The 288,358-nt window shown below is 48.2% G+C and overlaps 1 protein-coding gene, 4 long non-coding RNA genes and 1 pseudogene across 13 annotated transcripts in view; 2 read left to right on the top strand and 4 right to left on the bottom strand.

The window, feature by feature from the left end:
• Nucleotides 1-1,282, bottom strand: part of LOC141567596 (uncharacterized) — a 5,242-nt gene extending 3,960 nt beyond the window's left edge. Inside the window, exon 1 of the long non-coding RNA XR_012490392.1 lies at nt 928-1,282. This is a non-coding gene — a long non-coding RNA (uncharacterized LOC141567596). The remainder of the gene's footprint in view (nt 1-927) is intronic.
• A 7,626-nt stretch (nt 1,283-8,908) lies between these two features.
• LOC141567595 (uncharacterized) lies at nt 8,909-23,392 on the top strand. Of its 3 annotated transcripts, none has more exons than XR_012490391.1 (4): nt 8,910-9,677; nt 13,526-13,657; nt 16,380-18,884; nt 23,007-23,392. It is a non-coding gene; the product is annotated as an uncharacterized LOC141567595 (long non-coding RNA). The 3 variants fall into 3 exon arrangements; XR_012490390.1 differs by lacking the exon at nt 23,007-23,392 and adding an exon at nt 20,103-21,321; XR_012490389.1 differs by lacking the exon at nt 23,007-23,392 and having other exon boundaries at nt 8,909-9,677; nt 16,380-20,033.
• A 52,909-nt stretch (nt 23,393-76,301) lies between these two features.
• Nucleotides 76,302-162,028, bottom strand: SH3BP4 (SH3 domain binding protein 4). Of its 6 annotated transcripts, XM_074315406.1 has the most exons (8): nt 161,820-162,028; nt 143,547-143,853; nt 141,620-141,798; nt 124,161-124,239; nt 94,989-95,236; nt 87,291-89,650; nt 79,089-79,277; nt 76,302-78,321 (listed from the first exon to the last, which is right to left on the bottom strand). In XM_074315406.1, the coding sequence occupies exons 5-8, from the start codon at nt 95,104-95,106 to the stop codon at nt 78,097-78,099; spliced, it is 2,892 nt and encodes a 963-aa protein (XP_074171507.1). In that variant the 5' UTR covers nt 95,107-95,236; nt 124,161-124,239; nt 141,620-141,798; nt 143,547-143,853; nt 161,820-162,028; the 3' UTR covers nt 76,302-78,096. The 6 variants fall into 6 exon arrangements, with proteins under 6 accessions (XP_074171507.1, XP_019595346.2, XP_019595349.2 ...); XM_019739787.2 differs by lacking the exon at nt 143,547-143,853; XM_019739790.2 differs by lacking the exons at nt 124,161-124,239; nt 143,547-143,853.
• LOC109451501 (uncharacterized) lies at nt 161,242-225,659 on the top strand. 2 transcript variants are annotated; one of them, XR_012490387.1, is made up of 6 exons: nt 161,242-161,720; nt 196,380-196,429; nt 212,947-213,026; nt 213,736-213,886; nt 216,495-218,259; nt 218,417-225,659. It is a non-coding gene; the product is annotated as an uncharacterized LOC109451501 (long non-coding RNA). The 2 variants fall into 2 exon arrangements; XR_012490384.1 differs by having other exon boundaries at nt 216,495-225,659.
• On the bottom strand, nt 171,400-171,867 carry LOC109451473 (intraflagellar transport protein 20 homolog; annotated as a pseudogene).
• Nucleotides 195,361-203,233, bottom strand: LOC109451500 (uncharacterized). Its single transcript, XR_012490368.1, has 3 exons — nt 202,962-203,233; nt 197,409-197,593; nt 195,361-196,996 (listed from the first exon to the last, which is right to left on the bottom strand). It is a non-coding gene; the product is annotated as an uncharacterized LOC109451500 (long non-coding RNA).
• Nucleotides 225,660-288,358: the final 62,699 nt, after the last annotated feature.

Genomic DNA, 288,358 nt, shown 5'->3' with positions numbered 1-288,358 from the left:
GCAGACACTTGAAATATTGTGGAAGCCAACTTGTTGTTATGTGCAAAACATATCCAGAGAATGATTTGGTACTTAAAAAATAGTACAAATGACAAACACTTTTTTGGGGAAGAATGAAAATAGCAGACAAGCGAAAAGAAGGGTTGGTCCCCCAGGGGTCAGGAGCTGGTCCTGAGAGCTCGTGTCCAGAGCCTGGCTATGCTGCGCCCGGGCCCTGGCCCACTGTGAGGAGCCCGTGTCTGCTGCCAGTCCCCGCAGCCTCTCACAGATCACCACTGCCCATCACTCCTGCGTGCCCATCACGTGACTGAGACACAGCACTGGCTTGGCTGGGCAGTCTGGACTTCAATTGTGTGTGGGTCTTTGTCTTCGGACTATATCTCTTTTGTCTTTTTGTAATTTGTCCTGATCTCCCAGGGGTATGATTTCCTTTGGCAAGTCTCCTTGCGTACCCTCCAGGAGGCATCGGCCTATCGCTGGTCGCATCACCCCCTATATTGGCGGTCCACCCAGGGTGGGGATCGTGGCCCACCCTGCTGGCCTAGCCCACACCGTAGCACAGGGGCTTCATGGGAGATGCTACCCAAGGCCTTGCTGAAGTCACTAGGCCTGGTTTGGGTAGCCCTGGGTTCTGTCCCTTGCGAACATGCTAGCAATTAGATATGCATTTGAATAAGAAGCTATCCTTTAAACTGCTAATATCCCCTGATGTTACATTTCCAGGGCTCTAGTGAACTAATATATTCCAGTATCCAAAGGTCAGCAGGACCCAGGGAACCAGCTCTGAAGGAGGCAGCAAAGAAGCTTGGCACAGAGGGGATGTTTTGAAAAGCCAGAGGGCAGTTCAAGGACACTGGCACCTCCGGAGATGGGAGACAGGGAGGAGAAAGGGACAGAGTGGAGCGGAGGAGAGAAGCAAAGACTCACCTGGTTCAGCTTTGCATAGGGCTGTGGTGGCCACAAGGCAGCGAAATCTGGGTCTGCACCTTCCCGGTGGCCTGGGATTAGTTAGCTGGTGCTGAAAGGCAATCCCAAGACCGGCTCGCTCAGCTTCCCCGCCTCCCTCTTCTCTCCCATCTTCCTGCCTGCTCTCCCATTCTTGCTTCTTCTCTCCCATCCTCCCCTCTGTCTTCCCATCCTCCCACCTCCTTCCCGCAAGGTGTGGAGAGAAAGTGCAAAGCCTAAGAGCAGGAACGGGAGGCCAGCCCTGACCGATGTGTCTGGCCCTCCCGACTCCACGCCCCATGTTTTGGTTCAGAATCTGCTGGTTTTCCTGTCAGTGGGGAACTCAGCGGCGGGCACATGCTCTGTCTCCCAGGTGCCGCTCTTAGTATTTCTGTAGTTGTGGTAGAATTTGCCAGTAAAGTGCATCTTTATTAAAATAATGCACATCTAAAGGGAAGAACCATCCTCCCGGACGTGTGTCTCTGGAATCAACAGTTTTACTGAGCACTCACGCTGTGCCTGCTCTCTGCCTGTCTGTCTCCCCTTCCCCTTCCTCCTTTGCTCTCTTCCCTGCCTGTCTCCAGACCCCCTCTCTTTCCCTGCCCCCACCTGCCTTTCTCCTGCTGCTTCATTCAGTCCCCACACACGAGCTTTGGCTCTGGACAACATTTTCTGTTTGGGGCACTGCCTGAATATCACCAATGCTGTCTATTAAGAAGGAAGTTCTTTCACGCGCTCCCTGTTGCCATGGCAACCACTTCCTTAGGATCCAAAACATTAATATCTCTCTGCTTTGCATCTGCTTTCTGGTCAGATTTTTTCCTGCAGTGACATCTAGTGACCACAGGGGGGGAAAAAAGCAACAACAATGATGGATGTCTGGACTAGAAGAAGATAATTTTAGAGTAGGAAAGTCCAGGTGTGACACCGCACACCCCTGCCCAGCCTCAGGCCCACGGCCAGCGCTCCTCCAATCCTCACCTCCCAGGGATCCTGCTGCTGGAGCCCTAAGGCTGCCAGCCTTAGACATTCCCACATGTGGGCAGTTCCTGCTCCAGGCCAGTGCTGCTCATCACAACAGCATTTGTAAAGGGGCTGCTGCTCTCTTCCGCTTGTGTGCGGGAACCTCTTACATTGCCCATGCAGGTTTGTTTACTGTGTGACTCGTTCCAGGTTTGCGGTGGCCTGTTTCTGGCACCTAGCAGGAATCTGGACTTCCTCTTCCAGCTGTCAATCACTGATGCTAGAGCGGATGCAGATAGACCTAACCATCAAGCTGAGGACTTTGGGACAAATGGTCTCACGATGTGTCACAAATGATGGTGATGAAACCCTTTGTTAGCCAGACCCCCTCCAGTGATCTTGAGAAGGGACACGTGGGAACACAACACAGATAGACTCTTCCCCACAAGCCAGGCGCCTCCTATCCCAGGAGGAACAGCCCAATTATTTCTCATGGGGACCCAGGAGGCGCAGATGGCCAAGCTCGGAATGAGTTCAGGACCTGGACGGTCTTTCTGTTTCTGGGCAGATCATGGGCTGCATTTCACTGGGTCAGCCTGGTTTCCACTACCGTCCACCGGGTGGGACAGTCCACCAGTGGCCACAATCCTTCATACCTCCTGGGATGCTCACCCTTTGCAAGGTGACTTTCCAACTTGTCCCATCAAAAGGTGGCGTCACCAGCCTGCTACTGCACTGAGAACAGTGCTCAGCACTGAGCAATCAAGACCAAGCAAGCCAGACAAGTGGAGAGTCGAGGGAAAGAGCATTCTGGGCACAGGGGAGAGCAGTGAGAAGGGTGGAGATGGGAACGGGCTCAGTAGAAAGTGCGGAGCGCGAGGCTGAGAAAGCAATTGCACGGCACTGAGGCATTTTAAGTGGGGCGGTGATGTGATCCAACCTCTTTTGGTAAAACAGCCCTCTGGCTACTTGTACAGGTGCACTAGACAGGACGGCAGTGAAGCAGGAGGCATTCAGGAGGTCACTGCTGTGGTCCAGGTGAGTGAGGTGCTGCCTCGGATGAGACTGCTGTCAGCAGGTGTGGGGAGAAGAAAAGACATCGGAGCTCTGTTGTCTGGGAGGTGGAACCCTGGAGACACCACAATGAATTGGAGGCAGAACCCAAAGGGATGTAGCATTCAATGGTTTGGTGGGTGTGGGGCGGAGGCTGAGATATGGAGATGTCAGGGTTCACTTCCAGGTTTCCAGCCTGAGTGAACTGGTGAGTGTGGTGCAATTTGCTGAGACGGGGAAGGCTCTGGAGGGAGCAGGTGGGGGAGCAGGAAGAGAGAAGCACTGGTTCTTCCAGGCAAAGCTGAGGTGCCTATGAAACAAAATGGAAATATCAAATAGTCAATTGGACATGTGATCTTGAAACTCAGAGGAAAGGAATGAACCGGAGATGTAAATTTGTGACCCATTAGCATATAAATGGTCTTGAAAACCATGCCAAATTATCAAATTAATTTATTCCCGTGGCTTGAACTTGCACTCTTTCAGCTGCTGTGATCCAGGCTGTTAGTCAGGTCCTAGCAGGAGGCAGACAGCTCGCTCCAATGGGGATCATTTGAGGAAGGGTTTATGAATGTGGTGGGCTGAATCGTGGCCCCCAAAGATACCAGTGTGAATTCTAGGAACCTGTAAGTGTTATTTGTAGATGTGATTAAGGATCTTGCAATGGGGAGATTGTCCTAGATTGTCCCGGTGGGTCCTAAATACAATCACAAGTGTCCTCATAAGAGAGAGGGAGGGAGCTCTGACTACAGACAGAAGAGGAGATGGTACCGTGATCCTGGAAGCGGAGATTGCAGCCATGCAGCCGTGAGCCCAGGAATCCCGGCCACCACTAGAAGCTGCAGGAGACAAGGACAGGTGTTCCCGAGAGCCTCCAGAGGGTGAGGAGCCCTGCACATCTGTCTCCTTGATTGCAACCCAGGGATGCTGACTTAGGAACTGTGACAGAAAAGTTGTTTTATGGGAAACTGATACAACGGAGGAACTGTTTGCAAAGGTTTGGGCTCCGTGACATAACAAGGCTCAGAGTGGCATGCTCTCTGGGGCTAGTGACAGCATCTTTAGACCCTGTGGGACAAGGGGACAGAACAGCTTGGAATAGTGGAAGAAGAAGGACACCAAAACTTGGATGAGGAGAGAAGCAGTGACAGTCAGCCTGAGGAGACCTGCAGGGGCTCAGGGGGATAAATACCCTAGCCTCTCCCCCTTGAGCATCCTGCTGGGGTGCCCCATGGGCCAGGCCTCCCAGCCAGAGCATCAGGTCGATGCACTCCTGTGGGCAGCCTCTTGGGGCTCAGAGCAGGGGAGATGGGCGGGAGCGGTGAGTGGACCTGGAGCAAAAGAGGCAGAAGGGAACTATCCAGCAAAGTGGGGGCGGCTGTCAGAGGGACTCTGTGACATTTGTCGGCCTGTCTCTCAGAACGATAATAGTACTCACTGACTTTGAAGGGTTGTTGTAGCAAATAGGTCAACATGTGCAAAGCCCCCGACGTAGAGCCGGTGCTCAGAAAATGTCAATTAATAGAAAGACTGGGGCGGATGGCCTGTCTCTCAGAACAATAATAGTTGGTTAGAGCGCAAGCTCTGGGCAACGGGGCTGCTGGTTCGATTCCTACATGGGCCAGTGAGCTGCACCCTCCACAACTAGAATGAAGTCAGTGAGCTGCCACTCAGCTCCCGGGTGGCCAGATGGCTCAGTTGGTTGGCCCCTGGGCTCTCAATTACGAGGTTGCTGGTTCAACTCCCGCAAGGGATGGCGGGCTGCGCCCCCTGCAACTAACAAAGGCGACTGGACCTGGAGCTGAGCTGCGCCCGCCACAGCTAAGATTGAAAGGACAACTTGATTTGGATGGAGCTGATGAGTCCTGGGAAAAACACACTACTGTTCCCCAATAAAAAGAAGTCCTGGAAATACACACTGTTCCCCAATAAAGTCCTGTTCCCCTTCCCCAATAAAATATTAGAAAAAAAGTAGAAAGACTGAAGCCCTGACTCATAAATCACATGAGCACAAGTAGCTCAACACAGCACAATGAGGCGTGGCCGTTGGCTGGGGCGAGAGAGACGGCGTGACACGCAGCCTTTCTAGGGATGAAGCATTGATGTGGGAGACTATTTTGAAATAATTGGAAAATATCGGTCCAGTTCATTATTAGGGGAGTTAGTTGTTTGTTTTTATGAAGTTTACAGACAGTGAGTGCTCCGAGGGAGGGGCATGTGAAACCACAGAACTCGCCTTACTCACGGCTGTGTCCCTGTAACACCTGTGTCACATCAGCGCTTTCCTGTTTTTCCTTTTGTAGGTGTTTCTGCGCTCACACCTGCACTCTACAGCAGCCCGCAGGTGTGTGATGCTCACGCTCCCCTTTCACACAGAGTTCCACCCACCTCTCTGAGTTTCCACCATAGTTACCCCTCAGCAGGTCGGGAATTGAGTGACATCAGTCAAGATGTGAGGAGCTAGGGGGATGTCACGTGATGTGCCACGTGGCCTTCTGCCATCGCACTGGCCTCCGCTCCCTTGCCAGCTGTCCTCCACTCTCCATTCAGGGTCTGTGATACTGTGATTTATAATAAGAAGTATATATATTTGGTCTTCATCCCATTGCTGGCACAGAGCTCCTAAAACCCTTGGGATTTCCTAAGTGATGAGACTGAGAAGGGTGTCTTTTGTTATATTAATGAGGTGGCTTTTGGAGGGCATCTCAGGATGGGGCTGGTTGCCATGAGAACCAACCATGTGATTAGAGGGTTGGAACTTTCAGTCCCTATCCCTGACCTCTGGGGAGGAGACAGGGGCTGGAGATTAAATCCATCCCCAGGAGCCAACGATTTATTCAATCCTGGCTGTGTAATGCAGCTCCATTAAAACCCAAACAGAGGGTGTCGTGCAGGAGACCCTGCTCGCTGCGCCATTTGTCGTGCGCGGAGGCCTTCTCGCCGCGCCATCTTTCAGGCGGGGTGGCCTGCGGGGTCTCTGCTCCCGCTCCCCACACAAGAACGCAGGATATGGTGAGGCCAACAAGGAACACCCACGGAGCCATAGGTAGGGGAGCCTTACCACCACGGTCTCACTGGAGGCTGGGCCCACCGGACGGCGACCTGCCGTCCGCTTTTCCGCCAACCGACTGACCAACGACTCTTCTCCACTCTCTCCTCTGTTCCTCTCTCTGGGCTCTCCTCTTCCGCTCTCCTCGGCCCTCCGTAGTTGCAGCAGCTATACCAGCAGCCAATCAGCTAACCGGCCACAGCCGACGGCCAATCACCACCCGAGCCAGCACCCCTTCACGTGAGGCCGAGAGCCTGTAAACTAGTCTCTGGGGCTCTGTCCCCACAGAGGGATTCAGAGAGTTTCTGGGTTGGGGAACTCATGGGGATGTGGGGTGAGTGGCTTGGTCAGAGAGCAGGGAAGCTCCATGTCCCTTCCCCATACTTTATGTGTCTCCTCCATCTGGCGTTCCCAAGTTCTATCTTTTTCTAATAAACCAGTAATATAGTAAGTCAAATGTTTCCCTGAGTTCTGAGAGTTGCTCTAACAAATTATTTGACCCCAAGGAGGGATTCGTGGGAAACTCTAATCTATAGCCAGTCAGTCAGAATCACAGGTGACAACCTGGGCTTGAGATTGGTGTCTGAAGTGGGTGGGGGGAGGGCAGTCTTGTGGGACTGAGCCCTTCACCTGTGGGTCTGACGCTCTCTCAGGCAGATGTCAGAATTGAGTTGAATTGTAGGACACCCGGCTGATGTCTGAGAATTGCTTGGAGGTGTGGAACACCTCCCCATCATAACTGGGTGCAGAATCAGATATTGCCCCAAACCAGACACCACCCAAGAAATGGAAATGTCTTTACATGGACTAGGGTAGCTTCCTACAGGAAGCCCTGCAAGAAAAGTTGGGCAACGCTTATAAAAGCAGATGGAAGGCAAGAAACTGGGTGGCTGAAAGTTTCCTGAAAGATTACGAACTCTGTGTGTGTGTGTGTGTGTGGCGGGGGCGGGGGGGACAGAGCCAGGGGTGCAGTTTCTAGACTCTCGGCCTCACGAGGAAAGGTGCTGGCTCAGATAGTAAATGGCCATCAGCTGTGGGTGGTTGCCCGTCAGCTGTAACCAGTGAGCCACTGACCACTAATATAATTGCCATGGCTACGCTAGCAGAAAATGGGGGCTTGCAAGAAGAGGGTGGCTGAGCTAGCAAGCGCAGATTGCAGTTAGCAAGTGAGGTTGGTTGGTTGGCAGAGACAAGCGGATGGCAGGTTGCAGATCATGTGGCTCCTGCTTCCTGTGTCTCCAACCCAGCTGCCAGCGAGACTATAGTGGTATGACTCCCCTATCTATGGCTCTGTGGGAGTTCCTTTTTGGCCTCACCATATCCTGCGTTCTTGTGTGGGGAGCAGGAGCTGAGTCCCTGCATGACACCCTGCATGACAGTGTGTTTATGTGCGTATGTCTGCATGTGTCTGTGTGTCTGTGTGTTTGTGTGTGTATTTGCTTGTGTGTACATTTGTGTGTGTGTGAGTGTGTGTGAGTGTATGTGAATGTTTTGATGACATTTATTTTGGGCCTCTTCTGGCAGATAGATAGTTGGTCCCTGGAGCGCTGAGCTCAGAAGGACCCCGAAATAGCCTCAGAGGGAACGGATTGCAAAATGCCTGCCAGTGAGCTGCAGGCCCTGAAGCAAATGCCAGAAGCAGGTTTGGGGAGCATTCACACCTCCACCGACCAGCAGCAGCAAGCCTCAGGGGGGCACCCACTGCCTGCACCCCTGGGGACCTCCATTTTTCTTGTCAGGAGTTTGCACTTTGTACCAACTCGAAGACTTAAGCTGGTTGCTTGGATTTGACCTCAAAACTGGGTTTGGATTTCTAATCAGCAGACAGAGATCTTCTAGCACTTTCATTGAAAGTTAAAACGGGGAGTTTATGCAAGAAAAGAAAGCTTTCCTCAGATGCATGTGGACTCTTGCTACCAGCCACTCCCTGGCTGCGGGCTCTCTACCCTGGTCCCAGGAGTGAGGGGCCCAGAGTTCTTAGCTCCCTTTCATGGAAAGTCTCCAGTAGCTCTCTGCTCAGATGCTGCAGAGACTCAGAAACAAACAACACACACACACATCGGCACCTTAGAATCAAGGCCCAAGGTGAGCTCTGCAGGGGATGCTTCAAACAAGTTATTTCCCCAGAATCATTCTTCTAGAACATTCTTGAGGGGGAAAAAAGAAACTCAAGAGTCCACCTGGGAAGAAGAATGGAGAATTGAGACCTGGGGCTCAGGCATCACAGCCCAGTGAGGACTCGCCCCTCGGCCCCTGTACAGGAAAGGCGGGGAATTGCTGTGTATACATGTTTTAGAAAATGCCGGCGTCTCGGCCTCTGCTTCCGTCTGGGAGCCAGCCCATGGGGAACCACACCGTCAGTGGCTTGTCTCAGCTCACAGGAGGTGATGGTTGGAGTTTCAGGACGTTTGCGAGCCAATCATTGAACATGTCCATTATTAAAAATCAAGTATATAAACTCAGAAGTAAGTTACGTTTAAAAAGGAGTAACAGGTACTCAAAATTCATCCCTCGGTTTATTCTACTATTATCACTGCTTTTGAGGTTATTTGCATCGACTGTGTCTGCGCGGCCGAAATCCTATATAACAGTGATGGTTACTGTGCGTCATTGCTTCCCAACTCTGAATTTAGTGATGTCATGTTGGTAGTTTGAAATCGCCCACGGTGAGAATAGTTACACCCTGGGAATCAGTGAATGCTGACTGGGGCTTTGTTTTGTTTTGTTTTGTCTTACCCGAGGGAGCTGGTTGGTCAGCATTTACCAGCACACCATAGCTCACCCTCCTCCTTACGTGGAAGGGGAATGAGAAACAACGGAAAGAATGGCATGACCCCTGCAGCTCGGACAGGGGAAAGACGCGGGAGAGAAGCACACACAACCCGCTCCTTCCTCCGGCCGGAGGAAGCCCTTTTAAATCAATGGCTTGCACACACATTGGTGTCGCACACGCACACTGGCGACCTCAGTGCCTGCCCTTCCTGGCTGCAGAGAAGGAGGAGTCACTCCTGGCACGGAGATCAGGCCCAAAGGGTGGCATCCGGGGCAGCAGCCGTCACAGGCTCTATCTCCCCAGAATCCAAGCCCTCCATCTGCTGTGAGCTCAGCCTGGCAGATGCTTTCCTGGCACTGGGGATCCAGGAGGGCGGGAACAGGAACCAGGGAGGCAGGTGTGTCCTGCCTGTCCCTGCCCCAGCCACGGGCTTTCCGAGTGAGACCTGCATCTAGAAAAAAGCCTGCTTGCTGTGCCCAGGACTATTTTTAGCTGCTAATGCGGGTGCATCAGACTGGGAAGAAGGCAGTGGCAGAAGCAATCTCTGGAATGAAATGCGATGAGGCTTTGAGATCGGTAGGCATCCAGCTTCAAATCCTGACATTTAAAGAACACGGGAGCAGAAAGCAGAACAGAATCCCAGTGGGGAGCCAGCAGGAGCTCTGGAGGAGAAGGGTGGAGCCGGCCAGGTGAGTTCAGAATCACGCCGGAAACGGAAGCACCGGAAGTGCCGAGATTAAAAAGAGCAGGAACTGGGGCAATTCGGAGATATCAATCCGGTCTAAAAATTTAGCTGTTCATTGACCCAACAGCTCCACTGACAATGGTGAGAAATGGCTACAACCTAAATAATCCACAAAGGGAACCTCTGCAGCTGTGGAAAGAATGGTGTAGGTATGTACCTCTGGACTTGGGGAAATGCTTACAATGCGGTGTTAACAGGCAGAGAAAGGGCGAGCAGGAGAAAGTGAGAGGCAGGTTGATATGCTACATGTCTGGGACGAAAAGTACCAGCAACAGCAGCTACCTTTGGGGTAGACGGGGAGACGGACTCTTACGTCTGTTTTACACACTTTTGTATTGTCCTTACCTTAAAAAAAAGAATCAGAGAGCAAGATGTGATAATATTCCTTCACCTGGGCATTCGATTGGCCCTCCCAGGTGCCTGGCTGGGTGGGTCAGGGTAAGACGCAGTGCCCCTCCTCTGGGGCCCTCTGGGTTTTCAGTCACAGAGTCCCAGGCTCTGAGCTGTCACAGCCCAGACCAGGCTAACAGACAAACGATGATGCAGGTGAAGTCCCATCCACCCCCAGCTGGCCTCTCTCCCTCTCTTAAAACCTGCTTTACCCCGGGGAAGTTTAAAATTAACTAATTTTTAAAAACAGGGCACTGACACAACTTAGTTGCTCAAGGAGACCAACCCACCAAGGGGCGGCTGGAGGGACGTTTCGCCTTCCTGCTCGGCCTCAGAAGACGTGCACGCAGCTTTGTGTGGTGTTGCTGCTGCTGTGCTTGGAGGCCCCTGGTGCTGGACCAGGGCGGGCAGGGCTGTCTGGGGGAGGCCCCTGCCAGCGACCAAAGCTCAGAAGGGTTTGCCTCGGCGATGTCAGCGCACCTCTGGGATGGCAGTGCTGGTGTGTTTTACCCCGAAAAGTCCCCTTCAGGATTCCAGGGTCCCAGGTGTATGAATTTCCTGTTGCTGCCATAACAAATCAATACACACTCAGAGGCTTAAAAATCACACATATTTATTATTCTGTAGTTCCCCTCGGCCAGACGTCCAGCAGGTGTAGCTGAGTCTTACTGAGCCCAAATCAAGGTGCTGTCGGCTGAGCACCTCTCTGCAGGTGCTGGGGAGGACCCGCTTCCAGGCTCGTGCCCGTTGTGGCAGTTCCTTGCAGCTGTGGGGCCAAGATCCTGTTTCTTTGCTGGCTGCAAACTGAGAACCGTTTCCAGCTTCTAGAGGCCACCGCTGCCTGGGCTCCCGCCCCCTTCTTTCATCTTCGAAGCCAGCAACAGTGGGTTGAATCCTTCTCACCCCTCCGATCTCTCCTGCCTCGTTTTCCACTGTCACGTGTGTCTGACCCACCTTCCCACCTCCCTCTTCCATGTTGGAGAGTCCTGTGATTACACTGGGCCCACTTGGAGGGCCCAGGATAATCTCCTAATTTAACCTTAGTCACATCTGCAGAGTCCCCTTTTCTCATGTAAGAGAATGTATTCACAGGTTCCGGGGCCTAGGGCGTGAACATCTTAGGGACCACTCTTCAGCCAGCCACCAAGGTGACCCTCTCGATATGACGGACACTGTCAGTCCAAGAGCCAGAAGGCCAGGGACTGAGGAAGCCACCATCAGCTAGCTGCTGCCTCTTTCACCAGGACTCCGGGTTCTCGGAGATACCGTCCAGTTTGCTACAGTTCAGCGCTCAGTGGCTTCAAACCAGAACAACGGCCATCAGACTAGAAGGAGGGGGGAAGATGGAAACCAGAGAGCACTAAAGAAAAGAGCTACCTCACAATTTTGCCTGGTTGGGTCTGTTCTGAGATCCAAGATCTTCATAGTGCAATTTTCTAACTTAGAAATTATGTACAAATTTAATTATAAATTAAAACAGGTCAGCAAGAGCATTCCGGCCTCAAACAGTATTTATCCAGTAGCACTCAGTTAACCATTCAGATGGCCAAATGCACAAGCATGAGAGGGAAAAAACAATAGAATTATTCTCTGGTACCATGGTGGTGGCAAATGGGTTAATCTACGCGACCTATTTATATAATTACTACATACTTGAATGGGCAGAGTGGGCAGAGGCATTAACAGATAATTCAAACACCAGGAAATGAACGCATAGAAAATGCTCAAAATCCTACTAATTAAAGGAACGCCAATTAAAATACCAGTATGCCTTCCACACATGAGCTGCGTGTCCCCTTCTGTCCCAGTCAAGCACGTCACTCCAATACCCACCACGCCTCCCCTTCCGTCACTGGTTGTTTTTTCTCTCTGCCTACCATTTGGATCAGTAAGTCAGCCCACATTTTATCAAAACTACTAGCCACCTACCGCAGAGACGACAGCTATGGGCTTGCTCCTGCCCTACGAGCTACAAGGTGGGACGAGGCCACTGAGCGCAGAGGCCATTCTAGCCCGAGTTTTTGGATCTGCTTTGGTGATAGGATCGTGCTCAACCTGCACATGTGAAAGGAACACGAAGGTGCGCCTCGTGGAACTCGGAAAGATGTTGTCACTATTTTACTCCATTTACCATCAAAGGCACGTTTACCAATGCTTGAGAGTAGTAATCAGCACACATAGGTCCTTGGTCAGTGGCAGTCCCTCCCTCAGGGTGCTGTCCATCTCCCGCTCTAGCTGCCCCATAGCTAGTCCCCTTCCTTCTGACCTTAGCATGTCCATTTTCACTTGGGAAAGTCCTGTCCACCACACTCAGTCCCGACGGTTTGGGCCTGACAGTTCCAGTGTATTCCCTTCCTCTAGCCACTTCCCCATCCACACAAACTAAAGAGAAGCCCCCTACTGGCCAATAGTCGCCTTGCAGCCATGGGCAAGCCGCCCCTAAAACCTGCAGCCTAGCATTGCACTCCAGGAATACACACGACCTGAGAATGGAAACAGTGACCTTCATATTTGCGAAGGATGCTCCCAACAGCTATCAATATCGATAAATCTGGATCTTCATCGATAAATATGAACCCACATACAAGGATTGTAAGACTTTGGAGGAAAACCAAGCGCCTGAAAGGGGCAAGCATAGCAAATGACTTGCAAGGAAACGTGGTTAACCCAAGAAAGAGAAAGAGGTCTTGTAAAAGCCTAGTTAATATTCCTAGAGAGTTTTGCGAATCAATACCACATTCATTAAACCAGAACAGGCTGCTACGAAAATGATCAATTACAGGATGACAAACTTCTTGGAAATTAAAAACAATAAAACAACAAAAAAAATAACAATAGCTATACAAGAACCTCCGTGAAAGAATTGGGTGGTGAAATGGATGTCACTGAAAAAACAAATTAGTGTTTGAGAACACAGAACATAAAGCAAAATTACACAGAGAACAGTGTTCTGGAAGAAATTCACAAGCCTGTCATTAGCAGTTCCAGGGCAAGGGAGGACTCTTACATTTGACTTTAGACACTCCCTGCCGTTTGAACTGTCTACAACGAGCATGTGGTGTTTTGTAATTTTAGAAAAGCAATAAGCATAGAGTCACTGGAGCCCTTTTATGAAAGCTTTATGTGTGTGTCCACAGCCCCATGTTTAAAGGACGTCAGCCAAAATGTCAACAGCTTTTTTCTCTAAGTGGTGGGATTTAATAGTTTGCATCTGCCTCAATAACTAAGTATTATTCTTATAGTAAACTCTAAATTTCCAGTGCAGACGGTCCAGTTTGCAGGCAACTGGCCCCATGTCATCGGGAACTGGGAGACGACTCACCTGCACAGCGGGGCTTGGCTGTGAATGCTCAGTGATGGGCCTGGACAAGCCACTCCAAGAAGCTTGACCGGCGTGCCTCGAGTCCCTTGCCACCTGGGAGAACTCATTGCAGCGCTCAGAAACACAGCTCATGCACAGCCAAATGCTGCCTGTGGTTAGGGTTTTATTACGATTTGCCCTTATGACTCTCAGTTTCTAAAGAGTTGCCAGTTACGTTATTGCTGAGTAACAAACCACCCCAAAACTTAACGGCTAAGAAAAGCAATCATGCATTTCTTCTTACAGACCCAAGCTTGCCTGACCAGGCTCGGCTGGGCATGAGTGGACATCGGCAAGCTGGCTGGAGGCTCACTGGTCTAGGATGGTCTCAGCTAAGAAGACAGCTCTGTTCCATGGAGTCGTCTCATCCTCCAGCTGGTTAGCTTGGGTTTGTTCTCTTGGCGAAATCAGGGATCCTAGTGAGAGGGCAGAAGGGCACAGAGCATCTGGAAGTCTAGGTTCCGACACTCCCTCCAGGTCCATTGGCTAAAGCAAGTCAAAGACCAGTCTGGATTCAAGGGATGGGGAAATAGCCCCCAACTCTTGATGGAAAGAGTTCAAAGTCACATTGCAAAAGGCAATTTGGATTTGGGAAGGAGTGGAAAATCGGAGCCAAGTTTGCCATCCATGTCCTGAGAGTCAGTTATGATACCCGCCGGTGTGCCCAAATCTCAACAAGGGCATGTCGAAACAGACCATACACAGTCACACTTGGGCCATGCTGTGAACTGCACTTTGCCACAAGGTAGCTTCTGGGGTACACAGAGTTAAATCTCCACGGGTGTCCAGGAGTCACCCCTCTGTCCAGTCTAGTGTTTCTCCCTTTTTCTACCCCATCTGCCTTCCTTGCCACCCCTGCCCCTGGAGCCTCTCTCACAGGCCAAGCAGATTCGGTTCCCAGAACGGAGCCTGGGGGGCAGTACCCAGCCTTGGGCCCCTCCCCAGGGGCAGGCTTGTCCTGCCTGCCGCTGAGTCTCTTCACACAGCGGCTGTCTACAGCACACACACTGTCCCCTTGCTAATACTCTCCACCTCTCACCTCTCACAAGATAACTTTATTGTTTTATTGCCCTAAAGGACTTTTTGCACCAAAGGTGAAGAGAGAAAGAAACAATAGGAGGGAGGGGGCATTCTACCACTTACCATAAAAAAATAAAAGCGAGAGCTCTTTTTATTTGCAGATGCAAAGAAAGCAGATGACTGATAGGAAATGTCTAACGCCCTCAAAGCCATTCTGGCCAATTCTCCCAGCGCTAACATTCCAGCCTTGCTTATTGGTGGTCAGCTGCAGAGGTGCCCGCTTCTCTCTGGAAAAGCAAAAGCAAAAGCAAATGCAGCTTCCTCTGCAGCCACTGTGTCAGAGGAACAATGGTGTCCATTGGTTCCATTCGTCCTTCCCGAGCCAGATGATGACCTCACGGAGGCATCTGATGTCCCCGCCACATAAAAGAAGATTAATGGCTAAGACCACAAGAGGGACTTTTGTTTTGCCAGCTTTGTTCACATCGGTGGTTAAAATACTTTCTTTCACAAAACGCAACATTGCCCCAGAGGTAACAAAAACCCCTCTTCTGTGTGTGCCTTCTCGTCTCTGAGAAAGACCACACACAGGAACCGAGCTACGCCCAGTCAATGGCCCTGATTGTCATGGGTCCAGATTCCCCACTATTAGCCGCAGCTGCCAGGAAATCAGAAGCTCACGTGGAAGAGCCACGGTAAAACAAACACATTTGGGCCGTGGTCAGAAAAAAATTCTATTTGTCAAATCCAAGGGTCTTTAAGATGCTGGAACCTGAAACTTAGAGTGTCAGGCCTGGCCAGTCGACCTACATTTTATCAGTTGGGCTCCATGCCATTTGTAGAAAGCCTGGTGGATGAAGAGGCCATCTGAGGGGCAATGTAAAGCTTCCTTCCTTAGACCATGGTGCTATCAGTTTACTGTGTTACCTGCCATGGAACCTCGGGGATTTTCCCAACTACAAGCAGAGCCTCCTCTTCACTCTATGGGGTCCTTGGGTCTTGCAGCTGTTTATGGGAATTTTCCAAGGCCAGGAGGGCAGTGGGTCTCCATGGGCGGCTTCTCTACATGGACAGCCAGCTGCTCCAGCGTGAACAATAACTTCTCCAGGCTGCTGGACTCTCTGGTCCTTGGGCGGCTCCAAACATTAGTTCTGCAAAGCGAATACAAGATGGGCTGTTTCCTTTAGTAACTAGATTTGGCAAGGACACTACTGTTTATGTAAACAATGGTGAGAAACACTAACCAGGGCTTTTAAAAACACCTTTTGTCCACATCAATGAAAAGGCTTTTATTCTAAAACTCGGTTTTTAACAGTGATGTGTGGTAGACTCTTCCGGAAGGATGGACATATTTTATTCTATCTATAAATATTGCTCTGTCCCAGATGTGGCTAGTGAGTACTTGAAATGTGGCTACTGCAACCGAGTAACAGGCTTTTAAATTTTATTTAACTTTAATTAGTTTAAATGTGAGTGGCCATGTGTGTCATCCATACAACTTTTACAGTTATGCAATTCCTTACAAAGCTTAACAGACACCGAAAGGTCCAGCGGTTCTGCTCCTAGGTATGTGCCCAAGAGAAATGAGAACATAAGAACACAGAGAACTGTATTCAAATACAATATCCAGAAACAACTGGAAACAGCTCGATGTCTATTAACCGAGGAGGGGAAAAGCAAATTGTGGTACTCCATACAATGGAATACCGCCCAGAGATAAAAAGGAAACGCACTTCTGATACACAGCACTTCTGATACACAGCCACTTAATGCTAAGTGGAGGAAGCCAGACTTTGTAACTGTGTGATTTAATTTATCTGGAAAAGGCAAACGCAGTAAGTAGGTCAGTGGTCGCCTGAGGGTAGAGGGTGGGAGCTACGGGAAGAGGGAGCCCGCCAAGAGGCACAAAGGCGCTCCAGCAATGGGAATATTCTAGATCTTGATTGCAGTTGTGGTTATATGACCCTGTACAGTTGTCACAAAACTCACCGAACTGTACACTTAAAATAGGTGAGTTTTATTTGATGTAAACTATATGCCCATAACTCTGACTTTTAAAAACTCTCTATGTTTCCCACAGGTTTTTTTGCTTGCTTCTCTACTTACCTACGAGGCAAGTCGTCAGCGCTACCTCAAGCCTGCAGGTGAATTCAAGGCCTCCTGGCCCCCTGAAGTCCATGATGTGAAAGAAGGAAAACAACTTTCTGAGAAACAGCTTCTGCACTTGAAGATAGTTGTTCCGTGACCATGGCAGTGAAGTCAAGCCAACGCCAGGCACGATGGTTTCATGAGCTGCCTTGGGTGCTCATCTGAATTGGAATGCTTCATGCTCTGTGTAGACCCAGTGACACCAGGGCCCCAGACAAGTGCCCTGTGGGCCAGACAATCCGCCAGCCCAGGTCCCTCCGAGCCAGTGCCCAGACCGTCCCTGCTTCCCCAGGGCAGAGACGAGCTGGTTCTGCCCTGGATACTCACAATGTCCTGACGTCTTTAATAGGAAGAACTTCACCTCGAAGGATGGGGCGTCACCCAGCAGTCTCCCAGGGAGCTGTGTTCTTAGCTAAGGGTGCAATGAGGGTGTTGGATGTTGGCTGAAGATTCCAGGAAACCAGGAGCCGTGCTTCGAGTCGCCCTCACTTAGCGTGGCAGGATGGTTACTGAGCACAAGAGGATTCTTAGCCCAGTCCCCAGCAGCTGGCACCCAAGTGGAAAGAGACTTCCACTCGCCCCTTCAAGATGAGCCGTCCTGGGGCTGTGGAATGGCACTGAGGTGGGGGTTATGGGGGGAATAGTTTGGAATCTGCATGTAGCCGGGAGAATGCCTGCCTCCCGCACAGCCATCTCCAATCCCCTATCCACAGGCTTGGGAAGAACAAATTGCCTTGGATACAGAGAGCAGAGGGGAGATGCTGGACCCCCTGGGGAGGTTTAGTCCAGGTGAGGAGGCAGGAGGTGGGACAACTGACATCAGGGGGTGTGACGAGGGCTCCAGAGTGGCAGAGGGAGGCTGGGGCACTGAGGAGGAGGTTTGAGGACAGAAGAGGGGGTTTGCACTGGGGACAGTGGGGAGGAAGATGGGACCAGACAGCGTAGGGTTATCTGGTGATACGCTGACCAGGTGTGGAGGCCCGAGGGCCTAGCAGAGGGGAGTCTGGTACCTGGACGTGCAGAGACACCTCCTAGATCCAGGCCTGGGGGCAGGTGTCCTTTCCTCACACGTGGGTACTCTCGTTTGCCAGACGTCACACCCAAGATATGAGGAGCTCATTCTTTAACACAAACTGCACCGGCCACCAGCCACGCCACCCTGAAGCTGTCCGTAGTCGTTACCCGAGGGTGCCTCGTGATATCTGCCTGTCTCGCTAATGGACTCTTATTTTGGATTTTGTTTTGTTTGTTCTAAGTTTTTAAACTGGCTCCAATTGTTTTTAAAGACCTACACACAGCCTAAATCAAAATAATAAATTAATTCATCACCACCTTTTCTTCAATGAGTAAGTACGGCCAAACCCCAAATGATACATTACCTAGTAACGAGTAATTAGGAGTTACATACTGAATTCCTTTGGGACTCAAGCTAAACATAAACTGGAACAGACCATCCTAATTTAGGAGACAGAGGAGTGAACAGACTACAGCTAGTTTTTAAAATTATTTTTCACGAACGGCAAGAGAACCCTGTAATAGGCCAAGTAACAATCCCCCACTTCTCCCTCACCCCCACCCCCACCCCACATGCTCCCATCCTCATCCCTGAAACCAAACTCCAATTCTTTTAAGGATCCTGAGATGGGGAGATTTTCCCTGAATTTCTGGGGTGGGGTGGGGTGGGGTGGTACGGGGTGGAGGGCACATCCAATGCAATCGCAAGGCTTCTGACCAGAGAGAGGCAGGAGGGCAGTCAGAGATGTGACAGCAGAGACACTTTGAAGATGGAAGAAGGGCCCACACAAGGGGGGACAGCACAAGGTCCCCACTTTCCAGGTGCTGGGAAAGGCACGGATGGATCCGTCCCCCGGAGCCTTCAGAGAACGCCGCTCTGCCAACACCATGAGCTTAGCCCAGAAAGACCGCGTCAGACTCCCCACCTCCAGAACTGGAAGGTAACACATGTGAGTTGTCTGTAAGCCACACGTTCATGGTAATTTGTTACCACAGCCGTGGGGAGCCAACATGAGCCCATATGCGACCCAAAAATATTACATCTGAAAAGTTAAGACGAGTCTCTGAACTGATCCTGCCATCAACTATAATGTGGGTCAAGTTTCCTCTCCGGCCGGTCACTGGTGTGTCACCCAGACTGCAGGCTGAGGACCTCCACGCCCTGGACACTGCTCACAGCCTTAGTGAGAGGACAGTGGCCTAAACTCCAGGCCCGTGGTCCAGCTGGGAGTCTGCTTGTGTCCGGGGCGGGGCCCTCCGTCCCTCCGCACTGCAGACAGGTCCTGCTCTGGCTGCTGTCCTGGTCCAGCCCACCCTTTGCACATGTCCTGGGATGAGGATGTGGACATTTGGGGGCTACCACTCTGTTTACCACAAGACTCCAGTGCCAACCTTGAAGAATAATCTTGAGTCACGAAAAAAGGTGAGACCTGGTCTGTTTGTATTCTTGTCTCCCACATTAGAACTATTTATTCCAGTTTATGTTAACTTTAGTCCCAAAGAAATTCAATATGCATCTAATGATTACTAGTTATTAGGCTAATTTTCCAGTTGGCATTTTGGGCAGTTGGGAAGACTTTGTGGAGGCCTGAACAAGAGCTGGGCGTCTGGCAGAAGTGAACGCCGGCTTGGGGTGCTCAGGGAGGGAGGAGAATAGCCGTTAAACACACAAACACTTTCTGCAACTTTGCACAAAGCTCAGGCCCAGCTGTCCTCAGGCCTTTGCCTAAAACCCTCTCACAGGGAAGATCCCATGCCCACAGGCCTGGGATTTCAGGATTGGGTTGGGGGGGGGAGGAATAGCTAAAACCCACGGTGGGGCTGCGGCTTGTGGTATCCTGCCTGGAAGGTTCCGGAAGAGGTTTTCCAACCGGTATTTGGAATAAGCAGGCCTCCTCACAGCCATTTCCTCTCTATTACCATATCCTGCAGGTGGGGATCAAGTTGGTTGATTTGTTTATTTCTACCAAGCAGGTGGCACCTTGCCCAGGTTGTAGGGGGTCTGCAGGGAGCAGACAGTAAGGGGAGGGGCATTGTCTGCAGGACGGAAAAGAATAATAAAAGCAGCTAAATCTCCATCTGCCTTTTATTATCACCCCGTGCCAGTAATTGTAAACAATGGCGGTGATAAAAATTCTCCTATGTGAACGGAAATCTTTTTATTGGTCTAAGTTGCAGACAGCTGCTGCGGTCACTGTTTCAGTAATAAATATGTAAGCTTCAATTTGCACGTTTATTATTCCACATACCTTAATAAACATTGACGCGGAAGTCGATTTGGAGAACGCCTGGATATGTGGATGGAATTTTACACACTCACTCGGGTGTGTTTTGTGTCTCCAACTCTGGGCTACACATCCTGCCTTTCACAGGAGATGGGGGACAGACGGTGGCTGCCGGGGAGGGAGAGAACAAGACTCCAGTGACGATACTCTTGGGCTTGTTTGAGTTCATAGCAGCAACTGTTTTGCTGAATTTGAATACTGTCTTGAAGCTGAAATGTATTCTCTTGTCATTGTTAATTGTTTTAAAACTAAAGAGAAAATCAAGAAAATAAAATTTACAAAAATGGCATGATGTGGTGGGAAAAATTATTCCCAGGGAGAAAGGGGACTGAGACTCCCTCTCCCCTCCACTTCAGGCTCAGAAAGATTGAAAAACGCCTGAGGGACTGGACTGGCCCTAATGGGACAGATTGAAGGACAGGAGCCCAGGGTTCCTGGAAGGGACTGCACCACAAGAAAGGTAAGACCCTGGAACCAGGAGCACCGGAGGCCGGTGTGAGAGCTGGCTGTGAGCCCTCTGGGTGGATGACAAGAAATGCCATCTGACCCCGTGACCCTGGTGCCATCTGTGCCTGGTGGAAGAGGCTTGTCCGAGTGTGGCCTGGAAGAGACTTGCCTGAGCGTGACCTGGGGGTTGTCACAGCGGGCGCCAGGCAGTTTTTCTGTGGACACCCCTGACTCCTTATTCTTCTTCTCTTGGGGAACCTTCACCATCTGGATACAAAGGGGACAGTCTGTGCTGCAGGGCACCTGAGATGCTGGTCTTGTTCAAGGATGTATACAAGCCACTCTGGTGTAGTCAGTGTTAGTATTAAGCAGAGAAATACTCAGAAAAGTTTGGATCCATTTCGGAAGTGCCAGGGGGGCCATTACAGTCTGGGCATAAGTGCCAATGTGGCCTCCTCTGTATTCCAGGCTGTTCAAGCCTACACCAAAGCACAAGTCACCGATTATGAAGCTAACCTCCAAAGCAATGGGGTCCCAGTAACACTGTCCACTGCAGGACTGAGCTGCTTCTATGAATTAATTAATTTAGCCATCTGCAGGCCACGTCTAGAGAAAGTGTTACACGTCCAGGCACTGGGCTAGATGTAAGTTGTCAGCATACTTGCTTTTTCAAAAGAGCCACAAACGTGTTTGATCTATAGAGATACACTTCATCCAGAAAAACGTCAGCAGAAAGATGGCTCTCTGGTGACAGGTGTTTGAGAGCTCAGAAATGGAGGAGGAATGAGAAGGAGAGGAGACAAAAAGAGTAAGCCTCACTGGGGAAGGAGCACGCTGAAAATCGAACAAGCAACACAGAAGCGTGGTTGCAGAGTTCAGGGAAAATAGGAAAACGGAGCAGCTGCTGACAGGCACCCCTAACCCTCAGCCTGGGCTGGGCCCACGTGGCGAGGACAGGGCTGGCTGAAGGCACTCCAGCCTGTTGTGGTGCCGTTGGTTTCCAACAAACAGCTCTAGAATCGCTTTGGCTCCCACCACCTTGCTATAGTCAGCCTGTCATGCAGGGCGTCCGGGGGGTCTCAGCTCCCGCTCCCCACATAAGAACGCAGGACATGGTGAGGCCAAAAGGGAACACCCACAGAGCCATAGGTAGGGGAGTCACACCACTATATTCTCTCTGGCGGCTGGGTTGGAGACACAGGAAGCAGGAGCCACACAATTCTCAACCCTCATTACTCCACTTGCAGGCTCAGCCACCATCTTCTTGCTAGCCCCCACTTTTCTCTCTCTCCTAGCCTAGCCACAGCAGTTATATTAGTGGCCAATGGCTCACTGGTTACAGCTGACGGCCAACCAGCCACAGCTGATGGCCATGCAATCACAGTTGATGGCCATTTACTACCTGAGCCAGCACCCTTTAGCATGAGGCCGAGAGCCTGGAAACTGCTTTCTGGGGCTCTGTCCTCACACAGCCTCTTACCCTCCCCACCAAAAAAGGAAACCTACTCAGTTCAACCTCTTCCCATCGCCTAGCGGTCAGGCCCTCCTGCTTCCGAACCCTTCCTGTGCCTTCCTGACCCTTCTGTGGATTCATGGAGGGCAGAGGGACAGAGCTGGCCCAGGCAAGGAAGGAGGCTGCCTTTGGAAGGGAGCAGAGGAGACCTTCACAGCGGCCCTGCCAAAGCCTTCCTTGGAGACAAGGAAGTCCCCTGGCAGTTAGTCACGCACGGTTTGAATTTAAACCGCAGCAAAAATGACAATGAAGGAAAATCACTAGCAATATGCATGTTCAGGAACCACGATGACCAGGAATGCAGGAAACCAAAGCTGACCATCATTTGAAGTCCTCAGGATAAATAACGGGGGATATTTGTCACTGGCACCGTCTGTGGAGACGCTCTGGTTTTGCTCCCTGAGAGTGATTTTTGATCATGTTAAGACCCGGAGGAACAACACCAAACAGACTGTCTCTGTAAAGAAGAAAATGCTCAGTCACTCAGGCGTGGACTTCCAGGATGACTTCTGACATGGTGTCACCAACAGTCATCCCAGAGCTCCAGAACCTTCTAATGTACTGAGTTCCTGAGAAAACCCTGCCAAGGGAAATTACGAGGTGAGGAAGAGAGAAGAGATAGAGGGAGCAGGATACACCATGTGGGCTCTGGGGGAAATGATGGAGGCCGTACAAATCTCTCAGTGCTTTGTTTTAGATTTCCTGGGGGGCCGGAAGCTGCTTTGAGCAAGTCACATCTTTAATATACAAAGCAGTTACTAAGTTTTATTTTTATGCCAAAGGAAATCGCTTTATTACCAGTCAGCAACCTAAACATTCTAACTTCTATTCAGAGAAAACACATGAATGGTGAACGAATGGTCCCATCTGAATCCTTATTAAGTCAGAGGCATTTGAAAGTCAGTAAACTCCAACTGGCTTTAGAACTTTTAAAATACAGTCCTGATGTGACATTAAAAAATGTAACTGCCTTGAACTAGTGTTTTATTTAAAAAAAAAAAAAGTGTTACCAGACCCATATCATTTCAGACATTGTGATTCAATCCATGTGGGTGAGTCTTATTGAGGAGCGGATGTTCTGCAGTGCGAAGAACAGCACTGTCATCCTATGTCCTGATGATGCTTAGCTAGGTGACCATGGCAGATTCTGGTTTCCAATGATGGCTGCAACCATGACTCTCCTTCAATCTGGGCTGGTCTTAGTAACAGGTTGGACAATAGAAGAACTGGAACTTCTGAGGCCAGGTCCAGCTCCTGCCCAGGGCTCTTGTAAGGCTCACTCTTATCTGTCTCCTTGTAGGAACCCAGCCTCCACGCTGCGAGAGGGGCCGGTGTGAGTGCTGTGCTCAGGGCCCCAGCCAAGTTGCCAGGACACAGCCACAGGAGTGACCATCTTGACGACCATCTTGACGGCCAGCCCAGGTGCCTTGAGGCAGCTGAAGCCTCAGCTGACATTTGACTGCAACCTCATGAAAGACCCAGAGAGAGCCACCTAGCTGAGCTCGGTCAACCCACAGAGCCAGGAGAAACAATGACATAACTTGTTAAGCCACCAAGTTTTGGGGAGGTTTGCTACGGGGTAATAGGCAGTGGGAACAGTGATTGTGGGAAAGCTTCTCCACTTTTCAGACCCTGTTTTTGTGTCTGTTAAAAAGAGAAAGAAAATAATCTGAACTGGTCGGTAAGTAAGGCTTTCGTGATAATCAAATAAAATGATCTGTGAAGAACCATCAGTTATTACAGCTTTTGTCTCTCCACTGCATCCTCTTTTTCCTACTTTTTTTAAAAAGATTTATTGGGGTGACAATTGTTAGTAAAATTACATAGATTTCAGGTGTACAATTCTGTATTACATCATCTATAAATTCCATTGTGTGTTCACCACCCAGAGTCAGTTCTCCTTCCATCACCTTATATTTGATCCCCCTTACCCTCATCTCCCACCCCCCACCCCCCTTACCCTCTGGTAACCACTAAGCTATTGTCTGTGCCTATGAGTTTTTGTTTCTCATTTGTTTGTCTTGTTCTTTTGTTATTTTTGGTTTATATACCACATATCAGTGAAATCATATGGTTCTCTGCTTTCTCTGACTTACTTTGTTTAGCATCATACTCACAAGCTCCATCCATGTTGTCACAAATGTTCCTATATCATCTTTTCTTATCCACGAATAGTATTCCATTGTGTATATATACCACAACTTCTTTATCCATTCATCTATCGAAGGACATTTTGGTTGTTTCCACGTCTTGGCCACCGTAAACAAAGCTGCAATGAACATTGGAGCACACGTGTCTTTATGGATAAATGTTTTCAAATTTTTTTGGGTAGATATCCAGGAGAGGGATTGCTGGGTCATACGGTAATTCTATTAGTAATTTTTTGAGGAACCTCACACTGCCTTCCATAGCGGCTGCACCAGTCTGCATTCCCACCAACAGTGTATGAGGGTTCCTTTTCTCCACAGCCTCTCCAACACTTGTTACTATTTGTCTTGTTGATGATAGCCATTCTGACTGGGGTGAGGTGATATCTCATTGTGGTTTTGATTTGCATTTCTCTGATGATTAGTGATGTTGAGCATTTTTTCATATGTCTATTTGCCATTTGTATGTCCTCTTTGGAGAAATGTCTCTTCAGGTCCTCTGCCCATTTTTCAATTGGGTTGTTTGTTTTTTGTTGTTGAGTTTCATGAGTTCCTTGTATATTTTGGATATTAGCCCCTTATCGGAGGCACTGTTTGCAAAAATCTTCTCCCATTCAGTTGGCTGCCTCTTTATTTTGTCGATGGTTTCTTTTGCTGTGCAGAAGCTTTTAAGTTTCATATAGTCCCATTTGTTTATTTTAGCTTTTACTTCCATTGCCTTTGGAGTCAAATTCATAAAATGCTCTTTGAACCCAAGGTCCATAAGTTTAGTACCTATGTTTTCTTCTATGCAGTTTATTGTGTCAGGTCTTATGCTTAAGTCTTTGATCCATTTTGAATTAATTTTGGTACATGGTGACAGATAGCAGTCCAGTTTCATTCTTTTGCATGTGGCTTTCCAATTCTCCCAGCACCATTTATTGAAGAGGCTGTCTTTTCTCCATTGTATGTTTTTAGCTTCTTTGTCAAAAATTATCTGTCCATATTTATGTGGTTTTATTTCTGGGTTCTCAATTCTATTCCATTGGTCTATGTGTCTTTTTCTGCCAATACCATGCTGTTTTGATTATTGTAGCCCTGTAGTACAAGCCAAAGTCAGGAAGTGTGATACCTCCAGTATTGTTCTTTTTCTTAAGATTGCTTTGGCTATTCAGGGTCTTTTGTGGTTCCAAACAAATCTGATGATTTTTGTTCTATTTCTTTAAAAATGCCATTGGGATTTTGATGGGGACCACATTAAATCTGTATATTGCTTTGGGTAATATGGCCATTTTAACTATGTTGATTCTTCCAATCCATGAGCATGGAATGTCTTTCCATTTCTTTGTGTCTTCTTCAATTTCTTTCAAAAATGTCTTATAGTTTTCAGCATATAGGTCTTTCACATCCTTGGTTAAGTTTATTCCTAGGTATTTTATTCTTTTTACTGCAATTGCAAAAGGAATTGTTTTTTACATCTTTTTCTGAGATTTCATTGTCAGTATATAGGAATGCAATGGACTTTTGTATGGTTGATTTTTGTAGCCGGCAACTTTACTGTATTCGTTGATTGTTTCTAATAGCTTTTTGGTTGAGTCTTTAGGGTTTTCTATATATAGCATCATGTCATCTGCAGAGAGTGATAATTTAACTATTTCATTCCCAATTTGGATGCCTTTTATTTCTTTCTCTTGCCTGATTGCTCTGGCAAGGACTTCCAACACTATGTTGAAAAGCAGAGGTGATAGGGGACAGCCCTGTCGTGTTCCTAAACGTAGAGCAAAGGGCTTCAGTTTTTCACCATTAATTATGAGATTAGCTGAAGGCTTGTCATATATGGCCTTTATTATGTTAAGGTTTTTTCCTTCTATACCTATTTTATTAAGTGTTTTAATCACAAATGGATGTTGTATCTTGTCAAATGTTTTTCCTGCATCAATTGATATAATCATATGATTTTTGTCCTTTATTTTGTTTTTGTGATGTATCACATTGATGGATTTGAGGATGTTGAACCATCCTTGTGTCCCGGGGATAAACCCCACTTGGTCGTCATGAATAATCTTTTTAATGCATTGTTGTATTCGATTTGCTAGAATTTTGTTTAGGATTTTTGCATCTGTATTCATCAGAGATATTGGTCTGTAGTTTTCTATTTTTGTGTTGTCCTTACCAGGTTTTGGTATCAGGGTAATGTTGGCCTCATAAAATGAGTTAGGGAGTACTGTCTCTTCTTCAATTTTTTGGAAGAGTTTGAGCAGGATTGGTATTAGATCCTCTTTGAAGGTTTGGTAGAATTCACTAGTGAAGCCATCTGGTCCAGGACTTTTGCTTTTGGGAAGGTTTTGGGTGACTGATTCAATTTTGTTACTGGTGATCAGTCTGTTTAGATTTTCCAGTTCTTCATGGAAAAACATATAGGAAGGCTATATGTTTCTAAGAACTTGTCCATTTCTTCTAGGTTATTGAATTTGGTGGCATATAGTCCTTCATAGTTTTCTTGGATGATCCTTTGTATTTCTGTGGTGTCCACGATAACTTCCCCTTTTTTATTTCTGATTTTGTTAACTAGTGTCTTCTCTCTTTTTATCTTAGTGAGTCTAGCCAAGGGTTTGTCAATCTTTTCAAAGAACCAGCTCTTTGTCACATTAATTTTTTCTAGTGTCTTTTTGTTCTCTATTTCACTTAGTTCTGCTCTGATTTTTGTTGTTTCCTTTCTTCTGCTGACCTTGGGTTTCATCTGTTCTTCTTTTTCTAGTTCTTTAAGGTGTAACATGAGGTTGTTTATTTGGGATTTTTCTTGTTTCTTGAGATAGGCCTGTAAAGATATAATTTTCCCTCTTAAAACTGCTTTTGCTGCATCCCAAAAATTTTGGTAGGATGTATTTTCATTGTCATTTGTTTCTATGTATCTTTTGATCTCTCCTCTAATTTCTTCTTTGACACGGTTGTTCTTTAAAAGTATGTTGTTTAATCTCCATGTATTTGTGTTTTTTTCTGCTTTCTTTTTGCAGTTGATATCCAATTTCAAAGCCTTGTGATCAGAGAATATGCTTGGTATGATTTCAATCTTCTTAAATTTGCTGAGGCTGATTTTATGTCCCAATATATGGTCTATCCTTGAGAATGTTCCATGTACACTAGAAAAGAATGTATAGTCTGATGTTTTAGGATGAAGTGCTCTATATATGTCAATTATGTCCATTTCATCTAATGTGTCATTTAGGGCTGCTATTTCGTTATTTATTTTCTGTTTGGATGATCTATCCATAGCTGTCAATGATGTATTTAAGTCCCCTAGTATAATTGTATTTTGGTCAATTTCTCCCATTAGTTCTGTTAGTAGTTGCTTGGTATATTTCGGTGCTCCCTGATTGGGGGCATAAATATTGATGACTGTTATGTCTTCTTCTTGTATAGTCCGCTTCACCATTATGAAATGTCCATTTTTGTCTCTTGTTACCTTTTCCACCCTGAAGTTGTTTCATCTGATATCATTATGGCTACACCTGATTTTCTCTGGGTACCATTTGCTTGGAGTGTCAATTTCCACCCTTTCACTTTGAGTCTATGCTTGTCCTTGTAGCTGAGATGTGTCTCTTGGAGACAGCATATGGTTGGGTTTAGTTTTTTGATCCAATGTGCTACTCTGTGCCTTTTTATTGGTGAGTTCAGTCCATTTACATTTAGGGTGATTATTGATATGTGAGGATTTCCTGTCATTCTATCTTTAGTTTTCTGGTAAGGCTGTGTCTCCATTGTTTCTTTGCCTTTTGTTGTTGTCTATTATTTCTGTGTGGTGGTATTCTATGATGTTTCCCTCTGTTTCTTCTTTTATTACAGTATATATTTCAGTTCTGGATTTTTTTGAGTGGTTACCCTTAAGTTTATGTAAAAGAAAGTTTGATATTTAGAGTATTCCATTTTCTTCAGCATGCTTACTTTCTCCATTCCCATATTCCGGTTCAGGCCTTTACTCTCCCCCTTTTTATGTTTTGGTTGCTTCAAATTGTCCCTGTTGATGGTGGTCGAATAGCCTCCTTTAGTATTTCTTGTAGTGCAGGTCGTGTATTAGAAAATTCCCTCAGCTTCTGTATGTCTGGAAAGGTCTTTATTCCTCCTTCATATCTAAAGGATATCTTTGCTGGATATATTATTCTTGGCTCATAATTTCTCTCTTTCAATAGTTTGAATATTTGGTTCCACTCCCTCCTGGCTTGTAGAGTTTCTGCTGAAAAATCTGATGATAATCTAATGGGCTTTCCTTTGTAGGTTACTGTCTTCTTTTCCCTGGCTGCCTTGAGGATTCTTTCTTTGTCGTTGATTTTAGACAGCTTCAATACAATGTGCCTTGGAGAAGGCCTGTTGGGATTGAGGTAATTAGGTGTTCTATTTGCTTCTTGGATTCGAGGGTCCAGTTCTGTCCACAAGTTTGGGAAGTTCTCATCGACAATTTGTTTGAATATATTCTCTGTTCCCTTCTCTCTTTCTTCTCCTTCTGGTATGCCCATTATTCTTATATTGCTCTTTCTGATGGAGTCAGAAAGTTCTTGTAGAGTTCTTTCATTTCTTTTAAGTCTCAAGTCTCTTTCTTCTTCCATCCATGTAATTTCCAGATTTCTATCTTCGATGTCACTGATTCTTTCCTCCATCTGGTCAACTCTACTACCTAAGCTGGTTATTTCATTCTTAATTTCTTCTATTGAGTTCTTAATCTCCATAAATTCTATTTGGTTCTTTTTTAAAACTTCAATCTCTTTCGTAAAATGCTCATGGTGTTCTTTGATTGTGTTTTTGAGTTCATTAAACTGCCTTTCTGTGTTTTCTTGCATCTTGTTGAGTTTTTTCAGAACTGTAATCTTGAATTCTCTGTCATTTAAGTCACATATTTCCATATCTTTAAGTTCCTTTTCTGGAGACTTTTCACTTTCTTTCTGAGCTGTCTTGTTGCCTTGGTTATTCATGGCAATTACTGATTTATTAGTTCTCTTCCTAGACATCTACAAGAGTGGCTTCTGCAACAGGTTGATAGGAAGAGGTCTTTTTTTGTTTTCCAGTACTTGTTGGTAGAATGTTTTATTTTCTCTCTGACTGCAGCCTTTTTTTCTCTCTCACACGGTAGTGCTATGTTTTCTCTGCACTATTCCAGCTTCTCACACAATGGGGGGGATTCCCTGGGAGATGGGCTTCTCCTCTGTTAATAGTTTGTCTAGGTCACAGGGCGCAGTGTCCGTGTGGGTATGCAGAGAACTTTTGATGTTCCAAAGCTCTTCCAGCTCCTGATTCAGAGCCTGTATGTTTCAGCAGTTCTGTTTACTCCTGCAGGGATCCGCTCAGATAGGTGGGGTCAGGGGCAGGGTGAGTTGTGAGAGGTGGCCCAGAGCAATGGCGGTGACCACCACCACACCCGGTCCTGCTTCCACGGCTCCCTCCCCTTTGCCAGAACTAGTTGGGCCGTGAATCTGTGTCTGCGGTCCACAGTTCTCAGAACAGCAAATATTCTGTTCTTTTGATCTGACACTGCTACTGTTCCACTTCTAGCACCGGGCAGGTGGGGTGGGGCGAGCTCTGGGAGGGTAAGGAGGGGGCAGCTAGTCTCAGTGCCTAAGGCTTCTGTTCAATGCTCAGCAGTGAGGGCTTAAACCACCGTTTTCAGCCTTCTTCCCTCAGTCTTTGCTCCGAGGTTTCTGCCATGAGCGTTGAGTTCAGCCATGTTATATGCTGCTCCCTCAGCCCTGTGGCCCTTAAGCGGAGCCCTAGCAGTCCGAGTTCTTCCCTCTCCCGCAGCTGCGGTAGTTCCGGGATGCAGGGAGCTCGGAGCACTGAGCTAGGTCTGCGTCCTGTGCCCTCAGGGCTCCGTCTCCGCACTTGTCCCTTCCCTCCTCCCCCGCTCACACGATTCGCCCACCTTTAGGTGAATTCAGTAGTCGGCCTCTTCGTCTTGCCTGTCTGCTGTTCAGGGAGTCGTTTGTGGAGTTATAGTTGTTTGATTAGTTGTAAATTCCAGGGGAGCTTTACAGAGGCTCACCTCACACCGCCATTTTGATGACATCTTCCCCTTTTCCTACTTTTAATTTTGTGGGTATTTCTTCTTTTTTCTATTGAAAAAATGTCCGCTCTGATTACAATAAGATTATGCCATAGATTACAATAAGAATTTACCATAAAAATGTGATGAAGAGACAAAAGCTGCAGGCAGATATTATACTTACTTATAATGTTTCACAGAGCTAGAGCCACTGTTACCATTTTAGAATTATTTACCATCGATCTTTCCTATAGCTAATATTCACATGAATAATATGCTGTAGACCCCTCTTATCTAACAGTGGAAATGATTAATTGGTTAGTTAATCAAAAACTAAAAGTAGGAAATCATTAAAAAATACGTAATATGGACTTTAAATATTGTATTTTAATGTAAAACCTATAACAAATAAAAATAGACAATATTTTAATGTGATGACCTGGCTCTGATTGGAGCTTTGAGTCGTTGTTTTTACATAAATCACACTCATGATGCCCTCTGTATGATGGATTGTTTTGTTTTCTGCAAAGTCAAATAAGTCCTTAAACATCCTCATGAAGTATCAAATTGCAGAATCCTTCTCAATTTTACCCTTTTTTCCCAGCCTCTACGATGGCTAACATCCCATCACTGAATTCCATATACATTTTAAAGCAAATCTCTTGTGTTTGTCTTTCTACAGGATTCATCAATGATTTTGTTGAAACACTATTTTCGTAGTGATATTTCATTTGCTTATTGTAATTAAGCACATATAAATTGCTTAATTAGTATAACAGATACAATAAACAAAAACAGATTTGGGAACAAATAAACTCCATTAGTCAAATTTAATTAGAAAAGCTGAACAACACAATTATTAAGCTGGAAATCTCCAACAGTAGAAAAAAACACATTATTTTCAAGTACCTATAAAAAACCCACAAAAAGATTGATCATGTTTTAGACAAAAAGAAGTCATAGTAAATTTAATTAAAGAATACATTTCAAAATCAATAACAAAACCTAAAACTTTTCATGTGATTGGAAACTAAATAACATTTTTCTAAATAAAGATTGGACTTAACAGTAAGCATACTTAAAATAATGAAATATTTAGAAGTAAATAATAATGAAAACACTATGGGTTAACATTTTTGAAAAACAAAGAAATCAATACTTACGGGAAAACATACAAATATATTTATTAAGAAACAGGAAATATTGCAAACAAACAAGGTCAGCATTCAACCTAGAAAGTTAAAAAGAACATCAGATCAAACACAAATCAAAGAGAGTCGGATAATAAAGATAATGCCAGAAATAGGGGATAAAAATAAAGAAAATCAAATAATGCATTTTTAAATAAGGAAAATTAGATAAACCTCTAGGAAGACTAAGATAAAAGATAGAAAATACAAATAAATATATACAAGGAATAGATGAAAAACCACAGATTTTAAGATAGAATATTATAAACTACTATATTCTAAAAATTTTAAAGCTAGACAAAATAAATACATTTCTGGAAAATTATAGAATGTGAAAACAGGCATAAGAAGAAATAGAACACTGGAATAGAACAACAAATGTTTAAAAAGTTGAAATGGAAATTAAAGACCATCCCTTTCCAAAAATAAGCCCTAGCTTCAGTCCGACAGTTCACCAAACGTTCAGGGAACAGATAATTCCTACCTTACATATATTATTCTAGAAAATGGAAAGCTGTTAAGTAAATTTTAGTATGCTTGTGTAGCTTTTATTCCAACATTGGATAAGGTAGTACAAGAAAAGACATTTATAATTCCATTTCACTCCTGAACACGCATGCAAAAGTCAACAATAATGTGTTAGTTGACTGAAACTAAGCAGATATTTAAAAAATTATATTCTGATCCAGAGAGGTCTGTCTGAGTACTGCAGAAATGATTCAGTATCAGAAAAATCTAAGAACGGAATATACCACATTATCAGTTGAATGAGACAACCCTTAGGATTATCCCAATAGAGTCAGAAAACAATCTTTATAAAATTCAATACTCATTTACGATGCATCCTCTTGGCAAACTAGGAAAGACAGATAACTCCATAACCTACACCTTGCTTAATGGAAACATGTTAGACATATAGACTTTAACATATAGATCCAAATAGGGGCGTCCACGACTGTTTAAGGAAATACTGGTGACATGTAGTGATGTAAGAATTAGAAGGGGTGGGATAAAACCGCATTTGCTGCAGGTCATCCGGCCCTGCAGGCAAACACTGTCCCCTTGTCCCAGCTCCACTCAGGCACCTCTGGGCCCTCTTGCCAACTAGGCTGATACTTGGCCAATATGAAGTACAAACTCGCATCACAAATGATTTTATCTCTGCCTCCTAGTCCCTAGGGGACGAGCAGCCCAATTGTGATAAGCACCAGTCAGCAGACACAGATGGCCTAATCTCACTGACCAGCCCCTCTGCCCACTGTTTGTAATTTTCCACTCCCCAGATTCTGCCCCAGCCCCCACTGACTGCTCCTCGGGACTCCCCCATCCCCCCTCTAAAATGCCCAGTGACCTCTGCACAGATGGGAGGTGAGCTAGTCCTGCACTGAACTCTCTCCCCCATGACAGTAATCCAAACATCTATCTTGCTATTTTTTTTTAACAACAGTCTGGGGAACCATTTCTGTTTGACTCTCTCTATATTTACAAAACAAACATAACTGACTAGAGAGTTCAGAAATAATCCTAGACGCCAGAGCAAATTATGAAAACTCAAAAGCATTTGTCTACATGGATACACTACAAGTAGAAAATATAATAAAAAACAAGATACAACTCACGATAGTCACATAACCATATAATATCAAATTATTTCCTTATACATGAGAACCCTATGAAAGAAAAATATGCTTTGAAAGAACATATAAGAAGACTGAAAACAAAAATGTAAAACTATGCTATGGATGAGATGACAATGCTGTAAAGATATCAGTTCTCCAATTTTTCTATAAATTCTAAGCAATTACATTAAAATTTCAGATAGATTTAAAACATTTAAACCATTTTTTGAATTTATAATTCATTTCACAATGTAGGGAAGAATAAAGATTCATGATAGCTAAGTGAACCCTGACAGACTTGTCCTACCAAACTCACAAGACATAGTAAAGCAACAGTATGATATGATGCCGGCAAAAGGCCAGACAGTGACGAAAGGGACACAGAGCTCAGACTTGCCCTGTAAATTGAGAACCTGGTGTGGGCTGGAAATGGGATCAACGGGGAAAGATAGGCCACTGAGTAGGTAGTGTCGGGAGAACTGGCTGGTGGGATTGCCTCTCAGTCCAGCAGGTCAGGAGCCCCTCACGTGGCTGCTGGGTTAGCAGAGGGGTCCATGGTCAGCATGCCTATCCCAGGGCTTTGGGTGGCCGTGACCCTTGTCTGGTCCCTGGGTAGAAGGGACAGCCTCCAGGACCTCGGTCAGTAGGGCTGGTGATGGGACAGGGGCCACTTCAGGTCCACAGAGGCGGGTCTGCTGCCCCCCTTGGGTGCATGGACAGCTGTGGTTCCCACTGGGCAGGTCCCTGTGTGGGCAGGACTGGCCCTGGGACGCAGCGGAGAGGAGCTGGGACCCAGTCATATGCATGGTTCAGGGTCCGCAGCTGGGACTGGGGTCTGCCGGCCTGCCGCCAGGGCACAGATTGGTTAAAGATATCTGCGACACTTGTAACTGATAAGGGATCATATTGTGAAATTGCAAATCTTGTTTGTTCTGCAAATAACAAGAAGACAAGAAGCCCAATAGAAAAAATGGGCTTAAATATGAATGGGTAATTCATAGACGGGGAAATGCTAATACCGTTGCCCCGAAAATTAGACCTAGCCGGACCATCAGCTCTAATGCATCTTTTGGAGAAAAAATTAATATAAGACCTGGTCTTATTTTACTATAGTATTAGACCAGGTCTTATATAATATAAAATATAATGTAACATAAGACCATGACTTATATTAATTTTTGCTCCTAAAGACACATTAGAGCTGATGGTCTGGCTAGGTCTTATTTTCAGGGAAACATGGTAGTTTAGCAAGAATATGGAAAGAGCCCCAATATTCTCATTAATCAGAGAAATTAAGATAAAAGCCACAGTAAGATACCACTTTAATCGTCTCACTATGACAAAGTAGAATAATACCTAAATTTGGCAAGGACGTCGAAAAGGAGGAACGTGCATCACTCAGGATGGGAGTGTAGACCAACACCACCATTCTGAAAAGCAAAATCTGCCAGGACTGAGGCAAATCTCTCTTTTTCTCTCTGTCGCAATCTCTCCAAGCGCGCGTGCGCGCGCACACACACACACACACACACACACACACACACACCGTTATCTCACAATCCCACTTGAAAGTAAACGTCCTAGAGTGACTGTCACATCAGTCCTGTGGGAACGTGGAGAAGGAAGTTCTTCACAGTATTTGGGGGGCAGTTAGGTTTTGGAAGCAACCCAGGCATTCATCAGTGGGGGACGGATAAGACAGCGTGGAGACAGACTGGGGAACAGCTGCCAGGGTTAGAAACAATGCGGTAGATGTTGAGGAACTTCCACAGCCCTTCAAAATACCATGAAACGGTAACAAGCATTTAATTTAAAACGAGAAACAGAGTTTGCGATTCATGTGAATTAACCAAACTTATTTGAATTAAAAGCAAGAGCCTGTGTCTTTTAATAAAATAGCCTTTAGTATTTGTCAGGTTTTATGCTCTTTTTTTTTTTAGTAACCGTGTTGTTTCTTTTCTGTTCTCCCAGCTGCTCTTGGAAACTGCGGTTCATTTGCACACCTAAAATCGTTTGTAAGGTGCATAATCCATTTCTTCATCTGGTTGTAGTTACCGTCTCATTTTTGAGTGGCAGTTTAGGAACAGCCCCCTGCTTTTCAATCAATCAATCAATCAATCAATCAATCATCAATCCATTTCCATCACAGCCCCACCACCATTAACTACCTTTGTCACTGGAGGTAAGATTCTTAGTTTTATTTTTTGAGGTCTCTGGTTTGTCACCTATAAAACAACTCAATCAGGCAAAATAATTCATTCACTAGGAGTATATGATAAAAAGCAATGTTCTATTAGATTTGTTGTTTGTTTTGTTTTACTCATTAAAATATTTGTCCACAATATGGTTAAAACAGATTTCTCAGGTTTAGATGGAATTACATCAAGCAAAAGTGCTATTTAAGTTCACCAGCTCAGATTATTTGGTTAGATATGTGTAATTAGCTTCTAAATGTAAAAACAGTGTTAATACATGAAGTTTGAAGAGATATAATATCTTTCAAAAGTTGTCTTCATTTGCATAACACTACGAAGAAATTTAAACTGCAAGACCACATACAACATCGTAAGACGGGGAGGGAAACAAAGAGCGTGTTGCAAACATGGACCAATAGAGAGGACATGACTGGTTTTGGCGTGAAAAGTCTGGAAATAAATAGACTGGATTTTCCTGGCTAGTCCTTTTACATAGGCTGCAATGGATTCAGGAAAAGAAAGATCACAATTGTTAGAGCCTATTTATTACCACCAGGGAGCAGTGCAGGATTGCAAATAAAGCAAAAATAGTTTAAGTAGGGTAACAGATTATGACACAAAATGTACCTTTTGCTGGTTTTGCTAAGAGAATGTAGGCGAGGGATAATTCTATGACTAAGTGGATGGGCCTTTCACACATGATAAAGATTCCACGAACTTCTGTGGAGAGAGTCAATAAAATGTGTTCTGCTTCTTCAGAAGAAAAGTCCTACTGTAATTCTGAAAACAAATGTATTGATATAAGCCTCACCTTTGGATTACGTCTTCCTAATGTGGCTGTATTTCCAACTAACATCAGTGACAACTTTGATCAAGGCTAACTGACCTGATATGAGTTGACTGATAGTGACTGTGGATTTTACAAGTTAATTTAAAGAATCACTGGTGCATAAGGGAAGAAATAAGTAAGGGTAGCTGCTGGGAAGGCGCCAATAATTAAAGGCTGAGATGGTTAGTGCTATAGGAGAACCAACAAATGAGAGGGGAGAAGGTAACGTGTTTGAGGCAGACTCACGAGGCTGCAAAGCCTGTGCTAACAAGCAAGGAAGACAGAAAGTGGATGGGCTGAAGGCCGAGGGGTGGTGAGGGGGTGGTGCGGGGCAGAAGGGAGCCGGCATGGAGGAGGCGTGCAGCACAGGGCCATCGCCCAAGAGGAGAAGGTTTCACTGTCGGGAGCAGGACTGGGGAGGGGGCTGGACGGCTCAGAGTGCCAAGGATGAAGGCTGTGGCCAGATACGGCCAGCTGACAGCGGCATTAGGCAGGATGCAGGTGGGAGAGGACTGTTCAGTGGTTCTGAACCTCATACAAGAGATCCAGGCTCAGTCAACACTTTCGGATGCTCATGTCTCGTCAAGTCAAAGAGCTCAGATAAAGCAAGTTTCAAAAACACACACGTTGTGCAGGACGATTCAGCTGCTTTTCTCCACCTTGTGAAACGGGAATATATTTCCGAGCTGCCCATGTCCCCTCTCACCACACAGAGTGATACAAAACAAAATGATTATCTATTAGTAAGATAATATGACACATATTTCAAACTACAGGAGGCACTTACAGATCCCTTTTCTTCTTGCTCTTTGCTCTCCTCTCTCCAAACCCCCAAACACTTCCAATCCCGGCCCCCCTTGCCATGTCTGCTTTTTGCTCCCTCCTCCATCGCTCAGTTCCTCACCGATGAGTCAACTTAGCCTTTCTGCTTCCTCTTGGGTTTCTTTCCTCTGTAACCATTACCAGATGTTCCACAACCAACGAGAACTTGGATCTGAGTCAAGGCAAGTGTGTCACCTGCCATGTGGCCAGCTCTGTTTATACTTTTCATTGTCTGTCCTGATTATACAACATTTTACACGGCAAGCTTTGCCTATCTCCATATGGTTCCTTCTGGGGCAGCATCCCTGGGCCTCTGTTTTGCAGAGGCCTCTGCTAAAACAATAGCACACATATGACAACACTGCCGTGGCTTTCCTCAGAGCCCTTCGTCGCCACTCCTCCTGTCTCAGGGACACGCTTTCTCATTTATTTTTCAGCACTGGTATCACCACTTCTCGATGGCTCAGCTGACATTCCAACTGGAGGGAATAACCACGTTACAATTACAGCTCAGTGATGGCTCACAGGTGCAAGGGAACAGCAAGGTGGTCCACACACGTTGTTTTAAAAGGATGAACGGGCATTTCTGTTGACAGTTAAAGTGTCCCTACCATAGGACAATAGCATCAAGACAATTTGGAATTCCCTCAGCTTACTGGCTTTGAAATGACAGTATGCAGCTCTCAGTGATATTATTTCTTTTAAGCTTGGGGAGGATCCAGTTTATTTGGAGTGAGATTTTATTCATCTTTTCTGACTCTATTATTTTTCCTTCACATACTTCAAACCTCTAGAAGGACACTCTGTGGGATGGCTTTTCCTTTGCAGCAGAAAAGAGGTGGTGGAAACAAGAAAGCATGTGCTGGATGGAAAAGCCTAAACTAGCCTGGACCCAGATCCCAACAATGACCCACAGCAGGTGGGGCGGGTGGAGGTGAGCGCTCCACCCAGGTGGTGCAGTGAGAGGCCGAGAGAAGGCCAGGAGGGGGCACTGAGTGCCCTTGTGTCCTGTCACCATCTTACACCAGCAGTGGGGCCAGCAGATGGAGCAGGTGGGTGCTGGGTCCATCCCTCCATCAGCTCCCTGCCCACTAAGAGGGCCCCTGGCTGGCTCCAGCACGGGTTGTCACCTTGCCGGTGGCTGACCTCCGAGGGGGGAGTCTGCATTTTACACCACCCAGCACCACTGCCGTTCAAACAGAGGGGATCGTGGGAATAAACTGGGCGAGCTCAAGAGCCCTGAGCCAGGCGAGGCCCCTTCACTCAGGTGCAGTGTCACCATCACAGGTCCTGAGAGGGAACACCCTGCTTTGCTTTGATGTCACTTGCAACAGGAGAGTCCACCTTGCCTGGGGCATTGTCACTTCCATGAGGAGGTGCCTTTGGAGGAGAAGAGTAAAGGGGAACTAGGATCAAAGTGGGGGTGGGCCTGGGAATGGGAGGTACCACAGAACATGTTGATGTGAAGGGAGAGAAAGAGACACACTGACATCGAGATGTACTTATTTTAAGGAGTTGGTTCACATAATGGTGAGGGTTGGCAAGTCTGAAGTTCTCTGGACAGGCTGGCAGGCTGCAAATTCTGTGAAGAGCTGATGTTACAGCCCAAATCTGAAAGCAGTTGCAGGCAGAATTCTGTCCTGCTCAGGGGAGATCAGTCTTTGCTCTTAAGGCCTTCAACTGATTAGACTAGGCCCACCCACATTATGGAGGGTGATCTGCTTTACTCATAGTCTACTGATTTAAATGTTAATCCCATCCAAAAAATATATACCTTCCCAGTAATATCTAGTCTAGTGTTTGACCAAACCATAGCCTGGCCACATTGACACATACAATGAACCATCACGCCAAGGAAGCCACTTTTTAGTTCAACAAGTCACATAGTTTCTGTCTGAATTTTCACAATGTTCAAATGTGGGGGGAAAGGAGTACAGGATTTCGGAGAGTACCAGGAGGGTTGGTTCACTTTAAGATGAGCTTGCTCCCAGCTGCGGCTGGTATATTTTTCGGATTTCTATTGTGAGAGGGTGTAAAGGATCCATTTACATTTTTATCCTGCACACCATAAGAACGCTGCCACCTCCAGGGAATAAAGGACAGCGTTGGTTTTAACACGAACACAAATCCACGCTGGCAGCCTAGGCTGAAATGCCAGTTTCACCCTGAAATGCCTCTATTAAGAATCTGGGGATGTGATTTTGGGGAGCAAGGCTGCGCGTAAACACCATAAAGAGTTTCAGCTCATTTTGAGGCTCTTGTGTCCAAGAAACATGTGGTCTGCCCGGCTTGGGCTATCGTTTCAAGTTTGTCTCACTCCTGCAGGCTAGAGTTCTTCCCTAGAAATCTGAGGACCTCATGTCACTGGACAGTCCCTTGGATGACACCTACTTCACTTACAAATATAGTGACCACAATGTAGTAAGGAAAGCGTTATGAGAAAACAAAGACGCAGCATTCCATACCTAGTAGAAGAGTTAAAATCTGGACACTGACAACGCCTGATGCTGGTCAGGATATGGAATAACAGGAACCTTGTCTCAGTCATTGCTGGTGGGGATGCAGAATGGCACAGCCTGGGTGGAAGATGGTTTGGTGGTTTCTTACCAAACTGAACCTCCTTTTATCATGTGACTCAGCATTCGTGCTCCTTGGTATGTACTCAAAGGAGCTGAAAACTTATGTCGACACAAGAACCTACACAGGATGTGCATAGCAGCTTTATTCATCACTGATGGAGCTTGGAGGCCAGCGCCAAGTGCCAGACTCAAAGGGGAGCCTTGTGTTCTTTAATATATTTATGGGGGGGAGTGTTTCTTATAATCGCGGCCCTCTAAGCTTGGGGCCAAGGACGCGGCTCCCCTTGCCTAGATCAAAGGCAGAATCAATTACGTAGCAACTTTGCCTGAGAACTAGATGGCTGGAGTCTTGGCACAGAAACCAACTGAAAAAAGTGAGCTTCTGGGGCCGGCAGGTGGCGCTCGCTCTCCAGCCAGAGGCTCCGCTCAGCTCCTGGCCTGCTGGGGCCTTGGGGAACTCCCCAGCCCAGAAATGAGGACCGTGGGTGCAGCGTTTGGTGGGACAGGAGTGTGTGTGTGTGTGTGGGGGGCACCATCCAAATTACTAACTAGTTTAAATCCCTGCTGGACTTCACCGCGAAGAGGCTGCCATGCGCCCATGAAACTCCCAGCAGCTTGTTGTAGGAGGGGCCACACCGGCTTGGTTCACTTCTGTGCCCTCCAGAGATGGGGACTGGCGGGAGAGCACCATCGTGATCCCACTGCCCAGTTCAGGTCTCCCCTGGGGTCCCTGAAAACGTATGTGGGAGACAGGGCTTTAAAACAACAAACACAAAAAACATCTTAATCGGAAGGCAGGGTTCCCCATAGGGCCGGGGGGTTCCAAGGTCCAGCCCAAAGGGTGCGCATTCCTGGGCGGATGATCCAAGGAAGCCGCGCACCAGAGGGGCCCTCGAGTCCTGTGAACCAGCCCAAGTGGGAGACCAGAGTCCACAGAACCCCCACCCCAACAGAAAGGCCGTGGGGACGATCGCAATAACGACCACGGCGTGCCCACTGCTCGCCAGGCACTGCACCTCTCCTGGGAGGCCTCACACAGCCTATGAAATGCATCCTGTGATCACCACCCCACTTCCCATGGGAGCTCACTAGGTGTCGAGAAGCTTAAGGACTTGGTTAAATGGCCCAGGTGGGACCCCAGCCCATCTCCTCCATAACCATTGTCCCGAACACAGGTGGAGAGAACTTCCACCCAGGCAACACCACCAGCAGCAACAAACCGCAAGAACGAGCAAACAAGACCTGTTTGGGCCTTAGAAGCTGATGGGGAGCTAACCACATCCAGTCCCATCAGTTTCCCCCTCCCAGAACAACTCCCGTCTGAACTAGAAACATCTAGAAACAAGACTCGGGCGCCAATCCAGCTTCAGGCAACTCATCCACCCAAACCTTCCAACCAATGCCCAGTCCTTGAACCTCAGCCCTCCCCCGAAACATCAGGGAAACACTGCAGTCATCACTTGGCAACAGGTGGGCTGGACCTGCCACGGAGTGACAGACGGGCTGACCACTCACATTGTAAAGTTAACCTCACCACTCACCCACACAGATGTTAAGTATAAACCTCCAAGCACATGAAATGCGCACGTGTACTTACAGCAAATGTCCAGGGACACCGACGACACAGTCGCACAAACTCAGCAGCTGGAAACAACAGCATTTTTGGTCTCCTGGTTCCACTGGTCAGAAGTGTGAGATCAGCAGGTCGCTGGGTGTCCGCAGTGCTGCGTGTCTGGAGGAGGGGGATAAATGAGCTTCAGACGGATTCTGGGCGAATTCAGTTCCTTGTGGGACTGAGGTCCTCGTTTCCTGATGGCTGTCTGTGGGGGCCGGGCTTTGCTTCCAGAGGCTGCTCACGTTCTTCTCCTGCTTTCCCTGTGGCTTCGCCTCCGGCAGCAGGAGTCACGGAAGTCCCTCTCCAAGTCTCCCCAGCTCCCGCTTCTGCCGCAGCTCCTGCCTCCAGCTGCAGAAACTTCTCTGCTCTTAAGGGCTCCTGCGATGAGATTGGGCCGGCCCATAGAATCGAGGATAACCTCTCTCCCTTAAGATCCAGAACGCTAATCGCATCTGCAAAGTGCTTTTTGTAACATATTCACAGGTTGTAAGGATTAGAGTGTGGCATTGGTGGTGGTGGTGGTGACATCCTGCCCACAGTGGGTTTGGGGAAGGGCTTATGGACCTCGCTGACATGAAACGACCACTATATTATATCCAGGTTGAAGACAGCCTGAGATTTTCCCCAGTTTTCCGGTCATTTCTCCTAAACAGATCCTAATGGTTGCGATTGCCTCTGAGGAGGGAAGGTAGGTTACTCAGAGAGAAAAGAGGCAGACAGACTTCTTTTTACCATTTTCCTCTTTTGTGTCTTCTGACTTATTCCATAGGCATGTATCACCTGTTTAAAAATTGTTTTTTAAGTCATAGCTATTATTCATTTCTCATTATCAGCGTGCCCCCGCCCCCACCACACACACCCACTCTGACTGCCATCTAGAGCCGAAAGCTGTTCACTCTGATAAAAATACAGCCTCTGGTAAGGTGGGGGTGCCGTTCCATCATTCTGCTGTTCCATTAGGTACTGACTCAAACATTGTTTTAAAAATCACTTAGGAAATTCACTGGAAATCCAAATTCCCAGGCTTCATTAGGACCGATGGGGATTCTAACATGGGTGGTCTATGGAGCCCACCTTTAGAAATAGTGCTTAGAAGACGATGTCACCCTTTGCCCCCATCTAGCTGTGGGACTGGACACAGTCTTAACACCTCTGGGACCCAGTAGCCTCACCTGAAATGTTGGGGTTAAAATAAAGTCCCCACCTGTGAACAAGGAAACGACTGGCTACAGGGCATGGGGTCTCAGCGCCCGGAGCCCAGGAGAGCTCGGCTGTGATCCTGACATTTCATTTACACCAGCGTGTGCTGTTTGGGGGGCACTGGGCCATCTGCAGTATAGAGCCTTTCTTTCTCAGGATAGTTAAAGAAGGAAAAAAAGGAGGCAAAGACTAACAAGCTCAGTAGCAGAGATCTCTTAACGAAGACATGAGAAAAAAAGAGAGGGAGGCAGAACAGCCGCCACATTCGATTGCAATCATTCAAGTCCAGAAATCATAGGAGCTATGGTTTTGCTCCTCTGTCCAGTGTCCTTTGGGGCTGGTGTAGTGTTAGGTGACCAGGAGGAGGGTCAGAAGAAGCTGGTCAGGTGGCAACGAGTCTCTGGGCTGCAGCTGGTGGCCGAGATTCAAACCGCAGCCCTGGAAGCCCCGCACCCAGGCTGTTCCCTCTGAAGCGAGCTTTCCCGTATAGTGTTCTTCCATCTGCAAGGGTTGGTACCCTCCACATCCCGCCCTTGAATAGCAACGTTTATCAACAAAGCCTAAAGCTTCAGCGAACTGTGGCTTAAACATGATCTTCCGTCGCCAAAGAAACAGCAGAAATCGGTCCCACATTTATGTAACTGTTTAAAGTAACTTGAAATGCCCCGACTGGATCTTCTCCCCATTTGTCAGTCCAGTGTAAAACAAAATCAAGAGAAAAGAAAAGCCCCTGTGAGCAGAATGGCTTCAGGCAATTCTTTAGCACAGCAATTTCCTATTCCAGACAAGCGCAGCCTCAGAGCCGCCAGATGAAGCAGCTCCTTACCGGGGCAGAAAGAGTCCTCCCTCAGCGTGCTGGGGGGATGTGAATCCCGGTGGCAGCCCCTCCGAGGACAGAAGTGTGCCCCCCCACACACACACTCCTCACTGCTCAGAGAAGGCTCCTGGCAGAGCGCAGTGCCTTGGTGGGAGTTCTGAGTCCTCTATGACCCTCTGTCTCCTTTTCTCATCAGGAGAGATGGGAGGGCAGATGGGCAGCAGTGTTAGAAACAATTTCCTCCTTTTCTTCCTTCGCATACTCCCAGGAGATAAGAGGCTGGGGAGCCTTTCACCTGCTTGCTGGTAACCACCCCCCTGCCTCTCCCGTGGTGTCACTCTTCCTGGTGTGTTGATATCCCTCAGGTGCAGGAGATTCGTCCTTGATTGAGAGGTGGTACCTTTGCCCCATCACTACATTTAGGGCCTCAGCTGAGGAAGAGCTGTGAGAGTCTGCGGTGCTGGCCGGGGGAGAAAAAATGCCCCCCGATCTTGGACGAAGGGCCTTAGAAACTCTCCAGCTCCGATTCCCCAGTCTCTTTACCAAGGATCCTTGGGTGATGGGCCTCCATTTGAAAAAAACCTCCACTTGGAAACTGTCTTATTAATAATGAATACTATTAATGATTAATAATCAATTAATAATCAGCCCTTTGTAATTACTCAGCTACACAGCTGAAGAGCATCATAACATAACCAGTGTCAGGGCCGCAGTGCTATGATTCCAGCCCTAACAACATGTCCTGTTAATCTGAGCTGTCCTTGTCTCTGCCGTGTGTACCCCAGTGCTGCCGCATGTCACCTCCCCTTCTGGGGTGTCAGGAGGGGCAAGAGTCTGTCTTCGCCTGCCTCCCCACCTGCAGCTTCTCTCAAATCTACCTCCTTCCCCGCCCCCCCACCCCCGTCCCACCTAGGACCTTGACCGTGTCACGTCTGCTCGTTGCCCGGAAACCCAGGAGTCCGTCTTTCCAGCGACGTGGCCACACTTCAGGATGAGGATAGTGCCCAGCACACGTAAGATGCTACGCAGGGTGCTGCAGGAAGGAGTGGCTGGAGTGAGTGAACGTGTGCGTGGCGGTGGGGCTCGCTGTGGACCCCTTGCCCTTTAACTGTCCCCACGGCAGCCTCTCTGGCTGTCATAACGTACGTGCTAAGTCTAGCACAGAGAGACACTCCATCCTGGGCTGTAACTGTAGCTGTTCCCAGCGTCCAGGACAGAGTGGGTGTAGCCGCACACAGGAGTTCCGGGACCCCTCTTCACCCCCTCCTCTAAGACAACCCCTTCTGAGGCTGCCAACCCTTGTCCTTCCCTTAGTAACCCATCACCCTTACCCTCTGGGGCTGGCATCTCCCCAACTCAGCTTCCCTCCCGTCAACCGTGCCACTGGATGTGAGTGACCACCACATGCCATGTCCACACTCTGAGTCACTTATCTGGAAACCACATGGCATCTGTCCACTGCAGAGCCACCCCGGGGCCGTGGCCCTCCATGTCCAGTCTCCTGTGAGGCTTACCAAGACCCCCTCCATTGTTCTCTGATTTCCTTGTCTTCGGTGGGCAACTGTGGGAAAATATACTCACCCCCATATGTACACACACATGAATACAGCCACCTCCGTACACAACACACACTCACACATATATACATACCCAAATACATGCAACACATATGCACTCACAGTCATGCACTCACACACACACACACACCTATACACCCACATGCACAGACACACACATCCCTCAGAAGGGCAGTAACGCTCAGAGGCAGCAGAGTCTGAAGTTCCTTTTGAGGAAGAGAATGTTATTCTAAAGGCGACATAAACTACCAGTTTCCCTCCCCACCCTGGAGCTGTGGCCTGCTTTCCTTTGCAGCAGGATTATCTACCTGTTCCCTTTGTCATGCCTCAGAGCAGCAGGCAGCAGCACCTGTGCATGGGGACCATGGCCCGTTTGTCCTGGTCACCCCTCTCCACTCCACAAAGCCCCGGAGAAAGGATGGTTTGTTTCACCCAGAGGAGTTACAGTAGCTCTTTACAACACTGACAAGAGATCTCTTTCTTACATTATTTTGTTTGTGGACCTCTGGAGTCCCAAGTGCCCAGTTTGGAAATCACTGATTGAATAACTCCTTCCTTGTATAAGAGAGAAAGCAGGCTCCGAGAGGCAAAGTGACTTGGAAAGCGTTCACAGCAAGCCAGCGGCAATGAGTATAACTCCTCAATAGTGGGTTAGGACTGTCCCCCCGAAGTACATCCCGTGATTTGGCAAAGCTCGCTGACCCTCCTTCGAAGAGGAACAACTTCTTACAGATGGGTGTCCGTTTCCACGAGAGGCGCTCTCCCCAGGACAGCCCCCCAGCGCTCAGGCCTTCCTGCTGTGCTGCTCGACACAGACCCCACGCCTTCCCCACAAAGTCCCAGGAGCTCGGGCCACGCACACACCGGCCTCAGTCCTCACTGTCCCCGTACCGGACACCCTCAGGTAGCTGCACGGCTCTGACCTCACTTCGTTCACACCTTGTCGCAATTGCATCTCATCGCACAGACCTTCCAGGACCACCCTGCACAGGACATAAGCTCCCGAGGGCGGGGGCTTTTGTGTCGTTTGTTCACTGCGGTCGCCCCAGCACCTAAGGAGTGAGTGCACTGGGTAGGTGTCTAATAGATGTTTGCTGAAGGAACGAGCAACCCGAGAAGCAAGACAAAGCAGTTTTATTACTGCATTGCATAGATAAGAAAAGTGAGACGTGACCAGGTTAGCTTGTTCAAAGGTGTCCACACCTACTGAGAAAGGGGCCCCTCCAAGGCTGTGGCTTAGCTGGGGTGGTAGGTGAGAAGGGAGGCGGAAAGACAAGCGAGACACACTGACGAGGCCGCCCGCGTAATTCGGACTTTGGAAATCAACGAGGGGGGCTGACTACCACAAGGTCTGAGCAGGCAAGTGGACGCTGTCATTAATAACTTTTCTAACCAACAGAGACACTTTGGGGAGTTATTGACACAGTGTTTAAGGTAGAAGAAAACAGGAGCGATTTCGCTGCATTTCCTCATTTGACAAGGCCGAAAACTGACATCTGTCACAGGGAAGTGGCTGGTCCAGGTCAGCCTGCCGGTAAAGAAAGGGCCAGATCCCGGGGTTTGACCGTCAGCCCGGTGCCCTTTGTTCCGTGATGCACTGAGATTTCTGGTTTTCATCCAACCCCAGCTCCCCGCTACTCTGATAGACGGTACAATTCTTTTTAAAAGCGCTGACTGAAAAATGATGCTGACTTTCTCAGAAGGTCTGTATCAAATTTGATGATGTAACAAGCTTTCTCTTGTATACCAAATTGGCACAAACTCAGAGGCTTAAAGCAACACACATGGATTATCTCGTAGTTTCTGTGAGTGACTGCTCGTTGGGTTCTCTGCTCACCAGGCTGAAGTCAGGGCGTCGCTGTCCGGGTGAACCCAGTGCCAGGCGGCTGTAGCCCTGAGGCCTGCCTTTCTTTGCTTGCTGGCTGCCAGCCAGGGGTCACTGTCAGCGCCGTGAGACCTCCCTCGGGTGCTCGCCCTGCTGCCCCCTTACGTGACATGGCAGCTCACCTCGCAGCTGTGTGCTTCTGCGAGGCCAGAGGGCTGCCACGGAGCTGTGGAGTCTGGGTCACATAATCACAGCAGTGACTGTCCCATCACCTCGGCTCAGGATGGAACCCCACCCTCAGAGCGAACTTCCCACCCATTCCCAGCCCAGGCACATTCACCAGGAGGGGACCACACACGCGTCTACACCAGGGACTGGAGCCTTGGGCCCCCTCAGGGATCCGTTCCCACACAGCTTCGTACACATCTCTTTTAAATGGCATTTCATTGGGATTCTGCTCAGTTCCATTTTTTACATGATTTCCGAGAAACACTGCGCCCAAGTTTGTGAGGCCCTCCAACCGGCTGGCCCCTGGACCGTCCCCAGTATTTGACCGTATCTCATTCAGATGTTTCGCAGGCCCCACTTGGAACCTGGTTTTGCTGAACGTGTTTTGTCTCCACCAGAAACGGCACGTTTGGAATGTGATTTTGGTTCGTATCATCTGCATCCCCAACTGCCAGGCGGCAGGACGCTCCAGGAGGCTCAGAGCTCTTCTTTTCAACCCCCTCCCCTAGCACATTTGACCTTTAGTCCCCCCCGCGGCCCTGAGGGGGAGGAAGACAGTAGAAACAAAGAGCTTTAGAAAACAACGTCTTTGTCCACTTTGATGTTTTTGGAAATTCCATGATTAAAGAATACAAAGTTCTTTTGTTTCTAGAGCCTTAATTAATGAGGAGTCACCACGAGGCCGACTGTGGGATTAAATCAACAAATCCCCCTCTAGGAGGCAGATGCATGGGCGACCTACTTGTTTATTCAGCACGAGTGGTGTTTGTGACTCGGTTGCCAGTGCTTTAACAAGACGGGAGGGAGATCCTTCCGTGAGAGCGCTCCATACAAGAGAAGGAAAGAAAAGGCTGCTTTCCTGTCCCTTTGATGCTTACTGCGTGGCTCAGGGTCCCACCCGTCTGTCTCTTTGCCCCTCAAGGCGCTGCCACCTGACCTTCATCTGATGACCCAACTTGTCGCAGCAAACCTCTCAGAGAATAACTCAGGTTACAAATGACTACACTCTCCTTACGTTTGTGTGTCTCTAAGAACTGGAATTTCTCCCGCAGAGAAAAATGGCCTTGCACTGAAAGGTTATCATATCATAAACTATCTCCAGATAAATTATTTGATCAGAGCAATAAATACTGATTTTAGAGAGTTGGAGGGACTGTGGGCGGAAGCACCTCCTCTAGCTCCATAAGAGAATGATCTTTACTAGCATAAATCTGGACTCACAGCAAAATAAAACTCTGGTTCTCAGACTGCTTGGGGATTTGATGCCCCGGTGATTTAATTTTCTGGTTTCATGAAAGCCAGTCTAAATGTTGGTTTCTGCTCCTGTTGTTGAAAATCTTTCTAAAATGTGATGGTTGGAAACCTAGGGAATTCCCTCTTGAAAGAGGAAATGCAGTTAATTCTATTGCCCTAATAAGTTAGTTTATTGGACTGAATATAAGGTGCTTTAAGGACTTTTGTGATCGATACATTTTAGGATGTCTGCCCAGCTCAAAATGACACCATTAGGTTGTCGCACGCGGGTGAGTGTTGGCCAGGCTTTCGTGCCATGACCCGCCTCTGGCCAGGGTGGAGAGAGCACCTGATCCCAACAGACCCAGTGAGGACCTCTTCCCTGGGAATCTGGGACTAAAACCCGAGCAAGAGGTCAGTTTCTCCCGGTGGCTGGAATTATACCACGTGAACTTGGGAGCTGGGGCAGCCATTTCCTATACACCACGTGGACTAAAGAAGAGAGAAAGGACTGTTAAGGGAAAAGATTGAGAAAAAATGAAAGACGGAGAGTGTGTTCGCCCTGGCCCCAGCTCTAACTCGGAAGCGCAGTTGTGTTTCTCCCTTTAGCTTCAATGGGTCCCCTTCAGCCTTACAGGAAATGGCCCATTTCTGAGTAAGCCGGCTCCAGCTGCCTGATGTTCCTTGGATACTAAAGAAACAGTCTACTCATTGAAGCCATCATGCTGACCACTAGTCCCGTGGTCTGGCCCTGGGTTTAGCTCCTCCTTTCCTGTCTTCTGTTTTGTTCTAGTTGGTTCCATCATCTCCCATCGTCCACACATGGATCTTCGATGCCACTTTCAGTTTCACCCTCTGTCATGCATCCAATCTGATGCCAGGACCCATGGATTCCTCCTCTCTGTCTTTCCCGCTGCCAACATTGTTTTGTTTAAAAAAATATTTTCAGTTTGAGGTAGTGATATATTCATATGCATTGTAAGAAATGACACAGAAAGACCTCATATACCTCTCACCCAATTTCTCTAAAGGTAGCATCGGGCACAACTGTCGTACAATATTGCAGCCGGGAAAATGACACCAATACACACAGAGACAGAGAAGAAGGCCGTGTGAGGATGGAGGGGAGATGGGAGTGATGTGGCCACGAGTCAAGGAAGGCTGGAGCCCCCAGACTTTGCAGGAGGCGGGAAGGATTCTGACCCCTTGATTTCAGACTTGCCCTCCCGAACTGAGTGAATAAATGTCTGCTGTTTTAAGCCACCTGGTTGATGGTCATTGGTGATGGCGGTCCTGGGAAACTAACCGAGCTCAGGTTTCATCCAGGAAATGCACTTATCTGTGGTTTCAGCAATTTTATCACATGCATAGTCATGTGACCAGCATCACAGTCAAGACACAGGAAAATTCCGTCACAACGACGCCCGTGATTTCACACCCTCAGCTACTCCCTTTCCTTCTCCCACCTTCGTCCCAGGAAAACCACCAGTCTGTTCTCCTGCTCCATAATTTTGCCATGTCAAGGAGGCAACCTCTTGAGATTGACTCTTCCACTCAGCCCCGTTCCCTTCTGCTCCCCCCCAGGTTGTCACACGTACCAGTGCTTTGTTCCTCTTTCTTGTTGCAGGGGTCCATGCTGTGAATTGACCATGGATTTTTAGCTATTCCCCTGTGAGGGACATTTTGGTTGTCTCTGTTTGGGGCTATTACAAATAAATCTACAGTGATCATCTCTGTAGTAGTTTGTGTGAAAAGCAGTTTTCATTTTCCTGGGAAATGCCCAGGAGTGCAATTGTGGGGTCATATGGTAACCACATGCTTAGTTTTGTGAGCATTGCCTATGCTTTCCCAGAGTAGCTGGACCACTTTACATTCCGCCAGCAACGCATGACTGCATCAGGGATCCGTTCTTTTCATCCGCATCAGCATGTGGTGTTGTCGTTATTAGTTTTGTTGTTGTTGTTGTTGTTGTTTTTAGCCATTCTGGTAGGTGTGTAGACTCCTATCTCATAGTGGTTTTAATTTGGCTGACGGTGTTAACCATCTATTTGCATATTTGCCAGCTGTATATCCTCAGCTGTGAAACCTCTGTTCATCTCTTTTGCCCCCTTTCTAACTAATTGGATTGTTTATTTTTTTTACTAAGGAATTTTGAGCGTTCCTCTAGTTGCAAGGCTTTTGTGAAGTGCGTGCTTTGCAAATTTTTTCTCCCCATCTGCAGCTCGTCATTTCACTCTCTTAACGGTCCTTCCCAGAGAAAAAGGTTTTCATCTTGGTGAGGTCCAGTTTTTCAGTTTTTCCTTGTATGGATTGTGCTTTTGGTGTCAAGTCTGAGAACTCTGCCTAGCTCTAGAGCCTGAAGATTTTCTCCTGTGTTTTTTTTTCCCTAAAAATTGTATAGTTGTACATTTTACATTTAAGTCCGTGATCCATTTGAGTTCATTGTATAAGGTGTGAGGTTTAGGTCGTGGTTTTTTGTTTGTTTTTTTGTTTGTTTGTTTGTTTGTTTTTGATATGTGGATATCCACAGCTGCTCTGTGCTAACTTTTAATAAGTGATCTCCATCCTGTCAGTGTTACTTTGGTATTTTGCTGTATGGATGTGTGGAGGCAATGGGGGGTGGGGGGAGAAAGAGGTGACTAGTGGGACAGGGTTAGTTTTCTTGGATCAAATAACACAACATTTGAACCCTAATTCCTGCCGGAAACTGCCCTGCCCCCCTACAGGGTTGTGAAGGTAAATGAGGGCATGTATGAGAAACACCTGTCACCATGAAGCTCTTGGCAGATCTGGAGTATCTGATGCTTGTCTGTGTGTGGCCAGTGTCCTAGTGAAATCTCACTGGGTCGGGGCTGAAATTTTCAGAGTCCAGGCCAGTCTCTCTTTTTTCCAATGTCCCACACTTTGGATTGTATTTGTCTTGTTTTCTCATGATAGGTTTGAGGATACACATTTTTGGCAGGAATATCACAGAGATGATGTGTATGGATCAGGGCACCCCCTCAGGAGACACAGATGACAAACGTGAGTTTGTCCCATTATTGGTGACATTAAGTCACTATTTTAAAATATACATGATCTTTTAGTACATAACCTGTGGTGTGACCTTTTCAGAGCACGTGACTATGCTGTTCCTCAAAACCCTCCTACCAACTGGTTTAAGCCTCAACTATGATCCGAACTTGAATCAAATGTGAATAATTATTACATCAGTGGCTACAAAGTAGTGATTTTCCTAATTCTATTGTTTCTTCTCTATGTGTTAGAGGGCATTAGTCCATAAAAAAGACCTGTTCCCTCCCTACTTGTTTTAAGTATTATTTTGGATTTGTGAACACTTTTGTAAAAAATTCAATGTGTTATAATCATTTTTTCAATACTCAAATCATCCCCAATTTGTATAGTGGGAGGCCCTTCAAGTCAGCTATTTTTATGCTAGGATATTCCAGGCTGACCTTGTACTTTCTCTGCTCCAGGCCTGGAATCAGTCACTTTTCCCTGTGGTTGAGAAAGGTATTTAGAAACCAAAGTCTGGATACTCTCTGTGCTCATTGCAGCTGAATGTCATTGTTCCTATGCCTTGTCAATGGAGAAAAACTCAAAATATGTTTTTTAAAACATCGTGAGTTCATGCCGATGGTGTCTTCACCTCCCACCCAACTTCAGAGGGGTGGTCCTCACATCCCACCTTCTGTTAGCTTATCTCCTCTCACAGCAAGAATCCCTGTTTTCAGTCCTTCTATATGGACTCATTGGCCCAATCCTAGAACACGCATGAAACAGTCTTACAAGTACTACACCAAGATCACTACCGAAAACAAACCTATTCAGCAAATTTCAACATTTCTTTGTGGCTCTTTTGTCCTTAAAATATATCCCACTGGAAGGTGTACAGTCAGAGTCAACTTGTCAAAATTTACTTGGATTAATTCTTATTGTTCTATGTGGTTAAGATACCAATTTGCCATGGAGCTGGAGTCATCTGTTTCTGCGTATAGTCCGTTGTGTTTGGTCCCAACGACAAAAGCCAAGGGAAACAGAAGAGTCACTTTACTCTTGTATAAACATGTATACAGCACCACGACAATGGGAAACATGTTAATTTCAATTTCAAATGTTAATTTCAATTACACAGAAGCTATTTCTAAGCAATGTGGGGATTTTAGATTGATGGGTCTTAGAAGAGGGTGGTACTTCGCTTTTCCACAACTGTTCTTTTGAGCAATATTCAGAAAGCTAAGGAGATTTCCTGAATAGTCACCCAATAAACGAGGACAAAGGCAGATTTGAGATGCAGGAGTGGGTCCTGAGAGAGGATCATGGACCAATTAAGGAAAAATACTGCCCGTGAAGGAATGCAGAAGCACCTAGTAAATGCAATGGAGGCAGTCAATCAATCAATCAATCAGTCATTCAATCAATCAATCAATCAACCAATCAATCACTATCAAAACCCAATATCCATTGGAGAATCAGACTTGCCGGACCTTTTTCTGACTGGTAAATAGGGGAGAAGTGACTGGCAAGACAGAGTCACAGCAAGGACAGTCTGGCATGAAACACCGAGGGTTTGGGTCCTCTTTCACTGAGCTAATTTGTCATTGCACCATTTCTTCTAGGGACACCACAGCCATTTGATTTAGAAACTGTTCTGACCAAGATTTGGCAGCTGAGTTGCTACTTTAAATCTGTATTTTCCCAAAATGTAATATATAGTATCAACTAAAATTTTGATTTTCTTGTGGTTCACAAATTCCATAATTTTTAAACTTTGTGTAGTATCTTAAATTGTGATCAAAATAATGCTGACCTCCCCAAAGAGTCACTGTACGTAAGACTACACAGGTAATAAAATTAAAATGTCAGATGTGAGTGAAACATACTTTTCTACCTTGATAAACAGCTAATACTCGCATACTGTGAATTCCAATCTGTTCTGTGCCTCTTCTTAAAGTTACCTAGCAAGGCTCCAATTGTCAGCCTGGGTTTCCCTGGAAACCATTGATAAGATTTCAAAACACTTCAAAACAAAAACTGTTCTTAGGAGATGTTTCCTCGGTTGCCGAGGAAACCCGTCTCTTATTTTGGCTCAGCAGTGGACGCAGTGGAGATTCCTATGCCAGGAGTTAAACGGTATCTGAAAATTCCTGAAGGGGAGATCAGCCCTGAGTATGATGGTCCTCAGATGTTTTCATCCCTCCACCCACTGTCCGCTGCCCTCCTGTTGGGGGCCCTCAGGCCCCAGGATGAGAGGTCTGTGAGCGATCTCTGCTCCCAAGCACAGCCCTCATTCCTCAACCTCCTCAGGCACAGCCAGAGATGGAAACAGTTGGAAAGCGTAGTGTGTGGTATTGTGGGTTCCTCTTCTCCCTTTCTTGCTGCTGTCCAGATAATTAATAGAAACCAAGCATGCAAAACCAGGCCCCACCCGCTCCGTCTGCTCCAGCCCACCCCCTGGTGGTACAGAGGGGTTTGGGGAGGGGGGCAGGGAGCAGTTGGGCTCCTGTGCCCACTCCCCAGGGAGCAGAGGGATCCCAGCACCCACGGGGGCCTCTTCCCTTGGACTGGTCAGATGGAGCAGTGGGGCTGCAGCGGGCTGGGGGGTGGAGGCAAGTGCACCATGGGGACCAGGGCGGGACGAGGGGGCAAGTGGTGGGAACATGTGGAGACCCGCCTGGCCATGTGCATCCAGGAGTGCCCATGGCTGGGCACTGGGCCAAGAGAGGGTGAGACCTGAGGTAGAGGCTTAACCCCACCCCCATCCCCGGGGAAGAGGCTCCATGGGGGAGGGAGGAAGGAGGTGCTGAGGAGGGTGTTCCCAGGAATGTTCTAGAAGGATCTGGAGGTATCAGTTCCCAGCCACAGGGTGGAAAACTTCCACACAAATAAATAAGTCGACTTTTTAGAGAAAGCACCAAGACTTTCAGGAAAGTAAAACTGTGTGTCACTTGGGCTCAATTGAGACAATGAGTTTGATTCAACATTAGGAGCGGGTCCAGGCTCCCCCACCCTGTCTCTGAGGGGGAGCATCTTCCTTGACTGGAAGAGCAGAGACAGCTTCGGGAGCCTGGCTGCCTGGCTGCCGTGGGGCACACAAGATGGATGGGACCAGACTGAGCCCTCAGGACACACAGGTGGCAGGGGAGGCGGGGAGGGATAGGCAGGGGAGGCTGCCAACACTTCACGTGGGGGCAGCATTTGAATTAAGCCTAAAATATTACCTGTGGCTTCTTACAGTTGACAAAGAAGAAAGGCCCTCCAGGAGCTGCAAGATGGAGAAAACTGAGTGTCCAGTTGTGTGAGCTCAGGGTTTGCGAACGGGGAAGTGGCAGGGGGGTCTGAGCTGGTACAGGAAGTTGGGGGGGGCCTCTACAGACAGGCAGCGGAGCCCACACACCAGGCAGTGGCTTAACCAATGCCAAATGAGCCCCCTTGGAAAAGTGGGGTGTTTTCCTTCTCCCAAGAGAATGGGGACGAAGGCAGGGTTCTGAGGAATTTTGGGCAGGTGGAGGGGGCTAGTTTGGGTCTGTGGCTTTTCAAATGCCCACAGATGACAAGATGCCCCATATGTAAAGTAGGTGGCTCCTAAGCTGGGCGGCTGATGGGTACCTGGCAGAAGTTTTAGGTAACACCTGGCCTCGCGCTCCTCTCAAGACGACACCTTGTCAGGTGGGAGTAGGGCTTCCTCGCAGATCCACTGGGAAGGGAAAGAGTTTGTTTGCTCCAAACAGGTAAGCTCATCTGGCACTAGGTCACATTCCCTTTACCTCCTCAAGGGTGTCTGTCCCGAATCCCCCTCTGTCCTGCATCATCAGATTTCCACACCTTCTCTCCCCCATGTTCACGTTCCCTCTTCTTTCTGTTCAGGTTCACGTCCACAGACCTGGATAAATCGCAATCCTTGCTTCCTGGAATGCACTCACCGTTGCTCCTTGGTGACTCACATTAGTGTATGTACTTTTTTGGTTATTTTTAAACCCCTGAGAACTCACCACCCCAAACCAAAGCCAGCACTTTGACAAGGAGCTCCATGCGGCCGTGTGGCTTTCCTCCCTTCACATCCTCCTGCGTTTCTCCACCTGCGGCTGACCTCCCTGAACCCTGGCCCATCATCCCCGTGCTTTCCTTTCTGTAGTTTTATTACCTGGCTGTGTGATGACGAGGTGTTCATTTGTCTGCTCTCCCTGTGGCCGGCATGAGGTGGTTTCCAGGTCTTGGCGGAGGCCATCAGGGCTGCAGTGAACATTCCTGTACGTTTCCTGCTGTACGTGAGCCCAATCTCCTGGCTCTCTCTCTCTTCCTGGTGGACGACTTTATCCAGAGCCATTTTCAGTGCGCACATGTCCCTTTTCCTCAGGAAGCGCACACCGCAGCATTTCCGCCTGCTTCCACTGTCCTCACTCTCATTGAAGTGGCTTCAAACTCCATCACAGGGACGTAGCCATTTACCTACGTCCCCTTATTGCGACTCCTGGATGACGCACACAATCCCACCACAAGTGTCCTGATGGCATAACTTCTCTTGCATTCAGATTCAGTTCCCTTTTTTCTGTATCATCACAGAGAATTGAGAACTAGGGTAAAATGCAGCAAATGGCTGAATGTGGGCCTTCCACGCCCCTCCCCATCTGCATGTGCCTCTGAGGCTTCTCTCTTTGGCAGATTCATGCAGATTTGTAAGGATTGACTGTTTGTTGTGAACACACAATGGAAAGATGCTCCTTTCCCTTCTCTAGAAGGACCAGAAGAGCTCAGGACATAACAGATGGCAAGTGAAAGAGAGGGAAGGCGTAAAGCAGAAGATAAAAGAGAGAATCCGTGCCGGTGTGGAGACCCGGGAGCAGAGTTACCAGGATAACAACCTGTTACCCTGGTTGTTACAGAACAAACTTCCCCAAACATCAAGGTGAAAAACAAGAGCCACTTTTTATGTTCCCAGAGCGTGTGGGTTGGGGATTCAGGTGGGCACAGTCGGATGGCTCATCTCTGCTCTGCAGCGTGAAAGACCTGAATGCTGGAGTCTTCTGGGGGCTCGTCACTCACATGTCTGGTGCCTGGGCTGGAATGGCTCAAAGGCTGGGCTCAGTGGGACAGGTGACCAGAGCACCTCCGGACGGCCTCCCATGTGGCCTGCACTTCCTCAAGCCCGGTGGCCTCAGAGTAATCGGACCTCTTCCATGGCTGTCAGGACTTTAAGAGCAAGTATTCTTGTGAACATGACAGAAGTGACGTGGCCTCCTCTGTCCCTGCTTCAGACCTCACACAGCATCACTTTTCCCACTGGTCGAAGCAGTCACAGACCTTCTGGTGTCGGTGGGAGGGTGAAGAGAAAGCACACCTGGGTGGGAGGAGGGGCTCGGCACCGTTTTAAAATCTACAGATAACAAGCGAAGAACCTGAACCTGAAAGAAAGGGCAGCGCTGCCATTCTGGGCATCCCAGGAGGGAGCCCCCGTGGGAGGGAGGTGGGGTGTCAGCAGCCCCACCTGGGCACTCTGAAGACTTAGCACCCACAGTTACGGTCTCTCAGAACTGGAGAGCTGGGAGCCTGCACAGCACATATGGAGAAGGGCTGACTGTCCAGACAGAAAACTGCTCAGCGGTTCATGCCTCATACTCTTTAAATGTCCTCACCATCTGTCATTTGGGTTTGGCAGCTTGTCCCTGAGTACGATAAAAAGAGTTGGGGATAAATCCATTCTAATGAGAAAGAAGAGAATCTTGGCTAACTCTAGTTGAATAGTGTTTGGGACCCACTGGCTTTGAGTTGGCGAGAGGGAGAGAGCCAGGGGAGCTGGCAGAGGGTGCATCCGACTGAGCAGGAGGCAACCAGTTGCCTTGATGAAGCTGTGGGGCCAGGAGCAGGCGGAATTGATGGCGTCTTCATTGCAGAAGTGGGAAGGAATAGGCCTCTACAATGCTACTCCGAAGAGACAATAAAAATGTGATGTGAGAGCTTCGTGCGAGAAATTTATATTCTTCATTTTGCTGTCTTTTTAAGGTGTCAATATTTCCCCCTTGGGGACCATTTTGAGAGGGGTGTCTGGGATCCAGGTCCAGTGTTGGGGACAAAATTCTGCCTTAACAGCATTTTGATCTCCCTGTTGTCCCTCTCTCCATGCTCCGTGAATGTTTAAACCTCGCTGCTACCACGGTCATGCATCTGGCTTGGGTCCACCCTCTGCCCCTCACCATTCCAACAATGACTTTGCTTTGGAATCCCCGCAACTCAGTGGATAAGAAAAACTGGTTTAAAATAAATAAATAAATAAATAAATAAATAAATAAATAAATAAATAAATAAACCCACCAAACTCCGAATCATGTCCTTGATTAGGAATTGCTGCTCAAGGGAGTTTCTCATGGGAGGCAAACGGAACCGCCTGCCTTCTAGGCGTACTGCATGATCCCCGAGGGCTGGCCGGGCATTTAAACGATGCTTCTCAAGTCTTTCTTCCCTGCAGAATTCCTGGGGAGATTTTCAACATTTTTCACAAAGATAACTGCATTACAAAGAAAAACTTTTTACATTGTTTTCCTTCAAAACACATCCTTTGGAAAATCATTCTTTTTTTTTGGGGGGGGGGGGATATTGGGAACAGTGTGTTTCTCCAGGACCCATCAGCTCCAAGTCATTGTCCTTTGTTGTGGAGGGTGCAGCTCAGCTCCAAGTCCAGTCGCCGTTTTCAATCTTAGTTGCAGGGGGTGCAGCCCACCATCCCATGCGGGAATGAACCAGCAACCTTGTTGTCAAGAGCTTGTGCTCTAACCAACCAAGTCATCCGGCCGCCCCTCTGGGGGCTCAGTGGCAGCTCATTGTATTCAATCTAGTTGTGGAGGGTGCAGCTCACTGACCCGTGTGGGAACCAAATTGGCAACCCTGTTGTTCAGAGCTCGCACTCTAACCAACTGAGCCATCCGGCTGCCCCTGGAAAATGACTCTTTTGGTGCACACTGCACCTCTTTGAGCAAACGACCACACTGCATTGTTACTGTGCAGGCAGGGGCAGGGTTCCTGTGGGCCAGAATATTCTGTGTTCATCGTATGATTCAGACAGATCTGGGCCTGTCTCCATGGACTCTGGGCTGACCCCACCAAGGAGACATTTGCTGAGAGCCTTTGGATCTTCCTGCTAAACAACTCCTCCTAAGAGGAAGGAGAGTGGAAGGGCAAAGAGTGGCCCAAAGCCAATGACCCAGCTTGGGAGCGGAGGGGCCACTATGATTCAGGACAGTGTCTGTTCCACAAACTGTCACATGGCCCAGCCCACACAGACTCGTGTGTCTTAGGAAGAGGATCCCAAAATTAAAAAGTGACTGGGAATGAGCAGACTTACGGTTTCACCAACCTTCTCCCCTTCTGCCGTATTAACCATGGTGGGGAAAGGATGTGGAATTGGTGAGGTTTCATGGTGATCTCAGCCGCTTTCCTGAAGGACTGATGGCTTCAAGAACATGCCACAGCAGATGTCCCAGCAGGGAGCTGGAGTCAGGGCCACGTGTCTCTTACCTACCTGTGGCCTGGAATGTACAGACAATTCCTGGGAGCTATGTGTGTGATGATTTCTGTATCAAGCTGCCCACAGAGCTTGCTGAGATGGAAAGACAGGATGTGAACCAGAGGTGATCAAAACCCAGTGAGGAGGTCTGCAAGGAGGTAGGGAGATGAAACACGGATGAATCCCCCTGACTTGAAAAACAAGCAACGAATCAACATTGACCAACTAAACCAGGTCCAATTTCTCAGCTATTGAGGTGGCAAAGGTATTTAAAAATGACAATTCCAAGGGGGAGGTAAAAGCATTAGGTGAAAAGTTGATGGGAAACTTGGATGGATCAGGCTGACAGCAGGGATCCCGCTCATCTATCTCAATGTCGCCAAACGTGGGACAGCCAGACAGCACATGCCTCCTGAAGCTCCAGAACAGGAAGTTCACAGCGCCCCCCGTGACATATTGTTGTCCATACACTGAACCTGAACTCAGTCGAGCCTCTCGATCTAACTACCCATTCACAGGAAATATGAGGCTTAGAAGAAATTTAAATGACACCTAAATGACTGAGTCAGCCAAATCCAGAAGTGAGACATTCTGTCAGGCAAATGACCTGGAAAATCACCAGACTGTTTCCAACAAACACCTGGTATGGATAAGGCAGAGGTGAAACTGTTAAGAGTACGAGAGAATTAGGAGACATATCAGTTAAAAGCAATGAATGGAGCAAATGAACCAGAAAGGCCAATTCCAATTTTCTGAGACAATCAGGAGAAACTGGAGATTGGTAATCAGGTAATATGAAGAAATTATTGCTAATCTTTTGAGTGTGACAGTGGTATTGGGTGTGTGCATTTAAGCTTTGATCACTTATTTGTTACAGATAAACACTGAAGTATTTATGAATGAGATGATATGATATCTGGGGTTTGTTTTAATGGCTCCAGGAAAAAAAAAAAAAAAACGTTTTGGAAAGACAGACAAAACACAAAGAACAGAATATGGGTAATTGTTGAAATGGGGGATGGATACTGGGATTTCATTATACTTTTCCGTGTATTTTTGTGTATGTTTGAAATTTCTTTCATAGTAAAAGATAAAAAAAACAAAACAAAACATAGTTCCTATGGATTGGCAAACGTGTGGAGAATTTTTAATTTCAGATATAGTGTCACCCAGTTGAGCAGTTTCCTTTGGTTCTATCTTCAATTTCTTTCCTCATTAAGTTCTTATTTTCCTTAAATTTCTTGAGCATATAAGACTGTTTTAAAAAATAAAGTGCTTCTCAACTAAGTCCATCACATCTACATCACCTACATTTTTCTGGATCTGTCTCTATGACCGATTTTTATCCTGGTTCTGTATCACATTTTCTCACACCTTCACATGTCTAGTAAGTTTTGATTGGCTATTAGACACTGTAAATAGTACATTATGGAGTGTCTAGACTTTGTTGTCTTCCTTTAAATAGTATTGCAGGGTTTGTTTGTTTTTTTGACAGGCAGTTAAATTATTTTTGAATCAGATTGATCGTTTTGAGTCTTGTTTTTATGTGTGTGTGTTTTTTTTATGACATGTTTAGAGAAGCCTTTACTCTTGGGCTAGTTTTGTCTATGACTAAAGCGTGACCTTTCTATTTTCTGAACACCCCTTTTATTCAATGCAGTCTAACCACTTAACTAGTTGGAATAGTGTGAGCTCTGGAAATTGTTACGCTTATAAATTCTAATAGTTGTTCTTGTCCTGACTTTGAAGATTTGGTCCTGTGCACAGTATGGTTTTCACCCAAAGACTCAAGGAGCCTGGAGGACAGCTCTCCAAGAGCAGTCGTTCTGTGTAGCTCCTTTCACTCCAGTACACTGCTCTGCAAATTCTGGCCTCCTTGGCCTCCGTGACCTCCAATCCCTGATCCTCAACTCAGTGAGAACTCTACGATCTGCTTTGCTTCTCTCTCCTTGTGCTGTGGTCCAGAGAGTACCTCCGGGTGGAAATCTTGGGCCGGTGGTACCTCCAGGTGATAAAATCTGAGGCGTTCACTTCATTTGTTTTCCTTCTCTCAAAATCTGGCACTGACTTTGGTCCAATGTCTGAAATCTATTGTTTCCTATACCTGGTCCAGTTCTCAAGTTGTTTATAGTAGGTGAGCAAGTTCAGTACTGGGTACATTTCATGGCTAGAAGCAAGAGTTCAACTTTACCATTTACTTTTCAAAAAATCACTAAACCAGTCTAGAGGCTTCTTGAACTAAATGAACCAAAACAGAAACAAAGTTTAGACAAAAACATGGTCAGTGTTTTTTATGGCCAGTATGAGGGACACTTAAGGGAAGATGTGACCATGACTCACTATAGTCTTCCTTCATTTGTTTTCTTTGCAGGAAGAATAAAAAAAATGGAAAAATAGAAAAACAAAAAAATAATAAACCAGAGTAGGAAAGGGAACCAGTTCCCATAGGCCTGAAAGACTTTTAAATGAAATTCAATCCTTAGAATGAATAATGAACAAGCTAACTGGTAAAGAAACAGAACTATCCTTGCTCCCCCAGGCGCCCACCGTCAGTAAATCCAGAGGACATGGTCTGCTACCCACATGTAACAGTATCTGGATTCAACACATTATAAACACACATTGATCTCCACGTACAGAGAGCTTTGCATTTCCAGCAACAGCACTTGAGTGGATAGGTGTTGGTATAAAACCACTTTTACTGAGAGTGTGAATTCAAAACAAACGAGCCTGGTCAAGAGCAGTGCACGCACGTTCAGAGAGGACCGGCAGCAAAATCCCTGCGAGTTTTCTCTTAAGGAAACTGCCCTCCCTCCTTTCTCTCAAGCCCTCAGGTCCAGGGCAAAGCAGGCCTCCCTGTGTGCTGGAGGAGTGGTGGGCCTGGTGGAGCTCGCATCTGACCTTCCAGGGTGGAAGGCAGTGTCCTAGCATGCCGGCTGCTAGCAGGAGGCCGGCCAGCGGCAGCCATGCACTGAGCCGCCTCCGCACTGATTCCTACTTGCAACACAAAGAATCAAAGACATTCCTTTATGTGAGCTTCAGGTGGACTTCGCAGAGGTTAGACATTGTTTTGTCTTTTTTCATTTAACCCAGGATATGAATGTATAGCTCAGGAAGAAAAGGCAGCTGCCGAAAACATTTGTTGCGGAGCAAAAGGCAGTAAGTGTGATTAAAGACCCTGATATTTCCCAGAGGACTAAAAAGGAACTTCCATGAGCTCCTGTTGGCCTGTGGCAGCCCTTCATGTTGACAAAGTTGAGCTCTAAAAACCACAGGTAATAATATTAGAACCAAACGCCTGCAGGCGATTTTCAGAAGCCTACCGTACGCTCAGATCTCTGGGTATGCAATAGTTTACAAAATATGATGGCTGTTTGGTTCCTTTAAGTGACTCGATGCACGATGGAGGATGCGGCTTAGAAGTGACATGAAGAATGGTGAGTGAGTGGCAAGGAGGTTGGTCGACTTCTCCAAGTAAAGGAAATGCTCGCTTTAGGGCTGGCGATGGCTGGCTGATGGCATTTTGGGCATAATCAAAGCACCTCGTAAAATAAACACTGTGCTCAGCTCCAACTTGGAGCTTGGTAGGGCTGACAGACCAGACCGTTCATGTGAGAATTTGGGAGACTCGGGAGTGTGACCCTCTTGTCCGCTTCCCCCCTTTTACCCCTCCCCTCCCCTCCCCTCCCCCTCCCCTCCTTCCCTTCTCTTCCTACCATACGTGTTTATTGTGCCAGCCCTGCACTGGCCACTGGAGATACCATGGTGAGCAGAATCAGACAAGGTGCCAGCCCAGAGTCTCGCGGGGGAGACAGACATCAAGGAAATAATCATATTAAAGATGGTGTAACTACAAAGTGCGAGAAATTCTCTGGAGGAAAGGGTCATGGATCTAAGGGTATTTAACAAAGAGACCTGCCCACGGCCAGGGAGCAGAGGGCCCCCCTAGTCAGTGCTGGAGAAGTTACCGAGGGGAGGGCCAGGACAGAGTACGATGGAGGGGGCATCTCTAAAGGGGGGACCCCACTTGTGCTAAGGAGGGGCCAGAGAAAGGAGAGCAGCCCCCAGATGTGACTTTTCAAGTCACAGTGTCGCCTTCTTCGCATCCTGGCCTCGCTGACAAGGTGGTATTTTGGTTCTCCCGTGTCTATCCAGATAAGACAACGCTGCGTCCCTCCCACTAATGACTGGGGTGCAGGAGGAGGGGCTCTGCCAGACAGACACGTGGGAGGTGTTTGTGGGCGGACTTCAACCACAGCGCTTACAGCCCCCTATGTTTTTTTGCTGGATAGCCTTGATTTTTTATGCAGCTCCCACAGGGATGACCTAACGATTCACAACTCTCGTAGAAAGCTTCAGAATTCTCTATGGAATCAGACTACGTGACACCTACTCTTTAAAACATTTTAGAGCTGTGATACACAGAATATTTATGTTAAAGAATCATGGATTTACATTTATCTTCAGAAAATAAAGACAGGATTCATATTTCCCCCACATTACAGCTTTTGAATCACCTTACAATTATTCCCTCAGGTGCGTGAAAAACATAAATCGAAAGTATTTTGGATGATTTTTAAAATACCATCCTGTGTAACCATGGAAAAGAAGCTACGATCTGAACTCTCTCTCGAGTTATTTCTCTAGATGGCTGAGCAAGCATCCAGGTATTTTGAGTTTTCTCTTTTGGAAACAAAGAAAATCTTACTCTTTTCCTAAATCTGTGGGTACTTCTGCAAGGACACGCTTGATAATTTTTCCGTCGTGCGCTAAATTCTGATCCAGACAAATCTACCATGTGTAGGACAACCATTATATTGTAATAACCAGGAGGGAAAAATTTGAAGACTATGTTTTTCTAGCAGCATCTCTTTAAATTACAAGGTTTTCAAATTAAAACTTCAGAGTTAATGTAAAGAAGATGGAAGGTTTCTAAGGGAGAGACTGCTTTTAAGTTTATATTCATACTTAGTTTCTGGTGAAACGTTACTGTCAATTAGTGGGTTCCTGGCCTTTGGAGAAATGCCACATTTGCTAAAAAATGCAAAAATTTCCTAGCAGAACGTCCCCCAGACATTCTGCAGAGGAAAAGGCGGCTCAACCAAGGAGCTCAAAGGCAGTGTGGTGGGTGCAGTTTGGACTGCGGGCTGTTTGGGTCGTGTGTGACAGATGAATGGTGAGTGGCGTGATCCCCGGAGGCTGGCTGGCATCCTACACGGAGCACGCTTTCAGTTAGAATTTGAGACGACATCATGGTAATAATAAGCCAGTGCCACTTCATTAGTCTCTGTAAATGGGGACCTATTGCTTCGATGATCAGTCACACATTCAAAGCCTTGTTTTGTCATTTGGTTCAAGACTCTACATCTTGTCACTTCCGGCTCCACTTTCTTCCATCAAACAGCTTCATTGGCGACCTGGCACACCCCCTGCCCCAGCCCCAGGCCTCTGGTCCTTGGTGGGGAGAACGCCATCCCGTACCTGCTGGTGTCCAGGAAAAGGGCTCAGAGCAAAAGGCCTCCTCGTGTTTCTCACAGTGGAGAGTGTGAAGCACCGTCTGCCTAAGGGCCAGGCTCCTGGAAGTTGTCCCTAACGGAGGTGCCCTGAGAGCTGCTTGGAATCACAACTTTGCCTGAGTCTCCTTTCATTTATTCTTTTCTTGTATGTCCGTTTTATTAAAATGTATTTTGCATTAAACTTATAAAACTCCGAAACCTGACATATATACAGCACTGCATGTCAATTATGTGTCAATGAACAAACAAACAGAAAAATGCCTTGTGCTTTTGTCAGGAATCGTTTGCGACCTCCCAGCTGTACAACGCACTTTTATCAGAATTACACGTGAGTAAACGTTAGTAATTGTATTCATTTTGATCCCAGTGGCACTAATGAATGCAGGTCTGTAAGTTATAACCCCGGGCTGCGTTTTCACAATGAGGGTATTAGACCAGTTTTCAGGTCCAATTGACCAACTAATCTGTGCATAACAGCTCACGGGAAAAACAGGTCCATATACACTTGCTCCCACACAGCGTGGGGCTCCACTTGGCATCCACACGATCTCCCCTGGCCCCTATTCCTCCATCCTAACAGGAACTCGACTTGGTCCACGGTTATATTGCAACGAACTAGGGAACACAGTGCTCCCCACCCACCAGCTCCCTTGTGGCCAGGAGGTGACTGTGTGACAATATTGTGGCTAATGAAACACGATGGAATTCTACTGAAGGCAGCTTCCAGGAAAGCTCTTGTTTCCCTTTGAAAAAGAAACAGACTTAGCGGGCGGGCCCCAACCCCATTTGTTTTCTCCCCTTCTTGCTGCCTGGATCATGGACCCAGCACTCAGCGAAGCGTGCAGCAGCCATCCTGACTGTGGGACAAAGCCACATCCTACGCAGGGCAGGGCAAGACACAAAGGAGGCTGGTTCCCTGAGTGAGTGGTCAGCCTGGACCCTCACCCACCCTCGACAGCCTGTCAGGGGAGAAAAACAAACTCTTCCTTGACACACCTGCTCTTGGCCAGCTTTCTGCTGAGTTCAGCCCCGTGCAGTCCTGGCAGACGGGTGGAGGGACGTATGTCGTCTATGGGACACAATACGCGGCGGATCTGGGCAGGTGTGCGCTGGGAGCAGGCAGGCCACCAGTCATCACCGCCAGTGTGGGCCCCTCCCACCCACTTGGTTTAGCTTTATGCAGCAGCGTCCGTCTCTAATACTCATTAAAACTCTGAGTAGTGTAGTCTTTCACGCGAACACCATCTTTTTTCATAGCCTGTAGGCTAGTGGTTGTTAAACTTCTGTGGATGGTAAACCTGTCTGAGAATCTATTAAAAGCTCCAGACAGTCTCCTCAGAAGATGCACAGACCATAATAAACAAAAAGCTTAGGGTACTCTTTGAGGGGTCCATAGGCCCCCTAAAGCCCATCTGGGGGCCCTGGTGAAAACGTCCTGTTCTAGGCATACAAATCAATGGTGATTATCTGCCTATATACGGAGGCCCACTTGGCTGATTAATAATATACAAATTAGGTGCTTGTTTGATTTTTAATTTTGCAAATGGGGTATTCGTTCTATTCCTTCCATACTTACAGCTAATTCTAAATTACTCTCATTTCATAAATTATTATCTGTAGCAAACAGTATGTGTAGAATTATGAAAATGTCACCAATCCAGAGCAAGAAATCAAATGGCACAAAAAGACACATGACAGAAACCAAGTCCTTCCCACATGCAGATATCCAGACCCCAATAAGCCCATGTCTTGGGTGTCATTCTAGGAATGCTTTGTGCGTGGCCCTATTTTTTTGTTTTTTTTTTTAACAAAATGGGTGATATTATACTCACTGTTCTATTTTTTTCCACTTACTATATCTTGGAGCTCCTCTCACATCAATAATTATAGATTTGCTTATTCCTTTTAATGATCGAACACTATTCCATTGTGTAACGCACTGCAATTTATTTAACTGCCCCATTACTATGCACATTTAAGTTGCGGCAAATTTAAACAACGCTCTTGGTTCAGCCTCTGTGCTGTCTGCTTGCCAGCCACTGACGTAGACAGAGAACGTATGAACTCATTAGATCCGCTTAACCAATGGAAATTAAAAACAAAAAGCCTTCTCCACTTTTCATCATCTCCACATAACACATTCCCATGTGAAAAATACAAGTTTTGCTATTTACCACTTTCAGTTATGAAGGTCACCGTCTCCTTCTCTTGCTGGGGTTTTTGATCCACAGCCAAATGTCACCTGGATATGACCTTAAAGAGGTACAGCAAGGACCTTGAAGCCAGGCTGCCTGGGTTTGAATCTCAGCTCCACACTTCATAGCTGTGTGACCTCAGGGAAGTTACTTAACCTCTCTGTGCCTTACTTGCTCACCTGGAAAACGTGGATAATAATTGTACCTCTCTCACAGGGACGTCTCGAGGATCAAATGAGTTTTAAAAATCTCCAAAGTTCTTCGGACTGTGACAAGCTCAGAGAAAGCACTAGGTAAGTGTTGGCTGTTTTTAGGCTGGGTAGCATTGGAATGAAACTGAGGAACCCCATGCTTCTGCAGTGGTGCTGTTGTCCAAGGCAAGGAACACCAGGAGGCCTGTCTCTGAACACTCCTTGACCGCTGATGCAGACACACTCATGCACCTGTGCACACACACACCACTCCACACAAACCTCCCAGGTGTATCCGAGACGATCGGGCCCACACTGGTGTGCAGGACGCACTTCTGCCAAGTCCTGCCTGAGCATCAGCATTAATCGAACGAGAGGAACGGGCATCTGCCCACACCGTGCGTCCCACGGGGACAGGAGGCAGCTGCAAATCCCCACAGCCCTGGGGCTTACGAGCCCCTGAAGCCAGCACTGGGTCAGGCCCAAGCCTCGGCCTGCCTGTGGAGCGCAGTCTCCAGCAGGCATAGAAATCACTGCCTCTGACCAGCAGGAAGCTCGAGGAGGCACAGGGCGGGGAGAGTCTTACCTGTTGCCCATTTATCCCTCTCAGCAGGGACAGTCCAACAAGCCCCAGTGACTAGCTTGTGTCAGAGGAGACTCCTGAAAACAATTGCCTGGGTTTTAATTAACGTTCCGGCAGGAGGTGACTGAAAGTGGGACAATGCATGGAATCCAGGAAGCACAGGAGAGGAGCTGTGGCTGCTGAACTATTTAGAAATCACAAAACAATCCACGCGCATAACCTCCTACCCGGAAACGGAAATCACTTACGTTACTTTCCTGTCTAGTGTTTTACCACACAATTTAAAAATTGAGCTCGTCCTCACACCTTAGGGCACCTAAGAATCAGATGGGAAGCCTGATAAGGTGCAGATTCCTGCCCCCCCCCCGCCCCCCCAGCATCTGATTCTAAAGGCCCTGGAAGGCCTGGAGTCTGCATTTTAATAAGCTTCCTGCTGGTGAGTCTGACTCGGGTGATCTGCGTGGCCTGCGCTTGAAAAAACAGGCGAGTGGTTGCAGAGATTAGGTTTGAAAAACTGATCTTAAATAGTTGAATTCTTTCATTTTCTCAAGATTGCTAGGCTGGTACCCACTTCACCTCCTCCCGGAGCTATGGGTAGGAGAAAATATAGGGGATCAAAAATAATAATGATGTTTCAGCCAGAGCCCTGCTGTGATCTGATTGACTTGCAAAACACCCCGGTAAGAGTGAATGTAATAAACATTTAAATATAAAAAAATAAAGTATTACATTTTGAAAATAATGATACTAATTCACCACCTTGTTTAAAGTGAAATACTATGCAAAGCTCTTTCATTTAGGGAGAGAAAGCTGCCTGACTCCAAGAAAGCTATCCAGTACTATTGGAAGCAGAATTTTGGAATATGTCACATGTCACAAACAGAAAATGGAGTTAAACAGAGTTGCTTTTACTTAGGTATGAATTTCTGCATGCAAAACAAATGTGTTCTTGTTTTGATGGCTGGAGCTATTCTCTGCATGGCATGTGATACCAGCAGCCGCACATCTATGTGTATTTTGCACAAACCTAATATTTGAAGAATGATACCTATCTCCCAGGTCCTGGGAAAAATATGTAAATCTCCAAGGTCTGTGTATGTTATTTCTAAGTAGGTCAAGTGCCCTGAGTTCCTCAATACACGTTCATCACCTTTTCTGTCTTTAATTTTCTCATGTATCACAGGGAAAATGTGATAATTAGGAATACAGAAAAGTGTTTTTCAAAATGCCATGGAGAACTGGACTCTGATCATTCGAAGAGATTTTTCACGCACAATTGTATTCTTCAGAATTCACCAGTTAACACAAAAAATACACCTTGCAGCACTTCCGTTTGCACACACAGGGTTGCATTTGTATGTTTCAATGTTATTAACACAAATCCTTAAGCTGAGTCGTCAGTATGGATTTTTACTATTGTCTTCATTCTGGAGATGTTGATTCTAACCAGGCACAGAGGGAAAACTGAAAGGGGCTCAACTCTCCAGATCCTTTTTCTTCTAGATAAGGAGGACCAGGCCCTGTGATTGCCTGAGTTGCCAGGCAACCGCCCTGTCTGCCCGTCCTCCTGCTTCCTGCTTTGCTCAGGTGTCAGGGTGACTATTTAGGGAGGCCTGTGACACCAAGACAGCTCTCTTGAGGCTCTTGATGTTTACCCAGTGTCTGCTATTCTCACTTAGGTGTGAGCATCCACACCTTGGGCGTGATCTGATTTTGCATTTGGAGTGGAGTGTAGAAAAATGTGTGGATGTGTGAAAAACAAAGCACATTTGTTATTCCAAAGTGTGAGCTTCAGTTGAGCTAAACATATGTAATATTAGAGTGGGAAGACCAGTGAACTAAAATGAGTAGAGATAGAACTTTCTAGAAAAAAATCTAGACTGGACTCCCCACAAAACTTGTTTGATGAAGAAAACTGTAGCTGCAATCACACATGAAGCTATTCAGGCACTAGGACTTAGCCTCCATCCCCCTAAATGAGTTGGTCTACAGTGCTACTGGGAAGTTGTTCTTTCAATCATTCATCTCAGAATTTATTGAGTGTGACTTTGAATTTACTGGGTGTCAGTTGGGCACTGTGGCATCTGCCTTGCCAGCTTACAGTCTTTGGCACAAGCAAATGCACAGCGCTCATAGAAAGATCCGGATTCTGTCAGTGGTAAGGGCAGAGGGCTGCAGGAGATCACAGGAAGGGCCGTTAGCCCGAATGGCATGTCCCAAATGACTCCCCAGAGGAGTCTGACAATCAGAGCAGAATCCTGGAGGGAGTCCGGTACATATATGCAAGCAACAGAAATTGGTAATGGCAAATTCTTCCAAAAGGGACTTATTAAAGGGTGACAGGGCAATTCAGCAGAGTGTTGGGAGAGTCAAAAAGCACGCTCAATGCTGAGCTCCCAGGACTGGCTTGATGAGGAATGTGGCACCGTATCAGACTCATCAACTATCAGGGCAAATGCCACAGCGGCCAGGACCTCTCGCTGTGACCGCTGCCACCCTGCAAGCCCATGCGTCTGCCACCGCCCTCGCCTCTTGAAGCTGCTGAAATCCGAATCAGAGATCCGAGTGATGGGCGCTAGACACACACCTGCATTGAACTGCAAGGGAAGCTGCGAGTTTATGTTTTCTGGGTTCCAAACAGAGCGTTCTCAAGATGTGGAACACCCAGAAAATACGACAAAGCCTCTGGCAAGGTCAGGAGAGTGGTCTAGGCAGAAACAGCCCCAAGTGCCAAGAGCCATGGAAATAGACGTTTCATCTCTTACGTGCCTTATTTGTCCAAAAACCCAAGTCTTGAAAGATGCATGGATGTTTGTCATCGGCCTACATTTTACTTTGTCAGAAAAGGCATTAAAGCAACAACTACTACGAGTTACTATCATTATCAATTACCAAAATAAAGAACATTTTAACACCAAAAAAGAATGAAGGGCTTAATCTTAGGATTGGGAACAGTTATTTCATTTGCACAAATTTGGCTTAATGAAAATCCTCAGTGCACTGTGCTTGCTTCTCTCATTTTGCCTGTGGAGGTGGCAGTTTCTTCAGGACCAATGGGAACCTGTCAGCTGGCATCTGCTCTAAACACAGGGGCCACCCGGAGGTGGGGTTTAGATAGAGAGGGGCTTGTGTTTCTATTTTAGAACCATTCTGGTGGAAGAGGAGGGGACAAGGCTGGAGTTGCAGGTGTGGGGGAGATGACAGGACTAAAACAGTAGCTCCAGAGAGAGAAGAAATGAAAGATAGTTGAGTCAGAAGCCTTAACGGTTAGTATGACGGGAGTGGGTGTTGGAGGGGAAAAGCACAGTGGATGATGTCAGTGTCCACAGTATTTCCTACCTCTTCTCACTGGTTCTCTTGGTCTACGATCTTTCAGCTGCCCCTTAAATCCTTCTAGTTAGAAGCAGGGTCCCAGAAGTCCTCTCCCCTCCCCCCCCCCCACATCTCTGTCCTACTCAGCTGCCCTCCCCAACCACAACTGTTCACCATCCTCTCCCCACTTCCCAGTAAAGCCACTCATGGACGCTTGGGGCCTCCAGTCCTGACCCAGCCGTATCCCCAGAGGCCACCAGTCCCCTTGGCCTCCCTGCTTCTGCCCGTCAAATGTCACACTGAGTTGCTTGTCCCTCTCCTGCCTCCCACCCCCTGGGGTCCTCTGACATCCAGGTCAGTCCAGCGGCTTTGGGACTCCGGGCTTCTCCTCACTAATCCTACCTAACACGACCAGGGTGGGTGGGTCGCCTCCCCCACTCCATCCACAAAGCCCCCACTCGCTGAGCACAATCCAGAACCTATGTCTGGCATTCCAGGTTGCTCACCCCTGGCCCATCTCCCCATCCCTCTCCTCACCCTGGCCCTCCCCCAACTTCTCTAAACTACCCACTAGTCCCCAAACTTTGTCTCATCAGAGAGACCTTTCCAGGCTGCCCTGCGCTACAGCTCCCACCTCCCTCCAGGTCAAAGTGTGTCACCTAATGTTTCCTCATAGCACTTACCTCCACTTGACTTTACACCAACTGTCGATCTGGTTTGTCATCTGTTTACCCTCTAGTGTGGGCTCCACCTCAGGGCCCAGGGCAGTGCCAGGCACATACACTAGAAGCTGCTCATCTATTAGTTAATCCCTCCTCCTCCCCTTTCAGTATCTTCTCAGGATTTCCCCTCCACCTTTGGCGTCTCTTCTCCGAATACTCTACCCACCCTCATTCGAAGCCCCTTCCCCCAGCAGGCTTTCCCCTTTCTGATTCTTCCCTGATCCACTCTGAAGGAAGCCCTTCAGTCTCTCTTGAGTTTCAGGTACCTATGGGCTCCTGAGTCTGGACTTTCCTTATTGGAACACAAACTTCTGTGGGGCCAGAAACTAGTTCTCTCCCCCTTCATGGGTCTCCCTTCACCCTCTGTGTGCCCACGACGGGCATCCAGACATCACACACCAGCCGCTGGCCCTGCCACCAGGCTGCCTGCCTCTCACCGCAGTTCATGCTGCACCCCCAGTTCTGGTGGTTCTTTTGCTGCCCTCCCCCCCACCACAAAGGGAAAATTACATTGAAAGTTGTAGTATATAATACATACAACATGAGTATAGAGGTATTTTTTTTTAAGTAAACCTATGGAAATGGGAAATTAAGAAAACCGAGAAATGATATTTAAACAGTCATAGACACAACCAATTAACTTCTTCAAGTTCCCTTTCTCCCCCGTTAGGTCAAATATCAGAGCAGCAAAGTTTTAAAATACCATTCTTGCCAACCTGGAGCAGAAAATACTAATGCAAGCAATTCAAAGCCAGGGATACAGCAAATCTGGGTGATTAAATTTCCTTAGGGTGAGTTTTTAATTGTTTTTAATAAGGGAAAGAAATTGCATCATTATTTTTACTAACCTTTAACTACACATTAGCATTTCCTTCATGTAGCCAAGGAACCTCTGTGATATTACAGATGCCTTGATTTTGACAATAATCTCTAGATCTCAGATGATTTTTATATCCATTAACATTTTGCAGCAGTGTTCGTCCCTACGGAGACTATGGTGGATATGACGTTGACTACTACACTGCGTTCTTTAATGCACAGAGAGCACATATATTACTACACCACAATTGTTTTTCCTAAAGATTTTATTGGGGAAGGCGAGCAGGACTTCATTGGGGAACAATGTGTACTTCTAGGCCTTTTTCCAAGTCAAGTTGTTGTCCTTTCAGTCTTAGTTGTGGAGGGCGCAGCTCAGCTCCAGGTCCAGTTGCCATCGTTAGTTGCAGGGGGCACAGCCCACCATCCCTTGTGGGACTTGAGGAGTTGAACTGGCAACCTTGTGGTTGAGAGCCCACTGGCCCATGTGGGAATCGAACCGGCAGCCTTTGGCCTTAGGAGCATGGAGCTCCAATTGCACCGGGCCGGCCCACTACACAATTTAAAACGATCTTTTGGTGACTGCATATAAGTATAATTGCTTTTGTTTGTGACCCCAGGCTTATTTTATGCATGTACATCATTCTGAGGCGCCTACGGGCTTTACCAAGATACCGAAAGGGGGTCCATGGCATAAAAAGAGTGAAGAACCCTGAATCTCATTCCACCCCTAACTCTAATCCCTATTTGTCATAACCAGACACTGGGAGTGCAGGGAACTGGGACTATAAATTTTTTTTTTTCACATGAAAAAAATTGCGATGAAATATATGTAACGGAAGTTTGCCATCTGAACCACTTTTCAGTGGTTCACTTCAGCTCAGTGTTGCGAGGCGCATCCATACTGCACGAGGGATCCAGGCTGAGCTCTTTGGATGGAAATGACTGGGTCTTAAAAAGGAAAACATTGTTTATATGTCGATTACACCTCAGTCATGCTGAAATTTTTTTTAAAAAAGGAAAATTTTAGCTAAGTGCAACTATTTTAAATACTTAGGATTTTAGGGAAATGGGCACAAAACAATAATGCCTGTCCTGCACATACATTTCAGAAGCCATCTGTGAAGGCGGGAGTGGAGGGACAGCCCATCTCACCCCATCCCAGAGCACAGCTGTCTGTGGTACTGCCCTGCTCTGGCTTTGGGCATTTGCTCCTCATGCAATGGCTAGTATGCTGTTTTCTGTTTCTAATGCTATTTCTGAAGTGGTATGTGGGCACACCTGGGGGTGGACAGAACTGGGGACTGGCCTCTGTGCCAGCTGGGCTTGTTTGTCCTCCCTGAGCCTCCATTTCCCCATCTTTGAAACCAAGGTCATCACGAAGGTTAAACGACACAAAGCTTTCATAGACTGCAGGCGCAGAGCAATCACGGGGCACTTGGTGACACTCCCTTTCTCCCCCAAAATCAGGTTATTTCTGACTGTTTTGGATGTGAGTCGATTCCAATCTATTTTATGTAAAAGCAAATTTATCACAGCATAAATCATGGACGAGACTGACAGCATTTCCCTCATCAGGAAATGAATCATTAGGAAATGGAATTGCTTTTGGTGCACACTTCATTGAGTTCCACCCCTACCATGTGTTCCTCTTTGAACCCTCCTTAAAATGGAAGTGGGTTTTGATGCACTCATTGCTGGGCAGGTTTTCACTTATTTTTTACATTGGCTGTAAACACAGCATGAAGTTCATTCTCTCCTCTCTGATAGCCAGAGCCATCGGCACTCTGAAATGCATTTCCATTGCAGAGATATATGGTCAATTCCCTCACGCAACACTTACTCCATCAGGCTTTGGGGATTCAGCAATGACTTTAGACATGATTGCTGCTCTCAAAGGGCTCAGTGTGCCCGCTGACGGAAGACAGGTGTTACAGCTTGGGAGACAGCTCAGAAAAAGGGAGGTTGAGAAGGGAAGACAGTCAGGTGGTTCCAGTTGTCAGACCACACAGCGGGAAGTAAGAGGGTCTCTGGGTCTCTCTTGTACCCCATGGATAGGGGAGCAGAGAGATAGCGGACAGGTGTCCCGGGTGGGGGGAGGGTGTGACAATAGCTTGGTAGAAAAAAGGAGTGAGAGCAAAGGGAGAAGGTGTAAGTTGGAAGACATGGCAATACTGGTCATGGCAGTAGGAATAGTGGGGATACCTACAGGCTGCTGGATCTGGTGACCACTGGTGGGGAAGATCCCAGGACCAAGCCTGGCCTTTGCTGCTGTGGCCAGGTGACATGAGACTACTCAGAGGGGGTGGGGCTGATCACAAAGTAAACAATTTCTTGCACGCCCCATTTGATAAGACTGCACAACAACGATCCGGTGACGACCAAGGCGGGAATTAATCACGGGCAAAACTGCTCTTCTTGGAAAATCAAAGCACAGTTTTTTCCAACTAAATCTTTTCCCTGAATGTTTGGTCCTCAGGAACACCTACCAATACCATAGCTTTATATGCAAATTGTTATTATTATCAATGTCAAAATCAACTTTGATAAAGGACTGGGGATCTTAACGGAGCTTCTTGGACTGGCCTAGAGAACATTCAGTAAAACAGTTGTTCGTATTCAGACTGGTACCTACCCATTCTGGATTTGCACAGGCCAAGAAAAAGAGTGTGACTAAATTCGTCTCATCTTTACCTGATATAATCCAGATGTGGTAGGGATGTTTCCCTTTCAAGAGCAAACCCCTCTCCCCTCCAGCTTTTATTTTATAGTAACAATCTGGCTACGCTCTACCTGAGATTAAAGTCACCAGCCTGCTGCTATAACAAATAAGCCTCACAGCCTAAGTAACCTGGGGATAAACTAGTCACAGCCCAATAGAGACGTCACTGAACACTGAAGTGGTCAGGAACCCGGGATTCTGCTGAGTCTCCCTCATCTTTTAGGTCCTTGGAGTTGTTTCTGTTCCACTGGGAGAGTGGAGAACTGCCCGAAAGGTTCCATGGGCCATGCTTGATGGCAGCCGCATTATTTTTGCTCACATTCCACTAGCAAGGGAGACTGGAAAATACAGTCTACTGTGGTTCTCTCCTTATCTGCTAGGAATATGTTCCAAGATCCCCGGTGGAAGCCTGAAACCACGGATGGTATCAAACCCTATACTGTTTTATCCTATACAGACACAGTTATGATCAAGTTTAGTTTGCATATTAGGCACAGTAACAGATTAACAATAACTGAAAACTAGAACAATTATAACAATATATTGTAATAAAAGTTATGTGAATGTGGCATTAAGGGTTCCCTGCACACCAGCACTGTGATACCATCCATCTAATCACCGAGACGGCTACTAAGTGACTAACGGGCAGGGAGCATATACAGCCTGGAGACGCTGGACAAAAGGATGGATGATTTACATCCTGGTCACAGTGGAGCAAATTTTCATCACACTACTCAGAATGTCTCACAATTCAAAACTTATGATTTGTTTCTGGAATTTTCCATTTAATATTTTTAGCCAGTGGTTGACCTACCCGGAGGGTAACTGAAACCAAGAAAGGCAAAACTAAGTTTGGGGGAGGGGGCTACTGCAGCTGTTTGCTCAGGAAGAAAGTGGGTTTTGGTGAATACAGCAGAGCCTGTCGGAGTGGTCTGCCCTTTTAAGAACGACCTCCCTCTGCCCCTCTGGCTTTTGCATTACCTTGGGTGGAGGGCACCAAGATAAATCAAACTGGAGTCCTTCCCCTTTCTCCCAAGCAAGCCACATCCAAAGGCCGTGTGCAGCAGGCAGTTAGGGGTTGAACTGTGTCCCTTGAAAAGATATGTTGAAGTCCCAACCCCCTGCTACCTGCGACCTTATTTGGAAATAGGGTCTTTACAGATATAACAAGGTAAAGATGAGGTCATACTCAATTCAGGTGGGCCGTCATCCATGACTGTATCCTTATAAAGAAAGGGAGGTGTGGAGACACACACAAAGGGAAGGCGGCCATGTGACACCTTATTTTGGACTTCTGGCCTCCATAACTGTGAGAGAATAAACTTCCGTTGTTTCGAGCCACCGTTTGCGGCACTTTGTTATGGCAGCCCCGGGGTTAAAATCCCCACCTCTGCTCTTAGCTGTATGACAGGAACACACTGATGTTTTCCTCAACTGCAAAATGGGTGTGAGGCCTCAGCTGGCAGGGCTGGAATGAAGACGGAGACAGAGGGGCTCTCAGAGGCCACCCTCGCTCATCTGACATGCCCCACACCACGGGAGGGGTCAGCCTCTTGTGGTCCCCTGCACCCTCTCTCAGTGCTGTGCTGCACACCCCCTGCTCCACTGGTCTGGTCTGGCTTTGGGCCAGCTTGTTCCTACTCGGCCTTCAGATCTTGGGTTATAGTCACTTTTCAAGGCTTTCCTGAGCCCCACGCCTCCCCCCACCTCCAGGTGGGGCTGCTCTCCATCAGTCACCCCCCCACCCCATTTTCTCCCTGGACAACACAGTATTCCTAGAGCAAAGAGGGGAAGGCCGGCTCGGGGGAGTCCTGCGTGCTGCAGCGAGTCCCTAGGGACGATGCCTGACACGCAGAAATGGCTCAGTCCTAAACTATGTATTGTGGGATCGGGAGTGTCAGGGGCACTGGGCCAAGAAAAAGGCAAGTCATCCATTGAACCCTCTGGGTGCTCTGGGCCACACTGATACCCACTGGTCAGCGACGACGGAGACCCCTATGTTCCACGAGCAATTAAATTATTAGCTAACCCCGCCGTCACACTGTCACCCAGGGGAGACTGTTAGGGGAGGAGCCACAGTCCTATGCACAGACACTTACACTAGGTCGTATTTCAAGTTTGGTTGGGTATGGAAAAAACACACACACACTTAATAGGTCAAAATATCCAAATAAAATTTACTGCAACTTTTGTAGGATTTAATTTGTGCTACAAGACATGTTGCATAGGAAACTATTTTAAGCCCCTGAGGAAAAATATCCATGGTTTAAGGTGCAACTGGTTTTGTTTCTTCTTTGGGGAAAAGGTGAGAAATGATCTCTGGAAAGGACGAAGGCGGACAGTCGAAAAGCAGGATTTAAGGTTGTTTCGTGATGACAGGGGAATTGTGTGTCTTGGTTCTTGCAGCATAATATACGTAGTGGTATTTTTGTGTGTGTGTGTGTGTGTGTGTTGTTTTTTTCTAGCCAGTTGATCTTCCGTAAATGAATCAATAGAGATAAAAGAATGTCTCGGCCCAACAAGGGGTTATGCATTGATTAGACTAAGTAGTTAACATGTTTCAAAAAGCAGACGAGAAGAATGAGATTTGGGGCCCCAAGTGGCCTAACATCACGTCACACGAGCACAGTGCGTGTCCTGGCACACGCCTGGGGACCAGCTCTGTGGAGCCGCCAGGTACTTCTTCAGTTCTGCTCCTTCTTCCTTGTAAGATGCCAGCTACAGTGCAAGCACAGGACTCACCAAGGCAAGTTGATCTACAACCAGAAAGGTCACCAATACGACACTTTGCCAAGTCCTAGTTTTTACGTGGGAGATATTTTCATTTTCAGAATGTCCCGCCTGCTCAGATAACCTATATTATAAATAAAAATGGCTTCCTGATACCATCCATTTCCAAGGAGACATGGGACACAGCAGGAAGGCAGAGGGGTTGAATGTGAGATGAAATGAAGTGGGGTTTGGCAAGTGGCCGCCGGCACCCTTGCCCATCAGCACAGGGTGCCCTTTGTGGTGAAGTGTCCTTCATACCCACCGGGGGGCGGAGCCCTGCAGGAAGCGCTCCCCTGCCCCCAGGGAGAAACTTGACGATGGCACCTTAGCCCGCAGGGCCCACCTCACTCACAGCTGGCACTGTTTCTTTTGAACAACTAACTGCGTACAGGAAGGGGCCATGAAGATCTCCCCAGCTGAGTCCTCATCGCAAGGGCACCAATTACTCGTGGGGGACTTAGTGTTGCCCACAGAAAGGTCCACGTGTGCCGTGGCTGGTCATTTACTGCACCATGAGGCAAAGGGACGGAAAACAGTAACAAGAGGGGACAGTGGGACCCAGGACGCTCTCAGGGAGAACGAGCTTGAGCTGCACTGACTGAAAACCCATGGTTCCCACCCGGTTTACTCTTTTACGAGGATGGAGTGGAAAAGGTCCACCACTCCAACGAGCGTCTTCCAGTGCTAGGTGTTGAAATGCCAAGTGTGCCTGGGACCAAGCAATGCCCCCAGTGACTTTTAAATACATACATACACCTGTCACATAATTTAAAAAGGTCTTTATGGAACATAAAAACCTCAACAGCATCTTCCCCTAGAGGTTTTTTTGTTTTTAATCTTTACGGTTCATTAAAAAAGTTAGATACCACCTTTCGCGTTTGTCCCCTCCCCACCACACTTTAAAAAAAATGACTTTAAATTTAAACATATGCTTGACAAATAGAAAGCTATCTGATTGGCAATGACCTGCAGTAGAAATTCCCTTCAGGCCTCCCCGCCGTGGTAGTGGCGGGTGGAGCGTGGCATGTGGTTGGCCCCGGGGTGCGGCTCCGGCCCGGAGCGACCCTGGATGTGTCTGAGCAGCCGGCCCTTCCTCCCTCCCCACTCCACGTGACTGCACGGGCATCCAGGACCGTCAGAGGACGCGCGCCCCAGAGCAGCAGCAGGTGGGGGGCCCTGTTCAAATCACAAAGTCATCCTGGTCCGCAGGACTGAAGGCGGCCGCTCTCAGAATGTCCAGGGAGTTCACCAGAATCAGCGCGCCCGTGAGGTGTTTCCAGCGCTTGGTGATGGGGTTCTTCATTCTGTCCAGGCCTGTGTGCAGCTCCTGGATGACATCCCGGTAGCTGTCCCCGACCTGGTGGCTCCAGGTTAGTAAAAAGTCATACGCGGGTTTCCACATGGCCTGGATGGTGGAGTCGTCCAAAACAAAGGGAAGGGGAGGGGGAAAAAGATTAGAGGACAGTAAGAGATTCAATCCCATTACCTGCTCCAGTTCCTCGGCTCATTATTTATGCTACTCTTTTAAAAGAGTAAAACAAATGCGAAGAAGCAGGTGGAACCGTCTGTCCCAGGCCAGCACATTCCTGGGACAACGCAACGTGCACGATACTAGCAGGTACGTAGCACATGGCGTCCGAACAAACAAAAGACTTCTCTCCTGACAATCGCTGTGGCACTTTTGATCTGTGCCATTTATTTAGAAATTCACCATGTTACTAAAGGATGCCCTTACGCTTGGGACTTCCTGCTTCCTAGGTCTCTGGAAGCGTAAAGTGACCTCCACACACAAGTGAGAGAAGAAAGAGTCTCCGAGTAAGACCCGGGCCAGCCCCGGCCCGTGCACCCCAGGTATCCACCCAGCAGGGTCCTGGGTAGAGACCCAGAGCAGAGCGGATCTCAAAGGGCTCCGCTCGTGTGTTATTCAATCGGGATGAAGACGGGGATTAGCCAGGATGGCAGTTCTGCCCACGCGGTTCCAACTTCCCATTTCTTGGCAGAGTCAGAGTGGGACTCACAACTGTCGACCCCAAGAAGGGTGAGACCAGGCCCCGCTCAGTGAGAGCCCGCGGTGTGCCCCCCCCCCAGCTCATTCTGTCCTCGTAAAAACACTCTCAAGTAGACACTGCTGCAATTGTGTCTCCCCGGCCGAGGGCCACGGCCCCTGCTCACCTCGCTGTCCACGACCCCGTTCCTGTCCCGGTGGGGAGACTCATACGCGTCCATCTGCTGCTTGGACACCTTGGCCAGCTTCTCGGCCAGCTCCCTCCAGCGCTGCGCCACCTCGACGGCCGTGGTCAGCAGCACGAAGTCCTGGATGAGTCTGACCACCAGGCCCTGGCAGTCCAACTTCAGTAAGGCCTGGGGAGGAAGGAGCAGGGTGAGAGGCAGCAGCGAGGGCGGCCCTGGCTGCTCGTGGAGTTCCCTTCCCGGGCAGAAGCAAGCGCTGGGAGGCCCAGGAAATGTCCCCGGACTCCAGCTCCACTGCGACTCCCGGGATGCAGGATAAGCCATGATTTGCAGGGTGGACAGGGTTTCCCAGGGTCCTCCTTCAAAACCTGTGTCCACCTGGAACCTCAGGATGTGACCGTATTTGGAAGTAGGGTCTTCGCAGATTAATTAGTTAAAATTAGGTCATACTGGATTGGAATGGGCCCCTCATCCAATGACTGGTGTGATTCCAAGGAGAGACACAGACACAGAGACAGAGGGAAGAAGTGCAGGTAAGGACAGAGGCAGAGATGGGGTGAGGCGGCCACAACACTGGAGCAGCCAGGAGCCGGGACAGAGGCACAGACCGGACCCCTCTCACCCACCGCCTCCAGAAAGGAACCGACCCTGCGGCATCTCCAGAACCGTGGAGGATACACTTCTGTGGTTTTGAGCCCCCGTTTGTGCTGCTTTGCTACGGCAGCTCCAGGACACAAAACACAGGGTGAGTGTGGATGACAGGTGTTCATCCTGCTCCCACTCCCAATGGGGCAACTGACAGCAAACGATGCTCTTGGCTAAGAGAGACGGCCTGGCCTGGGCTCCAGGGAGGTGAGCCGGACCTGCTGAGTGTGACCGCTGACTCGGCCCGCGGGAGCGCTGCATGGGCACAGGAGCTGCGGATGCCGGACTCCCATCAGGGTCTGCAGCTCTGACTGAGACCAGGGGCTCAGGTTTGGGGGACACAGTGAAGGCCCCCATGGAGGGGAGAATAAAGAAAGCAGAAGAGGTCTAAGGCTGATACAGGGCATACCACCAAGAGGCATTTTCCAGAATTAGTAGTATTGCTCTTTGTCAAAGTTGCAGGAACTTTCTAGTGCCCTTTAGGACAGGAATCATTAACGATGGAGGGACTGGGGTGGGGTGGGGGGGACTGTCAATCACCCCGGGAAGGAGGGAATGGGACAGCCCTGCTCAAGTCCCTGCTCGGCCCTGACAAGCGCGCGGCCGTCTTGGGACTTGATTCCTTCTAGCAAAGGGCCTGTTTCCACAACACAAGGCTCAGCCACCTTATGTGTTCTCTGCAGCCTCATCATTTCCGGCATAAGAAACGCAACCAAAGCAGCTGCACAAACCAGCAGGTCCGCTGGTCTGCACACGTGAGACGTATATGGGTTGTCACCCCAGTTACATGTAGCTGCTGGGTATCACGTAAGTGGGTCTGGTGTGACCCTAATTATGGATGAGGCCAGCACGGTTAGCGTGCGGCTTTGAGGTGGCCAGGATGTCATCACCGACAGGCCCCAGGAGGGCAGGAGAGGGCGTGCTGGGAGTCACTGTCCTGTACCATGGAAGGCTCGTCTCAGCCCCACTCTCGTCCACGGAGCCTCTAACACCCGCACACCCCGATGATGGGAAAAGACTTGGCTTCCTGGGCAGCGGGCCTCCGAGGCACCCCTGGAGATGGTCTCTGACACTCCCTTGGGACTTCAGACAGGTAAGGATGAGACCGAGGAGATGCAGGAGAAGCTGTCACCAGGCCTGGCGTTCTCTCCGTCCCTCTGGCCTCTGCCCCAGCATCTCATGTCAGTCACTTCAAGACTCCTCAGATCAGGTGTTACAAGCACAAGCCAACAGCCCCTCCCCCACTGAGCCACACACGGCTCCGGCACGTTCTCTGCTACTGGTTGTGGGAAGAGGCGCAGCCCCGAGTCAGGGCTACAATGTGCCGGACGGCTTTCTTTACAAGGGAGCAGCTGTTTTAGACTGACCTTCCTGATCTATACTTTATGTTTACCTGGGGAACCTAACAACACGAAGGAGCAGTGACTTCTCTGGTAAGAGCATTGGCTGGGCTGGGTGACTCAAAAACCTTTCAGCTGGACACCCCGGCCCCTCAATGCCTGCACTTTAAACCACGAGTGACGGTGACAGATTACTCTGATGCCGCACGGCAACTAGCTCTACGTGGGGCAGGCCGGCAGGGAGCTGGGGGACCACACGGTCCTTCTCTGGGTTTGTTTCTTTAATAAGCTACTATTACTGAGTACTTGCGGGGAGCGGGACGCGGCTCACCCACAGCTCAGAACCCAACAGGAGGCAGTGCCGAACTCACCCCATTTTGCAGGTTAAGCTGAGAAGGGGACGTGAGGGGCTCCCACAGCCGCTGAGAACCAGAGTCAGATCCTCCAGGCAGCCCGGCCCCAGCTCTTCCCAGTGTGGGCCGCACGCTGTCTGTGTTACAGACACCTGTAGACTCCACGTGGCTGCCCAGGGCCCTCCCAGCGCGAGGTGACAGAGGTGTAGGGAGAGCCAGACCCCTTAGACCTCAGGCCAATGGCCTTTCCAGCTCTGTAGGCCCCACGTGACATCAAGTACTGTAGCACTGCCTGGGTTATGTTTCATTGCAACTTCTGATATTTTAACACATGATGTTTCCATTTGAATTTTGATATATTCAAGTGAAGTTGTTTAAAACACTTCAGGGTCTATTAGCTTTGAATTTCAGGAGATATAAAGAGTGCCTACATATGTGTTTATGTGCACGGGGGAGGGATACGTGATAAATTGGTGAAATTTCTGATAATTTAGATTCTTTTGGTGTGGAGTGGTTTAAGCCCAGACCCACGAGGCAGGCAGGCTTCCCTCCAGCCATGCTTGCTGTCCTGAGAGGGCGTGCTGGTTGACCACAGGACACAAAAGGCAAACGCGTGTGTGCTCAGCTGCCTGCCTCAGAGGCGGCCTCGCTTTCTTATACAACACGCCAGTCACCTGCTTCTGGCTCAGGTCATTCCTGGAAGAAACGGTCTAAACTGCTCTCTCCCCAGGGGCTCTGAGCGCAGGACACACAGGTTCTGAGAAATGCAAACTGTTCTCTCTGTCCACCTGTCGACCGTTGGAAACACGAGCGTGGACCCCGCCCAGGACAGGCCAGGTGCCACTTTCATGGAGCAGGAAGGGTGTGCGTACTCACACACAGGCATCATTCAGTCCACGTGCTTCAGCCGCAGCAGCACTTGACAGTTGCAGGGCTTTTAAAATACTTTTCTGTCGTTCTCAGGCCTTGCTCGTCCCAAAGTGACACTTGCTGCCATGGAACCAACACGTCTTCTCGACTCCCTGCAGTGGGCCTGCAGCTCCCAGAATATCGTCATGGAACAAACGTGGATGAGCACGCAGGCACACACGGCGAGGGCATCTGTAGAGGGCAGACGGAAGCCGCATGCCCCTCCCAGACCGAGGACCAACAGCAGCTGCCCACACCGAGTGCCCCCGGCCTCCACTGCAGGCACAGAAAGCTACCCATATACACGCTCCACTAGGAGAGGCAGAATGTGGGACGGCACTGTGGCCACACCCAAGGGGGGTGAGCAATCACCACAGCGTACGCCCCTGGGTCACCTCTGGGAAGACCTCTGCTTCTGCTCTTGCTCTTCAGCACTACAAAATATCAACGCCAAAGAAGCATGTGCTGTCTTTACAAACAGAAAAACCAATGAGGACTATTTTCATTCCGGAAAAAACAAAACCCGGGCAGAGCCAAGCCAGCTGTGCAAACCCAAAGACCCCTGCAGCCCCGAAGGTCACGAATGAGAACAAAGGGCATGAAAACAAACAGCCTGTCACCAGCACCGCAGGGCAGGTCCGCGATGCAGGTCAGACCGCAGACCCCGGGCCAACCAGCCATCCAAACCCTACCTGCCAGGTGAGGAGGGAGGAAGGGAAGGGCTGGCTGCAGAGCGAGCCCCTCTCACCACGGGCTGCCAGGTTTGAAATCAGATGGGGGAGGTAAATGGCCAAGGAATCTATGCACAAGCTTGTGAGGGTGTCCCCAACCTGGCAGCCCTTTAACTTGGCCTGCATCTGTCACCTGTCACCTCTGCTAAAAACGAACTGCCCACTTGTTGTCTTAACAAGAGTAAATCCAGGATGACTATGAAAATTAGGTCCCTACCCTCGGGCGTCGTGTTCTTCTGAAGGGATGACACGCAGGGCTGAGAACTCACTGACTGCCACCTGAGTGGCTCCGACCCTGGGACACGGCAAGGGGCAGGGACACACCTGGACTCACAGAAGCAGGGATGCGGGGCCCACTGGGCCTCCCATTCACTTCCCCCAAGACACTGAACCCCTCAGTGCCTGTGGGATGAGGAGCAGCACCACCGCCCCACGCGGCTCCAGGCCACCACCCCACGCGGCTCCAGGCCCCCACCCCACGCGGCTCCAGGCCCCCACCCCACGCGGCTCCAGGCCACCACCCCACGCGGCTCCAGGCCCCCACCCCATCGCCCCACAAACCATTATCCGTGCCCCACCTGTGCTCCTCTGCACCCCTGTCCTTGCCCACGCTGTTCTCTGAGCTGACAGCCCCTCCCCATGGAGTGGGGGCCTGCACGGCCCTCCGGCGTCACCCCCCCATGTGTCTTTCCCTGGTCCACCCACCCCAAGGAGGTCCTTTTCTTCGGGGCCCATTACAAGTCGGCCTGGCACTCGCTGACCCTTCACTCCAAGTCTTCCATGAGTGAATGGTCCGCATCCTTCGAAAGCCCAGTGCCAGCACCACCCGTCAGCACCGCGCAGGCACCAGAGACGTCCAGTGAGCGCCGAGCCAATGCCCACTCCTGCTGTCTGCGCCAGCCCTTCTGGCTGTTAGAAGCAGCCGCCACACACCTGCTGCTCAGCTGTCCCTGCCCCACCTTTGACAACAGACTCTGACTTCAAAAGCTCATTAGACGGGTGGTGCCCACTCCAGTGTCTCCCCAGGGGTCCATTCAATGCCCTCTAACCCCCAGGGCTCCTATCCTTGGAGTCCGCCCAGCACCACCCCTTCCCCCACTTTCAATGGTCTGGGGTATCCTTGGCGTTGGATGGCCATCGTCTGTCACTGACAGGCATGGCTTCTACTGGAGAGCTCGGCAGGCCGGGGACAGAAGGGTCATCCTCCCACAGAGATCACAAACCATGTGGGTGAGAATGTGCAGAGCACCCCAGGCGGCCCACGTGTCACACAGGATGCCTCGCGGACAAGCTCTGATACGGAAAATATGCACTGAAACAACAGAGAGAGGGAATGGAACCAAAGAACAGAAGCAAGATCTGACCACAGGAAGCTGCGTCCAGGTCAGATTCTCAGCCTGCGCCATCTATCCATCCATCCATCCATCCATCCATCCATCCATCCATCCATCCATTCACCAAATGCCTGAGTGTTTCCTACATGCCAGGATCCTTTCTCTCGTGGATTTTGTGTTCAATTGGGGTAACAATAAGACACATGAATCCGAGTACGCAAGGCCATTTCGGATTTCAGAAAGCGCCACGAGACGATAGTAATACGAATGATGAGGGGCAGGCCCCCAGGGGCACAAGGCAGCTTTGTCGGGAGTCGGGAGTAGTGGGAAAGGTGTGAAAAGATGAGGCTTGAGCCCTTACCTACCTGAAGGAGATGACAAGCCAGCCACGTGAAATCAGAGGTGGGGAAGAGAATTCCAGACAGAGGGAACAGCACGTGCAGAGGCCTGAGGCGGCGGCAGCGAGAAGGGCAGCGAGAAGACCGGGCTGGCTGGTGTGCAGGGAGCACATATGGCCCACAAGATGGGAGGCGGAGGAACAGGCCTCACAGCCTGGGGCACAGGAAGGGGCCTGGACCCCATTCTGATGGCAGTGGACAGACGGGCAACTCTTATTTGATTCCTTTCCTGCCCACCTCCCTGCACATTTGCGGTCCAAAACTTTCACCCCGTCTAATTCATTTAATCATGGTTTCCGAACCAAGGAATCATTATTAAACAGAAGACTATCTTCACGACCAGAGTTTAGGGAAGAGGGGGTCTGGTTGTGACAGGGTGGAGGGGGGCAGGTTAGCTCCATGGTTGAGTTTGTAGCAAACTTGACTGCTCCATGATTTCTAAGTCCCTGGAAATAAAACACCTGGTTTCCAGGGACTCCTCAGACACGCTGGGATAAGTCAGTCTGTGGTTTCTAGAAGTTTGGCCAACCATTCAAATCTGCTGCTCAGGGATGATGAGGAGATAGTAACCCTGCAAAACCGGTTTCACTTCAGCACCACAAGTCTAACCTTGCCTCAGGCCATGCTCCTGCCAAGATCAAGTTTCATTTCCTCCTCTCTGGGAGTCTGGGAGCCACAGGGGGTGTGGGGCTGGCAGGGGAGGAGGGAGGGCCCAGCCACACACACACACACACACACACACACACACACACACACACACACACACTAACCCAGGGAGGCCAACCAAAGAATCTGCTCTCAGAGAAAGACCCCAAGTTGGAAAAAAAGAGCGATCATGTAAGTCTTCTGAAAAGAAATGAGGAAACGGAAAAGCCACCCCCTCAGACATTTTTCCATATCTGGGAAGGCGCTGCTCAGGTTGGTTCATTTTCGCCTGCGCCCATTCTAGGCAAGCGTTTGTTAGCTGTAACGAAGGCACAATCGATACTGTTCATGCTCCATTGAAAACACGACTCCACCTCTGTGCCAGGTCCATCCATGGAGCTCAGGCCTGACAAGAGCCAGCGAGGTGTGCCCTGAAGGGAGTCCTCACTGCGGGGGGCCCACACGGTGTCTAGGGGATTCCCTGCTGCCTCTGCTCACCCCAAGCCATGGCAACCCCGTGTCCTCTCCACTACAGCTGCCATCACGGATGCCACAACAACCTCCTGGTTGCCAGGTCACTTCTCTACCCGCCGCCACTGAAAGTTTCCAGCTCCTTCCTCTGGGCAACGTCAGGGTCTCACTCTGCTCCACGCACCTGACACATCCGATTGCTGTGGGCCACGGCCAGGGGTCTTCCTTCATGCCCCGCTCCCTCCCAGGCTGCTGCACACCTCCCTGCAGCAGCGGCCATGCCACAGGGCGCAGTACCCGCCTGTCCCCTGGATCCAGGGGGCGGCAGAGAAACATGTGTGCAGTAGGTCAACACCTGGCTGACCCGGTCCAAGAGGCACTCACACCAAACGGCAGGTACTGAGGGGAGTAGACGTGGCAGAAACGGCACCAAAAGTTACAAAAGTGAGGAGACAAAAAAGGTTGTCTGCAGTCGGTGGAACTCGGAAGAAAAGCATATGACCAAGTCCCACAGGTTTTCCCATAGGAACAAAAACTAGAGATGTGTCCTTATCAGGATGGGGAAGGGAGGTGAGACGGCTTCTAGCCTAGAAAGAAGTCGATAGAGACTGTCCAGCAGACTCAATGACAGATGCCAAGAGGACCTTTCCAAGCTTCTCCAAGGTCACTACCAGAGCATAACCAACTTGTAAGAGTGGGGTTGCCTGTGGGGTGTGGGACTAAGGCAGAGCCAGGCCTGCTGGAGCCATGAAAGGGTCCAGTGCGTGCGTCCCAGTGGGCTGGTGGACCAGGGTGCATCCGTAATGTGACACCAACTTCCCCCTTTCACTTCTTAGGATTCCAGTTCCCAGTTGCGCTGGCAAGACAGAGGCTGTCCTCACCCCCGACTTGAACACACAGGAGGAGGAAGAGGAAGCAGTAACACAGAGAGATGCTGGCAGCCTTCAGTGCGACACAGAGAGAAAAACTCACATCGAAATAAAGACAGACTTTTGGCCAGTGGTTCTTAACATTTTTGAGTCATAGATCCTGTTGGGAATTTGATGAAAGTATAAATCTTCTCCCAAGAGATCAAAACAGAGCCAGTTGGAGCACTGGGCCCCCTTATGTCCTCATCCCACTGGGAATGAGGAGACCCATTCTGACACCTGTGAGGGGCTCACAAATTCAGTGGGAAAAGAGAGTGGAATGACCCTCACAGGCCCCCAGTTGCTTAAAACCCGCCCATGTATTTCAGAAGCAAAGATGCGCCCAGACACTGGTCCGGGTTCACTAAACCACACCTGTGCCCACGTGGGTTAGGAAAACGCTGGATTCCGCCCCCTCCGCCCCAGATGCAAACCCCGTGGGGCACTTACCATCATGAGCTCCTTCTGGAAGGACTTGCGGTCTTTGTTCTCCGTGTTGTTACAGTCCTCCTTCAGCTTCTCCAGGACAGACGCCACCCGCTCAGGCTCACTGTCCAGCTCCGCGCGGCAGAAGAAGGTGAGCGGGAGGTTCCCGTAGCCCAAGGCATCGGCGAAGGAGCGCCAGCTGCTGATGTTCTCCATGAGCAGGGTCCGGACGGAGGCGTAAATGTAGGTGAGGAACTTGCACGGCCGCAGGATTTGCTCCAGCAGCAGCGTCGTGCTCAGCTCGGGCCCGGACAGCAGGCTGGGCCTGGCCTTGCCCACCACGAGCACGTTCTTGGCATGCACCAGGCCCACCTTCCCCTGGTGGTAGCCGATGTACCACTCCTTGGTCCACAGCTGCCCCTTCAGCCGGATCTTCTCCTCGCTGAGCAGGGCGATGGCGTCGCCTTTCTTGTACTCCAGCAGGTAGTGGTTCTTGCTCTGCCGGACCACGGTCTTGAGCAGCTTGCCGAACTTGAGGCTGGACACCGGGCGGTCCTGAAAAGTTGGGTACTTGGTAGTGGCAGCAAACGGGGACAGAATGATTTTCCCGACCTCGTTCTTCTTGAGAAACCGTCTCTGCCCGGACGGCTTGACGGCACTTTTGGGGGGAGGCTGAGGAGTCTGGACGCAGAACTGGGTCAGGATGGCCTCCTGGTCGTCTTTCACCTGGACCCGCAAGGTGAAGTCGGAGAGCTCGCTGGGGTTCTGGCAGGTGATGGGGAAGATGAGGCGGCTCACCTTGCCCAGCTTCACCTGGAAGCCCCGCACGACTTTGGCCTGCTCACCGGCTTTGACCTCGTAATTGGTCATGTTGGAAAACATGCAGACTTGGAGGTCCTGGGGCCGGGACAGGACGAACTGGTGCTTGCCCCAGAGCTGCAGGGCCACGGGGGCAGGGCTGGGGGCCTGACGGGTGACCTCGCTGACCAGGAGAGTCTTTGGGGCGCAATCGTGCCCAAAAATGGTCACCACGGTCTTGAAGGATGGGTGAATGTGTTTGGGGCCGTAGAGACCCACTGTGACTTTTTTATTGATGAAGTCCCATACGGTGGAAGGGTAGAGAATGTTCGGGCCGTGGGCCACGATGGCCAGGTACATACAGGGCTCCAGGTTGTCCACATGCACCTGGACGGTGTCCCCGTAGCTGCAGGCGAGCGGGATGGGGACATACGGCCCTTCCTTGATGTCGCTCCTCAGGCACTGGAGGCCCACTGTGCTTTTGCTGAAAATGTCATTTTTCACCTCGGCTGAAACTTTCATCTCCAAGATGATAAAGGTTTTCACCTCCAGGGTGCTCAGCTTCACCTCCAGCACGGGGCTGACGCTGCTGCACTTGTCGCTGTTGAGTTCCAAGGGGGGGTCCAGCAGCGCTTTCATGGCGATCTGCTGCGTGTCCCCCGGAGCCACGTGGCCCTCGGGCACGTGGATGCTGATGCTGGTATCAGGCAGCTGCACAGAGCCCCCGGAACTATCCAGCTTGCACACAATGTTCGTCTCCACGGCTTGGGTCTGGCCCCACCCGGGGCTTTGGCCCAGCAAGTCCAAGTCGTGGCAAGACCGGGCCAGCTTCCGGTGGCTCAGCCAGGCAGCTCGGAAGTCCTCCCGGCTCTGGAATTGCTCGGGGGCCGGTGACTTCAAGCCCGTGAAAAACCCCGAGGACGTGGGCGCATCGGACTTGGCCTGGAGCACAGAGAGTTCCGACAGACTGTAGGAACGTTTGCTTCTGAAGAACGGGTTGTCCCGCCTGACGGGCAGCTCCGCGTGGAGTTGATTTGTGGCCGGCAGATCGTCCAAGATGTTACCGGTGCTGCTCGTAGTGGCCAGGCTGGACTCGGTGAAGGAAGACGGGCCGGTATCAAAGAGCAGCAAATCCACAGTACTTCTGGGCACCAGCTCATCCACGCTGGGCATCGCTGGCACGTTCCCATTCAGAAATGGGTTTGTTTGGACCCCATTCCAGAAAGGGTTGTTACTGTAGGTTTTGCTGGATCCCTTCTTGTCATCTGTCCATCCTCCGAGCAAATCTAACTCCTTGGCTACTTCGTCTGGGCTGTCGGGAAGATTGTCAATCATCCCACTGTCACTTAAGGTGGAGTTCCGGTAGTTTAAGGGCTGCACATACGAGGACGGGATGTAGCCCATCTCTGTAGTGTTGTGCGCATACCACCACTCCCCACCTGACGTGTCCAAGACGTAGAGATGGTCACCCTTGGAGAACTTCAGGGTGGTGAAGTTGTTGGGGCAGTAGTCCTTGATTGCAATCACTTCCTTTGCATTCCCAAAAGGTGTGGGATTGTCTCCTAGCAAGGCACTGGGAGAAGGCACTGCGCGAAACACAAACACAGAACAGAAGGTGAGGACATGGCCGGCTGTAGGACACTGTCCAAAACCAGGCGGAGAGTGGCCTAAGGAACAAACTCCAGCAGACGCGGGCAGGGAGCCAGGCAAGTAACTCACAGAAACCACCCAAAGTGAAATCTGCTGTGTGATTCACTGGCTGACAAACTGATGAGACCATGGGTGCTTCAGCACATGCCATCACGTCTCCGTGTGACACTCAAGTCAGGGGAGGCCATGCAGGAAGTGTCTCTACCATCCGCAGAAAAGCAAGTCAGCACAGCGGAACACTTACCATGTCCCTGTGTCTCAAACATCTCATTTTGACCAAAATTTTCTTTATCTAACTAACCGACAGGAAATGCTGCTAGGTAGTGAAGGGGAGCAGAACAGGCCCCCGCAAAATGTGCCTATACTGAGCTGAAGACAATCAAAGCCCAAAAGACTCAGGAAAACCTTTTTACCTTCCCCTGAACGACCTAAAAGAATTTAGATAGGGGCCTGTCCAGGAAGAGAACTATCACCAGAGAGAACTACACAGAGTGTGAGCCAGGCATGGTGGGCTGGGACACTCCTCTCTGCGTCCCATTGTGTCTGCATGGCAGGGCAAACATTTGTTTATTAAACATTTGCTCTCCCATCATCCTAGGAACTGTCTTCCCCCCTTTGAACTTCCAGCCCCCCAACCTCCTCCTCCTCAGCTCAGGACGGCATAGAAGCCTGTTTTGGCCTGACTGCCCCGCAGTCTTATATTCTTGTGGGGCCCCAATGTACATATGTCATTAAATTTGTGTTTCTTCTGTTACTCTGTCTTACGTCAATTTAATCAGACCAGCCGAAAGAACGTGTAAGGTTAGAGGACAAACTGCCTCCCCGACAGCAGAAGAGAAGCTGAATGTGATTTACTTAGAAAACACAGTGATGTTCAGAGTTAAGTGACACGTGGCACGTAACCAGGTACTGGAAAAGAGCCTCTAAAGCATTCCTCGTGTTTAGGAGCGGATCCTGTATTCTGCCATCAACACGAAATGTGTAAGTGGAGGGGACAGTTCCCTTGACTCTCAGGCCCCTTTCTCTCATTTCCAAGTTGTATCTACTCTTCATGAAACTGTTTATATGAAGTAAAACTTCTGAGGTCTCTTTCAACCTCCTTCAAATGATCATTCAAAATAACAACGTGGCAATGGCCTCCCCCACATACTTTAAAAATCAAAGGTTTACGTCTGGTTGGAGTTCACATTAGTTTTGAACTGTTTAAATAGTCTGAAAAATCTCAACACTTTAGACAGTGACGCAAGCTAATTTATGGTTCTTGGCGTCCAACGACGAATGTTTCCAGTGTAGACAGCAATTGGAATAGTCAAACATAAGTCCTCGAAAACAAGTGGTGTTTCGAAAAATAATGGATCATTCCAGACCTAAGTGTTTTATCTCCCTCCCATACTTGACAAAGTGTATACAGAGGATGACGTTCTTTCTGAGGGAAATAACCCCTTATTCTTCTTCCCTTCCCCCACCCAAACTGCGCCTTGGTTTAGTTTGCTGGTAAACTGGCTTCCTGTAACACACAATTGAAAGGAAGCTTTTCTTTTAAAGCTGCCTCTGTACCAAGCAGAGAAAGGACCATATTTTCAGTTGAACTACAACCACATATGATTAAGTCAACATTCTATTCTATCAAATTCGCCTTCCGAAAAAATCCCCACCTGCCAGTTTCCCTTTCCTTTGAAAGGAAATAATGAAAATTAAATTGTATTTCCTTGGCCAAGTCTTAGGAAATAGAGCAGGGCGTTTCTGTTTATTTACATGAACTAAGTAACAGAGATGTGCTTGGTAGAAAGCACACCTGGGCCTTGAAGGCTGTCACCTCCTGCCCTCTGACTGGGTGTTGGGAGACTCTGGCTCTGGGAATCACTAGACCTGGGTTTTTAACCCAAGACCTCAGAAGCTGTGTGACCTCTGGAACCTGAAGTCTTCACGATGGATTAAAAGTTCCTTCAATGGGCTCTGGTGAGGATTAAATGAAATCATGCTGATAAAGTGCTCAGCATATCGATGCTTAGCCCAAGGTGAGGACTCACAGAATGTGAGGTTACGGTAGACATCTCCACTCCACATTTTATTTTTCTCCATAGCACTTATCATCAACCAATATACCACGCACCTTACTTATCTGTCTTGGATTTTTTTTGGGGAAAACTCCATCACCCTAGAGTGTAAGCTCTATTAGGGTCTGTTATGTTTCCCCATGGTATCCTAGGAATAGGGCCTGGCACATGGCAGATGTTCAATAAAGATTCATGGAATGAAGGCGCATCTTGCTGCTTATAACAGAGAGGTCATGGCCAGAGAGAGGCAAAGTGAGAATGCCCCTCCCCCTGCCATAAAATCACACCAAAGAGAAATCACTTAACCAGGAAGGGAGGGGACTAAATAAAAAATAGCCAAGTAAAAGGAAATGGCTTTGAGGAGGAGGTGGGAAGAGGGAGAAGGGTCAGGCTGTGGTTAGGGGGTACGAGAAGACCTTCGCCCCCACCTCACTGTCTAGTCATGGGCTCCAGTCATAGAAACCACGTTTGCTTCCTGACGTAGCTAATGAAAATGTCACATGAAAATTAAAACCAAATGAAAATTAAAGAAAGCCTGCAAGCTATTAAAATCTTGTTACAGTCTCTCAAAAGCTATATCGCTATTATGTTTCCCCAGAATAATTCCCTTACAGTAATGTTTTCTTTTTTTTAATTAAAAAAAACCCCAAAGCGATTAAGCTGGCTTTGTAGGTAGCCTAAGAAAGCGTATCCATGCAAATTATCACTTTAGTCTCACCAGACTGAAAAATAAAAAGTTTCACTTAAAATTCCAAGTACTTGCCTTAGAAGGTCAATGGTTCCACTCAAGGACCAGGCTGGGAAGGGGCTCCCCCTGAGTGGGGGGGGGGGCACTCTGGGCCCCCCCAGAGTGGTGGACAGTGGTGTGAACTCCCTTCTAGAAGGGGCCCCCACCGGTCAACCGCCACAGAGCACCTGGGGACCCCAGGCGGCAGGGACTTCCATCCAATCAAATGCAGGAAAACTTCCATCAAGTTCCATCTTGAATTCTGGGGAGTGCTGCCCAGATTCACAGCTACCTTAATTTTAATACAGAACAGCTTGCTCCCTGGGTGTCAGGAAATTCAGTGCACTGAACAGTACATTTCCTACCCTCCTGCCTCAGTTCTTATGCAGGTAAAACATGCAGCAGAGGAAGAAGGTTGCACAGCTGATATTTCGGCTGGAATAAATTCCCACCTTGAAGCCTGTTCACCATGCGGGTTTGTGTGCAGCGGCTGGGCTGGAATGCTGCCCTGGACAGTAGAGTCCAGAGGGCCTGTGGGCACCCCCCGCCCAGGAGCTCACCAGCCCCTCCTCACACCCCAGGCTGTCCTCTGTCTCCCCACCACCCCAAGTTGTGGTATTCTTTTTAGGAAAAGTAGCTCCTCCCAGATCATTGTCACTGTTTGTTAAAATTCAACTCTCTGCCCCTTGTTTCAAGACTCTGACCCCAAGCCCACAATTTATACTCACACTCTCCAGCATTAAGTGTGATTCTCTGGGCTACGGTCAGAAAATAATGGTCATTATCAGTCTATGAAAAATAAATGGTTCAATTATTTAGAGCAACACCCAATAACTCTGCTGCCCTTATCAATAGTCTCCCAACTCCCAGTGTCAGCCTTCCTTTGAAGAGCATTAAACGCGATGCTCTGGGCCACACGCAGAGGTGCAGAGAGGAAGAGGAAACGTGGAGGATAAAGCGGGAGGGAGAAGCATGGACATATGATTGTCAGTACCACAGGGGAGAGGTCACCATTATATCTGGGAGATAGCAGTTTAGTTCCAGAATTGCTTGTTTAGCTGACGTTGTGTGAGGGGCTACAGACATAAAAGCAAAGGGGAAGGTCCTACTGCACCTCGGTGATTTTAACAGTCTGGTTAACCCGTGGAAAAGCCAATTCATGATGATGATGGTGGGTGGGGGGTGGGGGGGGCACACGGCACCAGGAGAGCTCATAGCAGACACTGACCGTGGCCAAGTGAGGTCAGGCGGGCTTCTAGGAAGAAGATGGATGACACACCAATAGCAACAAAAGGTGGGTTTCCCCCCCATCCTTGTGGGTATCAGGGAAACCCACAGGCACAGGGAGCTTAAAAACCCGGAGCCACCTCTAAAGCAGGTAATGGCTTTGTAAACAAAATTGTATTGGAACTGTTGACTGGACGCAATAATTCTCCAGGTCGTCCACCACAAGAGGGTTTATTTGGGAAAGAAAACACAGCAGCAGTGTGAGGACGCACGCCTCCAGCCGTGTACCTCTGGCCAGCCGCCCACGTGCAAAACGTGACCTCTTCCAAAGGTGGCCCCTATAAAATAAATGCCTCTCCTGGAAGTTGGAACCATAAAGTTTTAACAGGAAGTCAGGACTAGAGAGTAACGGGGAGCCAGCTCTGCCCACAGACCTCCCAGTTCCACGGTTAGTCATCTGAAGATGACAGTTCACTTTCATCGGAACACAGCCATGTTCATTTGTTTACTCTCTTCCATGACTGCTTTCAAGCCACAACGGCAGAGTGGCATAGCTGTACAGACATCAAGTCTCTTGGAAGGCCTGAAATCGTTCCTATACAACCCTTTGCAGAAAAAGCCTGCTGACTGCTGTCCCAGACGCCCTTTTACTTTTCTGGTGTTTCTCAATAATTCATCCAGTCTCCTCTCCCCTAGTTTTCTATTCCCCAAAGCTCCCTACCTCAATGTCACCAAAACATATCAAAAGAGAAAACAAAGGGCGGCCGGATGGCTCAGCTGGTTAGAATGCGAGCTCTCAACAACAAGGTTGCTGGTTCAATTCCCGCATGGGATGGTGGGCTGCGCCCCCTGCAACTAAAGATGGAAAGCGATGACTGGACTTGGAGCTGCGCTGCGCCCTCCACAACTAGATTGAAGGACAGCGACTTGGAGCTGATGGGCCCTGGAGAAACACACTGTTCCCCAATTGAAAAAAAAAAAGAAAACAAACATTATTCTGTATGAAGACATTTCATTACTAAAGGGAAAATTCAAAACCTCCCAATACATCAAAAACAAAAAACAAAAAAACAAAAAATCCCAAAACAAACACAAGTGGTTACTGTTCCAGGGCTGAATCTATAACGTGATGAAGTTTAGAGAGCTAACCTTTAATGATCTGAAAGGGAACTTGGCAGCCTTTCAGCAGGACGCCCTTGGGTGTTCGAGCACTTGCAACCCCAACCCCCTCCCTCAGCCACAGTTCTGTCCCCAGGAGCTCACCTCTGACATCATTGAAGCTTGTTTCTGGAAACCCCTCGCTCAGGTCAATCAAGGTCCCCTCGGACTTGCACCGAGGGAGGCCGCTGGAGTTGGCGGCTCGGATCCGCTGCGCCGCCATCTTCAAACTCTCTTCCTGGGTGAACTGCTACAGTTTCATATTTCTTCCTCCAGTTTTTCCAGCAATTGCTAAGCTTCTGTCTCAAGCAATCATGCTGCACGGTGGTGTCGACTGTGTAATGTGCTTCTTCCTGAAAGTAGAGAGAGGAAAAAAATAGAACTTCCCTTGAGCAAGTGTAACATGGGTGAAACAATAATTTTATGGGAAATGGGGCTCCTCTTTCTTCCAGAGGCCATTCCAATAACGACAGGCCCATGTCCTTTTCCTGGCCCAGGGAAGCAGAGCAGGACTCTGTCGCTGGGCTCTGTGCCCATCTCACCCTCATGTCCTCAGTGCTCTGGGTACACACAGCCCACTGGTGCTGCCTGGCCTGCTGTGGGCACCCTGTCTTCCTGGGGCACAGTGGGGTTTGCGACATTTGTTCTAGCACCTGGCCAGCCATGCATTCCAGCCAAAGAGGAGGACACAGGCTCTGTACAGTCTACACTGCTAGTTCCAGGTTCAGGAAAGGAGAAATAAATCTCCGCCTGCCCAGAGTGGCTGGTTCCATTGCAGGAGCAGCCACGGCTGTGCCAGGGCAGCCGCGTGGGGGGCACTTAGCACAGCCCTCTCACACTCTGTCCACTCCCCTTAAACCCTCCTTGGACCCCAAATAAGCAACTGTAAGTAAAATACCCAAGTGGCCATCTGCATATGTGAGGTGTTTTCGTGTAACTTAGGCAGGTGTGACCCTGTATCTACTGAGCCATGTGTCCTTACTAAGCCAGTACAGGAAGTTTCTGTGGGAAAGCACACAAGAATCACTCCCAAGGCCTCCGTTATTTTCTTTCTGGGAAGGCGCACACAGCCCTTTAGCAGGTTCTGGGATGGATGCGATGATTGGCTGTGAGCAAACCTTCACCAGGGTCCACGGACAGGAAAAGGACCAGCCAGTACCAAAGCTGTGAATTTCACCTGCTCTCCCACAGACCCGGGCACACACACCACAGCTGGCCACAGCTGGCCGGGAACCTGAGGGCAGAATTTCACCCCCAAATAACTGGGTTCATGTGACCTAGTTTGAGGTCCTTTGCTTTGCTATCCAAAGACAGGTGGAAATGCCGCTTCTGACCCAGTGTGTCACCCTTACTGAGGGACCCGAGGGCCCCAACACTGCCCTCTGCGGCCCCTGTGCTGTCGGGGTGACTAGTTTGTCCAGTGCCACCTCCCTCAGGCTCCCAGGCAGCATTGTGACAGAGAGCCGGCTGTGCAGTGAGAAGCCCCAGGTCCGCCTCCACCCTGCCATTCCGGGGATGGTCTTATGTTTAATACTCAGCTCTGTGAAGCCTGTTTTCCTATGGTGGCGTGTGGGTACCAGGGCCACAGTCCTGATCTGAGCTGTGTGCAGAATCAGATAACCCATGTGAGGTGCCTGGACCGAGCAGCAGGGCCTGGTGGCTGTTGGCCCACAGCTGGGGCTCAGCAGCCCTGGTCCTGGTGAAGGGTTCAGTTGTTGCCCTGGAGACTCTGGGAAGCCACAGAAGGTTCCTGAGAAAGAGAACTTTGGCTGCAGATGAGAAAGATAGAAGCAGCAATGCCGTTTATCTTTGAAAACTACCAGCACAGGTTAGGCAGGCTACTGAGAGCGCCGGTGCTGGCAGTGGGATGTAGGTGGACACGGCGAGAACAGGAAACATCGGGATGAGCCCCCCGTCCTCACAGCCCTGCACAGACAGCCACGCTCCCGACAGACGAGGTGGGTGAAGTCTGGGTGGGGCTGAGTCTACCTGGTTGGGAGAGTGGTGGCCAAGCGCTCGCTCACACACCTACGGGACGCCACGATGGCTTTGCAGAGGGCACCTGGAAGAATCTGGAGGTTGGCAGATAAGAGGCAAACATTCCAGAGTGATTAGGTTCTTGCTTTCCCTGTCACTGCCAAGAAGGCAGGCCGCCGGGTCAGAGCAGGCCCTAGGGGTGTGGGCATGACGAACCACAGAAAGCCTGGAATTCTGAGAGACGGATTATATTTCTTTATTATTGATGGGGGGACATAGTTATGACCCTGAGTCAGTGGAGAGCCAAAAAGTGCTAATAGTTTATGTAAAGAGAACCACAGTCCTTTCAAAAACACAAAGATACCCTCACAGAGGTTGCCATTCAAGGAACAGGTAATCGTCAAGTGATGTCCCAGCGGTTCTTATGTGTCTGCACTTAGTGAATGAACAAGAAGGTGCAGTGTGAACAATCTGAAGGCCAACTGCTCGTGGAGAGGAAAACTCAGACTGGTGGATGGACTTTGGTTTGAAGGGATCAAACGGGATTTGGAACTCCGCTGTCATAAAGATAACAATCTTCACTGTCCAGTTAGTTAATCAGGTCTAAACATCCACATATTTCCATGAGTCCAAATATTTGCCAAATGACCATGAATGCTTGCCTGGCTTCCCCTTTTGGGGAGGTATTTTGCATAGTGTAGATTTGGTCTCACAGCACGCAGCTTGTAGTGGACAAAACACTGACCATCTCTTGTGCTCCAGACACTGCAGCAGGTGTGTTTTACACATAGCCCTGGATGCTTACCCCATCAGGAGTATGTTGCTCTTCTTGCCAGGAGGAAGCTGTGCCCAGGCCAGGTGGGCTGTGTATTTAAATAAAGATGAAGGCCTCAGAGATAATCCTTTGGTATCCCTGAGATAACCTCCTTGGAGGAGCCAAAAATCACAAGTGTCAAGTGTCCTCTAAATGGCTGATGTGACTTGATTTTATACAGCAGGCTGAATTTAGGAATCCCATCCTATTCTGGAAACCTCAAGTTACATACATCCTAAAACACTGATGGGTCACTTGGGTGGGCAGCTTGGACATACCTGGATGGCATGGCCTACAAGTTTGGCCACCCCACAAGAGGGACAGGACTTCACCTGCTGGCCCCAGGGGTCGGTCCCCTCTCCAGGGCAGCCTGCAGCTGCATGCGCCCTTGGCCAAGGCGCCAAGCACTGGACCTCAGGACCCCGGAGAAGGGCAGGCTGTCACAGCCACCCCACACCCACTGCTGACCACGCCTGGACTCGGTGAAGGCGCCACCGCTTGCTGCTTTGGTGGAAATCAGGAAGGGGCATTAAAGCTTACTTGTATCTGACTCATAACTAATGAGTTTTCCTTTTCTTGTCCAAAGGCCAATTCATTTAGAGAAAAGGGCCCGCTTCTAGCTCCTCCCCAGAAACTGGGAGGTTGGCTGCTGAACCGATGACATTGAGCACAGGCAGAATTATTTACAGGTTCTGGTGGCAAACTCAGAAACCCTCGGCTCCCCTGGCAGACTTCCTGAACCACAGAATATTCTTGTGGGGTCCTAGCTGCCAACGTCCTGTCCGAGGAACAATTAAAAAACAAACGAACCAGGAAAAACAATAGATCACGAGCAGGTTTGTGAGCCCAGACTGCGTAGGCGACCTGCCAGGTGCCCTGGTGGCCATGACCTCTGATGGTGCCGTGGGAAGGCCGTCTGCAGGAGGTCCCAGGCAGAAAGAGGGCTCTGGGTCCCCCTCTGGCGAACTGTGCTCCTGCCTTGTTCACGATGACTCATTCTTCACATTGGATTTTAATTCTGGAGTAGGAGTGTCATGGTGATTTCATCAGATTTCCTCCAGGTTAAAAGAAAGCATGAGTTTCGACCCACCCTCGGTGGTTGCCGTCACCAGGCTCTGTCACAGAAACTCCATCACATCTGCCTACCTCACTCACGCCCCAAACAGTGTGTCCCGGAGAAGCAAAATCACCCAAAGACACCCCTCCCGGCTGACCTGTCCTCCTGAAAGCAACCGTCTGAAACCCAACACCCTGGGCTCCTGACCAGCAATGTGGGGGCCTGTGGGGGACACCTGCCTTTCACAGAGTCACACTGAGGCTGGAAGGAAGGTGGGTTGGCAGTGACCCAGCAAGGCAGAGAGTGTGCAACTGTGCACCTCTAAATGTCTAACTACCACTTTGCCTCCGACACCAACAACCCTGGAGGGAGACCCATCCGCAGCCTCTAAACCAGCACCCCCATCTCTCTGCCTCTTGACTCTTGACCCGACCGGTCTGGGCAACAGCCCAAGTGGAAAGCCAACACGTGACTGGTGTCCCCTTTCCAGGCTCTCCCTCCATGGAAGGGAAGGCACAGGCTCCGGTTACGGTTACGAGACAGGGCCTGCACTGCACGGTGAAACTCGACCCTTCCCCCGACCTTGGGGGCCTTTTCCTCCCAGCGACAGAAGCCTCACCTCTAGAACCTTTCTGTGTCCACCTAAAGCACAGGACGAAAGTGCTGCCCTGTGGTCTCAAGGAGGGCTGCCTCCTTTTGGGGTGAAAAGAGCACAGCCCCATGGGAGTGTCCCCAGGGCGCACTGGCCTCATTTACCAGTGTCGTCTGCAATGTTTTTCACTTTAGTTCCACAACTGAGCTCAGTTTAAGGGGGGGCCACCGTGGTTTGGAGCCCCTGAGCAGGCCGTCTGGGTAGAGTGACACGGTTTGTGGGCAGAACCATGCCCCCAGCCCCGAGTCTGAGAAAGGTGAGCATCCCAGGTGGGGATCCCCCGGGCAGGTGGGCATCACATCACCTCGGCGAACACCCGCTGAGCACCTACCTCTAGGCACAAGGCTGCATGCTGAACATCTGTCCAGGGGACAGAAATAAACGTTAACAGCAGTCGTGTTCAGGAACCATGTCTAAGACAAACACAAGAGTGTGAAACTCGGTGGAGAAGGAAGGTTCTGTGTGCCAGGCACACACATTCAAGTCTTTATCTGTTCACCCAAAGCTGATGACCCAAAACTGCCCACAGGCCCTACAGGGAGGGGGCAAAGGACCTGTGTGGGGCACCTCTCACTCACTCGCTGTTTTTACTGTGCACAGTGTGATCGCTGCAGGCACCACTTGGGACATTTGCAGGGGTCAATGACAAAGTCAGAAAATCTGGGTCTGGAGAATCAGAGGGTTGTGGGTGGGGGCCGCGAGGGTTGGGGAGGGTCTCTGCAGCCTGAGCTTTCTACCACCTGGCCTTCTCCCTGCAGGCGACTGGACGCCCGGCTGAGGGACTGCTCCTTGTGGCCTGCTGGACCAACCCCATCATTTCCTCGGGCAAAGTCAACCACCTCAGGCTCTTCACCAGAGGCTCCCCAGTCTGCAGAAGACAGTCCAAAGCTCCTGCCCTGTCTTTCCAGACCCTCACGCTCTAGCCTGCTCTCCACGTCTGTATCACGCTTTCCTTTGCATGCCCGGAACTTTTGTCAAACAGCTACCATTCCTTTGACCTGGCTCCAAAACATCGCAGGCACCGCCCAAACTTCTGTCATCTTTCTCCCCACCCCACCCTCTTGAAGACCCAAGAGGGCCTCCCAACTTCTGCTACATTGAAACCTACCCCTGTGAGAGGAACCCCCGTCAGACCGCGCCGTGGCATGTGGACTCCATCTCCTCTTGGAGCTCCCCTGGGAGGCACCCGTCAACTTCACTGCGCAGTCACTGCTTTCATCCTGAGCATCACAGCTGAGATTCTGCACGTGATTTCTTAGTTCCCTAACAACTACACTCGTTTCCATGGCTTCTCTATCTTTATAATCCCCCAGTAGCAAACACACTGTCTGGCCCAAGTTGGTGTTTGGTGCCATCTGTTGAACAGACAAATGTTTTGTTCAAACACTTATTCAGAACCAGTGCACTTGGGGCGACCACCAAAGATACAAGGCAATGCAGGACCCGGTCCTTTCCCTCTACCACTCATCATTTAGCTGGGACAACAACATACATGAGACTGACACCAAGAAGAGAGAAGGAGGGGTCCCACTATGTCTCCTGGGCTCGCATGAGACTGGACGCCCAGACATCTCGCTGGCCGATCACAGCCCGTGTGGACGCTTTTCATCTGCTCCATCACCCAGCTGCTGAAAATGGGAAGGAGTTCAAAGACTAACCAACGGGTGGCCTGTCAAGTGCTCATCTAGCATGGGATATGGTGGTGGTGGGCGGGGCGGGGGCGGGGAGTTCATCACGATGGCGGCTGTGGTCTGCCTCCCTGAGTCACATGGGAAGGCCAGCCCACCCGTGAGAGCGAGCTGGCAGCAGACAGGCTGTGAAATAGGATCTTGTGATCAGCCCAGGCCAGAAATACTTCTGGTCCCCAGCCAGTGACTAGAAAGAGAAAGCGTGACCATCGCTGCAGAAGTTCTGACAGCGATGGATGGGATCCCACTCGCTTAACTGGGGCTGACCCGCCTGACACATTCCTCAGGAGTGCAAAACATCAGCCCTGGAAGGATTTGTGGTTTCCAAACATTAGTCATTGATTTCGTGTCTTCCTTAAGAAAAGAAAAAATCAAATATTATTTATTCTCCTTTGTCAATTTAAGTTTATTCAAGGCAGTTATGTTAAAGGCAGTTTTCTGTCGCTTTAAAGAGGAAGCTATTAGTTTACCCATAAGATATATTGACATATCTTTTCTAGTACATATTAACTTACGAATTAATTTTTTCAGGTTCAGCTTAGATACCACTCTGAGAAACGCTGGAGCCACCCACTATACAGATGAAGAAACTGAGGCTTGTTTTTTATCAAAAGGGTTTTCTCGGAGGCTCGTTTGTGAGATGAAAACGCTGGATTCCAACCAGCCAGGGAAGGGAGGCAGCTTCTGAGGCCCTAACGCTGCCCCTGGTTCAACTGACAGTTCTTGACACTGATACACACACACCATGGCTGAGGCTCTAGTTCAAGATAGGAATTTAATACCGTGAAGACACGGCAGGAGCCACTGCCACCAAGAGGGACATGAGGATGAGCGACAGCCCTTGCAAAACTCCACCGTTGGTTCAACCAGCGAACTGGTAGTGCTGAAAAATAACCAACAGATACGAGAGGGGCCTGGTATAGTGATCCCAGGGACACCATCGGCGGGCGCTGGTCCTGCCCAGGAGGGAAGCCTATACGTAAGGACTCAGTTCCCGAGGTGACTTTCCATACTTGCCTTGGGTGGTGCTTCCCGTCAGCCATGGGAGGGAATCAGTGCAGTTCCACCCACCAGTTTCCTGAGGATCTAGCATCTGCACAGTCAGCAACCAATGGACTTCACGGAGGGAAGGAAGGAACTGCTTTCCTAAGACCTACTGTGACCATCCATTACTAACCAAGATGTCTAGAACAATACACCGATTACAAATCTATAAACTCCATCCATGCTCCTTAAGGAAATGAGAGAGGAGGGGGCCCTTATTCCTTCTCCCATCCCACTGCCCCACAAATATCCGTGTCCTTGGGATCAAAGATGTACATGAAATGCCTTATCCATAGCACTGCTCACACCTACCTACCCAACACAGGCCAAGGGTGTTCCATCTCCATGGAGGGTTACAAAGCCATTAAAATTCACTTTCTAATATTTAATAGGATGGAAAATCCACACAACATAATATCAAGAAAAATTAAACCCACAAATTTTACAATGAAGTCCTATTCCACTTTGTATTAAAAATTGTGTATTTGCTAGGAAAACAAGATGAAATTTCACACAAAATGCTTAATTATGTCTAGGGGGCAAGGGTGTGGGTAGTTTTGTTCTTCATCTTAATTTTCTTAAGCCTTCTCCTTGCTGGAATTAAAAATGCATTTCATAAAATAAACTTCCATTCTTACTCCCAAACAGCCGGGCCGGGGTTCCAGTGGGGTCTTTCCAACCTTTCAAGGCCGTTTTCTGAGCAGATATAAACGTATGCCACGCGAGGGGTTGACTCTGAAGCCTTTCAAACACTTGAACGATGTGTCCACCCCCACGCATCTAAATCCAGGCGTCTCAGTTTCAGCTCTGTGATTTGGGGACTCATTTGCCATTAAATGAAAATCAAAGGGACGCCTGGCCCTAGGACTCTACTGACTAGGAAATGCAGGCTACCTGACGGTGACACTGTGATTCTTATCAAGAAAAACATATTTAGTGCTTGTCGTCCCCTTTCTGGCACCGAGATCCTAAAACCCTTGGAATTTCCTAAGCAAAGAGAACTATGAAAGTATTACTATCTTCTGCTAGGTTGCTGAGGTGAGCTTTGGACTTCTCCAGGCACCTAAGCATGGGGCTGGTTCAGGAGAACCAACCACGTGATTAGAGGGGGGGGACCTTCGGTCTCTGACCTCTGCAGGGGGAGAGGGGCTGGACGTTGGATCCACTGCCAAGCCCACGATCTAATCAATCATGTCTGTGTAATGAGTCCTCCATAAAAACCCAAAAAGGAAGGGGTTCGGAGAGATTCTGGGTTGGTGAACATGGAGATTGGCGAGACTGGTGAGCCCGGAGTTGAGTGTGGAAGCTCCATGTCCCCTCCACATATCGCGCCCTGTGCATCGCCTTCACCTGGCTGTTCCTGAGTTATGTCCTTTTACAATAAACCCGTAATCTAGCAGGCAAATGTCTCAGTTCTGTGAGCCACTCTAGCAAATCAGTTGACCCCAAGGAGAGGGTCGGTGGAACCTCCTGTCTATAACCAGTCGGTCAGAAGCACAGGTGACAACCTGGACTCGAGATTGACTGACGTGGGTGGGGGGACGGCAGTCCTGTGGGACTGAGCCCGTCACCTGTGGTGACCGGTGGCTCGTGTCAGAACTGAGCCGAATTCGAAGATACCCTGTTGGTGTTGGAGAATTGGTGACGTGGGGAAAACCCCACATGAATTGGATTTGGGTACAGAATTGTTACAGGTAGAAAGGAGATTCGAGAAGGGACAAAGTCAACATCAAACAAGTTTCAGAAATGTGCTCGGTCCGACCAGACTGTCTGAGCCTTATTTTCAGTTCTGCAGAGGAAGCAGCGCACTTGACCCTGACTCTCCCAGCAGCTTCCGAATGTTTGGGGCTCTACATGGCAGCACTGTGACCATCTCTATACCTAATCTTCCCGAGCATTTTGGATTATATTCTTAGGACCACCGTCTAGTAGAGCAGGAAGCACTGCCAAACACGTTCCTGGAAAGTTGTAGCAATTTCTACTCTCAACAGCAGCAGATGTCCATTTGCCACCGTTCGCCAGCAGGCCGGGCAGAGAGCTCTGCGAGTCCGACAAGTGGGGGACGGCTCATCGAAGCTCAAATGCACGTTCCTTTGACCACCAGCCAGCAGTGTCTTCAAACGTCTTCCACATCTTATTTCCTGTTTTGTGGCTCTCATTTTGGGTTCTTTGCTCAATGACAGTCTTAAATCAACATACCGTTGCTCCTAGGTGCACTATCCATTTGCTAACCTGATACAGTCTCAATCATGCACCTGCACCCATCTTTCCTTTATTTCGCCTTGTAGCCCAGAAAGGCTTCCTCTAATAAAAATTTGATAAACATTCACATCTAGTCTCCTTTATTTTAAAGAAATGATTTGTGTACTGACATTAATGCACAAAGAATTTATTTTGCTGCTCAGTGAGGAACTTAGAAAATTAATTGGCAAACAGCTGAGCAATTACTTCTGCTTGGGTTCCTGAACAATGTGTCCCCTCCTGACTGATGTGATGTCATCCTAATGCATTTTAAATGTGCGTGGACACTGGGATTTGAATCTGGCCTACGCTGCGACATTCGTCAGACGATGTGTGTAACACTAGTCCTTATTTAACTGCACTGGTAGCTTTACCACGTGGGGCTGTCTGGAAGGACTAGTTTCCACGAACCATTCTATTTCAAAATCTCCTATCAGTTATTTTTTCCCACTTTTTTCTTGCAAGTGAATTTTAGAATAATTTAATAAAATGCTTTCCCGCCTCTTGCTTCCTTTACAAAGCAACCCCAGTAGGATATTGTTGGCATTGGTAAGAACTGACATCTTCGTACTATTCTCTTTTCTTCCAGAAAAATGGTGGGTCTCCCTTTATTTAAAAACGAGTTCCAGGGTAGGGTAGAGCAGGGACTGGAAAACCCTTTCTGTAAAGGGACAAAGAGTAAATTAGGCTTTTTTTGGGGGGGTTTGGGGGAGAAGCGGGGGCATACGTCTTCTGCCCCAAAGCTTCACCTCTGCCCTCGCAATCAGTCGATTCTGCAGGTCCAATCAATTCCACCCCCACAGTATGTCGGCCTGATCTTCCCTCTCCTGCCTGCCCTTACCTAAGCACCTCATGTCTCACCTGGGCTCCCCACAGCAGCCTGCCACCTGTCTCCATGGCCCCACACCCTTCACCCCCAAGCCAAACACACACAACAAAGCCATTCTCCTTAGTTAACAAATGAACTCTCCACTGGCATCTCCCCGTACTTCTGATAAGTCTAACCTCTTTACTGGGACTGCCTGACCTGGCCCCACCTGCTTCTCCATGACCTGTTTCCTCCTTGGTGCGCTCGCTTCCTGAGTTTAACTCATTTCTGCCCCAGGGCCCTTGCACTGGCTGTTCCCTCTGGCAGGTAAGCTCTGTCTCCCCCTCGCCCCGCCCCCAACGTCACCTTCTGACAACTGGTGTCACAGGTCTCAGGTCAATGTCACTGCTTCAGAAAGGCCCCATGTGACCCCTCACCAAAGCAGCAACGCTCCCCTGACTTCTGTGCCTCGCTGTCCCCATGTGCAAGAGGACGGGACAACAGCAGCAAAGGTTCAGCCATGTGAGACTGTGCACACACATGGTGCATGGTTAATGCTCCAGAGAGATCAGAAGTCACAGCTTGTCACGTAGGACCTAGTTCACGCGCAAGCCCTGTGCTTTTTATCTACACATGCGCTAAGTCTCTGTGAGACACCCCCGTGTTTTTCACACGGCTTTGCTGTTTCTCAACTGCACCACTGTGGTTTGGAAGGCTATGATTTCTGCTGTGGCAAAGAGTGAAACCCAGTTGGGTTTCTAGGTGCTTTATTAAATGAGCTAGTATCATTCCTTTATAAACCACTAATCAGTTCATAAATCCTAGCTCCACTGCTAATTATTACAGCTGTGGGTTGTGTGTAATGAAGGTTTAACAATATTCACTGCACCTTCTTTCCATTTGTTTCAGCGTCTTAAGGCCTGACCAAGGGGTTCAGGTTTTAGGGTCACACAGCAAGCCACGCACACAAGCAAGTAAGTACTTTGGTTAAAACCTAAAAGCCACCATGCCAGGGGAGGGATGACACTGAGAAGTCACGTATGCTCACATTTTTCTAATCTCTTCTGTTATGAGTTGAATCGTGTTGTTCCTCCCCCGACCCAACGAAAGGTGTTGAAGTCCTAACCTCTAATAGCTGCAAATATGACCTTGCTCAGAAACAGGGTCTTTGCAGAGGATCAAAGCCAGACGAAGCGATAGGGTGGGCCCTCGTCCAATAGGACTGGTGCTCTTATACAACAGAAAGGGCAAGTTTGGGCACAGAGGGAAGATGTGAGGCCTCAGGGGCAGCTTGGGACAGACTCTCCCTCACGGCCTCAGACGCAACCAAACCTGCAGACACCTTGGTCTCAGACCTTGATCTCAGACATTTAGCCCCCAGAACAGTGAGAACATGCATTTCTGTTGTTTCAGGTCCCTGAGCTTGTGGTCCTTTGTTACGGAAGCCCCAGGAACCTAACAGGCCACCAGAAGCTAGACGAGAAAAAGGTCTGGACACAGATTCACCTTCTCAGAACCTGCCTCTCTTCTCTGTGGGTGTGGTCTCCCGCGTTCTGGGGCACCTGTCCCCATCTGTCTTTTCTGTCACATTGAATACAACCGGAACTCCAGGAAGCAAATGAAGGTGAAGCTCCCAAAACCCAGGGTCACGGCCTCTATCGCAAAACGTGGTCTTGCCTCCGCATTTCCGGAACATTCTTTTCTAAGATCCCAAAGTGGCAGGCTATGGCCTGACGGCTGCTCACTACACATTCCTGAAGGATGAGTGGGATGTCGGCAGCCATGGGTAATTACACCTCCATAGCCACCACATTGTTGTAAAGCTCTTGCCAAATCACCCCAAGAGACTCCCAAAGGCATTTCTCAGTAGCAACCAAGTAACTGAGGCTTTGAAACAGCTACTTTCACTAAAATCCTGGAGCTGTCGGAACACTGCGATTACCTAAGAATACACTCCAACCGCCTGAAAATGGGAGGGGAGGACGGAGCAGAGCAGTGCGCCCTCAGTGCAGGCAGAACGGGGGCAACGTCTCGTCCCCCACAGGGCTCCACCTCAGGAGCTCTGAGGAACAAACGACCTGGCCACAACGTCACGTTCCTTGCACTGGGGTCCCGCCAGTCTGCAGCAGTACATGTCCCAACGAAGACAAATATTTAGTCATTCAAATAGACACCCTATGTAGTCACAGCGCTGAAAACAAACACAGAGGCAAAACCCAGAATAGAAATTCCAGCAGCTGGCAGAAGAGGAGTGTGCGAGAGAAGGCTGCGGGACGCACTGGGGCTCCAGAGAGGCAGGGAGACAGGACACAGCTCCAGGTATAAGGTTCCCGCCTGATGGCCACGAAGGAGCAATGGGACCTTCTGCCAGGGAAGGAGAAAGGGCTGGCAGCAGGACGGACACGCAGGTAGAGCGCTGAGGCCTGGAGGTCAGACGGCGGAGGCCAGACAGCCCCTGTCAATCGGCAGTTAGACTTTTAATGTGTCTTCTGGCACAAACTGAATCTCACCTTTACTGATTCAAGAGACAAGAATTCTGGAAGAAGACCAGGCAAGGAAAGGCTGTTTGGGGAACGTGTGTTGTAATTGTGAGTACATACGTACTTGTCTTCTCCCCAGTAGGCCGACCTTCTTCCTCCTGCGAAAGGCGGGTCGTTTTGTCCCTGCGCTTACAGATAAGACACAGTGGGTCTGTCTGAATGCTCAGCACCCTGCCTCCAGCCCCACAGCTGGAGTCGGGGCCCAGATCTGTTCCCCGAGTCCTGGCATGGTGTTCTGGCTTAGTCCCTGCTTTCCTCACCTGACCTTTAATAAATTATTACAATACCACCAGTGTCTTCCTCTTCCTCCTGGGGCTGCAGTGGGGACTAAATTTGGGTGATGACATGGCACAAAGAAGGAAACACAGGGTTTTTGGAGTTAGATCTGAGTGCAAAGGCCTGCTGTGTGATCTCAGACAAGTGACTTAACCTCTCTGAGCCTGTTTATATCACCTGCAACAGGAGGACAGTAAAATCTGCCCAGCTAGGGGAGCATAGAGTACTCAGTGACTATCATTTCCCTTCACTGTCTTCCTTGGAGACTGAGGACGTGTGGGCACAGCACTGGTGTCCCCAAACAGCCATGTGCCAGGGACTAAAATAAACCCAGTCTCCTACAAACCACACATTCTCTGCATTTCTACTTGGAGGCGTCCCTATTTACTCAACACCACAGTCACCATCTTCTCACCTTCGGTGACCTCCCCTTTCATCAATAGAGTCACTTTGTTCCAAGTCTGAAACCCCTCAGATGGGCAAGTTACTTAACTTCTTGGTGCCTCCACTCCTCCATCTAAAAAACGAGGACAATCACACCATCTATCTCTTCCAAGGGTGTTGGTTTAAATCTGCTAACTCGTGCCACGTGCTTGGTGAAACACCAACACTCATCTGCCTCTCCCAGGTCAGGGGTTCCCAGTCTTGGCTCATTAACTGCTTAGACGGGATCACTTTGGGTTGGGGGCCGCCCTGTGCATAGTAGGATGTTTAACAGCATCCCTGGCCTCTGCCCACTGCAAGCCAGAGGCATCTCTGCGCCCAGCAACCCAAAATGTCTGGCCATTGCCAAGTGTCTCCTGGGGGGCAAAACCGCCCCTCCTGAGAACCCCCGTCCTCCCTGAGGGCTGTTATCAATGTCGTTGGTACCCTGTAAACCTGAGCCACTGGCTGGGAGGCTCCTGCCTCTCTCATCTCTCACCCTCTTCCCTTCCATTTCCCGCGACCGGCAGGACTCCCAGCCTCCACCTCCCAGCCATGTCCACACGCTTGTTCCCCAAAGGGCGCCCGGTTTAACAGTTTCTCAACCCTGGGTGCTGAGGACAAACTCCTGGGGTAGCTTTTAAGCAATAATTTCACTTTTAAAAAGCTCTCATGTAATTTTAACTCGCAGACAGGACAGAGAATCACTGTTCAACCTGGACCCCACTCACTCACCCACTCACCCACCAAAGCACAACAGTCGTTCTATTTAGAACCCAGAGCCCATTCTCTCAGCCTCAACAGCAGACGGTGATGGGAGATGGTCCCCAGCCTGGCCGCCCCTAGGCCCAACCAAATTCTCCCCATCTGTGAGGACTTGGCCCTTCCCCAGAGCCCTGTAAGCCCCCCACTACCTGCATGCCCTCATTCCTTGGGGAAAACCCACTCATTCAACAGCCAAGCCACCATCTCCCGCCCAGCTTCCCAAATGCAAGCCCTTAGGTTTGGCACTGACCACATCAGCCTAACCTCTGACCAGCTCAGAGAGCCTGTCCCACTGAAAACCCAAATGCAGCCTGCTCAGGTGGGCGTGCCGCTCCCCTGGCCTGGAAGTTTCTGCTCGGCCACACCTGGTCGAGCCCACCTGGCCTTCCACCAAGTCTGCCTGCACTGCTTTGCTGTCACCGACTCCCGACCCCTGAGCCCGTCACAAAATCACTCAAGGGCAGCAGTACTTTTTGGGTGTCACACACAAGCTCCTGAGTACCACACCCACCACAGTAAATTCTGCGGGCGAAGTTCTTTGTAGACGTGTGCCAGGCACACGCACAAGGGCCCTCGAAACGATGGGTCATCCGTTGGCTGCAGAACTGGAGTGCCCAGGGGAGGGGAGCTCTTCTCACCACCGGGCAGCTCTGCCCTTAAGAACATTTTGATTTTGAAGAGATCAATGTGTCTTAACCGATGAGTGACACCTGGAACCCCCACTGTGGGCTCGCTAACGAGCAGCCCGATGTGGCTTTGGGAATTCCGGGGCCCTTGCGTGGCCTGGCAGGTGTGGTTCCTGCCGCAGAAAGGTCTTCCGGCCCGGCCTGCACAGCTGATCCAACTGAACTGCACTGGGCGGGAATCTGACTGAGCTTTTCTCCTGTGATGGGGCAGTGACTGGACCAGGTGAACACACAGCCAAGCATTTGGGAAAACTCACCGCATCGCGACAGGCGCGGACGGCCCAGCAGCCCCGTGGGCACCTCGGCTGGGCCGGCCAGTCAGGTGAAGGGGACACGTGAGTGTGGCCTGGGAGGAGGCCAGGTCTGGGGACACATGGATTGCTGGTAGTAAGAGAACAAACAGGCTCTTCTAGTGGAGTTGCTCACATGCCCCACTCGGACACAAGAGGTGGAAGCACACTTCGGAGCTTTCTTTGTGTGAGACACGCACACGTATGGGAGCACAGTAAGAAGCGCGAGAACTTGGCAGGGAACGGCAACTCCCTCAGCTCCCGTTAAAAGAACTTCAGGGAGCACATTCTGTATTACGCCCTCGTCAACCAGCACCAGCTGGTCCTGTGCAGATGACCTGCCTGTGTGCTGAAGACCCCAGGCCACTCAGCGTGGCCGTGCATCACTGAACTGTGTGTGACATGGGGGGACCGTGGGACCCACCACAGAGGTCCAGGCATCTTCCCATCAGTTACTGCTTTTGCTGCCTCCTCAGAGCCAGCGCTAGGGCACAGGGCATCTGCCAGGTCCACGGGATGGCCGGTCCTACACCAATAAGCTTCCCTCCGAGTCAACACCCCATCTGTGGTCCCCAGCCAAGGCACCGTACAACAGGACCTAAAGAATAGACTGTAACTGCTTATCTCGTTGTGTCTCCCCAGTCAGGCCATATGCTTTGGCTCAGCCAGGACGGCGTCCAGCACCCCCAGCACCCCCCAGAGCCCCGCACAGCCACGGCCACTCAGTATGTAGAACTGAAACCGACGCAGGCCCTGGGGTTGCTCCAATCTCTCTGTACGTGAAAGTGACTCTACTCCAAAGCAAGACTTCCTGTGTCCACCGCCTTCTTCCTGTCTGTCCAGGGAGGTTTCTGTCCTGAAAACCTAACGGTCATCAGCACTGGTGTGTTTCTTAGGTCAGGGCACTGACTACACAGGCACTAGGCGTCAGCCGGGCCTGGGGACCACAGCAGGGCCCCCAAAGGGGAACAGATGCAACGGCTGCTCCCATGGGTTTCTAAACATAAGCATCAAGTAAACCTCATGTGGATCAGCGTCCTCTTCCACAAGCTTCTGCTACAAGCCTGTACCAGACAGGAAATGGACTTCAACTGACCTGATGGCCGCCTGCAGGGGACAGTTTGCCAGACACTGCACCAGGCCGTGCCTTCAGGCAATTCAGCTTGTTTCCCTACAGTTCTGACGGTGACTCGAGACGACCCACATGACCCACATGACAGGTAGCCAGTGTGGCCCAGAGCCCGAGGGCATAGCCAGGACCCAGGGCAGCGGGGAGAAGCTTTTCCTTTACCTCCAACGATGAAGTGTCTGAGAGTGATTATTTTATACAGAGAATAAAACTCAGGAAAAGAAACTAATTACCCACAAGCAGAAAGGGGCACCACCGCACTGTGTCTCTGTCCTCTGCTTTGCTTTGTTGTGGTTGACACCACACGTCCAACCCGATTCTCAGTGGCACCTTCTCCCTGGCCCCTCCTCCTCTCGGGAAAGCTGTGCTGTCAATCACCGCACAGCCCCAGCCTGGAAGCCACAGCCCTGAGCAGCAGGGGCCTCCTTCCCTACAAGCCGGCATGGGGCTCACGCTGGCAGGCTGGTGCTGAGGAGGCTGGGAACGGGCCGCCCTCCTTTCAGCTCATAAACATCCTCCATGGCACCGGCTGTCCCCACAGCTCCTGCAGCCGCTGTCCTTCCTCCTGCACAGACAGCTCGGCCCTGCTGCCCTCCTCTGGAACCAGCTCTCTCTCCCCCACCCACAGCTCGGACACACTGTTCTCACTGGGGCTGGAGATGAAGGCCCACAGGGACCCATGCCCTAAGGGTGCTTTCCTGAGCCTGTCTCACCTGGCAGCTTGCGGCCACCCACACAGCTGGCTTTTGAGGGGTCACCCCAGCGCCCCTGTGACTGGGCCATCCCACCTTCCGTCAGGTTTCTCTTCCTCCACCTGCCCTCGAGTGTGCGATGTCCCCAGTGTCTGTTCCTGCCTCGCGCTCTGCTCACTCTCTCTCTTTAGGGGCCGAGCCACAGTCCAGGGACTGGCTAACAGCCACCTAGTCTCTGTTGAAGCCCAAACCCATGTCTCCACGGCAGCCCTGTCTCGTATAAAAGCCGCCGCAGCCCCATCCAGAGCGGCACGTACTCCTAACCCCCATCCTCGCGAAGGGCACGGCCCAGAGGCACTCACCCCAGATGCCTCCTTTCCCCCATCCAGTCCAGTCTCTGGTCTCCAGCTGAAACGGCAAACTTTTTCTAGAAAGCAGCGTTTCTTAATCCTGGCACTACTGACATTTGGGGCCTGCTCCTTTTTTCTGTGGGGGCTTCCTGTGCATTCAGGACGGCACCACCCCAGCTTCTACCCACCCCACCAGGGGTTCAGGAGCACCTCCCAACCCGTTATGAGGACCAAAAATGTCTCCAGACCTCGCCAGATGTCCCCTGCCTGGTGACACCAAAGGGCCAGACAGTGAATGCATTAGGCTTTGCGGGCCATGTGGCCTCTTGGAACCACTTGGCGTTAGGTCTAAAAGGCAAAGACAGTCATAGCTGATGAGTGGGCATGGCTGGCTTCCAATAAACTTTATTTACAAAAACAGGCAGCACGCAGGAGGTGGCCCACCTGGTCCCCAGGCCAACCCGGACTCTAGACTCTACCTGCTCTCTGGCCAGGTCACCCTCCACCACCCCCTCTGCCTTCTTTCAGATACTCTCATTCCCAAACCGCCTGCAATCTGCCTCCCTGCTCTATTTCCCAGGTATGGGTCCACCTGACTCTGGATAAACAGCAGTCATTTCAATTCTCACCAGGAGGATAGCACCCTGCCCCATGGGCCAGGCCATGCTGAGGGCTTTACCCACTAACTGAAATCTCCCAAGCATGTTCGATGAGCAGAGATAACGAAGCAGATTTGGAGAACCAACTTGCCCCAGGACATACAGACACTGTGTGGTACCCCAAGCCTTCATCTCAACCTCCACACCACAGGGGCCATTCGCTGCTGTCACTGCGGCCCGCCTGGTCCCTCCTCCACGACCTCCCTCTGTCTCAGTCCCTCTTCGAGCCACAGGCTGGAGGGGTGACCCTGGAGGCCCACACGGCACAGACCCACCTTCCCATCCGCAGTGGGCTCACGCCCTGCCTGGACCCTGGAGGCCAAACAGCCCAGGTGACAAGGTAGAGTAAGGTGGGCCCAGAGTCCAGAGACGAGCAGCTCTGGGCGTGCTGCGGTCCTGGCTGCACTCGTCTTGCTGGCTTGCTTTCTGGAATGTTTTTGTAACAGTTAACAATGTATTACAAATAAAGGGAGTATGTTTCTTATACATACAGGTGACTCCACAGCTTTCTGACTGATCCATTTTTACCAAAACCCATGAATTTGGGTACGATACTCCCGAGGCAGCAAAGTGGACCTTTAGAGATTTTCTGACCAGGCCCTTCCCCAGAGGAAGGAAGGAAGGAAAGAAAGAGGGAGGGAGGGAGGAAGGAAGGAAAAACTGTTAGAATAAAGTAGGAAGAGACACAGGAGGCCAGGCTGCCCCCCACCCGTCCCGGCTGTCCTCTGTCCAGCCGCCCCTACAGGAGGGCAGCTTTCTCGGGTTTCCGCCACTCCCCGCCAGTCCAGGTCAGGATTAGTGGCTGGAGCCAGAGGGCTGGGTGGGAACAGCTGCAGGGACTCAGTCAGGTCCTCACCCTCTGGGGGGGGAGGGGGCGGGGAACCCCAGGGGCACAGCCAAGGGATTGCAAGTGAGTTGCTGAAAGGAAGCTAAGTGTCTGTGCACAGGGGGCCTTGGGGGTGGGGTGGGGGGAGTCATTCTTCCCAAAGCCAACAGGCTCTGTCCATCTTCTCCTTTCCAGGCCCTACTTCGTTTTGCCTGTAAGGCGTGTGTTAAACCTGCAAAATCTGGAGGTCAGGAAGGGTCGGTAAACGTTTGCTTCCACTGGCGGATGCTCTGAAAGGCACAAGGGCGGTCAGTCCAGGGTCTGGACACAAGGAAGCCGAGAACGCCGTGACCTACTGGGCCAGTGGATGCCCAGCTCCAAGGAGTTCAGGGTCTGTGAAATGCAGGTTCCTGGCCCTGCCTGGCCACTTTCGCTGGGTAGGGACAGGCGGAGCTGTCATTCAGAGTCCCCACAGGAAAGCACCGTGGATTAGCATCATTTTAGGTGAGTTCATTTACAGAGGTGAAGGTGGGGAACAGGAACACCCTGGGGGTTGTGACTGCAGGGGCTGGGGGTGGGGGGAGCAGTTAAGTGACTGTGACCTGGAGAGATGGGCAGACAGGAACCCTGGGTCAGGGGAACCAGAGAGCTTCCCAGCTATGCTGCAGGGGGAGGCCACCCTGCTCTCTCCAGCCTGTCCCTTCAGCTGGCCGGTCAGATCAGGATGCAAGGGAGCCCCCTGTGCTGCAGTCACTTCAGACCTGCCTCACAGCAGGTGTGGAAAGGCTGAGGGACAGGGGGGCACCGAGGAGGACTGGAAAGCTGTTTGCTGACAAGTCTCCCCTGTGAACCTGATGCAGGTGACAAAGGACCACACCTGGAGAAACACCTGGCCTAGGTCTGTACTGACACCCCACCTCCCCTTCCTAGTAAGTGACACTTCCTGCCGGTGACTCACCATTCCTGGCACTGCTGTGTCAACACACACAGGTGACTGAATCCACAGGGACAACCCCAAACTGGCCTCTGTGTGACAGTGGCCCCAGCTTGTCCACCAACTCAACACCAGGTCAAGCCCTGCCTCTTGGAGGTTGATAAATTTCTGGAGATTGGAGGTGGAGGGCGCAGGCATGAAAGCTAGGGTTCGCGTCCAGAACTTGGAAGAGAAGAAAGCTCTTAGAATCAAATTAGGAATGCAAAATATGACGCTTAGCTGCACCATTCATAAGAGCCAAAAGGAAGAAACAACCCAAGTGTCCACTGATGGATAAACGGGCCATCACACTGTAGTCTATCATACAATGGAATATCATTGTAAAAGGAAGGGAATTATGACACATGCTACAGCATGGAGAATCCTGAAAACAGCATAGCGGAAGAAGACAGGTCCAGAACATCACATACTGTCTGATTCCACGTATAGGAAAGCCCAGAACAGGCAGCTCCGTAGAGACAGAAAGCAGACTAGTGGCTGCCAGCAGCTAGGGGCAGGGAGGGACGTCCAATGACTGCTCACAGGTCCCCCTGTGGGTTGGTGAAATGTTTTGGAACACGGCAGCGGGGGTGGTCGCACAACTCTGTGAATATACTACATACAATTGAATTGTGACACTTCAAAACCTGTATGTTCAAGGAAAAATGTTTAAGAAAAGAATCCTTGTAAAGAAGACAGGTCACTCTAACAGGACAACGGTGACACGCCTATGTCTCTTAGGAATGGGTCTAGCAGAACCCATCTGGAGCTAAAATGTCACGTACGCCGCAGTCTGAAAAGGTACCTTTGTTAAAAAGGACTATATACCCTGAGACATATTTTTGTTACCATCAGGAATAAATTACTAAAGGACGGGAAAAGAAAGCTATGAGTAGATAGGAGGGGGCCTGGTCTGTCTAAGGAAGAAGCTATAAACAGGAGAGGTGAGCAGACTGCACCCCAGCAACGGCGGGAGGCGGTGATTGGTCAGAGGCGCCGACGAGACCTCAGACCCTGCGGTCCCACTGGAGCAATGCACCCCGGATAAGGACAGCAGTGGGGCCATCTTGGGTGATTTTCAGGACTCTAAAAACCCAACTCAAACTCGCTAAGGAAAAATGGAACCGACTTGGGCACCAAAATCAAGCTGAAGAAAGGACGGGGGTGGGGCAGGCCCTGGAGCCACCTGGATGCAGAGTCAATGCGGCCCGGCCTCCAGGCCCTGGTCACCGTCCTGTGGGGTCGGCTTCCGCAGCCCAGATCCACTCCACGACACGGGGGCACGGCTGTGAAGCTTCTCCTTCCCGTTTCACAGATGAGCAAACTGAGGCACCACAGGGGTCAGTCAGCGAAGCCACAGAGCTGTTGGTCACTAAGAGTCCCCCCCAGACAGGCTCACCCTGCCAGCACCACACAAGTGAAGTGGGAGGAAAAGGGTCCCCAAGAAAAGGGGGTCTTTTTCTCAACTCAGGAAACCACACGCAGATGCTCCATCTAACTGAGGACCCTCGTTTTGCTCTCAGCCCACCCGCCCATCTGCCAGCCAGGTTACTGTATTTGTATCACCAAAGGATCTGCTTTTCTCCTGTCAAATTAATAAACTGGTAGCCCGGCCTCCATGGGCTGAGTGTAGGATCTAGGCCACCTGAGTCCCGTGTTTTAGGGGACTCAGCCCCTGGCCAGGAGGGAGTTCATCTCCCACGTGCTGGCCGCAGCCCCCGTTGTGCTTCCTGGACCAGCCTCAGGGAAGGACAGCAAGGGGAGGGCTCCACGCCCCTGCCACCAGGCCACACCCTGTCCTCCAGACCCTGTCAATGGCAGATGCACGCAGGCGTACCGTCCGCACTGAGGTTCCCTCAGAGGCCCGCTCATGCGTGGGACCCTGAAGACTTTCCATAGAAACACAGTGTCCCAACGTGGGCACACTTTCCTGCTGACTTACAGGCAAACTGCCTCCTGACAAATATTTATGCCCAGGCACACAGAGACCCATTCTCAAATTACATTAAGTCCTTTTGAAATCAAGAGATCTAAGCCAGACGGAACCTGGCGTGCAGCATTCCTGTCAGAGGTCCACCCAGGCCCCACGTGGCCTCTGCTACCATCAGGCCACTCCTTCCGCTAAAGGACAGTTCTAGAACCCTGCTGAGCCTTCCATCACCCGACCCCAGGCTTTGGGCTCTGGGGACTCTGTGTGAGGGTGTCAGAAGGTCCCGTCTGACCTCAGTCAATCAACGTTCAGCTTCTCTGAGGCACAAGATCTCATCTAAAAAGAGGCTCAAATTAATAGCCGGCTCGACCCACATATCCCTGAGAAAACAGGAACAAGCCTACGAGAGCGCTGCAAGCTGTAAACCACTGGGAGAAATGTAAATATGAGACAAAGCCACAGAAGAGGTTGGCCAACGCTGTACATGCCATTTCTCTCCCGGAAGCTTCCTCTTTGCCAAATGCGCCGCCCCAGCACCTCGCGCGCCCATTCACTGGAAACCCCAACCTCCTCGCTAGGAGCCAGAGCATTAATTCCTCTTCAAATACCACGGTGAGACCTGCACAACCTGTAGCCTGAACACCCCCTTTTCCAGTCAGCTATGCACGGACAGCCCGTGAGTCACCTGGTGGATGCTGCCTGTTCACCTGGACCCTGGGTTTCCATTAACCACCTGGTGAGCACCTTGGATTTTCAGGTTTCGTTCAGACTTAGTCCAAGTTCAACAAAAATCCAAAGATAATTTTCGTAAGTCAGGTCTCTTTCCCAATTCTGTAAATGAGCAAATAATATCTGGACTTAACAAAAAAGCAAAAGAAATAACAAACAGAGGAAGGGAATGAAGAGTTTCCGTGGTTTCCGTGAAGCTTACTCTTGGTCTAAGCTGAGCAGTCCAGCGCAGGGGAGACAGTCCCGCAGTGGGAACCAGCCCAGGCCAGCTTATCTCCAGTTCCCTTATCTCCACGCAGGTCCCAGGCCTTCCTGAGCAAATCCTTTGAGGAATCCGATAAGGGCTATGGGCTCTGTCTTGAGAAAACCACCCAGGCCTGTAACGTTTTGCCCAGACTCTCTGAAGGGACCCTGGCTAAGAGTCCATCAGGGTGAACACACACCTCTTCTGTTACTGATAAAAATGAGGTTCAATGGACTAGGCCCAGACGACTGTTCTCTATCAGAAGATACCCCAGGCTAACCCACAGCATCGATCAATGCTTTTTATAATTCATCATCAAAACCTGAAGGCAGAGGTGCGACCACAGATTCCAGCTCATACGTAGACACAGCAAGTATCAACAGGATTTGTGGGCGCTGACAAAGAAGGAAAAAGAACCACGTTGTGTTTACTGAGCATGAAGTCCAGGGCTGCACGGGGATGGGTGGGGGGTGGGAGTGGGACAGCGCCCCTGTCCACAGGAAGCCAGGACAACAGCCACACAACACAGACAGGCCCGGCGAGGCAGACCCTACCAGGGGCCGAGCCCCATCGGGTGGGGAGCGGATGGTGCGTTGTAATGGGAAGACACGGTGTGACCCTGGCCAGCCACTGGCTTTTTAAGTCTGCTTCCTCTGACAAATCAAAACTTGGCTCACTGGCCTTTTAGGTCCCTTCCTGCACCACACGTGGGACTCCAGGACCTGTGTCTATCGAATGGGGACAGGAGTACCTCAGCTTGCCGTCCTCCAAACACCATCAGAGCACGTCCACCAGGGAGACCCGTTAGTTCTACTCGGCCTTCCTTGAGGCCACCTGCTCACCACTGGGAAGGAGGGGCCCTGAGTAATTCACTGGCCAGCAGGTCACGTTAATTCCGTGTGGACCTCTGGGACCCCTGGGGTGGCCTGTGGTCAGGGCAGTGTGCTTGAGAAATGGCACGAACTGAAACGTCAGCACAGGGCTGCCCCTTGGCCACATCAACTACACGTCCACAGAGGAGGCAGAGGGTTGATGTGCAGGGCCCCTCAATAAAGACACGAGAAAAGGGAGGCCCAGAGGCTAAATGACTTGCCCAAAGTGATGGGGTTGTGGCAAAATCAGAGGGAGGGCAAGGGAGGGAAGATGGAAGGAGAGGGAGGGAGGAAGAAAGGAGGGGTGGGGAGCTTGCACATAAGCCCGGGTGGGAATGAAGCATGCCACCTCCTCGCTTTCCTGCGAGCACCAATGGCCATCACTCCCTGGCCCAGGGACGCCCCCAGCCTGGCCACCCCCATGGCCCTGCCTCCTCCCAATGGACCAGCAGTGGACATCGATCCACAGTCTGCCGGCTCAAAAGAGCGAGCCAGCCCAACCCTCCTCTTCTGAGAGCTGGGAGCTGGGAAATGCACACGTGGTCCAGGGGCAGGTCCTGCACTGGACAATTGTGCCTTGGCTGCGGCCATTCCTGGGCCAGGTGTGCGCTGGGTGAGCCACAGAGGCCGAAAGGAGAAACACGGGTGGGGGAAACATGCGGTTCTTGAAGAGCAGCTTAATTTCTCAAATTCCGGTTCGTGGGTCCTTCCAGATCTCCTGTGCTTCGTCTCTGAATCTTTGTGATAATCCTCCCGTTTCCTTGTCGAGCAAGTCTGAGTGTGTATTTGACTGTTTTTTATCTTTGAGAGCCTCCTGAGACACTGGCTCCATTTGTACAGAGGAGGAAACTGAGGGCCAAGGAAATTAATTTACGTAAAGTGCTGATATGCTCAGAACTGAAATTCGGTTATATTTACAAAACAAGACCAAAGCTATAAGCTCTTTGCAGAGACATGTTTCTAACTCGAGTGTGAAATACGTTCTCTCTGCCCTTCCTAACTTGCAGCCCGCCCAGTCAATTTTAAATAATGAACTCACAAAGCCGGGGAAAGTCCAGCCAGAGAGATAGGAAGACGTGGGGTGGGATTTGTGATTAGACTGGAAATTTCTTCCTAAGTCTAAGCAGGTTGTAGCAAGAGATTGGTAGCCTCTTGAAACAAACCCTGGTGGAATCCTTCTTCACTCACACCTTTTATCTCCAATGCCTCAAGTACATCAAAACTTTCTCATTGTCCTCATGACATATCTGCTTTAAGGAGGGTGAAAAGGCAGGCTAGTTAGGAGGCCAAAACACAAGGCTTTTTAGAACACGTAAATGCTATTTTTAGTCTAATGTGTGGCTAGGGTACAGCTTCAGGTTTCTGTCATTTTGGGGCTCACGACCTCATGCATAGTCAGTGGCAGCCCTGTACTTAAGGAGCAGCAGCATATGAAGTACTGTACTGCAGTGGTCTTGACAGAGGCTGAGAGATGTCTCAGGTTGACACATAGCTACGGGGTTCCCCTCTCTGTGCTCCTGGGTCACCCGCTGACAACTGTGAGGTCAGACCTGTGGACAAGAAGGGGTTCTATCTACAGGGTGATCTGACCATAAGTTAATTCCTAACTGGGTGGATCATGGTGGGTAGTCACACCCCTGGCATATCCCTTCAAGAAAAAAGTTTCTTTGCCTCAAGCAAGCCCTGTCCACTGTTTCTGTGCACACACCTGTGCAACGCCTCTTTTTCAGACCCCTCAGAAGCAAAACTACCCTCGAGAGAGCACATCATTTGGTTAAGTATCCTGGCATCTACTCCCCGGCCTGGCTTTCTCCTACCTGTGTGTCGTCTTCCTCACGTCCCCTCCTTAAGTCCAAATGCAACAAGAAGCTGCAAACTGTTATTCCAATGGAGCATTTTATTCAGTCTGTTGAGATTTTGTTTCCAGGTGGATCCTCTGTTTGGCTCCAATACATTTTTATAAAAATTCTCTACAGGTGTGGACGTTCTTACGTCGACAGACCTTACCCCAAGAGGCGCCCATGCAGGCAAAGAACCAGTGCTTCCAGGTCACCTGGCCAGTGACAGCCCCCGCAGGCCTGGATGTCATGATGTTAAGGGCACTGGCCTTCCTCCATCTGTCCAAGCACATGTGAAAGCCAGGACCTCCCCTACGTACAGGCTGGAGCCCAATTCATACCTCCAAAGTAAACGAATTAGTGGATGCCAGGGGCTGAAGGCAGGGGGCACTGGGAGTAACCAACCAATGGACGGGAACGTTCTTCTGGGGTGATGACAAAGTTTGAAACCAGAGAGTGGCCATGGTTACACAACACTGTGGCTGTAGTAAGGGCCAGCGAATTGTCCCCTTTGAAACAGATAATTGGGTAGTATGTGAACTTCACATCAGAAAAACAAACAACAAAACCCATACAATCAGAAAAGTTGGGCGATCCCCAGCCTGAAAAGTAATGTAAGAGCAAGAATTTGTCAGTGATTCTCATGTGGTGCAGACAGAGGGTACCCTGCCAGCTACCTCTACAAAGAGTGGGTGAGTCCAGGTCATTGAATGGCACAGTTCTTTAAGATCACCCAGCTCATTTCCTAATTGCATCCTCGACTTTCAAGTAAACTTATTGTTCAAAGAGAAAAACATCTAATTTCATCTACTTTAAAAATTAGCTGTGTGGCTCACGCTTGTGGCTGGAAATTCATTTCTGTTGGCAGGTGCTGGCCACGGGGACCCTTGCCCACCTAGCTCCTGCTCTCTCCTGGGCGCCAGGTAAGGGAGGTAGCAGGGACGGAGTGGCCTGGGGCACACAGACTCAGACTCCAGGCCTGGGCTTTGCTACTTGTTAACGATACTCCCCTGATCTTGGCCTCTGAGCCTCATCTATAAAAGGGCAAGACGCAGTGCCCCAGGGATGGAGTGTCCTGAGCTGGAGCTCCCACCTTGACCGGCACCGGCAGAGCCCTGGGACCCAGCCTGGGTCTCCCCTCCGAGCTCCTTCCTGGGCTGGCATGCTCCCCAAGGATTGGGTGGGTCAAGTTCCGTTCTATCCGGGCACACCTGTCTTCACACTGGTCTTAGTGACGGGAACTGGGGTCAACACCATTCCTGCTCCCTCACTGGGTCCATCTCTTGACAGCAGCAGCCACGGGCGCTTAATAAACTGTTACTGATGGGGATTCACAGCGGGATCAGTAACAGGTTAAGACCATCACTGGGAGGTGCAGGGATTACATGCAAATCCAGGCACCAAGCAAGCCTCTGGACATAGAAACTAAAACCAACTCCATCTCACAATGAAGTTGAGACAAATCAGATCTTGAAACACAGAGGGGCCGGCCCGGTGGCTCAGGCAGTTAGAGCTCCGTGCTCCTAACTCCGAAGGCTGCCGGTTCGATTCCCACATGGGTCAGTGGGCTCTCAACCACAAGGTTGCCAGTTCAATTCCTCGAGTCCCACAAGGGATGGTGGGCTGCGCCCCCTGCAACTAGCAACAGCAACTGGACCTGGAGCTGAGCTGCGCCCTCCACAACTAAGATTGAAAGGACAACTTGACTTGGAAAAAAGTCCTGGAAGTACACAGTGTTCCCCAATAAAGTCCTGTTCCCCTTCCCCAATAAAATCTTTAAAATAAATAAATAAATAAATAAATAGTTAAAAAAAAGGTTGTCTGTACTGAAGGCGTACAGATTTAAAAAAAAAAAAGAAACACAGAAAACACTGCATGTATGTTTCGGGGGTGGGGGGGGTGGAAAGACATAAAAATTGGCCAAATGTGTCAAGATTCCCCCCTTTTTGTTTCCATAGCCAGTGGATGGTCTCTTTAAATGCTGTGAGACACACGGGTCCACTCTGCCAAGGCAGGTAAAAGTGCATCTCCCTCGCGACGTTCCCAGGAGCCCTTTATGCTGAGATGGAGACAGAGGGCACCGCGTTGGCTCATCTCCAGATGGCCAGGCCCCATCCCACCCTCCTGTTTCCTCTTCCCAGACATTCAGCAGCTCTGGTAACTCTGTCTCAGTGCCAGAAAAAGGAAACCACATAAACGACACCCAGGGAACTGCCAGAGCCAAGGAGGGGCCACAGGCAGGGCCCCTCCATTAACCTCCTCCTGCCCTGCTCAGGATGGGGCCTGCACTGGGCAACCTGTGCCCCGCAGATCCAAAGGTGAGACCATGGGGGCGAAAGGAAGCCATTAGCAACCTGCTCGTATCAGGTTGACCTAGAGAGAAGAACCCAGCTGCATACTTGTGTTTGACTCCAGGAACCCCAGCTTCCAGCCAATGCCCAGCCAGAAGAATGTTAGGAATGTGGCGGAGACCCAAACAGACCACAGCCTCCAGGGAAGGGGGTTGCTCTCGGAAGGCAAGGCTGGCCTGAGGCTGCTTCCTGGACAGAGGTATTTTAAGTCTCTGAGACCTCAGTGGGTGAGGATTGACCTGGGACCCAAACATTCCCGAATTCCTCACTTCACTATTAAAAGCCCCCAGGTCATAACTGGAGTCCCAAGCATTCTTTCACTCTAAAGCACAGGGGGTCCTGCTTGCAAGATATAAAAGGTGGGGAGAGGAAACTGTTGGGACAAAAACCAATCACCTTCCCCCCATGAGGACGGCAGATACATATGATTTTTAAAAAAGAAAAACCTGAAAAAATTCCACTGGCTGCCCAATTTGGAATGGCTTTTATTATTCAAACATGACCCTGAAAAGACGCAGCCTCTGAGCTGTTTCCTCTGAAGTCCCCCCAATGACCCAGGGTTATGCAAATGTCCATTTTAAAGGCAGTCCAGTGCTTTCACCTGAGGAGGAAAGGCTCTGTTGTTTTTATACACAAGAAGGCAGCACCATGTGACTCAGAAGCTCTTAACCCAACTGACTTTACAAAAGATGGTTTCCTTCTATTGCAAAGAACAGCCAAGAAAATACCCGAGAACATTCTAGCAGGATATGCTTTACTCTTTCCTTTCTGCTGGGATTTCCAAAAGCCTCCAGTTATGTCTCATGAACCACCTAGTGTTTCCTTTTAACATTTTCTGCTATTGTATTCCAAGGACAAACGCTTTCCCAGAGCCCCAGCGGGGCTGACCCGGAACCAGGGGGCCACATGGAGCTCCCCAACTCCCATCTCGGCACTGCTGGCCATTGTCTGGGAACTCAGAACCTCTTACGTTATAAGAGTAACTGCTTTGTGCAGGCACGACAGGACCGCCAGTCTGGGCTCTGTCCCGTGGTTGTCAGGGTGGAGAACGAGCTGCCCATCTGGTTTCTGGGTAGAGTGAGAAGGTTCCATTGGTGGCAACAGAAGGGAAAGTCACAGAAAGTAAACAGAAACGAGAGACTCTTCTGGGAATTCTCCTGTGCCAGGCACGACGGTGACATCTGACCTTCCCGTGCGGAGGGCATGGAGAGCTGACCAGGATGTGAAGACAGAGCCGTGAGGGAGATGTTTGCAGCGCCCTAAAAGACCAAGCAGGCCACTGGCAGCTTCTGGAAGCTACTTCGCCCTCCTGAGCTGCTGTGCACACACATGGAACCCATCTCCCTACACGGGTCTGTGCTTCTCGGTTGCGACCCAGCCCAGGTACGGCGACTCGGTCAAACTCCCTGGCTGCATCGCTTACCTACAGCAGGCCACCAGCTCCCTGACGTCAGAGGCAGGGTCCCGGGACCCAGCCTTCCATCCAGAAAAGTAAGGAGATGCTGCAAGACAAAAACGGGAAACATGGCTAAGATTCAGTCTCGTTCAGCTGAAAACCTCATCTCTGCGCTTTCCCTCCAAGGCTCGTCCACATCTAGAGTAGACTGTATTCTGCACTGAGTTTACCTGGTAAGGTGAGGACAGCGGTGGACGTGCCATGTGGCACTCAGATGCCCCTTCCATCCCAACTGCTGGGAGAGTGGCCTGCAGGACCCTTTCCTAAAGTGCCCTTCCTGGGGCAGCCATGCAGGGGTGAAGAAGCGGCCCCTCACCCTGCTGCCTCCCAGGGTCCGAGCTCTGCTCAGACAGCACTGCAGCCCCACTTTCCCTCTGCCCGCCCCTCCTCCCGTGGGTGCTGACCCCAAGAGTGCTCCCTAACAGACATCTTCCACGGCGACGTGTGTCAGAGTTGGCTTCCCGGGGAGCCCAGCCTGCAACATGGGCTTTTTTGTTATTTTCCCCCCCAATGCTGTGTCTTCCCTCACCTGCCGTTACAACAGAATCCTTTTATCAGCTGAACCCTGAAGACGCACTTCAGTCACCTTGGCAGAAGTGGGGCTCCCTCCCCCCAACACCGGGTCCCTAGGAGGGCGCGCGAGTCCCACGGCACTAACATGAGAAGTACAGAACCAGATGGATGCCTTAAAGGGGCTTGAACTTTACAATGACGAGAAGCGGGACTGAGGGTCACCCTGTGACTCCCCTCTTAGCCACCTGCAGACAGACAGGCGTCTGGACAGGGTCACAGAGGGGCTCTGGCACTTTAGAGGAGCCCTGGACCTGGTCACGCTATAAAGGGGAGGCTGTAAAGGGGAGGCGGGAATCCCATTCTGGACACCTTCCCGACATTAAGACACTCGGACTGCGTTGGTTTCCCTGCTGGAACAGACAGCCCAGAACTGACCCTCTTCTGTGTACATATTTCATGTACAATTAAAATGAGTATCGCAAGAGGACACGGACTATTCCCTGTGATGCTGGGGCAGCTGGCTAGTCTTGGGGACACTGTGTCCCCCTGGGGCTTCAACAGGAAAATGAATTCCAAAGGTACAGAAAGGTGGGAGGAAGGGAAGGGGATAAACTAGAAGGAAAACCAAGCTACCCTGTTTCCCCGAAAATAAGACCTAGCTGGACAATCAGTTTTAACGCGTCTTTTGGAGCAAAAAGTAATATAAGACCCAGTATTACATTATATTAATTATATTATATTAATTATATTATATTACACCTGGTCTTATAGTAAAATAAGACCGGGTCTTATAATTGTTGCTCCAAAAGACGCATTAGAGCTGACTGTCTGGCTAGGTCTTATTTTCGGGAGACACGGTAGCACAGATGCAGTTGTGCCAGTAAAGGCAGACCTTCCAAATGTGCAGCAGTGACGGAAACCACACAGGTAAAGGGAAAGGCTCCATTACAGCCAATGAACTCTTGAAGATGGCAGCGACGTGAGAAAACATTCAAACATGACCAAAAGTTAGACCCCCGAAGGAGACAGGAAAACAGGGGCTGGGGACAGGAAACAAGGGGCCGTTGTCCATCCATCCCTTTATCTTGGACGCGTCTCCAGGGCCAAGATGACTCGGAATGTTCTGAGAACTCCAGAATGCTTGCGAATTCAGATTGGTAGGGACAGAGCCGCTGAGAACCTCACCAAGGTAAAGGGGGGAAAGGAACTGAAAAAGGCCTGAGGAAGTGAAAATATCACCAGAAGTGGCCTCTCAGAAGTGGGTTGATGGGTGTTTTTCTGTTTCCTCAGACTTCTCTGACTTTTCCAATTTGTTCTACCTTGTGTATGCATTTGTTTGTTTGTTTTTCCCTGATTTTTGAAAGTCACTCCTCAAAAGTCCCTATACCAGCCTAAGAACTTGGCTGTCTCCTTTCCTCTCTGCCCCAGCCCCCCAAATCTAGGATGGGGTGACGGGGGTCTCTAACCTGCATTCCCAACACTCTGGGCCTCTTCCCTCTGCACTGGTCCATCTGTGGGCCCCTCACGGATGGCGAGAGGCGGGCAGGGGGCTGGCGAGGCAGGCTCCTGGGTGTGCACCCCACCCCAGGCTGCCCAGCGCCCATCTCCCAGGCACACCGTGAGTGCTGGCTGAGCAGCTGCAGACTGCGACCTGGTCTTACCTGCAGAAAGCTGCCAGGTTTTCTCCCGTATGGAGCCTGGCACGTTCACTTTCACAGCTCATTTACCCGCCTTCCTCACTGCTGCTGAGCACGGAGGCGCTTAGCACTTTGGGGTAAGGGGCTTGCTAGGTCTGGGGCTTCTCACTCACTCCTTCCAGAGGACCACTTAAGGCAGGGGCTTTCGCTCTACCGCCCTCAGGCCCTGAAGCTGAGCCGTGTTTCCTTACAGGAACCCCTGGCAGGTCCCCGGATGGGGGTGCCCTGGTAAACTCACACCTCATACCCAGTACGGAAGGCCCCAGAACCGCCCAAGCAGGCCGGCTCAGAGATGTCCTGCTGGACTCTGGGCAGGGACAGAGGCACACACGGAGCTCTCTGCCAACTGGTGTGGGCATCGGGATGGGTAGGGGGTCTGGCTGTGAACAGTCAGGCCCGTGAGGTCCAGGGTGGGTGTAACAGGTGGACTGGTCCTGTCCACCTGCCCAGCTCCATGTTCTACCTCTCTGAAAGCCTCAGCTTTCTGCAAACACCAGCCTTCTTTCTTTTCTTAAACACCAGCTTTCCTGAGGGGAGAGCAGGCACCATCTCCTGGCCAAGCTCTTCTCCCGAGGGAGCTGTCATCAGGCCCCATTACCCCCACCGCCCAAGTCACAGGATTCAGTGTGGGTTCATCAAGTTAGAATACAGTCCCGAAGTCTGCAAGATGCCTCAGTCCCTGATTGAGTGTGTGTTTCAAGAAACATCAGCGCTGTCACTAGACCAAATTGGGGGGAAACCTCCAAGAGCCACAGAAGTGTCAAGAAGCGACGCTGAGAAGAGTCCGTCATCTGCAGGAGCCTCCAACACATGTGTCTTCTGTGAGAATGGCGTTGATGTTCTCTGCGCAGCTCTTAACAGCAGTTCTAACAACAGCTTACCGTCTCAGCTGATGCTAGAACCACAGAGAGTTTATCCTCCCCGAGGAGGTCTGCAAAGCTCAATGGATAAACAAACAACCAGAGGCTCACGAAACTTAAGACGGAAAGTCACATTCACACAAAGAGATGAACTCTGTCCTAAATACTCCTTCCAGGACAGTCACCAACAAGACACACACCCATTCCTTCCACTTCCCTTTGCTATGGATGGAACTGTCCGCCCCCTTCATATGTGGGAGTCCTAACCCCCGGTACCCCCAGAATGCGACCTTCTTTGGACATAGGGTCCTTACAGAGGTGATCAGGTTAAAACGAGGCCCCACCCTGGTATAAGTGGCATCTTCACAAAGGGGGAGTCTGGGGCAGACACACACAGGGGGAGTGCCATGGGGATATGAGGGCGGGATCGCTAAACCAAGGGACACTGAGGGTCCCAAGCAAACCAGCAGAACCCGGGGAGAGGCCTGGCACAATCAACCTCACAGCTTCAGAAGGAACCAACCCTGCCGTTACTCGATCTTAGACTTCCAGCCTCCACACCTGTGAGACCGTCAGTGTCTGCTGTTTCACCCGCCCAACAGGTCCATTGCCACGGCAGTCCTAGCAAACTAACACAATGTATCTACAAAATGGGCAAACGAATGCCCACGACTGCCCACCCCAGGAGCTGCTGTGCCAGCAGCAGATTTGAAAATGCTCTGTAAACTCTTTAGTCACCTCAACCAATAGGTTGGCTTGCCAGCATCAAGCCAGGAAGGGCGGGTCCTTGCTGCAGGGTACGCCTCTCGGGGCAGGACCTGCGTGCTTTCCTGAGGCCAGCAGACTCCTGCAACGTCACGCTTTGTTCCAACAGCCTCAGTTTGGGCTAAACGGCCTGAGCCACTCACGTGCCCAGCACGCAGCTCTTTAAGGCGGAGATGACGCAATGTCAGGGTGGCTCTGGGGAAACTGGGAAACTCCCAAGCCTACTCCTTAGGTTTGAAGGCCACCGTGCTGGATGCGTGTGGACACATCAGCCAAAGGGCCCTTCACAGCCCGCGTCTGCGACTGTCTAGACTGGAGGTCTCTCTGTGGCAGGAACGGGCTCCCCTTCCGGCCCCTACCATTCCTGAAAGTGTCCAAGGAGGACAAGAGGAGAAAGTAGAACCCAATACATTCTTGTCACAAACCGAAGGCAAAACTGTGGCCCGTGTGCCAAATCCAGTGTGTCACCTGTTTTGGTATGGCCCATGAACAAAGAACGTTTTTTTTTTTAAATAGTTGGGGGTAGGCGCGGAGATCAAAATTAAGAATACTATTTTGTGATGTGAAAATTACATGAAATTCAAACCGCAGTGTCCGTAAGTTCAGGTATTTGTCCATAGTTCTCCCTTCTGTGTGTGAGGACACAGAAACCTTTGGCCCACAAAGCTGAAAGTATTTACTGTCTGGCCTTTTGCAGAAAACATCTGCCCACCCCAGTTCTCTACCAGCCCGACTTATGCAGTGGGGCAAAGGTCAGGCTGCGGTGGGCAGAGAGAAGCACAGGACAGTGGGCATCACCCACAGGCGTGGGGCTGGATGTCAGAAGCACTGGCCAAGGTAGCAGGTGGGACAGGAGATGGCAACAGGGAAAGAAAGAAAAACAACAGCAAGGTGTGGCTAGAAATGGAGACAGACACGGCCCAAAGGGAAACTTCATCCATTCAAAACTGCTACCTGGAGCTGGCTCCAACCTTGAGAGGGGAGGCGCTCCTGGTCTCCTTCGGCAGCACAGGGACCCCCCCCACCCCCTGTGCTTATGCGAGTGACAATCAGTCCTTATGCGAGTGACACTCAGGACAGTCAGGAGCTCACGGCCTGGCTGTGGACCTCACCCTAAGGTTTTCATCGTTTATGGGAGAGATTCTAAGACAACCAGTTTACAAAACTGAGAAAATAACACTTGGGTAGACTGGCAACAGCCTTTATATTTCACGCTATCAAAATCAACACTATGATAACTGTTAACCAGAAAAAAATTCTGTCATGTGGTGGACGATACGGCCAAGTCAGCGTGGGTGACACCTCACTGACTGACGTGGCGGAATTTTCTCACACAGAAGAGAGAACGGGTTTACTTATCTTTCCTATAATTACGCAGCACGTCAAATTCTATACAGTATGTAGTAAGGAACATTCCTTCCTCTCTCCTGTGTTAAATCTACTATATTGAATATTATGCACAAAAGGGAGGGGCTTATTGAGAGAAACAGCCAGACACCCATAATGGCTTCATGACATGTCTATCCATTCACTCTACACATCTGTGGTTCCTACCTGGTACCTGACAGGGTATCAAGTCGGTGGTTTAATGCACTGTGTGTGGGGCATTTCTGGCTGTCCTTCCTCCCTGGGGGGAGGCTCCTGCTTGTCTGTGTGGGTGAAGATGACAGGCCCCGGCCGTTACTGAGCCCACTCTCTCTCTGGGGTACGTGGACTCCCACACCTGTGGCCAGAAGGCCGCTTCCCCCGCTGTGGGCTCCTGCTCCCTCTGGTTGGAGCTGGTAGGCCTGGTTACAAAACTGTTATGTATTTAATTATGCCATAAATGAATGACCACACCAGAGCAGCCTCCACAACCACCCAAGTGGGGTAATTCGGAAGGACCCCACAAAGGTGCATCACTTAGAAGCAGGCTGGCAAACCAGACCACATTAAACACTGGAGGAAAAAGTAATAAAACTCTAGTAAAGGGGATCAAATATATGGTGATGGAAGGAGAACTGACTCTGGGTGGTGAACACACAATGGGATTTATAGATGACGTAATACAGAATTGTACACCTGAGATCTATGTAACTTTACTAACAATTGTCACCCCAATAAACCTTAATTAAAAAAAAAATCTAGAAGAATTCTGGACTTGGACCTTCACCCGCGTCCTTACGTCACTGCTTGATTTTAAACTGGAAATCAAGAGGACGGATCCCATTTGTGGTTCCTGCAAGACTCTGCTGTCAAGCAAACCACGGTCAGAACAGACCTTCACCCAACGTTAGAAGGATTGGCAGATAAACATACATTTGGCTCCCTCTGCCTTTTTTCATTTTTATTTTTTATATCTTCTTCTTTTAGGCTTTGACTAACTTTTCCAGTTCACCGACCAGTTACTGCGGGACGTTCACCGTCTGCCCTGGTGCCCCATTCTGGGCTCAGTGGGGCTGGAGGTTCAAGTCCAATGTCATGACAATCACCGCGTATGAGCTGATGAAGGAGACCTGCCCAGGCAAGTCCTGAGGCTTTTGGTTCTGACCCCGTAACCTTCTCCCGTGAATAAATGGGGAGATGGCGGCTGCCTGTGTGCTGTCCAGGTGGTGGGGGCAGCCTGTGAACGGAGGACTTCTGAGATGACCCGACTCACACAGTGGGGTCCCATTTCAGCTCCTCCCTTTACTAGCTCCATAGCCTTTGCTAAATCACCTAACGACTCTGGGCCTCAGTTTCCTCAGGTATAATACAGGGCTCTCCAGACCATGAGGGAGTATCCCCACCGAATGTGGCTTTTTCTTGTTCTGTCCTTTCTCCTGGCCTGTGGGTCACATTGGGGGCAGGGACTTTGCCCTTTTCTTCTTTGAAACAGAAAGGACCCGATACTTGGTGCCAAATACACAGTAGAAACCTCAAAAACACGCTTGTGGAGTAAATGGTTGAGAACCTAGCTCCTTCCATTTGAATCTGGCGTGGTTCTCCACATTAGCAGGATCAGACTTGCCCCCGGAGGGCTGACTGAAACACGGGCTGCAGGTGTCTACCCGAGAGGCCAGGGGCCAGCCTGACAATGGGCATTTCTAACTTGCCCCCAAGTGAGGTTGAGGCTACTGGTCCCCGGACCACACTTTGAAAACCACTGGTATAATGCAGGATAATTGATAATGTACTTTTTTTCCATTTGTCGCTGGTTTTCACAACAGTGAGGGCAAGACAGGCCTCATCGTGCCCTCTAGCAGAGGAGAGAGCTAAGGCTCACCGGTTTCAATGACTGAAGATCAAGTGGGAAGCTGGGATCACACCCAACGTGGTGGCAAAGTCACTTTGATACACAGAATCGTGGTCAGATGCAAAGAAAACAAAGGAAGACTGAGCAGCTGCATGCAGTAAGGCAGGATATCTCCAAGTGAGGGCACAAATGCTGGAAGAGGTCCCAATGTCGCACTTCCTTCCTTCTTGCATGACAGAAGTTATAAAACCTCCCAGGTCTTTTAAAGAAGGAAGAAGTGAAATCTCCTGCCTGCACCAGATAAAGGGAGTTTCTGTGTGAGTCTCGGGAGAGGCCACAGAATAAACAGCCTCCCAACAAAGGTAGAAGAGGCTGGACATATTTAGGACAAGTTAGTGTGTGAAAGCTCAGACCCCATCTGAACACGGACTCGAATCCTGGCTGCGCCTCTGAAGCTGGGCCACCCATGTGCTGAGCGTTGGTGGGGTGGGGAATGACCCCGCCTGGTGCGTGAGTAATAGTGAAACAACGCTGCCGCCAGGGTCTGCACATGTGGGGTTCAAGTGCTGGTTCCTTTCTTCCAGAAGCCCCACAGCTACCCCTTCCTCAGAGTGTGTCCTCGAACGGAGAGCTGTCCCCATCTAACCTCTTGGATCTCCTTCCTGGAGGTTAAATCTTCACCCCAGTCACCTCTCACCCTAGCAACAGGGAAAGAGGGAAGAGTGGGAAAATTGCAACCTGATGCCACCCAAGACAGTCCTCCTGCCAACAGATACGACCTCCCTTCCACGCCTGACTGGTCCCAGACTGAGGCCCTCAGGAGCCCCCTTCCCCATTCAGCTTTGCAAAAGGGGCGCGGGGCTTCCACCTGCCTTCTGTCTGGACTGTGATAACACCCACAGTTCAGAAAACCTGGCCAAAGCAATGGGGCAAAGGGCAGAATGCTGATTTTATAAGAGCAAATGATTCCTAATTCATTAATCTATGTGTTAGACTCCCCACCCCCTCTTCAGACAACAAGCCATACTGTCAAAGAAACTGGGTCACAAACAGAATCACTGGAACAAACATTTTTCTGAAGCCAAGACCTGAAGAAAGTTGTAAGACGACCATTCTGTATTTTAAGACATTTCCCCCAAATGAATCCTTAGTTTCTAACCTCTTCATCGAGATAAGCACAGTGTTATCCAGAAATGTGAAGCAGTCTCCAACCTCAGGGACTATCCTACTTTGTAAACGAGATATTTTTAAAAATGCAATCTCAAAAAAAAAAAAAAGGTTTTTGTTTTTTTTTAAACGCAAACTTGAAGAAGCCAATCCCATGGACGCTGTCCGCTGGGGTGGTATGCGTTTGGGGAGACGCTTCCTTCCATCGGTGGTCACACGAAGGGGTTGGGTGACCACGAAAGGGCACAGCTGCCCAGGGGGTCCTTTCCCTCATGATTAAGCTCCTAACTGCAGGTTGAAATGCGCGTGAAATCGGGTCCTGGCCAGAACACAGCAGTCCAGGGTGTGACGAAGGGACAGGAGAGGCAGGTTCTGTCCAACCCCTCGCTTCCCACGGAGCCATGAGGACCTATGTGGTTAGTCTCTCTGCTCTAGATGCGGACTTACTCTTACCTTCATCACAAGCCACCGTCAGCTGGCAGGAAAGGGTAACACCACTGTCAGTGCAGTGCAAGCTTTCTGGGCGCTGCTCACCTGGCTTCGAGGGACAAGGGCTTCATTCAACCCATCACCGTCATCTCACAAATCTTCACTCGGGCTCTGTTCCTTCTAAGCCACAGAGGGGCTGACAAGATAACTAAAACACGTGGGTCCTGCACTCTAGAAAGCAAGGGAAAGCAGGTACCTAAATATCACACCAGGCTGAAAACAGAAGACAGCAAGATATAAAGCTGCTCGGAGGAGAACAGAACAAGATGGAGAAGGGGCTCCTGGGACAAGGCGAGGGACCACCTCGGCTGACTGGGCTCTAAACAGGTGTCAGGAGAGGATGCCACACAGGAGTCCAAAGTCCCACTGCGGTGAGGGGCACGTGGTCTCTGTGCCCCCCCATGCCCACCCCCGAACACCTGAGCTTTCTCCGACGTTCTGAGCGCCCTCTGTCTCCCTGGTGGCTGACAGTTCTTACCACAGACCATGCCAGACGCCTCCGTTCTTGTGGGATGGGGCTGAAATACATGCCTTTCTCATGACCCCCAGGGAAGCCAAGCCGGGATTTCACAAAGACGCCGTATGGAATCCACGTACAACCAGTGACTCCTGCCAAGATCCTCTCTATACGGGTGGGTGCAATCTGTCAGCCCCCGCCCCCCACATCCCAGCCCCCAGCCCTCACTCTGCCTGCAGGAACACACCACACTCCCCAGGGCAGCGCTGGCGTCAGCGCCCCAGCCTCCAGCCCTGCAGAGGGACGATTCTGAGGAACATGCTCATTGTTCCTCAGGAGGGTCCCCAGAGGGTCTCCCAGTCCCGGTGCCAGGAGCTCAGTGCCTCACCCGCTGCTACTTTCGCCCTTTCTCATCTCACTCTCCCAGTCCCAGTTCCTTCCTCCTGCTTCGGGAGCCCACCTCTCCCAATATATCAGCCCCCGAGTCCTGGCCCCAGGCGTGGCCTTGGGGGTCCCCAACCAGAACAGATGGCAAATGTGAAATGGGCACTAGACGCTGGGCTTCTTGGACAAGTCACACACACAGCTGGGTGATACCAACGGGTACTTTGGGTCAGCTCTGGGCAAAGCCATGGGCTACTGGACAATGTTAAATAGTCCCAATTTAGAAAGCCAAGGAAATACTCTGTTCCATCAATAAGATACATTTATACTCGGCTAAATCTGGAGAAAAGCAAAGGGTATTTATACTGCAACTGACATTTTTACATTCAAAATATATAAATTCTGTGGCTCCCATGCAGGCTAGAGGCCACGAGCGCTCACGGTTCCCAAGGAATTCTGACTCCCCGCTGGGCCTGGATCCTGGTTCAGGGCCCAGGGTCCCAGCCCACACATCAGCAGGAAGCACACTCCACCCTCAGAGAGAGCCACGAATTATGACCTCGAGTCACTGACATTTGGGGCTCTGCTCAAATGTCACCAGGCCCCTGTGTTACTTTCCTGGGCCTGCTGTCACAAATTGCCACAGACCTGGTGGCTTAAAACACAAATTCATTCTCCTACAACCTGGAGGCCAGAAATCTGAAACGGTCTCACTGGCAGGTGTGGTCCCTTCTGGGGGTCCTAAGGAGAGAACCCACTTCCCCGGCGTTTTCATGCTCTGGTGGCACCCGGATTCCTGGCTCGCGGCCCTTCCTCCATCCTCAAAGCACAGCTCTCTAATCACATGGCCTTCTCCTCTGTAGTCAGCTCTCCTTTTGTCTCCTTCTTGAAATGACACTTCTGGTTACATTATATTTAGGGCCCCTCCGAATAATGCAGGGTAATCTCTCCATCTCGAGCTCCTTAAATTAAAAACCTCTGCCGAGTCCCTTTGGCCATAGAAAGTAACAGTGACAGGTGCTGAAGATTAGGGTCTGCATATCTTTGGGTTGGCCATTGTTCAATCTATCACACCGCTGTGGAAAACAGCCGGGCTTCCACTCCCCTCTCTCTCTCCTGGCTTCAGCTGTCACTCGTGACATTCTTTGTCTATCATTCGTTCATTTCCTTTCTCTTCCACCAGAATAAATGCTTTCTGAAGGCAAGGACTTCGTTCTGTTCACCCAGAACCAGCTGGAATCAGCAGGCACTCAGGAAATTGCTATGGAATCCCCCCAAGCAGTCAGACTCCGTTTCAGTAACAAACGCACCTGTCGGGCCGGGGGCAGGACACAGCCTGTGTCACGCCCTGCTGTAGCTCGGTCCGCAGGCCTGCACCCAGCACCCAGTAAGATGCCCCGTTAGCAGGACCTGGTTCCTGAGCATGAAGCCCCCGGTACCTGCGACCTGCAGCTTGGTTTTGGAGCCACTAGATCTACTGCGTCCCACCTGCCTCTCTCCACCTTCCCGCTGGCTCACCTTCGGTGCATGCCTTCCCCTGCTCACAGATGCAAAGTGCCTGCTTCCTCTTGCCACCTGCCCACCTGGAAGCCTAGCCCACCTCCAGCCTCCTTAGCACCCGCTGCCAATTCCCTTCCCTCTGGCCTGCTCAGCAGCCCCACCCGAAACCCCTACACACATCCCACCTCAGGACCCTCCCAAGGCCCAGCTCCCACCCGCCTGACTCCAGGTGTCAGCAACACCTCTCCCTCTCCCACTGAAGGACAGCACTTCCAGCAGGCCGGCGCAGGTGAGCTCACGAGGCCCCAGTTCCCTGGGGAGGAGTCCCTGCCGAGCTCGAGCACTCATGCTCTCTGGGGAAGGTGATGGGTACATTTTCCAGTGCCCTCCAGCTCCTGGGCTTTGCCTCCGACAGACCAGGAGGGCTTGCGAGCCCTGACTGCAGTCTGAGAGCTACATGAAGCTGGGCAGGCTGTGCACCTGGCAGCACATGCTCCATCCTCCATCAGGTGGGCACAGCACATTCCATGACCCGGGATCGCAGGCTTTACTACGGCAGGGACAGCAGCCAGCCCAGTGCCAGCGCCGGGAGACGTCCAAACACAGAAGTGGACAAACCTAGGGAAGCTACAGGTCTGCCCACAACTGCTACCAGCCAGCTCTTGGGAGACGTCCAGGCACCCCAAGAAAACAAGATCACAGATGGCAAAGTACGGTTGGAGGTAAGAGGGGGATTCAGTTCAGACACACAGCAATTTTACTAGTATAAGTATGTCCCAAAGAGTCAAATGTGCCTGGCTGTCCTGCAGTTTTATTTGCTAAACCTGGCACTCTGGAGGGGAGGCACGGGGTGGACCCCCAGACTGGGCCAGTCAGAGGGGTTTCCCAAGATTTCCGGCCTCAAGGAGAGAGGTGGGCAGTGGCCTGGGGGGGAAGAGGGGTGGTCAGGAGCCAAGTCCAGGTGGGGCTAAGGCTTACTCCCTCCAGAGTTCACTAACACACCTGTCCTCTCCATGACACTCACTTCCCATCAAAGGACTTTTGAAAAAATAAAGTATTTCTTGCTAGCTATGAAAAAGGGTTGTTTCGATAATATTTTTCCATTCCAGCATAGCTCTGCAAGAATTCAAACAAAGCAGCAGCGCTCAACTACAAAGATTGCCATGGAAACAGATCCCCTCCATCTGACAAGCAGGACCTCACCTCCCATCCCACCAGAAACCCACTGCAGACTGACCAGAAGAATCCTTGTGAAAACAAACACAAACGACTGAATGGCAGGAAATGTAGCAGCTCTTTCTAATTTTAACTTTCTCCAGGAATGCATTCCCTCTAAGTGGCTGGGGCGTTCTCCCCAGGCCCCACATTCCTTCAGTAAAACCAGCCACCTCCAGAGTCCACAACAAAATGCAGATTCAAAGTGGCTGCCGGCTGGCGGGGAAGGATGGAGCCCAAGGTGCAGTGTGGACTCAGTGATTTTCTCCCAAATGACCGGGAGACCAAAGCGTGCTATTTGAACAGGAAAGCACGCCCAGACTGGAGGGGGACAGAGCGCTGACTCCGCCTCAGAAAGGCAGTGCCAGAAGGTTACAATAAGCAGGAGCCCGTTTCCCAGGCACGATGCCAGACAGGAGCACAGCCAGAACTGGGAACACCTCAATAACAAGCCTGCAGATTACCCCCGCCCCCCAGGATTCATTGGGTTTTTACAGCCCACGTGGGCAAGCGACAAACTGGGAGGCAACATTTGCAATGCTCATAGCCAAGAAGGGCTCGTTTTCCAGAAAATTCAAAGAACTCCTACCAGTCAATAAGAAAAATGAGCAAAAACCATGAAAAGGATCTTCGCATCAGAAGGAACCAGAATAGCCAATAAACATCAGTCTGTAGTTAATAATACGGAAAGCATAAAAGCAGGTCGGATGCCCTCTGATATCCACCAGGCCCCCTTCTGCCCCCCAGAGTGAAAGGTCAGCTGAGGGCTCAGCTCCCTGCCACGTGGGCCTCTCTATATGGCCGCTGGCTGCATCAAAACCAGCAAGACAGCAAGTCTGTTATCCAGAAGGAAGCTATCACCTTATGTAACCTCGTCACGGAAGTGCCATCCATCACTTTTGATGAATTCTATCAGTCAGACGCAGGGTGCCAGGCCAGCCAGATCAGGGAGGTGGGGACCCCCGGGGGCCGTAGTGGACATAGGCAGCCACAAACAGGGCACGGGGCCATTTACACCGAAGTTAAAACCATGAAACACAGTGACATTGCATCGGGACACAATGTGTATGGGTGATGTGGTAAAAACTAGAAAATCCAGGCTAGGGACGACCTTAAATGCGTTACGCATATTAGATCAAGCCCCTTTGCAGGGGGAGGGGGGAGAGGCAGGTGAGAGGGAGACGGGTTGGGCAGGGGCATCAGGAACCTCAAAGTGAAGGGTGAAAGTCCACTGCTTGGCTGGGGAGCGGCTATACAATCCACAGGAGTGTTACTGGTTTCGGGATTTTCTGTTCACCCCAAATATTTTCAAGCACTACTACTATCTCAAGATTTAGGGGCCACAGGATTTGGCCCCTGGGCCCCATGGAACAGTCCGGACAGGCGCCCTGCACACTGCAGGACCTCGGAAACCCACCGTCTCCTCACGCACCCGGCCCTGCAAAGGAACAGACCAGCTCCGACCTGCAAGCAGGCCCTCCACCCCGGAAACACTTGTCTTCCTCCACGCCAAACCAAATGCGAAGGCCTCCAGCGTTACCTGGCAGCCTTCTCCTCCCAGGCTGGGTGACGACTCCCGGAATCTGCCCCACCCCTTGCCCGCTCCTGTTCCTCCCGTTCCCGTAATTAAAGGCGCGGGTTGTGGACTCTATAACTCTCAGTCTCTCCTCTTCTCCTCATTAGCCCAGGGCTCCCCTCCAAGGCCTCGAAACGCCCTGCGCTGGGGGGTTTGTCCTTCTCGAGGCATCTGAGAACGAGAGCCACTGATGGCTGCATGTTGGGAGCCACCCAGACCACATCCTGTTTGGCTTCAGCACTGACTCAGTCATGCCAGGACCGCGGAACAAAAGAACCTTCTGCACAGGCTCACGGGAGGCAGGACGCCTGTGGTGGGAAGGCGGCCAACCAGGGCCCACGGGTGGGTCAGGGGCACAGACGGCCCAAGCACACGCCAGCTCAGCCTCAGGGTTTGTGGGGCGCGAGGAAAGGGTGTCTGGTTCCTACAGCCCACGGATGAAAGCAGGGCCGGTGCCCAGGGCCCTGCATTTTGCCTACCCCTCTACACTCCAACGCCTCAGACTCCCAAACACTGCGGAATGAATGACTGACAAAGCACTGCCAGGATGGAGTGAGGAAACGCAAACCATAAACGGATCGTGAGTGACGTGGAATTGCTTAGAGGAGGAAAGCAACCTCTTGTGAGGCCTTCCCTGGAAGTCCAGCACCGAAAAACCAGGGCTCCTCTAGAAAACTCCCCACAACTGCACAGCCGGCTCCTACTGAAGAGCTGAGGGCGGGACCAGAGGGGCGTTTTCTCTAACATGCGTTAGGCGCGTAAGGAACCTGGATGGGGAATGTTGTGGTTTTTAACTGAAGCGGGCTGACAGTCTCCGTGGGGGACAAGGTCTGTTTGCCCGCATTTGAGAAGCAAAGAGTGGCGAGGAGAAGAACCTGCTGGAAACCCCAGACAGCAGGGAAGGGGCTAATGAGTAGCCCCTGGTGCAGTCAGGACACCGAAGTAGCCCTCTGGCTCCGTCACATCATGTGAAGTTCACAGGACGTTCACAGGCCTCTGTGTGCACTCAGCGTGGGGACCACACACTCTGGCCTGAGGTGTGAACCTGTCACCTGGGACATGCCAGCTGTCCCACCTGAGTAGCCGCAGGTGCCATGAGCAGCGTCTGGACTGCCCCACTCCCCACCTCGCCCACCAGCGGAGCCCTGAGCATCCAGCAGACCTGCCCTTGTCTCTACACAGGGCTGCCGTGGGGAGTGAAGAACACGGGCGAGGCCCTTACCACGGCTGCAGGTACAGCTGGCACTAACAAACGTGCTCCCTGCTGGTTTTCTCTGATCGTGGAACCTCGCATGTCACCCACAGGCCACCTCGGACCACTCCCAACTCTACTGCTCCCCCCACCTGCAACCCCCTGGTCTCTTTACAGCTGAATCTCACCCCTTTACTCACATTCAGGCTTTTTTTTTTTTTTTTTTTTAAATCTCCCAGTTTCTCCACCTGACAAAATTTCAGTCCCGGCTTCCAAGGAGTGAAGCGCGAGCCCCACTCCTCCCAGAGGCCACCCCGCCACCCGCCCAGACCGTACCTCTGCTGAGCACGGACCCCCTGGCTACTCTGTGCGGTCCTGGACCAGCAGCCTCGCCCCCTCCCTCCACCTGCTGGGTCAGAGTCTGCATTTTAACAAGACCCCAGGCGAGCTGAGAGGGGCTGAGCTGGACCAGGGCAGGTCCAGTGGAGACCAGCATTTGTCGCCCTGCTCTCCTGGAGATGGGTCCTGTAAGAAAGCCTTCTCACCTAAGATTACAAGCTCAAGTGCAGGGCCAGGGGTCTGCATGCGAGCGTGTGCATTCAGTGACTTTCCCGGGACTGGGTGTGCAACAGTGCTCATTCCCAGTGCCAACTCCTGGCATGAGCAGAAAACAGCTAAAGCAGCAGATGGCTCGATGCGGCTGTGTACACTCTGCACATACTTCATTCAGCCATCTTTGGAGGAGACAACCTCCTCCTGTTTTCCGAGCATCTACCCCCGACATATAGTCCACAGCAAGATTAGTGGGGGCCCTGGGACCCTGCCCTGAACACCTGACCGCCCCCCAAAGCCTAACGCTCCAGACTCTGAATTTCGGAGCAGTTTATAAACAGGCCCATTGTCCCCACCGCTCGGCTCCCTTTCTCAAGTTCACCTGGCAGAGAGATGAGCGTGTTTGTGTCTGCAGACCAGCTCCCTCGCTGGCCAGGAGAGCAGCTCACCTCTAAATGTCTGGTCCAGGAGAGAACAAAGCATGCACTGTGGGGAAACAGGGCCCCAGCCTGACCCAGAGGGGGCTGGGCCCACCATGCGTGGCTTTTGGAACTGAGCGGGTACTGGCAGGGTGTGGGGGCCCAGGCTTCTCCCTGGCAGGGGGCACCCGCTCCTGCTGGCCGTACTGGCAGGGCACCCAGATGCAGACACCAGCTGTGGTCACTGCATGAAGCGGACACAGGTGCAGAGGGCCACGCTGGCCTGAGAGCCAGGCCCTGACACCCCCGCCACCACGGGCCTCACTGCCGTTTCTTTTAAACAAACTCTTTCTTTCAGAATAGATTTAGATGTAGAGAACAGTTGTGGTGAAAAAGGGCCTAGGGTATGTATGAGACATTTTACACAAACCTCATGGTAACCGCAGGACAAAAATCCAGAGCTGAGACACAAAACCAAAAAAAGAGGAAACGGAGAAAAATCAGAGAAGTAGGGAAGATAACACAGGGGGTTCCCATCTACCTCCCAATACCAGCTTCCTCTTACTAGTAACATCTGACGTTAGGGCGGCAGGAATGTGGATACATTAGGAGTCACTGAAGTCCACTTGCATTCAGTTTGCCTTAGCTTTTCCCCACTGTCCTTTTTCCATTCCAGGATCCCATCCAGGACACCACATAACGTGTAGTCAGGTCTCCGGAGGCTCCTCTTGGCTGTGACAGTTCCTCAGACACTCGTTACTTTAATGACCTGCACAGTTTTGAGCAGGACCAGCCAGGAATTTGGTAAGTGCCCATCGGTTGGGATGTGTCTGATGTTTTTCTCCTGGCTACTCTGGGCTTATGGATTTTGGGGAGGAGGACCACAGAGGTGACCCTGTGGCCTTCATATCATCTCTTCATATCAAGGGCGCATACTGTCACCACCACTCACCACTGCTGATGTTGACCTTGGTCACCTGGCAGCTGTTAACTCCCTTCTCCAGGCCCCCCGTTCCTTCTCTGCATAAAGACTTCCCCACATCCACTGCCAGCCAGAGGGTGTAAACACAAGTTCCGCTATTTATACCAAAACAAGCCAAGGAAAGTACCCAGCACAAGGCCGAGAGGACAGAGCCCTGGCTTAGCTGCAGGCAGCTCTGTGTAAAACGTCGGGCGACCTCCTCACCACATACACACGCTGTTCCCGCCTAAGGATTTAAGTTAGTGACACAGAACTGTCAGCTGTCTATAAGATCAACAGGAGTTTAAAACCTGAGCGGCTGGATAAATAAACAAAGGTGATAACGTGGCCTGTTTATAAAAAAGGCAATTTCTAGACGAGCCCCGCTCAGGGTTTTGACGCACACCTGGTCAGGTGAGCGGGTGCTGAGGGGAAGGTGCCACCCTGCATGGATGGATGGGTTACCTGATGAGGTCCCTCAGGTCTGTGGGTGTCCTTCACAGGGGTCATCGGATGACAGCCTCTAAGCGTCGGGGACACAGGCACATATAGAGGACACACAACGTCCCAGGCACTGAACGTAGCTGAGCTGGGCCCATCACTCAATTTGGAGAGATCAGTGTCTGTGTGGGGCTGGAGGACACCTGAGGATGAGACGGGGAAAAGAAACACAGCCTCTTTTAAGTTCCTTTTGGGAAGAGAAGCAGGGAGGCAGCTGGCGGGAGTGGGGGTTAGGATGGAACGCTCTAGGTCAGACTACTTTTGTTTGACCTTCAAAGCTTAGGGGAACTGTTTGGTGCCTCAGTTCACCCACAGGCTAAATGAAGATGGTCACAGGACCTGCCTCACAGGTAGGATGCCAGGATGACACGTGAGTTCCCCAGGAAAGGGCAGAAGAAAACTGTTACACGATGGAATTCAGGCGCTGGGTGTGTATCCAGGTTTGAGTCCTGCCACTGTGACCTCGGCAGGTGACAGAACTTCCCTGGGGATGTCTGTTTTTCCACCTGTACAAGGGCAGCAGCTCTGGGCAGCACTCAGCACGGCCTCACACCCACTGAGCACGGAGCAGCCGCTGTGGAGCTGCTGCTGCCACTGCCACCATCCTTCGGAGGCCGGAAGGATTCAGTTTTGGGATAACTAACTACTCAACGGAAACTGAACTCGTCGTCTGCTGAGGAGCTGTCCAGTGCAAAATGACGGACTCCAGCAGCAGCGCCCAGCTCTGCACCACAGCCGTTCACCTCACCCCTTACCCTTCCACAGAGTGCGAGGCAGAGCGATGCCTGCTGGGCCTGGCTCAGCCTGCTCCAGGGGCAGGGCCCAGACGTGTGCCGGGTGTACGGCACACGCCCCATCTGTCACCAGGGTGTTTTATGACTATCCCCATCACAAATCACCACGTGTTGCGGCCCGGCAACCAGCTGTGGTTAAAGATGAGCCACATCCCCTCCCCCCGCAGAGCGGGCCCGCTGACTCGCTCAGAGCTACCTGATTCCTTCCCCTCCTCCTACCTATAGGCCAAAGAGCACCCCCACACCAGCCTGTGGTGCCCGGGGAGGGGAGAGTAGGAGCTGTGCCCAGCAGCGACCGTTCCCTGGTTGTCGCTGAGTGAGACAGCTCGTCCCTGGTCCACGCAGCATGGAATGAGCCCTCAGGCTCCCTGCAGCTGCGGGGTCACTGGGGACACACAGGGCCAGTCCAGCACCAAGAAGCTGCTGGGCTGCAGGTGAGCCCAGGGTGTGAGCTGTGATTCAGGGCATCGTTCTTAGCTGAGGGCTGAGTGCCCAAAGGGCGACACACCCCACTCCACCCAACGCAGCAAAGGGGGTCAAGTTCACAACTCTCCCAAATCCCTGAATGACAGTTTTCCCACAGCTGGGGAGGAGCTGAAAGTGAACACATTCCTTCTCCATAGTTCAAGCGAACTTCCCAAACCACACCTATCAAACTAGACCCAGAAAAACACTCGGTGGTGGGCAGCCCATGTGGGCACTGCCACCCACAGCTCCCCCAAAAGCCAGGCTTCAGAAAGGGGAGAAGGGCCTCTGGGCAGCCTGTGGCTGAGGGAAGCGAGAGAAAGCATCTACTGTCTGTTCTGGGGGGTCTGTAACATGCATGTGTCCCCGAGAAGTCGGGGTGGCTTTCAGACCGGTGCCCGCCACGTACAGGGCTGCCAGTGATGTCTGCCGGCTTGACTTCAGGACAGAGCACTGGGACCGCTCCTACAAGGGAAGCTGTTTGCCGTGCTGGGCTGCTTGCTGAAACCCCCTCAGGGAGCAGCTGGGAGGGAAATGTTGGTGCGTGCACTGGAGTGGGCGAACTACTGCGTCCATCCCTGCATGGGCCATGAAGAAGTGAAGCAAACATCTGCCCGGAAGATGGCACTCACCTCGGAGGGAGGGCTAAGTAGCTGGATGGCACACAGGTGACGTCAGTGTGGCCAGCAAGCGCTGTCCCCCATGACTGCTGAGTGAAACAGCAGGTTGCAGGAGCAAACGCGAATGGCGCCGTTTGTGAAAAGATGCCCGGGTGTTGATCGCACAGCAGTACAGTTACAGGTAGTCAGACGACTTCTGATTCCTCCTACCGGCTGTACTTCCCAAATCTCGGGTAAGTGTGGTTTACTCAGAGACAAACACAAGACACAGTCAACGGCCAAACTTCAGAGTCACTGGGTGGCTTCTCAGGTTTCAAGTCTGCAGGGTGACGGGCATTTTATTTATGTTACTCATCACAACGGACTTTAACCATGTCGACTCTCAACAATTTGCAGGGGGAGGCGGCTTTCTGGGAGTAAGGCCAGGGGAGGCTTGTTCCCGATTTCATGGAAGGAAATCCTCCTTCTAAATGGTCTGTTTAGAAACAAGGTCCCCAAGCACATGTGAAATGAGAGACCCACGATATCTAAAACAACTCACTTGAGTTTTCATTTTTACCACAAGCAGTTCCTGTACCTATAAAGAAAACGGCTGGTCAAAAACACTTGACAGAAAATCTAAGTAAATAAATGCTGTTTAAAAGGGGCAGGCCAGCCAACAAGCACATGAAAAGATGTTCCACGTCACTAGTCCTCAGGGAACGCAAGTCAAAACCACAGGTGCTATCACCACACGCCCATAAAACCCAGAAAATAACCAGTGCGGGTGAGGATGGAGAAACTGGAACCATGTACAGTGCTGGTGGGAATATAAAAGGATCAGCCACTGTGGAAAACAGTACGGAGGTGCCAAACAAAAATTAAAAATGGAACTGTCATATGACAAAGCAATCCCACCTCGGGGTATAAACCCCAAAGAACTGAAAGCAGGGTCTCAAAGAGATGTTTGCACCCCAATGTTCATAGCAGCAGGACTCACAACCGCCAAAAGGCGCAAGCCAAACGTCCATCCATGACGAACGAATGGACGAACGAATGGATAAAGAAAATGTGGTCCATCCATGCAAAGGAATAGTATTCAGCCTTGCAAGGAGAGACATTCTGACGCCTGCTACAACATAGATGAACCTTGACGACATTATGCTAAGAGAAATCAACCAGTCACAGACAAACATAGTATGCATCCACTTAATCAAGCTGCCTAACAGTCAAATTCATGGACATAGAAAGCAGACTGGTGGTTGCCAGGGGCTGGGGGCTGCGGGGCAGGGGGAGATGCTAGTTAATGGGCGACTCAGTTTTGCAAGACGGAAAGGTTCTGCAGACCTGCTGCACAGCAACGTGAATACACTTTTGACTGTCGCACTGCCCACTTAAAAACTGTTAAGATGGCAAATCTTCTATTGTGGGGGGTTAAAAACCAATAAATAAAATTAAAAATCATAAATAAAAATGTTTTAAAAGAAAGGGAGGTCCTAAACAGGAGTCTATTCGTTTTCCTCATGTAGTTTCTGAAATGATTTGTGTCTGGCAACACCCTGCCACCCTGCAGCCTAAGTCCCTTCACTTCAGGCCTGGTGCCGCACAGCTTAGCTCTAAGGCAGTTTAGAAACACAAACACACGCCTGGGCAACTGCTGTTCGAGGCAAAGAGTGACCCTGATTCCCAAACGATGCCTCAGCCACTTGGGAACACAGACGTGGAAACCTACACGACAAGACAGTCAGCAGAAGACCCCCCCCGACAGCCCAGAGGAATTAGCCCCAAAAGTCAAGGCTGAGAAGTCAAGGCCGGAGTCCCAGGAGAGCCCAGAGACACAGCCTGTTCCAGGGGTGAAGAGAGACTCACTTCTCACTTGCCAGGTGCCTGTCATGTTTGGAATTGTTACAAAAGCACGTACTATGCTTAGAGCAAACAAATGTAAGCACACCAAAAGTTCAGGAAAACCATTCTCTCAGGAATGAGACCATGCAACACGTATTCCAATGGCATCACCGTAAGTGGGTGATTTTCAGTCTGGCTGAGTATAGTTACCTAGGATGCTTTTAAAATTAGGGATGCGGGGCCCCAGGCGCAGGCCAACTGACTCTCTGGTGGGGGGGGCGGGGTTGGTGAGCAATACCTGTAAGCATGAGGAGCCCTGCGGAGACCCCCCTTAAGTTTAGGAGCAAGGTATGGCCACCTGGGTCAGCCCCCAGGATCAATGCTTGCAACTGCTGAGTTCTGACCCGTGTATCTGGAACTAAACAAGAAGTGAGGAAGGAAGGGGGAGCGACTGGCGGTCAGAGAGTGTGTGTGTCTGACATGGAGCCTTAAGGCCTAAGGAGGCAGGAGGTCTCACAGGCAGGAGGTGACAGGAAGTGACAGGGGGAAGGCCCAGGAAAGCAAACACATCATGGGGGACCACTATGGCATCTGAGGGACAGGACTGGAGGCTACAGGGAGGGGCAGGTTACAGATAAAATGCTCCAGGCCAGCCTGCCAGACCCCACAGGCCACGCTGAAAACTTAGGCTTACTCTGTGAAACCAGGAGGGGCCCGGCGTCTGCGGGCCTGGAAGAAACACAATCAGATGGTGTTTTCTGTTCTCAGCAAAGGGTGGAGACCATCGCTGCAGCGCGCCCAGCACGCTGATGGCATCAGTGCATGTTCGCGAGGGGACCGATGAATGAACACGCAGGAACAAGGGGAAAGAGGTCTGCCACTCAGGCAGAGGCCCGGGTCACAAGCTACATCACTCGCAGCAGAAGGTGGCACACACGGGACGTCATGTGACTGTAGAGTCCCACAGAACCCCACTAGTACACATAGTAAGACACAATCTCCCAAATACAGAGAGGGGGACCCTGAGCCCTGGGTGGGGGATGAACCTGGGTCACCTCCTGATCAGGGCATTAAACACACAGAATCAAAACCACACACTACTGCAAAAAAACCCCAACTCATTAAGTACTCTGCGCAACAAGAAATTCATAACAGGATTGGCAGATTTAACAACATGCAATTGAAACTTCTCGTGAAAACTACGCCCACGGACACTGGGAAGAGAGAGATGAGGTCACCCTGCGAGGCACTCACTTTGCCCAGGCGGCCGCATCCCGGAGTTCCAACACCACACCCGTTCTTGACACTCATCAAACCATTTCGGCTGAAATGTTCTCCTGGTGGTAAAGGTAACAGCTGGGTAGATGGGAGCCCAGGTACTTAAGTCACCAAATCATAAAACCAATCCTGTGTGTCACTACACCAAGTAGGAAATATCTAGAATGAGACTTGAACCCCGTGAAAAGAACCGCTCATATACTGCGGGAAACAGACCTACGACAGCGGACCCAGCAATAAAGGAGTGTCAGGAAAGGCAAAATTCAGGACCAGGCACACTGAATACACCCACACAAGAGAGGATTTTCACATCGACAAAATGTAAAGTGACAAAAAGATCCAACGACCATTCTGAAAGAACGTACATGAAGAAAAACCATTAGTGTTGATCCCGAGAAAACGACAAAACCGCAGCCGGGAATCACGCGCCCAGCTCTCAAAACCTGACAGCCCGACAGACTGAACAGATGGGCCGCAACACAGACCATATTGGAATCAATGAACTTGGTCTAATCGATCCAAGTCGAAACCTGTGACAGAGAAAATGATGTGTAAGCACCCAAGGACATTCGCCAACACTGGAAACATTCTTGAACCTCTGTAAGGGTCCCCAAAGTAGAAATCTGTATAGACATCCCCTGGCCCCAACGCAATGATGCCAGAAGTTAACTAGAAATAAGATGGAAGAAAGAGGCGAAAATAGAGAAGAGAAAAATTAAGTACTTAAAAAAATAACTCTTAGGTTAAAAGAGGATATTAAAATAAAAACTAGACCCCTTAGAAAGACCAAGGACCCCCTGGGGTCCACCTGGCAGTAGGACTCACCAGGTGACTCTCCCTGGAGCACCTGGTTAGGGAAACACAGATAAAACCACCCCTCACCCCCCACACCATGGTTCTAGCCATGTTGCTACTTCCAAATATCCCCTCCGAGTTCACACATCCAAAGAGGCAATTCTAGAACTTTCCATCAGTCCATCACCATTATCACCAAGCTATCCTGAGTCCCAGATCTCTTGGTGGACTAGGGCACAGATGGTCCTGTTCACCATCCACTCCAGCAGCTTTGATGGACAGGTGAGAGGACCCGATGGCCCTGGGTGTGGCCACTGTCACCTGATGAAGGTAAAGTCCTGTGGGGCTTCCCCACAGGTGGCAGCAGGAAAACCAGAGATGGCTCAATCCCGGGCAGGGCGGGAGTGGGGAGGCTTCCCATAGGGCACTAGTTCCTGCAGACAATGGCTAATCAGAAAAGCACCAGAAAACAGAGATATTTGAGGGCAGGCTTCTCAGGTATAAAGGTTTATCTCTAAACCATTTACCACTTGGTGGTGAGGATCCAGGGCGCCTTGCGAGGTGTAGACCTTGACAAACGACAGTTTCGATGGAGATGAGGGGGGGATGTGGACACAGAGACACACCTCACAACAGCAGGGTTCCTGTGTGCTTGCCAAGCGTGAAGGTGAAGTGGGGGAGAAGACGGAGCCCCCTCCTGCCCAACTCCCCCCTCTCCCAGCTTTAGGGTCTCTTCCCTGTGCTCAAGCCTTGGCTCCTGCTGGTGGACGGAAATCAGCCCCTCGGACTACCCACCTGCCTATCACCTGCCCATCCTCATCTCACCCGAGACCTCACCTTGCCTGCCTCCCCCACGCTGCTCCCTGGTCTGGTGGAAAGCACCTTGTTTGCCCCAGGACTTGCCTACCCTTGGGGAGAACAGGCACCCAGTGAGGGGTTTATCAGTGACAGTCTGGACTCAAATCCTGACTGCTGCACTCACAGCTCTGACAAGTCCCACCCCTCTGGTGCCTCAGTTTCCCTATCTGTTATAGAGGCATCGCCAAGAGTGCCTCGCCTCACATGAGATGTAAGGATGAAGAGTTTATAGGTAAAGTGTGAAGACATCGGCTGGCACACAGCAAATGCTACTGACGTCCCAGCTGTGATGGTTATAAGCCCCCTATACCTGTGCTGTGCAAGAACGCCCAACAAAGGCAGAAGACATGGACACGACCTGTTAGCAAAGGGGGATCCGTACTCTCTAGTACTTGTGTTACCAAGCACGAGGTTGGCGCACTTAAGCAGAGTGCTACACTTTCTCTGCCAGACATGCGGCGCTCACATTAGTTTGTCACCAATACTATCTGCCATCCATGAAAACGACTTTATTGGGAGTTTCTGAGCATCCTTACAACTCCAAGGAAGATGAGGGTTCAAAGGCACAGACAGCCTCCAGTGTAGGAGGTGCAGTCAGTGTGAAACGGAATCCAAGACGCTGGCGTGTAAAACACACACCGCGGGCAGGGAGGTGGAAGCCACTCCATGGCAGTACCCACCTGAGAATGAACGGTGGCCGCCAGGGAAACGTCTGGTGGCGTGTCATTTTCAGTGGCCCCAATCCTCCCGTGCTCGCGGTCTGTGGACCTGCAATGGCCGCTGCCCAGGGAAGCCTGGCACTCACGGTTTGGGGTCAGCATGCCTTCAGTTAGCATCCAGGCACAAGCAGCATGTAAGGCCGTTTGCTGCCCGGTGTTTTCGAAAGTCGCCATGTCCATGGACACTTGGCCTCAGCTTTGTTGTCGGCAGGGTGTGAACAATGCCACTTACCCCACTGGGTTTCCATCAGGGTCGGAGAAGTCAAAGGCCCTGGCACACGACTGCCTGTAGGGGCTTTACGGACATCAGCTACCACTTCTCATTTCTCCCCAAACATTTTACATCTACAGTGGCCTTCATTTTGTTACAAATGCCAGGAGACCACTGCCCCAAACTCGCCCAGGGACCCTCGCACCCAAACCACAGCCTCTGCCTGCGTACTCCCTTCCAGCCCTGTTCACAGGCTCCACTGAGGGGCCTATTTGCAATTCCCAGCAGTAAAATCTGAAGGCAAAGGACAACCATGAACAACCTAACATATTCAAAGTCACGCGCTCAAGTTTTCCCAGGACGCCTAATTTACAATCATCGGCTAAGCCGTAAATCGCCATTTCGTCCTGAATGCCTTACTCACCTGTTACATGCACCAGCCCCCACCCACCTGATCCCCGGGAACCACTGCTCTTCTCTCCATTTTCCTGCTCATCAAAATAACCCCGCTTCTCGCCAGAATAATCATACTCCCAATTTAGCAAGCAGCCAATTACTTGACAGTTTCACTGATGACGAGAGAGCAGTGTTGATGACACCATTTTCTAGCTCTTAGTCATATCCTTTTCACCTGGAAGAAGTAATGGTTTTTATTCTGAGCACCTCAAGGACGGCTGGTTGTCCTACTGGAGCACAAGGCTCCACTGCAGTTTCCCCAGAAGCAGAAACGGGATGGGCCAGGTTCATGTGGGTGAAACACGAAATCTGCTGGCTGGCCAGCAAAGCCACAACCTCCCAGCAGTTCACGGGGGCCGAGAAGGGGACAGTCAGGAGGGGACCACTGCCTATCCTGGTGAGTTTCAGAAGCTGACACGGCACGCCAGGACTCGTCCATCCAGCCTGGTGCCCCGTGTGCGGTGGCCTGGGGGCACAGCCACATTTAAAGCTGGTCAGCGGCTCAGGGGACCTGGAGGTACTCCGATCCATCTCTCCAGTCCCTCCGATGTCGTTTAAACTGGAAATCTTCACATCTTCATCAAAACCTTTCCTTTCTAGAATGTAAAATGCTGCGGCACTCTCGATAATCCGATCGTCAGCTTCGTTTCCGAAGTGTCATTTTTAAATAAAGATAACTCTTAATTAAAACTGTACAGGGGGGCCATTTAATCAGATGATTTCAGGAGCCTCTCACAATAATCCGTGAGGGAGAAGCACTCCTGTGGGTCACACAGTGGGGTCCCGGGAGCCCCACAGGCTGCAGGGGGTGTCAGGGCTGTGAGGAGGGATCCAGGATGAGGTGTGTGCTGTGTCAGGTCCCCTCCCTGGCCCCTTTCAAATCATGCTCGCACATTGATCCAAGTCTCCCCAGTGCCCCAAGACAAAAGTTCAAAGCCGACTGAAGGCCAGAAGGCTCTGTTCATCCAGCCATCTGCCTCTCATGTCCTCTGTGGTGCTCCCAGAAAGCTGTCACCCCTTTTTGACTTGCATTCACCCAACCGCCCACTGTCCCCAAGCCCCCTGCGTGCACCTGTGCAATTCCTTCCAGTACCCCCACTTAGTGGGCTTCTTTGGGGAGCCTGTCCTGCTCTCCCGGCACATCTCGTGCACCCTGACCTGTTCTCCCTAAACAGAGGCATCTCTGGTGGTCTCTCCATCCCCTGCCTGGCTCACAGGGGAGGGATTGAAGTTCAAGTCACACAACAGCCAACCAGAAGCAGGAGAGACCCAGGGCAGTGTCCCAGAGGGTCACAGAGGGGCTCAACTCTCAGGCCTGGTCAGGGCCTCCTGACCCCCAAACACCTGAGGTGGACCTGGCACCAGAACAAATAACCAGAGTGAGCGAGCCAGCCTCCCGCCTTCCCAGCAGCCCCCAAAGTGCCGTGTCATGTCCCAGCAGATGCTTGAAGCCTGAGAGAGACCGCGTGGTGCCAAGACCCGAGGAGGCAGCCACGCTCAGGACACAGCCAGAGAACATTCCGCCCATCACTTAGTTCTTCTCTTGCCAGAATGAAGAAGTCCTGTGACACCAGACAGCAGTTAGAAATAAGAACTACGGCCTCATCATCAGTGGACGGCATCACGCACGTTCTCCTCTTGATGAACCTGGAGGTTCTGAAAATCAAATCTGTGCCATTACTGTGTGCCAGATCAATATGCCATTCAATTGTCTCAGCCAATCAAGGGACACAGCCCCCCAAGTCATGCATGCCTGGCTGTCTACAATGACATGACCCTGAGGAGCTTCCAATGACCATTCCTGAAGCTGAACACTTGGAAGTCCATCACTTACCCCTTTCTAGGAGGGGGTGGGCCCTGAAGACCTCCCAACAGAAACATCTCCTCTGCCTGAAACACACGGTTCCCCCCAAATGCTAATGTTCCTGAAACTGGCATGTATGTGTGCCTCCTAAAACTGAGGGGTGCACTTCCCACCACCACCCCAAAAGTGCACCGTGCAGCACGTCAGGACGTGGATAACGGGCGATGAAGTCTCCCACAGGGCTGCCGACAATCTAAGATGGTCTTCAAGTTCACTGCATTTTATTCCACAGACGCAGGGGTTGCCCCCGTGTCACTCCCTCTGGAGGTGCCTTTCTGAGTAGCGGTTATACACTCACCCAACAACGAATACAACTACGAGTTCTTTATGGATTTTAAGCAGCCTGAAAGTGAAAAAAAAAAAAAAAAAAAAATCATCCCAAGGAGAAACACGCACCATGGAAAGATGTGTGTGTCCAGATATTCACTGCGTGTTTATAATGAATAAAAACTTGTTAAACAAGTAAGGTGCATCCCTGTACAAACCTGACAGTAAAGTTGAGGACCTAAAACTGTCCTTAGTCACCTGAAAATGTCAGCAAAAATTTCAGATAGAAAGCACTTTTTTAAAAAGCAAGTATTCATTGCACAAATACTTATTGAAGAATTACTATGTGCCAGGTCCAAGCGAACAAAACAAGCGCTCGCTCACTCTACCATCCATTTTGTTTGGAAGGTCTAGCTTCACATGTGAAAACTGTGAAAGACTCACAGGGAATGGTCCAGAGTCAGGTTATGGGTGGGTGGCAGACTTCAAGGGTTGTGAACTTTTCTCTCCTTTTGCATTTTCTAATGTTTCTATACGAATAAGTAATTACTCGAGTGATTAAAAAACAAACCTTAAAGTGCAGAAGTATTTTTAAAGAAAAGAAGGGAAATTCATAAGAAACTCATCCCCAACCAATTCATACTCACATATCTAGGAAGTACTTACACTGAACACAAAGTGCTTCTTCACCCCACCCTCTCCCGCCCCCCAGGGTAGGTCAGGCCTCCTTACAACCCCTTCCGCAAGCAGCGGCTTGTCGCCCATGCCACCAGCCAGAGCCACACTCCATCCCGGCCTGGGAGTGTGGTGGGTGCAACTTGCTGACTCCACCTCACACATTCCCTCCTGCTCCCAGGAATTCGAGGAATGAGGCCAGGACTGGGGGTCCTAATCCTTAGGTAGGCCCCACGGCACCACGGCACCACAGCGCGAGTCCACACCTGTGCGCTTTGTAAACGTCAGACCGAACTCCTAAAAATATCCAAGTCCTGCGTTCCTGTTTACTCGGGTGCTGAAACATCACAGAACAAAACCTCCATTTACTCAACACGGAAGAACAGGACTCAGAAGAGACCAGTGACCAAGGGCTCCTGACAGGTGTGGGGCTGAAGCCTCAGGTGAGGCAGTGACGTCCACCATCTCCACATTTCCATCTCTCAGCCCCGGGGAGGTAAGCAGCACCACCACCATTTTACAGAGGAGAAAGCTGAGCCTCAAAGAAGTCCAAAAACGTGCCTGAGGTCAAAACTACAAGTAAACAGAAGCCAAAGATTCAAACACAGACGGGTGTGTGCCACAGAGAAGCCTTTGATGTCACCAAAAATAAAACAGGTTCCAACGAAGAGTCACTGGAGACCCCACTGCAAAAAAAAGGACCTTCCCGCGGTCCGGCCTGAAAACGTCATCTCAGCTATTTCTGTTCCCCGACAAGGGCTTGGATGCGAAACAGTTAGAAGAACATGATGGATGGTTAGTCACTTAATTCTTAATAAGGATTTTCCTTGACTCAAATACGATGACTTTCAGTTATGCAAACCAGGCTGTTTCGTATGTGATTGACCGAAAAGAAAGAGCCATTTACAGAAGATTCGGGCACAGTGCCTGACAGAGGAAAAGCCCAGTAAATACATGAAATCACAGAAAATCCCGTTCAAAGGTGAATGTGAGTATTTCAAGTGTGCGTGTGTGTGTGCGTGTGTGACCACCTAGTAACTATATTTGAGATTAGTATCTAAATGTCAAATTACCTGAAATCTGAATGACTCAGATGCTTAAACTATTTGAGAATAAAATGGAAGTAAGGAGACTGACAAGCCCCTGGTCCCCACCTGAAGCAAATGAGTTCCTGGCAGCCGCCCTCCTCCTTCTCTCCCAGGCTGACTGACGCGCCCTGACTGGAGCTGAGGAAGTTCAACACTCAACAGATCCCCAGTCTGTCTCTGAACATGAACTTCCCTCTAAATGAACAGCACTGAATGCAGAGGTGCTTCTACTAAAATATAAGCAAACAATGTGCAGTCAGCAGACTCCGGGGAACTCATTTTGGATGTCCGGCAGTGACCGATGTGCTGTGATGTCACCCAGAGTCGGCACCTTCCAACATGGGCCTGAAACGTGACCAGAATTCGAAATGTTGGGGTAATGGTCCTACAGCACCACTAAGGCGAGCTAGCCAGTGGCCAGCGGACCGGCACATAAGCACAACAGAGCCCTCCTCCTGTAAACACCCAAAACACTGATTTCTGAAGTCACAAGGGGAAGAAACACCTCACCACTTCTGCCAGGGGGCATGTGGGGTGGGGGGAAGGGGGAAGGAAACACGAGATGACCTTGTGTTTCGCTCCTACCAACACCGTCCACACCATCTTCAGAGAAGCTCTGCTCTCAGGCCCTGGGCCCAGCACGCTACACGAATTGTTTCTATGTATCACGACAGCTGCAATTACTACTTCCAGTTCAACTTGAACACAGCACCTTTACTTTCCGTGTGTGCACTGGACACATACAAATACCTGATACCACTGGTCAAAGCTACAATTCTAAGGGTAACTTAAAAATGTCTAAAACTACGTGCATTTTTAGAATATTCCATGTACTTCTTTGTATCCTGAAGCTATTAAAAATTCCAATCCTTTCAAAAAGGGCAATAGTGTAAAATGGGTCAACAAAGGTGGGTAGTAAGCCTCACTGAATGAAAAATTAAATTGCACAGAACCATGGGATGGCCACTTGACAGCAGACCTAACTAAGCAAGCCGATTATTATTCATAGGCCAGAAATTCCGTCTGTTAGATATGGTAAGAAGTATCTGTTTAAACTGTTAAGGAGAAAATATTAGCGTTGTCCCTACATGGTTCTATGGGGAGTTGCCACCCTAAGTTTTCAGCCTGGCTGCCCCCTTCACCTGTCAATCTCTTCCTTAATGGGACATACTGTGCAATGAGGACATGGACATAAATAAAATGCAACCCGACACCCAGCAGCGCCCCGTCTAGGGGGACACCAGACATGTCAGGAAGCAGTGGTCAGCTTCTGACTTGGGGAGACAGGATAGGTTTCCCAGAGAAGGGAGCCTGAGGCACCTCGGTCTTACGGATGAATGAGGCCCCCAGCTAGCCTCTCACAAAGGCTGGTGAAAACCAGTAGCCGAGGTACAACCTGAAAAGGCATTTGGGGAAGCCTTTTAAACCAGTCCCTCCTGATGACAACCATCCACGCCCATCTCCGGCCACTCGCCCACTCACTGGACCCTCCATGGCTCCCTGCTGGACCACTCCACGTCATGCCCACCAGACCTCGCCGGCAGCCAGCACCCCGGCTGCTGTGACCCAACCCTGGGTCCCTCCTGTCTTGACACTCTCCAGTGACAATCTTATTGATTTCATCACTAACATTCTTCTCTGTGGCCTATCCTCCGTGTTCTCTATTTTCTCTAGAAGCTTCCCACGCCACAATCACATGGTTCTAAGAAGCCAAACCCAGCTCCCCCCACCCCGGCTTCCAGTTGCTACTTCTCTCATCATTCCTTACCCAGAACTGTCGGGTCTGTGTTGGGCTCCCAACCCCCTTCCTCCACATCCCCAGCCTTCTCCTCTTTGGCCTCAGGGACACACGCAGGACATTCTCTCCCACTGCCAGCTGCTTCAGTCCTGCCCCTTGGCCTTCCTGCCCCACCTTCACGGCTGACCAAGACATGTGCTCCCAGGACCCACTGTTCCACTCAAGTCTCCACTGAGCTCCTCCACGCTCACGCGTTCCAGTCCAACGGAATGAGGCCTGAGTCTGCCTTCTCTCCACCATCGGTCGATCAGCAGGGCGACCCCTACGTGTGTACAATGCCAAAGGATGCCTCCTTAAATTCCACACCCCAAGGCCATCGTTTGCCTCTTTCTAGTCCCAGATCTGCTAATAAGACTGGCTCAGAAGTTCGGTGACACTTGCTTCTCATGTGCTTGCTGCCTCCAAAGAAAGCTCTCACGTTTTCAAATGTTACTGTTAATTATGACAGTGAAAATATAATCAGATTATGTGCAACTAAGCTCAGGGACTCTTACAAAGTCCTGGGCTGTCGAGTGTCTCCTTTCTTCACGTGCGGTTCCCAGAAAGCTCCTGTAGACGCCGTCTCTCTGCTTTGACATCCGAGGTTAGCTCGCCACGCCCACCCTAGGAGCCATCTCCTCGCTTCAACTGGACCCCTTCTTCCACCAAGACCCTTCTCTGTTCTAAACCAGCAGACACAACCAAGGCAAAATGAGGATGTGGCCCACCATGGCAGAGGGAAAGGGCCACTGGAGTAAGACCAACAACTGGCCACCAGAAGATCCGGGCCTCCGCCGGCCTCTTCCTCACACTCAGAGCTTCCTGCGGGAAAACTTTTGCTGGCCCCACAAGGCAAAGTTTCAACTCATTGGCCTCAAATACAGGGTCTGCCATGTGTGGCCCCAAACTACCTCTTGTGTATGAAAATGTCCTCTGTAATAAATCCGACCAAAAGTAACCCCACAGTGCGATCTGATCACACATTCCTAACTGGACAGGTCAGGGTGGGTAGTCACACCCCAAGCCTATGAAAAGGTTATCTTTGCCTTAAGCAAGCCCTGTCCACTGTTTTCTGTGCATCTAGGTTAACTCACTTTTGAAACACCTCTTTTCCAGACCCCTTGAGGTGTAACCACTCTCGAGGGCACATAATCTTTACTATCCTGTAATCCAATCACAGAGATTTCCCCACCTTGCTGTCTCCCACCTTCATGCTATCTTCTTTCCGTTCCCTCCTAATTCTCAGTGTATAAAAGAAACTGCAAAACTGTCATTCTCTGGAGCGTTTGAAACCTTGCTTCCCAGCATGTCCATCAGTTTGACTCAAAGAAACTTAGAAACATCGACACTCACTCACTTTCTTTTTCCACAAATTCCCTGCATCAATGGGGTTCATATTGGATAGACATAAAGGGGGCTCTTCTGGGAGCTTTTAAAAACTATTCATGTCTGGGCCCCACCCTCAGAAATTCTGATTCAACTGGGGAAGGGTGCTGCAAAGGATTAAAAAGGAAAAAAAAATTGTTTTTCAAAGTTCCCAGATGATTTTAAGATGCGGCCTGAGTTTTGAAGCACTTTACTCTTGCTGCCCTCATTAGGCTCCTCCATGACACCCAAATTCTCTCGGCACAGCTTCTAAGCAGACATGGTTCAAGCAGAAGCCAGACAGCCCTTTCATCCATTATACGAGGGGGCTGGGCAGGCGGGCTCAGTGCAAGAAAGGTGAGCTGGAGCTGGCTCTGATTGGCTCACAGATTGTTACTGTTTCCCCGAAAATAAGACCTAGCCAGACCATCAGCTCTAATGCATCTTTTTGAGCAAAAATTAATATAAGATCTATTCTTATTTTAATATAAGACCGGGTCTTATGTAATATAATATAACATAACATAACATAACATAACATAACATAACATAATATAATATAATACCAGGTCTTATGTAATATAACACTGAGTCTTATATTAATTTTTGCTCCAAAAGACACAATAGAGCTGATGGTCCGGCCAGGTCTTATTTTCAGGGAAACACTGTAACAATGTTGCAGCCGCAACACTGGTAGCTGGCACTCAGTTATGGTGGGAGCATTTACACCTTGGTAATTGGCAGATGCTACAACCTCAGCTCTTTGTTGTTTTTTTCTCAGAGAGCAGGTTTATCAGCACACTACAGGCTCAGGAAACATTTGTTTTCCTTTCAGGCCTGCAGACTTTAAAGACTTCCATCAAGAATGGAGTCAAGTTTTCCTCAGTTGCCTGCAGAACTAGGGGGAAGGGAGAAGACGGAAAGAGGGGAGAGGAAGATTTGGAAGAATTTGGAACCACAAAATCCTTTCACGAAAGTATTCTTTTCAATCTGTTCAGAAGAGTTGGGCTAACAGGCTTCAGCAGAGTCCCCAGAGACTTGCTTTCATTGAGCAGATAAGAATAATCTCATTAGTATGTAATTTCTTAGGCTGTAAGTGGAAGGTGGAACCCTTATCTTCCACTTACTTAACAGCCTTCCCATAATCTGAATCTTATTCTAGTGACCTCATCTGCCCAGAATACCCTCTTTTCATGGTGCAAGGACAAACTCCATAGTGGATGCTGAGTTATCCCAACTTCAAAATCCGCAATCTTCTAAATAAATCAACCTTTAACCTGCAGACAGGGGGAAAGGCAGTGGCCTTGGGGGACAAAAGTGCAAACTGGCTACCTTCCATAGCAGCTGAAAAGCTTTCATGGGTTTTAAAGAGTGCCTCACCTTCAGAGGAAGAGCTTTTTTATCACTGTGTAAGGGACGCAGGCAGTCTGCTATTTTCATGCCTGTGTCTTAACGCTACCAAAGTGCATGACTGACAGCCATTTGTTTCTTTAATCTCAGCACACTGGGAGATGTGAGCTGAGAGAGCTCTGGGCCCAGGCACATCCAGGCTCGAGTCCCAGCTCAAGCATTTACTGAATGAATATTGGAGTTGTGAGCCTTTAAAGTGTGCACATGGGGCCTCGTACATCTTGAAGCCCCCAAATGCCAATTTAAATTAGGTAAACTCGGTCTGCCATCCTTTCCCTCAATTCCACAGGCACTGACTGGTGGTTTGGGAGGGTATTTGTTCACCTGGCGGATGGAAGGGAGGCTGTGTGCACTGTAGGGGATTTCACCCTTCCCTCCCTGACACACACCACACATGCCTTTTATTTCCAAAACACCTTCTGCAGCCTGTCTTCTTCTAAAGGCTCAACACTGCCACCCTCTCCAGCAGCCGCTGGTCCTGCCGTATCAGGTGCTCTTATGTAACACAGGGACACCCTTGGGGCCCATAGAGCAGCAGGGGCAGGTTTCCGGGCTGTGTGGGGGCTTGGTGAATTATTTTTCTGTCACTCCCTCCAGAGGGTAATGGCAGGATGTGAGGCTTCTACTGTGCAAAGAGTTGGGGAGCCAAGATCCAGCTCTGGAAGCCGGTGCAAACAGAGGGAGCAAAGCTGGCCTGTGTGCTCTCTGTGGAGTCTCTTTAGCTGCTGGGTGACCTTTCACAATCCTGGTTGTCAGGCAGTGACCTGGGACAAAGAAGTCCTAGTACCCATCTCCAGGGCCTTAGGAAATAAAATATCCCAGGGGCCTGACTCCAATTCTCAGAAGAAACATCGCCACACAACCCAATTCGGTGTCAAATTGGAAAACAACAAAGCTAAGAGGAACCCACATCGCTGGCCACAGGCCCACATGCTCAACATTCAAAACAAGGTTGGAACGTCAAGCCAGGAGCCAGGGAGGCTTGCCCCGCGCCCAGGAGGTGGTCAGCAGAGGCTGAACCCCATGGCTCCTAACCTTGTTTGGGTCAGGGGCTCCCGTGAGAAGCTGGTGGAAGGAAGCCAGGTGGCCTCCTCCCCAGGAAGAAGAGGGAGCACACTCTCCTCTCACACTTTACTGGCCAGCATCCTGGGATTTAAACCCACTTCCATTAGCATATCTTATTATCTAGAAACCAGTATTAGAATAAGAAAGAAGTCTGTTCAAGCATCCTGCAGGAAAACCATTGCGGGCCACAAGTTCACAAACAACAGCAAAGCAGAAAATCCAGCCACACTCTCCCTACCTCCCTACCCTGAGATAAGGGGGAAGCACATTACCAGACAATGAGCCTAGCTAAGGAAACTTATCAGTAACCTGTCCAGTCCACTTTCTGGGTTCTTCCGGAAACCCCCGAGTCTGGGCTGCCATCAGCTACTAGACCTTGGGCAGATCAAAGCATTGGTGGGAGCGACAATAAAAAAATGAAACTATCAAATGACAAACTGGAACCCGTGAGACCGTTTACAGAAAGAGGATCTTCCAGCATGGTTTCTGTGCCAGGGGAACAAAAGGCAACCTGTGCGGCACCTCTCCCTACCCAGGCTTTTCATACCTGAAATTCACTAATGGTATGAGTCCCTCCTAATTGTTTTTAAAAGGACACTGAAGTGTGGTGCCTGAGTCTTGGTTCACTAGGGGGGAAAAAAAAAATTAAAGCTCACAGAAGCTTCTCAGGCCCAGCAGATCTGAGCTGCTCATTGTTCATTTAATAAACAAGTGAGCCATAAAACAAACCCCCAGGAAGCCAGGTTTGTGCACTTTCTGAGTCATTCTCCCAGAACTAACTGTTCCCTCTAGGATCAGCGTGGCCTTGGCAGTCCACAGATGGGCAAGCATCAGCCTGGGCAACTTGGGGCCCATCTTAATATCGGTGCCCCCGACCCTCTTCCCATCGCCCACATGCAGCAAGCAGAGGGGGAGGTGGATTTGGGCCTGTTGTCTCCTTCCTAAGCCCCCATTTTGAGGGGCTTGGCCTGGAAACTGCCCTGGGCAGGGGACTAGGATGGTTCCCCAGGCTGCACCAGGCATTCCTGGAGTTTGTCTCCTGGTCAGGATGGCCAGATGGGAGCTAGACTGTTTTATTTGATGACCACAGCAACGTAGGACAGCAGAATGCTCCCTAGCCCGATAAAGTACAGCCGCTGTCCATCCAAGGATGGCAAAACACTTTGCAAACCACCCATTAATTTTTATGGTGGCCTGAGAAACAGATTGAGAATCATTACCTTCATTTTTACAAGGCAAGGAACCAAAACCACAGGGGAGGGTGGACAGGCACAAGGCCAACCCTGTCTGAGCCAGTGTTCCAAGCTGACCACTCCTCTCGCTCCATCTCAGGCCTGCATACAGAAGGCAAGGACGACACCACCCACAGGAAAGGGGGCTGGCGGCCTGCTGAGAAGGGAGCCAGGCCCATAAACCCAAACTCTGGTGCTCAGAGACAATCACATTTTGAAGGGTGGGGAGGGAAAGTTGCAATGAGGGATTACTTTTGATTTAAGCTAGATAAGCTCCAGTTGTAACTTATTGATTAAAGATGCAAGAGTGTGATCCCCAAGTAAGATTAATAAATATTAAAGGCCAGTAGGAACTGTGGGATCCGGGATGGTTTCTGTTTTACTGTGTATATTTCTCCTCATTTCCATGTTTTCTACCCAGAGCATACACTGTTTCTGAGATCAGAACAAAAGTTATGCTAACTTACTACTACTGATAAGCACACAGTACCAAGCGGCTGCACTAACTTGAAAAGAACAAGCACGAATAAAATCCAGCTCAGCGTTCCCTTTTTAAATTCCATCGATCCATGAGGCTCCCCAACCAACCCTCTCCGCACGTAGAGAGCCCGGCCGCCCTTCCGCTGCTCCTCCCCGGCCTCTCACCACCCGTGGGAAGGGGCAGGGCAGGCCTGGGTACCCGGGCTGCAGGGAGGGCCAGCCCCGGGCTAGGACTCCAAGGCTGGTCGATCCTACAGACCACCAATCCGCTGCGTGGAGCGGGCTTCCCCGGGAAACATCACTTAGAGAACAACGTGTCTCTCCCAGCTGTCCCCACCCGCCGCCCGCCGGCGCTGTCACCTCGCGGCTGCTGGGTCACCGGACGGCCAAGCCAGAAACCTGGGTTTTCATTTTCATCTTAATAAGAGGGATCTCCGAAGTTGAAATATGCATTGTCACCAAGTTTAACCCGGGACCGCGAGCCCTTCCCTACTCGCGCGAGGGGGCGCCCCGGCCCCTCCAGTCCTCGGGGCGCCCCACGGCCGCGCGAGCCGAGTGCTCCCCGCCGCATATTCCTGCCGGGTAGCCTAGGAGGACCTCCCCGCAGGGGCGCCCCGGGAAGCGCCAGAGCTGGGAGAGAGTATCTGCCGATAGCACGCGAGGGCTCCGAGTGCGGCTTGGAGCCCGGAATCCCGGTCCGCCCTCCTGCATGGGGTGACCAGGGCGCCCGGACGAGCGGCTAGGAGCGCACGAGGCTTCCCAAAGCCGCCCGGCACCCCGATCCCGAACTCAGGCGGCGGGGGAACTACCGGCTCCCGCGAGGTGAGCAAACCCGCCGAACCCAAGCAGGCGCCGCGGGAGCGAGGCGGGTCGTGGGGCTGGAGTTCCCGCAGGGGCCGGCCCGGCGCACCGCCTGCCTACCTGGCTCGCATTGCGTCCCGCTGGCTCCTGCGGCTCTCCTCGCGGCCTGGGAGCTTGCACGGCCGGGGGCGCGCGCGGTTCCACGGGAATCACCGCGCGGCGGCGGCGGCGAGGGGCCGAGACCGCCCAGACTGCCAGGAGCGCTCCGACCCGCCTCCGCGAGCGGAGGGTGGTCCCCGGGGCGGGGCGGGGCTCGGGGGCGGAGGTGGGGGCGGCGTGCGAGAGGCGCGGATTGGGGCGGGGACCCGCGGGGGCCGGCGGCAGGGGGAGGTCTCCGCGCGCGGGGGCGGGGTCTCGGGGGCGGGGTCTCGGGCGGGGGCGGAGCCTGAGCAGAGGCCACTAGGGAGGAAGGGGGTGGGAGGGAAGGGCGGGGAAGATGATTGGGGAGTGGGCGGGACCCAGCGGTGGCATCCAAGAGGCTGGGGCGGGGTGCGGACACAGCCTAGTGTGGGGCCGGCGAGTGCGGAGAGGGCGGGGCCGAGCCGAGGCCGCCGGGATGCCGGGGGCGGGTGTGGTTATTAGGGGGCGGGGTTGAGCTGCTGCCGCTAGGAGGCCGGGGGCGGGGCTTGTTACCAGGTGGCGCGACAGTCGCGCCATGAGGGCGGTGGGGACTGGGGGATCCCACCTAGATGCCTCCTGCTTCCCGTGTTCTTTACCGGCGCGGGCCTGGGAGCAGGTTTCTTGGCCGCCGGGCAACCCCGGGGTCGTGGTCCCTGGTACCGAGCGCATCTAGACGCGGCTGTTTCATCGCGACCTTTTGGCCGCGCTCCTGTGCCCTCGGCATCCCCATCTCTCATCTCTTCTCGGGCGACTCCTAGCGGGGTCTCCTGGGTGAAGTTACGATCCGCTGGCGGGCGTCGTCCAGGCTGCGGAAGATAGCGCCCAGTTCTAAGGTCCCTTACAACACGCTTATCGAGGGCGGTGGAAGGAAGGCAGGTGGGAGGATGTAGGGAAAAGAGCAAAGTTAAAAAGTAAGAAGAAAAAAGGCATCCACATTGAAAATTACAAAAACGGAGAATTTCCTGCTGAGCAGGATGCAAAAGGAATACATAGCATCACAACCATTTACACTTGGTATGGACGAAACACCGCTGGGTCCCCAGCGCCTAGAACATTCCTGGCACGTAGTCGGCGCTCAATAAATGCCCAGTAAATGAACGCACCGCTTACTGTGTGGTGAGCACTTTCCATAGATTGACACACTCAATCCTCAGAAAATCTCACACTTGGCTACTCTCATTAGTCCATTTCACACATGAGTAGACTGAAGCTTAGAGAGTTGATTTGACAGCAAGAAAATGGTACAACCAGAATTTGACCAAAGGCCACCCCAGAGGCTGGGTTCTGATGCTGGATGCCCTGCAGGGCTGGGGGCACCCTATCATACAGAAACTAGGAGGAAGCACAGGTAGGTCTTCAGGGGAAGAAGGTCCAGAGCTAGACACCCTTTGAATCATTCCTCACAGTTACCTCGTGAGACAGATATGATTATTCACATTTTATAGATGACTTTAGACCTTACATATTGCATCATGATCACATAGGTGTGTGAGTCTAAATTAAAACCCAGGATTTTTTTAGGCTCCCTCAGTCTTGGAGACTTCTCTTTAGCTAAGGAATCTGGTTTCCAACCTCTCAAATTGACGTCCGAGTAATTTTCAGAAGGACACACAGGAAGACAGAGACATGGATCTAGAAGGGTGGAGACTGGTGTTCTGATTTTGGTGTCATCCATGTGTGGACCATTGAATTCCTGAAAATGGATATAATTAGCCCTGTTACAAAAAAAAAAGGGCCTTTCAAAGTGAGAACCCATAAGCATTTATTTGAGATCAATTAAGAGTAGCTATTCAGGAAGCACTGATTCAGGCAGAAGCCCAAATAGTGTTCTGATTAGGAGACAAAGGCTGCGGGTATTTATGAGAAAGGGAAGGGGAACAAGTCCACCAGTAGAAGACAGGCATTTCTATTGGTGCAGATAAAGTAACAGAGTGGTGTTAATTCTAAAAAAATGTTTTTAATTTTCAGACTAGTAGTCATAATAACCGCTTCTTGTTATCTTTGCCATCAGTTATTTGAAATACAGTGCTGGTTTAGGCCCAGTCCGAAAGTTATTTTACCCTGTTTCAACATTCCAAAAATTTGAGGCATGAGAACATGCAAGGCAGTTCCTCTGGGATGGTAGGTCCGGCTCCATTTTAAAATGGCTCTGTTTATATTATTTTGACAGCCCTAAAATGCATGCTGTAGATTTTAAAAGGAGGCAGTCACTCAGAAGGGGCAGGTAGAGAAGCCTCAGAGAGGACGATAGGGTAGAGGGCGCTTGGGGACCCAGGTCATCCTCAGTGGTACAGAGACACTCACTGGGGACCTGCCTGCTGGGCTGGAATCTCTGGCAAGTTATTTTGCCTCCCTGTGACTCAGTTTCCTAAATGGGTATGAAAAATTAATGCAGCCTGTAAAGTACTTAGCAGAGTGCCTGGCACAGAGTAACATTCAATAAGTTGTAGCTCCTATTCTTACTGCTCTTGCAAATGACTAACATCCTCACTGTGTAAAAAATGCCTACAAAGCATTGCAAAAGACAAGTTGGTAGAAAATGGACAAAGGTATGAAAAAGCACTTCCCAGAGGCACCAGAATGGCCCAAAGCATGAAAAGCTCTGCAGCCACATTGATGCAGGGAGTAAGGGCCAAAGACAAAAATTAGTCAAATAAAGCCAGAGTCCAGTCTGGGAAAAGCTGTCTTGGAGACCTGCCTTTAAAATCACAAAGGACAAAGTACTGTGGAAATGCAGGATACAGTGTGAATAAACAAAGCACTTGCTCATTTCCCCTGGGGCTGAGGGTAGGGGCAGACAGCGTGACTCATGGTGTGCATAGTTGTGAATAATATGTATCTTGGTGCCATGAGCATCTTCAAACCAGCCCACATTCTACAAGAGGAGTTTATGGAGGTCGGAATGTTTAAAGAGAGTAGCAAAAAAAGGCATGAACACTTATCTTATGCTTTTACCCGATAGCTTGAATCGCACTTGAGGCTGTTGAGAGCTGGGAAATGGTGTTACATATTGAGGTGGATGTTGTTTGTGGATGGTTTTGTTTTTCATGCTGGGAAAGGCAAGGAGGCCTCAAGATGCTGCTCCCTTGTTGAATTTCTGCTTTCTCGTTGCACCAGTTTTTATTACTTACCTTTCCAAAGACAAAAGAAAAGGAAAAACCATGAGCTATTCATAACATTCAATTACTCGGTAAGCATGTCTAATGGGAACATGTACAGCAAAATCAATAACTTGGTTTTTTGGTACAAAAATAATACATGTTTGTTTTAAAGGATTCAAATGATGAGAGAGGTGTGTAGAATAACAAACAGGCATCGATCCTCAATTTCATACCCTCTCGCAAGATCCCATGGTTAACCGTGGGTTACATGTCCATCCAGAACCTTTTTCTTAGCATTTATATACATGTTATATACATTTCTCATCTTAAAATGTGTATGCATGTATGTATGATGTATGTGTGTGATGTGAATGTGTCTCTATACACGCACATATATATGTGTATATATATACATATATACATACACATGCACAAATAAATAAAGACTGAGTGTGGTGGGGTCTGAAATCAGACTGCCTGGGTTTCACTGTCAGCTCCACTACTTAACAGCTGGGTGTTTTCTCATCTTAAAATGGGTGTATTATTTGCAAGGATTAAATGAGGTAATGTATGCAGGTTGATCAAGTGTAATGCTGGGCACACAGGACATACGTCATTTATAAATATGAGCTACTGTCATTATTATTTACACATATACACACTGATAAGTTATTCTTTGGTTCACATAAAAACCAATAGAATGATCCCCGTTTTTTTTTATCAGTTAGACATAGAAATGTCTTTTTTCAAGTCACGGCAGTTATCAAGAGGCTCACCACATTGCCTTGAGGGAAAAGGGTTGACAAGACAGTCCGAGAACATGAACTTCAGACTTCACAAAAGGATTTCACTTGTCAAGTCTCATCGTGAGCATGGGCTCCTCACTAATGGCCTCTATTCACTGCATAGGGAAGAGGACATTTTGGGAAGTCTCCTGTGCATGGAAAAGTAAAATGCATGGGAAGTCAGAGGACGGGTGTGAGATGCGTTTGGACTGCCAACGTGGCACCTCCTATAAAAATTGGCAGTAGTTTAAAATGAATCCACACCAGCCACCACCAACAACCGATTCATTCTAGAGGCTTCTCAAAAATAGATATAACACTCCCAGAAATAGCAGCTCAAACAGGAATAACTCTCCAGGGACATGTATTATCCTGAACTCTACCAAAGCTGCTAATATGTGATAGCATTCTAGTCGCCTATAAGATATACTTCACATTAGGAAGTAACTACTTGGAAATCTCATATGTGCTCCTCATAAAAGTATCTCTCCACACACAAGGACATGCTCAACACAGAAATAAAAGAAGAATGTTCCTTTGGTGAAGTGAAATCGGTAATGGCCAAAATGGCCGTGTCAAGGGGAAATTAGAATGAAAAGACACAAGACACGGCTAAGGGAGAAAAGAAAGAGCGGAAAGCATACGGTCTTTTTCCATGGACTCTGTACCAACAGAAATTAAATCATCATTATGGCCAAGTGGAATGTCAAATGTGTTGTCTCTGACTCGATGTGAAGAGGGGCTGTTGGGAAACCCTGGCTTGGATAAATATGCTCTATGGGTGAAGTTGAGGGAGAAGGTGCTTCTTGCACGATTCACAAGCCTGAAGGACGATACTGGTACACTCGAGAAGTGTGTATTGGACGTGTGCGTGTGCCAGGCCCTGGGCGTGGCCCTGAGAATATGAGGCAAGACAGACTCAGCTCGCTCTCATGGTGCTGAGATTCCAGGGATGGTATGAGACCGAAAGAGAGGGACACGCCTGCAGGGGCCAAGCGCTCCATAGGAAACCGCCATCGGCTGAGAAAGGAGATATCAAGAAACACTGGTAGGACGGCTAGACAGGGCCCTCAGCGGAGGTGACGTCAGGCCCAAAGGGAAAGGAGTCGGGGAGGGATATGCCAGGCAGAGGGAACAGCATGTGTGAAGACCTGGAGGCTATAGAAAGCTTCACACCCTATGGAACTGCAATGACACCAGTGCAGCTGGAGTGAAAAGAGGGGGCGGAGAACAGAGAGAGGTGAGAATGAGGAGACTCACAGGTGCCGAGGCCCCCAAGCCTGGTGACTGTGCAGGGGTGTGAAGTATCGCCAGGTGAGGACGTGTTGCTCCATCCTCTGCCGCTGCCCCAGCAGCTTGGCCAAGAATTCAGTAAGACACCAGCTGTCAGAAATAGTCTGTTTTTGTCAGAAAATGTTGGGTGACCTGTTTGCCATTCTGGGAAGCCTCTATCCTTCCAACCCTAAAATGCTGTGACACTGAGCCATCCGTCCTGCTGGCTGTCCTTAATTAATTCACACCCATAGGGGCATAGCGAGAGTATCACAGGAGCACAGGATTCACTAGTGTGGAAACCAGAAGGGATGCAGACAAAATAGTCAGCTAAAAGGAGTTCTGTGGCTTTTAGGAAACTTCTAGAAATACTTCTAAATAAATATTCATGTCCTTGCGCATTTATTCAGTTATCCATTCAACAAATATGTCTAGGATGCTTATGGTATGCCAGGCAGTGTGCTGGGAGCTGGGGATAGAAAAGTAAGTACATTCTAGATCCTTCTATCTAAGAAGCATAGTGGTCATGGGGCAAACAATTACTCTATAGAGTGATAAGTAGTCAAACAAGTGTCAGGGTGCACACCTGACCCAGACCCGGCAGGTGAGAGTAGGTGTCCTCAGGGCTGATGATCAAGTGAACTGTATGATTTGCATTGGCTTAGAGGGGTGGCGGTGTCCCAGGGGAATCCACAAGTGCATGGAGCTTGATTGGGCTGTGGGGAGGCAGTCAGCGGCTTGCTGTGTGAGGTGCTGCGGGCTGAGGAAGACGAGGCTGGTGAGCTCCACTCCTGGGTGTCCTGCACAGCACATGCTCACATGCCTGCAGGCAGCTTGTTTACTATCTCTAGGAAATGATCCCAGATACCAAAGCCTCAGAATACAGAAAATAAAAGACATGGTTAATACAGACACCAAGGACCAGAGAATTTGAACGACTCAGCTGAGATTGACTCTAGGTCTGCCCCACTCCCAAATCGGAGCTTCCAGCCACCGTTGGTACATGGAGACCCATTTGTCCTTGACACTGGGTGTCAAGGAGAGGTCATGGTTCTGGGACTCTAAGACAGTCTCAGTGTCGACCTTATTATTCATTCTTCCCCAGCCGCCAGCAGACCTCATTGCTTGTCTAAAAGCGACAGCTCAGTCCTGGAGAGGAATTCTGAAGCTGTTAGGCTCACCTGCTCTGGTCAGCAGACAGCAGAGCACCACTGGAACCATGACATGGGAGGAGGGGACGGTGTTGGGAGGTGGCTGCAATGGCTTAGCTTTGGGGCCATCCCTCTCCAGTGGCTCCCTTTGAGCTGCTGGTCAGTGTATCAGCCTGAGGTGCTGCAGCCACTCTCCCCAGACAAGGTCACGTTAGAGTCGGGTAGGGCAGAGGACAGGTGGCAGTTAGCCAGATAATAACATGTTCAGAGAGGGCTGCCATGGGGCGGTAAGCAGGTAGATTTGGTCCAGATATGCTTGGAAAGAGAGTTGAGGGGGCTTCTTTGTTTTCCCCTCTGACCATCAGATGCTAAACTTTCATAGACAGGGGTACGAAGCATCATCTGTTGGTGGTCTCGTATGTGACAACCTCGTTTAGACAGTAACAAAAGCACTTGTCCTGAAGTATGGATCAAGAACTGTGCTATGTTAAAAGTGTATCACAATATACTGTACACTGAAAGACATCCGGGGTATCTGATACCACTTTCCAGTTCCTTCCTTCTCCTAGCGGCCGTGGTGCAGAACGTAAACAGTGGGACGCTGGTTTCTGGGCTGCTTTCTAGTCCTTTGTGAACCTGACCTGTTTCATTGGCACAAGGACTGGTGACTAGGTCCTCATCACCCGCACTTCTCAGGCCCAGGTGATTGGCTCTCTGTTGGCACTTCTGCTCAAAATACAGCCTGAATTCCAAGCCTTTCTCAGCTGTTTCCCCTGAGAGCCTTTCTCAGCTGTTTCCCCTGAGAGCACCTTGCAAGTGGCCCACCCGGCATGACCTGGGGAAGTCTGATCCCCTTGCCTTAGGGTCTAGAAGGAGTCAGTCAAAGGCACAGGTTACCTCTGTCATCTTAGGATTCCACATAGACTTTCCAGGGTAGCACCTTCCTTAAGAAACATTGAGTCCAATTTAACTAACAGCTCTGAGTGCTTCTGGAGTCCCAGACGTTATGCTATGCAGTTTACCTCGTTTTATTTCTATTTCTACAAAAAAGGATTCTCGTTGATTAAATAGATTTGCTCAAGGTCATGCACAGCTTGAAAGGGACACATAAGACTTGAACCCAGCTCTCGTCAACATTAGATGTTCTCCCTCAGCAAATCTCCCACCTGTCGCTGCTTCGTAACAAGTAAGCTTGTGCAGTCCTAGGTGTGCCCACTTCTGCCCTTGTGGCCCTGAGTAGGTCACATTTCCTCTGCAAGTTTGGGTCAAACAAGCAGATGCACATCTCTGAAGTCCCCTCAAGCCCCAAGATTCCAGACTCATTTATTCACTTAACAAACATGTAAGAGCTGTTATGGACTACATGGTGCCCGTCCCCCCAATTCCTATGTTGTAGCCCTAACCTCCCATGTGACTGCATTTGGAGATGAGGCCTTTGGGGATGTGACTAACGTTAAACAAGGTCATAAGGGTGGGACCCTCATCCAGTGGGATTGGCATCTTTATAAGAAGAGGAAGAGACACCAGAGAGCTTTCTCTCTTTAAGCTCACAGAGGAAAGGCCAGGTGGGGACACAGTGAGAAGGTGCCATCTGCAAGCCAGCAAGAGAGTTCTCACCAAAAACCAAATTTTCTAGCACCTTGATCTTGGACTTCCAACCTCCAGAACTGAGAGAAATGAATGTCTGTTGTTTCAGGTGCCTGGTCTGTGCAATTTTGCTACGGCAGCCCAAGCAGATTAATAGAAGCGTTTGCTATGTGCCAGGCAGTGTTGTAGCTGCAAGAAATACAACAGTGGGGATGCTCCTACAGATTTTAAAATCTGGTAGAGGAAACGGACAATAAATAACCATATAAAAAAGTCCAAATTAGCGATTTTCCTATCTCCTCTCCCCAAATGTGACAACCATTGCCAAAGAAGACTATGGAGGATTCTGAGGGAAGAAAGAGCCATTCAGGAGGAGTGGATGTTGCCGTAAATAGAGACGCCCTGGGCTGCAGGTAAGCTCTGAGCAAGAGGTGGGACACACCTGGGAAGGTGTGATGGAAAGAAGGGAGATCTTCCTTCTGGCTTCTTTTTCTTGCCCATGTGCCTCCAAAAGGGTTTAGACAGGTTATGGTAAATAATACATAGCCATAAAACTATTAAATAAAAAACAAATGTTTAAGAGCTTTCTAACATGAATTAAAGATGGAAGGAGCTGTTTATCCTGACAAAACTGGACTGATCAGAGTGCCTGCCATTGACCATGGATCTGAACTCTGAGCTCCCTGGCAACTGTGGAGAAGGGAAGACAGTAAGTTATGAATCAATGTATCATCAACTAACAGGAATTTTATCACTTTACCCTTAGACGTCACATTTTTCACTTCTGATGTGCAGAAACCATCTTATGGGTATGTTTTTTTCTCTCTCTCAACATAATAAAAACTTCTCTTTATTCCCAAGGTTGTGAAGTTTATTGAGATATCTTTTGATGTGGTTCCATTTTCATCTATTATGATTTGTGATGGATAATTTAACAGCCTTTTCAATCTGGAAACATATATCTTTAAACTGTGGAAAACTATCCTGACTTTTTTCTTTAATAAAAAGAAAAATAAATTGTCCCTCCATTTTCTCTTTCTGGAACACATATTATTTGCATGTTTGACTTCTTGGATTGATATCCATTTTCCTTATTTTATTCATCTCATCTATTTCCTCTTTCTTTGTCCTTTTGCTCTGGTTTTTTTGTTTTTTATTTTTTTGTTTTTGTTTGTTTTTTGTTTTTTGTTTTTTTAGATATCACCTCCATTTTTTTTTCAAATTTTCCACTGAATTTTTTTTCTTTCTACCATTATATTTCTCTTTTTGCCATTTGAAAAATGATAATTCATTGGTTTTTTTTTTTTCCCAAAGCTTTGTGAATTTACAAAAAACAAACAAAAAAAGAAGACCAAAGTTTACAGACTGCTCAGTTTAGACTAAATATGCAAGAAGTGACAACCTGGGCCGTTGTGGTCACTGAGTGACCACCAGATATGCACTGACATCTGGAACAAGCTCCCCCAGGCATGTTTTCTGGTCTTCAGAGATGCTGCATTCCTTACACATCATCTCACATGACATACTGCGTCATTAGTCAGTCACTTGAATGGTACAGAGATTTTCTGAGGTGTTTTCTGTTGTTGCTGCTATTTTTTTTCCTACATAAAATGAAATTTTCCGTTCATTTCTGAAAAAGACATTGGTCAATAAATTCATTTTGTTCTGTTGCTACTTTACACAAAGCTTCATCTCCAACCTGATTCCTCTCAAGCTGCATTTTCTTTTCTGCTACCAGTGCTTGGAGTTGCTGCTCTTGGGCTTCTCTCTGCTTTGCTATAGATTGGAGCAACTTCTGAGCACCAGTGGTCTCCATCTTCTCATTTTCTGCTTCTTCTGCAAGTTGGTCAACAAGCTCAATTAAACCACCAACTATTTTCTGAAACTGGCCAATTTTGCCCTCAAGGTCCTCGCATTCTTCCTTGAGCGCTGTGGTCTGCTGGGTAACCTCTGGGTCCAACACCCACAGCGTTGGGCCAGCACTGCCCTGCGTCACCCAGGATGTCCTTGGCCATGGCTGTTTCCCTCCCAGCTTCCCTAGATAGGAGAGGATCTGCTCGGAAGGAGTGAGTGTGGCAGTCGGGAGGAAATGTGTCACAGGAGCAAGGGTCAGGAAAGCATAAAGTCCGGTTGCTTATCACACGATCGTTCACTCAATATGTATTTCTGGAGCACCTACTATATGTCGACCCTGCTAGGTGCTGGGGGTGCAGGGATGAGTGCAACACGGTGGTCACCCCGGGGAAGCACACAGCTTAGCTGCCAACTCCGTAGTGGCGTTGTGCTGTGGCCCAGGCTGACGTAGGCGGGCAGCTTTGTATTTCTAATATTCATTTTTAGGAAAATGATGGCATCCCATGCACACTCTCTTGCAACTTGTTTTCTGCAGACACAGAATATCCTGGTGCTGTCTCCGAGGCAAACTCAGAGCTCTGCCTTCTTCTTTTGAATGGATACAGGGTTTCACTGTGTGGATGTGCCAGAATTTACTTAACCAGTTGGGGTTGTATTTTGAAAGATGACAGGCATGAATTAATTGAAGAGGTTCTGGGCATTACAAGCAGAGGGACAAACAGTTGGAAAGGCAGGAGGATCTGAGCAGCATAGATATTGCAAAGGGTAACGGTGGGGACTCAGGGTGGATGGGAGAGTGTGTGTGTGTGTGTGTGTGCACGCACGCATGGGCGCACAGGTGTGTGTGTTGGGGAGGAATGCATTTGAGAGTTAAATGATGAACAGGTCACTTTTCCAAGTGATTCGGACTGAAAACTCTTGACTTACAGCAGAATGGGGACATAATGAAATCGCAAGTCCCCTCTGTCGGGAATATGGAGGGTGGACCACAAGGGCACGAGACTTAGGTCAGGGAGAACAGTTACCTGGTTGTTGTAGACGTTGGGGCAAGAAGTGCTGAGCGTTGGGACTAGGGCTGTGGCTGTGGAATAAAGCGGAGAACACAGCTGGAGAGAGCAGATATTAAAGAGACAGGAACTGTACAGTTTGCAGGCTGTGTGGAGGGAAAGAGCGAGAAGGAGTATCTAGAGTGACCCCTCGATTTCAGCTGAATTGACCGAGTGGCCCCTGTGTGTGGTATTTGTTATAACAGCCTGAGTTGGCTGAGACTAAGAGAGGGAGAAAAACTGTACCAAGGACAGCTCTAAGATTGTGGATAATAGCATTTCAGAAAGAGCGTCTAGAATGGAGATGGAACAAAAGTGAAAATTAAAGAAACACTGAAATATAATATCAACCATCCCTAAACTAGAACTCAAAATTGAGGCAATCATGACTGGGAAAAGCAGGTGGTGTGCAGTTGAACATACTCAGGGAAAGCTGAATCATTTTTTAAGACACTATTTTAAAACATATTTTTTGTTGTTAACAAATAATTTACAGGGTAAAATTTTTTAAAAAGTGTTTAAAGGTCTGGATTAATTTAACATGAATTGTGAGGGTGGGGTAGGGAGACAAGAGGAAAAGGCATAAATTAATCTCCCAACGCAAACCTACCATCTTCCTGAAAGGACCTCCCAGGCCTGTTTTCTTACTGATTCTGACGGCTAGTTTCCTTAAGTTTAAAAATGCATTTTAAGTGCATTTTAAAAATCTTTGATGTAACAATTAACAGAATCAAAATGCCACTTGCCCTACAAATCCCTGCAGAAGTCTATACAGCAAAAGCCAACGGGGGGAAAGACATCTAAACAAAACAGAATAGAAAGCAAACAGAAGGACATAAAACACAATGACAGAAGCAAGACCAAATATAAGTAGTCCTGACCAGTAAACATGGGTTCATTCTCTGAGTAAAAGGAAAAAATTGAATTAAACAAAATCTAACAATGTTATCCTACCCTAAGTCAGGCCTGAGATGTGATGCCAAGGAGGAAATAATTGAGCAAACGTATGTCAGGTAACAAGAACTAAAAAGGAAGTGAGGGAGGATGTGTTAGGGTCACTCACCGTGTTCAAAGTGAAAGCGTCCCCAGGAGCACGGAGGTCACTTCACTTTGATAAGAGACACGTTCCATAGGGGTGTCATCCCTGCACCCCCCATGAATTATCAACACACTAACACCCCAATCTACAGTTCCCGCCACATCCGTTCCGTCACCTCCATCCTCAGGATGTAGTTTCAGTGCTCAGCACCCCTTCCCAGCAGTGGTCATTCCTGCCTGACTCAAGGACCCAACTCAAGTAGTGACCGATTGTTCCAGTTTGCCCAGGACTGAGGCTTTCCAGGGACTTTGGGTACAAAACTGGGACAGTCCCAGGCAAAGCAGGGTAGTCGGCCAGCCTGAGTCCCTCTGTCACAGAGACGGGAAAGACCCTTTTGCTTTCCTCCAGGATGCTCACCACAGATTGCAATTCCAGGCTTACTTCTGTTTCTTTTGTCACCGAGGACAGGCCAGCAAAGCCTGTGCTTGGGATTGTCCCACCCTGTCCCACAATGTCTGACGCTCAATCAGTGTTGGTGGAATGAAAGAATAAAGGAGCGATGGTGTAATATGCAGGAACCTTCACGTGCTACGGAACAGCCTCAGAATATGCGAGACAACATTCAGATGGTTTGCTCACTTTGATACATCGTTTAAAACAGTGTGGAAATGACTAAACATAACTCATGCGTGTGAGCACAGGCGCACTCTCCCCTCTCACAGAGATCATTCAGGAACACCTCCATTTCCTTAAAACCATTCCATCGTGTTTCAATTGTCTGTATCCCTTTGCTTTGCTTCCCAAAGCTTTAGTTTCCAGAGATTTTGGAATGTCTTCAGCTTTGTTGAGTGAGTGTGGATTCCCCAAATAAAGAATTAAAATAGACTCCCCATTTATTACTAACTGAAGATGTTTCTTCTCTTGGTGCAAGAATTGCTCATCTGGGTACCATTTACAGAAACACTTTCATTTCCCTAAATATTTATTAATGAAATATTTTTATCGGCAAGCATGCCTTCTAAATATTTACTTCGTAGCAATCTTCTTGCAAAGTTCTGTTTATGGAATTGCCTGGAGAAAGTGAGGGCAGCTCTGACTCCACAGCACTAGTGGGATATGAAGAACAGCGAAGGTTTGTTTGGCTCTTGGCTTTGCCGCTCTTTTATGAATAGATTGGGTTCTGCTGTGCTTTGCGCAGTGGTTCTAACATTAAGAAATACGTACCCAAAAACAAATGCATGCAAAGTGTCAGGAGGAGGGGGTCTCCTGTCAGTCCAGAAGAGAGGAGTGAAACCAGAGAATCAGGAGTGGGCTTTTTCCCATTTTTGGCTCACAGCAGCGCGGCCTGAAGGGCACAACCCAGGGCCGCCTCGCTGGGCGCCAGGACACGCACAGCACACACACCTCGTTCTCACTTGGAGAGAGCCTCTGGCTCCTCGGTTCTTCTCTGCCTTTCTAGAACTGCTTCCTTTCCTACTGTACGTCTTCGTTCCCATTCAGGCTGAGTGGCACAGCCTCTCCCTGGTCTGACTTCATGCCATCTCTTAGGTCTCAGAGGACCATCTTGAATTTAAATACTCAGTCTGTTTTCTGACCGCATGTGGCAGATTTGTCCTAATTGGGGCTTGGAAAATGTGACACTATAACTGGGTGCCTTGCGGCCCTTTACTTGGTAAGAGAGAATGGCTTTTCTTAAGCCTATCTACACCTAACTGTCCTTGGAGACTTTGGGCTTAAGTTAGGTGTACATAGTTGCTTGCAAAACAAATGCCACTCTTTCTCCCCCCTTGGAGTGTGTCACTTAAAATGACAGGGGCGGTTTTATTCTATTCCCTATGCCGGCTCTTTTCATGTGGGAGTCACACGAAGGTCTCAAGTTATTTGTTGCTAGCAATGTGCAAAGGACCAAAGTGGGCAAATGGTTTACTGTAAAATAAACTAGGGCTGTTCCCTCCAGGATGGCATCCTTACCTGGCATCTGTTTTACTTTACTGGAAGAGGAGAAGGCTAGAGTGACAGCAGCCAGAAGCAGGGCCTGGCTCCTCAGCTCCTCTGGCCAGGACAGTGCAATGCCTGTGAGCCGCATCGCGTCAGGTGTAACTCAGGGGAGTTGCGCTGGAGAATGCCTGCCTTGTTTTCCAAACATGCTGCCAGTGCTTTTCTTTCTCTCTAAAGCGGAAAGAGGCAGTTCTGGGAAAGGCATCCGATGTCTGATTGAAAATGAAAACCTTGAAGCAGAGCTAAGGAGAGAGTTTATTACAAAATTCATACTTGCATAATAGCTTTGACGTACTTTCTAAAACTAAATTATTTGTGCTAATGGAGGAGGTAATGAGAAGATAATGTAAAATGGGCATAAAACCTAATGGTCTTTATTTTTAGCATTAGAGTGCATCTCCGTGCCTCCATCAATGGTCCTGCCCAGTCGTTTTCTTCGGCCAGATCACACGGAGTACGAATTCTCACTCGTGGTGAGCAAGCCCCAGCTAATCACAGGAAAGATTTCCAAAATAGCTGGCGGAGAAAACCTGCAACTTAGTATTTATTATAGAAATCCACAAATTGGGTAATCCACATTCCTTTAGTTAGGTGTTGGATAAAAACAAACAAACAAACAAACAAACAAAAATCAACACTGTGTCCCACTAGACAGAAATGTAGAACCTTATCGAAGGTTCTAATAATGACTAATGTCACCAAGATTTTTTAAAACTGACCACTTTGTGAACTGGTCCTTATTACCCATCCTGCTGAAAAGTCTGTTTTCAAGATGTCTGTGGGAGTTTGTGTACAATTCTATAGTCTACAAATAGCAATGTTATTTTTAAAATTCACCTAGCAATTATTCCTGAACTGCCATATGGTATCCACCCAAATGTTATCTTCAGCTGTTATTTAGCATTTTAATTATTCAAGTTTTTCCTGGCTTTATTTGTCATCATTTTAATGACAAGGACTGTGTCTTTTACTAACTGGCACCCTGTGATGTGCCCAGAACAGCGTCTACACAGAGTAGAGTTCCAGTAAATGTTGAGTTGGTTTGCTTCTCTCCTCTCAGAGCAGCGGTGTTCACAGACCTCGAGGAGGTCATCCTCACATTCTGAAAAGTACTGGGGATTAGCACGTCGACACATGAATTCTGATGGGACACAATTCAGCCTATAACAAACACAGAGTATGGCACACTGCCTGCGAGCGTTCAGTCAACGTCAAATCCCATCACTTCCCTTGCTATAGACAGGACTCACCCCGCTCACCCACCTGGACCCGGGGTTCAGAAGACATCCCCTCGCGACTGGAGAACCGACCACAGGGCTGTGTTGGGTGGATGGAAATGTGTTGTTATTGTTTTCAGCTCTAGCCACTTCCATGGCATTGCTGAGGGACCTGCTTGCTTTCAGGGTGTTAGAGACCAGTGTGTGTGTGTGTGTGTGTGTGTGTGTGTGTGTGTGTGTGTGTGTGTGGTGAGAACCACCAGGTGGCCCTCTTTTATTCAGGTCTGGACATCAGCTCCTTCTTGGCTCATCCCCAGCAGCTCAGTTCTGTTCTTCACTGGTTTGTCTCCAAACAGTGGTGAGCCATGGGCTTTCACTGTGAAATGCATTGTTGCAACAATGGGCTCCTGCTCAGCTTTGGATGTGGATTTGATGCGGACAGGCCAGTCAGATGGGACAGGCTTTCAGCCATGTTCACCGATGAAAGAGCTGGCTTGTCCACAGTGGGCCCTTCTGTGGCCTCACCCTTCCCTGGGCTTCACGGGTGTTTCTGCAGAGAATGGTAGGTGATGCTGAGCACATCTTTTGTGCTGGAATGGCCTCCCAAATCTGGCCTGGGCCTCTGGAACCCATTCCGTGGTGCACCCAGCTCAGTCCTGGGAACTCAGCTCGAGCACTTGCAGGGCCGCTGGCAGGTGCCCGAGACCTACACTTTACTTTTTCTTGTCTTCTTTTTGATGCTCCAATGACAAAAGTCATACAGATGAATGCATTTTCTAGAGAAATAGAAAGCAAATCAACAATACAAAAGGTTCTCGAGGTCTCATACTTTGTGTCCTAAAAGAGGCTGAATATAAAGCTATGTCCATTGGAGTCTTGCTGTTCTAGTAGCAGACTTTATGAGTTGGGATTATGTCGAGAGGCAAGTTTTACATACGGGTCCCCTGGCACTTCCAGGAACCTGCCGCTAAAACGGGCTTGGAGGTGGAGGCTGAGATGCCCACCCTGTTCTCCTGGGGATGACTCTGAGTGAGCTCTGACGAGTGCTAATGCAGCATTCCCGTTTCCTGAATATTTAACACCCCATAAATGTGTTTGATGTACAGTCTGAATGCATGGGCTTTTACGTTTCACTGTAAAACGCATTGTCAAAATGATGTACTATTCACTCAGCCGCATATCCTGGGTTTGATATCAAATGTCATAGTCCAATTATAAGACAGCTCAGAAAAGGCAGGTATGGATGGAGGTACTACATTGCCATAGAAACTGGAAACTTCTGACTCACAGAGAGCAAAACAATTAGGATCATGTTAACCTAGAATCCTGAAAATGTAGCAGTCTTAAAGAATATTATGTTTCTATGTCTCTATCTATCTTCCATATGTGTAGGAAGATGTAAATTTTATTAGCTTAATAACTGAACGAGAATTATTCTTTGAAAGGGAGTTATTTAAGAAAATACTGTGATAAGCTGCTTCATAAAAATCCAAAACCCTGAGGGTGTTAGACGGTAAGGGGCAGAGACAGAAAGATAGCTAATCTGCTTCATTTTAAAGAAATATACAGGAAAGTGGGCAAGAGTGACAAGAAGAGATCTCGGAGGACTGGTGTCCATGTTGCTGGAATCTGGGTTGTGGAAATTGGTAAAAGACTTGTAAGACCTGGAATGTTGGCTGGAGGCTCAGTCTGCCCCCAGGGGTTGTCAGACCTGTTGACCATCTAGGTGTGACGCAGGACACTCCAAACTGGAGGATTTTTACAACTGAGTGGAATTGAGCTCTGTGGTAATGCGCCAACTTTCTGTATAGACCATGGCTTATGAAAGGGGACACACAGGGCTCCAGGGATGTCTCTCAAAGGAACCACCCACTCAGCCAAACTCTGTTCAAGAGCTAGGGAGCCTGGGAGCCAATGCCAGAAGAGCTACTGAGCACCCATTGCAAAGACTGCCCGCCCATCATTCCATTCCTTCATGCAAAAAAGGACACTTGGGCAAGGAAAGAAAAATTTGCAAAGACTGAAAAGTTCTACTTGACAGAGGGAAACGTGGGTCCCCAGCTTGGGATCAGAGCTTTGTTTGCCCAACACTGGACACAGCCACAGGTCACCAGAGAAACCAGAATCTCTACGTGACCTCGGTGAAGTTCCCCTGGGGATTCCTGGTAATGACTGGGGCTGAGGTGGGTGGGAGAGAGTTGGCAGCTGACATGGCAGATGGTGGCCAACACAAACAAACAAACAAAATTCTCTGAAAGGCCATTATTGGAATCACGAGCTCCTCTCCAGGGTGGTGTTACCTGGACGACTTACTGTGTGTAGCTCTAAAATGTACAAGGCTCTTGTCATGTGTCATGCTGTCACCTGCCACACCACAACGAACATACGTCAGAAAGCTCGCGTTTGCTCTTCAACACAGTTTTTATCAAGGAAGAGTATTATACATATGATACTTAAATTAGAGACCAAAAATAGCATTAAAAGAAGCAGAAAAATGTTGCTAAACTCAGAAGTCAAGGCCAGGCTTCTGTTGGATGTGGCTGTAGATTAATTTCAAATGGAACTCGGAAGAGAGGGCTCCTGAGTTAGAGGGACGCCATTAATCCAAGTAGAAATATGCACCCCCTCCGCCCCCCAGACACTAGGAAATGAGACCCATCTGCTCATTCCTCTATTTAATAACTCCTTCTTTATGGGAGATTTAGGGTCTGTTAACAGGAAGTGGTTTCTAAAATATATACAGGTCCTAAGACCAGAATTTTATTGGCCCTAGGGACAATTTAAAGTTATGACAGTGCACTTTCCCACATAAGATGTGATTTTTCTGAGGTGAGTGAATATATTGAAAATAGGACTCTCCTTAAAGAGTTGTTTTAAAATAGATTTCATGTTGATGCGTGAAGCAAAGTGAGAGGAACAAAAAAAAAATGTAGGCTTCTCATTTGAGCCATGAACACAGACGTGATTAGACATTTTTCTCATGGGAAAAAAAAGGAAGATAGTAAATGAAGCCAAGATAAAATTATGTATAAAGACCATGGGAATGTTACTGTGTGTGACTTGGGACTTGTGTGTGCACCTCCCACATCTGAGCGCTTGCCTTGATTTCCGACCAGAGTCGCCCTGGCAATGGCAGGGATCCAAGCCACTGTCACCTTAGGCACTTACCCAGGTGGCTGCTCCAGTCCTTGGTGTGGCCTGAGGGCGAGATTGGACGGTGCCCTGACTCACACTCACGCCACGGGTCTCTTGTCTCCTGCCTCTGAGCATCCCGGTGGTCACTGAGGTGTGGCCCTATGGGACCCCCATGTCTGTACTTGCCCAGACCAAAACTACGGGGCCCTGGTGCTCTGATAAGTAAGTTTTGACCAACAGGGGTGGAAGCCCGAGGATTCACCCTGTCCACTCACCCCTCTGGGTGGACGGTTTGGATGTTCAGTCATTTCTAAGAGTCTCTGTAAAGCTGACCTGTAAGACAAGAGTCAGCTTGTCCTAAACTGGTGGCCAGTATCTTTGTCTACCCACACCCCTTCTTCCCAAACCTGGGCCCACAAATACTCAACAAAGATGTGCAAATGAATAACTTCTAAAAGTTCCATAGATATTCGGAACATTTCACTGTTAGATGTTCTGAATATTCATACATACATACATACATACATACATACATGAAGATGTATATATATTCTGAGTATACATACATATGTACATATTCAAAGCTAATGGTTTCAGTTTGTCAATTCACTTATACCCTCTCCTTTATTTCAAATTGAAATTTGCAAGGGCCGTCATATCTGTTGCTTATTTGATTGGCCAAAGATAATTTGTGTGTCAGGAGGGCTGCTTTTTCTACCACAGGACAACGGCATTGAAACCTCTCTTCTGGACACTGTCCCTGCCAGGCATTGAGCCCTGGGTCTGTGCCGTCCCTCAGCCACGCGCCTCCTTCCCACGTGCCTCTTTTCAGTGAGCAAAGTCCTGTTTACCATCCCTGCATTTTTGTGGGCAACAATAATTTGCAGTAGTATCAATTTTCTACAACTTACAGGCAAATAAAATAGCTCAAAGACAGTGAGCAGGGCCCCTGGCAAGGTGTGCTAGACAAAACACAGCGACTTTTTTATTTCTTTTTGCCCACTTCAAAGTCTCCCACGATTTTTCCTAATAGTAGCAGGAACTGAATGTGTGATTTAAGAATTGAGGATCTACAGTAACACATTTTTAAACAAAAGTTTCTTTGTAAATGCCGCCTCTTGGTAAATGCACTATTCACTTATCTACCAGAAATCTGATTTTAATAGCAATTAAGTGTGGGGACACTAAATTCTATTTATTGCCTCCCCTTCCTCCCTGATTTTTACGATAGGAGGTGTTTTTTTTTTTACAGTCATATTGGGTCAAATCTAACGGTTTTATAGCCTCTGTGGAATGACTTCAGTCTAATCGTACTTTCTATGTCGGTTTCACCCCTTCTGCAGCCCAGTCTTGAGGACTCTCTTCTTCCTTAGGCTGGGGTCCCAGGGAAGTTGCTTCCACTTTCCATCTTAGACAGACATTTAAACTCAACCAGACCACCTCTGAGAAGCTTAGCAAGGTTCCCCCTTTGCAACTAGCCCAACGCTGACAGGGTGGTCTGTTATAAATGAATCTCCTTTATTTCTGGGCCCCAAGACACTGTGCTCACCACAGGTCCAAGCGATTCTGCGTGGACCTTGGCTTTGGTCCTTATTTTCATTCTGTGGTGTCTGATGTCTGTCCTATTTCCATGCCCGGTCCTGTCCTGCTGGGGCTGGGTCCGTCCATCCCAGGGACTGAAATTCAGCGTATCTCTGCGCTCCCTTCCCTCCACCTCGACCAGTGTCAGCTTCCTGCCTGATGTCTGCTCATTTTCCATCCCACACTGAAAAGCCTGCCTCAGCATCTTGCCAAAGATTTCCTGAGCCATGTCTGGATAGGTTTGCATCCCTTTGACACGGTGGTTCCCACGGGATGGACCATCTCTGTAAGTTCTGCCAGCGTCTGCCCCAGTGTGGGGGCTTGTGCCAAAGCCAAGGGCTTATCTGCTGCAAAACTGGCCATAGGAAGTTAGCAGCTCAAGGCCTCACAGCTAGATTGTGCTATTTCTCAGAAACGGTCATGAAAACAGCGCTCCTGGACACGTTTCCTTAACATTCATTCAATAGATCTTTAACAAGCACCAGCTATGCGCCTGAACTCGTAGGCATATTGTCCTTAACCTTAGAACACAGAGGTGTCAGCTGTGATGTGAATTTTGACTCATTACTGAAGGACAGCTGTACCTGAACACCAGCGGTGTGACCTACGGTGAAACAGCTACCTGAGGATTTTTTTTTTTTTAACTATAGCAAAAGTGATGTAATTAAAATTATTCATTCGTCTATGTGTATCGGCACTCTGGCTATGTCGAGACTGTCAGCTCTTTTGGTGAAGCTTTCTGTCTCTCTATCTCAGTAGCAGAAAAGCACAGTGCAAATAAGAACAGCAACAATGATAGCAATTGCTAAGAGGTTTCAGTAATAAAACCTTGAGATGAGTTTTTAGACAAGAGCAAAGGAGGGACGGAAGTTGTCTTTTATGGCCTTGGAATTTTCATGGCTTATTGAAGCTCCATCAGTGAAGATTTCAGAGGCAGAAGAAAATGACCTTGGCCAGTGTTAGTGGCTCTGTGAGGGGTCTTTGGAATAAACATCGCCCCACATCCTGCTATATCAGACTCAAGAAGGGTTTATATCGGCACTCTTTCTTGTTCTTCCAGATAGCGTTTATTTAGCAAAAGCAGATATAATTTCAGATAAAACCCAGAAAGCCTGCTTTAGCGACCACCTTTGAAGTTGGCAAGTGATAGCACTTTCATCTGCAATTTTTTATTTCGGGAATCAAGTGTTATTTTCAGGGAGAGTTTCTCTGTGAGGTAGAGATGGTACTCTGTGGGGGGAGGCCCAGGACGGTAGCAGAGCATGGTAACCTATTGCAGCAATAGAACACAGACTTAAAAACAGAAAAAACCCAACTAAACAATTTTTTTAAAAACTAAAATCTGGGGTTGTAATTATCTCAATTTAGTTAAACCTTGGATAAAATTAGTATCACTCTCTTTAGCCTAGTATTCCAGTGAGAATGTGGCTTGGAGAAGGGTGACTGAGAAAAAAGTGTGTTACAGTTTTATCTGGGCCTCTGTTATTTAATAGATCAATCTGTGACGTGGTGGCAAATAGGGGTGTTTTCCAAGACGTGGCTCTTGTAATATTTCCTTTTAATAATGACTTATAATGTCCTTTGCTAAACAGAAAGTGCTCAGCACAATTAATGGCAGATGAAAATAAGTTATTTTTAAATACACTGGCGATTTGTCCTAAAATGTAGTTAAAGGTTTATTGCTAGTTTAAATTAATACTGGTAGCCAAAAAATTTTAGCTCTGTGTTTAAAAAAAAAAAAAAAAAAAGTGATGTTTAGATGCAAAGTCCAATAACTACAATACTAAGCAAAAGTTGGTGATTTTAATTTCCATGCTAATAAGAGATATGGCCAATTAAAACAGCACCCGGGTCCCTGCCCCGCAAAGCAAATCCCCATTTGGCACAGCCACGGGTTTACTGACTCGCCTTTCAGAGGTCCCTGGGACCTCCCCAGAGCCATGAACTGTATATTGTCTCTGGGCAAATGAGGAAAAGGCTGTCAGATTTTAAACAGGTGCCCTCTGGAAGTGTCTAACACACTGTGTGACACATAACGGGCCCTCAGAGCAGCGGTGATGATGGTTATATGCCATCAGCTGGCATTTGTAATCACAACCAAACACCATGGGGGAAAGTGCAGCCTCTCTTTCCTTCATCTCCTGGCTCCAGAGGTGAAGGAAGCAGATTCTGGGTCTCTCTGAGGCCTGGGAACCGCCCCCCATTCCTGAACTTGCATCCTTGGCGCCCTCACCATTCTCCTCCTAGTTCCTGTTCCTCATGGGCTCCCATCCTCTCTTTTCTCAAAAAGCAGGTCTCCTAAACTTGCAAACAGTGAGGCCTTAGGCCTCTCAGGAGCTGCACCAGGGTCTTCGCCTGGAAGGCAAGGCCTATTAGCAAGTTTGAATGACACGTGTACATATAATATATATGTACATATGTACGTATACATGCCATCTATTGTTTTTCTTTTGTGATTGTCTGGTGTCACTATCTTTGCACATTTTACTTTGGGGGCACTTGTAAAAATATTTGTAAAGTTTTCTTTATTTTACTTAATGATGATATTAATCCTTGGTTTGTCGTGTATATTGCACAGCTATACTCTAGTTTGCTTTTTATTTTATTCATAGATTGTTTTGTTTTGTCTGTTTTACGAGAGGGTTATTATTATTTTTTTAATATGTCGCAGCCCATGACTCCTGTGGATTGGGTATGCAGAGGGGTACAGAGGGGTCCACTCCCTGAATAACAGCTGTTTTGACTAATGTTCATGTTCCTGGAAAAAATTGTCTCAGCTCTTGCCCGTGTCCTTGGAACGAAAGGTGATCATGTCCCAACATCAGGATGGCATGTGTGCGGTGCCCCCGCTGAAGTTGGGAAGCTCTGCTGCTCCTGAGCAGACAGGCGACACGAGGGCTTTGGGGGAAAACCCTACCTCTTGGAGAGTGTGAGTCACGTACAGTCTAGCCTATTAAAGTCCAACTTCGTGGTCAGATGGAGTGTCATGTCTTGCTTTTTGTGTGTGCAAATTCTTGGATCTGGGGACCTTCCAGATTAGTGTGACGTTCACAACTGCACATGGTGGTCAACACCAGCACATCACAATACTGAATAATTCATATATACGTGTACAGACACATCACTCTCTCTGTAAGAATTCGTCACACACACACGTGTGTAAACAGAACAGGTGCGATGCATCCATTTCCTTCTATTGGCAACAAGGACAGTGAATGTGGGACTTGCCTACTGCGTTATTTTTATTAAAATATTTTGTAGGACTTAAAGAAAATAAATTAAAATGTTCAGCTCTGCATAAATAATTGTGATATACAACTCTGACAGCCATTAATTAAAACTTTGTCTTTTAATTTTAGCAGAAAAACCTTGGCTATTTTAGAAGAAAAGTATTATTTGACAACTCATGAAAATAATTTTAGATTTTAAAAATCTTCATTCAAGATACATTGTTGAAGAAAAGAATTCAAATTTTGTACATTTGGAATGCAATTAAATTGTACTCTTTAATCCTTTAGCTCACTAGTGTCAATGGGATGCAAATTATGTGGAAAATTAAAGAAATAATATGGTGATGATTTTTTTTTCTGAAGTGAAGGCAAGAAAGTAATTTTTATAGAGTAAATACAACATTTATCAGTCATGTATATATTTATTGTATGACTTACCCAAATACAGCTTGCTCAGCAATAGAACACCCAGTCACGACAGTGATTATGAAATTCAGTCTTTGATATTTTGCCAACTTCCAATGATATAAAAACCATGGCTTTATGTACATTTTTTGTTTTTGTTGTTTGTTATGACTGTGCTTGTCAAGTTAGAAGGAGAAAACAGATCTAATTTAACAAAGTGTTAGCCTGATTTAAAACTTTTGGACATTTGCTCGCGTGAACATGGGCCACCATTTGTTCTGTGTTTCAGGCCTTGTCCTGCTCAGAAACAACCTGTTGATGTGTCTGACTTCAGTGTCAAGCTTTTAAGTCCCGATTTCACCTTGATATAATATAAATATTTCACCAGGTTTTTTTTTCTCCTGTTATAGTTATGACTTTGTTTTACTCAAAATCCTTAATCTGTCTGGAATTCCTTTTGGTTTAAGATGAAAAGCAAGGACGTAATTTTATCTCTCAAATTTTTAACGAATTGTACAAATATAATTTTGCTAAAAAGTCTTTCATTTCCTTACTAATTTGTAATTTTATCCTTATAATACGTTGCATTTTTATTTATGTGTGTGTTTGTCCTTTCTAATTGGTTTGATGGTATCTGGCTCGTCACCACACTGTTTTAATTTTGCCATCGTTTTCTGTTTCACTTTATAATATTCTTTATAGTATGCCTCACTTCATTATCTTATTTAAAAAAATATTAGATACTCTTAGGAATGTATTTCCCAGATAAACTTTACTACGTTGGGCAAGTCAAATAGTTCTGTTCTGTGTTAAAACAAGAACAAAATATTTATAAACTTTTGGGGGTAAAAGAGAAAGAAAAGTCATCTGATAACTGATCCAGCTATTACGGCATTATTTAAAAAAAAATTTCCTTTCAGGCTTTGGAGACTATGAAAACACATTCTTGCATACTGATGAGTGCTGTTCTGCTTTGCTTTCCAAGGAGAACCTGCTGGGGCATGCTGGGAATGCGTGTCAGCGGTGGAGTCCCATGCGGGGGCCACGGGACCCTCATCAGTCGGTGAGGCAGGCTTTGGCTTTGTTCGGTGGTGAGAAGTCCAGGCAGGAAGGGCAGTGGGAAGCTGCTCTGACAGCCCTCGAAAAGCACTGAGCAATCCTTTGAGGAAACCACTAATGAGAGTGGGTGATGCTGTGTTTCTGGAGATCTGTCCTGCTGTGGCTGAGGCTCAAAGGGGAGGGGTCCGGCAGGTCTCAGGAGGGAGGGAGCGATCTAAGTAGAGGGTCAAAATGGGCCTCAATTCTGGGAGGGACTTAGGCCAGGAGATAAGCCAAGGTGGACTGTAGGCTGCTGGTTGGGGCCAAGACTGGGTCTCTGGGCGGAAGTCGGGGGAGATGCTTTGCAGAGTGGGGTCCCCAGGGGCCCAGCGCTGCCTCCGGGACTGGGGTCCTGAACTTTACCATGTCTACAGACCTAGTGGATCTTTCCAAGCCCCCAGTAAGAACTGAAATGGCACCTAGCACCCCATGAACCTCCTATAGAATTCCTCGTTGTTCGGTCACCTCTTTCAGGGACTGGAAATTGAAAAAACACATATTTTTGCACATTGATGAGTTCCAGTCATACGGGAAACACACCACTTTTGAGGCAGGCTGCCTAGAAACGCTTTCAAAGAGACTGTCTACAGAGCTTCTACTGGGCTTCCTCCCATGAAAACCAGGAGGGAAACTCAGCGACACCTGCCCACGCCTTACATGGCCAGCCCTTCCTTAATGGACCTGCCATCATATAACACAAAGTGCGTGCAACTGTCTCAGCTCCTAGTGGTTAAAGACATGAGAGGATGGATTTTAGAAAAATGCTCCTTTCCAGAAAGAACTAGCTACAAAATTAGAAGGGCCTAGAGCAGAGTATTAACCTAGCACAGCCATCTGAGCCCAGCAGGTCCCCGTGTGACAGCGAGGGTTGCATGTCCACCAAGCGACTCTCTCCAAAAGGAACTTGGTGTACGATGTAAAAACAACAAAAAAATAACAACAAAACAAAAACACCACACATTCCAATAATCAAATGTCTCATCTGTGCACAGAGAATCATAATTGATTTAGGGGGGATTTTTTTCTCTTGTTTGCAAGACAAACAAGAGTCAGCACGGAAGGAGATGGAAGGTCTCGATTGAGGGGACTTGCAGAGCAGAGAGAAAGGAGAAAAGTACCCAGCAGCCCAGGCGCCTGTGGGGCGCACACGTGACAGCCACAGCTCTTGAGCTCCATCACACAAACTGCCACGTGAGAAGAATGACAATGACGCGACCAAAGTTAATGACACCAACCTGAGACATACTGGAGAGGACCAGAGGCAAAAGATGATACGTGGCCCCAACAATAAAAGGGAATAGAGGGGGCAAGAGAAATCAAGTGTAAAATAATAAACGATTCAGATAGATAAACAAAATCAGACTTTGAGACATAAAAATGATGTTATAATGACGAGACTAAATGTAAGGGTAAAAATCAAGCCAAGATTGAAAGGAAAATAATATAAAATATGTTTCAATGATTGTAGCATAGAGAAAAGTAATCAAGACTTTGAAAGATAAAGTGGGTCTAGTTAGCCAGAAGAGAAGCTACAAGGTCTGGGAGAACAGCAGGGAGAAGAGACATTAAAACGTCACGCTGGCTGGGCTTCAGAGAAAACTTTTCAAGGGGCTTATCTGGTGAGAGCAACAGCGTTGGGGGAAGCAGTTGTCAGTTGTGGAAATAGAGAGCCAGGAGAAGGGGAAGGAGGCCGTTAAAGACAGTTTGCTCACAGGGTTTGCCTGTTTTCCCTCTGGCATCTTTGAGTCATTGAAGACCTGAATTCCTTTCACTGCTTTGTTTCCTTGGCTGTGCCTCCATGCAACGCTTTTATACGGATTGCAATTTGCTCAGCATTATTTACTGAGCACCTACTAAGTGCAGGGAGGATACAGCAGTGAATATGATGGGTATGACCCTCTCTCTGGGGAGGTATTTTCTAGCGAGTGAGCTAAGCTGCCTGTGTGCAGGGTCTTTCTCGCCTCATTTGTGATATGGAGATAATTAATAATATTATAATGTTATTATAACATCGCTCATTAAAATAATTAATAAATATTAGCTCTCTAGCAGGTTTCTGGTCAACACGTAGCAGATGTTAGATGTTATTCTCCAGCTAAAAAGCAGGTGTGAAATGCACAGTTTGTTTATAGCCCGTCTACACTGGTCATGTCCAGACCACCTAGTCCATCCCCACTTTGCCTGTGTGAGTGTCCACTGCTCTCTTCGCAGGGGGTGCCTTCTCCTGGTGACCACTGTTGTGGGTTCCACCTGAGCTGTTTCAGGGAGGGAAACTCCGAACATTTAGTCATGGTTAATTATTATTCATCTCCTGATCTCAAACTTTCAAACATGAGTGATGAGGTACCAAATAAGGTACAAAGACAAATGTGGGGTAGGACATGGGATGTGTGGTCTCTGGGTCACCAGGCCCTGTGTTGGTGGCTGGAGACCCAGAAGTCATGCTGGAATGTCGCTTGAAAAAAAGACACTGGTTTCTACTTGCTTTCCATCAGCCTTTTCTCCCTCCAGCTGTCTCCAACTCCAGGCTCTGACTGGGTCCTTTGAGAAGGAGAAAAAAGAAGACACTCCAAGAAGCAGAGTGAGTCAGCACAGGGTGGGCAAGATACTAATTATCACACAAAAGGACCAGAATATATTTGAATGAATAACGAGGAAAATACATCCATTTTTGTCCTATTAGAATATTTGAAATTCAAGATAACTGCTGTTTATACACATAATAGCATCTATTATATGTGTTAGTCACCCATTCCATTTGAAAAGATGTAGTTACATAACTAGGGACCAGTTCAAAGTGATTTACAATGGACCTGGAGTTGCATCCCTGCCCTCAACTCCCACAGTTGCTGTGCAGATTGGGGAGTGGCTGCACCTGCCTCCTCATGGTCTCAGCTGTGCCCATCTGCCCCTTGGAAACCAAACTTATGCTTGACCACACCTGTGCAGGATGGCCAGGGAAAGTCCTCAGGGGGACTCAGGTATGGCCAGTCCACAAAGTTGAGAAAACACCCATAAATAATGTCAGTAGGGGGTGAACTATCTGTTAAGCAATAAGGATTATTCATTCCAATTCATATGTTTTTGCCATTAAGTACAAACATATCTGTTATGATGGTGCCAATATTTTTTTATGGCTTCTTGGGGCAGCTACTGAAAGAAAATTTATTTTATTTGAGTGTGCTTATGCTGGTTGGACAATCTATGGAAAGTAAGGTAATTTCCCCCCCAGTGAATTCATTCGATTTTCTGCAATACCCAAATATTTTCAACTCAGAGATGATTTCTAGATATCCCCGATGATTTCCATCTCATTGCACACTGGACACCAGAAGCGTATACGCAGAAAATAACTATGTTGTAGGGACAGAGTCCCAGAGAGCAGTTTCCAGGCTCTCGGCCTCATGTGGAACGGTGCTGGCTCGGTTATTAGATGGCCATCAGGTGTAATCAGATGGCCATCAGCTGTAACTAGTTGGCCATCAGCTGTAACTGGTTAGCCATTAGCCACTAATATAACTGCCATGGCTACACGGGCAAGGGGTTTGGCAGAGAAGCGGATGGTGGGTTGCGGATTGTGTGGCTCCTTCTGCCTGTATCTCCAACCCAGCCGCCATCGAGATAGTATGAACCCCCTATGTGTGGCTCCGTTGGTGTTCCTTTTGGGCCTCACCACATTCTGAGTCCACCCGCGTACAGCGGGACCAGAGACCCTGCATTCCCTATGTTTAACCTCACATTTTTCATCAGCAAGTCAGCTTATAGGCTATCTGTACATCCACCTCTATGGATCACAGGTTTGCAATTAAGGAATGCATTCCCCTTGGCTGAAACCCTGTACGTATCATTATATTATGAGGCCCAGTATCATAGGAAACATTGATTTCTGTATAATTTTTATTGTTTTTTAAACAACTTCTCCAGGGAATTAATCTCTTTGGAATATACTGGTTGCGTGCCACTTTTTCCAAGTGGAATATGGAAGGGGCGCTTAACATTGAATGACACTGATGTTGCTTATATGAAGGTGGCAAACCACCCATCTTCCACCAAGCACTGCAATTCTGTCACTGAGAGTGACTGGCAGCTGGCTGATGGTGAACGAAGACGTAGGTCTTTGTGTTGACTTGATGTTCTACTCTCCTGATGGTCATGTGTGCTGCCCAGGGGGACTTCTCTATTCCCCGTCCTCCCCCTCACCCCCGCCATCTGTTCTGGAACCACTAGGCATGGACCATGTCACTTACTCAGCCCAGCGCATTCTCTGGAACCCGCCTTGGGTGTGGCCGGGAGACGGGAATCAAACCGCCCTTCAGCGGTCATTGCCATGTCTTCTGTGCCACCTCTGGCCCCATTATCTCTTCTCTCCTTTTCTATCTCTTTGTTGGGGTTGCCTGAGAAAACTCCACATGTTCTTTCTATAAGGAGAACGTCCTAACTGGGCTGCTGCCAACCATCGTGTCCATGACACTGTAAAGGGCGTTCAGAGTCACAGGGTTAAGAAACTACTTGAAAACTTGGCCAGAAGATCACTTCCTTGATTGAGATTTCTTTAAGAACTTTTAGTTCTAAAACAATTAGGAATGTTTCTAAGCAAAAGAGTAGTAGACATAACTTGAGGCAAAGCAGCATCGTGTGGGAGTGAAAGGCACGAGCTATGGAGATAGATGGGCCCAGTCAAGGGTCACTTCCCAGCTCAGTGACCTCTAGCGGGTCTAGCCACCATGCCAAACCTGTTGTGCTTCTTAGAAACAAAGATCATGATGGTAGATCCGTAGCATATTGGCTGATGTGAGCATGAAATGAGATGGTACGCCAGGGTCCCGTGCCTGGCACAGGAAGCCCTCAACAAGGGTGGGAAGCAACTGTTCTTGTTTGGACTTTAAGGAAATAAAAGTGTGTTCTTTATTCCCCCAGTGAGACACAGACATCAGAACTTCTTTTTCCATCCATCTGCGTCAGGAAGAGGTGGACAGCAGGGAGGTAAACAATATACACCCTATATGAGCACCTAAATGTCACCGTCTCCTGATCAGACAGGACTTGTTGGCAGCTAGTCCCTTCAGGGCTGAAGGGACAAAGCTGCCTTCTGCTGAATTTGTCCACCACCACTAAGATGCTGTTATGGGCTGAATTATGGTCCCCAAATTCAGCCCCCACTACCTCATTGTGATTGTACCTAGAGATAGGACCTCTAAGGGGGTGATAAGATAAAATGAGGTGATTAGGGAGGGCCCCAATCTGATCTGACTGGTGTCCTCGTGAGAAGAGGAGATTAAGAAACAGAGACACCAGGAATGCAAGTGCACGGAGGACAGACCAGGTGAGGACATAGTGAGATGGTGCCACCTACAGGTCAAAGAGAAGCGTCTCACCAGAAACCAACCCTGCTGACGCCTTGATCTTGGACTTCCAGCCTCAGGATGGAGGAAATAACTGTCTGCTGTTGAAGCTGCCTAGTCTGTGGTACTTTGTCATGGTGGCCTGAGCTCATAAGACAGGTGCCTTGTGATGACAATTTGTGGCACCACAAACCTGTGGATGAATGAACCTCTGCAGTATAATGCTTTTCAGGTATCGCAAACTCCAGCCAAACAGGCTTCCTCCAATGAGCACTTCTTCCTGGTTCCTTACCGCAGTTCAGAGCCCCCTGCAGCCATCTTGGCCCAAAGCCTCAGTGGTTCTCGACTCCGGCTGTTTGGCGGAACGACCCAAGGATCTTTCAACAGAAATAGCATTGTCCTTGCATCACTACTTAATTGACATGCTAAAAAGCCCCCAGGTGATTATCAGGGACTAGGGTTGTGACCCCTGTCTAAGTGTCCTGATGTGGGGGCAGAGCCCCAGAAAGTAGTTTCCAGGCTCTCGGCCTCACATAGACAGGTGCTGGCTCAGGTAGTAAATGGCCATCAACTGTGATTGCATGGCCATCAGCTGTGGCTAGTTGGCCGTCAGCTGTAACCAGTGAGCCATTGGCCACTAATATAACTGCTGTGGCTACACTAGCAGAGAGGAGAGAGAAGAGAAGAAGAGAGGAGAGAGAAAGAATGGGGGCTAGCAAGAAGATGGCGGCTGGGCTGGCAAGCGTGGATGGCGGTTTGCGGACAGTGTGGATCCAGCCTCCAGTGAGAGTATAGTGCCGCCAGAGAGAATATAGTGGTATGACTCCCCTACCTATGGCTCCGTGGGTGTTCCTTTTTGGCCTCACCATATCCTGCGTTATGTGGGGAGCGGGAGCAGAGACCCTGCAGGCCACCCCGCACGACAAATGGCGCAGCGAGCAGGGTCTCCCGCATGACACCTGACCTGCCTCCTCCTCCTTCCAGCCGTAGGCCAGTCCTCTCACCTGAACTTTCCTTTGCCTTCCTCCCTCCTCTCCAATCTCCCGTCCTGAGTTCTAGATCGGGCCCAGGGCAATGGCTTCCAGATGAGTCAGCTTGTGTCTGGTCCTTATATCTCCAAGCGATACTCCAGAGGGTCCTTCTAGCACCCACCTGGTCACATCTACCCTCTGTCCTTCCTCCTGTCGAACATCTGTTGGCTCCCCCTTCAGTTTAGGATGGGTCTTACACTCTGTCTCTCTTTTTTTTTTTTTTTTAAGATTTTTATTAAAAATATAGTTAATATACAGTATTATATTGGTTTCAGGGATATACCATAGTTATTCAACATTTATATGCCTAAAGAAGTGATCACCATGATAAGTCCAGCAACCATCTGACACCGTACCGTGCTATCATGTTATTGACTATATTCCCCATGCTGTGCATCACATCCCCATGACTTATTTGTTTTATACCTGGAGATTTGAACCTCTTATTCCCCTTTTCCCTCCTTTTAAAAATTTTCAATTGCAGTTGACATTCAATACTATTTTATATTAATTTCAGGTGGACATCAGAGTGGTTAGACACTTATGTAATTTAAGAAGTGACCCCCTGACTAGTCTAGTACCCACCTGGCACTATACAGTTATTACCATATCATTCACTATATTCCCTATGCTTTACTTTACATCCCCATGACTGTTTCGTAACTACCAATTTGTACTTCTTAACCCCTTCACTTTTTTCATCCTGTCTCCAACCCCCTCCCATCTATCACCCCAACAAATCTAGTACCCGTCTGACACCTTACATGGTTATTACAATATTATTGACTACATTCCTTACACTATACCCTCCATCACTATACAACTTTGTAACAACCAATTTGTATTTCTTAATCTCTTTCCCTTTTTTCACCTATACCTCCAAACCCCCTTCCACTGGGCAATCATCAAAATGTTCTCTGTATCTGTGAGTTTATTTCTGTTTTATTTATTTATTTATTTGGTGCTTTAATTCCACATATAAGCAAAATTACAATGAGTCAGCATGGGGGAGCAGCAGAGCTCACCACACCAATCAGATTCAGATTTGGCCTTTGGGGGTGGGCTCAAGACAGGAGAGATGGCGGCCACCTGCCAGCTACATGGAAAGAGGACCCCACACAGGGAAAATGGCGACTGTCCTCAGCCCTGGTCCCACAGCCACACACCTCAGTCTCCTGCCCCACATGCCTCCGACACCCCCCAGGTCACCGTCCCTTTGCTGGAGCCCAGAGTGAGTGTCTTACAAGCAAATGAGTCTGTGTGGGGGCCATTTAAGAGGACGTCTGGGTTTCCCGCAGCCTCCATCCCACCCAGGTGGTTGGAATCCCCACTGTTTTCACAGCCAGATGTTGTGGGGGCTCCTCTTCCCGGCACCAGTACTTCGGGCTGTGGAACTTGGTGTGGGCCAAGGGACCCTTGCTCCTTTGGGGGGAACCTCCATAGCTGAGATATCCCTCCTGATTCTCAACCGCCACATGGAGGTTTGAGGCCAGTCCAGTTCACATCTCCACCCCTCCTACCAGTCTCGATGTCGCTTCTTTATGTCCTTAGTTATAAAACTTCTGTTTGGCTAGACTTCAAATGATTCTCCAGGTTGACTGTTCTATAATTTAGTTGTAAGCTTAATGTGTTCACAGAAGAAAGCAGGCAGAGCGTTTATCTACTCCACCATCTTGGATCCTCCTAGAATGAGTTGTATACTCTTGACAATCAGTATTTGGCTCCGCCATTTATTTCCACCCTCACTGCTGTCCCCTCCTGCCATAGATCCCTTCCTGCCATCACGCTGTGCTGTTACAACATCCCAACCATGGGGAGCCTTCACGTCTCTCCATCTGGGCTCTCTGGCCGTGACTGGGCTGGACCAATCTCCTTCTGCCTGCAAGGTCTCCCACTGGGAAGCCTTCCTCAACCTCCCCCACTGCACCTCTCTGGGTCTCCACAGCTTCCTTCATGCTGGTATATATACATACAAATATATGCAGTGGCTCTCCCCTTATTTGAGGTTTCACTTTCTGCAGTTTCAGTTACCTGCAGTCAACCATGGTCTGAAATTATTAAATGAAAAATTCCAGAAATACACAATTCATACGTTTCCATCACACGCTCTGAGTAGTGTGATGAAATTTCCAGCCATTGTGCTTCTCCATCCTGCCTGGGCTGTGACTCAGCCCTTTGTCCAGCATATTCACACTGTAGACATTCCTGGCCCAGTAGTCACTTAGTGGCCTTCTGGGTTATCAGGAAGAGAGAGAGACCACTTTCACAGAACTTTTATTACAGCATATTGTTGTCATTGTTCTATTTTATTATTAGTTAGTGTTGTTAATCTCTTACTGTGCCAAATTTATAAATTAAAGTTATCAGAGGTATGTATGTATAGGGGAAAACAGTATATATAGGGTTCAGGGCTATCTGAGGTTTCAGGCATCCACTGGGGGTCTTGGAACGTGTCCCCACAGACAAGGGGAGACTACTATATATACATATGTACAAAATGTATATACATACATACATGGATGTTCATGTATATAAGCATATATGTTCATGTATATACATTAAACATAGCCTACATTTGTATATGTAAACTGTGAGTACCATACAGGTGAAAATGTTTTGTTTACCTTTATTTAGTCTTTGTACAATTTATCTATGTGGAATATATATACAAATATTAAGCATTGTTCAAAAGCAGATGTGTAAAAATATATAATAGGTATTTAAAATAAATGCATAATTTTATATTGCTACATAAAAATAGAAATAGGCTACAGAGACATGTCAATATACAAATATGTCAGCATACAAATGAATATTCACAAATACATTTTTTCCACATGAAAAACTGAATTTGTCCCACATCAGGAAGGGGAGGATTTGAAATGCTATCTCTGTGTTAAGCTAGATTTCCACAAATACATGTCTATTTCTGAATTCTCTATTTTGTTCTATTAATACATGTCCTTTCTTATGCCAATATCACACTATTTTAATTATAGCTTTATAATGTGTTCTGACACTTGGTAAGATAGTTTCCTTCTCATTTTTTAAAAAATGTCATTGCTATTCTTGCATATTTTCTTTTCCATATAAACGTGATAATCAAGTTCTAATAAATTCCTGCTGGAATTTTGATTGAAATTACATTGGATTTCTAGATTAATTCGGGTGAAAATTGATGTCGTATGAAAGCAAAACTTCCCATCCAGGAACTTTCTATTTGTCTATTTGGATCTTTAGGTTTTCCAGTTCGATGCAGTTGATTTCTTTATGTAGGTATAGCACATTTCTTGGAAGGGTTAATTTAGTGTGTTTGATAGTTTTTGTTGTTATAAATGAGATGCTTTACAAAAATCTTTTTTATAGTGGTAGGTTTCAAAAGTATATACAACTTGAGAGAATAAGGGACTCCTTTGTCCCCAACCCCAACCTTCTACAATTATTAACTCATAACTAGTCTCTTTTTCTCTCTCCCCCACCTCATCCCCCCTCCCTGCTTTGAAGCAAATCCTGGATTAAATTTCATTGACTTTTTCATGTTGATTTTTGGCCTGACAACGTCTTTAATTTTCTTATTAGTTTTAATAACATGTAGTTACTTTACCTCACTTTTTTTTTTTTTTTTTAGGTGGAGTCTCTTTTTATCTCTCCAGTCTTCAACATGTTACCGAACACAAGGTAAGTCATTAATACTTGGTTGCTCCACAAAGAAATTTGTTCCTAATTGTCATGATTACATCTCTCAGGTGGCCATGTGCCCCACTGAGGTCATTCAAACCCCTAGTGTCATGTGACACTGATGGGTAGTTCCTCCCAGTAAACAGCAGGCTTCAACTCATGCTCAGGTTTAGCAGGGCAGTGCCGGCCTCCTATGCTGTTTCACATTCCACAGACAATGCAGCCCTTGGCCATCAGGAAAACATCCAATAGTTTGGACCAGCCTCCCCCCAACCTCTCTGGACTCCCGGGTCTCAGTACTCAGAGATGTGTGCCTTGGGTTCATTCTCGAAGAGCAGCAGCAGCAGCAAAAGTGGGCCAAGGTTCACCTGAGCACAGCCTGGCTAATCATTTATGGAGCGTTTCTACTGCTCAGAACCTGAATCTATTATTCAGCCTTAAAGCCGGAATAAAATATGCAAATGCAGCATGTAGGAAGTGCACACACAGCACACATCATACTTCAGTGTTGGCAACTGCTGGGCCCACCAGAGTTCCAGAAAGAGGGAAATGCTTCATTTCTTCTGCCTGCAAATATATAGAAAGAGATGCAAAACTCAGTTATGGCCCTGGCACATCTTATACAAAAGCTCCAGGCCAATTGTCTATCTGCAGACCTGACCTTCAGAGATGCCCTCATCAGCACACAGCACACACAAGCTCTGCTTCCAGGGAGCTTCAGGGGTCCCCCAAAGAGGTAAACTACGTTCTTTGGTGTCAGTTTCAAATGCAAGGATGTGCCCTTCTCAATCCCATTCCCCTGTAAAATAATCTCTTACGGACACCATCCACACATTAGTATAAACCCCCTTGCGATATTCTTGAACATTTAGGGTTATCTCTTCCTGCTATTTACTGGGTAAAATAGACATGCCTTTACTCTGATGTTGAACTCTGTCAGGTAACTCGCTGAGGAATGCTCTATGCTTGCCTTACTCACCCCGTCAGGATTTTCAGGTCTCATCCATAACACAGCCTGGAGAGTTCTCCCTTTGAAAAGCTGGCACTCCCGACAGCTCCCATGGCATCCTCAACTACAACTTGTCCGTGGTTCTTCTCCGGGCCTGGTGTGGCTTTCTTTGGTTCTTTCATCTGAAATAGAACCAGCTTGGTCATTTGCCCATGCTGGGAAGATTTATCGTCATTTCAAAAGCAGCTGTTGTTTAATGAAAAGAGGGCTGAATCTGAAATCCCCAAATATGAGTTCAGGGCCTGCATGTACATCTTATTATTGGAGCCACCCTGGTGGAGTCAGTTTACACACATCCTAGATTGTTCAGTGGCTGCATCGGTGACATGGGGATAAGAGTTATCTCAGAGTCTTATTGTGGAATCAGACAGGGTGATGAGTGGGGAAGTATCTGACAAGGTGATACCAATGTCACTGGAGACGAATCCAGCTGACAAGCGCTGGAGGAGAGTACTGGTTGTTAAAATGGCGAAGTACTTCGCTGCTCTTCCAAGCCCCCCTTGCCCCACTTCCTGGGGCTCCTCACTGCTCTGAAGGCCCCAAACCCCAGCCTACCCCTCCCTCCCTCCCTGTTTCCTCTGTCTGGTGACCAAAGGGTTAATGCCTGGCGCTAGTCACGACACTCACAATTCTATGCCTTTGGCTCTGAGCAACACACATTTGTTTCCAGCATTAACTAGAGCTTAGCCCCAGTGTTAAAAATTAGAAGATGCAGAAATTGAAATTGGCCACTTAGGTAAATTTCCTCTCCCTCTCTCTGAGAGTATGAAGCACTCCTACCTTCTGGGTAAGAGGAACTGAATATCACAGCCCTGATCTCGTTTGCTCCACTAGAATATTTCGTTTGGTAGAGGAAGGCTAAATTATGTGTTTTGAAATTCCCTGTGGCTGCAATTCAAGGAACTATAATTAAGCCCCAGTAGTATCAAAGCGTCGAAAATATTTTTCTTGCAATTATCCTATGGTTTTTAAACTATTCAGGGTTTTGACTTTTCTGACAGCAGTGTAGATAACACATCAAAACTCTACGCATGCTTGTTAAACAGACAATGAAAGGAGCACATTTTCTTATGTTGAGAGATGTTATATTAGTTTCCTAGGGCAGCTGTAACCAATGACCGAAAACTTGGTGGCTTATAAACAAGGGAAATTGGTTATTTGACAATTTTGGAGGTTGGAAGTCTAAAATCAAGGTGTCAGCAGGGCTGTGCTCCCTCTGCAGGCTCTGGGGAAGGTCCTTTCTCAGCGTCTGGTGGCTTCAGGTGTTCGTTCCTTGGCTTGTGGCAGCGTTACTCCAATGTCTTCACATAACCATTTTGTTCCTGCCTGTCTGTTTCAAATCTTCCCCTGACTTGTTCTTCTCTTAAAAAGACATCTGTCTTTGGACTTAGGGCACCCCCTAAATTCAGGAGGATCTCATCTCGAGGCCCTTAACCTAGTTATATTGCAAATTATTTTTTCAGTTAAGGTTGCATTCACAGATACTGGGAGTTCAGGTTTAGTCGTATCTTGGGGCCACAATGTAATTGACTACAGATATATATTTAAAAACCTGAGGAAAGTACTGAAGGGATTGATAACAGCGGTTATCTGTTTGGAGAGAGAGGTGGGATTCAGGGGGAAAGCAACAGGGAAAGAAAAGACAATTTTATGTCTATTTCATTTTTAAATTATTTAAAGTTTTAAGCCCAGAAAATTGGTTACTTGTTAATATTAGATAAACACATTTAATTTAAAAATAGAAGTTTATCAGTTATGATGGCAGCTTAGATCTTCAATGTAATTAAAGCCTAAAGACAGAATGTGAATTCCTGCCCATTGCGATGAAACATAGCATTAAGATTTTTTTAATAAAAGGAAGTTGGAGATTTTAAAAGTTGGTACTCATTTGTACATATAGCAAGTGAAATATCAGCAAAAAGATGTAGAAAAATAAAATTACACTGGTCTGATTTTCATTATGAGTCCCATTGTCATTTGCTCACGTGTGCACATACGTGCATGGTTGTTTGTACATGCCCAGTCACTGTCTTAATATTTATTGAGCAGCTACTATGTGCCAGCTACCCTCCTAGTCATTTCAATGTAAAATGAACAGAATGAACAATAAGCCCTGCTTAAAGGGAATTTATCATCTCATGTAATCCTTATAACAACACTGAAAGTGGTCATTTATTGAAAACCTCATCTTGCAGATAAGGAAACTGGCTGATGGAGGTTTCTTGCTAAAGGTCAAATAGCTAGAAAACAACAGACCTGTGATTTGAACCAAGAGCTGTCTGACTTCAGAAACATCATCATACTTCACTGCACGAGAGGTCAAATTATAATTATAAAGTTATTTATTGAGTATGGAATTATACTGATGGGAACTTAATAAATTTTTGGAGAAATTTATTTTTGGAGAAATAAATTTCTCGAAAAAATGTATTAGTATTTTTATTTTATAAAGCTTAAAATACATTAAAATAAACATTATAAAATGGAAAATAGAAAAAAACACACCTCTTAGTACTCTAGTCCAGAGACAAATGGCTTGTAAAGAGCTTGTTTTTGTTCTATTTATATAAATGAGTAAATATTTATACTGTCAGAACGTAATCGGGATGTTATTATGGTCATCTTGACATGTACACTGCTAAATATTCTTTTAAAAACAGACTTTTCACTGCCTGAAAAAAATACCATCCAATCCCAATGATGTAATCTATTTACTGATCCTGTATTACTGGACATTTAGGTTGTTCATAATTTTTTTGCTGTTAATAAATAACTCAGGAAGAAAATCCTGCTGTGTGTTTACATAGTTCCATCAGTTGGATAATCTAAGAACTACTGTCATTGATTGCTTCATCTTTATTTGCCTAAGAAGGGAATTGCTGCTTGAACAGATATCACCTCACCTGGAAGTGCTAAGGACATTCACACGCTCTTTTTGAGGGTTAATTTATCTAAACTCCAGATGTCTTTCCTCCTTTTGCTCTAAAACGATAGCATCAATAACAACCATTCACCTTAATTGTGTCAGGCTCCTAGCTGCAAAAAACATAGAATGGTGGCAATTATGCTGAGTAATGAGGGGTACAGTACGAGGGTAAGTGTGGTAATAAGTGAAGTTTCAGCCACATATCCAGACCTCATGTGAAAGGCAGAAACTGTGGTAGAGCTCAGACCACATAGACATGGAAATGGGAGGTCATCAGAAGCTCAGGAAAATTCTAGATAAGTCGGGTTCAGAAGTTTGTGAATTGTCTTGACAGTGTTTTGTTTGTGGCTCAGATATTATTTCCCTCTGCTTCTTCTCTTGGTACTTAGTGACTGATGCTTCTGTCATTGCTACATCTCTGTTTAAATCCCCAACAGAGAGACTGATTGGCCAAGCTAATCTGATCCTTGTCACTGAGGAGCAGGGCCACTGTTGTGAATGTGTGAGACCTGTGTGATACAGGAACCTTGCACTCAGCAGCCCCCGGGCTTGGTTTATGCTCTGCTGCTCAAAATGATTAATAGTAATTTTGAACTTGGGTTTTGTAAGCGAAACCCCGTGGGACAAGGGACCACATGTGTGAGCAGAGGAGGCGCATACAACACTCACGTCCCCATTCACGTATCACCTTTGTGATGCCCCATGAGCACGGAATGGGAGTTCTGAGAGACTCAAAATGAGTACAAGGCAAGTTGTAATCCTCTTACATGTATGACTGTTAAGGGCAGGGAGACAGAGATGACCCCCAAAAGCCATACTTTCCATTAGTTCCAGAACTTGCTTCAAATGCAGGGAGAAGTCAATGGTTTTGTGAGAAACACAAATGACCAGGGAATCCTATCATACCCTTTCTTACTCATGTTATTTCTTTGTATTAGCCAAACATTCAAGCTGAAAAGGGTGGCAAAGAAGGAAAAGACGTAAGTGGGAAACCATTTTTTTCCTTTTAGTCCTTTCTTACTCATCAGTAAGCTGAAAGCAGAGTGTTAGATTATGCGCGTATAAAGAAGTGGAATAAAATCAGTTGAATTCATGTTTTGCAGCATTGTCAATGTTCTGGTAAGAAGCAAATAGATATGCATGAGTGAGCTAGAAAATATAAATTGTGTAATGTTGGATATTCAGCAAATGAATTAAATGCTCTTACATTTGCCTTTATGCAGGAATTGCACAACATAGAGAAGAATGATAAAATTCATGGTACAAATTTTACATTTTATTTTTCCCTTACTTATAATAAAATGACATTAAATAGCAAATAAAAACCTCCAGAGACTGAGGAAGACAGGAAAAAGCTTTAGAGGGAGAATGCCACATGACAGACAATGGAGGCAGAGATTAGAGTGGTGCATCCATATGGAACACCTAGGATGGCCAGCAACACCAGAAGCCAAGAAAAAGGCATGGAAAAGTTTCTTCCTTAGAGCCTTCAGGCGGGAGCATGGCCCTCGTGACAACCTGACTTCTGACTTCTAACCTCCAGAACTATGAGGAAATAAATTTCTGTTGTTTCACATCAAAAAAAAAAAATAAAAGGGAAAACAAAGAAAAAGGAAAAAGCTTTATATTTTATTATATTTAATGACATTTTCTCCCTGCTTTTTGAACAAATGAACCCACATATTTATTTTGAATGAAAATTGTGTAACTCTCTGCCCCAAGTTGTATCACAGGGTTTTCATCACCTTATAGAGCAAAGGGGGGTACGAGGTGGTTGGGGGGCTGGGGGTGTGGCCACCTGTGGTCCAATCAGTTTGTGGGCTAAGGGTCACATGACAGAAAACATGGCTGCCTCTGCATGAACCTGGGGCAACTTCCCTGAGTAGTTTTCCTTAGGAGGAAAGACAATTTTTTTAAAGCAGTAATATTTTGGCAGTCTCCCCCACCTGCCTTCACATGTGGGTGCATTGCTATGTTTTAAACAATATATCTTTCCTCAGCCTATTATGCGTAAGAGTGTCATTTTTAAACTGCTTCTGAGAAACTGTTAAATTGGGCGTCACCTCCCTTTTCATTGGCCTAAACTACACCTTTCATGTACTAGGCTTCACATTGCTTAGACAGTAACGGATTATTTTGAGTAAAGGCAAAAAATGAAATGGTTTGAGGACATTTACACATTTCAGGTGACTCAGCACAGTGAATTATTCCAACAACAGAACGTCCACGTAGTCTCTCTGAAGAAAGATTCTCTTTCATAGGCAGCAGGTTCTGACTTTAGCACTTCCTGAGCACAAAGGACTGAAGCTGCAGAAACCTTCCCTCTCTGGCTCTTTTCCCGGTGTTGCCGCACAGGGCTGCTCCCAGCCTGGGCATCATGACCACCCACATCGGGTTGTGCAAGTCTGTGCATTGGCCCAGGCACCCACCTCCACCCACCTGCACACCTACATACTCCATTCAACCAGAATTGCAATCAGGGACTGTTGATCCAATCTCAAATGCCAGTAACAGAGCAGAAAGCCTAAAGTTTGCTGGGAATGTGGGATTTCCTCTTCCATGAAGTCCCCCAAGAACAAATTTTCTGGAAGACTCACCGTCCCAGAGGCTCCACAGCTCTTGACAACCTCTCCTCTTTCAGGGCAGAAGTGCAAACCGGGACTCACGATTTTCTCCACCAGGTTCCATAGAGAGTTGATCTCACCAGGTGAGGTAATAGAGATATCTGCAGGGGAGGGGAGACCTGGTGACCTCTCTGTAATCCCAAGGTTTGCTTTCCCTGGTTTTCGTAATCTGTCTTCAGCTCTTTGAACTGCATCCAAGCACCTAGCTCATGACATCATAATTGCTCACCCGGGACAAGGGCAGATATCTGATTTTATACCATGAAGTGCAGTGCACCTGGTACCACATAATAGCTCTGCTAAGAGGTACATTACATCAGCTGTGATTCATTTCTGTGATCTGGTTCTAGGCCAGAATCTGATAACATGAACCAAGAACTTCTACTGCTAGAAGATGCCGATTGGAAAAAAACAAAACAGATCTTTGCTTTTCCTTTTGACTTTAGTCTTAAACTATACATACACATATATACTAAATACTGTACATGAGTTTTAAACAACAACAACAAAAGAAGCCAAAACAAAAACAACCCCTCCCCAAACCCTCAAGGGAATAGAATCTAAACTATATTTAATCACGCTGAACTTAGATGGGACTTCAGGGTCACTTGCAAGCTGGGCCAAGCAGCATATGAAATCAGTGAGATAGGCTCTGATGCATTTTAGCTGCCTGAACTTAGGCAAATGATTCAAACTCTCTGGGCTGAAATGTCCTTATTTGTGAAACAAGGATGGCAGTGCCTATCTCAAAAGTTGTTGTGAGGCTTAAAGTAAATAATAAAGGTCCCTTACTCGGTGCCTAGTACACAGTCTGGCTCAATACATGTTGTTTTTTTCCTCCTTTCCGACCATGGAAAATTCTAATGTGATACACAGAGTAGGTTTCTCATGCCTCTGCCTGGCCACCTCTCTCACTGTGTGGCAGCTGGGAGTTGTTGAGATTCACTCCTCTGGGGCTTGGGACATGTATTGATTGCACTCAATCAATTACAGTTACCTATTCCTTTTCCTGCCAGTGTGATTGGTTCTGAACACTGCAGCCCAAAGCCAATCAGCATTTGTTAGTCACCTGACCATGGGGATTGGTTGAGGGGTGGCCCAATCAGCTGAAAGCTCAGTGACTTATTTTTGAACCTCTGGATGTGGGCAAAGCAGCTGAAGCCCTGCTAGAAGCCATCTTGTGACCTTGAGATAAACCAGCTGGAGGACAAAGCCAGAGACAGAAAAAGGTGGAACAGACGAAATCTCCAAGAAACAGGCGGGAGCCCTGCTTTTATAAAACCTGTGCTGGACTTACCATTCTGCCACCCTTCAATGTACAAACTACCTCTCTGAGCTTTCGTAAGAAGAGAGAGCCGTTGGTACTCACCCTGAGGTTTGGATCCAGAACTACAGCTTGGCAAGAATGCAGTTGCATCATGCAGGACCTGTTCCAGCATTTCCAACAACTGAATTTTTTCTAATGGATTTTTGACACCAAACCCTCTACCCTAGCACAAGAGTGAAATTTGAGTTTTAGACAATACTCAGTTGTGTACAGCTGCTTCTATTTTCCCTGATGGTGGGACCTCTTGCAGAACTGATGCACCTCTGTAATCACTCCAGACCATGAGAGTTGGCACAATACTTTTGAGAACATACCATTTAACCCAGTAATCTAATTTCTATGTACATCCCCTGAGACATAGCTCTAAAGAACAAAACCTTTTTGTGTAACTGTTATTGCAGCATTATACATGTACATGTTTTAATGGAAATTATAAAAGCATCACAATTAGTTGTAAACACTCTGGTAGCAGAAAGAGATATAAAGTGAAATATATCAGTACATTCCTGCCATATGACGTTCCTCTCTGATCTACTTCTCAGAGGTAGCCACTGTTAACAGTATTATTCTACCATTTTTATTTACATAAAAGAATATATTGGAGATATTTTTGTAACAGTCCTTATTTGAGTTTTGAAAAGATTTAAGGGAATACTGAAATAATAAGGGGATCCATGAAATCATACTGCTAACAACCAACCAACCAACCAACCAACCAACCAACCAATCAACCAACCAATGAATCTTGAAGCAACTAAATGCCATCAATATGGGACTAGAAAAGTGAATTTGCTATCATCTAATGGAATGCTATACATACCTAAAAATGAATGAAGAAGACCTACATGTACTAAAATGGAAAGATGTCTAAGGTATGCCATTAAGGGAAAAAAGCAAGTTAAAAGTAGCATGTACAATAATATCCCTTTATAGTACAATAATGTAGTATTGTATACTATACTATTACTTAACCTCATGTCCTGCAAACTTGCTATAATCACTTATTAGTTCCAGGAGGATTTTTTTTTTTTTTTTTTTTTTTTGCCTATTCTTTCAGGTTTTCTACATAGATGACTACATCATCATCTACAAACAAAGACAGTTTTATGCCTTTCCTCCCAATCTGTGTACCTTTTATTTCCTTTTCTTGCTTTCTCACATTAATAAATACTTCCAGTCCAGTGTTGAAGAGGAGTGGTGAGGATGGACATACTTGTCTTGTTAGGGTCTTAGTTGGAAAGCTTCTTGTTTTTCACCATTAGGCATGATGATCACTGTAGGGGATTTTTGTAGATAGTCTTTACCAAGTTGAGAAAGTTCCCCTCTATAGAAATAGTATGCTGAGAGTTTCTTAAATCATGAATGTCTGTTGGATCTTGTCAAATGCCTTTTCTGCCTCTGTTGACGTGATCGTGTGATTTTTCTTCTTTAGTCTGTTGATGTTATGGACAAAAAAAAGGGCTCTGTAATAAATCTAAGTGAGAGTATCCTCACAGGGTGAGCTGATCATAAATTCCTAATTAGACAGGTCATGGTGGGTTGTCACGCCCCCTGCCTATAAAAGTTTTATTTTTGCCTTAAGCAAGCCCTGTGCAAGCCCTGTCCATTGTTCTAGGTTAATACACCTTTGAAATGCCTCTTTTTCAGACCCTTCAGAGGGAACACATAATCTTGTTAACCACCCAGTAATCCAATCCCCCTCTTGCTTTCTCCTACCTCTATGTAATCTTCCTTATTTCCTCCTAAATTCCAAATGCATAAAAGAAGCTGTCATGCTCTGGAACATTTGAGATCTTTCTTCCTGGTATGTCATCAGTTTGGCTCAAACAAACTCCTATAAAAATTCTCTACAGGTTTGGACATTCTTACATCAACAATGTGGTGGACTATTGTACTATTCTTTCATTTGCTTTGTGAAAATCAATAAACAGCAACCTCATTTAAAATGGAGTCAGGAGCTAAAAGAAAACTCTCATCCATGTGTCACTCATCACACACAACTGACCCCAATAGGAAGGGAACTACTTTCCATCTCTGACAGGCAGCCACGCTACTTTTCAACCCCAGCAGGAGGAAGAAGAGATTCCTCTTTGCCCAGTAACGGACCAGCCAATGAGAGCCTGACAGAACTCAGCCAATGAAAAATCACTATGTTTTGAACTTTCAGTTTCCTCCAATGAGCTCTTTGTTTACAACCGCTCCTCCCAAGTCCATTAAAGAGCATTCCTCTCCTTTGTTTCTCTGGACATGCACCTGGTTCGGCATTAGACCCCATGGTTAGAATTGCAATTCTTTGTTCTTCCCAGATAAACCCATTTTGCTGGAGAAATATCTGGCTGTCTGTTTAAGGTCAACAGCTTCCATAAGTTGAGGTATTTTTAGATAAGTCTTGATATTTTGGATATTTTTGGAGTATAAGTCTCAGAATTTATGCTCAAGTATTAATTTCTGGGTGTCAGAAGGAATATGGGGAGAGGCTGTCTAGTGCTGCAGCGGTGCTACTCCCTGTTGTTAAAGCAGCTGGTCAGCCTTCCTCCTTTGTCTCTGCAGCGCTGGTACCTGACTGGCTAAGGAACTCTCTGTACATGTGTACAATTTTCAGTAAGTCCAAAGAATCTGGAAGAAATTCAAACAAGATATGTCAGAATCCATGTTGACTCTTGATGATAAACAAGCAGGGACTACTGTTCATTAGATTTAACAAAGATAGAGAAAAAAATTAATAGCTTTATAAAGAAATATTACAAAGAAAATCACTAGCCAAAGCAGCAAACGGCTTCACAAGAAACCAGAGCAAATGTTTTTCAGTGAAATGGAGTTCCGTAAGGAAGTGGAGTAAATGTTGTACGTTCTCTGCTGTGTGTTCCGTAAAACACGCAGGAGGAGGTTGCATCCGTGATCAGTGAGCAGACAGTCAGAGAGAAAGAAGTGATGTGTGGAGATGAAAAACTCAGTGGTGGAATTCTAAATCCTAAATGGAAGCAGACAGTAACAGATTCAATGTCACAGAAAATTGGATCAGTTAAGTAGATGATCGGCATGAGAAATTCTTCTTGTACCTAAAAGTGGACAAAGATATGACAAGGATGAGAAAGTGAAAGTGACAAGAGGAAAAGAAGGGACACAGACGACAGATCAAGGAGACCCCTTGTACATATCAAAAAGTATAGAACAAACGGAAAAGAAGCAGTAAACAAATAGAAACTTTCTTGAGCTTAAGAAAGAATTAGACCTTCGAATTGAAATAGTTCATTAAAAACAAGGCAAAATTAATTAAAAGAGCCCAATATTTAGCCTTAGCATAGTGACACGTTTATATTTCAGGCATAAAGAAAGGACTCATAAGAAACAAACAAAAGAAAAGCAACAGCAACAAAAACAAATGGGGTAACCCCAAAATAACTGAAAATCCCCGTTTCAAGCCTGGCTTCAGACTTCTCCACAGAATCAAAATCCAGAAAGCAATGGAGTAGTGTCCTTAGAATTTTGATAGAAAATGATTGTGACCCAGTTAAACCATCTGCAGAATAGAGGTCAACACATTTGGCAAAAGACTGGCCAAATATTAGAAATATGGAGAAAAAGGGCTCTTTCATTCTGTTTCTTCAGATGTGCAAATTTAAAAGCACCTCTTACCCGTAAAAATATGAGAAAAAAGCCTGATAAACACCAGACAAGAGAAAACGATGACAAAATGGAGAAAATAATGTTTATGTATGCGTATCTGGCAGCAGAGAGAGAAGGCAATCATTTTCCTTTAAAACTCAGGGAAGCTCTCTTTCTTTCTAGACTCCCCAAACATGAGCTTGCCTGACTGTTGAAAGCAATGACAGCAGGTGACATCCTGTACAGAAACAGTCTCAGGAAGCACCCAATGCACCTCCCCTTTCCCAGGTTCCCTGGTGCTGAGGCCGGTCTGCACCTTTGCTGGGGGGAGTCTGACCTGCTGATTCAGCAGTAGGGATGCTTAATTGGAGAGCCGCTGTCTCCTTGCCAGAGAAAGTGAAAGAATCCCACTGGGCTCACCTTATGATTCTGTCCCGCCACCCCAGAGCCACCCAGCCGTGCTCGCGTGCCCACTCTGGGTACCTCTCTTCCACCCTCCAGGGGTGCAGCCTGCCCCTGAAAAGCTATTTGACTCAGTGTTACCCAAATACCCACGGTGGTTTCCAACCTTTTCATCTCCATTCATTTTCTTTCCACACCTGGAATCCCCTCCATCCTCTCAATTTGATGAGTCCCAATTCTCCCCAAGCTCCAGACACCGGCTGTGCTTTGCAGACGCACTGGGCGGGGCCACCACTCCAAGCAGTTGCCTCCCCAGGCTTCTCCTAAACACTGGTCATGAAACAAAGCAGTGCCTGGACATCTTTTCTAAGGGAAAAAGTCCTCAGCTTTTATTCTCAGACTCCTAGTTAGCTTTTCGGTTGTCATCTGTATTTCTTTTCTAATTTCCCATGCAATTGACATGGATGTATTCTAAGCTGGTTTCCCGTGCTTTCAGTCCCACATCTGCCCTGAGGATGCTGGTCAATCCCTGTTTCCTCAGAGCTGGAAGGGGCAGTTCCTGAGGGTTTTGTCCTGCTACATTTTCAAGGTGATGCTGATCTTTTGGGGTGCCCAGGGACAGAGGCTCGCTGCCCTTGCCCTCACACACATGGTCTGTCCAGGCCACCTCTGAGCTGGTTCTCTGATTTTCCCAATACTGTTGGTTTTCCCCTGAGTGTAGGACCCTCCTCTGACCCCCCCACTGCTTTTCTGCACCCTCCCAGAGTGACTTCCTGCCGTGTTCTGTTCGTGGATCCAGTGTGAGCTCACCACACCCTAGGACTCAGTTCAGATCAGCCCACAGAGAGTCAGTCCCTCACTCCAGTGTGACTCTTTTTTCCTGCCCTGATTGTATCTTGAAATCCCCCTGCCTCATGGCCAGACCTCCTCAAGCTGTCCTATCACGATCACCAAGGCCCACCCAGCCGTCCTTTGAGGACGGGGTTTAGGTCATATCTGAAGATCACCCTTTGCCATTGTTTCATGGATGGTTCTTTTTCTCTCCATCTACTTAGTTGTCCAATTTCTAGGCCACATGCTATGTTATTCAGCAGGAAATTGACTTACTGCTTTGCTTGAGGTCACTGGTCCCGAGGGACTGCCCTTTGGCCCTTATCCAGGGACACGGCTGGCACAGAGCTGAATCTCTGTTCAAATCTAGACTCTACTAGCTGGAATGACCTTGGGCAAGACATGGACCTTCTCCGAGCCTCAGTTTTCCTCATCTGTAATAGGAAAATAATAATACCAACTTCTGGGGCTGCTGTGAGAATAAAACGAGATCAAAAGTATAAGAACACAGGAGATACTCTATGACTACCACTTCTCTTTCTTTCCCTGTCGTGTGCCAGGAGCCCACACCTGGCTATTCAGACAGGATCCAGGCATATCAACCTTCAGTTTAAACATAGTCAGATCAACTTTGATGTGAAGCTGTTTTATATTTGTAAAATACTGTTATTTGTAAGGCAGACATAATTACCTTAGTGTGTTTGGCAAATATTATTTTTGCATTTTCGGAGACATATCACTAATACAGTTATGGGGAATCTAAAATGGAAAATTGCCTAGTGGAGAATTTTATGTAATCAGATTCAGAAAGCAAGCAAACTTGGCTCTGGCCTTTCATGCCATTTAAAATGGGACGCCATGAGGTTTATCTAGGGAATTGGCTTGGAAACATTTTATAGTTAAGGAAGATACAGAAATTGGATATATTTAATGGGACGACACATGGATGGTCGTTAAGAGGCAGGGGAGCAGAATGTTTTTGAAATATCATGGAGCTAAAATATGTGACCATCTCAATAAGACACAAACAGTGCAAATGAAGATGGATCTCTGTCCCTCAGCTCTCAGCAGAGTCAGAAGATGGTCAGTGTAAACTGGACATAAAAAGAACAGCTTCAGTCCAGACTCCAGCCGTCATTCCATCATATCTGACTATTAGAAACGACTTTCAAACCACACAGATTGCTCTCAGAGTGCAGTCAGGCCACAGCTATCGACTTCACTCCTGTGGAGATGCTGTTGGCCTTGACGGGACAGATCCAAAGAGGTTTCTAGTACAGTCAGCCTCCTCTGTCTACCCCGGGAAGGAGGCCCTGCTGGGTATAGTGTTTTTCCTGCCTTGCTTCCTTGTCCCTCCCTCCCTCCCTCCCTCCCTCCCTCCCTCCCTCCCTTCCTTCCTTCCTTCCTTCCTTCCTCTGTTTCTCTCTATGTTTCTCTTTCTTTCTGTCCCCCACCCCTTTCTTTTTTGTTTTTAAAGAAGGCTAATAAAACTTGCAAAGGCAAAGTTACTGACATAAAATGGGGCAAATTCCTGTGGATTTGAGACAGAGCCTAAAAGGGGCATCCCTCACTGAGCTTAATTCCCTAATCTACCCAACTCCAAGATGGAGGTGAACGTCACAGTGCATTATTCCCGGACGCCACCTTTATGGGGCAGAGAAAACAGTGCTGTGGCAGCATCAAGGCCACGACACATCGTCAGCACTGCCAAGTGTCTTTTGTTGTTCTGGGCGCCTTTTCTACAGGATGATGGAACAAAGAATAAGAGCTGTCAAATGCCATCTCTGTGCCTGGGAACTGGCACACATCACGACCTTCCCCAGGTGAGTGTTTTAGTCTGAGCTTTTAATGAACTAAGAGAGGGACTTGCGTGAAATCCACTTAGAAGGAGGCCTAGGGTCACCAATCACAGTTTAGAATCCCTGAGTTGGTTCACCGAGCTGGGCAAAGTACTCATCAGGATGGCTAGTGTAGGCCACCCGAGAGCAGCGGTGACCCCACACTGTCCTCGTTACCTGATCTCGTGAGCTAACCCAGATCCTCCCACACAAATGTATTACATCCGAGGCCATAAAAGTTTAAAGGAAGAATTTCATAGAACCCTGAGTAATATCTTGGAAATTTTGTTTTCCTTTCTTTCGTGTAAAATGGCCAGGTTTTCTCTATTTACCAAACATTTCCTGTCAAAACAGATATTAGAGGGGCAAGTCTTATGTTTGCTATAACCCAGAAGAAGTTGATTGTGATTTATCAGCAATACATTGGTGGGACGTGGAGCGGGAGGGCTCTTTTCTGGTACCAGAGAAATATGAAAGTAGCAAAAAGTCACCAGGAAGAGATTTCGACTGTTTTAATCTCGCCAGTTGAGTCAGAAGTACAAGTGAGCACGGAGTCCATTATGCAAAGGCTTCAATTAAAGAGGACCATGAGCCATGTGTATCATGAACAACCTAAGAATGGTGGCAAGCGGAGTCTGGGAACTGGACCACCCGGGAGTGGCACGACCACAGGCTGCTGCTGTTTCTGTAAAAACCCAGTGGGAAAACTTCTGTCAAAGTGGACACATCTGTCTGCAGAATAAATGCCCAGAGGAAAGGTGCCTTCCTGACTCAGGTGTGTCTGTTTTAACCCTTCCTGAGCCCTCAGGTAACCCATCTGAGAATCTGATGACCACTCTGAACCATTTCTCATGAGAACAACAACAACAAAAAACGTACACACGAAACATGCTGCAGATGATTTCAGTGGATTCACGGGTGGCTTCAAGTCCTCGCAAGACTCCCCTAAGCACGACTAACACTAGAATGATGACAGTGTTGTCCCCACGTGACAAACAGGATAAAAGGATTTGGGGTATGTCCACATGAAGGGACAAATGGGCAAAAATCTGTGAAATACTTAAAACTATGACTTTAGTACGCAGAACACAAGGTGGATTACGTCTTTCTTGATGTTGGTTGACTTGGCTTTGGGGGGGCAGGAAGCAAAAAGGATGGGGCATCTGAACCATAACTGCCTTGACACATTGGGTAAGTTCTGTTATGTCTTGAATGGAGCGAAGTAGAAACTGAAGGCTATTCTCCTAGAAAGCACCATAGCAACAATACAAACATGCAGAAATGAATTTCAGGTTAGGAAAAGAATTAGGTGCAATAAATTTGAATAAACCACAGGGGACTGACTGTTGGAACGCTCCACCGAGTTTATCAGGAAGTCAGTAATCTCTGTGGGCACATCACAGGTTTTGAGCGCAGTGAGGTGGTTCGCTGGGCAGGTCACGTAGATGGTTTGCAGGATGTTAAGAAATGATTCGGCTCTGATCAATGTGTCTTTACAGAAAAGAGTTCAACTTGTGTCCCTGGAAGCCATTTGTATCCTAATTGGAAAGATACAATTCATTGCAGCCCAGCCAATCTTATAAATGCTCTGCAGTTTACATTTATTATAAATCCCACAAGAGGTAAATTACCTCGGACTTGGCAACCTCCCCTAGGCGTGTGTCCCCACGTCATGATGAAGAGGCCCTGTTTAGCTTCAAAGGGTCTCGGGTGGATGACAAATGATGTGGTTCTTTTATTAATCAGGTAAATAGGAAAGACTATTTCTAATGGGTAGAATGTAGATTTGTGCAACTAAAAGGGAATGATTTGGTGATGGATTTCTGTTCTAAGTATGTCAAGCCCGGTAATTTCTTAAGGGACCAATAAAGAAGAAGAATATCCAGGAACTGCCATTGTTAATGCATTTTGGCCCAATTATAATAATAATTGTGTTATTTTTTTTTTGTATCAGATTGCTCATGTTTGAAACATAGTACAATTAGAAGCATTGGAGAAAAGGCATATTTCACATGGAATCATAGCCCTTTTTTGGTAAGTTTTTTCTACTAGACACCCATGGAATTCTCCTGTCCTTAACATGTTTAAATAATGAATATATAGTTACACAGTTAATTTGCTTAGACATTCTCTCTCTCTCTCTCTCTCTCTCTCTCTCTCTCTCTCTCAGAAAATCAGGAAAAATAAACACAGAAAACCAACAAAACTTCAGTTATGTCTCCATACCACAATAGAAATGTATTTTAATTAGAACAGAAATGAAAGCTAACATCTTTTTAAACCAGTCCTCTAAACTACGGTTGTTTCATCTGACTTTTCTGTGAAGTTTCTCCTCTCGTGTGTTTCCCAGGCTAATATTTCACATGAGGAAAAAAATACTTCTCTATTGACCATTCCAACCTCATTTTCAAATCTCATGAATCCTTTCAGAGACCCTCCATGCACACATACCAGAAAACATAAGATAGTCTTATTTTCTATCCCCTCTTTGTAACCCAAAAGATGGCATGTTATGCACACTGTTTATCTTGGTTTTTTTCTACTTAAAAAATATATCTTGGAGATGTTTCCATGTCACCTAGAGAGTTTTATCATTTTTATTTACAGCGGTGTACCTGTACTATTCCACAAAATGGATGTATCATTATAAAACCAGTCTCCTATTGGTGAATGTTCTGGTTGTTTCAATGTTTTACTATCACAAACAAAGCTGCAGTGTGTTATTTGACTTCTCTGTGGGCAGGTCTGTCAGATGAATTCCCCAAAGGGATGGATGGACAAAAGGGACCAATTTACTATTTTGATAGGTTGTCAAATTACCATCACATAGAACTGTACAGACTCCCACTCCTGCCTGCTGTGTGTAACAGCCTTTGCTCCTCAAGAAACAACAGGTAACAACAACAGATTGTTATTACACTTTTGAATTCCAGTGTAGTTTTAATTTGCTTTTCTCTTATTATGAGTGAGGTTCAGCGTATTTTCATTGCGTCAACAGCCCCTTTTCTTTTCCATGAAGTATCTGCCATATCTTTCATGTCTCTGTTTTCTTTTCTTTCTTTTTTTTTTTTTTTTGGTCTTATTCTCAATGCTTTCTAAGAGCTCTGTCTATACTAGGGAGCTTGGCCCTTTGCCTGTGATTTCAGTTGTCAATATCTGTTGATGGAATACATTTTCATTGCCTTTGATTCTAAAAATGGAAGTGATTATAGAAACTGGATGGACAAAATGCAGACTGCTGGTCGCTGATGTTTACCCACAGGCTCCATGCTAACCCTCAAAGCCTGTGTTAATTTCCTTGCTTCGTGCTTTCTCCAAAGTTCTCTTGCATTAACTTCTCTTTGACTAGAGTAAAATCGAGTGTTTGTTTATGAGTATTGGAGGATAAGAGCAAAGCAAAATAAAGGACCGCTCTGGTCACCTGTTATGCCGTTTGGTGAGCGAGCCCCTGCAATGTGCCAAACATGCTGTTGTCTTTGCTTCCGCACGAGAAACCAACGACAGTGCAATACAGGGCATGTTTTAATTCCATCTGCGACCTCAGTTCCCCGTTGCCATGCAGGTAACGTCTTCACAAGTTTTAGGAATTAAGACATGGACGTCTTTTGCAGGGAGCATCCTTCTCTCAACAATAATACCTATTGACAGAGAGGTGCTTTTAAAAGAGGATTTACAAGGGCCCCTTGGAGCATGTCTCCTGGTCCTCTCTGTCACAGAGTAGGGGAGACCCAGGGCCCTTTCTAGTGTCTGGGAAACAGGCATTGCTCTTCACTCACATTCTCTTCAGTAGATTCTGGGCACATGAGATGGGTCTAGAAGTGCTTCCCAGATGGTCTCTGGGGACGTCTGAAGGCGTTGAGCTGGGTGATGACGGGGGCTGTGGTGTCCTCCCAGCTCCCAGCTGGCGGAAGCACCTGTTCCAGTGTCCACACCAGGGTGACTTGGAGTATCTGTCAAAAATACTAGAGGCCTACAGATTCGCATGTTTCAGTCAGGGTTTAACAAATCTATATTTTTTAACAGGCTTCAGTTGCTTGTTTCTGAGTAAACCAATGTTCTAGACTGCCGTGCGCCACACGTGAATTCCTGACACTTGGTGGGGACCAGACTATATCCTAATTGGATTTGGATTTGAAGATCTCTCTCTCTCTCTCTCTCTCTCCCTCCCTCCCCCCAAGTCCTGGCTTCTATAATGGTCTTGCTTCCTTACGTCTTCTTACCTCTTCTTAGCTCTTATCTGTCTTTTCCTTAAGGTTGTGAGGTAGGACACGATCACAGAAGTGAGCTTTCTGAATAATTGCTTCTACTCTTGTGGGTATTTGGTTGAAACATCTTTTGTTGTTTTGTATCAAATAGTAGCTACTGTTTTTTTCCAGCACTCTGGCTGGAAACATGGCCATAATAGCCTCTCCCCTATCAAGATGTGGAGGGCTAGTTCTCCCCTCTATGAACTTGGGCTGTCCCCTGTCTCACTTGCAACCAAGAGAATGTGGCGGAAGCAACACTGTGTGACTTCCAAAGCTAGATCGGGAAAAGTCAGGCCACTTCCTCCTTGTTCCCTCCGGATGCCCACTCTGGGGGAAGCCAGCCACCACGTGACAAGTCCAGGTACCCCAAGGCTGCCATGTGGGAGAGCCCACATGCACACGCCCTAGGGGACAGTCCCAGCTGTGTGCAGCCATTGCTGCAAAAATACCAGAAACAGCTGACCTCAATATTCAAACTCTGAATTTGTGATTTTTCCTGCTCATGAAAATTTATTTGTAACTCCAAGATAAATACTTGCACCATCCTTATGTTCTTGCCCACATGGAGGTGAGCAGAGCGGCAGAAAAAGCTGAGTTGCCCGATAGGCATGTTCTCACCTGGAACCAGGTGATGCTCTGCCTCCTGGTTTCAGCTCAGACTGTAAACAAGTGTCCTTCTCATGATCCACTGACTGCCACGTTTCTCACATTGGTGTGCTTTTCGTTGGCGATTTCTCTGTTTAAAGTGGCCCCAAGCGTCGGGTGGAAGGGCTGTCTGGCGATCCTGAGTGCAGGTAGGCTGTGACATGCCTCATGGGGAAAGTATGTGTGTTAGAGGAGCTTCGTTCAGACTTGAGTTTTAGTGCTGTCGGCTGTGAGTTCATTGTTCATGGTCAACAATATAGAATAAGGAGAAAAAGGAAGAGGAAATTTGCCAATCTGTACATACGACCACTCTTGCATCGCGAGAGTAACATGTATAGTGTGTGATGAAGCTACGGGAAATATGGAAAGTGGCTAAATTTGTGGATTCATGGGTGATGACCGATTAAAGATAAGGTGGCGTAGACAGCACAGGGTGAGTCTGAAAACCAAAGAAAGCCATGGTCACGTTACTCAGGGGAAGGGGGGTGTCAAACCTTCTCAGCTTAGTATCTAGGATAAAGGATATGATACTGAATTATAATTCGTAATTGTATTTAATGTAATTAACTGTTTTGAAGGCACATGTACTAAATAAGGTGTCTTTAAACAGAAGCTCACATCAAACAAGGAAGCTTACATGTTGATCGGTCAGCAGAAATATTGTGACCAGAGGCTTGCAAGGACCTTACCCTGGATTTCCCTTGGGAGGAATGGCTCAGTGTTCACTCCCTGTGCCCGGGGCAGTTTTCTAGAACATAACTACTGTGAATAATGAGAATCCACTGTTCAGTGAAGCTGTCCCGCCCACCCCCGCCCAGAGACGTCAGCCGCCAACATGCCAAGCAGAGGCGTCCCCTGGCCACGCCCTGGCCGAAGTGCTGCTCATAGATCTGTGAGATGTGATGAAACGGGTGCTGTTGGAACCACCATATTTTCGGGTCGTTGGAGACACAGCAATGGGTCATCGGAACAGAACTAGGTACCAGCTGTGGTGACTTCGGCAGCTGTTTTCTCTTTCCTTTCTAACCATAATTTACAGATGAGGAAACCGAGATTTGCGTTTATCTTGCTCAAGGTCACACTGCTCGAAAGCGGTGGAATAATGCTTCAGACCCAGCCTGGACTTCATCCAAACTCATGCCTTCCTCCCTGTACCGCTTCTAATTCACTCATTTTATGTGGTAACGAATAGGCCTCTTCTAACCGTTTATGTCCTTCAAGTTGTGTGGCTATGGTAACGAAGGCAGAGTTTGCCCATTTCTACAGACCACTTAGTGGAGAGGTTTAGCAGAACCTTTAGCTACATGGGGATTGCACAGACTGTTACCATGACGAATGGTGTGTACGTTAAGCAGAAAAAACCACCTGGAGATGAGGGTGTCCTGTCAGTTAGGAATTGTTCAGGCTTTAAAGGACAAGGCTGGCTTGAGGGAAAGCTCCTGAGGGCTGCGGGGAAAGACTCCGAGAGAATGAGAATGGGGGATTATTGTACAACCCGGCTGACTCATGTCAGTCTGGAGACTCACGTCCTCACTGTGTCAGGGAAGAGCTTGACCATCCACTTGTCTCCTGAGAGTGAGACTGAGCTACTCCAAAAGCATGTAAGGGGGGTGTCTGGTCCAGGAGGGATCCTGGAGTTTGGCTCCCAGAGGTCAAAGGGGAGGTTCATGGATGTGTAGTTGAATGTGTCCTGGAGTTCTAGTGGGGACCCCACTCAGCGTCATTGCTGCTAATGGGCAGGATAAAAAATGAAAGAGTAGGTTTGGGCATAAGGTGTGTTTGTCATTTTGATTCCAGGCAAACAAAGGGAAAAGGGAGGTAGACTGAACCGTAATGGATCATTGCTTTGTCCTAAGATTGGTAGGCTAGGTTGGCAAAGCTGGATGGTAGCCTTTTGGGACAAGCAGGTCCTAAGGGACAATGCAAGATGGTACACATCTTCCAGTTTCCTGGTGTTGATATGCCCCAGTGTCTTCAGCTTCTGGAGAAAGCCACTCAGTTATATGGCAGCACTTGCCCTCGTGTCACCCTCACCACCACTCTATGAGGTAGGTCTTGCAGTTGGTAGAATAATGGTCCCAAAATATGCCCATGCCCTAATCCCCAGAATTTGTGACTATGTTACCTTACATGGCCATGGGGAATTAAGATTGCTAATCAATTTTTATCTTAAAACGGGAAGCTTGTCCAAATGGGTCCAGTGTAATCACAAGGGTCCTTATAAACAGAAGCAATCGTCCTTCTAAATGGTCCTTATAAATGGCAGAAGTCAGTGATGCGATGTGAGAAAGACCTGACCAGCCATCAGGGGCTTTGAAGATGGAGGGAGGGGACAGAAGCCAAGACATGTGAGCAGCTTCTGGAAGTTGGAAATGGTAAGGAAACGATTCTCCCCTGGAACCTCCCGAAGGAATGCGGCCCTGCTGGTACTTTGCTTTCAATCCCGTGAGACCCATTTCAGACCCATTCTGGCCTCCAGAACTATAAGGTAACTTTGTACTAATCCACCGTATTTGTGCTAATTTGTTACAGGAGGAATAGGAAACAGATACAAGTTTTATTCCCCATACTTTAGAGGTGTCGAATTGAGGCTTAGAGAAAACAAAGTCACTTGCTCAAGTCAGCAACATTCACAGGAAAAAGGGACAGCAGAAATCTGGTCCCAGGCCCGTGCCACCCTGCGTCCACACGTGCAGCTCCAGGGCGCTGCTTGTCCCCTGGACCTCACGTCATTTTCTTTGGAATTGGATTTGGCAAGTGTTCAAGACATTGATGTGAAGGAGTGAGAGGGCCGCCTCAGCTGTGTGGAATGTGTCCTGACAGGGACACTGTGACATTGCCACCAGACCTAGTCAGGAATAACTCAATACAAATGCAAAATTTGAGGTTTGGGTGGGAAGCATCAAATGATAATATAATTAAACTCAACATTTTATGACATTGTCAGGACTGCATCTCCATCTGAGCTGGCTCTTCGTCCTGGAAAGTGCTGAGACAGAGCTCAAACTTAGAAATATTCAGAAACTGCTGAGCCAACGGCATTAATATTGATGAGGTGTCAGAGCGTGCTGACAGGTTGGCGGGAGCAGCATGACGTCCCAGGTTTGGGCCGCTCTGCTCTCCGTCACTGCCCAGTCAACTGAAGGTGGCCCTGACTTTAACTTCTCCATCAATGCATGTGCTGAGCTGTCGTTCCTGCTCCCCCAAGGGGCCCCCTCTCTTATCGTGAGACTTTTCAAATGCTGCCTGAGGGACAGCCCAGAGGAATCACTGGGTCAGCCGAGAGGAACTGGCTGGGCTGTGCAGGGACCCCCGCCCCATCTCCAGTCACAGTGAGTCCTCGTTCACCTGGTGTGTGTGTGTGTGTTTCCTTCCGCTTGAGGTTCCATTTCAAAAAAGTGGTCTGCTGCTACAAAGAGCTTGAGACCTGACGATGTGAAGGTCTACCGTGGGGAAATGCAGTGGGAAACTTATTTAATCAGTAACTACTGACACGACGATATACCAGACACGATCCTGGTCGCTGGAGAGAGAGCCTTAAATAAATGAGACGATAACACCTGTCCTCCAAGACTTACAACCTTAGTGAGGTAAAACATGATGCCCCAAATTATCACTGGGGAATGTCTGGGCGTTCCTACATTCTGTGCTTTCTTGGCCCCCAAGACTGAAGTTAAAATGTAAGTAATGTCACATTTAAACACGTACTCTCTTGCACCTGACCATTATCTGATGGCATGCCCCCTCCCCCCAGGGACACTGGGAGTCTCTAGACGTCTCATTTGTATGTAAGAATGTGTGGCATTGGTCTTTCCTTGGGGACCCCGCTGCTTTCCCAGCCCTCACTGCTCTGCCAGTCCCTTCTGCTGACCCCTGCAGCCCTGTCTCAGGGAGGTCGTCCCCTCTGGAGCACAGCGGGGGCGGCTCTGGGGAGAAATGGGGATGAAATGCTCTTTTTTTCTGGTGCCCCCAAGTCTGGCTGGTTTGTGATGAGGACCCCTCCTTCTGTTTTGGCTCCAAGTCTTGTGTCCCCAGGATTTCGGCCGATGTCCATGAGCTGGATCAGGTCTCCTGGCCTGGGCACAGTCTGTTGTCCTCTGCTGACTAAGTCTTTGTTCTTGCCTGAAGTTACCTCACGGCTCTTTTGGGAAAATTCTCTCCCAAGAAGTTCCTCCATCAATCCCTTCTCAGAATGGGCTTCTTCTGGGTGTCCCACCAGTTTTCCAGACAACCTATCCTGCCCCCATGCTGGCGGCGAATTTCACTTTTCCTCATTCTGTGACTCTCTGTGTCCATCTTCTGCCCTCAAACTAATCAGGAACTCCTGTCCTTCTCAGACTGGCTGGGACGCAGGCCAACTGCGCTGCCCTCACATGGCCTCACTGATCCTGAATGACATTGTCATTATAACACAGTCATCACGAGGAACAATTTGGCAAGTCCCAGAGACTTAAATGTTGTAGAAAATGCCCCTAGACTTGCAGACCTTGGGGGGTGGGGGTGGGGCTTGCCTTTCATTCTTAGAACAGAAGGACTTTTTACCTGGGAAACAGACTAATTCCCGGCCTAACCCATTGGCCCAGTCTCCGCAAGGCTTTACTGAATTCAGAGACACAGCGTGGTGGCCAGAGTCCTTCTAGGTGTCCCTGAGCTTCTTGAAGAACAGTGGGGATCCCCTCATCTTGGTCACAGCTGTCCGGTTCCCTCGCCGGGTGATGCCACAGCACCCACACTCCCGTCCGCTCGCCTGTCCCAGGCCCGGCCTGCACGGTCCTCCCCTCCTGGACTGGATGGACGAGGGAAGGCGGGACGTTGGAAGTGCTTGCCTCTTAACACATTTTGTCCCCACAGATCGCTCTTTTTCCTCTGGAGGGTGGAGCAGGTGCAAAGGTCCAGTGCCCCTCACTGTCTTTCTTTCCCTGAGGGCGCTTGTCTCTGCCTCTGCTGCTCTGAGAGCTGGAGAATGAAAGGGTCAAGGCTGTGACCGTAGTCTGGTGTCTCCTGGCGCTGGACTGACCTCACGACCCTCCTGCTCCTCGTCTTTCTTCCTTAGTGTTGGGGGTGGGGGGCCGGATGTTGCTGGCCCTTGCGGTATCTTAAAGATTTTTAACTACATTTGAAACAGTGCATTTCTTATGAAAACCGTTTCTTCTTTGTCCTGAGAAGTTGGACAGTTCCGTAATTCTGGGTCCCCAGGGGGCAGTCAGCTGGCCACTTCCTTCAGCCAGGCCTCGCTCCCTTCGGTTCACACGCCTGCTTGGGCCCCTACACTGGCTTTCCCTGTGCAGCCCCTGCAGGCTTCTGGGAGTTCAGGCTCTGCCTTTATTGTCATGGCTTTTGAATAGCCTGAGTTATTTGTAGAACTTACATTCATTTCCTCCAGGCCACACACGTTTTGACCCAAGTGAGAACTGTATGCCCAGAGACAAAGAAGAGGGAAGGACTCTATTTATCCCCACTGATGAAAAGGAGGAAAGGGCAAACGAAGGTCACCAATTGCCTACCTTCATTGTCTCACTCCCCACTGCTGGTTCAAGTCAGGGAGGGCGTCTCCGGATGGCGTCCTTCCTTGGACGGCTGTGCCCGGTGGTGCAGGTGACGGCATGGCCCCTCTCGGACCCGGGGCTGGCGGCCCTAGACAGCATTTTCTGTTGTCCAGAGAAAGGAAACCCTCTCCTGTTGTCACAAGAGTGCTGGCGTGGCACTAATGGACACAGTTGTGAAGTCAGCTGGTGAAGAGGGGCCTCCCCTCTTGCTGTGAGACCTGTAAGCAGACGACGGGCTGGGGGGATGACCCACACTGGTCTGGACATCAGGGGGCCAGGGCTGAACTCAGCTTTGACGGGGTCCCTGAGTGAGTTTGGCCTCAGTTTCCTGTGCTGTACAACGGGGAGAAGTTTCATCTGCTCCAGAGAAAGTGACTGTGGAGACAAAATGGTGTTTCTGTGACGACCCTGACAGCACATGTGGGAGAGACAGAAGCAGGGAGGAGGCAGAACCAGCAGTGAGGGAGGTGGTGGTGGAGGAGGTAGGAAGCAAGAGGCAGGTACGGAACAGACAGGGGTGATGGCAGAAGTGGGGGGGCCATCCTGGGGATTCACCACAGCGAAGGGCAGGAATAAGTGCCTAGAATTTACATTCAATTCCAACTTTAAAAAAACCAGGCATTTTCTGGTTTTCGTGTATGTACTAATTACTCAGTCAATCCACACACGCTAAGCTTCTCCTCTGACCCGGGCGTTCTGCTAGGTGTTGGGCCACAGAATGACAAGGTTGGGTCCGAGCTAAAGGACCCAGCCTTGGTCCTTTATCTGTGTTCTTATGAGGGATACAGATAAGCCCCACAAGGGGTTGCCTGGAGGTTTGCGAGAGCTGGGGAGCCAGGGCCCTTCCTCTCTCCTCATCTCTGGAGAGCATTGGCTTTCACTGCTCTTGCCTGATAAAGGAGGAGTCACTTGATCAGGTCCTGATTTGGCCATGGGACCACGCGCTGGGTCACTGTGCGAAAAGGGCCACCTCTTGCGTGCCTCGCTCTCTTTCCTGCCACCAGGCCCAGGCAGAGCCTGCCATCCTGGGTGGGACTAGCCAGGCATCTTCTTCCAGGCCTTGTAGCACCCACGGGAGGCTGACCCAGACCGTCTGACCCTGCTGACCCCGTGTTTTTGTCATCTCTCTCTCCATCCCGTTGGACAACTGGCTGTGCTGGGCCCATAGTCTGTGTTTCAGTCTAATCCAGCTATTTCATTTTAGCTCTAATCTGCGAGGCCAGCAGGGGCATATCCCGAGCTTCCTCGTCTGTGACATGGGGTCACACCGGTGCCTGCTTCCTGGCGTGGGCGTCATGTGACGGTCAGGTAAAGCTTGCAGATGTGCAGGAAGTACTGAGAGAGTGTTGGGCCCCACTGGCCGGCTGTTAGTACAGTAACGTTGTTTCCTCTTTGGCCATTGCTTTTGAGTTTGGTCCCATCAGGAGGGAACCCCATGGAAAGCAGGTGGCAGCAGCCAGCAGGCTGGTGTTTCTCCAGACGCTGACCATAGCAACAGACCTAGCAATCCCCCGAGCAGGGAGTAGGGGTCTCTGTACTGAAGGTCCACCGTGAGCCTCCCCTAGCCTGGGAACTCTCATTAACAAGAGGCGTTTTAATGAAATGTGGAAGATGGCATTGGGAATCGGCCTGTTTGAACACTTAATTCTTATGGTGAATTCATGAGTTAGGAACACAGAGGATCAGGGAGGTCGCACCACCTCTCCCAATGTCACCACCCATTGTGAACCTCCCACCCCAGCAAAGCTCCCACTCCCCCAGGTTCCTGCCTCAGGAGGTAGGAGGCTGCCCACTCTTCTGCCTGTAAAATGCTGTTCTCCCTCTTTCTTTCAACAGGTAAAATATTTCTCTTTGGGGACAGAGGAAATGAAAACTTCCTGTATTTTGATGTTATGACTCTTTACCCTTTTGAAATACCAGGCTTTTTGCTATTTTTACTTTTAGCCAAAATATTGTGTAAAGGTCTCAAAATGTTATAGGACTCGGCCCATCTTAGAGATGGTTTTGGGATCGATGCTGTAAGTAGAATCTGGGTCTCCCATCTGAACTAAACTTTAGTGCTTTTTTTATCTCATCTCCATAGCTGCTTACATTCATATCTTCTCCCCTGCCCCACACCCTTTTCTTTTGGAGTTTTGACTTGAGAACAAGTGCCTCAGAATGTCAATGTCGCAGCAATGTATTATTGTTCACAAATACCCTCCCTCCTAAAAAAAATAAAAGTTCAGTGCTTTGGTTGCATATTTGTGCTCCTGAACCAAGGACATTTGAAAAATAATATGTTATACGCCAAAAAGATGCTCATCTATACTTATGTTTATAATCTCTGCAAATGTCAAAGCAAACTGTGCATATTAAATGTGTAGTTAAGGACGTATGGTTCTCCATCCACAGGACGTCATGGAGCCACTCCAAGGCGACGCAGTGGAACCACTCATGGCAGGTGAAGGGGGCAGAATGCGGGGAGCGCAGCCTTTGCCCCAAGCACTTACCGTTCTGCGTGATCTATGTTCACAGGCCCACCACCCATTAGACTGTGCCAGGCACCGTGCCAGGTGTTTCCTTGTGCCCTTTTCATTCATGCCAATGGCAAAGGTGAGCCAAGCATCATCACTTCTTAGATGGAGGTGTCTGAGCTGAAGGTCAACGTCAGGATGTGAGTGTCTGGCAGGTTTGGGTTACAGGACACTGAGCCTTTTCCAGATGGAGAGTCCATGATCCACTTATAACTCTGATGCATGAGTCCTACTGATCTTCTCTCCAGGGCAGGATTCCAGTCACCTTTTCCTGAACCCCTCTCTGCCCTTGTCACTGCAAAGCAGTGCTCAGTCCAGTGAAAGCACAGTATGTGTCTGCAGAGGTGCCATAGTTCATGGACCTTCCTTCTTTCTTTAATTATTTTGGGAAACTTACATAGGCAATGTGCACACAATTCAGAAGATGTCAAAGGAGTAGAGAGTAAATGTTCGGCCCTCTCCACTGGCCCCGCCCCCCTCAGCCCTAGTTCCCTCCCTCGGGGGCCATCGCTGTAGCTCATTTCTTGTGTTGCCTTCTAGAGATAGTCCAGGCATATAAAGTACATTCCAAGCATGCATATCTCTACCCCACCCACTTTGTACATCTACAACTGTGCATACTTTTCAAACATTTCCCCTACTCTGATGTTTAATGCTACATCTTAGAGCTCATTTCATGTCAGGGCATCTCAATCTGCTTCTTTCTTTTCTAAAAGACTGTTTAGGTTCCATTTTATGTGCCCTAATTAATTTGAATATTTATTTAAGGATATTTAGGTTGTTGGCAATTTTTCATAATGCAAACAATGCTACAATGAATATGTATGGGCATGCAATGGATTGTTTTAATACTTTGGTATTAGTACAATAAATTCCTGGAAATGAAATTGTCAAAGGATGCGATAATTTAAAAACTTGGCAGACCCTTCCAAACTGCTTCTCACAGAGGTTAACATAGTTTAATCCCCTCAGTGGTGTTTGAATTAGGCTCCAGACTGCTCACATTTTAGTTCAAGTACGTAGTTGTGTGTTGTAAAGAACACAGATTAGTCCCAGTGGTACAGACCGGGGCCACTCACTTCCCTTCCACGAAGCTGTTTCCACGGCCCCAGAAAGGTAATACCACATGTCCAAGCCACGCCATGGCTTTGTAACGACTAAGTTAGACAGCCTTTAGCGCCATGCCCTGTCAACTCCAGAATGTTCGGCACTGAGCATCACCAACTGTACGGCGAGCTCCGTGGGTGTGCCTGCCCAGGGCTTGTAGGAGATTTTGTCCTCTCGCTCCCATGCTCTGCGGGGTGATGAACACCCTGAGTGTCCTCAGAAGCAGATGAGGGGGATGAGTAAGTGGCATCACCTCTGAAAGGATCTGTAGAGTCTCTGTTGGTCTGCTCTCCCCCTCGGAATGCAGGCTGGAAAAGGGCCGACAATGCTCAGAGCTGAAAGATGGACAAGCGCAGGGAGATACACATCGTCACATCTTCGGAGAACCACTTTGCCGTCAGAGGACCGCCGCAGGAGCTGGGAACCATCAATTTCAAATTTTCATGTACCTTTTGAGGAGAAGGACAAGTTGAATTCTAATTAAATCATTACACTCAGAACGAAATGATTTGATGAGTGAGTTCTGCCTGCTTTCTTGCAGATTCCATCTTATCCTTATAAAGATAGCTTCTATAGTAAATAGAAACTATAATAAATAACATTGTTTTAAATTAAAAAAAAAGAGTCATTGACTGAAGTCAGGATTTTTGTATCTTAATTTTTTAAATAATAAAATAATACACTGTGACTGTCCTTATTGAGTAAAAAAAATAAAGTAATAAAATAATACATAATTATTATGAAAACTTCGATCAGTGCAGGAGTATATAAAGTGTGAAATTCTCCAGTTCTTTGTCCTGATCCCAGCCCAGCTACCTCCACGCATAGACAGGGCACAGTTAGATATTTATGCTTTGGGAGGCTTTTTTCTGTGCATATTAAAAACTATGTGTGTACACATTATATATTACTATACATAAATAAGCATTTTACATGTATACGAGGTCTAACTATCAAGTTCACAAACTTGTTGCAATGATGTTGCTAACCTTTAGTGATGTCAGAGGGTTTATTCATTATGAATTTGTACCAACTGGACAAACAGTGAACCAAGTTGACTATTTGGAAGTGCTGAAAAGGCTGCGTGAAAAAGTTAGATGACCTGAACTTTTCGCCAACAATTCATGGCTCTTGCATCACGACAATGCACCAACTCACACGGCACTATCTGTGAGGGAGTTTTTAGCCAGTAAACAAAAAACTGTATTGGAACATCCTCCCTTCTCACCTGATCTGGCTCCCAATGATGTCCTTCTTTACCCGAAGATAAAGGGAATACTGAAAGGAACACATTTTGATGACATTCACGACATCAAGGGTAATACGACGACAGCTCTGATGGCCATTCCAGAAAGAGTTCCAAAATTGCTTTGAAGGGTGGACTAGGCGATGGCGTTGGTGCATAGCTTCCCAAGGGGAGTACTTCAAAGGTGACCATAGTGATATTCAGCACTGAGGTATGCAGCACTTTTCCTAGGATGAGTTTGCAAACATAATTGTCCGACCTTTTTACATACATCTCCAGGCATGGAGACCCCACGAAAGGGTTGCTCACACCCTTACCTTTAACCCTTAGTGACTTGCCTTGAAGTCCTCCTCTTGGGCCAGACCCACTTCCTTCTCCTTCCTACTCCACCTCAGGCAACGATGTGCTGCGAAATCACCTCTCAACAGCAACAACAACAAAGCCACGATTTGTAGCATCTGCCAATTTCTGTGGTGTAAATACTGCTATCAGGGTCTATTTTAAGCTACCAACATTTTAACAACCAGGTTGCAAAATCTGTGCACATTTGATTATCTGCTGTAGTTGATACGCTGCCTGGCACAGGCCTGTGCGGCATATCTCAAGGCCCCCTTGGTTCTGGGCATGACATGGGGTATTGATAGCAAGGAAACAGCTAGTGATGAGCTCATGGAACAATGCACAGAGTTTCTGCAGCACCTCTTCTGGGCTTGGGTTTCAGAACTAGAGTTTGGGTCTTGCACGAGGTTTTCTTTAACCAGCATCACTGCTATCATGCACGCTGACCCCTCTTTCCATGTATCTGTAAGGACCCTCCCTTGAGTGGACCTGAAAACTCTAGTTTGGGGGTGAGCAATGTGACCCCAGGGCTTTCTAGAACTATCTATGTTATTTTTGTTTGCTGGATATAAAAAAGAGACTCAGGGCCTTTGACTTTCGTAGGTATTTGTAACCCTCACTAATTCTTCTTTCGAAGAATCTTGTCCATGACCTGTTATCCACCAATTGAAATTTTGTGTAAGAAATAAATAAGGAGTGCCCTGTTTGTGTCTTTGGAATAAACGCCGTCTTTGGAACTGAACACTGAGGACCATTTCTTATTGACATGTCCTTCCCTCTAAGAATCCACATTAGCCATATTTCTGGATGGAATTAAGCTTTATTCTCACCCAGTATTTTCAGCCTCCAGAAGAGTAAACAGCAACCTCAGGAAACTGATACATCTGCAGCTTTGCGAAAGAATAACATTCCTTCCTCTCCCAACTTGGGAGAGAGCGCTGGGTCCCCCATGTTCCCCAGAAGGATGCCAGATGCAAGAAAGTTTCCTTTCTTTGGCTGGTCTTTCAAGTAAAGTGAAGAATTCTTGGAGCATGAGTCACCTATCCTGACTCCAGGCAGAATCCATGGCGAGGACCTCCTGGGGAACAGGAAAAGTGAGAAAGAGGCCAAACCCATGCTTCTGGGGCCCTGTAAAGGGCTCCCCATCACTGCTTATCTTCTCCAGACCTCTGCCCACTATTTTTCACACGGGAGCTGTAGTTTTCAAAGTGAGGCTGAAGGACATGGGACCTCGTACAGAAGGAGCAATGTAGCACCGAGGGCTGGCAGGAGACCCAGGACAAGCGCAGGGCATCTGCTCCTCTTTCCTGGAGAGTCCCAGGCTGAGGGCCATGTCAGCTAACAGCGCATGGGACTCAGGGGCACAGCTTCAACCGTGCTGAAGACCCTGCCGCCCCCTCAGGGCCACCAGGCCCATCCAGAGGTTCCAGAAACAGAACCCCCAAAGGGGAAATGAGGCAATTCTGGCTCCAATTCCTGAATGCAAATATTCCCTATTGGTGAAAAGAGCCCAATCCAAGGACAAACTGCTGTCATCCCGCGGTGTAAGCAAATGATTATTCTTTGCGGTCCCCCGACAGCATCTCTGCCAGTTTGTTTTAGAGCAAATATGTAATTTCAGGGGTGACTGTGTACATCCCCTAGGGCGGCTTCACTTTTCCCAGTGATTCTTTACGGAGACTCACGCAGGGTTTTTGAGCGTCTGCTTCCAGTTCAGGAACTGCTTAAATGACCAGAAAAGCTGGCAACGTCAAAGCCACTGTCAGTTGCACTCAATTAGCAATGAAGCAAAACAGCTCCTGGAATTGCCACCCACGCTGCCAGGTCCTAAGCCGGAGCCCGAGGACAGCAAGTGCAGGCCTCTCTGTCCCTGAGCCTCGGAAATAGTTCAGTGGGTCTCTTTACCCAGATCTTCTCAGGCCTTGCACGTGGACCTGCACTTTGTGGGCGGAGCCTTGTTCCAGGTGCTGTGACCTTATTGGACAACATAGTCCCATGGATTTGCATTCATTCTTTTTTTTTTTTTTTTTTAATTTTATTTTATTAAATTTATTGGGGTGACAATTGTTAGTAAAATTACATAGATTTCAGGTGTACAATTCTGTATTACATCATCTATAAATCCCATTGTGTGTTCATCACCCAGAGTCAGTTCTCCTTCCATCACCATATATTTGATCCCCTTTACCCTCATCTCCCACCCCCACCTCCCACCCCCCTTACCCTCTGGCAACAACTAAACTATTATCTGTGTCTATAAGTTTCTGTTTCTCATTTGTTTGTCTTGTTCTTTTGTTGTTTTTGGTTTATATACCACATATCAGTGAAATCACATGGTTCTCTGCTTTTTCTGTCTGACTTATTTCGCTCAGCATTACTCTCTCAAGATCCATCCATGTTGTCACAAATGTTCCTATATCATCTTTTCTTACCGCCGAATAGTATTCCATTGTGTATATATACCACAACTTCTTTATCCATTCATCTATCGAAGGACATTTTGGCTGTTTCCATGTCTTGGCCACCGTAAACAAAGCTGCAATGAACATTGGAGCACACGTGTCTTTATCTCTAAATGTTTTCAGATTTTTTGGGTAGATACCCAGGAGAGGGATTGCTGGGTCATATGGCAATTCTATTCGTAATTTTTTGAGGAACCTCCACACTGCCTCCCATAACGGCTGCACCAGTCTGCATTCCCACCAACAGTGTATGAGGGTTCCTTTTTCTCCACAGCCTCTCCAACATTTGTTACTATTTGTCTTGTTGATGATAGCCATTCTGACTGGGGTGAGGTGATATCTCATTGTGGTTTTGATTTGCATTTCTCTGATGATTAGTGATGTTGAGCATTTTTTCATATGTCTATTTGCCATTTGTATGTCCTCTTTGGGATTTGCATTCATTCTTTAGGACCTGGTTCTGAGGAACAGAGAATTAAGAGAAAGCTCGTCTGCTCACCGTGCCCCACAAATACAGCTAGTGTTTCATGCAGGAAATTTTTCTGCAAAACATGTTTGTTTATTTTCATGTAGATTATTGAAATGAAATAATTCTTACGTATCTGCTGGAGGCTTTGAAAGCCTCCCATGGTGGAGCTTTGTAACCCCAGGCATTTGTTTGCCGTCCGAGGAGCTGGTCAGGACAGGGAGGGGACGTGGCCTCTGTCAGGGCACAGTGTCACATTCGACCGCCACGTTATCCACCTCTATGACCCTTCTTGAAAAAGACACCATGTAAACTTTCTCAAAAGCCTGGTGCTGTGGTAGTCCGGACTCTGCCAAACAAATAGTGCTGGAATTTTGGCTTTGCTGTAAAAAGAAACGTTGCGCTGCCAAAGCGGTTCCAGCATGAATGGCTGCTGTGTACTTCAGGGTAATGTTTACCAGAGATCAACGATCAGATGTCTTGACCTAATCAATTTAGGGGAAACGGGCTTTGGAGTTCGTTCTCACACATAACCGCCAACTCTGCTCCATCCTGGTTCGAACGCTCTTGTGGGCTTTTCTTATCAGAGGCGGCTGAGTGTGACAGGGAATTCAAAGGCCAGCTCCGTCACATTTGTTTGAAAACAGCGATCCGGGCTGGGGTTGCTGCACATCGAGTGTGTTCCAGAAGGTTGTACAACGATCTTTCCCCTGGCAGTCCTTGGGAAGTCATCTTCTGAGGGTTATTTTGATGAACAGAATTCCCAGATGAATTTAAACACACTTCACCGAGTGGCCTCTAGAGTCAGAAGCCACTTGGGTTTGTTATCCCAACAGCTTCTCAGAAACAGCATGGAGTCAAATGCTAGAAAATATTATTTAAATGATTTTTTTAGCCCTCTGGGATCAGACTCTAGAAACAGGTTGTTTATTGGCAGAATTCTCAATTCCTCCTTTCTCCCATCAATATTCAGTGGGGTGTGTGTGTGTGTGTGTGTGTGTGTGCGCGCGCGCGCGCGCGCACGTGTCTTAATCAAACAATAGTATCGTTGGGTTCACCTTTAATTATTTGGCTTGCAATTGACTTAAAATATAATTCCTCTGTTGAATATGTGGGTAATTATACACTATGCATTCTTGATCCTACACTGCAATTGAAAGATACATCGTTTTCACAAAGATTTTCCTAAAAATCAGTATAATTGCCACAAGGTTGGACACGCAGTACCCCATCTGCTGATGCTGTGGAATGTTTGAAAGGGTGGCTGGCCAGGGTCGTGGCAGGATGAGGATGACGGGGGGTCAGGGGCTGGGTGCTGGTGTTGAATCCACGCCCTGTGTTTTCCAGCTCTGTGATCTTAGCCTGTCCCAGCACCAGTTCCCTGTGTGTAAAGTGCTGGTGGCACTAGGACCTTACCTCCCACTCAAAATTCTTTCCTTTGCTCGCTCAGGAAATGGTTCTGCACCAGGCACTGTCCTCGGCTCAGGGAGATAGTGCAGGGGGAGCACCAGGCACTATTGGGCAACTGGAGGGTGTTCGATAGATACTGGCCATTAGTCTCCCAAGTTAGTGAACATAAGGGAAGAAGCACTACTGACTTAAAAATACCACCCCCTCCCGGGTTTTCTACCGTCGCTATGAGTCTGTTATTAAGAATTTCCAACACAAGGAGGAGAAAGGCTTCAAATGCTCCCTGGTGAGCATTACCTAGACAGAGGACTTACAAACACTCCCGTCAAAGTGCGGTGTATGCTGCCGTCAGGGAGCTTCTCCTCCAAGGATTTATGTCTTGTGGTCCACCAAGCACCCTGCTCCGCTGGCCGCTGGCTCTAGGGACACATGCTGACCCCAGTCCCCAGCGCCACACAGCCCTCAGCTGGCCCTCCTGCCCAGGACGCACCCTGTGGCCTGACATCTACAAGAGGTGTGTGCACCCCCCGGATTTGCTCTCGATAAAGAAAACTCTGATTTCAGAACTAACAGCTGCCAAGCCCCCTTGATTTTCATAGCACTTGAATGAGTTTGGGAAAACGCAAAGTGTAGAGTAGTTTGAGGTGTGTGTGTGTGTGTGTGTGTGTGTGTGTGTGTGTGTGTGTGTGTGGCTAACCTATGCCAATAGAAATCTAGCAGGCGGGAGGCTAGCCAGGGGTGGGGGCAAAGGGAGGGGAACAGGAGGAGAGAGGGACAGGCTCAGTGGCACTTGGCAGAGGCCTGGACCTGAAAAGAAACAGCAGACACAAGCGATGCCCCGTGTGAGAGACTGGGGACAGCATTTCTAAGGCCAGGGAGGCCTGGCCGTAAACGTGAGGTTGTTTGCTTCCTTGTGCCGGCCACGAACGGGCCAGCACTGGGCGCCTCAGGAGGCTAAGGGAGAGGAGGTGTGCGGCCGGGCAACGCAGCCAGCAGGAGGCGGCCAGGGCCTTGGTAGGAGCAGGAGAGGAACAGAGCAGGTGGGGATGTGTGGGCTGGCTCACCGGAGGGTATGAGACGCCTCCTCCCGCACCACGTCGCAGAGCAGGACACCCTCGGAGTGAGAGGGACACCACTAGGTCAAAGAGGAAATGTACTTGCTCGGGTTGCTTTCCTTGTCTGTGCTCACAGGTCGTTTTGGGTTTGATTTTCACGGGAAAAGCGGTATACATGGAAATACTCCTCACATCACCATTTGTAATGGCAAAACCGGAGAGGCTCTGGATGTCTAGCAATGTTGGAATGATTAATTAAATGTCAGCACTTAATAGTCAGGGTCTACTATGCAGCATTAAAACCAATCATAATGAGGACTGCAGAGCAACACGGAGAACACGTATGGTACCGTGGTGACGACACGCAGTGTAGTGGCAGCTAACAGCACGCAGGAATGCTTGACTGAGCACCCACCACGTGTTGGGGAGGACGGGCTGTGGATCCTGGCACAGAAGTCCTGTTCTCTCTGAGAGTGGGGGCCCACTGGGCAAAACAGAGCACAGTGAGAAATGGTGGAAACTTCTAAAGAAGTGGTCCCAAAGAGACATATGTTATGACGACTTATGAAGCTTCTATGGAAGATGCAAGTGGGCACGGGAGATAGAGCATGGCTTACTTGAGAGCAGCAGGCTGAGAGCCAAGCGTGCAGATCAAAAGGCTGGAAGGAAGCAAACCAGAGCGGGGAACCAGGGTTCTGTATGGTGGCTGCGCAGGTACCTCCTTGGGTCAGGTCCTGACTTCTCCCCTTACCTGCTGTGGGACTGTGGGCACATCTGTTGTTGTTGTTTTTTTAATTTATTGGGGTGACTAGGCACATCTTTTAACCACTCTCTGCCTCTGTTTTCTCATTGGTGCAATGGGGATACCGGTAGCACCTACCTCCTAGCAGGTCGTGAGGTCTGAATAGATTAATGTGGGCGATTACGTAGAGGTGATACTGGGTCTGTGCTCAGGGATGGTTAGCTATTATCATCACTGCATTGTCGTGATTTGTTTAGTCTTGACATTTTGGATAATGTAATAATATTGCATGGATTCTTATAATGTCTCAATATAAATAAAACAATTTTTATCATTTGTGGAGGTGTGGGTCCTCCAAGAAGCAGATGACAAGACCAAATGAAACGTGTGATAATTATATATGAAGGGACACACCTGTGAGAGAAAGTGGGGCGGGAGCTGGGGAAGGTGTGCTCAAACCTTAGACGTGACTCCAAAGTCTCCAGGGACCCTGCTTCCCAAATAAGTCCAGCTCCTCAGCTTTGTGCTCACGGTCATTCACAATTTGTTCTCCTATCTTGGCCTCTCAATCTCACTACCCTTGACCGACTCTTCTGCTTACAGCATGTATCTGTCAAATGGTTTCAGTCCTTGTTCCCCAATCGGTTCCATGCAGCATTTCTCTTCTGTCTTTACTCAGAGCTGATGTCATGCTTGGTGGCTTCTCCAGAGCTGTGTGGAGGCACCTTCCCCAAAGAGTGGCATGGTATAGAATGTCCACTTTCTTCTCTTGGATAGCTTTAATTTTCTATTATCTTCATGTTAATTTGATGATGACTTTTTTAAATTCCAAGACTATTGTGGCCTTAAATGTTGTGTTTGTATAACTTTTGTAGTCTTTAAGAAACTCCATTATATATCCAAAGAAGAAAGAGTTTTCACTGATCTGTGAGCCTATTCACTTTTGATAGATATCATTAAATGAGAAGATTTACTGATCTGACTTCCCAAGCATTCATTTCAAACACTTAGTATTTATCTCCAGTTCCTCAGTAATACATCTATGTATCTTCATACTACATCTATTGGATCAAGCAACTGTACACCTTAATCTACCGGAAATTCTCGGATGAAGGAATAAACGTTACAAGAGAATCTTGATGTACATGCTTTGCTTTGACTTACACTGATTTAGCTCTGCCCAGCATGTTTTCAGTTAATCAATAAGTCATTACCAACCAACCTAGGCATATAGTGGTTGAGGAAAACCTGCATTCTAGTGGTCATCACACGGTCAGAACCTCCAGAGCCTTGGACATGCACCGTCATGGTTGCAGTTCTCTCTGAAGAAGTCAGGCCGTAGAAATTTTGCTCATCCGGAAGAATCAACAGGCCGGTGAGTACATCGCAATACTGTGAATTCAGAGCCCTATGTGTGAAGCCAGAGGTTCTAATGATCCGTCAGGGAAGGGCCGGGGCCATCACAGATGTAGTCTGCCCTGGCGAGCCTGGCCTGGGGACCTCCTGGCCTTGGAGACAGCGTGGTGATGATGATGATGAGAATGCAGGAAGCAGGAAGAAGAGAAAGTGACGGAGGCAAAAAAGACAGAGAACAGGAACTACTGAATGAATAAGATCTTGACCTGAACTTCCTTCTTAAATCTAGACCCTCTTTAGTTGCAACCAAAACTGAGAGAGATACAACTCAGATACCTTCAGCCAAACAAAAAAAATCCCTCCACCCCCAACATAACTGGCTCATTATGTAAAAGTCTAGGGGTGTCAGATTTCAGACATCGCTGGATCCAGGTATCAAAACATCATCAGGACTCAGTCTCTTCCTCCATCCTTTGGCTCTGCTCCTTTCAGCAATAATTTTATTCTCCAGCAGGACATGGTGGCAAAGATGGGCACTGGCCTCTGCTGGCTCACAGGGTCTTGAGACCCTTGTAGGAAGAGAGACCACCCCCACCCCCACCACGTGCACATACCAGTTTGCAGCAGGACTCTGGTTGGTTCTGCCAAGTCACGTGCCCACTCATTAGACAGAGAGGTGTAATGACTCATGATTGGCCAGGCTTAGGTCACATGATGATCCTTGAACCCAGGGGTGGATGAGATAGCAAGTGACACCAGAACCAAGTGCAATGGAAGAGACGTTGTTCCCCCAAAGGATGTGATTTAGGGGTGTAAAGTATATGTGACTACAGCTCCCACAGAACTGGAGCTGACCACTGGCATGGACTGAAATCCCCCAGGTGGGGACAGGGGGCACGTGAATCAGGCCCAGGACATCACGAGAAAAATGTGTGGAAAGACAGAAATACTTCGGATAAGATTTCATTTTGACAGGTGAAATAAAACGGTACTAAGTCCAAGTTCATCAGGGTCCTTAGCGCTTCTAAAAATGGCTTCCCCTGTAGGACACTATAAATATTTTCAGACAAAGGGAAATAAATATTTCCACACATTTAGACTTAATGGCATTAACTGGGAAAGTGAAGAATGTCAAAGGTGTCTCTGTACCTGACTTCATACTGTAGCTTTGCTTAATAACATTTTGAAGCAGTAACTTGAACTCAGTCACATAGTATAGTTTATTCTTTGCAGGAAGTTCCTTTCGGAATGTAATGCCAAAAGAAGAATTATACTGTTCATAGAACAGTGCCTGGCGTAGGGTAGGTGATCAAGAAATAATTAGTGAATGAGTAAATGAGTAGATGACAGACATCACCACAAAGCAAAGCTAAACTCACTTCTCAAGTCAAGGACGTTCTTTCAATTAACTAACTTTGGTTATGATTTCTTTGGTTCTTAATAGAGATTATCTCTTTTCCTCAATTAGAACACTGGATTCTTTCTGCAGCCCAGCTTGAGAGGAATTAACCCGTCAAAAAATGCAATAGACCTTTATGGAGAATTTTTTTTTTAATTCTAGTAAAGGACATATCCTATATAAAGGAAAACTTTAATCGATGCATAAGTTAATAACATTCCAATAAAAATGCCAACAAGATTGTTTGAGGATCTAAAACATAATGCCAATAACAAGCATTTTTGAGGAAGTCAATTGACAACACAAATGCTTATGTGTGTGCAATGAGATCTCATTATCAATAATGCCTTACGTATAAATGTCACATAAACGTATTTACTCTGTACCTGGAAGCAGAGTCCATGTTATGACACTGTTTTATGGGCCCATGTTCCAGCTGCATAGACCCCATGAGCACATTTCCCATGTAGGTATCATGGATATAGTATAATTTCTACGCACGGACTAATGTTTATACATATGCTTTTAAGTCTTTAATTGTCACCCTAAATCATTTCCTCCTCTTTCAGGCATATTTTTCTCATCTGGAGTTAATGTAGATTTACTCTCACATAAGCATCTGTGGAATGAGTCTGGATATTACTAAATAGGGTTGGTTTGAAGGGGAGGAAAGGAAGAATAATGGCTAATCATTAACTTGTAGTGTGGGTGTTTGGTTGGGAAAAACCAGCTGGCCAAGCATCAGTATGACCTCTGATTCACAGACGTGGGTGGTGACCCCTACGGTCTAGCTAAGAAGGAGTCACATGCCTTTAGTTCAGTCTCAGAGTTTAACTATGAGTTGAAGTGACTTCTTTGCCAAAATCTAGATATAATTAAACATGGCTAATTCTAACTTTAGAACTGAGCTCACATCTTCCTTCTACTGAGTGGTGGTTAAGGAAAGTGGTGCTTAAGGAAAAGGAAGAGACCTGTTCAAGGTCAGCTATCTCTTACGATATCCAAGCACAACCAGGCATGGGGCAGTGGGAGCATCTGCATTAGGTCGGAGTCACAAGGGCCTCTGACATGTGCTATGGAATCACTCAACAAGGTGGGGTCACACTTGGGCAAAAGTAAAAGGAGGGCAAGGCAAAATACTTAAAATCTCCAACAAATGAAATCAGATTCTAGTTGAAGTAATCATTATCGAGTAGGAAACTCAGGTCCGGGGAAGCCTGTCTTTGCTTCGTATTTATTTTAATGTGGTTTGAACTGATAATATTACACATCAGTGAGCCTATTGAATTTCATACAGTGTACAATCTAGTAGAGTGAAATGACTCCCAAGCACTTGTTTCATCCCTTCAGTCAAATACCATTTACTGAACACCTTCCTTACAAGCGGGCATGGATCTCCGTCATGGCAATCTGACAGCTTTGTATACACACACCCACCAGCCCAACACCATCATCACAAACACCGTCACCATCACATCACTATTACCATCATATCATCACCACCATCCTCATAAACACTGCCACCATCCCAAACCACGACCATCATCATCCTGATCCTAACATCATCACTATCACCATCCCCATCCCAGCACCATCTCATCTAAGCACCATCCTCATTCCAGCACCATCTTAATCCCAACACCATTCCAGCCACATGTCCATCCCAGCACCATCCCCATCCCAGCTCCATCCCCATCCCAGCTCCATCCCCATCCCAGCACCATCCCCATCCCAGCACCATCCCCATCCCAGCTCCATCCCCATCCCAGCTCCATCCCCATCTCAGCTCCATCCCCATCTCAGCTCCATCCCCATCTCAGCTCCATCCCCATCCCAGCACCATCCCCATCCCAGCTCCATCCCCATCTCAGCTCCATCCCCATCCCAGCTCCCTCCCCTTCCAATACCATCACCAACACCATTCTCCTCTGGAGCTCCAGGATTTGTTCACACACTAACTCATTTATTTTCACCCGGACGCTGTGAGGTAGATTTTATAGTTCCCGTTTGCTTTCGATGGGGATGGACACTTAGAACAGTGACATCACTGTGTGAGCCACGTGCTAGTAAATGGAGGCGCTACATCAACTCTGCACTCCCCAGATTCTCAGTCTGCAGTCGGGTGTGTCAGGAGACCACTTCACAATAATAATGAGGACGTGAACAACCTTAGTGATAATGTGTTATGTTTATTTCAGTGCTTACATATTTTGAAGCACCTTTATATTTATTATATCAGTCAAGCGCATACTAATCCTCATAGAATAACAAGGATGTATTGTTATGGCCAAATTTTAAAACATGTTTTACTGAATATCTCAACCCCAAAGAAAATTTGCAGTCAGTTAAGTATCGGAGAGCACATTTACAAAATTGGTCATTAAAGTGTGATGTAGCCACAGAAGTTATTCCAGGGTCGTTGGCCAAGTCTGGATCAGTTTCCTCAGGGAAACTGCATGCCTAAAAAGCTAAACTGGAAGGTGCCTGTATTCAAAACGGCTGAAAGGCTAATGCGGATTGGGAAGTTTATTTAATTGGAAATAGCATTTTTTCTTTTTTAAACAAAGGTTTATACTTGGGTGTCCTGGGTGCATGAGCCAGTCATTAAGTGACCACCTACATTTCAGGTGCTGAGCTGGGCTGTGGGTGTGAGATGAAGGAGACAAAGTTCCTGCCCCTGTTTACTTCCCTTCTGGTGGGAAAGCCAGACGCCCACGGAGAATGTTCAACTCAATGATAGTCCACTGATAGCCATAGCCTAGACCTCCGTGGGGACAGAGAAGAGGCACCAAGCTCAGCTACAGATGTGCCAGCATGAAGCCAAAAAAGACTTCTGGGCTCAGGATCCTCCTTCACTGAGATTTAAAGCATAGATAGCAGTTAACCAGTTAAAAGGGGGCTAGGGAGACGGTCCCGGCTGAGTGGACAGATAAAACAATAGTCATATGAGAAAACCACAGAACGATTGTAGGGAACTCGTCAGCTTGGGCTGCTGTGACGGAACAGACTGGCGGCTTAAACACCAGGCATTTATTGCTCACGGTTCTGAAGATCAAGATGCTGGTTGATTTGGTTCCTGGTGATCATCCACTTCCAGGCTTGTAGACAGCCACCTTCTCCATGTGCGCTCATGGTGCCTTTCTTTGCTCAGTGTGTGCTTATGGGGGGACACAGGGGGGGACGGGAGATTGAGATGAGAGAGAGAGAGAGAGAGAGAGAGAGAGAGAGAGAGAGAGAGAGAGATCTTCTTTTTCTTATAAGAGCACTAATTCCATATGAGGGCCCCACCCTCATGACCTCATCTAACCTTAATTACCTCCCGAAGGCCCCACCTCCAAATACCTTCACATGGGTGGGTAAGGGTTTGGAGGGACACAAGCATTGAGCCCGTAACAGAACTGCGAGCAATTCAGCATTTCTAGAGAGGAAAGCAACTAGTCTCTGTTTGCCTTGAACTTTCCTGTTTTTAGCACTGAAGCTCCCACATCCTGGAAACCTTCTTAGTCTCATGGTCACCCCAGGTGGAAGGAAATAAGATTAAAAAGACAGGCAGTGGGTAAATGACGGAGCGTTTTGTATGTCAGGAGGAGGTAGTCTGGAATTTATCCTGTGGACGACAGGGATCCACCAGAGTTTCAACCAGAAATACTACGTGGCCAGGTAGGAACAGAAGATGTACAAGACATTCCAGAGGGACAGGCGGATCTCACAATAGGAATGGAGGGGGCAGAGGAGAAGGTTGGGGGGTGGTACCGTCAGTGGGAGCTGGTGATCAGAGGTACTTGCCTTGGGGAAGCGATTTGGGATGCAAAAGTTGATCAGACCTCCATAGTGTGATTCACAGTACTGTGTGATTTTTGGATCTGTTGCATTTAAGATGTCTGTGTGACCTTCACATACTTAAGAGCTCAGCAGACAACCTCAGTCTTCCCAGGGATGCCTATTTCTATCGCTCTCTTAGGTCTGATTCGCCAGGAACTGGAAAGACGGGGAGCTGCAGTGAGACAGCATTTTTTGTGAACCTACTATATGTCGGTATTACGTTCAGGTCCATTAGATACAAAGATGAAAAGACACAGTTTTAAACATGGCCTAAAACTTCACAGATCAGAAAAACAATATTATTGATAGAACGTTAAAATCTAATTCTTTTTTTTAATGATGTATTTTATTTCTAAAGCAAAGATCATAAATTGTGTTGCCTTTAAATTTAAATACAGAGGTAGATTATGTTTTATGGCTGACTTCATTTATTTATTAGATTTTTATCAAAAATATAGCTAACATACAATATTATATTAGTTTCAGGGGTGCACTATAGTTAATCAACATTTATATGCCTAAAGCAGTGATCCCCATGAGAAGTCCAGCAACCCTCTGACACTGTACCATGTTATCACAATAATGACTATATTCCCTCATGCTGTGCATTACACCCCCACGACTTATTTGTTTTACACCTAGATATTTGGACCTCTTATTCCCCTTCTCCTCCCCCACCTTTTATAATTTTCAATTATAGTTAACGTTCAATATTATTTTATATTAATTTCAGGTGTACAGCACAGTGGTTAGACACTTATGTAATTTAAGAAGTGGTCCCCCTGACTAATCTGGTGCTCACCTGGCACCATAAATGATTATTACCATATTATTGACAATATTCCCTGTGCTTTACTTTATATCCCCATGACTATTTTATAATTAGCAATTTGTATTTCTTAATCCTTTCACCTTTTTCACCTTGTCCCCCAAGCTCCTGCCGTCACCCCAATAAATCTAGTAACCATCTGACACCATATATAGTTATTACAATATTACTGACTTCTTGTATATTCCTTATGCTGTACCCCACGTCCCCAAGACTACTTTGTAACAACCAATTTGTACTTCTTAGTACCTTCCCCTTTTTTCACCCACAAACCCAATCCCCCTCCCATCTGGCAACCATCAATATGTTCTCTGTATCTATGGGTGTGTTTCTGTTTTCTTTTGTTTGTTTGTTTGTTTATTTTGTTCTTTAGATTCCACATATATGTGAAATTACATTGCATCTGTCTTTCTCTGTCTGACATACTCCACTTAGCACAGTACCCACCAGGTCCATTCATGCCACCCAGATGGCAAGAACCCATTCCCTTCCATGGCCAAATAATATTCCATTGTATATATGTACCACCTCCTCTTTATCCATTATTCCATCAACAGACACCAGGCTGCCTCCTCATCTTGGCCGTTGTAACAAAGCTGCAATGAACATATGGATGCAAATGTCCCCTCAAAGTAGCATTTTGAGTTTCTTCGGATAAATACCCAGAAGTGGGATTACTGGGTCCTTCTTTGTCTCTTGTTATAACCTCTGTTTTAAAGTCTAATTTGTCTGATATAAACATTGCTACCCTAGTTTTTTGTTTTTTTTTTCCATTTCTATTTTCATGAAATAACTTTTTCCATCCCTTTACTTTCAGTCTCTGTGCGTCTTTCATTCTGAAGTGAGTCTCTTGTAGGCAACATATGTAAGGGATTTGTTTTCTTATCCATTCAAGCACTCTATGTTTTCGACTGGAGCATTTAATCCATTTACATTGAAAGTAATTGTTGATAGATACATAGTTATTGCCATTTTATTATTCATATTTTTTATCTTTTTTTTTTTTTGTCTTAGAGAAGTCCCTCATAGATTCCTTGTATTATTGGTTTGCTGGTGATGAACTCCTTTAACTTTTTCTTGTCTGGGAAGCTCTATCTGTCCTTCAGTTTTAAATGATAGCCTCACTGAGTAGAGTAATCTTGGTTGTAGGTCCTCACTTTTCATCACTTTGAGTATTTCCTGCCAATCCCTTCTGGCCTGCAAAGTCTCTGTTGAGAAATCAGCTGACATCTCACTGGAGCTCCCTTATAAGTTACTAGTTGCCTTTCTCTTGCTGCTTTTAGGATTCTCTCTTTGTCTTTATTTATTTATTTATTTATTTATTTATTTATTTATTTATTATTAGTTTCAGGTGCACAAAACAATGTACTAGTTAGACATTTACACCCCTCATAAAGTGATCACCCCCTCCCCCAATCTATTCCCCCTCTGACATCATATGTAGCTGCTACAATTCCATTGACTCTATTCTCTATGCTGTACTTTCATCCAGTGATGTAAATAAAATCATATATATATATTTGTGTACATATATATATTATTATAGTGGACATTCAATATTATTCAGCTTCAGCTTCAGGTGCACAGCTCAGTGGTCAGACGTCTACACCGTCCATGAAGTGATTTCCCTAATAAGACAAGTGCCCATCTGACACCTTACAAAATCTTTGCAACATTATTGATTATATTCCCCCAACTGTGGTACATTTATACAATGGAGTATTACTTGGCCATAAAGAAGAATGAAATCTTACCTTTTGCAACGACATGGATGAACCTAGAGAATATTATGCTAAGTGAAATAAATCAGATGGAGAAAGACAAATACCATACGATCTCACTTATATGTGGAATCTAATAGAACAGAATAATTGAGCAAACTAAACAGAAATAGACTCAGGGGTATAGAGAAAAAAACGGATGGTTGCTAGGTGAGAGGGGGGTGAGGATGGGGGAGAAGGTAAAGGGATTAGAAAGTACAAATTAGTAGTCTCTCTTTGTATTTAACCTTTGTCGTTTTAATTATAATGTGTCTTCCAAATCACGAATTCGGTCCTGTGCTTCATCTCATCTGATGGTGATTCCTTCTAGTGCAGTCTTCATTTCAGTTATTATATTCTTTACTTCTGACTGGTTCTTTTTTATGCTTTTGATGTCCTTTTTTATGCTTGCTATCTCTGTTGAAGTTCTCACTAAGTTCCTTGAGCATCCTTATAACCATTGTTTTGAACTCTGTCTCTGGTAGGTTTCTTGCCTCTATTTTGTTTAGTTCTTTTTCTGGAGTTCTCTCCTGTTTTTACATTAGGGGTGTATTTCTTGGTTTCCTCATTTTGGCTGCCTCTCTGTTTGTGTCTATGTATTAGGTAGATCTGCTACATCCCCCGGTCTTGGCCAGGTGGCTTTATGTAGTAGGTGCCCTGTGGGGCCCAGTAACCCAGTCTCCCTGGTCACCTGTTCCGGGTGCTCCAGGGGAATTCCTTGTGTGGGTCGTGTGTCTCCTCCTGTCATAGTTGAGCCTTGATTGCTATTGATACATCAGTGGGTGGGATTGAGCTTCAGGCTGATTGGCTGTGGGGTTTGGCCATGTCCACAGCTTACAGGCTGCTGTGTGTGGGGGCTTGCCACGTGGAGCAGGATTCCCCTCAGCAGGATCTGGTGTCTGTTGATACCACCCTTTGTGTGTGCCACTTGTGGGGCTAATTGGGTGATGCTCTGCTGTGGTCTGAAGCCAACCTCTACGTATGTTGGTTCTGAGACCTCTTGGGAGGGGCTCCAGTGCAGGCGCAGGTCAGCCACTGCCTGTGATTGGCCAGGGGCTACCGGGTAGGAGCTATAAAGCTAGACATGGTTGGCCACTGCCTGTGCTGGGCCTGGAGGTACATGGGAGAGGCCACACTGTGAACAGAAGACCGTTTCCACCAATACTGCGTCTGGGGTAGCTCCGCAAAAAGCCAGGACACACCTGCTGGCTCTGTAAGATTCAACCGCAGATAAAGCCTTGATCAGCACAGAGTGAGGTGAAGCAGGGTTTCAGCTGAGTCAGCAGAGTAGAGCAGCGGAGCGCATCAGACTAGATTCAGGTTTGGCCTCCTGGGGGCGGGCTCAACACAGAAAAGGTGGCGCCTGCCTGCCAGCTGTACAGGAGGAGAATCCCATGCAGAAAAGCATGGCGACTGTCTTCCAGCCCTCATGCGAAGCTACCCACCTCAGTCTGCCCTCCGTTTGTCTCCAAGCCCCCCCGAGTGACTGTCCCTTCACTGGAGCCCAAGATGAGTACCCGCGAGCGAGTACGTTTGTGCATGGGCTGTTTAAGAGGACGTCTGGTTTGCCCACAGTCTTCCGACCCACCAAACAGATGGAATCCCCACTGTTTTTCGCAGGCAGATGTCATGGGGGCTCCTTTCCCCGGCACCAGTAGCCTAGCCTGGGGGCATGATGTGGGGCTGGGGCCCCTCGCTTCTCTAGGGGGAACCTCCGTGGCCAAGACATCTCTGCTGAGGCTCAGCCACCACACGGGTTTGGGGCTGGGCCCGTTTCGCGTCTCCGCCCCTCCTACCAGTCTCCTCATGGCTCCTTCTTTATATATTTAGTTATAAAACATCTGTACGGCTAGACTTCAGATGGTTCTCCATGTTGATTGTTCTATAATGTAGTTGTAATTTGGATGTGCTCATGGGAAGAGACAAGCACAGTGTTTACCTAGTCGGCTACCATATCGGGTCTCCTAAAATCTAATTCTTTAAAGCAAAATGTTTCCAAGAGACTTCCCACAGCCCATAGCTCCTTGAATTCATATCCTTTTGTGAAGTCCAGGTGTGTTGGGTGGGCAGGAATTATACCACTGGGCAAAAGATTGGGTTCTGGAGGGCAGGCCTGCACTCGGCCTGGCTGCAGAAAGCAGTCATGGACACATGGCCTCAGTACTCAGGGTGGAGAGACAGACCTCACCACTCTCCCCACCCGTCTGATCTGCCCTCCATCCTGAGCCAGGCAGGGGGCACCAAGGCACAGTTGGCAGAAATCCAAGGGGTGTTATTCAAGGGGGACCTGGTGTGTCAGATACCAGGAAATGAAGTGGATTTGGGACTGTGAAGTGGAAGGGGAGAAGCAGATGGGAAGCCGAGAAGGTCCTGTGAGGGTGGATCCCGGGCAGGCAAAGATGTCAGTGTCTGGGAAGGTGACGGCTGTTTTAGGGACAAGCCTTTGGTGCTGCATTCGCCATCATTCCGCTCATTGTCTTTTTGGAACATGCCAGTCATCAGACTGCATGGGGCCTCCATCCTTGCTGACAGGTAGACACGTCTCCCCAGCTTTGGGGGACAAAGTGTTCGGAAGTTCTAGGACCCCAGATGGTGAGGGGCCACCCCAGAGCCTCTCCTGAGCTCTGTGACTGCCTTGGCTTGAGTTGTCTTATCTGGAGGGGCTGTGCAGACTCTACCTGTCCCCTAACCTCCCGGCCACTCCTTTTCTTTCATCAATACTATATCAGTCACATGCCGAGGCTGCAGGGGACAGTCCCTAACTCACACTGCTTAGGTCTAAATAGAGCAGGTAGGAGGCCATGTGGCATCATGCACACAGGAATTGGGTCTTCTGTGAGGACCGCTGTACATTCTCCTGCTTCTTGTCACCCATGTCAGCCTCAATATTTCACCCCATTGGTGAATGAGGACGCTGACAGCTGTCAATGATCACATCCTGCTCATCCTAACACCAGGAAGCCACGCACCATCTCTTCCTCTGAGCCCAAGTTCACAAGTCCTCAGGAGGTGCTGCAAAGGCTCAGGTTGGCCATGGGCTACCCCGTGGCTGGAGGGGCCTGGTCTGTAAGAGGATGACAGCTCCCACCTGTATCACCTGTTAGAGGTGATAAGAGGACATCTCCCAAAAGGAGAAGAGAGGTGCTGGACTGACTGACAAAATTCTAGGTGTGCTGGGGTCTTTATAGACAGAGGGAGCTGCAGATGCAAAGATGCTGGGAAACTCGGGAGGGTAGCCAGTGACACCCAGTAACTCAGTGAGCTTGGGGAGCAGGGCGTTCGAAGGTCTGGAATAGTGCAGGCGAGGCTGGGCGAGCAAGCAGAGGCCCGAAAACAAAGGCCTTTGACTGTTATGCCAAGGATGTCATATTTTGTTCTATAAGTGACTGAGTTATGGAAACGTTTTGCACCATGGAGGGATGTGATGAGGTCAGCTTGCTTGCGATTGGTGTAAAGGATGGATGAGAAAGGGGAGAGACTGGAGTCCTGAGTATGACACCAGGGCAGCCGTGCTGGTGACTGATTGAGAGGAGAGGGTGGGGCTGGGAGGTAGATGGGGTCAAAAAAGGCTCTGTAATCAATGGGTTGGGGGGACACAGGGGAGAAAAGGGGGTGTCTGAGATGATTTTCAGATGAGCTGATGTATCCCAGGGCTGCAGTACTTTCTAGAGGACGAAGGCTGCCAGATCTGAGTCTCCAATCCTGGAGCACAGCAGTGTGCTTGCCTGCTTGCCCGTCATCTGACTTTGGGTAACTCACATCTCAAATGCAATATATCCAACACAGCTGGCCTGATCTGCCTCCACCCTCCCACACTTCAGACCTGTTCTTATCCTAGTTTTCTCCCTTATTTGTAAAAGCCACCTCCATTCCTTTGCTTTGTTAATGCCTGTCAGCCACACAGGCTTTCTTTGGGTTACTCAAATGTACCACTTCCCCTGCCCCAGGGCCTTTGCATGTGTTGTTCTCGCTCCTTGGGACGCTCTGGCCGCCAAACTCCACTTCCCCTTGAGTCAGGCTCAGAGAGGCTGTCCCTGACCACTTCAGTCTTTGTTATGGCACTTCTTTTCCCTCATAGCACTGACCACAGCTTAGAGCTGTGTATTTATATGCGTATTTCAATGATTCTTGTCTGGCTCCTCTACTGGACTATATACCCTAATCATCTACTTTACTCATCATCGAAACTGGCACGTATTAGGCACTTCTTGAAACAATGGATCTCAAACTTGGTTGAATGTTAGAATCAGATGGAAAAAATTAAAAATTCTGATGCCTGTGTGCTTCCTGCAGTGTCTGATTCAGTTGGTCTGGGGGTGTGTTATGGACATTGCATTTTTCTTTTTTTGTGAAGCTCCTTGGGAGGGTCTAAGATACAGCAAAGTTCAAGGTTGTTAGAAACTCCTTTTTCTGGGCCTCATCCAGATGTACACAATCGTTATCTTTGTGGGAGAGCCCAAGGAATTCGCACTTTGGCAGACGACCAAAGAAATTCTTATGCAACCTCCAGCGTAAGGCCCATGGGTGCAGGTTGCTGCATCTGCGTGGTTGTGGAAGAGGCGTGGTGAGCAGTGTGGGAGGGACTCGGGTGGACGCCAGCTGGAGGCACCGTGGCCAGGCCAGCGTCCTGCATTTTGGCTGTAGGTGGCCGTCACTGGCGGCCGTTAAAATATTCAGGTGGTTAGGCCTCACACCCCCACATCCCTGACAGTCCGATTTAGTTGATCTTTGGTGGGGCGCTGGTCACTGTATTGTTTAAAAACTCTCCCTGTGGTTCTCATGCAGCCAGGGCTTAGAACTATGGGAGGGAGAAGCCAAACAAAAGAGTCTGGGGCAGATAGTGTGGACAGGGGCTGGGTCCTGGGTGGAGATGGCACCTCCAACGAGGCAGGATAACCCAGGGTTTGGAGGTTGCGGCTGAAACGCCAGGTTCTAGGTCAGAAGAGTGTGTTAATTTCCTACAGCTGTATAACAATTTACCATCAACTCTGCAACTTGAAACAACAAGACATTTCTTGTCTCGTAGTCCTGGAGGCCAGAAATCCAAAATCAAGGTGTTGCAGGATTGGTTCCTTCCAGAGGCTCCAAGGGAGAATCCACACCATGCTTTGTCCTGGCTTCTGGTGCAGCCATCACTCCTTGGCTTGTGGACACATCACTCCAGTCTCTGCCTCCACCATCACAGCCCCTCTCCACGTGTTTCTCCTCTGTCTCTGGGTCTCCAATCTCCCTCTCCTTTCTCTTAGAAGGACACTGGCCACAGGGATTAGAGCCCACCCTAAATCCAATTCAGGTTCATCTTCAGATCCTTAAGTTAGTCACATCTGCAAAGATGCTCTTTCCAAACAAGGTCATGTTCACCGGCGCTGGGCCTTAGAACTTGGACACATTTTGGGGGTGGGGGGCGGGAGACACAATTCAATCCATTAGCGAGGGTAATGGACTTCAGCCTCCAAGTGGTGTGGCTGACAGGTGAGAAAACACCTGGGGGGAGAGCTCAGTCACGGATGCCTGGCTAACTTCCTTCTCCTGCTTCCGAAACTTGGCCCAGGAAGACACAGCACGAGGTGGGGGTTCATGGTGGTGGGGGAGTGGCAAGACCCTCAGAATGAAAATCAACAACTTTAAGATTTCACACACACACACACACACACACACACACACACACACACACACACACACACTGTTAATTAAGTTTCCAGGTGCGTGACTAGGTGGGTGGCCAGATTCTGCCAGCTCCCCCGTCCTGGGAGCAGATGCTCAGAGGGAGACTATTCTTGCTGCTGTTCTTACATGTAAGCTACATCCTCACCATCATCATCATCATCATCATCAATCTGGTTAGTTTTTTTTATGTGAGAAGTGCTTTTCTCATATGGGTGGCTTTGGACATCTCTGAAAATCTGTACATTTTCAAGTTTTAAAGCAAACTTTAAATTCTTGGCAGGCAGGAAGGGGCTTTTTCTTTTGATAATGCAGAGAGTGGCAGCAAAGCTGGAGGGATTTTTACTGCAGGGTGTGGCTGACATTTTTGTTTACAGTAAACTTTAGGAGGCATTCTCTAGCAAAGAAATATGCTACCAGGAAGAAGTCGTTTTGTGGTTCTCTTCTTCTGCTTTGTGATTAACTGAAGAGGCTCTAATGGCTGTGAAATATCTGCCCACCCAGAATTGCTGGGACATTATTTGTCACAGGAAACACCTCACATTTTAGGTGCTTTGAATGCAAAATAAAAGGGCACCATCTCTCGTCTCCATCCAATGCCTTTATGGTTTCATTTAAATGTCAAACTCCAAAACATGGTTTCCCTGAATTTGGTTGAATGGACTGAACACTGTTCCTTTACATAAAGTGAATGTTTTTCAGCCGTTTCAATAAGGCTTTGGGCAGTGGCTAAGGCCAGAGCTACCTGGGTGCACCAATCACTGTTCCCAGAGAAGAGGACAAGGAGATGACTAACATTGTCACTACCTAGCAGGTGGCCAGGAAAACATGCCCACAATTGATGGACCCCCTTAAATAGTGCTTTCAAAAGTTTAATAAATGCAAGAAGAAAGAACTTGCCCTTCTTATCCAAACGGCCTTCAAAACTTACTTTCACATTGCTTTGTGAATGGTGTGAACTAAAACTGCTCACAAGTAAGCTATTAATACTTTTCTTACATTGAAAATAATCTGTGTTTGTTGTGGGAAATATCAGCAGATCAGAACAAAGTATGAAGAAGAAAATAAAAACACTAGCGATCTCAGCACCCTGGAAAAATATGTGTTCCTGAGTGGCTGGCTTCTACCCCTTTCCTCGTGATCTGCCCCGAGTCCACCGTGGGCGGGCTTCTCGGCTGGAACAGGACCCCACTGGGCTCTTATCATCCCCCCCAGACTAGTCAAGTCACCCTCTCCTTTCTGCTCACTGCTGATCATCCAGACCATCGTCCCCCAGAACCATTTCCTGTGAATTCCCATGGGACCAGATCTTTTTTTTCCTGTCCCCCGTAGAAATTTCTCACCCTAAGTCACAAACTTAATCTTGGTTTCTAAATTTAAATGTCATAAAGCTAATTGCATTTGGTGTCGGTGAGGGGAGGGTGGTTGAAGAGATGGATGTAAGATGCAGGCAAAATGGCATCATTGATTCAGCAGCAGCCCCCCCAACCCCTGCATTAATGAAAGTGAGTCCTGCAGTGTTTGTGCCTCACCTGGGGGGGGGGGGTCGGTCAGCCACTTGGAACTCTTTCTGCTCCTGCGTTCCCGCCCCACCCCCCAATAACAAAATTAGTTTAATCCTATGTGGAATGGAGCCAAAACCAAATCTGCTTTTTTATTTCTGCTGTTCGGGTCGACTTTCTCAAGGGGACAGGAAAGAAGTATGTTGCCCTTTGGGAATTCAAGGGAATGTTTCTTGGCCAACTGTATTTTCTAAGATCAGCGGTTCATTGAGAAGGAAACTGTCGTGGTCTGGAAGGAGACAATGATTGTTCCCAGGAGTCCTGCTTCTACACGGTGTGTTAAAAAATATCTTCCCAGATCAGGAACCCGGAGGTCAGGACGTGCCAGAATGGAGTGTGGTGGGCTCAGCACGGACGCCAGGTCCCCATCTCTCTGTGCCTCTTTGTGCTCCGTCTCTCTGGGCTGCAGCCCAGCCCATGACCCAGTGTCCCAGGGCAGCTGCGGGACTAGCTCTGGCCTGACCATCCCTCACTGCCGTGTGGAGCCGCAGGGAGCACCTGCTCCTTCTGGGTGTTCTCTCTCCTTCGATCTCTCTCTCGTAGTAAAATACGCATAACATAAAAGTCATCCTTTTAACCATCTGAAAGTGCACAGTTCAGTGGCATTTAGAACATTCGCGTGCTGTGCAGCCATCACCTCTGCCTCGTTCCAGAGCACGTCCATCAGTCAACATGGCAGCTCAGTCCCCATTGGTTGTCACTCCTGTGCCCCTCCCTCCAGGCCCTGGCAACCACTAATCTGCTTTCTGTCTCTACAGGTTTGCTTCTGCTGCATGTTTTGTATACACGGTGTCATGTAATAGGTGGGCTTTGTGCCGGCGTCTGTCACTTAGCATCATGTGTTCAAGGTCATCCATGTTAGGACATGCGCCGTTCCTTCTTAGGACCAAATGATACTCCACCGCATGGATAGACCACATCTGTTCCTCCTGGTTGCCTCCTCTGAAGAGCGAGGCAGGACTTTGCTGGAGCCTGTGGGAGGTTCCTCCTCCATCTCACTGACCAGACCTGCCTGTGAGGCTCGGAGCAAATCCAAGGACAGATGGCAATGGCATCGTGGGGTGCTCGTCCCCTTCCTGTTGGGGTCGATGGCCCTTCCCTGGGCTCTTGGAAGCCTGCAGGGACCTCCCTGAATAAAAAGGGACCTCTGCAAAAACTTGCAAAAACTCAGTGAAGGCTGAGTCACTTGCTGTGGTTAAATGGCACAGAGGTACCAGTAGGAGGCTGAGTAGTGAGTGGCTGAGGCACGCAGGCCAGTGAGCTTGTGGTGGACCAGGGCGGGTCACCGCCTCATCCTGGGGTGTAGGCCTGACACATCGTTGAGGTGTGCGTACCTATGTGCGGGGTGTGCACGTGTGTAAACATCTTCTGGTGAATAGTACCTTTGTGGTCAGTTTGCTTAAGGTAGTAAGTGGGCAGGATACTGACCCCCGAAGACCTTCACATACCGGTCCCTGATTTGTGAACACGTTGTGTCCCACGGCAAAGGGAACTAACGCTGCACATGGAACGGAAGGTGCTCATCAGCTGACCTTAAAACACGGAGGTTTTCCTGAATTATCCCAGTGGGCCGCCATGAAATCACAAGGGTGCTTAAAAGTGGGGAGGGAGATAGGAGACAGGAGTCAGAGCCAGAGAGGAGGTGACGGCAGAAGCAGGTCAGAGTGACGTGCCGTGGGAGGGGCTCCACGCACTGTTGGCTAGCTAACGACCCACGGGGGCTGCGAGTCCAGGAACACAGCGACCTCAGAAGCTGATAATTGCCTGGGACGCATTCCTCCCACAACCATCAGGAAGGAAAGTAGCCGTGATTTTAGCCCTGAGACCGGTGGAGGGCTTCTCACCTACAGAACTGGAAGAGAGAAAGTACACGTGTACTGTCTTAGCCCACTAAGCTTGTGGGGATTTGTTACAGCAGCCGTGGGAAATGAACAAAGTCAGCCTGGATTGAGGCCGGAACACACGTGAAGTTCAGACACAAATGCTTGCTCTGTTAAAGCCAAAGTGTAAGCCTACTGTGTGCACAGCCAGAAGCTGGACATTTCTGGAACAGAGCTGTATTTTATCCAGTCGTGACCCGCCATGTTGGTTTGGCTCCAGAAGGGATAAGCCAGCCAGGATCCTCTGGATAGATTAGTCAGCACTTTCTCAGGAAGTGGGGGCTGGAAATCTGAGACCTGTATCAATCACGGTGTTTGGGTAAAGTGGCATATTTCACCGCCTCCGACATTTGTAAAAGATGGAGCTGTCGGGGCGTCTGACCCTGCCAGAGCATAAGTGATGTTTTCCGTGCTGTAAGGGGAACACTGGTGAGTCCCTAACGGTGGGGGGCCAGGCACCACTGAGGAAGCTTCCTAATTGCATTCTCCGTTGCCTACAGTTACGGTGGAAGGAGAAGAAAAAATCAACGCCAGTCACATGGGGGTTTCCCACATCGGCACAGCAAACCTTCAGCGAGCAGGAAGCGTGTTTCCTTCTAATCCCCACACACCTGTGGTGGCTATAGTTTGGATGCTGTGCATCTCACATCAGAGATGATCTGTTATTGATTCAAGTTTTGAAAACTTCCATGCTTTTCCCTTTCAGGTCAAGTTTTTCAAGCATAGAATGTTCTTGATTTTCAATGTTGATTCAATGGTACATTTGAAACATGCTCGGGTGCCTTGGAAGCTTTGCATAGATCTTGCCCTGCGAACATTTGGGGTACCCTTGGATTCATTGCTGTGGACAGTGGGGCCGCCTTTCAGCTAAATGTCCTGCCCCCGGCAGACAGGGCGGTTTTTATCAGCGTGTTCTCCTGGTTGCTTAGGAACCTGGAGCCTTGCGTCCAACAAACACTGGCTTCTCTCCTGACTCTCCATTCACCATCCTGACGCCAGGACCTGGGTGGGAAGGCAGTTTCAGGGCTGCCTCCCAGTCATGAAACTGCCCAAATGGGACTTCTCAGAAGTCACGAGAGCTGCAGAGAAACGCAAGTAAATTGTGTGATGAGATCTGTGTTTTCCCTTGAACATGAATCCCGATGATGAAATTTGACACCCCACCCCAACCCCAGGCTGCACTCATTGACCAGGTCTCACTTGGGACAATGGCAAGTGACAGTCTCTCCCAGACACACCAAACTTCATGTAACCCCTGGGGCATCCTGAACTTGAGCTAGGCCAAACAGTCCAGTTCTTGTGGCCTATGAGGCACATGTGTTTGGGGCCTGAGTAAAGGAGAGGGCTTGAATCCGTGAGGGGGGTTCCTCTCTTCCGTCATGTTGGGACCCAGACAATGATGATGGCCGATGGAGCTGGGCACTGCCCATTGCTGAGGGTAAAGCCGGAACGGAGCAGGCCCAGCCTCTGACATCACGGACTTTCAGGTAAGCCAGGAAGCAGAAGTACACTCGGCAGTGATGAGCACAGTGACAGACGGGAAGGGAATAGGAGGAGAGCGACAGTGATAAAAGGTGCTATTTTCCGGTCGGTGGTCAGGAAAGAATTTGGTGGAGGGGAGGAGACATTGCAAGAGACATGAGTGAAGAGAGGGTGTGAGTGGTGCGTCCTCCTGTGGGAAGATAAGTCTCAGCAGAGGAAACAGCACATGCAAAGGTCCTGAGGTGGGTGCATGGAGTCGAGACACAGCAAAGGGGTCCATGAGCCTGGAGCACGACAGCAGGGAGAGGGGTGTGAGACGTGGCCAGGGCGGCTTTGTAGCTGGTCGTGTTCCTACATGTCCCTGTGTGCTCAGCTCTGTGCTAAGGGCTTTCTATGCGTCATGTCATCTAACGCTCATATCCCTATGACGTCACTGATATTACGATCCCCTATCATGCAGTGAAGGAGACGACACTTAGAGACATTGAGTCTCACAGCTCGCAAGAGACCATCAGAACGGAATCCCAAGTGCATTTGCTGAAGTCCAGCCTGCTTTTAACCACCATACCTGGGATGCTCAGACCGGCACATCGGCACCGCCTGGGCGCTTGTTAGAAATGCACATTCTTGGGCCCCAGCACAGACCTCCTGAATCAGGAACAGAGGGGTGCAGCTCAGTGAACTTTTCCTGGCGCTCGGGAGACTCCAGGTGCCACCACTGCCCTGCACTCGGCCGTACTACAAGGCCTTGCTGTTTGTGCTGTGTCAAGCCCTGGCTTTGCCCCGACCATGTCAAAGATCTTCTCTCAGGACTCGTCTCCTGGGCCCTGGGAAGTCTTCTCTGATTCCCTGATCTCCGAAGGGGTCCCCTTTCTGTGTTCCCAGGGGACGCCGTGCAGCTTTCCCACAGGGCACACCGCACTGCATCCTGGGGGCTGCCTTACAGGACCCCACGAGACTGTACCTTCCCGGAGAGCAGGGAGTGCGCATGCTTTTACTTCTCGAATGTAAACCATTGATAGAAACTTCAGAACCATCCATATCCATGTCAACATCAATTCTGTATCGCTACAATGATGCTACGTGGTAAACAACCAGAAAACCTCGGTGGCGCACACAACAAACCTCAAGTTTGGCTCCAGAGTCTGTAGGTGGACCAGGCCATTGTGCTGACCTGAGCTGGGCTTAGCTCACTGGCTTTGCTGAACTTGGTTGGGTTCTCCCCACACCTGGGGCCTCAGCAGGGACGACGGTGACGCTTTGTTCCCCACATCCCTCCAGCAGACTTGCCCAGGCTTGTTAGCATCGTGATGGCAAGGTTTTGAGAGAGGGAATCCCACAGGTCCCCATGAAGGGGCAGTGTCACCTCTGACATGGACCAAAGCTCGTCACAGGCCAGCTCAGATTCGAGGGCAAGGGCCTCGAAAGGGAGAGACTGTCAAGTCTCATTGCAAAGGATGTGGCTACAGGGACCAAATTTGCAATAAATTGACCACAGTTTGTGATAGAGAGTAACTTCAAAATACGTAGGTTTGATTTTGTTTTTGAATGAATAGATTTTCTGAATGGGCAGTGGAGAGAATTACGAAGTGTGTTAAGGAGACTTTAAAACACCCTTTACAGTTCAGATTCCATTAAATTGAAAATCTTTGTGTTCCATAATATTTTATAAATCTATCTTATTTCAGCAATGTTCAGTAAAATAGAATTTCAGTAATCAACAATGAAATGATTGGAAAAGTCATTTGGAGTTTGCTGTATTGGAACCTTTGCTATTTACAAGTGTCAACTCAATTTCAGAACGGGCTGTCTTGGCGAGGGAGCTTCGGCAATGGCATTTGGAATGTCTGAACGGGAGGCAAGTAGATCCAATACTGGGACGGGGCAGGGAGGGGGGACCTGGAGGGACTGGGCTTTCAGGAGGGGGTCTGGTTAGAACCCAAAGACGTGTGACAGTTGTTTCTTCATCTTGGCGATTTGTCTGAGTTGGTGGCATAGATGCTGGCTGTGTGGAACTAACGGGGAGCCCATCACTGCTGGGCAGTATTCACCATTGCCAGGTGCGGTAGCAGAAGAGAGGGAACGCCAGAAAAACAGGCTCATGGTGGTTGTGTAGCAAGAATAATCCAGAACTAGGAAGCAGTGGGCTGCGTCCTAAACTCCTCTCGCTGTCACTAGACATGGCACTTGCCCATGTTACTTAATTACTCCAGCATCCTCCACTAAAGGACAACCGTGATCTTTAATCACATGAATTCTGAGCCGTGTAATTGTCCGAGTTTCTTTCTGGCTCTAAGAGCAATGATTCATGCTTTTGAATTAAAGAGTAAATTAACAACAAACAGCCTCCGCCTTCCCAACAAAACTAAACAAATAAAAACAAAACCCTCTCGCACTGGAAGAAAGCTTATTTATACTTCTGGGCTGAGAAGAGCCATTCTGAGCATGACAGGCTAACGTTATTAACATATCAGTGCATAAAACTTCAAAACCAGACCAAACCAAAATAAAACCATAGCATCATAAAACTCCGGAACAGTAAGAGATGCTGAAAATTTAGAAGAGTTTGAGGTGCTGGGCCAGTCTGTATGTAATAAATCTGCCCGAAGCAAGTGATTTTGTGATGACCCAGGCAGGTCCCTCCAGAAGAGCTAGCTGTTCCCCAAGGCAGGCAGCTTGGCCTGGCGGGTGCGCCAGGGGGACAGTCGGAGGCAGGAGAACAGGTGCAGGGGTAGTGGTGAGGTGGGGGGGGGGGCTTCACGTCTGCGTTGTCTATGGTCCTTTGTGGTCCCCACTTGCAGTGTCCCCCTTTCTGCCATGAACGTCAGCCACCCACACGACGCCCCAGCTGCCTGGCTGCTGGTTCTCCAGGAAAGCTGGATTCTTGGATCCCATCTGTCCCATATTGAATGCTCTGTGGAGATGCCAAGAAACGTACCAGCCTTCTCACAGAGGGAAGCAGTGAAGGCCAAGTCTGCCCATTTCCAGCACTGGATTCATCCCCAGCCTTGGGCCGGTGGAACGATGGACAGCCAGGTCCTGCCTGTGAGTCGGGACAATAGTCACATCCAAGACATCAGCTCATATCACTTGCTGCCCAGCCCTGGGCCCAGCAGGTCCCAAACATTAATTCACTCATTCAACACATAGTTGCTGGGCGTCTGTCACTTGCCAGGCACTGTTCTAAGCCTTGAGGACACGGGGCTTAGGAGGAGGGTGAAGTACTTGTCTTAAGGGACTTGAGGTGGAGGGAAGGCCATATAGAAAACTGTAAGTACATTATTTAAAGTGTTGGACAGGAGAGAAGGCAAGAGGCAAAATACAATGGGCAGGGTGATGGGAAGTATTGATGGGGTGGTGTAACTTTGCAGTGGCTGGGAAGGAATGACGGTCGAGTAGACTGGGGGAATTCCAGGTGGGCAGGACCTCAGCGCGTGATCAAGGGTCGGTGTGCACGAGCATCTGGGCTTGAGAGTGTGAGCTGCAGGTGACACAGAAGTGATGGCCCTTGCTCTCACGTTGTTCCCCGAGCGCCAGGCCCTCGCACTTGCCCATTGGGGGCCAGGATCCTACGGTGTTTGGACATGTCATCCTGCCCTGTTGCTGGTCCCTGGGGAGGGGACAGTCCTTGCTTTTTGAGAGGCCTTGGCAAGGAGGCCCCTCCATCTACGGGTGCAGGCTGAGCCCTTGTAGCTGACGCCCGGTGTCCCAGGGCTGCCGTTAACCGGAGAAGACTGGAGCAGGTTTTGAAAGTCCAAATATTTCCACAGATGAATCTTCAAGCATGTACAAGCATATGTATCAACACAGGGGGAGAATGAAAGGCATCTTCCAAACCCATCTGGTCCATTTGGTGCCCTTGACGCAGTTCGATGGGGAAATGGAGCCTCCCTCTTCTTGGACACAGACCTGGTCTCGCAGAGACCGGTGTGGCTGGTCCTGGGCCAGTCCAGCTTCCTCATTCTGATGACCATGGAGAACGACTCGGACATCCCAGATTTCTGGGGACATGAGGTCAGCTCTCATGCCTGGTGGAAGACGATTCTGGAAAGGCAATACAGTGCAAAATGGTTCTCCTTTTATTTTCCTCTCTTTTTCTGAGAATGTCCTCCCCACCATAGGTTGCCCCTTGTGTTTGCTATGTTGGATTTGGCTGCATGTATCAGAGCAACCCACATACAAAGGTCTCTCACAACAAGGACGTGCAGAGGTGGGCGTGCAGCCCTCCTGCGGGCCTCCAGCACACTCAGACTTCCTCCCAGGCACGGCTGTCTCCTAGGATGAGCCTTCATCGTCTCGGTTACAAATGGCTGCTAGACTTCCAACACGTCTACATTTCAGGCTGTACAACAGAGCAAAGGGTACAGGGGCAGAAGGCATGTTCCAGCCGTCTTTTAAGCTATTTTCCGGAAGCTGCCATTCAGTGCTTCTGTTTGCATCTCACCATCCAGAATTGAGTCCCAATTGGCTTCAAAGGGAGCCTTGAAAAGAGAGTCTTATATTCACAGTGAATATCGAGTGATTTCTACTAAGGAGAAAGGAGCATAGGTATTGGTGGTGGGTCACTAGCAGCCACCGCCTTGGAGCTCACGGTAACATGTAAACCCTCTGTTCTGACCCCGGCGTCACCACTCATTGTCTACCCCCACCCATGCCGAGTGAGCCATTTCTGTCGCCCAGGAACTTGAAATGAGAGCCAGAGGCACAGATCAGTCTCTGCCGGAAGCTAGAACTGGGGGCATGTGGACGTCATCAGCCATCACTTCCGTACCTGGGGAATGAGGGGCTCAGTCCTGAAGGGGTATCAGGGCGTCATATCACAGGCGCTGTAACAGGCCGCCCCTTGTGCTGCAGCCACGTGTTTCATATAACGACTTTGCTGATGTGAGAACAGCCTCTCTGGGGTTTTGATTGGTCTGCTTTCCGGGGCAGTCTTAGGAGAGGAAGGGTCATGGGACAGATAACATCCACCCCAGCTGTGGCTGGGCTTGAGGCCTCCACTGGTTCTCATCGCACACTCCTCTACTCCCCTGGCCCTAGGATAGCACCTCTGTATGTCTCAGTGGCTTACCTGGAGAGGGTGATCGAGACCCCCAACCCTGAGGAGCTGGAGCCCAGGTCACCCTGCCCTGTTTAGGCCATGGCTGCTGCACTTGTCCATTTACCATCGAGTTTGGCGGGGGGACACCAAGAGGCATATCCAGTAGATTACTTGGGTGCCAAACATATTTTTCTCTTGAGTCTATGTGAGAATAAGCCAAACTCCTACTGACTATCAGGGTCAGTCCATTATAATGATGCCTTCCTTGCTAGTTGCTTAGCATAAAGATCTAGAAGTGATGGAAGGGGCAGCTGGAGCTTAAAGTTTAATAGGATTCTTGCTGTGTCCCTTGGTGAAGCATCTCACCTCTGAGAACCAGAAGCTCTAGACCCACAGATTCTAAAGTAATGGGAGAGAAGATACATATTCCCCCAATGGACCCATGGGAATGATGGTAAGTGGAACCATTTCTACTTGTATCCATTGGTTCCGGAGCGAGACAGTCTACCTACTGGGGACACGGTACCACATAATGCTTGCTGTGTAAGGGTTGGATGTTGAATTCTGGAAGAGGGACTCCCATCCTTGTAGGGTGTCCTCTCCAAGATGGATCGTTAGCTTCACCTTGCAAAGGCCATTCTACCCTCTTTCAGGCCAGGAAGTCCTGGGTGGTGCTATGTGGGACAGGTCCTGTGGTCCTGTGCCCTCCTGTGCTTTAACATGTGTCCCTTGACTCAGAGTGATGTTACGTAGTGTCTTGTATAGATGGACCAAACCTTTCCAAGGCCTCAGATAGTTTTGGCTGAGGCTTTGCAAGCAGTGGCAAACCCATATTCAGAATGCATGTCAATTTCAGGCACGACAAATCACTTCCCAGGGTGTCAGGATTTCAGTGTAATCAACTTACCTTTGAGTGACTGATTGGACTGAAATGATGCCACATCAGGTGCCCAGCACTGGTTTCTGTTGCTGACGGATTTGACACTTGGCAGTGGCAGCAGCTGGGTTAGCCTTGGTGAATGAGCCCCTGCTGTTGAGCCACGCATGGCCCCATCCCTGCCATGATTGCTATTTCTTATGTGAACCCACTGGACCAGTGCTGGGGTGGCTAATGACGGAGGCTGGCTGACATCAACTGGCCGAGTCACTCCCTCTGCGTGGTTGTTTAGCGCCTTTCCTATGGTGGGTGCTCCCTGGTGCAGGTTAGCATGGGATACCAATATCTTCACACGTCTTGTCTATTTCTGTGGCCAAGCCACATGCTTCTATCTCACACATCCTGTCTCCAGTCTTTCTAATTAAGTCCCCAGTCTTTCAGTCTTGCACTTCCAGGCCACCAGTTGAGCCATTTGCCATTTCCCATGTGTCCATGTATGTTCTCAACTTGGGCCACGTTTCTTCCCACACAAAGTGATGCTCAGGAAGGAGATTCTACCTGTAAGATCTTCCCACCACTGTCATTTTTTCCTTATAGATGAATCACTTAGATCAGTATTTCCAAAGCCAGTCATCTGAACAATTTGTCCCTAGAAAAAAATCTTTCTAAAAAGGGACTTATGGGCAAAGGGATTTGGCAAATGAGGAGCTCTAGCTCCTTGGAGATACACAATTCACATCAGCACGGTAATGATTCTGAGAGGTCCTAACACAGAGCCTTTTTAAGTCCATCCTTTCTCAGCTTTTATTCCTGGACCTTTCTCTTTCTCTCTCAAGAAAACCAATATATGTTAAAAAAAAACACTTCGTTTAACTAAACCCTAAACTCTAGATTTAAAAATTCATGTACCCCTGGGCAGCTTACCACATTATGTCTCATAGTTTTGTATGAATAAATTTATTTAAATTTTCCTTAAGGACCCAGGGAGTTAAGGCAAAATAAAAATTCTGGTTAGTGTAGTATTCCGATAGAAGACGGAGAGCTATTCGAGATAAATGTCACCATTTTTCTTCTCCAGCCCTCGGCAGTCACTCTCTGTTTATTAAGAGCAGGCTCCACAGACATTTGTGTAGTGGTGGCAAGATATCGAAAGACTTCTCTGAGCCTGTGATTACAGGCAGAATTTATAGCAGTGCTGGAAATTGCAGCGTACAAAACAGCGCAGTAAATTACATCCAGGGCTCTTAATAGGGAGGAAGATTCTTGCTGTCCAGGATCTCCTTGGAGACTGATGGAGGCTGCACCCTGGTGAACATACGCGAAACCCGTGAGCAGCAGGGACCGTTACAACAGGGGCTTCTCAGTCAAGTGTCAACAGAGACCCAGAGCAGTGAGCATTTCGACTATGGAGGCAAATGCCGGACCTCTTTCTGGCTTTTGCTTTGAACTATTAGGTTGGTGAAAAAGTAGTTGTGGTTTTTGCAAATTTTTTAACCTTTTAAACTGCAATTACTTTTGCACCGACCTAATAATTAGCTGGGTCTTTTCTGTAGGAGCTGACTCTTGGTATCTTCACTGAAACTGCTCATGATAAATACAAGCTTTTTGCATTGGTGAGTATCTCTGTTTTGTCTGAGAGAGAACATTCCAGACCTGACGTTACGCTGGAGAGATTTCATTAATTTCAATAACAGGAAAATAAATCTATGTCTCCAGAAATAGGTAATGTTCCCAAATAGTGACTCTATCCAAATCTTAGTTTCCTGTTTCAAAAGGAGTACTTTGGAAAGCATGGGAAGGGACAGAATCCCATGTCTTAAAAATAATGCACATCAGGGGGCATGGGTTGAACTCTACACCCATGTAGCACAGAACTGTGCAAATAGTAAGCCAGTGTACAAACAGCAAACACCAAGTCACAAAGACTCACAGATAGTCCCAAACCCCATTTCGTACTTAGCAAGTCGTGTGTGTGTGTGTGTGTGTGTGTGTGTGTAATTTTTGTCTGGTCATCAGCACAACAATTTTTAAATAAGTGTTTACTTTATAAAGCAAAACCGGAAGCTGCAGTCACCATGGGGAAGAGTGGCCGGTGCTTGATGAAGAGACACAAAGGAAAGGAAGGAAGGTAACACCTAATCTGGAAATCTTCTTCCCATTAAAGGAAAGAAACAAACAAGCTCACAGAGACGCAAACACATAGTGGGCAGTCCATCCAACGACTTCTGACCCACCCCAGAGTTATGGGAGGCGTGGAGCTGCAGAGAGCTACTCCCCGAAACCTGACAGGTCTGTTTTCTGCACCCATGGGAGGGCCGGGAATGAATTTCTGCAGGTTTCCGAGCTGCGCGGGTCTGTGCAGCAGCCTTTAGGGGCTAAAGACTCCAAAGCTATGGAAATAGGTGTGATGAAGATTCAGGGGCTGTACATAAATTATGAACTTCAAGAAACTGAAAGACAGAGAGAAGGCAAGCCTGGGAAGGGGCTGTGATTTATATGAGATTCTTGGAGCAGCGGTGCACAGATCGTTGTGGTCGCAGAGCATTTCATGACTTAAATAGGGCAAAGGGAGGACGTCGGAAGAGAATCTGCTCTGTGGGGGCGGCAGGGGATTTCTTCCCTATGAGTTGGTCCTTTGTCATGGGCATTACCGTCCATAGATGTTTAGCGTACATCCTCCATGCCATCCCAATCCTTTCTGCTATCTTGACAACATTTTGTGTTACGAGAACTTCGGGGAGTGTAAATTAATATCCATTTTTTTAAAAAGTAATAATGTTCATGTTTTATCGAGCTCTTACCAAGAGCCGTTGGGCTAAGCACACGATAGCACAACACTGTGACTTCCACAGCGACCCTGTGGAACTATTTCTAGTTCGTTGAGAAAATGAAAACTTAGAGAATTTAAATCATTAGTCCACGAGGCTGGGTAGTAACAGAGCTGGGACTTAGAATATGGGTGAGGGGTTCTAACCAGGTGGCCCCATCTGGAAAGTGGAGCTGAGATTCAGTTCCTAGAGCAGGCCGACCAGGCAGAGGATGTCCTTTCAGATTTGAACCTCGATGAGTCTTTTCCCTGGTTGGGTTCATGTCACACAAAGTATGGCCCCCCATTCCATTTTTCATAACAGTTGGTGATTGTGCTTTTAGAATTAGTCGCTTCCAAAAATATCAAGCAGTAAAGTCAACAGTGATGGTCCAGTCTATTTGTCCAGTCAGACAAGAACCTGTTGTTCTGTGACGATGCGTTCTTAGTAAAATAATGTCACAGCAAACAAATGCCGGACTTTAAAAATTTGTTGTAAGTGTTCTAACACACACCCCACTTACCAGGCTCTGTTAACCTTACAAAACGCGAATTTCCATGCCTAAATCCTAAAGAAAGACCTTAGTCTCAACTGCTTAAAGAGCACCATTTGCTGCCTGTCTTTTTAGGCTCAGCTTACTTGTACTATCTGCCTTTGTTTTCACTTTGAGTCGTGCCTTGTTATGTCCCCTCTGGTACTCTAGAATACGTCAACTGTCCTAGGATCACCAACTACTTAAATTGGTAATGACTGGATGAGCCCCGGAATGCTTTTCATTGTAAGGGATCTGTTTATTTCAAATGATGCCGCTCTGATTTTGCATTCATTTTCAACCAACTCGTCAACATGTGGTCATCTCAAAGATATGTGCAAATTCCAAGCATTCAGGGAACAGAAATATAAAGATACTAATGAACTGTTTCCCCGAAAATAAGACCTAGCCAGACAATCAGCTCTAATGCATCTTTTGGAGCAAAAATTAATATAAGACTTGGTATTATATTATATTAATTATATTATATTATATTATATTATATTATATTATATTATATTATATTATATTATATTATATTATATGGTCTTATATTAATGTTTGCTCCAAAAGACACATTAGAGCTGACGGTCGGGCTAGGTCTCATTTTCGGGGAAACAGGGTAGTTGCACACACCCACCACGCCCTCCTCCCTGGTGCCATTTCACTGCATCATCGCCAGTGTCTGCCTGGCTGATGTCCCCATGAGCCTCTGGTCTAGCACGGGGTCTGTCCGATGGTACGTGCAGTGTGTTGCATGAAGCAATGAATCCAGCAAACAGAACTGAAATATGAAGAAAGAGGAAGGGCATGGAGTGGGGCCCAATCGGGTCAAATCAAAGGGTTTGACAGGTGAGGAAGACAAATGAATACATGCATCGAAGTGGGGTGATAGCAGACGAGGCACTGACTATGCAAAAGAATGACGATCTTCCTGGAAAGCGTTTATCTAGACAGCTTTGCTCTCGGCTGCAGCGTCGTTCTGGGTTAAGTTACAACCAGCATCCTCCCGTCACAACACAAAGGCGTTCATGATAAAAACTTGATGTCTATATGGCATTGTGTGGTTTTCACGGCTCTCTATAGGCATTATTTCATGAGAACTTCTCAAAAAGGGTTATTATTCCTTTTCAAGGATAGGGAAACAGGCCAGGACGGGTTAAGTGAGAAGCCCAAAGCTTGGCTGGGGGTGCAGCTGGGACTAGAACACAGTCTGATGTTGTTTGTTCTGCCTGAGCAAACCGCTGTCCCCAGGGGTCTGCCTCCCCACCCTGACTTGCATGAGAAGTGCAAGACAGCATTTTTATTGCGAAGCTCTAATACTCTTTTTAGAAAAACCACTTTAGAAGGGCTCCGTAAAGGAAAATTGATGGGGTAATTACACTCCTTTCAATGGCCCCAGACATCTGCTGGGCTTGTGGATTGTCTGGAACCCCGGCTGCATGTGCAGCGACGTCTGGGAGCCACTCTCATCCACAGGGAGAGTCTGACTCGTTTTCTGGGCTGCCTGAGCACAACCTGACATCTTGGGGCAGCTCTGCCATTCAGCGTTTCAGCATTCTGTTGTTCCATATCTGCCGGCCAAAGTTCCCCTCGAGACACGAAACGCGCACTAAAGGAGGTCAGAAAAGATGCCTGCGACTGTTGGTTTCACTGCCACTTCCTCAGTAACCTTATGTGATGTCACTCAGAAAAGCGACCCGTTTTCTTCCTAGAGCAGACACCACTGAAAGGGATTTCGAGGGGCGTTTCATTTTGGTTTTTGATTTGTAAACACTTCCTCTTTCTAGCACCAGTATTCCCCTTATTTCCCCATAGTGATCTTTCTCTAGCTGTTGAACCATTTGTTACTTTTCTTTCCTTTCTTTACCTTTCCTGTTCCTTCTGGGTTGTAACATAGCAACTGAAACACACGGAACCGTTATATGTGCATGTGATCAAAGTTTAAAGTGTACAAAGGGTACTAGTGAAAAGTGGGGGCAGATCTAAGTTTTATGGGGTCAGAGTTTATAGAACTTTGAGGGCCCCTCTGTTAGAAAAACTCTCCCCAAAGCATACGTCTGCATGAGCACATTGCTCAGGCCCCCACCCCTACCCCAGAGCCTGGAAAGGGGCTGTGCTGGGAGGGGCCCCAAGCTTGAGTCTGTGCCGTGTTTCCAGCACCGATGAGCCCACGACCTGCCCTCCACACTCTAGTCCTCCTACCACAAGCACTGGGACCACTCAGCAGTCCATCACCCCAGAAAGGTCTGTGCCTCCCCTAAGCAGAGAGAAATATCAGTTTTGACCGACTTTCAGTATTTTCAGGTGGCTTATGATACACATCGCATGTCTGACACCTGCATGCACACCCTCACGTCTGCACACTCATCCTCACCTGCACACTCACCCTCACCTGCACACTCACTCTCACCTGCACACTCACCCTCACACCTGCACCCTCTCACCTGCACACTCACCTTCTCACCTGCACAGTCACCTTCTCACCTGCACACACACCCATTCCCGGACCTGGGCTTCCCTGCTGGGGAAGACAAGGTAGATACTCTTCCAAAGCAGATGCCCAGGCACAGTTTTAAACACATGACACACCTCCCATCAGTTCTGAGGGGTGACGTTGCATTTAGGAGGATTTCACCCCCAGAGCCCAGCAAACTGGCCTTGGCCAGGGCTCACTGAAGCAGTGACGGGGGCTGGGAGGCCATGGAGTATGAGCAAAGCATCACTCACGGCACTCCTGGGTGCTGCGCCCGCCTCCCGGGGCACCCGAGGGGGTGAGGCCAGAGCAGGGCTGGCCCCACAGAGCCCTGCGGCCCGCACGCATCTCTCTCTCTCTCTCTGTCTCTCTGTCTCTCTCTCTCTCTGTCTCTCTCTCTCACACACACTCTCTCTCCTTCTCTCCCCTTCTCCTTTCTCCCCCCTCCCTCTCTTCCCTCATCTCCCCTCCCCCCCCACACACACACAGCTGGGCCGTGGGAACTGGACACATGAGGTGCGGTGCTGAATAATGAGGTACTTTATAAGCAGTAGTGTCAATTGGGAAGCTGTTTGCCTGTAGCAAAGTGACATTATGAAATAATTAGATTAGACAAAAATGCCCCTGAGTGGGAGAGAATGTGACAGGGCTGACAGCTCGAATCACATTACTTAGAAAGACAAAAGCTGGGGGTTTAGGAGCAGTGGGACTCTATTCCTATCTGGCTCTGCTGGCTCTGAGGCCGTCTTGGGAACAGGACACATATAACAAGACTTTAAAACACCTACAGGGGGTGAGCTTGAGCAGTAATAAGTGGAGATGGGTTGGCCCTCTCAGCAGTCCCAAGGGTGGACTGACTGCTGTCCTGGGACTGGCCTTGTGGCCTGGGCACAGACCCTGCCCTGGTCTAGCACGCAGAGCAAGCACAAGTCACTGGATGGATGTGACACCTGGTATGGCTGTGACGTGAAGCGGGAGCCCACCAGGCCCTGGGTGTGTACCAAAGACGGGGTCAAAGGTGAGTAAGAGCCTTGATAGCAGAGGCCACAGGACAGGAGGCAAGGAGACCAGGGCAGGTGGGGGTGGGGGTGGGGGTGTCAGTCGTGAGCAGAGCTGGGGTTCTGGGAACTTCTCTTGCTGAATGCTGGCCATGTCTCAGGGCTGGTCAGCTGGTCAGAAACCACTGCGGTGAGGCTTTCACGGGACTGCAAACTCAGATGCCAACAGAGACATTGGGAATCGGTCTAAGAAAAGAGACAGGTGAGTGGGAGGACAAATGGCAGCATCAGGAGGACGGTGGAGATGGGCAGTGTGTGGAGTGGGGGTGGGGGCCACACCCCGGCTCAGGGGCTCTAGTTACTGGGCTCCAGCTCATTGTTGCCATGGGGGATCATGGCCTGATTTTGCCACATAGTTCAATATTTCAAGAGAAACTAGAAACCCTAATTTCCAGGTCAAATCTAATAATGTTTAAGTGTCAAAATTTGTTTTACATTAAAAAACAATTATTGCAATACAACGTACCTGCAGAAGTGGATGGGAAAGTGACCAGAAGAGCCTTTGGCAGCGTACAAACAGGAGTGTGTGTGGAGGTTGCTCCTGGAGGTGCCATCGGCTCTCTGAAGACATCAATTCCCAGGTGTGAGCTAGGGCTCAGGAAGCCCTTCAGCGCCTGCTCCCAGCTGTACTGTTTTCTCTTTGTCACCTTGGGCTTTCTTTTACTGCATTGTGGGGTAAAATCTGTCTTATTGTCTCAGTTTTCTCACTTGTTTTGCTGTAGAATATCCTCAAGAAATTTACTCAGAAAGGTACCTAGGAAGAAATGGTCTGAGTCTTATTTGGCTGAGTCTCACAGAAGCAGAGAGACAGGTGGAGTGTGGGGGGTAGGGAAGGGTGCCTGGGGGTGGTCCTGTGCTTCCCTTTGCACTTAGGGGAGGAAAGAAGAGACCACACCCTTGTGCATGCGACTTGGACATCCTTGGAAAGCTTCGCTCTGTGAGACCATCAGTGTTCTTGACTTTGACCAGTGCAGATAAGCTCTTCTTACTGGGGGTGAAGTAGAGGGCAGGGGACTCTGAGCTTCCCTCCCATAATCCATAAGCCTTGAATATCCCAGGAGCCAAAGTCAGAGTTTGGGGGCAGTCCTATTGGGGGACAGAGACAAAGATGGAATGGTCAGTAGGGAGAAGAGAAAAGAAGAGCCTGGCTTTAAGGAATCAAGCAGGGGAGAATTTCACGGGGAAGCAAGTTGTCAGTACTGAGGGTGATTGTAAGCATAACTGGGACATTTTTCTGGGCTGCTCATTTATCTGGGTAGGAAAGAGTGTGTTGGTTAAACCTGGTTTGCCTATAGCTTTCTTTTTTGCCCACATGAGGCATTCTTACCATCCTTTGTCATTTTTTCTTTATCCATTAAACAGGATGCTAATCTTCTTTTCTCTATCCTAGGATATTTCACTGTCACCGTTCTCCTAGCTGACATGTAGGAGGCACAGAGTTTTGATCATGTTTCATCACAAGAAAGCAAGCTCATCTTCTTATTACTAGTCCACTAACCCATCTGCATTGGAACCTGCTCTGATGCTGTTAGTTTCCCAGGGCTGATGTAACAAATCATTACCTCCTGCTTCTTGAAATGGTCTCCTCACTTGGCTGCTGTGAATACTACATCTCTGTGTCTGCTGCTATGTGTCGTAGGATTGGTTGCTATGGTGATGAGATGCTGAAACTGGGAGAGGATTTATGACATGTTGTGGCCAAGGGGCACATTTCTAGTGCTTTTAAGCTACATCAATCAGGTTTCTTGGTTAGAAGCAAATGAAATGATCTCTGGCTATTTTAAACAAAAAGAACAATTCTTAGAATGCTAAAGGGCTTATGGAACCAATCAGAGTCCAGAGGCACAAGCTGGGGAAATTAGAGAGAAACCAAAGGAGCACTGATGGTTCAGAAGTGAAGTGAATGGGAGATAAGAAGGGGAGACAGTAAGTATAAAAGGGAGTTGGAGAATAATAGCTACGGCAAAGTAGGGTCAATGGATGGATCTCTTTTTAAGAATGGGTAAGGCATGAGCACATTTTTTGACACAGAGAAAAAAAAAAAAGCCTGAAAAGGAAGAGTTTCTCTGATCATAATGGAATTAAACTAGAAATTAATAATTGAAAATACTGGGGAAAACTTCAAATATTTGCAAATTAAACAAAGGTATCTAACCATGAGTCAAAAGGAAGTTACAAGGGGTATTAGGAAATATTTTGAATTAAATGAAAATGAAAACATGATATAGCAAGATTTATGGGATGCAGCTAAAGCAATGTTTAGAGGGAAATTAATAGCTTTAAGGGCTTATATTAGAAAAGAAGAAGAGTCTCAAACCAATCTATGTTTGCATTTTAAGGAATGTAAATAATTATTAAAAAAAGAAGAAGAAATCCCAAAGCAAGCAGAAGTAAAGAGATAGTAAAGAGCAGAACTGATAGTAAAATTGAAAACAGAGAATTTATACAAAGATCAATGAAACCAAATTATGGTTCTTTACAAGAGGCAGGGTAAGAAATAGGTGTGTTTGCATGTATATGTTGTAGGGGGTTGGGGGAAGGATCTGGGACTAACTGATGAAGGAATAACTGACTTACTATTTTTGTGTGTGTGAAAGAATAGATAAAGTGGTCCTCTGAAAGGTACATGAAGCTCTAGAACTGGTGAGGAGAGAGGTGATGCTTTGGTGTGTTTTCTGGGGGAATGAGAGAAGTAACTGTATTAGTTTCCTAATGCTGTCATAAAGGGATGTGTTCTTTCTGGGGGCTGCAGGGGAGAATCAGTTTTCTAGACTTTTCCAGCTTCTAGAGGCAGCCCACATTCCTTGACCCCACCCTCCATCTTCAAAGCCAGCAGTGTAGCATCTTCCAATCTCTCTCTCTTTCTCTCTGACCCCTGTTTCCATCATCACATCTCCTTCCCAGCTTCTGATCCTCCTGCCTCCCTCTTATAAGGACGCTTGTGATTACATTGGCCGACAGAATAATTCAAGATAATCTCCCCATCTTTAGTTCCTCAACTTAATCATATCTGCAAAGTTCCTTTTGCCACGTAAAGTAGCATATTCCAGGTTTCGGGGACTAGGTCATGGACACCAACGGGGATTATTATTCTGCCCACAACAGTAGATGACCAAGAACAAGTAAAAAATTGAGAAGAGCACTCAGGTCCAGCTGAGGCTGGAGACCGTGAACTGGCTGTGACCTGAGTCTGGGACAGTTAGGAATTGAGATAAAGGAGCTAAGTTTGCAGACTGTGGATCTAGGCCAGGATGTGGCATTTTGCTGGGGGTACAGCAGAATGACAGCGATACAGGAGCTTTAAAAAAATGGTCATTTTACTGAACAGTGGGATCAAGGCTGGGTAAGCTGGGTGGGGGGAAGAATGCTTCAAGAGAGGGAGGAAATAAATGTATCAAATGGTGGTAAAATGTGTAATTCAGGGCTTCAGATGTGAGAGATCGTGTAATACATAGATACTAATAATTTCAGGTAACTTTCTTAACATAGAGAATCTTCTCCACTTCCATTCCAATAAATATCAATTAACAGACTCAAAAGCAGAAGTTTGTTATATCAGATTTTTCCCCTAAAGGAGTGCATTTCATCTACTCTTAATACTGATCAGAGTCTCAGAATTAAAAAAAAAAAAAAAAAAAAAAAAAAAAAAGGAGGCTGCCTTCCAACGCACTACAGCCTATCCTGCATCACATTGTTGTCATCCATCAGATCTGATCTTGTCACACCAACATCTTATGCTCCAAAGATCAAACACGTCCATTTTGTTCTGTGTGTCACGGGTAATAGTTTCATCTAAAAGGGAGACATGTTTATTAATAAGCTACCGAGTATTTTTCAGAACCAAAGAGGAGGACTTGAAGCCTGTCAGCCCTGAGAGCCCAGCTGAGTGCGTGAGGAGTGTAGGACGCAGAGAGGAGACAGAAAGACGCTGGAGTGGGGTTGGCGGGAATAATTAAGAACATTGGAGGATGGTTCTCGGCAATTTATTTAGGAAAACAGGGACTTTTTTAGGCACAGTGGAGTGGAGCCTGAATTTGGATCTTGGCAACACCACTTAACTGTCGGTGAACTTGGATGGTTCCCTGCCCGAGTTTCCTTACCCACAATGTGTAAATAGCAGAAGTGCCTACCTTATAGTTTCATTATGAGGACTCTTCAGTTAATATTTATAAATAAATCCCTCAGAACAGTAGCTGGCATAGATGTGTTCATTAAATAAAATTAAAAATTGCATCTAACAATGAAATTCACTGGGAAAAAAAAACAACTGTGTAAATACTTCAGAGAGAGCCTTGGTTGGTTCAGAACCAAGAGTGACCTGTGTACTGTTTCACTTTATCTGGATGAGACCCGATCCATGGTCTTCATCTGAGTGAAATGTGGTTGACAGTTTACTCTGTGAGTGACAGTAAGTTTATTTCCCCTTCACTTGCCTTGGGCTGCAGCTAGTTAGACAGTTAAGCAATCTGTGTTTTCAATCACCTTCTACTTTGCTAAATGGAGCCTCCCAAACCCAAGGCAAACAGCAGAGCTAATGAGGTCATTTAAGACTTTCTGTGCCTCGACATCTGTTGTCAAAGCCAGGTGAGGGATGTGGCAGGTAGGGCTGAGCACAGCTGACTAGTTGATGTGACGTGATAAGGACCTGGGAGCTCCAACGCAAAGCCTGTCACCACAGTTGACGTTACAGAGATGTCAGCCTCTCAGCCAAATACCCAGGATTCTTGTGGCTACTGAATTGTGTCTAAGAGTGGCTGTGGTTGCTCACCAGAAATTTTCCAGGAGACCAGTAGTTCTTCAGTCACAGTTCTCAAAACAGGGCTTTGCCATGTGACAGCTCACTCGGACCCTCAGGGCAGCAATAGAGCAGCTTCAGGCATTTTGGAAGACCCCAGTTTTGAGGGATCTCCCCGCCACCCCCACTTCCCATTATTTTTTAAGTTACTTGAGCAAGTTACTCAACTTCTCTGAATCTCTATTCTCAATAACTCAGGTAATACCCACTTTGAAGGATTATGTGAAACTTCAAGGAGGGGTGAAATCTGGCTTTACCATATGTAATGGGCCATCAGGGGTGTTCGTTTTCTTTCTTCCTCACTTTTATTTTATTTCCTCTTGGCTGCTTGTTTTTGAAGAAATAAGATGTAGCTACTCCCCCGAAGAATTCAGGTACTGTTGTGTGGGGGCAGAGCCCCAGAAAGTAGTTTCCAGGCTCTCGGCCTCACATAGACAGCTGCTGGCTCAGGTAGTAAATGGCCATCAATTGTGATTGCATGGCCATCAGCTGTAGCTAGTTGGCCGTCAGCTGTAACCAGTGAGCCATTGGCCACTAATATAACTGCTGTGGCTACGCTAGCAGAAGAATGGGGGCTAGCAAGAAGATGGCGGCTGGGCTGGCAAGCGTGGATGGTGGTTTGCGGACAGTGTGGATCCAGCCTCCAGTGAAAGTATAGTGCCGCCAGAGAGAATATAGTGGTATGACTCCCCTACCTATGGCTCCGTGGGTGTTCCTTTTTGGCCTCACCATGTCCTGTGTTCTCTTGTGGGGAGCGGGAGCAGAGACCCCGCCTGGCACCCTGCACGACAAATGGTGCAGCGAGCAGGGTCTCCCGCATGACATGTTGTTTTAGAGTTGGGGAGAAAGATCCATTTAAGTAACTCCTGAGAAACGCCGAAGTCTTCTCTCCAACCCTATGGTTGTTTTACAAGGTCATTAACTCAGAAACTAGTTCCTGGTATGACAGCCATCTCCTGCCCAGGAAGTCCTGTCCTGGGAGCCATCGATGCGGGGGACATGATGGTGATGTCTCAGGGACCCAGGCATTATTACAAGGTCAGGGGAGCTGCTTCCTTAAGACAGGCCAGCTACATTTCCATCATTCCAGGCACATTTGCAAATTTCTAGGAACTGCCAGCTATTGCACTACCTGTCTCCTCAAGGGTACTGGGACCGTCCATTCTGGTCTGGGGATAGGTCCACTTCAGTGTCGGTGTGTGTGCAGAGATCCCAGCATCGAGTGACATTTGTTCTCGTCCTTCCTCCCGGTGACCCTGCTCCTACCCAGTCCCTCACTATTCCTGCTCCCCTGTTCACTCCTGGACATCAGTGCCAGTCTGGCGCCTTCTAAAGGGCAGTTTGCTTATATTCAAGGGGAAGGAACAAAAGAGGCCACCTGCTACATTTAGAAAGAGCTCAGTGGCAGCCACGGCTTCCTGGCCTTCTTTGTGGCAGCAATCTCACCCCATTACCGCTCCCATTTAGTGACGAAAACCAAATGGGGAGGAGGATTCATTTAAGTAATTCCTGAGGAACCCCTAAGTCTATCTCTCCAGCCCTATGGGTCTGTGAACTGCAGTCCCTGACGAGATCCAGCTGCCTGCTGACAGCGCCACTGGGAGGTCACGTGTGCATCAGAAACTGAACTGGCCAAAACCAACTGCTCAGTTTTAACAGCACGGCCCCACCCCAGCCTGCTTCTCCTTTGCTCAGTCCAAATACAGGATTTATCCTGGATTCCTGTCCTGCCTTCACCCCTCTGTAAGCGACTCCTAGTTCTGAAATACGCCCCACGTCTCTCTCCTTCTCTTTACCCCACTGTCACCACATTGCCCGAGCCTCCAGCACTCCCCCTGGATTAGCTGGTAACCCGCGACACGGAAGTCCCTGCTCAGCTCTTGCCTAAGTGTGACCCATTCTCCCACCTCAGCGGGCGACCTTTGGGAACAGGCCAGAGCCCATCCCTCTCCTGGATCAACACCTGCCCCCTCCCACCCCCAGCAGACGCCCAAGCACCTGGCTGAACCTAAGCCCCTCGCCTCTGGCTGGCTACAGAAGCCGCTCAGGTTTTGTCCCCTCCTCCTCCCTCTGTTCTTTCTTTCCTACGGTGGCCTTTTGTCTGCTCCTCAGACACGGCAAGCCCCTTTGTTGCAGTTGCTTCCCCCTCTGCCTAGAAGGCGGTCTCTCCTGATTGACCAGTGGTCTGGCTCCTTCCGATAATTCAGATCTCAGTTTAAAAGTCCCTTCTGCAAGGGGTCACTGGAACCACCCGATCAGAACCAGACATCTCATCCCTCCCTAGTGCACCACCTTGTTGCCATTCTCCAAACAGCCCTTATCATGTCTGGTAGTTTTCGGTTCATTCAGTTTGTTTCTGTCTCCCGCTCAGCCCCTGCAGATTACCGGCTCCAGGTGACCACGGCCTGGTCTGTCTGGTTCATTGTTCATCTCCGGCAGCTGGAGTAGTCCTGGGCACACAGCTGGCGCTCAGCAGAGGCTGGTTCTGCGAGGGAGCCTGTGCACTCCCTTCCCCTGCTTTGGCTGATCCAGGACACCTGCAGGGGCTTTGTGGCGGCAGCACCTTATAGGGCAGGTTTCTCAACCTCAGCACAATGGGCATTTGGGGCTGGGAATTCTTCATGTTAGGTGCTGTCCTGTGCACGTAGGATGTTTGCAAGCACCCCTGATCATTACCCACTAGAGGCCAGTAGAACCTATTGCCCCCCTCAGGTTGTGACACCTGAAAAGGTCTCCAGACATTGCTAAATGTCCCCTGGGGAGCAAAACTTCCCCTCCCCCATAAGAACCATCCCCATTGTAGGGCCACCCACAGCTCTGTGTGATTAAAATGGCGTTCCCCAGGCCAAGAGGATGACGACCAACAGGTGACGGAACGGGAAGTTGGTGTATGTACCAGGAGGGGCAGAGCCGCACACGTTGGCGCTGGCAGACCTGACTTTGATCCCAGCTTCATCAAGCACAAGCTGGGTGAACTGGCTTAGCTTCCAGGGAGTGGGTGGCCTTATTTCAGAATGGGATTGCGTCCTCCTCTTGGGCTTAACAGGAGAAGAGTGGATGCAAACACTGGCCAGCCAGGGTGCGGTGGCCACACTGCATAGGAGCTGGATTCCAGCAGCGCTTACAGCAGGGAGGGCTGTGCAGCCGCCATTTTGTCTGCCCTTTTCCCACCATTTCTGCTGTGTTGCAGACATGCACGGTGGGGTGGAGAAGGGACTTGAGGCCTCTGTGCACATCCAGCTAACACGCTGGCTCTAATACCCTGCTCCTTTGACTCACTAATTTTCTGCTTTGCACAAAGGCTGACTGTGCTCCCAGCAGCTGCAGCTGGTCAGGGCCCCGGGAGGCTGTGGGAAGGGTCGCGGATACCGCTGGCAGCTGTGGGGACAGTGTCCCAGTGCATCTCTGTACTTTATCAGTGCTCAGTTCCCCCAGCGAGTACATCAGCAGGGCCGTCAAAGGGTGCGGGTCCCCCCTCCCCACTCCTGTGTAGTTTTCATTCATGACTGCATTCTCCTTCCAGATTGTTCTTGGTGGGGGCCCAGTGCCAGGGGTTAGTAGGGAAGAGGGGAGAGGAAAAGCAGAAATATAAGAAAGAACGTCTGATTCTCTTAAAAGCCCCTTTTCAGACATTTCCACCCAAAGTCCTCTGTGAGTCCTAAATACTTATATCCAGCAAAGGCTCTTCGGGAAGTGTCTGCCCCAGAGTGGAGGGAAGCTATAAGAATGGGGCCCTGGCGAGATTTTCAAGGGGAGTAAGAAAAGAAGCCTGTTCAGTCTTCTCTTGATTAAAAAGATAATAATAAAGTCATGGCTTACCTAATTAATTAACTGAATTCTAAGGAGATGAGTAAAATCATTGTTAATTACAAATTGGTATAACTGTATTATTATGCCGAAAGTATTTGTCGTACCAGTGTTCCCTGGGGTAGGTGATGGAGTGGGGGCCAGTCCTGGACAGACGGTGCTCGGGCCAAGTGCCAGGGTAATGGGGACACTTGTAGGGCCAGCTCTGCTGGACGAGTCTACTCAGTAGCAGAGGAGTGCAAGGCCACTGGTCAGACTGAGGTGCAAGTAGAATCAGGGTCTCAGGAATACAAATGGGGCTCTGTGGGAACTGGCAGGGATGCAAAGCTGGCCCCAGGGCAGGGGGGGCAGGGGGCCTCAGTCAACCAGGGCTCATCACAGGCTCTGTCTGCTCTGACCTCCCCCTCCCATGTCCCCCTCTGGCTTCACCCATTCTTGCTGCCGAAGCACCTTCTCCTTGAGGGAGGAAGATGGTGAGACACAACTTCACAGCCTCCTGGCCTTACAATCCCTGGAGACCATAATTGCTGTTTCCAGCATCCTAAAGAGATACTGGGAAAGAGTTTGTAGATTGCTAGGGTCATGGGTGCAGCTGGGAATGACCTATGATCCCAGAGCTGGCCCCTCTGTCTGAGGGGGGCTGGGTCCATTGTAGGAAAAAAAGTGACAGGTAGAAATGTGTCGGCAGCTAAATGTAGCAGCCATGGCCACTCTGCATGACTTCATGCCAGCAGAGCAGGCCGGCATTCCACAACTCAGTGCTTGCAGAGAGGGAACAATCCAGGCGAACATCTGAATGGGTTTCCTGTAAATCTAAGAGAAAACAGGGGCATCTGACTGATGCCGTAGGAGATCTGTTTGTGCTGTATTAATTGAGATTGAACTGCTCCTTGAGACCCAGAGGCAAAAGGAGGGAACATGGTCCTTCTTTGATGGCCCCAAGGTACTTCCAGGAACCTCGCTCACTTCCCCGTAAGGCTCCGTGGATGTTCCAATGTGCGGCTTGAGGCAGAACAAGGATTCTCCAGTGTCTGACCAGGTGACATTTGCTCTAGTGTTGACTTTACTGTTGTGACTAAAAAGTTTTAAAATTGAACACACCCTTTGTTGTGGGTTGAATTGTGTGTCTCCCGCCCCCCCCCCCTCCACACACACACAAAAAGATATATCCAAGTCCTAACTCCCAATACCTCAGATTATGACTTTATTTGAAAGTAGCATTGCTGCAAATATAATTAGTTAAGATGAAGTCCTAAAGTCATACTGGAGTAGGCTGGCCCCTTAATCCAATGTGACTAGTGTCCTTATAAAAAGAGAACACACACACATACACACACACACACACACACACACACACACGAAGATGTAGACACACTGCCCCAAGCCAAGGAATGCTGCGGTTGCCAGAAGCTGAAAGAGGCCAGGAAAGATTTGCCCCTAGAAACTTCAGGAGAACCACAGCCCTGTCAGCCCCTGGATTTCCGACTTCTGGCCTCCAGCACGTGAGAGGATACATTTCTGTGGTTTAAGCCACCCCGTTTTGTTGTGCTTTGTTACAGAGCCCAAGTTATACACCATCTTACGGAGCCATCTGCTTTGTTGGGTTTTATATGCTAACTGTCAGGCTCTGTAATCCATCCGATTGCATCCCCTCCTTCTATTACAGCAGGGTCCCAAATAACCACATCTTTCATGATTATGATTAGAAAAATACTTTCTATTTGTGGAACGCTTTGATTTTAAAGAAACTATCCAACACATTTCCCATTTCTTCAGTTTAGGGAAACACCACCTGCAGAGAGTGAAACTCTCGGCTGAGGTGTTTTTGAGCAAATCCACCTGCTTCCAGCTTGTTCATCTCCCGTCATGTGCTAAGATGGCAGAGGAGGCTCCAGTCCCCGTTTACAAGGGGGCTCAGAGGACTGAAGGCTCCTGTAATGTAAATGGACTCGGCGTGATGCTGGTTTCAGGGATGGAAACGCAACTCCAATTAGCACGGGGGGCTGTTGACTCACATAATGGACCAGTGTGGCAGGTGAGGAAGCCAGCTGGCCTCGGGGATGGACTTCCTTCTCCCTCTTTGTTCCGTGTCTCTGAGTGGACCCCTCTCTCTCCTACGTCCGCAGTAGACCTGGCTGCCCCGCTCGCCAGCTTCTGGCCGCCTGCAGGATACTGACCCATTCATGTCCCTGGATTCCTAGAAAATCCGGGGAAACACTGCTTGAACCACGTTACGTAGGTTCCTTGTCCTGCACTGGTCACCGGTAACCAGGGGTTGGAACCCTGTGGTCAGCCAGATGGGGCCGCTGTGCTGCAGACCATCACTGTGGCCAGGGGCCGGGTCAGTAGGAAGATGGCAGCCTCTGTTAGAACCACATGACCGGAGGAGTGAGCTCAGAGGGACAGATGCATGGACAGCCCCCCTTGAGCAGGAAGTGGTGGCTGAAAGAACTGAGGTCTCCCCTCACTTTGAGGTACGTGTACGGGTTGGCAGGGCCTGCCACTGTTTTACGCCAAGGCCCTCTGCAATCCTAAAAATGAGGCTTGTGCATGACTAATGGACACTGAGACTAGTTTGATGGGATTTGCTAGTAGGCAACCTAGAAGGCCGTGCGGTGCCTGCAGGGGGGAGGCTCTCAGGAGATGTGAATCAGATGAGCTACTGGGTGATCCCACACTGTGTCGTGGCTCTACCATGCTGAGGTGGGGGTTCTCCATTTTTACGCATTAAATAGGAATAGCCCCAAATTAAATTTTAATATTTATACATTTGAAAAGAAAAAAAATATCTCTTGTTTAAAATTTACAAAAGATAATGTGTTAGAGAAACAGAACCAATAGGATGCGTTTGTGTATGTATGTGTATGTGTGTACGGAGGGAGAGAGAGAGAGAGAGAGAGAGAGAGAGAGAGAGAGAGAGAGAGAGAGAGAGATTGAGTTTATTTTAAGGAATTGCCTCATGATTGATTGCTGGGGCTGGCAAGTCTGGATTCTACAGGACAGGCCTGTGCCTAAAGACCCAGGGGAAGGGAAGATGCTGCAGCTAAAGTCTAAAGATCAGCTGGAGGCAGAAGTCCTTCCTCTTTAGGGGACTTCAGTCTTTCCTCTTAAGGCCTTCAACTGATTGGACATGGCCCACCCACATTATGTAGGGTCCCCTGCAGACTCAAATGTTTATTGCATCTAAAAAATATCTTTGCAGCAACACCTAGACTCCCGTTTGACAAAAAACTGGGAGCCGTTGCCTGGCCAGGTTGACACATAAAATTAACCATCACAAACATTAAAGGTAGATTTCAGGAAAATGGAGCACTTTGCACTGTTTTCATCTTTAAAGACGTCTTCCCTTGTTTGAATCAGTGTGAAGATAATTCAGATAGTTTTTGCCTTCATATGAAAACTGTAGTTCTTGTCTTTTTACGTAAGCCTTATGCCTGATTATTGAAAAACATGACTGGGATGAAAAGATTGAAATTTTGTAATACGGAATATGAGGGGTTTTTTAATCATGTGCCTTTATATCAAAATTTCTTAGGAGGACTTTCTTAAGGAGAACACTATTACTAGAGCAGGAAAGATAGCAAACACTGTGATTAAGAGTGTCAGCATTTCTGCAGGGTCAACATTTACTCCTATGCATACATGTTAACTTTCAAAAACCTTCTCCTTCAGTTTCTGAACATTTATAGGTGAATCCATTCTTCCATACGGTCATCTTTCAAATATCTGTGGACCTAGAATATACTGCTAAGTACTGGGTGTGCAACATGAATGAGAGAAAGCCCCTGCCTTTAAGAGGCTGATACTCTAATAGGGGATAGAAGGATATAAAAATAATTGTTCTATGCATGGTAAGTACTGTAATAGAAATACAGACATGATTCTTTGGGAGCACATTGGGAAAGCACCTAATAATAATAGTACATTTAACTGACTATTATGTTAAGTGGTCTACGTATATGATCTCCTTTAATCCTCACAGTAGCCCTGTGATGTAGATATATTATATCATTAGCTTCCTCTTACAGGTGAGACGACTGGGGCACAGAGGGTTAGAATATCTGGCAGCTGGTTAAGTGCAGGAGCTTCCCCCTCCAGGCCCGCAACCCCGCTAAGGACGTGTTCCTGCTGGAAGAAGAAAGGAGGTGATCAGACTCCTGTGTTGTGCTCCGGGGTGCATGGCAGGAGGCTGCTGCAGTGGCGCAGAGGTAGCAGATAAAGGGCTGAATGAAGGCGGCTTTGTGGGAGTGCAGACAGAGAGGTGGGGTGGTGGGAGGGCCAACACCTCGGACTAGACAGCTGATTGGCTGCGGGTGCGAGGAGAGGGAGGAGTCTAGTGTGAGTGGCTTGGGTGTGTAGTCCATGGCGGTGGTGTTACTGAATCAATCGGAGAGGTGTACAGGAGGTGATGGGAAAGCTGGCCAGTGTGTCAGTTGTAAGATAAACTGCATGCAGTTGGTGGAAACACCCAGAATGACTGGGTGCTTTGAAGTCTCTGAGAAGTATTTCTGCTCTGTGCCTCTGCAGCTGCACTCAAGCTAGGACCGTGCGGGCTGCCCCAGCTTCTCCTCCTCTGCCAGCCCAAGGTGGGGTGTTCGGGGGGAGGGCTATGAATGCCCTTTAGGTCTCCTGCAGGCTTCGTGCGAGCAGGAGGCAAGCACTGCTAAGGATGGGCTGGAAGAGCCTGCACCCCGGAGCTACCTGGTGGGAGAACAGGCATCTAATCCAGTCCCTGGGCCACGGAACGGGGGTCTGGGGCCAGGTCTGGGCAGGGGGAAGAGGGCATAAGGCTTAGGGCACAGAGGGAGGGTTGGGGGAGGGGACTGCTCTTTCCAACTTCCTTCAGCAGGAGCCAAGCCCCAGACCAAGAGCTTCACCCAATGAACACTCAGAAGATGAGGAATTTGCCTGATTCGCCTGCCAAACACCGACTTCGGGCCAATTCAACATGTTCTACATTAATTAGCTGTCCTACTAACAACGTGCCCGAGAGTGCTTGTAAGAGTGCTTGTAAGTGCTTGTGTCCGGGGAGAGAATCTTTCCTGGTTCTGGGTAAGAGGTATTCCCAAAATCACCACTTAGTGAACAAAGAGGGATGGACTGTCATAAACATATGGACAGCGGCCTTCAGAACAGGAGCCAGCAGCAAGACCATGAATTATGCAATGAACTGTAAACACATCCGATTCCATCAGGCTTATTGAAATGGCTTCCAGCCTACATTTTCTAAAGTTTGCAACTTTCTGTTAGGACCACAATGATCTTTTCAATCACAGTGGCCCAGTGGCTTGTTATGGGTTGAACTGGGTTTCCTGAAATATATAGAACTCCTAACCCCTAGTTCCTGTGAATGTCAACTTACTTGGAAATAGGGTCTTTGCAGGTGATCCAGTTAGGATGAGGTCATTAGGAGGGGATGGCAATTCAATATGACTGGTGTCTTACGACGGGGAAATGTGGACACGGAGACAGACAGATATAGAGGGAAGACGATGGTGCGGGGAGGGCAGTTGGCCGCGTACAAGCCATTGACAGAGTCCTGGAACATCTCCTTCCAGAACTGTGTGACAATAACTTTGTTGTTTAAGCCACCCAGTGTGTGGTACTTGCTTACAGCAGCCTTGGCAAACTAACGCGTGGGTTATCTCAAGATCTGAGTCCCATATCTGCGCTGGAAAGCTATAATAGCTGCGGGGCTGGCATTATCATTTATGTAAGAATGAGAGAAAGCATATGAACCTGCTGGCGTTGAGAATCAGGGGCAAAAGAACGTGGCTCTGCTGAGCACAGCTGGATGTGAAGGTGGGAGGCACAGGTAAAGTTGCCTCTTGGTCACTCCCCATTGTGGTATGGCCATCCCAGCCAGCCAGGCTTGCTTCCCAGTGTCCTGGGGTGTGCCCTCCATGGGGAGCCTGCTAACAGTGATTTCCCACTCTGGCTGAGTGTCAGAATCATTGCTTGTCCAAAGTGCAGTTCCCAAAGCCCCACCAGACCTACATAGTCAGAACCCAGAGGGTGGGGCTGGAGATAAGCACGGAAACAGATACACTCCAGGGCGCTGGCTAGGTTGTGCATATGGGGCCCACTTCCTACAGAGAGTAGGGCCGGACCTAGCTGCTATCAAAGAAACTGCAACTCAAAACTAGCGAGCTCTGAGTAAGGCCTCCATCTGCTGCAGGTTATTTCTAGAATTCTATGACACTCTGTTAAATTATTTAATCATTAATTTGGTACTTTCTAAAACTGGCGTGGTTCCTCTTCTCTCCAATTACCAAATACTGTTTTTCTCTATGCATTCCTAAATTCTTTGCAGGGCCAATTAACATAATTTACTTAATATGACTCTAAATGGCAATGGAATAAATCAGCCTATACACATGCTGGATTTTACATCAGCTTACTTCAGTGTAAAGTAAGGAGAAACAGCACTGTGATACCTTGAGAATAGTCATTTAACCACGGATGGTGGTCTCGTGTCACTTACTGGTTTTCTCCCTTTCTAAGGGGAACCGTGGTAACAGAGCTGCATTGCTCTGGGCAAGACACAAAGCTGCAGTCATTAAGCAGACTTCACAACTGATGTACCTGTTGTAACAAGTGGAGAGAAATTGTTAAAAATCCAGTCATGAACATTTTGCATCAAAAATAAGGACAAGATTGGGAAAAGCTGTCAAAGACCGGCATCGGACGTTGTGTACTCCCAGGTGAGGTGTAGCGTGATGCAGCAGAAAAAGGCAGGAATTTGGAGTCAAAAATTCTAAATTTGGGTGAGCACCCCAGTTCCAGCCAGAAGGCAGAGTAATCTGGTCAGTATTTCACCACTTATAAAATGGGAATAGGAAGGATTAAATGAGAGAACACAATATTGTGTCGTATAATACCAGTCTTAGTGTGTATTGGATTTCAGTTTCTCTTATTATTAAAAAGAAGCAGCAGCTCTTACCAGGGTAGGACACTTTTGGGGAAGTTATTGAGAGTGATCCTTTATTAGAATCGCATATGGTATGTGTTGGCAATTTTTCAGAAGTGTTGTGATAACTTGCTGACACGCTGTTGTTGCTGCTCCAATTGTGGTCTGTAGACCATCGGCACTGACCTGACCTGGGAGCAGGAAAAGACATGCAGAATGGTTGGTCCTGCCACAGACACACTGGGCCAGAACCTGCATTTTACCTAGGGTTCCAGGCGTAGCACATGCACATTAAAGCCAAGAAATGCTGCCTTTCACGACTGCCTAGGGGAGAGGTTAAGGAAGGTTTCATTGGTTTATAGAAGCTTTGGAGTGTCCCTGAGAATATAGTAAATGCATATGTATATACAACAGAACAGAACATAATATAGTACAACCTAACAACAAAACATTATAAATGTAACATAACATAGCATAACATAACATAACAAACCTATTTCTAATTTGGTTAAACATACATCTTTCAAAAAGCAAGTGGACGATTCTCAAGAGATGGTAGTGTTTGTCACATTTCCCTGCTCTTGGAGAGCTTATATTTTAGCAAGGGCAGAGAGACCAACAGTCCAATACATAAGGAAGGGTTATAGAATATTTGAAGATGGTACAGCTTACAGAAGACAGAAAAAATAGATTAGGGCTAAAGGGATCAGGAGTGCCAAGGTGGGGCGGAGGCTGCCACTTTGTACTGGGTGGGCAGGTGGGCCTGGCTGCAAAGGTGACAGCTGAAGAAACACATGAGGAAGGCGAGGGGCTGCGCCACGTGGTGCCTTGGGCAAGAGCGTTCCAGGTGGAGGGAATAACAAGTGTGAGGCCCGTGGCAGGCACGTCCTGGCTTGTCATGGGCGCAGCAGGAGGCCAGCGTGGCTGGAATGTTGGGGAGATCAGGAGGTGGTGGGGCCTGGACGAAGGAAGTCAGATCACACAGGACTCGTGAGGCTGACAGAAGGACTTCAAGACTTTACTTCCCACTAAGGAAGCTGGGAGCCTTGCCAGATGAGGCACAGAGGAAGGATGAGGCAGGCTTCAGTCTTTAAAGGTCCCTCTGGATGGTGTGCCGAGAGCACTGTAGGGCCAGGGTAGAAGCAGAGAGACAAGTAATGAGGCTAACGTAAGAACTCGAGGAAGAAAGGAAGGTGGTTTGGACTGGACGGTAGCAGCGAAGGTGGGGAGGGGTTGCCAGGGCTCCCCCTTACGCCCGGAATGCAGATGCAGGCATCTGGGAGCATGTGGTCTTGCTCCTACGGGCTGTGGTCTTAGCTGGTTAGCCCTATGCACCCGTTTTGGGTTGCGTCTCCCGTTCTTCCTCTCTGTCTGGCTTTTCCTTTTGTGGTTTAGAAAGATGGCGCTGATGCTGTTTGGAAGCCTTGTGTCCGGTTAGTTTGCTGATTCCCGCCTTGACGCATGTACGCGTGTGTACACCGTGATCAATTCCTGGGCCCTCTTGCACATCTCATTGTGACAAACCCCAGCAAGACTGATAGCTAATTAGAGAAGATCTTAATGGTATCCCCATACTGGAGTATAATACCGTGGTCCTTCCCCAACCATGTCATTCCAAAGTAAATTCCAGTGTTTGTGGAGTTACTGCAGATTTTTAAACTGAGTGCTTGTAAATCCTGAGGCAGTCCCTAAACTGGCCACCATTGACCTTGGGCTTCTACCTGAGCTGCTTCATTTGCTTGCTGTTCCTCACGTACTTTCCCACATTCTCACTCAACCCCCAGGGAATACATCATCATTTTTCTTTTTGAGATGCCTGTTAACATTTGGTGCTTAGGTTCTACTCTTTTACTTTTATTGCCTGCTGACTCCATAATGTAAAATTAAAAAAAAAAAATTCTACGTTTACCCAAGTTTGGATAAAGCTGAAGCATGATCCCTCAACTTATGACTCAAATGAGTGGGTGGCAAAGGTGTTTTCAGAGTTGCCAGGATTCGGGTTTAGTTAAATGAAAATTTTAAGTCTTTCCAAATTAATTTTACTGAATTTTTAAAAAGGTACAAAATTCATGGCGTACAAAATTCCGAAGATGCAAAGAGGGCGAGATCGATGCCTCCCCCCACCTGTCCTCAGCCCCCAGCTTCTCTTCCCAGAGGCAACTGCTGCCATGGGATTCCTGTGCAGTTTCCAGAGAGGAGCTGTGGCTACACAAGCACATGCACGTCGAGTGGTTCTGGGCACATCTGCCCAAGATGGGAATCATGGTGTTGTTGGCCATTTACTGGATGCCAAATGAACACGTGATTCATAAAATAAAGAGGAAAACCAAAATCCAAGAAGACACAAGGCCAGTTCTGTGAGCAGCGTGACCAAATTGCTTATACTCATTTTATTCACAACACCATTTTTTTTTTTCAACGTTATCTTAGTGATAGTTTGTAAAACTTTGTGATGGTATAACTGGCTGAACACAAACCTTACCACCTCGGGCACCTTTTCTTGTCCCCAAATGATTTGGGGACAAATAACAATGTTAACAAATAACTAAACAAGAGTAAAAACAGGTGCCACTTACTGAGTGTGTAATATGTGCCAGCCACTCCACCTGTGTTGTGGAACTTGAGCCTCGTAGCTGAATCCTTGGAGTCCAATCGTATTAACTCTGCTTTGTAGGTGAGGAGGTGACCTTGGCTAGAGGAAGTGACGTGTCCCAGGTCTCACAGCTGACAGATGGGTGACCTGCGCCTGGAGCTCGGGTCTCTTCTCTCTCCCACAGCATGCTGTGTACGAAGTGGTAGGGAGTCTCTTCTGATGGAGACGTTTAGGACCCTAACCAGTATTTGGGAAGTTATGCTGCATGAAGGTTCTTTTCTTTTAAGCAAGAAGACTCATTTTGATTCCGACCTGTGTGGCTGAGGAAAGAATATCCGTCTCAGGCAAAGAGCATTTTGTAAAGTGAGAAACCCGGGTGGTCTTATTCTGGGGAGTTCTTTGCATTCCAAGTTTTCTCACTTTCCCTTCTCATGTACTTCCATGTTGGCACATGTCAAGATCAGTCTTGGACGGAAAGTCAAAATGAGTTCCCAGCTGTCCAATGAGCAAAATCACTGGCATTGTGTGCTCAGTGTAATAATAAAACGGAGGCAAGAGAGAACGTGAAGGTGATGTCATTCAAGAATGGCAAAGAGGGTTTGCCCGGTCAGCTGGCCGTAGCTGTGCTGGAAACAGCCTGCAGGCTTGACGGTTCGGCCTCCCTTGTTGAATGTGCTTCCTACGTACAAGGACACTCTCCTGCACATGGGTCTCAGCCATCCAAACCAGGAAATTGGCTTTGGTACATGTACACCATCCAATCCTCCAGACCCTGTCTCATGGCCCTAGGACCCGATCCAGACTAGACCTTGTATTCTGTACGCAGACCTCTTTAGTCTCCTTTATTCTGTTTCTAGTCTTTTCTTGATTTTGACATTCTTGAAGCGTCCAGGCCTTTGACTGGTACAATGTCTCTCAATTTATATTTGTCTCATGTTACCTTGTGATTCGAATCAGGTGATGTATTTCTGGCGGGAATGTCACAGACGTGATGCTGTGTCTTTCTCAGCGCGTCCTATCAGGAGGCACAGGTTGTGTGTACCATTACTGCGGACGCTAACTTTTTAGTCACTTAATTAGGATGATGTTTGTCAGGCTTCCTTGCTGTACAGTTAATTAATGAGTATGATGAATGTATTGATTAGTAAGTGATTAATAAATAGCCTGTTTTAAGACTATGTAAATACTTTATTTCTCATCAGACTTTACCCCTGCAGTTTTAACATCTGTTGACGACTTTTGCCTGAATTGATGATGGCTACCTTGGTTGCCAAGCACCGATTTTCTAATTCCATCATTTCTTGGGGATTTGTTAGTGAGCATTCTACTGTAAGTCTTTCCTTCTCTTTTACCAATTAATTACTGACTAATTTGTAAGCTGGGTTTCCATGTTACTCAAAGAGTCATAATCCATTATGATCATTTTTTAATTTTGATGCTCGAATTGTCCCAGACGTGGCCAATGGAAGCCCCTTCAAAGTGGTTCTTGTGTTCTTTTGACATGACCCCATCATTCCCTGAGCACTTCCATACTTTGGGGCACAATGAGGTATTTCAGACTTGTATTTCCCCTGTCACAGTCGTGCGTCAACCATTGTTAATTGTCAGTCAGTTAATTACGGGGAGAGGTATGTTACTATCTCCCACTATGATGGTATTTTCATTTCTTTTTGTAGTGCCGTCAGTTTTTGTTCTCTATATTTTAAAGCTCTGTTAATAGGGACATCTGCGTGGTGAGTTGTCCTTGCAGAATTTAACAGTAACCTTATTTCCAGTAAGATTTTTGTGCCTTAAGATTTAGTTTCTCTCTTATCAATTATATGTCATAGTTTATTTGTTGATTAATACTTTCCTGGTACATCTTTATCAACCTTTTGTTTTATTTTGTAGCCATATAATTGAGTGTGTCTCTTACAAAAAGAGATAGCTGGGTTTTTAAAAAAATCCAGTCTGCTCTAAAAGTATAATTTGGCATTTTCCTTAAATCTGACATATTTAATTCCCCTTTAAAATCGCAGTGATTGATATATTTTGATTTATTTCTAACATCTTCATTTGTGCTTTCATTTTATCCTGATTTTTCTGTTTTCCTCCTCCTTTCTTGATTTCTTTAAAATGATCATTGAGTAGTGTGTTTTTTTAATTTCTCTCTCTCTTTTAGTTTTTCAGTTTTATACCTTATTTCTCTTATGTTACCTTTACTCTAGAAATTAATTTTAATATGAATGGCTGCTACTGAAATCCCCACCATCAAACTCAGTGCGTTTTCATTTGCATGATGCTTCTACTTCTTGGTCTTATTCCTCTCCCCCCTCCATACCTTTGAGGATCTTAATTTCCATGCTCTATAGTATAAAATTAAAAGTCTTTGACATTGGATTTCGTTCCATCAAACCTTTATTTCTCTGTGTCTCTCTATCTCAGGAAAGAGTTCTGGTTATACCCATCTATTGGTCAATCCACACACATGACATGTAGTTTGCTCCTGCCTTATGATTGGATTTCATGATTGAGCCAATTCACAAGCCTCCTACCATTGTGAGTGAAGTCAGGTGTTAAACTCCCACTGTAGCTTAACATCCTCCAACAAGAAGGCGTAGTCCTTGGGAAATCACTTTGGCCCGTCAAAGGGACAGCTTCCTGACTAGTGAGTCCATCAGAAGACCCTACCAAAACCCTTTTCTAGATAGCACATTTTCTGCCACCACGCACACTGTCTGAGTATCCCTTGACACTCATACATAGATTTTTCTCAGGACATACAATATGCAAAGCAGAAGTTATAACAAAAGGGAACAAGAAAAAGAGCAAGGAAATTCAAGAGTAAGAGTGAGAAAGAAAGAGCAAAACAGAATAGCAAAGGAAGAGGGCAGAAATCATAGCTATATAACTAACAATTACTAAGAATTTAACATGTACCGGACTCTGTTCCGGTAAACAGAGACAGTTTAAAAGGTAACTGCCAACTCACTAAGAAGTGTTAAACATCTCTGGAAAAATTGAAAATATAGTGCAGTTAACTCAGGTTTTCATATGTAACTCTACATATGTGAAGAATGTAAATAGGGGCTATTCCTGCAGAAACAGACATCACCTTCTTGAAGTAAATAATATAAAACATGGCAAAACTGTTTCTCTTTGGTCTCAACTCACCTTGGTTGAGAACTTTGTGCAACAGTAGGTCTTGACTCTAACTTGAGTCTAAAAATCAGAAATGTGCTTGAAGTGAGCTGTTGTAGTCTCCAGAAAGCCTGGAACCAAATAATTTGATTCTGTTTAGAGTCATTTGTGTTAATTTCTATATTGATATTTCTCTTAAAAGATGAGGCCTGGTTAGGAAAATTATAAAATAAAATAGAAAAGAGAAAAAGAACTACATAAAGTTAGGAAACATTTGGCCAACTAAAAGACTGGGGGGGGGGAGGGGAGAAAGGATTTCTGAGCCTAGTTTGAACAAAAATTTGTTACTACGTAGAATCATCTCTAGCCTCAGTGTGACTAATGCAATTCAGTTATGACTAATGGAAAAACTGTCAAATGCAAGATCATTTCAGAGTTAAAATGCTATGTTATATCCAGTGTGAAACAAATACATGGTTTAGGATATAAAGAGGTAATAAACTTTCAATTATCAAAAATCAGGTTTCTTGTTTATTCCACATAGCAGAACTCCTATTTTTTGAACACTATTTTTCAGCCACCCAGACCCCCCCCTTCCTGGAGCCCAGGGTTCTCTTGGTTAAGGACTTGTGATATTAGATGGATGTGAGGTTGTTGTTGATTGTCACCATAAACCCCTATGTGGGTGTCTTCTAGCACGGAGGGGAAGGTGGAGGTCACAGGCAACGGTCTGGAAAACGGCCATCTCAAGCTTTGTGGCCTTCATCAGCACAGAACAGCTGATTGAATGATTAGTAATGGTACAATGAATCAAACTGGTAAAACCCACCAAAACCATTTCATCACTGAGGATCTGTTTGGATATTTGGGGCTCACGTGGTGGTGATGGTGGTGGTGGTGGTGGCAGTGGTGTATGTGAATCACACAGGAAGGCAATAGTCCCAAGTGGAGTACAAGGTGGAGAACACAGCTTTCATCCTGAGAAACTCTCTTCTACATTTCTGGAAAAGGTCAAGGAAGTTGTAGGATCTACCTTTGGGAGGATTGTTATCACCCTTTCATCTGGAACCAGGCATAACCTCACTGGGCTCAGAGTGACCAATGAGCCAACTTACACTGCTCCTGCTCATGGCTCGGACGAGAAGGTTGTTGGTACAAGAGTTATATTGACCTTGGATGTTGGAAGGGGCATTTTGATGTGTCTGTCTTCCCTTCTGAGGATGAAATCTTTCATATCAAATCTTCATCCGGAGAAATCCACTTGGGTGAAGAAATTTTTGACAACCCAGTGGTAAACCATCTCACTGCAAATGCAAGTATTAGAAAGACAAGAGGGCTGTCTGTTACCTCTGTACTGTCACTACAGGCGCCCTACCACGGAAAAGATTGAGTCCCTCCTGAAGAGACTAATTCTACATACCCGTCCTCAACTTGAAGAATCGAATACTCTTCTGTCTACTGGCTTCTACTGACTAGGCCATCCAAAATGTCAAGCTCAGTAAGTCTCAGATCTATGACACTGTCGTGGTGTGTGCTCTGTTCATATATCCAAGAATAAGAAACCTATGCAGGACTTCTCAGTGTCATGATGAGTCTGTCACTTAGGTGAAGTTGTCTAGATTGTTACTTTATCTGAGACAAATCTGAAATTTTTTAGGATTTTTCTTTTGCTTGAAGCCATGCCCCTTGGAATGCACATCTCTGGTGGAATCACGGCTGATCTGATGTGCCACCAAGCACTGCTGATTTCCAATGCTTGTCGTTCAACCAGCCCCATAGACTCACTCAGGTTTATGAAAACGAGAGAGCAATGAC

Source organism: Rhinolophus sinicus, linkage group LG01 (assembly GCF_036562045.2).
Source record: "Rhinolophus sinicus isolate RSC01 linkage group LG01, ASM3656204v1, whole genome shotgun sequence".
NCBI lineage: Eukaryota > Metazoa > Chordata > Mammalia > Chiroptera > Rhinolophidae > Rhinolophus > Rhinolophus sinicus.
This window is presented reverse-complemented; position numbering and strand designations above follow the sequence as displayed.

Coding starts and splice junctions, on each gene's coding strand:
- SH3BP4 (XM_074315406.1), bottom strand. CDS start 95,106: ATGGCGGCGCAGCGGATCCGAGCCGCCAACTCCAGCGGCCTCCCTCGG. Junction 89,651..94,988: donor AAGCTTCAATGATGTCAGAG/GTGAGCTCCTGG, acceptor TGTTTCGCGCAG/TGCCTTCTCCCAGTGCCTTG. Junction 79,278..87,290: donor TCCAGAAGGAGCTCATGATG/GTAAGTGCCCCA, acceptor CTTCCTCCCCAG/GCCTTACTGAAGTTGGACTG.